This window comes from Notechis scutatus, chromosome 3 (genome assembly GCF_049901735.1).
Source record: "Notechis scutatus isolate UNSWTSFEM ecotype Mainland chromosome 3, rNotScu1.2, whole genome shotgun sequence".
Taxonomy (NCBI): Eukaryota; Metazoa; Chordata; class Lepidosauria; order Squamata; family Elapidae; genus Notechis; species Notechis scutatus.
The window spans coordinates 93,934,017-94,207,524 of NC_142011.1; the positions used below are offsets into that span (position 1 = coordinate 93,934,017).

The window sequence follows — 273,508 nt, forward strand, 5'->3', positions numbered from 1 at the left end:
GTTGGGTGGTCTAAAATCGTATCTATGTATCTAAGTAAATATATACCTGTATTAAGCCTTTCATTCTTGCGTGTGGTGAGATTTTCCCTCTCCCTCTTTCTTTTCTTTTCTCTTTTCTTTTTTTGCCTTAATCCCGCGATTCTTGAAAACATATAGTATACAAAATAATAATAATAATAAAACATTTACAGTAAGACTAAAATACAAAGAGAGGGAAAAGAAGAAGGAGACAGAAAAACGAAAACGAAGGCCACCAGCAGTGACTAAAAAAGAAAGAAAATGCCTCTTAAGATATGTAACTGAGTCCCCTCGATGTTCTGGAGCCCAGATGTGAAAGGCTGACTAGACCAGGATATAGGGGAAAAGTGGGGGAGGAGAGAAAGTTTGCTATTGACCCAGCTTTATTTCATTTTAATAAATGAAAGGAGAGAGAAGGAGAGAGCAGCAGTGCAGCGTATCAGTAAAGGTATTGTATTAGATTCAGGGAGACCCAAGTTTACATCCATCCATTACTTCACAATAGAAACTCACCCTCAGCCATCATTCTCTCAGACTTTCCAAGTTTGCAATTTTTTGGGTGGATAAAGTGAAAGAGAGACTCCTGTGGAAGTCCCTGAAGGAAATGTAGGATATACACTTAAAATAAGTTAATATTGGAATGTTTTCTTAATAAGAGGTAGTTATTCACATTATGAAGTACTATATTGCTTAGAGCTGCCAAGTGGCAGTCAAAGCACTCTCAATTAGTGCTTCAGGCAACTTTGTTTTTTGATATATATAATTTTATTAAAGATTTTTTTAAAAGAAAATAAAAATGAATGCAAAATAATATATAGTAAGCAAAGAAAGAAACCAAAGAGAAAATATAAATAAAAGTGCAAGAAAGAAAAAATATACAAAGAAGACACTTTCAAAGAAGACACTTTCACACTCCTTTACAGCAGTTATTAATTTCGTACTCCAAAGTTACATCATTACTTTCTTCTTTCTACTATCTCTCCTATCTAATCATCAAAATCATAAAACATGAGTTCATTTATTTCACAAAAAATCCATAAGAGGTTTCCAGTCAGCAATAAACCCAGACATTGTCTTTTCTCTGATAAAAGAAGTCAATTTAGCCATCTCAGCAAGTTCCATCATCTTCACCAACCATTACTCCATTGTGGGTAGTATGAAATCTTTCCATCTTTGGGCATACAAACATTTTAATGCTGTTACCATATGCAAAAACGAAGTTCTATGTCTTTTCTTTTCTTTTTTTTTTACAAATATTTGTCCATTAATCCTAAAATAGAAACCTCTGGTCTCAATTGTATATTAATCTTTAAAATCCTATGAATCAGTGTATGTCAGTGTATGTATTTGAATTCCGGTTTAAAAAGCTTTTTTACTTATATACCAAACATGCTGAAAAGTCTCTGGCTGTTAATTTTTCTAATATAAATAACATTACCTTTATATATTTTAGACAATTTCTTTGGTGACATATGCCAATGATACTTCATTTTGTCAAGTCCACTTTGTAATATATTCTTTCATTTGTTCTTCTTTTTCAAATTAAAAAAAAAGTTTATACATTTTAGCAATTACATTGTCATGATTTGCACATAATTCCATTTCAAACTCAATCATACAATGTTCAAAACCATAAATTCTTTTATCTTCTTTGAATATTTTAATACTTTAAATATGAAAAGCATTGACAATTATATCCCTCTGCCATCAGTTCTTCTTTTGGGTTCATTTTATATTCTTGACAAAATTCTAGTACCTCACAATAAGTTAGCCATGTGTGTTTTCCTGTAATTTTTCATTTATAATATACTTTTATGCTGAAAGCCACAAAGGTGTTTCCTGGCACAATCTGGATTTGTATCTATCCCATGTTCTCAAAATAGTAGATGTAACTGTCTATGGAGATTCTCAGTCATCCAGATCATAGTTGTCCCAAAGGTGCTTTTTCAGAAGGCAACAGTCCAGTTGCCTCCTGAAAAAGCACTTTTGGGACAGTCCTGACCTGGATGACTGAGAATCTCCATAGACATTTAGCTGTGCACTTTGGGATGAACACCCTTCGAATGGTGCGGGAGTGTGAATGGATTTCCAGAAAATTTTTTGCAGACTACAGGAACCATTTGCGCTTCAGTTTAAAATGCAAACAACACAGACTTATCCCCAACAGCCTGCACCTGTCTTCAGCAGTGAAGGGACACAGGGCAGAAAACATCCTGCAGCCAAGAAGTTTCCACACACATGTGCACTACTTAGGTGACCCTGATGGCACAGATAAATCTCCAGCTGGCCTCAACAACTCCCTAAAACAATGCAAATCACCAGCTGTTCTTCAAGGAATATAAATTCTTCCATTCCCCACCATCTAGAAAAAAAGGAAAAAAATAGTAGATGTAACGTAATGATTTTTAAAATCCACATAAATATCCATGCCATCTAAATCTCAAGTTGTGTTCTATGTCTGAACACCTTCCTTTTCTCAGGGGTACTTCATGACAGCTTTCAAAGGTAGGTTCAGGAAGAATGTATTGCCGGTGTCAAATCAGATTGAAAAAAGGTACAGATAACTGTGTTAGGGCAGACATGATTGCCACTTAAGTCATAATTGCAGAACTGCGGTCCTTAATACAAATGGCATTTGAGAATCCAGTGCCATTTCCATTCTCTATTCTATTGTGTGTTGAGTCCCTTACTCTATACTCTTTATGTGCGTGACTGCATTCCCACTCAATACTATTGCTAAATTTGCAATACTATTGCTAAATTTGCAAATGATACAACAGTGGTGGGACTTATCTCCTGGGGGGATGAGTCTGCCTACCAAGATGAGGTGGACCGGTTGCTTTCGTGGTGTGGAGACAACAACTTGGTCCTCAACACCAATAAGACCAAGGAGCTTATAGTGGATTATAGAAGGAACAGATCAGATATCCAGCCCTTGCTTATCAATGGAAACCGAGTAGAGCAAGTGGCCAGTTTTAAGTTTCTGGGTGTTACCCTAAAAGAGGACCTGACCTGGGGTGCCCACATTGCAGCCCTGGTCAAAAGGGCCCAGCAGAGATTATACCACCTGAGGCTTCTCAGAAAACAACAACTGAATGAGAAACTGCTGGTGACCTTCTACCACTGCACCATAGAGAGCATTTTAACATACTGCACCTCCGTATGGTTTGCCAATTGCACAGTGGCAGATAGGAAAGCACTCCAGAGGGTTAACGTCATTGCCCAGAAGATCACTGGTTGCCCTCTCCCCTCTTTGGAAGAGCTTTATAACTCCCACTGCCTTAAGAAAGTTCAAAACATTCTCAAAGATCCATCTCATCCTGGGCACCCTTTTTTTGAACTATTACCATCTGGCAGACGGTACAGAATAATAAAAACAAGGACAAATAGGCTGAAAAACAGCTTCTATCCCAGGGCAGTAGCTCTTTTGAATTCTGTTGTATAGTGCAGTGTTGGTGTGGTGTTGGGGGTTTCCAGTTCAATGTGTGAAGGGTGAAGGAAGTGTGTTTGTGTTTATTTTCATGGTCATGATGTGCACTGAAGATGGTGTTTGATTTCGTTGTACGAGGTGCAATGACAATAAAGTAAACTAAACTAAACTATCGGGAAAGTGCAACCCCATTCAGCATTGGCTGAATTCCAAACTCCATTTCTGTTTTTTTTTTTTTTTTTGCTATTCAACAGTGTCTCCATTTAATTCCAGCATGTTTGCTCATGCAATCAACTTCAAGGGGCACTAATGAGTTCCTTAATGTTAAATGGTAGAGCACATTAGAACTGGGTTTCGTTATTGATGGTGATTCATTCCAAATATTTGTATGTCCTCCTAGCACTTTCATGCATATATTGAATCAGGGGTCTCCAAACCTCAGGCTGCAGACTGGTACAGGTTTGTGATCTGTTGGGAATCAGGCTGTGCAAGCAGTGGGCGAGCGTGTGAAACTTCATTTGCGCATGTGCAGGATTAGGTTGCATGTGCAAAATCATGCCCTCCCTCTCCCATTGCTGCTGCCACTGCTGCTGGACCGTGGAGCCAGAAAGATTGGGGACCACTGCATTGAATAATACACAGAATAAAATTGATTTCTGTGGTGGTCCATTGCTGACTAATCCTTAGCAACAGTTCCTAGGTACTGCTGGATAACAATGATGAGAGCCATTGAAAACCAGTGTCCACTAGATCTAATTCCATTCTATGTCCAGAGGGATGATATGGTTAATGGTACTGAATGTCCCCAAGATAAACTGTATTCATGCTTTCCAGCTGCTGGCACCACTCAACCTGTAAATTGACCAAAATAGTCTCAGTCCAAAATCCTGATCAAAAGTCCAACTAACACATGTTTACCTCATCCAACTGTTCTCAAACAATTTCCCCCCAAAATGTTTGATAATGGTCCTTCATAGGTCAAGAGAAAGATTTGAAGTGGGCTTTCTAAAAATTATACCATAGACCTAATTTTTCCACATATCTGCAACTTCAAAATTTCCATGCTGAACCCCCCCCCCCGCAAATAATAGGATAAGTGTTGAACTTATTAAAATTCATGAATGTCTTTATTAATAGGCTGGGAAGAACTTGAGACTGTAGACGTTTAAACTCAAAAATAGCTCCTGATAAAAAATAATTGACATCCACAGTGATACTCAAAACAAGCCAGATAGTGGTCACAGCATCACAATCCAAGTCCTGCAATTTTGTCCAAGTGTCAATGACACTCAAAAGGGTTGATTTTGTTCTCGATGCTATAATCTTAATTTTCCCTTTTTAAACACCCCTTCCTCTCATAGATGTCCTGTATATAACTAATGGAAAATGTTGGAATGGAGAAGAAAGCAATAGAAACTGTAGTTCTCAGTTGATCTGCTAGTGATCATCTGATGCCTCCCCTGTGGTTTGTGACAACTTAAAGGCTATGCAATTGAGAGCCCTTTCTGGATCCCTTTAATTTGATAGTTTCTAAAAATAATTCATTTAGTAATTAAAGACTAACAGCTGAGGATCTTTAAAGAAACAAAGCAATTAAGACTGGTAATGATGCTGTGAGTGTAGAATCATAGATTCATAGAACTGGAAGGGATCTTGGAGGTCTTCTAATCCAAGAGTCCCCAACCCCGGGCTGCACAAGTGGCAGGTGTACACATGCACAACTCCATTTGTGTGAGCAACAGGTGAGTGTGTGCAAGTATGAAGCTCTATCCCTTCTCCCTCCCCCACCACCTTCACTGGTCTGCAAAGTTGGAAAGGTTGGGGACCAGTGGTGGAATTCAAAAGTTTTTAATACCGGTTTTGTGGGCGTGGCTTTGTGGGCGTGGCAGGGGAAGGATACTGTAAAATCTCCATTCCCTCCCCATTCCTGGGGGAAGGTTACTGCAAAATCCCATTCCCTCCCCATCCCACTAACCTGCTTTCCAGCTCCATTCTCCTGTGCAGGGCAACAATAGGAGGCAGAGAATAGATGGGGGCGGGGCCGGTCAGAGGTGGTATTTGTCGGTTCTCTAAACTACTCAAGATTTCTGCTACCGGTTCTCCGAACTACTCAAAATTTCCACTACCAGCTCTCCAGAACTGGTCAGAACCTGCTGAATACCACCTCTGTTGGGGACTCCTCTGCCCAGGGCAGGAGTCCTATACCATTGTGGACAAATGGTTGTCCAATTTTTTCTTGAAAACTTCCAGCACCCACAACTTCAGGAAGCAAGCTGTTCCATTAATTAATTGTTCTGTCAGGAAAGTCCTCCCTCTGATGAGCTTCTATCTATTGCTTCTTTTCCTGCCTTCAGGTGTGATGCAGAATAAATTGACCCCCTGTTCACTGTGACAGCCCTTCAAGTATTGAAAGACAACTGTCATTTCATCCCTAAACTGTCTCTTTGTTAAGCTGTGTCCATGTCTGTTTTACCTTTCCAGTATAGTTTATTCAAAACTAGACCACTCATGACCCATTGAGTCATCTTTTAGTGGTATTTCTCTACTGAAACACAAGTGGACAAAAAGACAGTAGGACCAGTAGTGACTTCTGACTTCCTATTAGCTTGCCTATTGGCTTTTCTGATAGCAAGTTGGCAGGAGCATCGGAAATTACAATCATGGGACTGTGTGCGTATAACCATGGCAGCATGGTGTTGCAGCAACACTAAAGCAGCCACAACTTTGTCAAATTCCAATCCGATAGGAGTCCTGGGTCCTGGATTCTGGATATATTCTTTATGCTAGCCAATTTGAGGTACATGGATTCAAACATTGTGTCCTATGATTCACCATTTTACTCAATTGGAAGTTACAAATCAACAAACAAGAGTGTTTTAGTAGTACATAGATTAAAATGTTTACTTTAATGTGAAATACATTCTAACAATATTGGTATTATTATGTCCAAAGCAGAGTATACTATAAAACCTCAGTTAACAAAGGCATACAGATAGATGGATCCAATGTGGTATAATGGTTTAGGTGCTGGCACTGGACATGGCAACCTTCTTATCCACCCATAGCAAATTGAAGCTTTCTGGCTAACTTTGCTTTCTACTAATGCTTTCTTAGCCCATCCTACCTCACAGGGCTATTTCTGTAAGAAAAATAGGAGAAAGGAGCACTAAGCATACTGCCTTCAGCTCCTGTGTGAAAGATTAAGATCTAACAAATGAATCAATATGTACAATTTTTTCTAAGAAAGTAAACAGTTACAAGGTAATACAGGCACTGTAATACTTCTTAATGTAACTTTTTTTATTGCTCCAAACCCTTCAAGAATGATTGTGGTCCATGGAAAAGGGCTTGAAACAGATTGAATCTGATGGTTGCTACCTTTAAATAAAATATACACATTTTCTGTACCGCGTTTTCATGAAGAAGCATGTCAAGTGCAACAGGAGACAGCTTTTTTTTCTTTTTTTTTAAAAAAGAGGACTAAACAATTAACTCTATATGCATCAGATCACAGGCTAGAAGCATAAAAATCCGCCAGTATGGTTGTTGCACAATTGTACCTGGAAAACTACGTTCAGCTAGAGCAATGATATGAACATAGATGATAAAGTCTACAAATAGTTCAAGAGGTAAACATCAAGGAGTGAAAGAGATTGCACAAACCAGTACAACCAGTCTTAGACAGCAGTTTGAAGTAAGAAATAAAAAGATATATTTAAAAGAATACCAATGCAAATCAAAAGCCTACTTCACATGTTTATGAAGCACTGAAAATGTGGTAAAGAACTGTATCCTAGTGGCTCATTGTTTACAAGCATATGTACTTTGTATAGCAATCCTTTACATCTGTAAGGCAACACTACACAAACACAGAAAAGGAATAGTAAATTGTAAGCAAAAACATTTTTAAAAAGAAAAAAGCTTGTTTCCATTCCATCCGTACAGCACCACACAACATTTCCCTCTATCATTTTTGTTTCATGTCACTGCTTGAGCCACTGGAGATAAAAAGTGAGGAACAGTTGTGATCATTCATGTAATTTGAAGCTTCTATATAATATCAAATCAACATAACTAGTCTACAAAGGAAGCTGGATAGTTAATGTTTTGATTTCTATACTACATCAATACTGCTCTGTCAGTAAAAATGGATTTGCTTAATCTACTCTTGTCATAATTATGTGGTCCCTAGATGCAGAGCCAAATAATCTCTATTAATATTTATTTATTTATTCATTCATTACATTTCTATGGCCGCTCATCACAGTCAATAATTCTGAGTGGCTCACAACCTACACTGCCAAAGGTTTCTGCCACTCATCTCATGGATAAATGCACAGTACAGTGAATTCAAGAGGAGGCTTACAAAATAATTCTATTGTGATGTTATTTTTAATTAAAAGTGCAAAGGTATTTTAGGATGTTTTAATTGCTTCAGTACTTAATTATGACAGGATATCTAGTCCCCTTTTGAAGTAGGTCAGAATTATGTTGCAGATACTATATATGAGTTGAGTCTAAAAAAAAGTAGGTATCTCGAGGCCATTGAATTAAGTTGTGGAATGGGATTTGGATCAAGGCAGTGGTGGTATTCTACAGGTTCAGCCCGGTTCTGCTGAGCCAGTAGTGACAATGAGCAGCGGAAACCAAACTGGTTCTCTCCGCCGCTTTGCTGTTGGGCCCACCCGCCTGCCCGGGCTCCCATACTCACTTTTATCCTCTGCTTTTGAAGCGCAGCTGCTTTGCGTGGCACAGCAGAGTGCTGCACGGCAGCTGCTGAAGCGACCAGGAGAGTGCAGGCTTGCAGGTGAGCTGGAAGACTTTGCGCCTGTGCGTGTTTGGCGTGCGCGCGCACGCAAAGTGTGTGTACGCATGCAAAGCGCGCCCACCAATCCACGCCCACCGAACCGGTAGTAGAGAGTTTTGAAACACACCACTGGATCAAGAACTTTCCTATTCTTGGCTTTCACTCAATAGATCTCCTTCCTAGTCTGCTTTAAATTCTGAACATTTATCTTTCTGTTTTTCTACAATAATTTTAATTATATAATGTTTCTCTGAAAACTTAATAAGATGGCATCTGTGCTATATTTGTTCTTTTTCAATTTCTCTTTATTGCCAAGAATTACACAGGTCAAATGTCTCATTGGTCTTCATATCTACAGTTCACTGTTTATGGTCACCCTCAGCCCTACATAGGACATTAATAACACAAAGAATGGGAGGCAGGAACCTTTTGAACTAGAACTGGTATTACTTCTTGCCTTCATTTAGAAGCATCTTAAACATGCTTCATTACTGCCATTATGTTTGCAAAAAGTTTGTTTTCCAGGAATAACAATATTGACAAAAGAATTCCTTGTGGTTCGAGATTGTTTTACCACAGACTTTTATGATATATACAGTAATAGCAGTTTTGAACTGAGTACCATTTTACGCATGGTGGCAGTTTAGCTCATTTATCTCTCATATGACTTGGATGACACATTAATGTATTTTCTCTTATATTTTATGAACTTGTTAAAAATTGGAACTTTGAGATAGAACAATAGAGCATCCTGTATCAACGTGAAAGAAACTTATGTATACAGTACAGAATTATTACAGAACCATTACATAACAAATAGAAATTTGAAATGTCAGTAAAACGGTATCCGTGTATGTTTGCATAAATATTTTTAAAAATAAAAATATTACTATATACTAGCTAGGACTATTCATATTTGTTGCTAACTAATGGAGTGTTACATTCAAGATCAGGTAGATTTGCTAGTGGTGGCCAGATTTTTATAAGCAAACTGCGTTGATGAAAGAACATAGTACAATTAAAACCATTAAGGGCTTTTCTTTGTTTATTCATTCATTTATTTGGCCCTGGGTTATCAGATATGGCGTTAATCTTGAAGGTAATTATATATGAATAAGGGGAAAAGAGACCTCTGTGAAGAAACGGGACGCTTTTATTAATGTTCGTAAAAGACTCCAAAAGGTAAACGCGCTTGCCATTTATTCGGAAAAATAACTGAGGTAGATCAATCTCGCGTTGACCTCCGGGTATGTATTCAAAACGCGCTTAAGAACTACGGAGAAAAAGGCAGAAGGGAACGAGGCTGAAAAATTCCTTTTGTTTCACAGACGACGAAACGGAGATCAGATTTTCCTTGAGAATTCCTACATGGAACGCCCAGATCTCCCTTCGACAGTATAGGGCGCTTCTCGAGGCACGCCGTTGAGAGAAAGACAAACACACCCACAGACACCCACATGCAGACACTCCCCTCCATTGAACCCTGAACAGAAGCCGACCCGCTTCTCTTTTAGCAAAGATTGGAAACATTCCTACGGAACGCGAAGCAGGGCGTGGGGGGAGTAGTGGGGGCTGGCGGGCACGTGACAGGGACGTTGGCGTCTTCAGACAGATTGTGTCTTGCCGTTCCCACACAATAATGTGGGTGCGCGCGCAAGAGCGCGCCTATATCGTTGGGGCGGTAGCGCCCGGAGCGGGCGGCCGGGCGGGTAGTGTGTATGTATGTATGTATGGGGGGGGCAGAGTCGGAGGGCGGCGGCTCGGCTTTCAATCCCCACCCACTTCTCTCCGTCCGGGAATGACTTCACGCTCGCTGCCTCTCGCTCCGCTAATACACGGCAGGAGCTTAACCGTCCGTCTCTCCACGCGAGGGGAAGACGGCGGGCCTCGGCTCTCCAACGCTGGCTCAGGTTTTTTTTGTTTTTGTTTGTTTGTTTAAACTCCTCTCCGGATGAAGAAGGCGAGGAAGCCCAAGTTGGGGTTTCCACGGCCAATGGAAGGGGAGGGAAGGAGGTGGTGGTGGTGGTGGTGGTAGTAGTAGTGGGGGGCTCGACGCCCCTCACGTGATCGTGCAACCGCCCCCCCCTTCACTACCACCCGGTCTTCTTTTTTACACGGGCAAGTATATTTAGTTCCCCGATTCGGACAAGCCGGAGTGAGCCGTGGCCGTGGGACAGGCGAAGGTGCCCGCCGACTTGACCCAGACTTTTTTCCCCCCTTACCTCCCCCTCCTCTCCGTTTCTTCCCTTGCGACGCGCGTCCGCCCGCCTTCCTGCCTCCCCGCCGGGCCTTCTTCCCGGGACCTCATCAGCAAAGTGGGATTCTGCATCTTTGATATTCTTCTCACACCGCCACCTTCAATTCCCGACGCCCGAGGTGACTTTGCTCCGCCGCAGTTGGGGAACGGTGAGTCCCCCGGACTTTAGTTTTTCTTTTCCCGTTTTGGGGTCTCGAGCATGTGTCAAAAGCCAGCCTTTCTCTCCCGTTGGCAGGTCCTTCCCCTCCCCTCCCCTCCCGGAGTCGTGCAGGTTGTGGAGATTCTTTCAAAGGAAGCTTATTATCACCCAGGTCTTGCCCGAGTATTTTCCCCGGCGGTTTCAATGACATGCCCACTTTTTTTCTTTTAAAAAAAAAAAGTGTGGAGAGTTTTCTCCTCTGGACGGTGCGACAGAGCGAAAGCTGTTTCTTTCCTAAGACAGGTTTCTGCTTTGTTTGATTAAAAAGAAGGAGAGGGGAGAAGTGGAGGAAAGAAAACGGGAGGGGTTGTTCCCTCCTTGCCTCGAAGAATGCGGGAAAAAATATATTTATTTATTGCCCCAATAATGGTAAATGCATAGCTATAAGGAGGAGTGTGAAGAATAAAGGGAAAGTTTGCCAAGTCAGCTGGCAAAGGCGTGCCACACTTAACGGACATTTGACAGTTATTCTAATTAGCTGTGAGGCATGTGGTGGTGGTGGTGTGGGTGATAGCTAACATACACACTTTTGGACAAATTGCTCATAGATCCTAGAAAACATTCACCAAAAAGTTCCTCTTCTTTTTTTCTCTTGAGTGCCCTTGTGTAAAACAGAATGTGATGTATAAAAATTCCTTTCTTAAATCCCCTCCTCCAACTTGACTGAATAAATAATGTTTTTGAGTATGGATAAATTCAAGCTGAGTAGAGACTGACTTGTATCTTTTTTTTTAATGTTGGAATGCTGACTTTAATTTAGAATTTGGTTAAATTCCTAATTGTTTTCAAGGAAGAGGTGTAAAACTCTTCCTTGTAAAAGATTCGAAGTATGGAGGGAGGAGAATAAGACATTCATATGGATCAGTCCTGATGCTTTCACATACATGAACAGGAGATTTATGAGTTCTCAAGCAGAAGCAACAGACAAAGCACAGGGTGTTTTCCTCTTCCTGCTCCTTCTCTTCTTCTCTAGAAATGAAATGAAATTCCAGAATCTTGGAGTAGAATAATGCACTTTGATTATGTTTTCATATTTTAAAAGTAATTCACATCAAGCGGTAAAAAGTATTTTTTTTTTTAAAAAAGCAATCTATTATGGGAAAGTTGCATTCTGAAACTAGCTTCACAGGGGAGTGGTTTGGGATGGGGGGAGAGGCGGGAGGGCAAGGACAATAGAAATTGGATTCATATTCAGTCCAAGCAAGCAGCATCTCCATGAATGTGCAAGTTAAGGGAAAAACAGCAAGAACAAATGCAGAACTGCTATTTGGTTTTCCTTAAACAAAATCCAACCACTCCCCTTAAAATATGAATAACAACAAATCGGGGTTTGTATGTGAGAGGCAGACTCCAGACGTTCCTAATTACAGCTTGAAATAAAGTCTTTGTGGGAAGAGCTTTTGCTTGCTACGGATTTCAGAACACTGAACCCAAGAAATACATAAAAAAGAAAGGTTCAGCATCACATTATCTCATAGGTTTTTTTAAAGCCACACTTCCCCCCTTCTTTGTCTGCCGTACTGTTATCTACACCTCCCCCAACCACCGCCCACTGTGAGCTAAGACACCTGAAGGCCAGACATAATGATCAACAGAGCGCTTTACTCCAGCCTGTCTGGATTCCAGCCAGGTTGCCCTCCCCCCTGCAATTCTCCAGTCGAGGAGCCTGCACGCAATGCACGCCAAGCTTATTCTTCAACTGCCTGCAGAAGAAGGGTAGGAGTCTTGCCCATACTGTGGCAAGACCAAACCAAACAATATCCCCTTTCTTTACTGGTCAGGGATCAGTTTGAGCACATGTATATTTTTTCCTCCCACATACATTTGAAAGTAGCTCCCCTGCACACACCCACATATGGTCTGTGACTAGTACTCTTATCCCATTCCATCTTTGAATGCTTACAGTCTGCTTTAGTTTTGGTGTGCCTTACAGTACACATACCATTATATTTTTGTGAGAGGTGTTTACAGAAAATATGTGCACCATATTGAAAAAATGTGCATATGTGTTTTGCAAATGTTATATTCTATTATAATACTAGAATATTTTAGACAAAATGTCCAGAGAATTTAGGAACATATTTTTCAACACAGTTGCAAGAAGTTTGAAGTCAGCTGATATTTTCATTGGTAGATACCGGGTAGTGTCTGAAAAAGATACTTCTTGGCTACGTGCCAACAATTTCATGAAATTTGGGACAAAATGCTGAGGCTTCTTTCTTCTCAGAAGGAAATTATATTTAATAATTTGATGCAGATGGATTTAACTCTGTAACCCTACTCAGGCATTCTTGAAAGTAACTCCTGCAGGGTAACAGGGCTTCTCTTTGGTAAGAGTTCAGAATATTAAAAGGCAAAAACTATGAACAACAGTTTATTTTGGCTAAAATTGTTATTTAATTTTGACTGATTCAAAGAAGAATTTACAGGGTCCTGTACAAACAAAATAAATACCTGTGACAATGTTTCAGGAAGTTAACAGTGTTTGCTAAGACTCAAAAATATTTCAGGAAGTTTTACATTCCTCTAAGTAGCAAAATTTCAAGAGATATTAAAATATTGAAACATATTTAAACATATAGTGGTATTTGTTGGAGAAAGATGTTGGAACAAAGAGAATAAAATTGAAAGCCACTTTACAATATGCAAAAAAGCATAATCATTAAATATATACTGTAGTATAAAATAGATCAGTAGATATATCTATGCCTTATAATGCATTTATAGCAAAACTTTGCTATAGAATGAGAAATGTGTATGGCAAAAGAAAATGCCTTCTGCAATCAAAACAGTTTTTAAAGAGTTATAGATTTGATTATTATGCTATGTATTCTGATTTATTCATTATCTTTTTGTGGGATTTGTTTTCGATACAGCCCAATTAAATTGAATGTAATTAATTTGTAGCATTGTGACATAATGTCATTCTCTAAATAATATTCCAGCAAACTTACATTTACTAATATACAAAATGCTAGGGTGCAACAAACATTTCCTGTATATGTCTCCCCAAAGTAGAGGATTAATGTTGTTGCTCTATATTGTAATCTATATGCATGGTAGCCTTGTTAGTCTGTTGCTGAAAAACAAACCTTGTGGTGCCTTCAAGTCTGTCAGACTTTTTTTAGGATGTAAGATTTTGTGAAGTCCAGTTTTGCCCATGTCTGAAATTTATTTTTAAAAGAAAAAGTTTAGAATCTCTTTACTAATGAAAGGCATTAAAGCAGATAGGGAATTATTTCAGTGCAATTGCTCACTGTATAAGAAACTTAAGGCTATTCATGGGACTTTAATCACTCTGCCATTATTGATTTCAAAGAAAATAGTAACTTCTACTTTTGTTTTCATTATTATTGATTTAGGTTAATTGCTACTTAATACACTTCAATTGCTTTTTTGTTCAAAAACCTATAAGAAGTTAAGATGAACATCCTTTCTTTCAATAAAATACATAGATACATATTCCATAACAAGTAAATACAATTCATATTCATTAGAAACTGACTTAAAAATCTACCTTTAGTGAGACTTTTACTACCAGATTTCTATGGGTAAAAATATAATTGAAGTATTTTAAGCAAACTGCTGATCTGAAAAAGTAAAAAGAAAATGCTCCTAAAACTTCTGTAACTAGTTTTTAGATAATAATCCTAGGATGGGAAACAAAGTACAAAGTACAACTAGCCTCTGTAATTGGGTCACAAATAGAACATATGTCAGCCAATAAGTCTTAATAGGAGTAAACACCTGCAAATGCTAATAGGTATGGATAGCACCATATGAATCCTTATGCACCTTGGAAAAACAGTTATATCTGTTTCACATGGCAGTTGATGTTGGACTTGAGAGCCACCAGTTCTGATACATTATCTACAAGCAGATTTTGACATGCATGGTATAGATGTATATGAAATTCTCAGTCATCCAGGTCATGGTTGTCCCAAAGGTGCTTTTTCAAAAGGCAACGGGACATTGTTTTTTCTTTGAAGACTGCAAGGAATTGAAATCCTTCCATCTTCGACCATTCAGTCAGAACTGAAGAAACTTCTTGGATGAGAAGTGAAATGTCTTCAAGGAAAAAACAATGCCCAGTTGCCATTTGAAAAAAGCATCATTGGTACAGGTGTATACATTTTTACCTAGTCCCACTACGCTGTCCTCCTCAGAGCTATTCCTTGTAGATTTACATAGGAATGAAGTATACTATTTCTATAGTTATGATTTGAAAAAGATTTTACTGAGATTATTCTGAAAACAAATAACAAATGTACTTGAGCAAATCAACATTAAAAACTTTTTTTCATAGTATTGCTGTATTGCTGTAATATATGTATTAATGTTGGGTACCTTAATACAGTTATCAAATACTTCTATTCAGTTTAAATGTATGTTGCTTTCATTCAATTTCTGTCTTTTTAAAGAAATCATCATTCAATCAATAGATTTGAGTACACCTTTAAACATTCATTTAATCTAGGCTTTTATTTAAAAAAACCCACACATTTCTAAGACATATTAAGACTCAGAAAAACTTTTTTGTTTCTGGTATAAAATCTGGGAATGTAGAATACCAAGGCAATTAATTGGGCAATTTTCTACTTCTTAGTTTGAAAATATATTTCTGTCATCTGCAAAATGACATTATACTAATAGGATATACCATATCGTATGTCTGCACATGGTGCCATATCTTCCTAATGTATCAACTTCTGTTTTTCTTTGTTAGAATCAAATCAGCAAGCTTGCTTCCTGTATGGACAGACATTGGTATTTTTAGCAGTAGCGTCATCAAGTGTTAAACATTTGTAAACAGTTATAATTTTTGGTGCCCACCAGTTATGTGGGGATTCTTTAAAAGAATTGAGATTGCAATTTCAATGTTGCCTTGGAATTCTGTGAATTGTAATTCCAACACACCTGGAGATTATCAGGTTGACAAAAGCTACAATAACCATACACTAGAAATTGAAGATGCATGTAGTCTTCTTATATGGTATCTGTCTAGATAAATATTTCTGCTACTGACATTAAAAGCATGGACAATTAAGCCAGCTGATGTACCAACTTTCTAACTGCATAATCTGAATCAACTCTCAAATTTCATAGTGGTGTAAATTTGTAACCATTACAAAGGTAGATCTTCTTTCTCAATTTCCTTTTCCAATCTGTAGATTTCTGGTTAAGTCTATTACATTATAGCCATCAGAATTCTACCCTGGTTATAATAGTGTAAACTTTCATCTGTTCATCATGAAAAGAAGACCGGAAAAAAAGTCCAAGTTAGACTTTGCTAGAAGTTTTGAATGGTGACAGTAGTCAATTATACATGCTAGCGAGGCCATCTCCTCTAATGCTACCATCGCCATTTGCGAATGGAGATTAGAAATCTGCATTTCTCTCTTATATTAGGTAGGTAGCATCCTTAAATAAATCCAGAAACTGGATCTTGGCTAGCTTTCATTAATTACCTGGAATAAAAATCACAGATGCAAGAAATACTTTTCCTTTCATTCAATTGTGCCTGATTCCTGGAGATTGCCTGGACAAGTTGCTGCAGTTTTCTAGGCAAGGTTTTTCAGAAGTGGTTGGCTGTTGCCTTCTTCCTAGAGTGAAAGTGACTAGCTGCCTTTGTGGCTGGGTTGGGGGGGCGGACTAGAACTCATGATTTCCCAGTTTCTAGCCTTATGCCTTAACTACACCAAACAGGTTCTCAGGAAATAAATAAATTGTAAAGATCTCTTCTGTGGTATGTTAGCAAGCAAACACAAAGCACATAATTGGACAGGTAATTTCAGCAAGATTTAGGGTCTCAGTTGTTGTTTGAGAGGAGCTGTGAACTTGTCCTTGTGATTAGAATGCTGATTGATTTCTTGACCCTCCTCCACATACTAGGTTAATAGTCTGCAAAACTTTGATTTGGCAAACTGGTGTGAAAAAAGTCTTTAGAATATGGGTTTGGTAGCTTTACTCAACTGTCCTATGGGGGAAAAAAATCCTGCCATATTGTGATTTCTAACCATAATGAGTAAACTACATGAAATGTTCAGCTACATATTATTTGTCTTTTTAAAAGATGTTAGGCTAAGACCATGGAGAGTTAGATTCAAATATCAGCTATGGAATCTCTCTGGGTGACTTTGAAGCCATCATTTCCCCTCAGCTCAACATACTTCACAGGGTTGTGTGCTGTTTTGAGCTCTTCAAGAAAAGCCATCTAATGAAAAAAAAATCCAAACTTTTAAATGCTTATTTTATGTATTTCAATCTGTATGCCTCCCTTCTCCATCATGCAACTGAGCAGTTAACAGAGGTTAAAAATAAAACAAAAAAATACAACTGAAATTATTGCAAACATATCACATTGGAGGCAGCTAACAATGAAAACTATAAAGATGGACTCATAGAGCAGATTGGCCTGCATGGGTGTTACAGCTGGAGTGAAAGAGCAGCAGATTTGGTGAGTGAAGAGGTTAGTGAATCTTCTGGGAAGATTCTGGGTTAAAATATGTAACACTTTCAAGGAAATGACATGATTGCACTTACCAGGAGCAAGATTGACTTGGGCATCTTTACCTTTTTATCTTATGATATATCTTTTCTTTCCCATTTGCCCATATCGTGTTAAAAAAAAGCAGTCATATTTTTAGTTGAAAATCAGTGCCCTTCATCCAGGAGTTTGCCTCTTTAGATGTAATCTACTTTGCTCTATTTTGCATAACTGAAACAGCAATAACTAAGAGGAAAAGGTTGTGCAACATTGACAGATATGAACATACATTGCACTCCCCTTTTTTGGGAAGAATTCATATATTGTCAAACAGCAGTCTTGTCACATATGAGCTTTGTCCATCATTAAATTTATACTGTATTTATAATTTTCTTCTTCTAGCATTATTGTTCTTCAATAAATCGTGTGTTTATACAGTGGTTAAAAAAATGGACAAGGGAGGATTATAGAGACATGTAAATTGCTGGGTCCTGGGATAAAAGAAACAATTGCATTTATCTTTTCCTGAAAGTAAATTAAGCACTGACCTGTAGGGATACAAGTGCAAACTTGCTTTGGAAAGGAAGTGTAGTGATTCAGTAGGAAGGCAAACTGATTCACACATCTGCTGGGAATATATTGAAAATATGTTCATGAATTTAGATGCTAGAGAGAAATGAAACTCTAGTATTGTGTGGACTGTTGCTTCTCAAAATGCCTTGAGATCTGTTGTACAATGATTTATCCAAATCAGTTTTCATGTTTTCAATGAGGAAGATTTATTAGTTCAAAGTGTTTGGACCAAGAAGTTGTCCTTACAACTATGGGTAGAAATACCTCTGCAATTTCAGGAGGTTCAATAGTCTGTCCAGACTGCCACCATCTTTATATGCAAAATGCAATTCTAGCTCAGCAAGTATGAAGAAGTGAACTTGTTTTAAGCAGCTATAGAAACTTACATTTCTGTAAAAAGAAAGTGATCCGGACAATGCATTTGGTAAGGTTAAAAAAACGGTGAGGAGAACCTGAATGTATACATATTTCTCTCTGGTTCTTTGTTAGCTATTTCAAAAGAAGGGCGAAGAGGACTGTGTCTGAGTTCAGTGACATTTCTATATGGTAGAGCTGAAGCAGATGGCCACGTGCTCTTTTCTTATTTAGATGAGAGTTTTCCTTTCAATAACATCTTTCTTCTGACCTGCTTAAAAATTCCAGCGAATGAAATCAGCACAGGATTTTCAATGCTAATTGACCATGTGCAGAGGAAGGGTTAGTGGAGAAATCAGTAGGGCCATTGTGAGGTACACTACATCAATATCGCCTTTGTCTTGCATACTTGCTAGCTAGAGCTGAAATAATTAGGAATATTTTGTTTTTATGAGTTTTGTTAGAATTGCCCTAATGTATGGGGGTGGGGATAGTAGGTGGGAAAAATTCATTCTATCAGATGGTGCCCATTTGAGTGCCATTTACGTATAAGTATATTGCTCTTTCTTATATCAGTTTCACATTATTCCATTTCATCATGTGCCTACAGATTGGTGTCTTTTTTAAAATCCACATCCCACTGAAATAATCTTCTAAACGACAGAAACAGCATTTTCATGAAAATAGGTTTTTCCTATATGTGTCTTAATATCTATATTTAGCAAGATTTGAATTGGGAAACTGAAAATGTGCAGGCTGGTAGATAATTTGAGTTTCCAGCTGCACATTTTATTGAGTGGTATGAATCAGGTTTATTTCCATCAGAATTCACTAGGATCGTATTCTGTGAATATTGTTGGTTTATCTCAAACTCCGCTTCATTTAGTGCTTATTCTAAATGGATTAGAGAAACAATGGGCATTATGATGAAAGGAGTCAGTATATTACAAGAATGCTCAATTCTTTGACTATTAACTAAAGAGGGTTTATGACCAAGCAGACAAACCTAAAGGTATGGCACCCTTCAACAGAAACATACAATCATTTTCTGTGTTGAATACTAAAGTATAGGTACCTTCTAGAGGTCACATACATCTATAAGGTTCAGATGATGGTATTCTTAAATAGTTTGTAATACATGGCAGCCACTTCAAAATTGAATGAGGTTAGACTTTATTATGATGTCAGTCTTGTCATATGCTTTATGGTAATCATTTAACAAACATTTTGCACATTGCTGAAATTGTTGTTTAATCATGCCCAGATTGTAATACTTCTATTGCCTTTACAAACCACAGGTAATTGAGGTAGTCCTCAACTTACAACAGTTCAATTAGTGACCGCTCAAAGTTACATCACTGAAAAAAAGTGACATGACAATTTTTTACATTTTTTTTACACTTATAACCATCCCTATGGTCACGTGACCAAATACAGACTCTTAGCAACTGACTTATATTTATGATGTCCAAGGATCACATGATCATCTTTGGTGACCTTTTAGCAAGCAAAGTGAATGGGGGAGCCAGATTCACTTAATAACTATGTTACTAATTTGACAGCAAGTGGCATCAGTGACTAAAAAATTGCGAATGACCAGCAAGGACTACAAATCCTTCCATTCCCCACCATCCAATCAGAGCTGAAGAAGCTTATTGGATGAGAAGCGAAATATCTTCAAAGAAAAATGAAGTCCAGTTGCCTCTTAGCAGTAAACATTTAAATATGTGCACACACGCACAGTGTGGTGTTGATTACATATATGTGTGTGAAAGTATATGTTTTCTTAAGTTTTCGCAGGTACTTACATGTATGGTATTCAGCTTTGTTCGGGTATTTTCCCACGTCATTATAGTTGTGCTTTTAAAGTTGTAGCAACGTTTCGGCAGAATCTCATGAAGCCTGATGATGGCAGATGAGATTCTGCCGAAACGTTGCTACAACTTTAAAAGCACAACTATAATGACGTGGGAAAATACCCGAACAAAGCTGAATACCATACAAGTATATGTATGTATATACAATAGCTTGTGGTTTGTCATCTTAGAAATGCATATTTCTAAGAATTTCTTAATAAACTTCTAACCCAAAGGGAGAAACTTGTTCATTGGAACCTTACCAAGATCATCTCAAGTAGAATGACAGTTATAGTGAATGAGTTTCATGAAAATTCAACACATCCATCATTTCAGTCTTTCTCTGAAGTTGTTGCCACAGGAGAGCTTTACATTGAGTACCTGGTTATACATGCACATCATATTTGACATTTGTTAATCATGCTAAAGATGGCTACAGTTGTTTTGATAAAGTACTTGTAAATTGTTTCACATGTAACCTAATACTTGTATAATCCATATCTCTTTTCCTTTGTCCTCCATTCCACCTCACTCTATTTTAAACCCTACATTAGTCTAGGCACCATATGCATCTGATGAAGTGAGATGCAGTTTGTGCCTTTTAATAAAATTGGTTGAAAAAAACGTTACAAGACTCCTGTTTTTTTACCACCATAGTCTAATACAGATTTCTTTCTGCGATCTCTAGTTGTACACAGTAATCTGAATTCCTATAGTCTTCTGAGGGAGTGGGTGATACCTTTTAAAAATCATGTTGCTATATTATGGATTACACTACAGTTTTTTCCTTCCTCAAAATGTCAAGTATCTGGGATATGGATTTTAACCACTGTAATCAGACTTTGTCTGGAACCACAGAAGGGGACTTGAGTTCTGCACATAGCTCTATGGTATTCTTGACCTATTAAAAGTTTACATTAAAAATAGCTTAGTACATTTAGTCAGAGAAGAATCATGATACGTTGGTGTACTATAGAGTTTTCTTATGCCTTATGCAAAATTGAAAGTCAGCGTGTAGCATGTTCTTTTTTTTTTTTTTTTTGCCTGCTACCTTAAGTTGTCATCCTTAAAATATTGCTTCTGTACTGAATATAGAATGTAACATGTTCTTATTTGTATCTTTTGTGGTTTTCTTTCTGTAAAAATTATTTTTATTTAACAAATGAATAGGCAAGCATTGTGTATTTCTTACATGTTTGAGATTTGATAAAAGTATGTGAGCAGAATACCTAGAGTGTCAGCCACTCTTTTATTTTTGTTTTTATATGCAATTAGGAATAGAGATAGAGGAGAAATTCACTTTGCATTTTAATGTGAAATTATCTGATTTACACTGCTCAAATCTATATATAAATTAAACGTAATTTTGCACTGATATTTACACCTTTCCCAAAGTTTTAATGAATACTCACAGCTCCAAAATGCATGTAAAATTGTCTATTGTAAAAAAATTTGCACATTTATTTTTAGGAAAATGTTTGCATGAAGCTATCTATACTAACTAGTGGAAAACTACTTTCAAAAATTAAATTTCCAAAATCTTTGATAGAAGGCAGGTAGGGAATGGAGCTTCTCATTTTGGAAAGCCATTCTGGATTTTTAGTGTGTCACCACTATCATGGGAAAGAACGGGGACTGGCTAAACAGCAAACTGCACTCCTTACTAGCTGTGATGATGTTCTTTTGTTTAGGTAATGAAATGACTGCAAGAAAGCTCAGAGAGCACTAAGGACACCCCCCCCCCCATGTCAACCCTAAGCTGCAAATATTCTCCTTTATTAGTAGTAGCTATTATAATTTGTGAGATTGTTATTTCTTTCAGAGGCACTACCCTGAAGATAATCCAATGGGAGCTCTTATTTATGAGGCTAGACTCTAGGGTAGTGGTGGCTAACCTTTTCGGCACTGAGTGCTGAAATGGGAGTGTGAGCGCCCCCCCCCCAGAAACCAGAACAACAGCTCCCTGACACACACGTGCAGGAGCACCGGAAACTGGAAGCTTAGCTTCCCCCCAGTCTTCCGGTTTCTAACACGCATGTGCGCGCAAAGACCAGCTGGCCAGCATGCACATGTGCGCCATGGAGCTGCTTTTTCGATTTCCAGTGCTCCCGTGTGCGCATAGACCAGCTGGCTGGCACACCAGGACCCAGAAGAGCAACAGGCGACAGCTGGCATGGCCAGAGAGATGGCTTATGGCACAGGTTCGCCATCATTGTTCAAGGGATTATATAGGATTGCTGCTTCTGTACTGGTTTTCTTCAAAGCAGTATCACTGCCCGAGCTATTCAGCTTGGTTACAAATTGGTGATGGGATTTCCCAGGCTTATAGTCTTGGAAGATTTCAATCTTTCATCCTTGGGCACCATTGTCTAGAGTGGCTCAGGAGTTTATGGCGATTATAGACCTGGCCCAAGTCATGATTGAGGGAATTGGAAATGTGATCTGAAGGTGGGAAATGTTTCTATCCTTGTGAGCAGGGCACTTTTTGATTACTTTGGAGTTTTACATTTCCATTTTCCATTTCAGTGGGGGCTAATGACCTAATAGATCCAGTTGGTGTACAGCAGACCTGTCAAATTGGTGGCCTACGGGCTGGATGCGTCATGCTCAGGCCACGCCCACCCCGGCTCCGCAAAAGCAAAAAATGTCACAATATGTCACGTGACATGATCAAGTTGGACACCCGTGGTGTAGAGTAAGGAAAATGACCTTGATTGACAGAGAAGCCTGATTTGTTGCCATAGTGACTGGAGGGGGCCAATAACTTCCAAAATTGATTTCAGCCCTACTGTGTAGACCAAACCAAGAAATCGACTCCATAGGAAGCTAACACTACTTTTATTAACTATAGTAACAGAATCTTGAAATTCTGATTGTCCTTTACTACACCTCTCCCCACTCATGTGAATTAAAGAGCTGCTTTTGTCTATGTTTTTGTCCATGTCTTTCCCTTGCTTCATTGGTAAAATATATTGGCTTATATGTGTCAAGGTAAAACTTTTCTATTCTCTACGGTTAGGTTTCAGAGTGCACTTGGTGGAATTTCTGAGAATTTAGTGTACAGTTTGGCCAAGGCCTTAGTCACAATTTGGAAAAAATCTGGCGACAACCTTAAACCAGATTGTGACTGTGTAAACTCTCTCCTATAGCTCCTCAGTCTACACAGAGACTCTGGGAGATGAAGCAGAAGAAAGTTTAGAGTGATGCTGAAGAAAAAAGAACAAATATGACCATACATGGGAATCTTTGTCAGAGACTTTATCAGGACAATAAGAGCAGCAAGAGCTTCTGCTTTTACTGCATTCATTGATTGCTATCCAATGATCCTTTTTAAGATGACTTGGTTCTTGCTCGGAAGATCACCTGCAAAACTCCTTTGAGGATTTTTTTTTAATAACATAATTCAAATAAAATCACGGGTGCAATCAGAGTTGGATTTTGGTTATATAGATTCTGCAGAGTTGGCTAGGCAAGATCTGACGTGGTATCTGGGAAGAACTTTATCTTGTTGGCCCCAAAGAATTAGACAAGGTACTTGGAGCTGAGTGAGTCCACCTTATTTTAGATTGTCTATCTTGATTTGTCAGGAAGGTAGCATGGCTGGGTCCAAGCAGTAGTGAATTTCTCACTTAAGAAAGTGATTCTCCTCTTTCTCAAGCAATTGATGGGACTAACAGTGCTTAATAATTACTCAGTTGTCTACAACCTTCTTTTCTTGGAAAAAATGTTGAAAAGGTGGTCAAGCTACATTTCCAAAGGATCTTGGATGAAGTGGTTTATGTTGATCCTTATCAATAATATTTCAGCCCTAGTCATACTGTGAGGATGACATTGGTTGCTCTTGATGGTGAGCTGTTGTGGGACTGAGATGGAAGGAGTACATCTGTCCTGCTCTTCTTTGATCTGTGAGAAAACTTCATCCAATTTTACATGAAAATGCCATTGAGGTTCTGCCCCTGTATCTGGACAAGGTGGAGTTTGGATGAGGAACATTGGTTTGGACTCAATTCTTGTAGGACTGAGTGACTGTGAACTGTGGGATTACAGAGAGCTTCCTTCTTTTCTAGATGGGGTAGAGCTGCGCCAAACATACCAGAACACAATTTGGAGCCCTCTCCTTTATGGCTTCTTGTTTAAAAAGCATGGGCCACCTATAGCTCAGAGAGCCTTCACACAGCTTAAACTATTTGTCCCTGTTCACTATTAGGAGCTCCTTGTTACATGCCTTGTCACGTGCAGTTCAGTTAGTGTAGTGTGCTCTAAAAGGGCATGTTCTTAATGACTACAGAAGCTTCATCTGGTACAGTATGAAACTCGATGGATAGTTATGATCAAACCTCTGTATGCCCATATAAACACTTCTGTTTTCTGATCTGTGCTGATTCCAGTTTGCATTTTGGTAATCTGTGTAAATATATTAATTGATTGATTAATTTATTTCAAATATCTATAGTAAGAACAGAAAAGAGAGATCCAACCCATGGTGCCTACTTTGTGGGATAGTCTGGGATTCAGTTTTGTCTCCTTTGCTATTTAACATCTACTTGAGGTGGGAACTTTTCCGGTTTGTCGGCTGCATGAGCGGCAGGATTTGCGGCTGCGCGATCCCTGCCGCGCTAGCCGTTTTTGGGGCTCCGACCCAGCCGGGTACGCGAGCTAGGCTGCCCTGCAGGGGCAGCTGAAGGTAGGGGATCCGGAGAAGGGTTTGGGGGTGCTGCAGACTCCCTCCTGGCCGGCAGAACTCCCTTTTCCCAGGACGGTGCAGCGGCGGTCTGTAATAGCCGCCACAAAGAAGCTGGCAGCCGGGTAAGAATGCGCAGGAGGAAGTGGAGAAAGTGATTGAGAGGAGAAAGTTTTTCTTGGCTCCTAGGACTCTAAGACATATCTAATAAAATTCCTGAAAAGTATGACTTTCTGAATAATACCTGCCAGAAGAGGAAAAAAGCGGCTGTTTGAAGGTGCTGAAAGGATAGCTTTCCCTCTTTTCCTACGGAATAAATAACTGGATATTAAGAAACCTATTTCTTTTAGGTGAAAATTGGTTTTAAGCGATGAGTGGGAAGAGAGAGGATTAAAAAGAAAACATTTGTATGCTAAGACTTTGTTGGAGCAGATGCCTTAAGGATTTGAAGACTAGAATATATTGCAATAAGATTTTAAACAGATTTGGACTTTCTTTCTCTTGGATTGATATTACCCCAGAAGGAGAAAGTGAGAACTCTGCCTTGGTTTGGACTGACTGATAACTTTGGGACTGTTTTATTTTTTTTATTTTCTTTTGAATATTCTGGTTGTTGTAAGAAGAAAGAAGGGGAAAAGAAAAGAAAAGATTTATAATGGCTCTTTCTGTTGAGGAACTAAGAAAAGAATATGAACAAGCAAAAAAAAAATGGTAAAGATGGTGTGGAAGAAGCTTTCCTTTTCTTAGAAATGGCGCTTATTAATTATCAACAAACATTACAACAGATGAAGACAGCAGAGGAACAAGAAAGAAAGAAAGGAGCCATTTTTAATGAATCTCAGAACTTGATCCAGAAAGAAGGAAGAGAGAAAGAAAATAAAAGAAGAGAAAAGAAGAAAATTAAAGGACTTAAGGACTTAAGATCTAAAAAAACATTTAAGAAAGGGAAAAATAAGGTGCAAAACCAATATGATGATAGTAAACAAAAGGGAAAAGGAATACGACAGAGAAGGGAAGCTGGCAAGGCAGAGGCTAGAAGAAGGGGGGTAGAAAGGTTTGTTGGGAGAAGAAAGAAAGGGAAAAGGTGGAGAAAAGCTACAATGTTTTGAAATTAAATGAAAAAAAGAAATTTTTTTTGGATAATGGATAAAGTATAATTTTTTTTAAAAAAAAGATTTTGCAAGGTACATAAGATGAGATGGTAGTATTGTAATGATTTAAGAGTTGATAAGAGATTAAAATGTTAAAATGTTTAAAAATGATTGGCTTTAAAACTTAATAATAGGGGAGGTTTAGAATATTGTTTTAATTAAAGAGTTTAATAAGACTATGGTATTGATGTTATTATAAATTTTTTATTATAGTATCTTTTTTTAATATTTGGATTTATTGTCTAATTATGTACTTAATTATGTTGGATGTATTAGTTAGATAGAATGTACCAAGCAAAATCGGATTGGGTATTAGATATCATTTTAAAGATTAATTTGATTAACTTAGGGGGGAGATAGAAAGGCATCATACTCTGATTAATGATTTCAGGAGAAACTTATTTTCTTTTTTTTAATAAGGAATGAGACAAAGGGATGATAAAAAACGGACAAAAGATACAAATATAATGATTCAAATTAAGATGATTAATTAAGATAGAAGTAAGAAGTGTGAAATATGTGGGGAAGTTAATATAGAAGGCTTAGAATGGTAAATAAAATAAGTAATGATATGTAAGATGAGCATGAATATAATTGAAGTCCATGAAGAGAGAGACACCTGGGTCCAAGTTACTTTCCAAAAAGATTTTTTTTATGTTTTGTGTGTTGTGTGTATATGTTTTTTTGGGGGGAGAATTAGTTAAAAATTGTAGAAATATAGATTGAGAATAATGGTAACTAAGTCAGAAAGAAACAGATGAAATAATAATAATGATATTGAATAAGAGTAAAGAGAAGTAAAGAGAAATTGAATAAGAGGTTTTGGTATGTTGTATGGAAATGGTTTAAAACAGAATTATAATTTATCTGACTTGTTAAATTGACAATGAAAAAAGGTTTAAACATGTAATGAATAATGACAATTTGTGTGTTTTAAAAATTAATAAAACTTGTTTTTTTTTAAAAAAAAACATCTACTTGAGGTGGTCCAACAGTTTGGGTTATTATCTATATGCTGTTGATATTCAGCTTTATATCTCCACTTCTGTCTGCTGAATGATGCTGTGGGTGTCCTGTCCCGATGACTGGAGGCTGTGTTTTAATGGGTTAAAATGGGCTTCAACTGAACCCAAGCAAGACTGAATGGCTTTGAGTATTTGGGCCTTCCAGTAGCAAGGGTTTTCTATGACTAGTCTGGGTGGGTTGACACTGCCCAGAAGGGCCTGGTGCACATTCTGGAAGTTCTCTTTGACTCCTGTTTCCTAGAAGAGTAGGTGGTGCTGTGGCCAGAAGAATTGTGAACCAGTTGTGCCTGTTCTGCATCAAGGGGCTTTGTTCATAGTCATGCATACCCTTGTAAGCTTCTCTGGATTACTGCAACACATTCTAAATGAGGCTGCACTTGAAGAGCATTCAGAAGCTTCATCTGGTACAGAATACAACTGCATGGTTAATAAAGGATATCAGATATTTAACACATGTAATACCACAGTTACCTGAGCTGCATTGGCTGCCAGTGCGCTTCCAGGTGCAATTTAAGGTGTTGTTTATCATCTTTAAAGCACTTCATGCCTTGGGGATAGGTTACCTAAGAAACCATCTTCACCTAGTCGTTTCTACCTGTCTAATTTAGTTTGGCAGGTTGGGCATGTTACTATCCCATCAGCCAAAGAAAGTTGCCTGGAGGGAACCAGGTAACGTGCCTTCTCTGCTGCTCTGTCCTGGAACATTCTCCCCTCAGAGATCACAATGACCCTGACCTTGTTGGCCTTTAGTAAGTCATGGAGACTTGATTGTGTTCCCAGGCCTGGCACTCAAGCGTGTTAAGGTTCCTGTTTATACTTGGCAGTATTAACATCCATGATAATAGTTCTACTTACCAGCCATATATATTGTATTTTTTAAATTATTTTAAATTTGTTTTTACATGTTAAGATGTACACTGCCCAGAGTCACTTATTGAGTTGGGCACCTAAAGAAATAAATGAGTGAAACTAAATAAAAATAAGTATACATGCTTAACAATTTAAACTGAATAAACTTTTGTGTGGGGGGGGGGGTGGCGGGGAGGGAAAATAAGAAAAAGAACTGAACACAATAAAATTTGGTAGATTTCCTTTCCCCTAATTTAGTCTAGAAAGTACTCAAGATAGAAAATTCTGAGTTTATGAAAAAACAAAGGTTCTACCGAAGCATCTGCAGACAGTGAAAAAGAATTTTAAAAAATAGAGTACAATATGATTAAAATGATGTTGAGGCTCCAGTAAAGCTGGTATCCACCAGTTAATTGTATCATGCCAGCACCTAGACAGAAAACCCTATTTCCATTGTTTTTCTGAAGACCATCAAAAATCAGGCTCATCTGGATTTTGAAATTTGAAAAGGGCAGGTTCCATGATGGAGAAGGCACTCTTCTGAGATCCCACCAGGGGACACTGTTTCACCGAGGGAACTCGGAATATGTCCACTCTGCCAGCTCTATTGGGATGGGGATAGGTGATCCTGCAAACAACCTAACTGCAAGTAGTAAAGGGCTTTAAGGTATGAACAGCAACAAACTGAATTGCAGTTGGAAGCCCACTTGGGAGTTCTCTCCGCCGCTCTGCTGTTGGGCCCGCCCGCCCGGGCTCCCATACTCACCTTTATCCACGGAATTTGAACCGCAGCTGCTTTGTGCGGCACAGAATAATGCCACGCGGCAGCTGCTGAAGGGACCGGGATTGTGCAGACTTGTAGGAGGTTAGTTAGAACGCCTCTGCACCTGCGCAAACGCTTCTGTGCCTGCGCAAAGTGTACATTTGGTGTGTGTGTGCACGCAAAGTACGCCCACCAAGCCATGCCCACCGAACCGGTGGCAAAAATATTTCAATCCCACCACTGATTCACTTCTATCTATGGCACTACATTCTGGACCAGCTACAGTTCTTCCAGGCAGCCCCATACAGAGTGTATTGCAGTCCATGTATACAGACTACAGCAGTTAACAAACACTCACAAATACAACAGTATTAAGTAGTAATAAAAAGTTCATTTCCCAACTAATGTATCCATTTATGACCAGATTTCCAGCATCTGACAAGTCTTCAGTATAAAACTGATTAAGCCCTGGTTAGTTTTAGGCAGTAGTGCAGCCAGTTGGAGGGTTCTAATCAAATAATTAAAATCACAGAGCTAAGCTTGTTAACTTGTGGTTAGCACTTTTAGGGAAGCACTGATACAGATACAGATAATCAGAGTTGGAAGGGACCTTGTAGGTCATCTAGTCCACCCCCCCGCCAAAGCGGGAGACCCTACACCATTTCTGACAAATGGCAGTCCAATCTCTTCTTGAAAGTCTCAACTGATGGCAATCCCACAACCTCCGAGGGCAAGCTGTTTCATTGGTTGATTGTTCTCACTGTCAGAAAGTTTCTCCTTGTTTCCAGGTTAAATCTCTCCTTGTTCAGTTTCCATCCATTATTCCTTGTCTGGCCTACAGGCGCTTTAGAAAATAGCTTGACCCCTTCCTCCCTGTGGCAGCCCCTCAAATATTGGAAGACCTCTATCATGTCTCCCCTGGTTCTTCTCTTTATTAGACTAACCAAGCCCAGTTCCTGCAACCGTTCGTTGTATGTTTTAGCCTCCAGTCCCCTAATCATCCTGGTTGCTCTTCTCTGTACTTTTTCTAGAGTCTCAACATCTTTTTTATAATGTGGTGAGCAAAACTGGATGCAGTACTCTAGGTGTGGTCTTACTAAGGCTTTATAGAGTGGTATTAGTACTTCCCTTGATCTTGACTGTATCCCTCTGTTAATACAATTTAGGATTGCATTAGCTTTTTTGGCGGCTGCTGCACACTGCTGGCTCATATTTAGCTGGTTGTCCACTAAGACTCCAAAATCCCTCTCACAGTTACTGAAGTGTAGAGAAAAGTAACTCAGGAAGCAATAGCATGTTAAGCAATCTCTCAGCCTTCAAGAGGGCAAATAAAAGGAAAAAAATAGTCAGATACAGGGCACTGAACAAGAGAAGTTTATCCGAATTAGAGGGTAGCAACCAATGATCTTTATTTACTTAGGGACCATTTCACATAGTGACAAAGTAATTGAAACAGAAAGAATGTGGTTGCTAAATGAGGAGATGATGTAGCTAAATTAGGATGTGATCAAGGCATAAGTGACCATGAGCAATGCATCTCGATCTTGGAAAGAGTGCAAACAAGATGTATTTGTGTGAAAGTTTTCCTATGAATAACTGGGTCAAACTCAGTCCAGATAACCTGACAACACTCATTCCTCTGTCATATCCACAGTATTGGCACTGTGGAACATTGAGTGGATCTGGGTAATTTTATCCTTACAGATAAAAAAGGGCATAATCACCTGAATTATAGACACAGTAGGGCCAAGAGATAAATTTCATCATCCTTAATTCCATAAGGTCCGGTGTGCAGGCTTTTACCTGTGCTGCTGGTTTGGACAACTCTTTGTCTTCCTCCAATGGTACTCTCGGCATGTCTTCCAACATCCAAAGCTGCTTCAAATACCATGGGGCCCTGCAGGATCCACATGAATGAATCTGAATAGGCTTGATTCAAGGCCACTGTCATCTGCTCATTTTAAGCAGCAATTAATTCCTTTGGCCAAACTGCAACACAGTTTCAGGAACAACTACAAATTCCCTCTGGGATTTACTGGGTCCATTAAGCTCCTGGGCAAACCGATCAAACAGGACCCTCTTCCCTGAAGTGGACAAAATTACAGAGAATTCTACAGTAAAGTCAACAGAGAGTGATCCACCTTTAACAAAGGCCCAACTCCCTCTGACATTAGAAGTTAGTATCATCCTATTTTTTCCCCCAACTCTTTTGAAAATGCATATATACCTTTCCTGTAATTGTTGCTTTATTGAGAAGGTCAAATTAGTAACTCTCATTAGTTCTCCTATGCTTTCAAAGAAATGTACATATGCAGTCATGTTCTAGCAGCACCTTGCTAAATTCTTCTAATGCACGTATGTGGTTCTGCCTTTAATGATAGCCAGAAATACACATAGGAAATACAGAATATGGGAGGTAATTTGTTTGCTGCAACTGTCATATGGAATATATCTTGCCAATTATGAAATGGCTCTACTGGCTTCCAGGCTTCTCTGGGCTCAATTCAGTCTGCTAAATTTAACCTTAATATATCTGGTTATTAAGACTGTCATTGGGAAGATTTTTGTCAAATAAATTGGTGTGAGGTGAGGAGACAATGATCTAGGAAAAATACTATTTTATCATTTGAATCTGTTCCCCAACAAATATTGTCAGATGCTACCTAACTATACTTAATACTCAGAAAGAAACTTGTATTGTTTCTGTCTTTTTATTAGGTTTAATTCAGTTTGTTAGTTTAGTTGCTTCTTAAATACTTTTTGTGCTTGAAACTTTTTATGATTTTATGATGTTTTATGATTACAAAGATTATATACCTCAACTCTCTATAAATATTTGCAAAAAAGAGTAAAACGTATCCTCGGTATTTGATTAACAGCATATGCTGTCACATATATGAAATAGTATATATGATTTGAGTGCAGTGGTATACCGCTAATCCTGCATGTGCTAGATCAGGCTAAATTTGTGGGGAAAGAATCGACAAATCAAATGGGTGTTGGTTCTTGCCATTTGTCATTCTTGGCCTTCAGCTAAGTTTATTTAATCTTTTGGGCTGAGTTACTTCTTCTGAACATGGATGGTAGGTTTATTATGTTATTTTTGAAACATCAACTTATGACTACAGTAGGCAATAAAAATGTGATACTAATAACCAGGGCAGAAATCACAGTGAAGGCATACTTGCAACCTTGCCTGGAGACTTCAGATCAAATATATCTGTAGAAAATACTGCAGAATTAACCCTTGGAATAAAGCAAGAAAAGAAAGATTTTGAAAATTCTTGGAAATAACACCGTGTGCATATGTATAGCTTTGAGAAGGCCTGTATCTCTCCTTAAGCACTTTATTTTTCCAAACTGATGCTAAAGGTTAGAAGCTTTAAAATTGTATGAGTTAATACAGTGTTTCGGTTCCCAGGAATTCTTTACTAATGGAAAATTTATCTTGTGCCTTATGGCCTTCATATAACTCGGGGAGGAGGCTATTAATGTTTAGGACATATTAGGGGCAAAAAATAAGAATTGCCTGCTGCTGGTAGGTCATTATCATCCCATCCCATATACAAGATAGAGTTTCAGTTAATCCCAGCTTCGTGGGAAAAATATGAGAACCATAGTAAAGGAAATAAACATTGATAATCTACTTTTAATATACATTATTTTGCAAGTACTTATTTAAAAAGTGAAAGTACTGAGCAGAAAAATTAAAAAATCTAAGCAGGTTTAAGCTAGTCAAGGAAATGGAATCACAATTGGAACCTGTATATTAAATATTGTTCCCAAACCTAATTGTAGATAATGCAGTACCCAAGGACCCAAATGACTCAGAAGGACATAGTGAATAGGTATTCCTATATGCTTAAAGGCCTGGGCTCAGTTTGGAAGATAGAGAAACCCTAACCACCTATGAGTACTATAGTAAGCTTAAAGTGGCTTTGGTTTACTAGCATTCTTTTGCTATAGCAATAGCAATTGGACTTATATAACACCCCATAGTACTTTATAGCATTCTCTGGGCAGCTTACAGTGTCAGCATTATTTGCATATTACCCCCAACAATCTGGATCCTCATTTTACCGACGTCAGGAGAATGGAAGGCTGAATCAATTTTGAGCTCCATCAGGATAGAATTCCAGACTGTGGAAAGAGTTTGCCTGCACCACTGCACCACTATAGTTCTAATACATGTTCTACATTGTTGGGTCAGGTATAGTAAATTCTAGAGCATGCATTGATGGATTATGTGCCATCAAGTCAGTTTTGACTCCCAGCAGCTACTTACTTTTCACCATGATGATCTGTCCTTATCAAATCCTTTCAAGTCTCCAAACAATAATGCCATTGTAGCTGAGTTGTCCATTTTGCTGTACATCATCCTCTGTTTCTCAGAGTATAGTCAACTTGAATGAGAACATTTATTGCAACCTAAACTCTAAATTTGCAACCAATTCTTACATCGCTTAGAACGCAGAAGTCTTCCTTTTCAATTTATTTTTCACTTTCTATCACCATTGCTAGTATTTCCCACCTTTGAAAAGCTTTGAGAGGATCCTGAAAATGATGCTTGATTCTCAGTTATGATACACTTAGTTCATTTTTGTCAGCTTGTGAAGAAGGAAGTGGGAATTTGCAGAAGAAATGGTGGTGTAGAGATTCATTGAATTTTCTTTTCTTGTTTGCCAGTGTTATGGAATTAAGGTCTCTGCTGAAGATATGTTGTTTCCATTACTTGTTATCTGCCCTCAAGGTTAACTTTAGGTAATAATGGCTGGCATCTAGTTAAGAAAAGTACCTCCTTTCAACATACACTAGAGATAACTAGTAGAGAAGACATTTAGATCTTGCTTTAATAAGCCCCCCCCCCTTTACTAAAATCAGAACAATTGCTATTACTTTTTAAAGGAAAAGGTAGCACTTTATTTCAGAAAGCCTAACATGAGGTCCTTGGTTTTTTGTTTTTTTTTTTTTTTACTTATTTTAACTCCAAATCAAATAATGGAAACATCCAGATTCACAACACACATTTAACCGCCGAGCAGAGCCTGAAGTCTGAAATAACACTTTGTGTTGCAGTCTGCCATTTTGTGGTGGCAGAAAATTGCCTTGTGACTCACGTACGTGGGACTAGCCTTATTTAAAAGAAAGTTAGGTTTTTGTTGTCTTTTTCCATTTGTGTGCAAAGAGTTCTGTTCTCTGTAAGACAAGAAAGGCTTTGCTTTATCCCCACTGAATAGTTTGTATTAACCACAGTATGTCGACATTTCATCCTTGCACCTTTTACTTGGACTCCAGATTGTATCAAATGCATTAAGAACTCTGAACAAGCTTTTCAACTTGTCTCTTTCCCTTTCCAACATGAATGGGGTGGGAAATAGGTTGATGTGTTATAAACCTTGAATTAAAAAAAAGCATTAGGGATAAAAGAATAGAGTTTGCTTACAAAATCAGTGGTGATGGGACTACTTTTTTAGTTTATTTTAATGACAGTTGATCAGATTCTATTAGCATTTGAATCAATCCCTGGAGATAAGGTAATCAGACCGTATAAAGGAATATTAAGTTTTATTTAGTCTCGGTTAATTATCTAGGAAATGCTTTGGGTCCAAATCTCCCAGAGTTGGGGAGTTTAATTTTGAGCCATTTCAAGCATGAAACTTGAAATAGGCTATTTTGGGCATATTGAAAATGTTTTGTTTCATAGCGCTTCCAAGAGGCTCAAAACAGTTTGTTCCCAGTCAGAACAGGGCATTTTGAAAAGTTTTGTGCTATCAGTAGTTAAACTGACAAAATGAGGGGTGTGGGGAGTGCTATTCAGCTGGAGCAGAATTCTTTTTTTTTTTCCTGGCACGGTTCTGTTCCCTTTAATCACTTTATAAGAGAAAATTCTGTCAGTACATCTCTATGCTGGGGGACGGGAAAATCCCCCCCCCTCCAAAAATGAAAATAAGCATTTGCTGTTGAATAACATTATATAGCTGCTGACTAACTTCCTCTTCCTGTATTATAACTCCTCTTTCCTCCCCGCCACCATCATTTATATAGGCCACTATTCATGAAGATGAAGCCAGGGCATAATCATGAGGAAATAAAGCAATTTATTTTATTTAATTAAAATTGCATGCTCTGCTCCTTATGAATAAATAGAGTAGGGATGGAATCCAGATTTTATTTTTATGTTGTGCTTTTCTTTTGTTTGAGGATTGCTGAGCTTTTAGCAGTTTCCATTATGTTTATGCTTATGCTTAGGACAACCCCCCCACCCCAAACCGGGGGGAAAAAACCCACCTTCAGAACTATGGAATAACACTGCAGGGGTTGCCTGGACTTTCAACTGAGTGTAAAGTCTGTTTAGTCAGTGCCTTCATGCCTAACGCTAACCTTTCCCCTTGTCACGCCTCTCCGCTCCAGGTGCAGCATTCTATCTGTCTACTCCCCCCCATCCTCATTGCTAATTAATTTGGGCCTGTTTTACTCATACATTCCGCAAAGTACAGACTGTTTTTACAGCACAGACTCTGTCCCACAAACATGACCTCAAGGTGTATCCTTTCGTGCATGTCCAATATGTTTGCTAAAGATTTCCACTCTCTTTCTATTTCTACAAGAACTAAAACAGCTTCGGTTCAAATTCCCACCAGCTTCTTGACTTGCTGTATTTGTGTCAAATACTGTGATACTTGTCTTGCCTGTAAGATTCTATTATTCCTTTTGTTTGTGGTAACTGGGAGCAATGTACAGAATGAGATGTTAAGTTTAACCCAATTGTATGCCTTTAGTCTACTATGCATTTGTATCTGTGTCAATAATATCCACAGATGCTCATATTTGAATTCTCTGTCAAACAAATACATCATTACAGGTAGTCCTTGACTTATGACCAAAATTGAGTCCAAATTTCCAGGGCTGAGCAAGACAGTTGTTAAGTGAGTTTTGCCCCATTTTATGACCTTTCTTGCAATAAATGAATCACTGCAATTGTAACATGGTTGTTTAGTGAATCTGACTTCCCCATTGACTTTGCTTTTTAGGAGGTCGCAAAAGGTGATCACATGAGCCCAGGACACTGCAACCGTCATAAATACTTTGCCAGTTGCCAAGCATCCAAATTTTGATCACATGACAGTGATGCTGCTGCAATGGTCGTAAGTGTGAAAAATGGTCACAAGTCACTTTTTTCAGTGCCATTGTAACTTAGAACGGTCACTAAACAAATGGTTATAAGTGGAGGACTAACTGTAAGTTGAGGACTAACTGTATAAAGACTACTTCTTTCTTAAAAGTTAAAATTGGATGTAGATTAGGGATTGTTCATGGCTGAATAGTCATACTTTCAGTAATTCCTTGATACCTTGAATTACACTAGTTCCCCATTCCAAAAGTTTTTTTCACTCGGTTAATTCTGTTAATTCAGTTCTGTTAATTATGTTAAATAATACAAACAGAATATACCAAAGCCAAAAATTGTGAGAAATTCTGAATATATAATCAGATCTTTCAGAAATGTAATCTCCTGGCTTTTTGTGTCTTTATTACAAACTGATAATCCTATGATAACAATATAATTCCCTGTTTGCATTAAGAAAGAAGCTTCTAATTCTCTAAGGAACAAACATTTCCATCTTAAGGGATAAACACCATAGTCTTGTGGCCACCTCCATTATTGCTACTTACCCATTATTGAAAAAAACCATTTTCTTGTTTGGTATACTCTTACTAGGTATCTTCTTAGGTTAAAATCTGATTTTTGTAGTAGTGGTATGTAAGGATAGAGATTCCTTACTGTTCAAAATGGGGAAATGATTAAAGCAATCATGGATAATTAGTGTAATTCTCCTGAATGAAGGAGCGTTAAGAGTCGGAGAATTAGCACAAGAACTCTTTCTTCTTAATAAAGCAATACAATATATTTGCTGTGTGGATGATTTCTGCCCCTAAAATACATTTTCTTTCTTTAAGTACCTTAAGTTCTTAAAGGTAAGTTAATATTGGTTGACAGTCCCATCAGTAAATAGATCATAAAAATTACATAACAGCCTTTAGTAATTTAGTTCTGAACTAGGTGTAATGATAGGCAACAGCCTAAGTGATCCAATAGATGCTTTTGCATAACCATTGAACTCAAAAAAGCTAAATGTGGGAAAGATTATGAATCGAGATACTTAATGCATCCAAGAGGAACTTTATTTTTAGAGTAGGAATAATATTTTACAAGTGCAATAAAAGGATTATATTTCTCATATTCTAAATAGAATGAATTTCTCTTTGTTTCTAGGAAAATGCAGTTCTGTTCTCAGGAAAACGAGAAAACAAGAAAGATTTATTATTTAATTATCATCATTATGATCAGGGAGCATATAAAATGAGTGTTCATTAATAGGATGGAATCAGAATTTCATGAGAGAGAGGAAGGGAAGGAGGGAGGGGGAGGGAGATGTTTCCATTTGATCCTTCCAGTAACCTTAGAGGGATTGACTATGCAAAGTAAGACTCATAATTAATTTTGATGACCAAATCTAACATTTTATTCCCTAGATTTGAATTTAGTCCTAGTTCTGGACCAAGGCAGAAAGAAAGTTATGCTATATCTTATAAACTATGAACTGAGCGAAAAAAGAAAGATACATTATATCTGTGATGTTCAATATTGACCAGGCATTAATTGTCCCATAAATGTATAAATTATTGTTTGAGTATGAAATGTTCACTGTGCTGAGCATATCTCGCTGCTATTGCTAGATAATTAAATGAAATTTTATTGTTAATTAGCCAAAATTATTCAGATCAGCAGATAAATCTCATTTATTTTTTGATGTTCTTCTGACATTAACACTGGGACTCCCAGTAATTTTCTACAATATTCAGGTAATTCAGTTAATCAGTTTAGTCCTACAACAATGCTATAGCTCCAAAAAGATATTTCATTCAGCTAAAAAAATAAAAAGATATGAACTTGAGTAGTAATTGGCTACCCAGTCAGTCATTCTTTTATAAGAATGTATGCTTCCTTAAATGTAATAATTTAAATAGGAAATCACATGATTGTAGGCTAAACTAGAAAATAAAAAATACATCCTGGATGAATCCTATGGCATTTCTCTGTCCATCCATCTGTCATCCATCCATCCATCTATCCATCCATCCAATTTAATGTATATTGACTCTTGGCTCCTAAATGATTCTAGGCAGCTTACAACTAAAACCTGACCACAAGGGCAATACAAAACGAAAACTAAAATAAATCAGAGAAAAATCAAATAAGGCAAAATCAAAACAAATAAAAAGGTAGTTTCACATTTACCCTATCCCTAAAGCTTAGGGCCTTACTTTTCCCTCTCATCACTGTCCAAGTCACTTTACGGTAAGGAATAACGAGACAGATTCATGATAACTATTTCTAAATATGCATCTATTCATTATAAATTAGCATATATGTTTTCTTTTTGTAAGATTAATAAGTAAGACACACTTATTTAAAGTAGACCTGTATGGCTTATAGAGGGAAAAGGGCCAGATTAATATTGTAATAACAGTTGCAGTCAGGAAGACATAACTGGCACACTAATCAACTTTTTGGCAGCTAGTGTCACAATAGCAGCAATGGAGCTGGTAGCGTCCATGAGGCATAGACATCTCGGCAGTTTATTTTTTGGGGTTGAAGTGGCAGCAAAAAGCTAGACAGTTGCAGCAGTTCCTTTCTAGTAGTGCTGATATTAGGACAACAGCAGACTGTTATTTATCAAAAAATATAATTGAGCCACTCAGGGCTGCTGGATGAGCCATATATTGTGCAGGTATGTTCTAATTCTGGGTAGATAATCTTTCATTTTGGGTTGAATGAACTTTTGTTTCTTTTCTTCAAACGTCAATGTAGGCAATGTTAATTTTGATCCCAAAGTCTTTCTGACCAAGAAGAGTATATGTTATTCACAATGTGCCAAGCCTTCTTTTGCATTTTGGTCAGTGGAGTCTTGGACTTTTGTCCCAAATTCCTGTCTGGAATTTGCTAGGTGAGTATTCTGAGACAATGAGTATTTCTACCAGATCTCTGATTTAGCGTTCATTTAGACTGAATGCAGAGGCGCAGAAGAATTTCCACCTCTTGAAGAAAGCTGATTGTTTAAAACATTTTTATAACTACCCATCCTATAACCAACTTTTGGGAAGCTCACAATAAAAAAAAAATACATTTCTACATGAGCTAGATGTGCCTGTTTTGAATGTGGAGACATGCTTACAGTAAATCCTCATAAGCATGGAGAATAGATTCCTCTGCCTTTGCTTAATATTTAACTTTAGAATTTAAGAATGGGTTTCCCAGTTTAATTCAGAAAAAGTATACAGTAGTTATCGAAGGTTGTTTAACCCATTTCCTTGAGCAAGTATTCTCCCATTCCAGATCATTCTTTTAAAAAAGGTTAAAGCTTTGAAATGAACAGTAATGGCAATCCCAGTTCCTTTTCTTTATGCGCTGTAGAGAAGCTGTTTCATAGCTCAGTTGTATGGAAAATGTTTGCAATCAGACATCCTTGATGCAATCCTTAGCATCTCCAGGTAGAAATATGAAATAATAATGGGTACAAAAAGCTTCTTCTACTTGAGGCCTTGAAGAATTATCCAATCTGAGCTCAAGATGCATTTAGTTGAGAGCTGTAGTATCCTGTTTAATAATGAATTTAGTGTTAATATTGCTGATGGACAGGAACATTGGTAACAACTCAGCTTCTGAACTGAAATACTACTGGAGAACATAGCAGAGTTTATTTTAAAAGACTGTCAAAGAGAATCGGCACTCAAAGCTAATTTGTTCATCAGATGAATGGAAGCATCAACACCCCTCCTCCCTGCGCATGATTATGGCTGATGCCAATATAATAGCTTCTGTTCGTTCTATCCTAAGCTAATAAATGTACTCATACATAAGTCCTGATTCTTTTCATTTTAAAATTTAAACACACAGTAAAACATATTCAATTTTTAGGAACCTCAGCTTAAATTTGTTTTTAGAAAGAAAATTTCATAGGAAATGAAAACTACATGTATTTGAGTAAAGATACATGCCTACCACAGACATTCCCAAATGATAGGCTCAGAAGGAATTGATTTGTGTTCATTATAGGTCAAATTCTGTGGCAATTTAAGATAATTGCAGATAACATCATCTCCAGAGAAAACTTGCAACTCTAGTTAAAACCTTCCACCATTCCCAGAGCTACTTCAAATTTTACTTTGGACAAAATTTCAATGGTAGCTTTAGGCTCAATCAACAAAGTAATAAACATTGATAGCTAGAAGATTTTTTTCCCTCCATTACAGAATCATCATTATGAAAATTCCTTAGAGTTTTGCATTCATTCTTACCTTGACTTTGATTAATTACATATACACTGAGGAATAATAATAGTTTTCTTCAAGGTGTCATGTTGAAAAGCGTAGATAATAAAGAGAAAATTAATTTCAACATCAATCAAGTATCTGTTCAAGTTGCACTCTTTGACCAGCAGCATGGATTGTTTAATAAAACTGAAGAGAATATTAAAATAAGATAAAGTAAAAATATTCATATGTGGAAGAGATTGGTAAAAGCTAAGGTAACATCTTATGCAACACAAAAAGAAAAAAAAACTGATACTTTATATAACATTTATACTAATTTATGGCTAATTATAAATGTTGAATTTACACTAATTTATATTCAAAATAATAATTATCATTCAAATAGAAATGCAACAGATATATAGTCAGGCTGGCCAAGTCTTTGTCAAGGTAACTGAGCTGCTCTGTCTCAAATCCAAGTCATGTAGAAGGGAAACTTCCAGATTGTCTTCCTTTGTTGTAATTTAGTTTATATTTGTACACAGCCTTAGAGATGACCTTGGAGAAACTCTGCAATGATGGTTATAAGAACATGTCCAAAACATGTTTTAAGCCCGGTAACATGGAAAACCTAGACACACAGGCACCCCACCCTAATTCCTTGGGGTATAAGGGAGGGAAGGGAAACTGCTGGCTTTGAAGATTTTGTTAATCTATATCAATAAATTAAATTTTCCTGGATTGGCCTATCTTTGTGTGGTTCAGAAGAAAGAATTGTCCTTTATAAAGATGAGAACCCGGATTGGATTGGAGTTGAGCAGACTTAATGCAGACAAAGAAAAACAACTAGTCATAAAAATGTAGGTTTACTAAAAGCCCAACATACTTGGTGACTCAAGGAATAGCTCTCCTTATCCATTGTCAAATATATGATATGCTGCTATATATCTGACTACTACTATATGCTAACTACTAACATTAAAGAGCCTCAAATTGCTCTTGGCTGTCATGGAAACAAGTCTAAAACATCAAACTTGGGTCTGAACAAGAAATGTAGAACTGTGTTTTGAACATGCAGTTTAATTCTGTTTTTATTTATTTGTTTACAAGGCCGTTTACTGACTCAATCTCCAAATATGCACACTATATTTTCATGTTTGCCTCTGTCACTTTCAGATAAACATTGGAGCTAAGCCATTTTCAAATTTCAGATGGAGGACAGTATTGTAAGCATATAATATATGCCACATGATGAAATCTTCAAATGCTGTATCACATTCTACTATGGTGTACTTTACTCAGCAGGAGAAAATCTTGAAAATAGGATACAGTGGTTGAGTTGGATTTATATTTGAAACTCAATCACAGTATTTTACACCCAAAATAAAATACTAAGAGACCATTGGTTAAGATCAACTATGAGCATAGGGTTAAATATAATCAGTAAGTTTATGGTTCTCATTTGTACATTTCAACTCTGGGCTTACTAGGTAATGCTACTGAGATCTTTCCTCTGTGTCTTGTGTTTATTACAGTCTAGATGAGATAAAAAAGGCTCATACTCAACTTCAGAAAACTGAGTCTTGTGGGAATCCTAGGTCGAGAGAAATGGATGGGGTTACACTGCCCCAAAAGACACTGTGTGCAATTAAGGGGTTCTCCAAGACTCACATTTGCAAATTAAGGAATAGGTGGCAGTCATTGTACAGAAGGCCTTTGTGCAGCTTTATTTTTGCACCTACTTTTACTCCTGAATGAGTGCTCATGCTTTACTCACCTTAAAGTTAGATTAATGCAATGTGCTCTATATGGCTTGGTGACTATAGATTTAGATATATATTTTACTTTATTATGTGATTTTTGAATTTCAATCTATTACTGAGCATTTTAACTTGAATCGTGCAGAATATGGTGGGTATATAAATTGGTTGAATATAATAATAAATAAATAAATGTCATACACAATTAGGTGTAGTGAATAGTTGTTGTAAAATTGAAGCACTAGAATTTAAATGTGCATTCAAAAATAAATTACAGGCACTTAAAACTCTAAATGCCAACTTATTAATAGTCTTTGAAGACATAAAAGAAAACAATATACATAATAAATATATGTGGAACAGTGTATACAATAGACAGTGGAGCATTATAATTATAGAAACAGATACAAAATCTTATTTATGCAGAAAAGAAGTAATGTAAGCAATCAAAACATTGAAAATGGCAAGGAATTAAATTTAAAGGCATTCCTGTAGAAATATTGAAACTAGTGGATTAAAACTAATGACATAAATATTTTGAAAAATGTTGATAAGCTGCAATTTAGGAATTATTTTAGTTCATTGGCAAATATCTTTGTTTATTAATGACACAACAGGTTTGATAGGAAATGAAGCTTTTTAAATGTTTGAATTCAGGAATGGGTTAGAAACAGGAATGGGTTAGATTTTTTCTATATTTTATTTTATTGCATGCAGTTCCTCAAAAATGCTTTCCTACTTTATGAAGACCGTGGGTTTTCATGCATTCATCCCTACCTATTAGGTAAAGACATCTCTACACGAGGACCTTCATGCTTGACTTCTGTTTCTTCAAAAAAGCCTCTGACTGGACCAGCTGTCCGAACTTATTTTTAGTCACTTAGTGCTTCCATCCCCATGTTGCTGCATTGGAACCTCATTTTAAGGTCAAAAATTAGTCTAAATACAGGATCTGATAAATGCAAAAGAGAAAAAGATAATGGTAATACATTTCTTGGTGTAGTCTCTGGATAAATTTAGAAGAAACCCTTATTACTTAAATATATTTTAATTTAGAATTTAATTTAAAACATCCTGCAGAGTTTGTATTTTTTTAAAATACATCAAAGCATGTATCTTCCCAAATAAATCCAATTAAATTTAATGGAATATCATGGACTGCCATCATAGACTGGGTTTCATACCATTGCTTTTCTCTGTGAGGTATTTTATATTTTCTTTTGTTGTTACAGGGGTCTTTCTCATGAAGCTTTTAAAACACTAATAAGACAAAAAGCAAAATTAGTCATGTTGGTTATAAGAATATTTCCACATTTTGACAGTATGTTGAACAGTGTTAAAAATCACCTGCAAGCTTTCAAGTCTTCCAGGACAGTCTTAAAATTGAATGTTGGTAATAATATAGAAATTAATTTATACTGCATAAAATACTACTGTGTTTCAGGTTATAAATTACAAGCTGTAAATTCTGTGTATAAAGTAAATAATCAAACAAACAATGGTTAAGCTCCTAGCTTTTAAAAAAAAGAGAGATTAGGAATAACAGATTTATCTTTTTAAACATTAGCAGTTTCTTTTATTTTCTCATCCCAATCATAGGAAGAGAGTATTAGAAACAAATCTGAACCCCTTACAACACTTCATAGTGCCTAATTTAAATGCCTGTAGTCTCTTCATAAATTTCATTTTAAGATAGTGATGAAATGCAGAGTCCATGGCTTCACTACACTTTTCAGTCCTCATGTTTTAACTTTATTTCCGATCTTGCCTGGGAAGTTAGAATTTGTAACCTATTAGTTTTCATTTTAATGTTTTTCTGCCCCTATCTGTAATTTTATTTTAACATTATAGTTGGATTCATGCAAATCAGTCCCGTTTGATTCCTATTTAACCTATTTGTCTGTAGCGTTCAAAGGCCACTTGATTAAAAATATTCTAAATTACTTCATGAGGTTATCCATTATTAATTACAATTATCCCCTTCTCAAGAGCATTTGATTTTATTACAGCTAATGTATGGCCAACAAGTATTTTTTGTATTTTGTGTATACAGTATCTTCCATATCTGAAAAAATATCAGGATTAACTAAAAGCTTATAAAATTTCTAGAAATGGTCTCTGTTTCTTTTCATTAATTCTATCAAACATTTTCACTATTGAACATTACTAGTCACTTACTTACAAGCAGCATTTGTTGTGTTGATTTCTCCATTCTTCTGCTTTTCAGAGTCATGTCCAGAATATTTCCTTTGTTTTGCTTTTTCACAGTATGCTTGGTAGTACAATCAATTAGCTTCCGGTTTGATTTATGTTTTATATGCACATACAATTAGATCAAAATGACCAGAGAGGGATAGTGAACTCAGAGGGATGCACTTATTGAAATTCTGGATGATGAGTTTATGATTTATGGGCATGTTGGCCATAGGAGCTGCAATTACAGTGAACTTAAACCAAATGAAGATAAGTGGCAGCCAAATAGGTTTTGCATGTGTTTGTTACTCAAATTGGAGTATCAAGATTCTTTCGCATTTCTTTAGAAGTCAGTAAGACAATGAAAACAGATTCCCCAGCCTCTGACTTCGCTAAATGCAGCATCTGGATAAAACTGAACAAAATGCTTGAATAGCATGGCTATTTCCAAGAACGTTGATATAAAATGTGAAAAAGTAAATACTATGCAATAATATTCAATGTCTTGGTAATATTATTCAATTTTTATCATTAAGACACAACACTACAGATTTTTACATATGTTTGAGAAATTTTTTATGCTTTGAATTCAGCTTATGGAATGCATTTGAATTTTAATGCCTATTTATGATTATTAAAAGCAAACATGACATAGAATATGCTTTAGCTTTATTACAGAAGTTTATTTTCTGGAACTTGTCACATATCTCCAGAGAAGTGAATTTTCAAAATGTGATGGCAAAACATTACATTAAATGGAGCCCGGTATAGGAAAAACAAAATACCTCCATTCTCCACTTAAACTGAGAAACTTAAGGGAACTAGAAAGTATTCTGGACTGCTTTTCTTTTATATTTTACTTATGATCCTAGTTTCTGTGTCCACGTTAATCTGCAGTTGAAAATTTATGTCAAATATATATTTAAATGTGTGTGTAATAAATAATATGTACTTAAATGTTTATTGAAAAATGTGGATTTAAATGACTTCTTCCTCTCAAATGGTTTAAAATGCCAAAGACTGTTGCTGATTAGGGAAATGCAGTGGCTAAATTCCTTTGTGTGCTTTAGTCAGAAAATATGGGTCAAGATATTCTTTTCAAGAATCCACAAAATTCACATTCCTCAAGTTTCTGACTTCAGTCAACAGCTTGGGCAATTGTCTTTCCCATATTATGCTGGTATGTCAAACTTAAGTATGATATTTTGCAGATAGGAAAAGTTAAATGTATTTTTCATACAATTGGGGAAAGGGAAATGTCTTCCCTCCCATCCATTTCTGACCATAGCAGAGTTATTACAAGCATTTCTTATAAAGAAACAGAATTTTTGCACAATGCAAACTATTTCTCTAGATGTTTGTAACTAGTAAGTTGCATATTTTTACTTCGTAGTGATTCAAGTATGGTTTATTCAGACTACTTAGTCCATTCATTGTTACAACACTGAATATGTATGTTTTTGCCAGGTCATAAGATAACTAGGACAGAAATATGTTAAGGCACTGCAGCCTATATGCAAAGTTCAACTTCATTTAGTAGAGCAAAACATAGTGGAGTAATTCAGTTAGTGATTAAATTGCTTCCTTAGTTAGAGAAGAATACACACTATCATGCCATATATGTGAGTTAATCTTTTCTCTTATGTGCCTCAGTCTGAATTTGCTATTTACCACAAAAGGAAAAGTACCATTGGTACTAAGAGTTCAACCCTAAGATTATGAGTTCAAGCCCAATCTCTGTCCTCAATTAATTGTAGGTCTTTAGTCAAGTTGCTCCTCAGCTCCCAAATATCTTCCCCAAGAGAACTTACACTTAAATGAATGGAACTCCTAATTGTAAGTCTTTATTTTGCACTGGGGGAGAGGAATGTTTTTACAGAGACACTCAATCCATTGCCATTGATGTAATTTTTCATTCTATTAGAATCAAATCAGTATGTTCTAAAAATAGTGAAGAACTCACCACAAGCAAAATGTGTCTATGGAGATTCTCAGTCATCCAGATCATGGTGGTCCCAAAGGTGCTGTTTCAAGAGGCAAGTGGACTTTCTGGTTTTTCTTTGAAGTCCAGTTGCCTCTTGAAAAAGAACCTTTGGTACAAACAAAATATGTGAGGGCTTGAAAACCTGATTAAAATAAACATCTTAATTACTACTTCAAGGTGTTTTGAACTCCTGGTGACTGCATTGTTGCTTGCAATAATATTACAAGTGATTGGAAATGGATATTTTTTTAAATTTCCCAGGCTAAGTCACTGGGCTTTCTTAGTAATTTCTCATTCATTTACTGACAAAGTTCAAACATGCTTAACTTACAAGCCCAAACAAGGCTAGCCAGCTGTGCAATACCTATATAACATCACATCATATTATAACACAAAACAACCCTTTTTTTTGTTTATTGCCATCTTACAAATATTTGAATAAACAGCTCAAATCTTTAGAAGTTGTTGGTTCAGGGGCAGAACTATATGAATTTAAGTTACCTTCAGAAATGTAGTCCTGAGCCATGTTTGTGTCCCATGAATACAGCAATAATACTTAAGATTTGAGTTGGCTCTTCAATCTCTGAGGCGGCCCAGTGCCTCGGTGGTTAAGACACTGGGCTTGTCAGCTGAGAAGCCAGCAGTCCAAGTTCAAGACCCGAATGCTACACAATGGTGTGAGTTCCTGTCTTCACCCCAGCAATTGTCAACCTAGCAGTTCAAAAGCATACAAATGTGAGTAGATAACTAGGTACCACTTTATTGAAAAGATAACAACATTCTGTGTCATGCTGGCCATATGACTGCAGAAATGTCTTCAGACAGTACTGGCTTAATGGCTTTGAAACAAAGATAAACACCACCCTCTATAGTTGGTAATGACTAGCAGACTAAAATCTGCAGATCTTCAATCTCTGCTTCATGAATTTGGACAATTAGATTGAAGACAGTGTATCTGGGAATTCAGGTGGTTTTTCTGTTGTAGTGTCTGTTATTTGAAACACCATGGTATAAGAGGTTACGTTTGTCCCAACCCTGCTGCCCTTTCAAAAAGCTCTTAAGACCTGGCTGTTTTCCTGAGCATGGGATCAGATTAGTTGAACCTTTATCTGTTAGTTGCATAGTTTTCTTGGCAGCCATTTTATGTTATTGCTCTTGTTTTTCCTAATTTATTGTATTTTTCATTTTTGTTAGCTACAGTTATGTTTAGAGAAATAGGTAGCCATATGAACTGATAAATGCATAAATAAATGTAAATTTTTGAAGCTGTTTATTTTTGTCAGGATTAATTCTACTTTCCCTTAAAACATCTTGAGAAGGCTTAATAAGAGAACCTTCTACCACCCAAGTTGTGACAGTGGAGAAAAAGAATTATAAAATTAATGTTTTTCTCTACTTGTGCGCTGAATAAGGTAGAATCTTTGGGATGGGCAGAAATACTTTCAATGGTTGAAACTGATATATACACATACAGAATTACAGATCCACATTTAAATATATATGAACTATACCTATTCAATATATAAAGCAACAGCAATAGCACATAAGTATACCTCTATCCTTTCCCAAATTTGAAGGAATATATGCATAAGGTTTTCTTTATACCTTATGTTGGTTTACCCCTTTATACCTTGGTATACCTCCAATTTGCCTGGACCACCCTAAAGATAACCTTCTTAAAGACCTAGTAGTACACTGACTACAGAATCTTTCCAGCATGTGTGTATGCATTTGTTTATGTCATGAAGGAAGTAGTGTTAGAGAATGTCTACTGAAGGCTATAGCTCCTTGCATTCTCCATAGACTTTTTAGACTTTTGCTAATGAATATATGAGTGGGCTAACGGTTCTCATTAATTCAAGAATGTAATATGTGGATATTGCAGTAAGAAATTTACCAGAGCTACACTATCATAAAAGAAACTTCAGAAAATTAATAATTTGCCATCAAGAAAAAATTACATTTCCTTCAAAAGGGTTTTTTATTTTCATTAAATATATGCTGTTTGGTTATTGTTGAAACTTCAGCCCTGTATTCCCATCTATTAATTATATCTTGCATTCTCCCTTCTAAAGTTCTAACAATATTGGTCATTATTGACAGAGATTGATTGGCAAGGAAAAAGGAGCCTCGGTTATGAATCTCCAGTGAAACGTCTTAAATACATGTGTTTTGTACTTACAAGTATTTGATACTTGCTTTGTGCACTCTAAATACCTCCTTACTCATAGTGGGCACTTGAAGAAGTTTGATGGCTGTCTACGCATTCCTTGGCAATTTAGGGAATGAGGAACAAATGTATTGTTGTCATTTGATATGTTACAGAAATTTAGTCCCTTCATTAAACTTAGTCCTTGAAACTTGATTGGACACAAAGATTCAGAGAACTGGACAATTAGAGGAAAATAGACTATTTACCTAAATGGCTCTGAGTGCGTGTTTTAATTTGCTTTGTTTTGTTTGTTTATGATAGCTCCCTCACACCATTGGCTCGGTGTCTGGTTCACAGATTTTCAAACTTCTTGGCTGGTGGTCGCATTGAAAATTTGGAGAAAATATTGCAGATGCTATCACAGAAAAATATACTGTACAATTAATTATGGATACCACATTACAAGAATATTATTAAATTTTCTGCCATATTTTCTAGTTTTTCATCAGGATACTCTCTACTACCCTGCTTATTTTTATCCTGGGGAGAGTGGGACAGGAGACAGCAATCCTTTATATTCTCTAAGAAAGATGATCAGAAGCATTCTTGAAAATATTCATGATGCTGAAGGTTAATGATCCAGTTGCAATATGAATTACTAGTCTTCAATCGACCTACTAGTACTAGCCTCCAGTCAGCATATTTTCCAAAGCACCAGAAGGTAGGACAAAAAGCAATGGATGGAAATGAATCAGGAGAAAAGCAAGCTTGAACTAAGGAGAAATTTCCTGACAGTTGGAACAATTAATCAATGGAACAAATTGCCTCCAAAAGTTGTGAATGCTCCAACACTGGAAGTTTTAAAGAAGAGATTGGACAACTATTTGTCTGAAAGTCCCTTCCAACTCTGTCATTCTGTTACTCTGTTATGGGTGTGTGGAGAAAGAGAAAAAGAAAATATGTGTGTATGTGTGTGCATTTGTGTTCTGTGGGCAGGAAATGGGTTTGGTATCAAGGAAAAAGTCTTCAGAGACATTTCTATTTTGCGGGTATCCTTTGGAAAGGTGATTTCTGGATGGTTATACTCCATTTTGGTATAACCATAATTAGCAGTTAGTTTTCTTGAAAGCATCTTTGAAAGGGGACAAATGTTCTTCCCATCCTCTTCCCCGACAAAAACAACAGTATTTGTATTCTTAAAACATGTATTCTAAAATTTACTTAACTCATTCTTGCTGTTGATGTGCTCTCTTGTTTGAAAAAACTTTGTAGTCAAAAAGTAAGAGAGATTGTTCTAATAATCCACATTGGAAGGGAAATACATCACATTAAGAATACAAATAGGAAAAAGTAATTAATCTTGTTATTTGGTTTCAATTTCTGGCTGAATAACTAAGTATTATGCAACTACAGAATTTATACAGTCTTAAATTGATGTATACTAGTCTTCTGGCCATAGCAATAGAAGAGTGTAAAAGAAATATTTATATTCCTGAAAGCAGAATCATGAAACATTATTATAATACAAATTAAATAAAAGTACAGATACAAATACATAATTTGAACATTAGAAATTAAATTGCTTTAAGTAGAGACAGACCAATATTCTATTTTTAAAAAATTTCTGTGGATATCCAATCTGATTTTAGTGCCACTCTGAGTCAAGTTCTTAACTTTTTTATTTGTTATCTTCAGACATTTGCTTTCATATCAGTATATTTCCAGCATAACTGTAAAAATGAGCTGGACAGCACATGTTAATCCCATTTCACATCTTGTCTTAACCAGCTGCAGATTCAGATTTTTTTCCTTGAATCGGCTACATTTTCAGCTAAATTTGTTTTAAAACATGGTTTTCCAAACTTTTGGTTTGCCCGGATTGCATTGAATGAAGAGGAATTGTCTTGAGCAGCATATAAAATATATAAGAGTTAATGTATATAAATAATACATGGTTTAGTTTTTATATATTTTTTATTATCTTGTGAAGCCACATTACTAGCTGTGCAGGGCTACATGCAACCCGTCAGTCACAAATTGGACACATCTGCTTTAAAATCTCTGGGTGATCGAGAACATTATATGATTGTTACATTTATTAATTGCCGCATGAAATATTCTCCTGAGAGCAGTTCTGAGCATCCAGGCACGGGAAGTGCTTCTATCTGTTGTTCGATAGGCTCAGCTGATTTCTGAGGACACTTCCTTATGGCTCCTCCCAAGTGTCCCCAGTTTTAGCTCAGCCTTTGTTCGAGCAAAGCAACTTGGCTGGATTTTCAGAACATGGAATTGGAAAATAAAACAATATCACTCAGGTCAGATCACAGCCTTTCTGGCTGCCTGCGATCATCGCAGTATTAAACGATATAAAGTGAATTGCCGACGCCGTTTACCATCAGCTGGCTGTCGGAGCTCTCAAGCCTTCAGCGAGGGCCGTAATGGCATGCTGAGTGGAGGCTTGAGATCACCCCATAGCCTTCATTTAACAGCTTTATTCCCCGTAGCCAGAATCCCTGTACCGATCACAAGTGGGGAGGCATCAGAGTTTCCCCTCTGCACGGCGAGCTGAAATAGAGCTTTTCTCTTTTCTTTTTTCTTTTTTCTTTTCTCTTTTCTTTTCTCTTTTCTTTTCTCCCCCGCCAGGTCCAACTGTTGACGAGGGATTTGTGTGCCAAAAGCAGTAACAGCTGGTGCCATTTTCCCTCATTGATTTTCAGCCTCTGGAAATCTCGCACCACAAATAACGGCCAGTCCAAGAGGCTTGTCTTTAAAAAAAACCCGCTGTAGGGGAATTCTATTGTGGACTGATCAATGACAGCCTAAGAGACCTTCAACAACTGCTTAACAGCAGAGCAGGCACAATTGTTGCTTGAGAATATTTAAAACAGTTGGCAGACCCCTCACAGCAAGCTTCAGTCAGCAGGGCAATAGCCAGCACCCAGGCCTGTGACCGCCTGTGCACTAAAGCTGTTTAAGCCCAGTAAAAAGTATATTACACAAAATAATTTGATACCTATCTGGGCAGGTCAGGGTGAATCCTCTGTTTGGCATTATATTTGGTTTTAATTGGAATATATATATTTAAAAATTAAATTAAAAATTAAAACCGGGGACTACAGTGAATAAATTTCAGAGGGTATCTGTCTGCATACCGGAGCAGACTCTCTAGACATGCCAACCACCTCGGCCTATGGGCCTCAATTTTAGGAGGAGTGCCAAATGTCTGGGCTTACAAGCTTCATTCTTAGAAGCACCTGTATCCAGGTGTACAATGGCAAGGGGCATTGTACACCTTGGTTCCACCACGTCAGGGTCCAGAGTGGCAGCCAGAAGGGCCATGACTGGGAACCAGAGCAGACTGGGAACCAGGTTCGAGAAAGCCCTCCAAGGCCGTAGAGAAGGATGCAAAGAGACATCAAAAGGTTCTCGAGAAACACTTGAAAAAGTGTCTTCGTAAAGTTGACAAAAAAACCAACAACAACTAACTTCTCCAAGAGCAGCTCCAACCTCTCTTCCAGCTCCTCCCCTGGACCTGTCAATGCAATCCAGAGACACCACCAACCTGACAAACCAAGCTAGTACTTCAACAGCAGTCCCTATACCTCGCACCTGATGCTATGTTCACCCCCACTGCAGCAGGGCTCTGCACAAAGGAATCCCTCAGGAAATTCCCCCACATATGAAGGTTTGTATGGCGGAGGCAATCAAGCAAGGTATTGCAGAGGGGGTACAACAGACCTTCTTTGACAGACAACGATATCCACCTTCAGGTACCACCCCAGGGGGCAGATCTTTCAGACACCCATATGACCAACCAAGCCATACTGATCAGGGGAGGCCAGATTGAGGAATTTAAGCATCTTGCCTCAGTGTCCTCTCAAGACAACAATTCTTTGTCCGAGGTAGAGCAACTACACAAGGACATGTCAGAAGATGAGGGCCTGGCCCCAGATCAACCAATGTTCACAGGGTTCCACCCAAACTTATTTAAATCCTTAGTATTTAAAGCCAAAAACACTGTGTGCCTTGACAATCTGACAACCACCACAAAACCGTTTTAAGCTCAGGGGGAGTCGGATGATTTAATTTTTTTACAACCTATCCCTGAGGCGGAGGTTATCCCTGTTCCTCAGATGTTTATAGACATAGTTCAGAAGTAGTGTTCTTCCACAGGCATCTATCCCAACCCAACAGGTTACGACAAAAATTTTTACAACCTAGCCCCAGAATTATCAGGTTCTCTTCAGATCCCCCTAGTAGATGAACCTGTGGTGGTCCTAGCCTCTTCCTCCGCCAAGCAAAGCGGAAGATGCTCTGAAACTGGAGGATAAGAGAGCGAAGCTAGTACACACCTGGGCAATCAGGGTGGCTATAGCCACTTTTTTTTTCACCAGTTCTTCCCTAAGGTGGCTTTGCCACCTGCAAGATTCCATACTTTTTTCAAATACCAGGGCACATCAGGACATAGCCAAATTGATGGCAGTCACAGAATTCTCTGCAGACAAAACTTTGAATTCGGTCAAATTTTCCTTCAGAGCTAAAGTGTCTGAAGTAACAGCATGCTGCTTATTTTAACTCCACCATTGGCACAAATGGAAGCTGGCATCCACCCCATTTGAGGGGAACAAATTGTTCGGATCTGCCCTGGATTTGCTCCTGGTGGAATCTTGGGATAAGAAGAAAATCCTTCCCTCTTTCGTAAGCCTGACACCAGACCATCCCGGTCCTTTTGGAGGAATTCCTTTTGTCCCTTCTATCAGGGGACCTATTTCTAAAGATCCCATAGACCATTTGGGTACTGGCAGGGATAGCAGGCAGAAAGATCTGACTTCGGGGACAGAACTCGGGGAGGTCAAGCGAAGAGGCCCTTTTGTGGTGCAGGAAATAAATCTTTTTGACGCCCGAAATAATTTCCTACCATTGGAGGACGGATAACACTATTTGCAGAACAATGGGAGTCCACCACCTCAGATGCCTGGGTCAGAGAGACCATAACATCAGGACTCTCTGGAATTCCTCTCCACACAGCCTGAACTTCTTTATGCAATGCCCTGTCTCACCCTACCAAGAAGACCCATATGGAGACCGCAATCCAGCACTTGCTGGAGATCCGCACAATCCAACCTGTGTCAGAGGACCAGCAAAGGCAGGGATTTTATTCACATCTATTTGTGGTCCCAAGGAGTTCAGGGGGTGGGGGTGGAGGGCAATTTTAGAACTCAAATGTCTGAACCACTTCCTGATCTACAGGAGTTTAAGATAAGCTCTCTACAGTCCATCCTTCTTAGCATCAGACAGGGAGATGTCTTAACCTCAATAGATCTGTCAGAAGCATACTTACATATACCTATCAGACCCTCTCATAGTAGGTTCTTGAGGCTCTGTTATAGTGGTCAACACTTCGAATACAGAGCTCTTCCATTCGGCTTAGCCTTTGCTCTTAGAACCTTTACAAAGGTTCTAGCGGCATTAGCAGGTCATCTTAGGAGCAAGCCGGTCTGCCTACAATATTACCTCAATGACATTCTAATCTTATCGTTGTCTCACTGGCAGGTGGAATGGGATATTCAAATCACGCTCCAGGCCCTCCAAGGACATGGGTTCTCGATCAATTGGGCCAAAAGTCATTTGACGCCCTCAACTCACCTCCTACACTTGGGGGGTCATCATTGACACAGTGGCAGAAAAGTTTCCCTCTCCCTGGAAAGGCAGGGTAGCATCAGGGGGTTGTCATAGTCCATTAGGTCTCTCAAGTGAGTACCCCGTCCCAATTATCCAAACTATTAGGAAAAATGATTTCCTGCATTTCTATTGTTTCCTGGGCCCGTCTCCATGTCAGAACCCTGCAATGGTTTCTGCTTCCATACCAAAGATCAGGAAGGAACAATGCCATGTCCAAGGTCACCATTCCATCAAAGGTTCTTCTATCACTTTACTGGTGAACCACAACAAATATCACCAAGGGCTGTCTCTACAAAGACCCATATAGAGAGACTCACCACAGACCCTAGCCTATTTGGATGGGGGGCACACTGTCAGTTCCTTGTAGCCCAGGGTCGCTGGTCCACAACAGAACAAGCTTGCAGCATAAAATTGGTTAGAATTGAGGGCAGCTCTCCTAGTCCTCCGCAAATTTCAACCACAGATCCAGGGACAGCATGTCCTCCTCCTGACTGACAAAATGGCCATGAAGGCCCACATAAACAGGCAGGGGAGCACACACTCAAAATCCCTCATGAGAGAGGCTGAGAGACTGTGCCGATGGGCAGAGCGGCACCTACTTTCGATCAGAGCGGAACACATCTCGGGACAGTCCAACATCCAAGCAGACTGGTTGAGCAGGGCCACTGTCGACCATTCTCAGTGGTGCCTGCACCCGAGACTGTTCCAAGAGATGTCGGATCAGTTTGGCCATCCAATTCTGGACCTCTTTGCCTCGTCACTCAAAGCTCAGATCCCAAGTTTCTTTTTGAGGTTCCCAAACCTCCCCTCCCACTGATTCCCAAGGTGATCTGGAAGCTCCTGGAGGAGAAAGCAGAACTGTTACTGGTCGTGCTGTACTGGCCCAGACGTCTGTGGTTCGCGGATCTCAGGAACCTATCGATCACCGACCCCTGAAGAATTCCACCAGACAGAGTCTGGCTCACACAGGGTCCAATCCAACATGTGGACCCACAGTGGCTACACCTAGCCATATGGCACTTGAGCGGAGACTTCTGAAAGGGGAGAAGCTCTCCAACAAAGTCTTCTCAACGATCCAGGCAGCCAGATGCCCGTCCACTAACCGCATATATAACACTACTTGGACTACTTTTTTCAGGTGATACGACAGGATGAAGATAGATCCTACTTCTCCATCGGTGGCAAAAATACTGGATTTTCTCAAGGAAGGTTTGGACAAAGGACTTTCCCCAAATACATTACGTAGACAGGTGGTAGCTTTAACCTCAGTTATTTCCTGTGGTGATCTACAATCCCTCACTCATCACCCGAGGATACGCAGTTTCCTCCGTGGTGCCACTAACTTAAGACCTCCAGTAGTCCACAGATACTCCATGTGGGATCTAACCAAAGTTCTCACAGCAATCATCAAACAACCATTTGAACCTTTGATAACCACGAGCCTCCACCTGCTCACCTATAAAGTGGTGGTCTTAGTAGCCATAATATTGGCAAGGTGAATCTCCAAGCTGGCTGCTCTGTCAGTGAGACAAGACCTTTGTGTACTCCAGCAGAGTAGTTCTTCATCTCAATCCAACCTTCATACCCAAAATCAATTCGGCCTTCCATCGAGCACAGGAGTTGATCCTCCCCAACTTCTGTCCAAGACCGGCCCATGCTCTAGAGAGGCAACAGCACCTGATAGATATAAGACGGGCACTCCACATTTATATAGACAGGACTGCTTCATTCAGAAGGACGGAGGCCCTCTTCATCTCATTCCAGCCTTCTGCCCAGGGCAGGAAAATCACACCCTTGACAATTGGCAGGTGTTATGGGCCACAATCGCAAAAGCTTACGAAACATAGACATTGCCCATGCCTAGAGGTATTATGGCACACTCCACCAGGAGTGCTGCCACATCGGTGGCTTGGGCAACTCAGGTGCCGATCGAGGAGATTTGCAGGGCGGTGATGTGGTCGTCTCCATCGCCTTTCATAAGGCACTATAAGTTGGATGTTTTTGCCTCGGCCGAAGCAGCATTTGGCAGATGGGTCTTACAATGGGTGCACACGCAAAGGGGTACTCCAAACCAGATGGAGACTCTCCCGTAGGACATGCCAGCTTTGGTATGTCCCATGCCTGGATGCTCAGAACAGCTCTCAGGAGAAGGGGCGTTGGTTTCTCTGGGAGCTGTGAAGAGCATCCAGCCTCACCCAGAGACCGACTGGTTCTGGGTTCAATCCTGGCCAAGATGAAAGAGCAACGATGAACAAGAAAATCGATAAACAGATCTGTTAGGGATATACACCCTAGCAGAACGTGCAACGGTAGTCAGGCAGGCAGGCAGATATGTGAGATAAACGTTGTTGTAGTTTACACTCAGTAAACAGATACAATATGCTAGTTAAATAGTTTATTCCAGTAAGATTGTTAGCATAGTCAAACAGTCCATATATCATACACTAAGTTCAATCCGTCCGGGGATTATTCATTAGCAAAGTCCAGTGTCGAAAAAGAGGTCAGTAAACTTACAAATAATCAGTCCAGTAATATATCTCTTTTTGCAGTAGATTTATGAAGAAAATCAAACCTCTTCCCAGCAATAGCAGGGAAAACACGCAATTATCACCATCAATCCATCATTGTCAGCAATCCAGTAAAAGCCAGCAAACAGTGAGCTCTCTTGCTCCCTCTTATGGTGATTTTACAACCGCATCCAAAATACATGGTCTGCATTTAAAGTGATACACACAATCATAGTCTATATATATTATTTTACCCAAACTAAGTTAGGTAACCATGTTATCCCTAACAAGATCGCTTCGACTTTGCCAAAACTGAGGACATGGGAGGAGCCACAAGGAGGAGTGTCCTCAAAAATCAGCTCAGCCTATCGAACGAGAGACAGAAGCACTTCCCATGCCTGGATGCTCTTCACAGCTCCCAGAGAAAGGGCGTGTCAGGTAAGAACCAATGCCCCTTCTAAAGCACAGTCAAGCTGAACACTCAATAAATTTGCCCCCCATGCTGTTCTGTTCAATTTTGAAAAGTTTAATACTAGAAAAGGCAGGGACAAGAACATGGATGTTATAAGTATATCATGTATGCCATTTCTATCCCACTTTGCATTTTTGTAAATGAGTAAACAAGCTTTTGTCTCTCAAAAATAATAAAACTGTGTTCTTTGTAACAAGGCAAACCTATTCGCCATAATAACTTTGTAAGGTAAAATCATCTTCGAGATCAATTCTTAAAGACTTTATGGAGAAATGAAGTTCTCTTAGTAAGAGAATGAAAATAGTTTGTCAGTGCTTTCTTTGATGTTTTGATTTGCGTATGTTTACAAATATAAATCTAAAATATTATGGACTGAAGTAAAATATATATTGCCTAAAATAAAATATGTGTTAAAAGTAAACTGATAAATAAAACAGAAGTGATTTTTTCTGTAACTTGTTCTGCCCTATTTTCATTGCAGCACAGAATTTGGCTTCTGCACAACTGATAAAGAGTTTTGAATCTTATAGAAGATAATTCACATAGAAATTGTCTGATCATCCTGGAAATGTACATATTAGGAGCAGGACATAAACATACATGATATCCATGTAGAGTTACAGTGTAGTAATGCACATGAAATGCTTTCAATTGTCTTGTTATCACATGGGCAGATACGTTCAAGTAATAGGATTTTGGAGTATCTGTCTTGTAGCAGTGCATTAAGATTAAGATCTAATGCCTGCCTCTGAAAGATATGTAGCTTGGGGAAAGTTACATTTTGTAGATACCTGGTTAGTTCCCAGGTTCCCTTATTTATCCAATGTCTTCCATGTTGGGGTAACCTAACATTTGAAACTATATCCCTTATTCTTTGAATGAGCAGGTTTTTAGCTTGGTCATATCCTAAAGAAATTAGGAACAATTTAGAAAGCGCATATCATGCCAACTTCTGCTTTATAACCTGTTTCCAGGAAGAAGGCAAATTGTCCCGTTAAAACGAAAGGGGTCAGTGCAACTGGGGGGAAAACAGGATTTTCAGCCAATAGTTTTCTCATCCACTTCCAATCACTTATCTGGATTGCAGGCATTCTTTTCTCAAACCTGATCTGGGCATTTACTGATCTTTTAGATGCATCAAGTTATTAATATCAAAAACTGATTCACTGTTGTGCACCTTCTTTCCATAAATTTCTACTTGCACCTCATAAAGAATTTGGCCAGTGGCTTATCCCAAAAAGTTTTAATGCCACAGGTATTAGTTGCCCCAAGTATAAAAGAAGTGCTTAATAGCACCAGTAGACCTAACAGCTAGCTGCACAACTGTATGTGATCCTGGTCCAAGTTTCTAATGTAAGTTTCAGCCCTAGCTAATATATTATCAGCATTTCCAAAAATTGCAATGTTGCATTTTGAGAGAAATTTAGGTTGGTGAAATGAAGTGGAATAAATGCACATTTACTCGTAAAGAAAAAAAATACTTTAAAATACTATTTCTTTGACAAAGAATTTACAAGTTTCTGTTTCAAGATGACTCCGATGCTAAACTATATATAATTTTGAATTGTACCTCTTCACAATCACATGCATTTGTTTAGAAAATCCGAAAATAATAGTGGCAAACACTTGTGGCAGACTAATCAAAAATGTTCTATCATTTCTCAAAAATCCTACATCTCATTTATATTAGTGGAAAACTGGATGACAAGATATGGGGTGATCACATTCTGTAGTAAGGAAAGAATGCTTTTGTTATTTTTGTTGCCACGCTGACATGATTTCTAACCAAATATAATGTAAATCTTTCAAAGTAATCAGTTTTCCATTCAGCAATGTTCTTAAGTGATTGAACATACATTTTAAGCAATTTGGTTCACTAGTAATGACCGAACCTCCCAGAAGCTCAAATATGTATTTAAGCTGCCACTAGCTAGGACTACAAATGTTTGTTGGCAGTCCATCTTCTGGAAGCGTAATTTAAATTACTGCTGGGAAAAAAGAATTGGACTGGTGATTTCCACCTGGAGAGCAATATCTGAACTTCTTACCATTTCCTTTTCTAGTGTATTATCTGGTATAGTGATTAAGATCTCAATGCAAGACTATTAGGTCCAGAGTACATAACTACTTAAGGCTGCCACCAGCATTTATTATCCTTGGCACTATGTGATTACACTAGATAATGAGAGGAAGGATTTCATATGTGGACTCACCTTGATCATAGTTCACTAGTCCAAATGAAAATTTCTCAGTGACAAAAAAGACAGGTAATTCCTTTGAATAAACTGCATTCATTACATGATTCATTTTAAAATGAAGTAAAATGCTGAGCAACAATTTCTTTTTTATAAGTTGCTGCCAATATGAATAGAAATGAGAGGGAACCACATAGCTCATGTAAAATAACCAGTGTATAGAAAATGTATTATTTTATTATGTTCTCTTAACGTTCTTTAATTAGATTATTTATATTACTAAAACCAGCAGGTAACCTGCTACATAAATAATTGAACTCCTTATTATGTACATTGTAGCTGTTTATCTCCCATGTTTAAAGGGAAAATATGTTAGGGTTAACATTTGTTTGTGTTATCTTTTGAGTGTGGATTCCAAGTTAGTTTTGCATAGGAAGATGGCACAAGAAAAATTCAATTTTAATTCTAGTCTCAGTAAATTATTAACCTTGTAAAGAATTACAGCTTTACTGTTAACCCTCAGCTTACAACCATTTCTTTAGTGACCGTTCGAAGTTACAGCAGCACTGGAAAATGTTTACAACCAGTTCTTGCAATTATGGCTTTCACAGCATTCCCCCTGTTCATGTGATCAGAATTTGGGTGCTTAGCAACTGGTATATATTTATAAGGGTTGCTGCATCCTGGGGTCACACGATTGCCATTTGCAACCTTCTGAGCTGGCTTTTGACAAGCAGAGTCAATGGGAGAAGCAGGATTCACTTAACAACTCTGTGATTCATTTAACAGCTGCAGTGATTCACTTAACCATGCCAAAAAAAAGATCATAAAATCAAGTGTGACATACTTAATAACTGCCTTGCTTAGCAACCACAATTCTGGTTGTAAGTTGAGGACTATCTGTATTTATAACTTGGTACTTTGCAGTGTGAGCAGTGCATTATTATGTTCTCTCTTGAAGATGAAACCAAGACAACATATACTATGTTTCATGTACCAAGTTTTGTATAAGAGACAAGTAGAATAAATAAAGCCATTTTTCAGGAGCCAATTGAATTTTTGAGTTTCACCATTCACTTTAATTTCCATGAATGAGCACCTTTCTGCAGGTAGAATAGTTTAATGCCAAGCCTGATTCAGATATACCAGAGGTAACACAATTAAAATGATTTCTGCAAAAAAATAATAATTGTGTTTATGCCAATTATATTTAAAAAATGCCATCAACATGCCTTTTCTTTTCTTTTATGTTTATTTTTATTAATTGTTTCAAGGTACAGGCATTAATTAACAGGAAACAGTTTAATGAAATACCTGCATGTTGATACATATACAGATAATTGGCATATTGCATGAAAAGATTGTTTCCACATTATACAATTTAGGATTGTAGGAGGTCATGAAAAGTCCATAACTCTCAAATGATAAAAAGAAATCTGTTAAGAAAATTAGCATGTGAGAAATATTCCTAGACTCTTCCATCCTACTGTTTGCCATATGGTAGAATCCAGGGAGAGATTTTTATGAAATCTGAGTTTGTGACTGTATGTTGCACAGGATTGAAATTAGACAATCTTTCAAAGCCTGATTGAAAAACCAAACTCACTACATCATTTTACTAACTCACCTGGCATCATGGGGGGGAAAAAAGATAGTTGAACTTCCCCTTCTTCTGAGTATTTAAAAAACTGTCCAATGACTTTATAATTTTGGAGTTTAACTCCTTAAACAAGTAATAATTATCTTTTTCCTCTTTCCAAGTAGTTCTTAACTTTACATATTCAATCATAAAGTACTTAACATTTACATATTCAATCCAGGAAATGTATAGACTGCTCTCTGATTTCTTTTAAATAAGCAAGAAGGCCTCCCTTTTTGAAATCAGTGTATTTCAAAAATGATAAGAGGGAAATGTAGTCAGACTGCTTATAAGAGTTCAAAGTTCTGAGAAGACCAAACATTTTATGCTCTGTAGGTATTTTATTTATTTATTTATGCGCCATTTTTATTATTTTTATAAATATCTCAAGGTATCCAGCATATATAATATTCCTTCTTCCTCCTGTTTTCCTCATAATAACCGTGTCGGATGGGTTGGGCTGAAAAAGAGTGACTGACTGGCTCAAGTTCATCAGCTGGCTGGTAGAAAAATCTGCCTAAAAGATTTGGAAAAAATTCATTGTCCTTGGTGTTGGACCCTTAACATAAGAAAATCCCTCATGATTGCCGAACTTTGGTAGGAAAAGGTACTAAAAAGATTCTTCACTATGACTGCAAAATCATGTTTTCCTGGATATCTAATGTTTCACTCTGTCTCACTAATGTTTTGATTCAAGTTACCAGTGTTGTCATTTTGTTTGTTACTAAAACTTTGTTTGCTTGTTTTCTGTAATTCAGGAATAGGATCTTTTCAGTCCAGATATTTTTCTTGTTTCTGTCCAGCTTTTCAAAATTCTAAGTTTGAAATAATGCATTTTAGCACAATATAAAGAGTTATTTTATTCCCTCTGCTGATAGACAGACAGACAATTAAATAACTAGAGATAGGTAGATAAGAATGAAGATAGATAGATAGATAGATAGATAGATGATAGATAGATAGATAGATAGATAGATAGATAGATAGATAGATAGATAGATAGATAGATAGATGATAGATAGATAGATATCTTACAATCTCTTATTAATCACTGGAATTAGAAGTAATAATTTCCTAGATAGCTGGGTCTTTCTATGGTTTGTCAGACTGATTAATTAACAGTCACAGTAGGGATTTAGATAACAACAGCCTACAGAAATGGTAACAAAACAACATTTCTGTTTCATAAAAATCAAAGCATACTGGGTCATCAATCATTATGTGGCAGGAGGGAAAAAGACCAAAGTTGTGATATTTTGCTGTTTCCTGAGATATTTTGAAGTCATATTTTCTTTTCTGAAAATGGGTAGATTTCAGAAGATACAGAAATCAAAAAGTTTCATAGCAGTGGCCTGTGCAATGGCTTTTGCTTTCAGAGAAATAATGTAGGAAACTCAGATTTCCAGTCAGTGTCTCTAAAATGTTTTCTTTGGTTTAGTCATCTGAGATGTTGCCTCTTAAATCACATAAGAAGTACCTGAGAGCAGTTTTGTTCACCAAAAATCTGAAATTCTAGCCCACATGGACATTAGATAAATGTGTCTTACACCCAGAAGATAATTTAAATCCGACCCTTTCTCCTCCTGACTTTGACTGTTACTGTCTGGTGGTTGTTTAAAGAGCTTTTGACTCTCTTCAGCTCTGAGAATTCCCCCTTTTTAAGCCCCTCTAATAGTGCTGAGTGGACAAAAAATTACAAATGGGGGGAAAAGCTGACAAATGACTGCACAGTCCCTCCCTCTCCCTGCTTTCTAATGCCTCGGCAGTCAAAGCTTCTGCCAAAACATGCCTGAAAGCTAGCAAAGAAGACAAAGACACAAAGATCCCATTTGCTAAAGGAAAATAGATTTCATGTGTAAAATGCTAGTGAGAAGAATAGAAAACTGGCAAGAAGTTCATGGCTTCAGAGACAAAATACAGGAAAGAATATTTCTAGAAAGACTAAAACTGTGTGTGTCAAGCTCAACAAAATAATTGCAACGAGACAATATAGCTGGGCATAATAATTTATTAAGAAGAATGAATATAAAATACTGAATTTTGTAGAACAGAAATTAATTGTCTACCTCAAGGTATTTATGCTCTTTGCCAAGGTTTTTTTTTCAGGTATTGAAAAAAATTCAATATCCTTGCGTCAGTAAATGATGCAGATAAACCACTTATTCATATATTTGCAAAGTTTTGAATAATGTAATCTTTGAGATTCAAGCACTCAGAATGTATTAGGATTTCTGAAAGCTGGTAAAAGGAGAAACAAAGAACTGATACCCAAAATGGTAGTATGTTGGTTACTTGGGGTTTATTAGGTCTGCTTGACTTGCATTCTCTGCTCAGTTGGGTTTAGTCTGCATTTCAGCTAACATGTCAGCTGTTACAGTTGACAAGAAAAAATGATGAAAGAGGCAGGTAAGATTTTTTAAAAAAATATATTCAGAGCAGGAGTCTCCAACCCCCAGACTGCAGCCCATTACTGGGCTGTGTCCTATTTGGAAGTGAGGTGCAGGGGCGGCAGGCCAGTGCGCGCATGTGCTTCCATACCAGCCCATCACTCACATAAGTCCAGCCCGCCGCTTGTGTGCCCCGGTTCCTCCTTCCCCCAGCCAAACCGCAAAAATTGGGGCTGCTGGTTTAGAGTTAAGACCCAGTAGGTTAGGGAGAAACGATGTCATAAGATGAGACCTATTGAAATATTATGATACTTTTTAAAAAAATATGATATATTAAGTACAATATAAATTTATCTACAAGTGGAAATAATAGCATTTGAATTTATCTGAATGCTGGTTGTCTTACTATGGGATGAATTTGAAAGGTTAACTTAATTTTTCTAATGTAGAAGATACCTACTAAATCAAAAAGATGTCATATCAATAATTGATAAGAAAATGGGGTTTCATTTTTCACACTAACAAAAAATAGCGAATCCAAAATATTGGATTTTTAATTGTCTTAGAACACAGTTTTCACACCTTGGTACATCTAGCCATATTAAGTTTATAATTAAAAGCTTTACATAAAATTTTGCAGGATACATTATCCATATATCTAAATTTCATTGGTTTCAGATATTTTTCATAGAAGCAACATCAAAATCTGTTCTAATTTCATATCCCCGGTAGCCCTGAGTTTGGAGTTTATTTCAATAGAAATTAAATGTGATAAGGTTTTAGAGTGATTTCAAAGGACAAAGATGGAATATGTGTCATTTTGCCCCATGAATGGAAAATAGGAAAATGAAAGATACAAGTTCCACTTTGATGATGCTTTAAAGAAATGCACAATCATTGAGCTTGCCTGTTGTATTTGTCATATTTGTATCAATTCACTATTTCAACTCATACTGTATATTACTTCTAGCTATGATGTTATTTATTTCTTGTATAACTGTGTTCAAAGATGGAAAAAATGAATTGCTTTTCCACACATGAAATGTTGCAGAAATTTTCTTCCTATAACCATAAAACACATCTGGTATTTTATTTCCATTTGTATGTAATGTGAAAGGAGTGATGGAGAATTTTATCAGAGAGCTTTTACAGGACAGTGTTTAAAATATAATGCTTAGGAATAGAAGGAAGCTCTTGCTTGTGAAAAATTGTGAAAACGGTTCAGGTGAGAATTGGGCATAAATGCATAAAGAAATAATAATTGTAATATACTCATATGTAAATTTCATGAGTATAGATTGAGAAAATGTCCTATCTACTATATGCAGGAATTTTCATCCCTAAGTGATCTGGTCATAAAATATGATACCACATGACCACATCACTTAGTGACAACAGTTCCAGAAGTCTCCAGTTAGCAGCATTAAGCTAATCACCATGGATTGTTAAGCAAAGACTTCTATGACTGAAACTTGCAAATTCCTGCCAACTTCCCCCATTGACTTTGCTTATCTAAAGGTTAGGTTGCAAATCAAGTTTCCTTGACCGCAGGGTTGCTGGGACTAACCACAATTTCAAGGAGGAGTCCCAGGTGTCAAGATGCATGCAGAAGTGTTTTGGAGAAAGTTTTCCAATTCTTATTCTGGTTATAGAGTCACAGTATACTTGGCACACTAATCTCGCAAATTGCAGGCATTAGGATAGGGATTTGCATCAAGTTCACATGAAAGCTTCTTCATATATGGTAGGGAGCTGGAGAAATTGTGTATGAATTAGAAAGTCATTCTTGTACCTTGCTTCCCATACATTCTATTATGAAAAAAAGAATTTCTGTGGGAAAATCAATGCTAGGTTAAAGAATGAAATTATCACAAATGCTGCAATGATTTTTAGATAGTCTTGATTAAAGAGATAAGATTGTCACTTTCCTTTTGGGAGAAAAGTGCACTATAGTTGAATCACGATGTCAACCCAACAAATTATTCGCTAGCTGGAAGTATAACAAGAGAAAAAATTTAACCAACCTCTTGCCATTTCTATTTTTTTCTAGCTTTGTATGCAGCTGCCTACATCTTATAATAAGATTATCTAATTGACTTACACCAAAGTGTAAGATGTAGTACTGCAATTAGGTGTCCAGTTCATAACACATGTCTATATGGCTTGAACAAAATGTGATAAAACAAACAAGAAAAAAAGATAGAAAGATGTGTGGCTATTTTTTTAAAAAATTGCTCATTTTCCCTGCCTTATCAAGTGCCATCCTATGAAATGAAAGAAATGCTGGTAAAACTGTTCCTCCCAACACATTGGTTTTTTTTTTTATATGTACAAATAGGTTATAAATAAAAGCATCATAGGATACATCTTTTTAAGTGCAGAAATCCAAATTAAAATATCTCTAATCAGTGACTATCCAGGTTTTGCTTGAACACATCCAGAAAAGAGGAAATCACCACCATACAGAGTAATTTATTTTATTGTCAGCCTGTTCCTATTGTAAGGAAACTTTTTTCCTAACATCCAGCTGAATCTGCTTCTGTGGCTGGAATAAAGATTCCATGTGCAATGAGGAAATGAGGTCAACAACTTTATTCAATAACAATCACATGTCCCACATGAGCAGATGGTAGTATTGGGGTGATTAACGGCATTTATAAACACAGAGCACAACGGGTCAATTTCTTATTGGTCTAAAATATGTTTTTGTCTTCTATGGTTAGCATCCACATAGCAATAGAATAAATGAATCTGATATGAGAATGTTAGTCACATGGAGTAGTTAGTTATTTGCACATATTCATAACAACTATACAGAACCTTACTACATTATGGGAAATAACACTTACCTTGTCTGAAAAGAAAAAATTGACATGAAGTTCTCAGGATATTTTGGTGGATGTAACAAGAAAGGGAAGATGAATCTTTGGATATCATTGTAGGGGGCAGGTTCAGCTGATCATGGGCGTTTTAATAAAACACAAATATAAAAGCGCTGAAGGGAGGGAAGACTCATACTGTGTTTAAACAACTAACTACTGCACGTGATTAACATTCTCATTATTCAAATGATTTTAACTCAACTAAAATGCTTAATATTAAAAAGAAGACAGTATATAGATAGATAATTAATTATAGATTCTTTTAATTTGGTGGTATGGATCAAATGTGTTAACATTTATTAGGAAAAGCATTCAGGGCATGTTTCTATAAATAAAATAGCCTAAGTGGTTTACTGTGACAGTTTACTGTGACATTATATATTACTGATTTTAATTGATTGGCTTTAATCTGACATTTTATGAGCATTTGTGGACCCCATATGTCAACATTTGAAAGATGGCTGGCATGGTGTTGTAATCCAAATCCTCTTTGTACATCTGTGCAATATTGAGGTGCATCCATAAGAGGTAGCCCTGCCATCTTATACACAACCTCAAATGCAGTTGGTTGTGATATAAGAAAAGGCTCAGTAAAATATGGTACACAGGAAATACTACAGTGTAGTATTACAGTACTATGTACTGAAGGAACATATAGGAAGTTGTGGGATGAAAATGAAATGCTTACCTCTCACCTATGAAACATGGCAGGCATGGGAAAAGGATTTTTATATTGTCAGAGTTGCTTGATAGTGAGATGGGTGACTTATAACTTAAATAAATGAAATAAACACCCCTTCTACATGTGGATAGACCTTGTCATGTATTGTTGTGAGGAGGTTGGGGAGGAACATGGGCCAGTCCTAGAATTTTGGGAAAGCTCTCATGACTGCTGTGCGTCAGAGGCAGAGATGGGGCCAGGGCCGTCCAACAGTTATCAGCTTCCTTTGGAGTCGGAGATCAGTGGGGCAGAAGAACAGCTGGAGCCTGTTCCTGATGTGCGCAGGCGCAGAGCTGTCTGGAGAAGGGAACAGTTAAGGAACAAGGGTAAATCAGGACTAAAGTCACAGGTAGATAGTGAATTGCCCCTCCCATAGGGAATAAATAAGAGCGAAAGGGGAGTGGTGTTTGCAGGAGACAATTAGTTCATTTAATTAGTGTGAAGATTTGTTTATTTGAGTTTGTGACTCACAGAGACTCCTTGGACAGCTTGTGCTTGGAAGCTATCAGCCTGGCAACTGTCCAAGCCTGATAAGGTCTGTGGTTGTAATTCACCCTTGAAAGACTGTTTGCCAGGACTTTGCTGGATGTGACTGATAGGAATTCACATTAGCCAAATAAAAGGGGTTTTTGTTGGGACAAGGAGTCTGTTTCGTGATTTTGTGAAGCCTAGGTCAGAACATCTGTCCTGTCTTATGCTAAAGTTCTAGACAAGTATATTAGGACTTGAACAAAAGTCATTTCTCACATTTGCAGAATTTGCTAGAGGAAGCAATATAGTTCAACTGGTGTGGGATACCCAATTCTGCATTCTCTTCTGCTCTTTCAGTGACTCGAAGAAAACTTTCCTTATGGAAAACCTAGCTCGGCAATTTTACCCTTTGAGACAAAAAGAAAGGTGGCCCTTCCCTCCTGTTTCCTGTACAATTGCTGTTCAGATCAATACTATATTCTTACCTAATGCAGATAGTATTGTATTTGAGGAAACAGACTTTAGGGTCACAGAATTACTGATGCAGTACACTTACGCATACTCTCCAATCCATTATTGTGATAGCATCTATCATGTGAGGCAGTTTTATTTGTTCATTGGCCTAAAATTATAAAAGAATTTTCATGTTACATAGATTCAGTGGAATGTGTGCTTTTTCCCCAAACTATTTGCTATTCATGAAAGTCGGTTCCTATTTCTATGATATCACCATTCATTTTATCTAATTATATATGACCAAATCATGAGAAAATGTAGGACATAAAAAATAAAAATAAAAAGTTTTTTACACACAGACACCACACACACACACACACACACACACACATATTCAAAACTCAAATTCTCCCTTGTTTCTTTTTCCAGTTGAATTGAGAGAACCGGATGAGTAACTAAATTAACTCAAGACATCTTCTGGGGTCAGCATCTTCTGTATCTACCAAAGGAAAACAGATGAGACATGTTAGCAGAATTCCAAGGTACAGCAGCCTAATTTATTGTAATGTTACTAAAAAATATTCAAGTAATCTGTTTTTTCTGAATTGTGTCCAAATGTCACTAATACAAGCAAACTGCACTCTTGAATTAAAAACATAATAAAAATAAAATTGCTTTAAACTGCTGGAACTGTTTATCATTTGAAGCACCATGACTTTTGTCCGATATGGAATTTAACATTTTGGTTCCAGGGATGGTTTAAACAAATAATAAATTTGTTAATGTGTCAGGGCTGTGGAAATCAGTTGTCATCTGTCTGAAGATACAGAAGCACAGGAACAAAAGGAGCTTGCAGTATTAACAGTGTTTTGAAGGTATCAAAAATATTATATTTTGAAGGTATCAAAAGTTAATAAGTAATAGCATCATTAGCAAAGCTTAATTATATAATGTGGGTTTAAACCAATGTGGACAACTTTCCAATAGGCAAGAGCTATTTTTTTTTAAATGGTTTTCTGAGCACCTGTGCAAAGCAGTCATATCACCAAATACAAAGAGTTTTGCATTCTGCGATAGGCCCCTGTGGGTTTACTATTTATTTACTTATTTATTTTTGTGTCTTTGAGTCAGTGTTGATCCTGGACTATTACATGGAGAAGTCCCTGTAGTTCTCTTGGCAAGATTTCAGAATAGTTTGCCATTGCCTCCTTCCTAGGGCAGAGAGAAAGTGACAGGCTCAAGATCACAAAACTGTCTTTATGCTTAAGGTGGGACTGGAACTCGCAATCTCCCAGTTTCTTACTTGAATGATGCATTAACCATTACACATAACTAGCTGTCTTGGGCCATCTTGAACAGAAGCAAATTATTTTTACTTGTTTTCCTTGCATGGAACCTCTGGGGATCCTGTATAAGGAGCCTAGAACATGCACTTCATCAGTATGAGTTGCAAACTGTAATTTGTCCTTGTACATCAGAAATCTGTGAATAAATATATATGAGAGTAAAATATGAATACTGTAAGAAAACCCATATAAAATTACACATCCTTCATAAATTGCTCTCTTAACAAGCCTTATTCCTTTATCTAAAAATACCATTATGACACATATTTTACCACTTTATATTCCCAGTTTGGAATAGTTTTGTATGATTATCTTCTTCATATACAAAACACATTTACTATTACTTCTTTCCCATACCATCCTATCCTGCACAGTAGGAAATAAAGTCCAGTTGGTTTTTAAAGGCATTACTGAGTGTCCAGACAATCAGAGAATTATAGGTGAAGGAAAAATGAAAGGCAAGTATGAAAATTGTAATTAATTTATTTGTGGCAACATCAAAAGCAGCTATTAGAGGCAGACAAATTAAGCTTTCTTAGACTACTAGCAACTGAGTAGAAAACTGTGGAAAGAACAATGACGTTGTAGCCATGTATTATTTAATTAGTTCTTTTTAACTCACCCTTCACAGAAATATTTCAGAAAGAAATGTCTACAGATCGCAAGGCTTACATGGCTTTTCTCTTGATATTGTTAGATGACAGAAAAGCGATGTCTATTTGATTAGGGCAAGGGGAATTTTAAAAAGCATATTGGAAAAAGGATCTGGATTTTGCCAAGAAAACTCTATGGACATGTCTAGAAATTATCAAGAATCCAAATCAACTCAGGAAAAAAAGATTTTATTGCTGAGTTGATTGTTCTTTGGTCCTCTGGAAAGCAGAAACTGGTATGTCAAAATACCATTTTGATGTTTGGTGAGTTACTTATAAAGTTCTTCTAAGTATAAGATCCTTCCCCTCTACAAAGTATGTTTGAAGAATTTATCCTTCCATAGATTTGTCAGAGATGAGGAATGGTAGAGAACAACCATAATGCCTCATAGAAGTAATTTGCCTCTTTTCTTACTGGACCTTGGTGGATAATTGAAAGAAAAATCCTTTATTAATACAATTTGTAAAAATATTTTAAGCAGAATTTAAAACAAAGCTGAAATTCTAAATATCCTTTTACACAAGAAATTCCTTTAAAATCCATTGGATTCCACTGAAAATATGTTCAAGATGGGGCATTAATATCCTTTACATTAATCCTACAAAACCATTGTATGGGGCATAGCACTCTTCCTAAAATATACATTGTACTGTTCCTGTTTGTGATGTTACAATTAGAATTAATGCTTGAAATCTGACCAATGTTCCAAGTATTTCAAAAATATTAATTACAAACTAGGTTGAATTCATGTGGCATGGTTTTTTTTGCATATCTTGCTTCTATTAGAATATTTGCTAAAACTGACCTTATAACTTTGAGGTTATAATATTGCATTTCCCATTGTCAATCCCATTAATGACCACTGGTACAACACATTAAGTCACTGATAGTATCCTATGCAGTTCAGAGATTTATACTATAATTCTTACGTTCCTTTCTATTTCTCATTCAGACTATGCAGATATAACTCAAAAGTCCAAAAATAGATGGAGAGTATTTGGTTGCTATATCTTTACTGTCGTGGCTGGTTCATATGGTGACTAAACGAAACCATGTGATAAAAGTATTTGAAAAAAAACCTGGTGTTGAAATGTATGTTGTTATGATCAGTGCAACAACTTGCTCAGTTTTCAAGCAACCTTACTGCATATTCCTATGGAAGATCAGTATTATTATTATTATTCCCAACCTAGCAATTGCAGAAAGAATTAAATTAAGATATATCTTATGATTGCCTGGTGAATTCAAAGGCAAGGTGAGATTTGAATAGGAGAGTTTCCTTTTTAATTGTTCTCACAGATTCTCTGAAATGAGCCCATATTCAGCATAGCAATGGTACCAACAACCTTCTTTGGACCTGGTAGTAGATTATGAGGAATGTTTGACAAAGCCGAGACAATAAAATAAAAAGAAAAGCATATTTTATCAAGAGGAGAAAGAGAGGGAGGGAGGGAGGGAAGAGACAGAGAAAGAGAGAGACCCCATCATATCCCAGTTGATTCTACATTGGAGAATAAATAGCTTCTTTTATGTTGAACAATGCTCACTGCATTTGCTGACAAGCATTTGCTTTCTTTGTGCTTAATCAGCCAGGCTTCCAGATAAAAGAAGTTTGGGAAGAAGAGGGGGTGGTTTTTTTTTATCACGCAGAGAAGAGAGACAAACCACCACAGGATTTTTACCTCATTCTTTGCTTAATATGATAGAACTAAATATCATCAATGTTATATTGCTTATATCTGGCATTCTGATATCTGCTTTTTATGCCAGTGGGAAATGATTCTAAACTTAGCCTTCTATAATCATCATTGATTTCTCTCTCTATATATATATATATCTTTCTCTTTCTCTCTTTTGATATACATTTATTAAAGACACAGTGCTCCATCATTACAAAGAAAGAACCATTGGAGGGAAAAAAATGCTAGTATATCCCTCAGCATGATACCGTCTATGAATTCATTCAGATTAAAAAAAGAGTCACCCCACTCTGATTGGGTTAGTTTGAAGCTCTTCATGCTGCTGGGATTGCAGCTCTGTCCTAATTTTTTATATTAAAAAGCCAGTATGGACTAGACTCTGGTACGAGGACATGTATCATGAATACACATCATGCCATCTGTCTGTTCCATTTGTCTGCATGGTTCTGCAGTCAAAACAAATCCGTCATCCCAGATTTGCTGCGGGTAGGTTGCCTGGGAGCCAGGATTACAACACAGAACTCAATTTTTAATGGTGGGAGGGGGAGAGACACAATTGCTGCTTCTCATTTTATTGTTTGAATTCTGAATTATGTTTCTTTTCCTGATGCCCACAGCCCAAAGGAAATTAAGAGTCTTTAAAAAAACTTAAGTTTTCTTCTCCCCATGTCCTCAGCTGGTTCCTGTAGATAGGATCAGAACTACACCAACTTTTGAGAAGGTAGCCTGAAAAATATTCTCAATGCCACTCATTCCATGTTTTTTTTCCTAAAAATCATCTTCATACTAAATATCAGGGGGGGGAAATCTGGTTATGTGTTTTGAATCAGTCCCCAAATTGTAAAATCTGCCACTTTATATTGTGCTGTATCCATCGCAAAAAGAATGAAATATTTTCTAGAAGAATTGTATTTGAAAAGAGCTACACATGTGAATATAACATTGTTTGGTATACCCAACTATGGAATCTAATAATTAATTATAATAGCAGATGACTTAAGTTTTTCAGTGCATGTATCTCTCCCATTTCATTGTATTGAAATGCCATTTCCAAGGGATAAGATAAGATTAGTGGTTGTCCTGGCATTTTCATAATATATCTTTGTCTTTCTGTCTTAGACACTCAACTTTTTCTTTCTCCCACATCCACTTACACATACACATAAAGAGAGATGGCTGGACAGTCAGCAACTTGTAGATTGGCAACATACAAAATAATAATATCAAACCAACCTTTTTAATTTATTGCATGCTTATGTTGTGAAAATATACTTTGCTTCACATAATTTCATTTCTGCAGATAGTTATCTCCATGCAGAAGATGTGAACATGATCAGAGTCAGCTGTAAATCTGTAATTAGAGGCTAGAAATTTATTTCAAAATTACTTTTGTGTTGAATTTAACAGTTGTCTTTGTAATATCTATAAATATATGCTTGCTTTTCTCAAACGTATGCATTATGCCACTGCAGAAGGCCAATTTTATTTAAAAGGAAGCCAGTGTCTTCAGTGAGGGTTTTTCCAATGTAAATGTGGGAGATTGTATATCTAGATTGATGAATACATTATTAATACAATACATGTGTGTCAGTGGTGGGATTCAAAAAAAATTACTACCGGTTCTGTGGGCGTGGCTTGGTGGGTGTAGCAGTGGAAGGTTACTGTAAAATCTCCAGTCAGGGTGGTATTTTCCGGTTCTCCACTACTGGTTCTCCAGAACTGGTCAGAACCTGCTGAATACCACCTCTTATGTGTGTGATGTGTAGTTTGCAAAGGGAAACTCTATATAATTATATATTTTGTAAGAGGTGATTCAGACCTTTCATAATACCTTTTGCTCAGGAATGAACGCATCTGTCCTTAAGTTGGGGGTGTTGTTTGTATTCTGAATTAATTTTTATGTGCACATTGCTTACATTTTCATTGGTATGTGTGGAATTTTATCTAGTATACACACTTGAAACACTGTCCAAATATCTCTTTTTGTGCTTGATTTTCATTAAATAATACATAGCACAAAATATAAAATAGCACAAAATTCAAAGTTGTGCCAAAAAAAAGAGGATAATTACATTCTGGTTCATGTTTTAGAGAAACTTAATTACTTGTCATAAGTAGCAAATCTTTGTCAGATATTTGTCTGAAATGGCATAGAGTTTCCTGCCTAAGCAGGGGTTGGACTAGAAGATCTGAAAGGTTCCTTCCAACTCCATTATTCTGTTGTCTTTATTACAAAAAGGTTATCACCTTTAACCCAACATTTAATAAATGTTGGAATCTGTTCCATGCTTTAATCTTATCTCTTTGGTATTATCTTATCCACTAATATTGCTTAATTTAGGCTGGTCTATAATAGTAATGAATATTGATTTGCTGTGATTTGAAGGTTGCTTAATAAATAATGTTTGAAAACCAAAACTATGCCTGTATTTATGTCTCCTATTTTTTATATAAATCCACTGGATTTACTGATTCATAAACATTCTAAACCTTTTCAAAAATCATAAGATGAAATTTTTGGTTCATCTTTAAAACTCTGTCTTCATTATGTATCAGCTTTTGCAGAAATTAATACTTATAGTTCACTGACCACATATCATGATTATGGTTTTGGAATATTATTTGAAAATCTTAATAATAAGGTTTTTTCCAAGATAAATTAAGTGTACACTTGCATTATATAATTCAATTTTTTTTTAATGTAATTCCTATTTGATGCCTTCAGATACATTTGGCTTTAATCATCAGAATTCCTAGCTAGCAAATATCTGAAAGAGAGAAGAATTCTGGAAATGGAACAACTTGGTTCAGCTAAGCACATCTGCTCAAACACTGTATGATACATTTCCTGGATTCATTTTTTCAAAAAAAAAAAATTAAAAATTGTTTTTTAATCTCATTGTTCAGGAATGGTCATGCCTTTTAAAAAAGCAATAACAATATGCAGTGATTTATTTATTTACTTACTTATTTATTTGTAAAATAATTGGCTGCTCATCTTACCTCAGAATGACTTTGGACAGCTTACAATCATAAAAAAATAAAAAACTACAAAGATAAAAACATAAAAGTAAATTTTCAAACTATAGAAGTGTAATTCTCATAAGCTTTTTAAATTTAATTTTAATTTGGGGGGGATTATAATGGAGGAATGAATTTGCTTTAGATTAATATAATGTATTTTTTAAATGGTGCCAAAATCTGTATGAATAGAGGTATACATAAGCCTCTCTGTTTATTCCTAATGAGCTAGTCTGTTTCCTTAACAGAAACTCTGATGTTCAACTTTTCCTACAGTTATGCAATCTCTGACATAGAAAAAGGGCTTTTCCATTACTAAATGAAGAATGTTTTTCCCCAGCCTCAAATCCTAGTTTACTGTACAGTTCTATTAGAAGTGCAACATATGTTTTTCTTTTCAGTCATTGATTGGAACTGAGTAATCTCTTAGTCAACTATTTGAAAACAGTCTGTTACACCTTTGACCAGCATGGAAGTCCTCTGGTGTGTAGGAAGTTTCCTATAGGCAAACTGCAATCCCAAAATGACAACGTATGTGAGATGATGTCATTATATCAATGCTGCCATTATGTACTTGTATCCAAAGACTGACACAACTTGTGCTATTTTCATAATGCCATTTCTTATGTGTCATCACTTACCCACAATGGATACCATTGGCCAATTTGGATATCCCCACATTTCCTAGCAAATTTGAATTGAGAGCTATATTTCTTGTTTCCAAGCCTGGCTTGAAAAACAGCCCTGAAAGGAACTTTTTCAGGTTGTTTATCCATTTGTACTGACAAGAGGACTCTTATAGAAGGTACTGAACCCATTCACATTCTGAAATTTAATAATACATTTATTAATTATTTAATAACTAAGTATGGTCATTAATGTAGTTTAAATGAATAGTATCTGATTGTTTAATCATTATTAATGTCTGGTTGTATAAAATACAGACAATATTCTATTATGCACTATGAATATAGCAATGACAGTGGTCCCATTCATACGTAACGGTGCATCATGGTTACTGCTTGATATGTAGCAATGAAATTATTTCTCTTTTGTAATAGCTACAGCTTACTAAAAATCCTCTCTTTTTAAAAGAAATGTGTAGTAGTCTAATTTGCTTTTTTTTTTTTTGTTGAATTGCATGAAGATGATTGATCCAAAGAACTGCATTTGGGGCAGTAATCTATGGGCAGAACAAAAGTTGTGGCATCATTTGCCAATGTTAAATGAGGATTGGGTTTTAGTTTCTCCACAGTACTCAACTATTGTATAATATTACTGACAGTGATAGAAAATATGATTTATAAATTTATAAGTAATTACATTTATAATGGGAATTAAGAGGTGAGATCCAAAGATATATCAATTTCTTGAAAACACTTTCAGCAGTACTCCCAATTTTTAATACCAATTTTTTTAAAAGTGTAATTTGCATTAATTTAATAATTACTAGAATGAACTGGACATTTTTTTAAAAAAATCCTTGTTAAGTAGTAGCAATATGTATGTGAGGAATTTGAATGGGGGTTAATCAGATTATCCAATGATGACCTATTTCTTTGCTAAAATAATATATAGTTAAAGGACATTAGTGCTACATCTGCCATTACAATCTCCAGTCTGTTGAATTTCAGTGCTTCTGAAATATCGGCCTGTTGTGTAAGCTTTTTTCTATATGACCTATTTCTCTCTAACAATTACATGAAGCTCAGAAAGATTTTTTTTTAACCTCAGTTTGTTGGTTTTCATCAACTTAAAAAGTTTGACCTTAAGCATTTTCTTAGGCCTGGAGGGAAAGAACCTACTTGTACAACATGCCAAGCATTGTTGCCTTATCCTATGGAAGCAGCTGTTCTGGGGAAGATTAATTGCACATATTTTCAGATGTAGGATTATGACTCTAAAGCAGAAAACAAGAAATAACCCCAATGACAGTTGGTTTCTCTCTTTGCGGCTTAGAGACATCCGTATTCTCTTGAGGTTATACCAGCTTTTCCCAAACTGGTATTTCCAGTTACATTGGTACCAGAACTCTCCAAATTCTTACTCATTATGGCTGATTTAAGAGATCAGACATAAAGAAGATTAATTATGAGACTAGAAATTCACCAAGCGAACTTTGAAATAACACATAGTTGGGCAGGCAGGGAGACAGATTTTGTTAGAAAATTGCACTCCCAAGAAATTCCGTATCTAGTTCTCACCCTTTCACATACAACTACAGGAACATGCCTAACATCAGAACAAACTATTGTGCATTCTAATGTGTGTTGGTTAATTGCGGGTCATTAGTAGCTGCCCCAAGTGCAGATAGGAGCAGAGAGTTTATATTTTTCTGAAAGATGACAACATTGTAGCAACTCTTAATGTAACATTCTCTACATTGCCAGAATTCGGAATTATTCTCATCCACTGCCCTACCATTGCTGTGTCTGTGTACAGGTCATATAGCATTTAGCTTGCTGTGAAAAATCACACAGAGCACATTCATCTTCATATATGCAGTGCTAAACAAAATGGATTAACCTCTGAATAGGTATACACAAAGCTGAATGTGAAATATGATTTTAAAGGGACGCAGTATTACATTATTTTTCATGGAGATACATTCCTCAGAAATTTTAAGTTTAATCTCTGCGGACTTATATTTATTAATATATTTTCTCCTAACAAATCTCTACCTACTAAATAACAGCATAGATAGTAGCATGGATAGGTCGATAGACAGACAGACAGACAATATTGCCTAACAAAATATTTGGGCAATTTATAATGAACCAATACAAGTATATAGTGTGTAATTATTTGTTGCTATAAATGGTTCAGTGTTCTGCTCTATTTTCTATCAATCTTCACACAATTCAGAAGATGTATCTCTCTCTGTAGATCCTCTGTAGTAACAACTTAAAAAGTCATTAGGCTAGCCTAAATCCGCTTATATTTATCAGCCTTAAATAGTACATAAGAGGGGATTATCCTGTGGGATATCCATACTGTGCAGGCACCACTATGAGTACTTATATTTGACTATCTGGCTACCTCCTATATATTCTGCAATTTTTCAACAGACATTTAGGCCTTAGGCCTGAAATGGACTAGGAAACTGGATGCTTCTATAAAGGAGAAATCAAAAATTCTATTTTTATCATTTATTTCATTAATAGATAACCAGCCTTGGGCAAATATTTTTACTTACCTGATATTTTCAGGAACTTGTGAATTTATCTCCAAAATTTATTATAGTTACTATGGTAATTAAATCATTTATTTATTATGCTCATACAGCAACATACAGCGGATGGTGTACAGTCAATTAAAAAGTATAGAAGGTACACCAGAGTCTTAAAAAAAAAGAAAAGTTAGAAGAAGTTAAGACAGGAAGTATACATAGAAGTCTTTAAGAACAGAGTCTAAAAGAAGGTGTAGGCGTATTAGATAGATGCAGTGGACATAAAGACTATATGAAATCACAGAGCAATCTAATATGGCAAATTAGGTGCTTATTGAGTCTTGTTTATTGCACAATTCATCATCTGAAAAATTTGGAATGCCGCTACGTAGAACCTGACAACATTGTATGTTATAGTGGGGTTGGTATATGAAAGCATCCGGGAGATATAGAATTGTCCTGTGTGCCCTGGATATTTATGCAGTGCAGGTGAGATAAGGCTAGTATTCGTGTAGGCATCAGAGAAACACATGCTCTGTTGTATCTCTGTTTAGAGTCATAGGGGCATTGTCTCTCCCAGTAAGGAATCTTCTTGTATTGTCCTTCAAGGACCACTTGGAGAACAGCATGACATCGTGCCAGGATAAAGGCACTCCACTATTTAGGTATTTCAGATTTGGTTAGGTATGCCATAGAGGAGGCATAGTAATTGGATTCACAGGCAATAAAGCTTGGATCCTGACTAGTTGAGTTGTTGCTCACACATAGATCTGGTTTTAGTTGTCATTGCTTGTTTCCTTGTGAATTGAAAACATCAGAGACAAATTCCTTGTATGGCTAATCATGCTTGAATAAATAAAGTGCTCAATTCAATTCAGTTAACTCACAATTAGTAGGAACTATGGTAAAATAATACAAAAGAGTAACTTGAACGAGTTAAAGCCAATATATATAGGCAACATGTTGCCATGTTCCAAAGTAAGACCTAAACAAGAGCCTACATAGTTGGTGTTTCAGTATTAAACAAAATGTAAACAGCCAATAACATCAAAAAAGAAAACCATAATAATTGAGTAGAATCAACTACTAGATGCAAATAAATAAACGATGGTGCCATCTTTTGTAGATTTGTATACAGATAGTACTCACCAAACTCACCAATTCAAGCAGCTGTTTGAAGTTATGGTGGTGCCGAAAAAAGTAACTTCACAGCACATTTGCAGCATCCCTTGAGTCATGTGACCACCAGTGAGTATGCATTGTTCTGTGCCTGATCTGCATTTTTTTTCCTTTGCTCCCTTGCAGAGCAGAGAAATTGGAGAAAAGGTTTGAAGAAAGTATGTTTACTTTTATACACACTGAAAGCAATGAAATTACACTGGGAGTCACAGACGCACCACACGAACACTTTACAGTTCTCTCTTGAATTTCTTTCTCTCCAATCTCTCTCCACTGTAATGGTGAGGCAGGAGAAAAAAGCAATCGATTTCTGTAGGCAATATTTCCTTTGCCTGGCCCTTCTACCTGTAGAACAGAGAAATTGGAGAGAAAGAGATTTCAAGAGCACAAGCTGTTTGTTGTTCTACACAAGAGCAATGTGATCATGCTGGGAATGGAAAGGGTCAGACAGAGGAGAAATTGCCTGCAGAAATCAATTACTTTTTTCCTCCCCCATCCTACCCATAGAGTGAAGAGATTGGAGACAAAGGGATTTCAAGAGAGTAACCTGTTTATGTAGCTCACCCATGCCTTCTAACCCTAGGATGTGGTGTGATTGCGTTGCTTTTGATGTATAAAGCCAGTAAACAGTCAATCAGGGATCCCAAAGTGGTGGTGGGAAATAATTAAGAAGCAAACAAAAGCTAAAGGTGAGAAACAGACTAGGTTGTCTCTTTTCATCCAGAAAGCACAGTTGTGGTCATGTGATTTCCCATTTAGCAAACACTTCCTTATCAGTAGAGTTGCTAATCCCAATTGATGTCATTAAGCAGAACTACTTGTATATCAGAACCCCCATATCTTGTATAGCCTGAAAAAAAGATGGAAAGCATTTTTGTATGAAATATATGTGGAGGAATCTGGTTCAGTAATCTTCCTTAGAGAATAATTGTCAGTCTGATTAGTCATCTGAAATCTGGAAAGGAATGATCTTTATTCTCTCTAGAGGTGGTTAAGTGGGTGCCATTCTGGCCTTATCATTTATTTACATAAAGACTGGCATTTGCCACTCTTAGGGAAGAGAAGGGAATGGAAGATTTTTATGATAATTATCACTGTCTAATTAGTTTATTAAATACCATTAGCAAAATGTATGCAAGACACTTTTAAATTGGATTGAGCTAGAAAATATACTTTAGGATGGGGTCAAATCTTTTGAAGTGCAATAGAGCAGGGGATTTTAAATTATTTGGTGGAGAAATATACAGAAAAATAAGCTTTGCCCTAGATGCTGCATTTGTTAAGTTTAAGCAGGCATTTGATTGTGTATCTGAAAAAAGGATGGCAAAAGCTCTTGAGAAAAGTATGGAAAAAGCTTAGAAGTATAACATCAGATTACCATCTGCTTATTCCTATAAGATATACAAAACACTTACTTTAAAGTAAGATGTAATGTGGCAGTTTCACTGTCTGATTTGATCTATATTAGAAGATGAATCCATGCTTATTTAACTTCTTTATCAATTCCATGATTCGTCATGTAACTAAATTCAATCCACTTATTTTATTATTTATATTGCTTATATACTGAAAAATTTTCAAGAGACCTCTTATATTTTAAAATTAGTATTATAAACAGTTATGTCATTAACGGCATGGATAGGAGGGAGTGCAACCTTATGGAAGCTACATTGTAGTGCATGCCCTGCCCCTTTTGTACAGATATTGCACATATATACAAAAGAATTTCAGAAAGTCTGTGTGTGCGTGTGCACTATTATATACAGATGAGCCCGTCACTCTTACACGTGTGTGTGTGTGTGTGTGTGTGTGTGTGTGTAGAGAGAGAGAAGTGGGGTGGGAGGGAGGAAGAGAGAGAGAGAGACAGAGAGGTATTTTGCAGTCTTACTGCATTTCTGAATATATTCATTAGGTCTAGGCAGAAATCTGGATTCATAGGGTAAAATGTAAATCAGAGCACCTGTCAGGGCCAATTTGAATAAAAAATACCTTTGCCTGGACAGATATGCAAGCATAGGAAAAGATATAGCTATCTTAACAGGTCCCTGACAAGTGCTAGATGTACAAATCTGGGTCTCTTCACTAGTTAATATATTCAAGATTGAGAAATGATTTAAGATGGACTCTTGTTTTTAAAATAATATACACAATGTTAATGAAGATCGGCAGTTTTCAACCAAGTGTTTAATGCACTGTTAACAGACATGCAACATAGTCTACATCCACATGATGTAGCGAAATGCAATGTTTGACAACATCATTTGATAGCATAATTGCATCCCTTCCTTTTTGAAATTATGTAACTATTCCACATAACAGACAGACTTCTGGAAAATGTAATGCATAAATAGCAGCTGTGGTTCCTGTGCTAAATCAAGAAGTCAGTTGAGTTTTCTGCCTGGTTCTGTTACAAACCATTTGTTTAACTTTAGATATTATATGGGCTGTTTTAATCAAGAAAATTTAAATCTTACTTTCCTTGCACTTCAGAAGATTTTGCAAGGTGTTGTTGTATCATCTTAACCACAGGATTAGTATTTTAACATTCTTTATCTGCTGGCTTAAGGCAAAATTGAGGTCATGAAAAATACATATTTGCCACATTCTGAGGGCTAAAATAGAAAAATATCAAGACAATAATTTCCCTTTAAAGTAGTCTATTAATTGTCCCATAACCAAGAGAAATATAATTATTTACTCAGAAATGTTCTATTATATTAAGTTAGTTTTTTCTCATTGTAATTATGATTAGGATTACAGGCAAAAAGGAATAATATTATTATTATGGCCAGTTACATAGTCAGCCACCGTCAGTCAATTGCAAAATTGACTTGGAACAGCTTACATCCTGCAATAATACCATCAAACATCAACACCTGCCTATTCCAGGTTCTTGGATAAAAATACTAAATCCAATGTAAAATTTGATTACATGACGATGGGGATGCTGCAACTGTCATAAGTGTGAAAAAATGTCATAAGTCACTTTTTCAGTGCTGTTGTAACTTCGAATGGTCACTAAATGAACTATTGTAAGTCAAGGGCAGTCAGTCTAAGTCAGGAGTGTCAAACTCACATCATCATGACGGTGTCATGTGATATCAGAAGTTTTTTCCCCCTTTGCTAAACCGGGAGTGGGTGTGCCCATCATGTGATGCAAACAGCCCATGGGCCAGGAGTGCACAACAAATGCATAGGTATAGAATAGGTGGTATCTTACTCCATAGCAGTAACTGCTAGAGGGATCTTGGAGTCCTTGTGGACAATCACTTAAATAAGAGCCAGCAGTGTGAAGCAGCTGCCAAAAAAGCCAACACAGTCTTAGGCTCCATTAAGAGAGGGATAAAATCAAGATCACGTGAAGTGTTATTACCACTCTATAATGCCTTGGTAGGACCACACTTGGAATAGTGCATCCAATTTTGGTCACCATGATGTAAAAAAAGTTGTTGAGACTCTAGAAAGTATACAGAGCAGAGCAACAAAGATGATTAGGGGACTGGAGACTTACACATACAAAGAACGGTTGCCAGAATTGGATAGGTCTAGTTTAATGAAAAAAAGGAATAGGGATGGCAGAACAACAAGCAGTGGATGGAAACTAATCAAGGAGAGAACATCCTAGAATCGTGATGGCGAACCTATGCCACGTGTGCTGGAAGTGGCACGCAGAGCCATCTCTCCAGGCATGCCAGCCATCATCCGTTGCTCTTCTGGGCTCTGATGTCCACGTGCGCGCCAGCCAGCTGGCCTTCATGCATGGGAGCACTGGAAACCAGAAGAACAGCTCTCCAGAGTGCATGTGTGCGCTGGCCAGCTGGTCTTCGCATGCGTGGGAGCACTGGAAACCAGAAGAGCAGCTCCCTGGAGCGCATGTACATGCTGGCCAGCTAGTTATTCATGCATGCATGCACATTAGAAACCGGAAGACTAGGTAGCTGGTGCACATGCGCTTGCCGGGAAGTTAAGCTTCTGGTTTCTGGCGCTCCTGTGTGCGTGTGTCAAGGAGCTGCTCTTCCAGTTTCTTGTGTGCATGCGTGCATGTGCTCCCATTTCGGCACTCTGCCAAAAAGGTGAGCCACCGCTGGTCTAGAACTAAGGAGAAATTTCAGAGCAATTAATCAATGGAGTGACTGATACGCCTCTAGAAGTTGTGGGTGCTTAACACTGGACATTTTAAAGAAGAGATTGGACAAACATTTGTCTGAAATGGTATAGGATTTTTTTGCCTGAGCAGGAGACCTCCAAGGTCCTTTCCAACTCTGTTATTCTGAAATCAATTCCCCAAATATTTCATTCAGTGATATTTCTCTGGGTGGATTTCAATTGTAATGTTCCTGAGATTCAGCTAAAGTCACGAGCAGCAGCCCAACTCTCCTACTGTAATATCTTTTATTCAGGAAAAAATTACATGGCTTAGGACCAAAACTCATGAAAGCTGTATCTACTTGGAGGTCCCTTTAAATTGTTAAACATAATAGCTATCCTCACATAGCAAGCCTTGTGTGCAATGGAGTGTTTGATTCTAAGGTAGGAAATTCTCTCCATACCATTGAAAGTATATAAACAATAAGAAAAATCTGAATCTGTTTTTCTTTGTGTGTGAGAGAGACAGAAAGACGGGGTGTTCTTGCAATTCATTGTTTTGCCCGTGCCTAAATCCCAGATCTGATAATCTTAAGAATGCTTTCAAATTGCCATTATTAAGCAAGAAAAATGTGGGTCAGACTGAAGATCAACTATTTGAGGATCTTGCTTCTTAAAATAGTACTCCAAATGTTTTGGGGAACGCTCAGGCAGAATACTGGTACATAAATACGATGTAGGCCTTGTGAATGATATATGAAGATCCATTAGTTTCTTTTTTAAAAAATAAATTTATTTATTCAATGTTTTGACAATTAAAAACAAATTTCCACACTTTACAGCATTACAGTAGCAATGATTACATTGTGAATATCTTCTATTACCGTGTTATACATCTCTATGTTTGCTTCTTTATCATTCTAAGCATTTTTTACATATATACATTTTTATTTACATTTATTTATATGTAAACCTTATTGTTTTATGGTATTACATAAATCATAATTTGATGCCTTTACGTCTTTTTCTTATCCATTAGTACCAAACATCCCATATTTTATAATATTCTCCTTCTTTATCTTTCAATAGCTTCGTTAATCTGTCCATCTCTGTGCATTCATATACCTTATTAATTATTGTCGTTTCTGGGGGGAATTGTAGTCTGTTTCCAATTTTGGGCAAAAATATTCTAGTGGCCGTTATGATATGAAGCATCATTTCTATTCATGTTAGGTTCTAGCATAACTAATAAAAAAAAATCTGGTTTAAATTTCAGCTTCTGTTTTGTTATTTCCTCTAACCATGATCTGATTTTTTTGCCAGTATCTCCGTGCATGGGGGCACGTCCACCACATATGGAAATATGTTCCCTGGTTGTAATTACATCTCTAACTTTTTGTATCATATTTGGGAACATTTTAGCTAATCTCGCTGGGGGAAGGTGCCAGCGGTAAAACATTTTATATACGTTCTCTTTGTAGGGGATCGAGAATGTTAATTTATAATTTACTTGCCAAATATGTTCCCACTGTTCCAATTCCCCCTTTTTGTTTAATAGATCTCTATATTTTATCGTTTTATGAAGATCCAAGGCATTGTGATATATTAGTGCTTCCATTGTTGACAACCATAACGGCACCTTCACATAGTGGTTCTTTTTTAGCTTCTCCCATATAGTTAATAGAGTGCTTCTCATCCAATATCTTTGGAAATAAGTATGGTATTTACTCTTCCCACCCCCCCAAAAAAGCATGCCAGCCAAGTTGTAGGTTGTAACCCTCTATCGTTAATATACTTTTATCTGTTAGATTAATCCAATCCTTAATCCATGTGGTTATTGCTGCCTGATAGTATAATTCAAAGCTTGTGAGGCTGAATCCTCCCTTGCTTCTACTGTCTTGTAATAATTTATATTTTATCCTAGCTTTTTTCTTTTGCCAAATGAATTTCAATATTTTTTTTTATTTAGATCTTCAAAAAAGTTCTTTCCCAGCTTAACAGGCACGGTTTGAAACAAAAATAATAATTTTGGTAATACATTTATTTTTACAGTTGCAATCCGCCCCATCAGTGACAATTGTATCTTGGCCCAGTTATCTAAATCCTTTTGTATTTGAGTTATTAATTTATCATAGTTGTCTTTCTTTATTGACAAGCATTTTGCCGTAAGCCAAATTCTGAGATATTTCACTTTTTTTACTATCTGCATCCCTAATTCATTTGCTAATTCTTCATTTTGTTTTTTAGTACAATTTTTGGTTATTATTTTAGTTTTTTCTTTATTAATTTTGAGCCCTGCCACCTTTCCAAATTCTTCTATTTCGCTCATTAATACAAGACTTTGTTTCTTTTGGATATTCCATTATGAATACCATGTCGTCGGCAAAGGCTTGGAGTTTATACTCCTCTTTTTTGACAGTTAATCCTTTAATATCTCAGTTTTGTCTTACCTGTTACAACAATACTTCTTCTGATAATATATATAATAATGGGGCTAGTGGGCATCCTTGCTTCACTCCTTTACTGATTTATATACCATCTGTGCTTTCTTCATTCACTATCACTTTTGCCGTTTGTACTTTATAAATTGTTTTAATAAGTCCCAAAAAATTTCACCAAATTTCATATTAGTCAATTAATTAATGAGAAAACACCAATTTAAATTATCAAAAGCTTTCTGGGCTTCCACGAACATAAGCGCCATTGGTTTAATTGGGTGCATCTCGTAATACTGTAGGACGTCCATAATTAATCTTGTCTTGGTCTTCATTTGTTTATATGGGACCATTCTGGTCAGAATAAATAATTTTACTTAATACCTTTTTCAATCTTTCGGCTATTATCGTGGCCAGGAGAAGATCCATTAGTTTCTATTCAAGCCTAGTAACCAGTCATATAGCCGTTCCCATGAATTCTTTTAATCCTGTTTCAATCCACCAAAGTCTGCAATCACCCACATATCCATAGCCTTGGATTTTTTGATTGATTGATTGATTGATTGTCAAATTAAGAAGGCTGCCCAACTCCATGAAGAGTGGGTGGCATACAGCATTAAAACAGAACAATAAAAAATGTAGATACAGAAGGAAAGTTTCACATTAACATGCAAAATCCTGTAAAGATTTATCTATTCACACTAACCCAAAGCCTGAAGAAAAAGCCAGATTTTCAGACTTTCTGAACACAGATGGGGTGAGGACAGAATACTGGCAAAATGATAGAAAAGGCCTGCTTGCTTTTCTATCCAGGGTCCTGTCAGATGTCTTTGTTATCTGTCATCTTTGTCAGTGAGATATAGAGCATGCCCATTTTGTCCAGTCAGACAGAAGAGATAGAAACCATCAGATAGATAGTCCTTCAGATAACTCTGATTTTCAGCATAGATAGTCCCAAGTAACTTTGTGACTAATCCTTGCATTTATAATCTTCCAAGTCTAAAAAGCAAAGGAAAGCTCAAGATAATAAGCACAGTCTGTTTTATTTAGTAACTGCTTTGCTTAATGACCAAGATGCCACTTTGAAAACTTTGCCAATTGTGATTGCCAGTGAGGATTATCACTATTCTATTATTTTTCAAGAGCTCAAGGCAACATTTGTGTGCGCAATTACTTTGGGAGATGCCCTAAGAAAAAGTGACTAACCCAAATTAACCCAGTATATTTCCATAGCTGAGGGTGGGCTTTAGCCTAAGATCTAATCTCAACACTTCAATCACTATACCACACTAGCTTTCTGTTTTTAGAAGTTCATGTTCTCTCATGTTTTATTTTGGGTTGTGAAATATTTTTCCTAAATGCTAATTCATTCAGCACTTTGACTATCCACTTCATGTATCTGATAATGAATCCTCTTGCCTATATAGCATATAGTAACTGTATAGCATATAGTAACAAAAAACATATTTGTTTTTTTTACAGTACCACACATTATCTTTATGCAATGCTCCAGTAACCTATAGTGTAGTACAGTAGGACTTCTGAACAACATCTACAAAGATTCATCTTTGTCCCAGCTGAATAATGAAAAGAGACAACCTATAGTCATTGGAGGCCAGTCAAATTCAATTTATTTCTCCTCATTAGCCTATGAAGGTTACATTGATACTCTATGAATATTTTCTTTAGGTTTTTCTTAAAAGAAAGTTGGATTTTACTCTAGCTCAGTTTGCTAAAGGACTCTTGTTTCTTGGGTGTTAGTTCCTTGTATCATATCAGCAGCATCAAATGCATCTTCAAGAGATACATTTAATTTATTTTTACATTTATTTAATCCAGATCAAAAGAACATTGCATAAAAATCTCAAAACAGGTTCTGAGCTTGGATTTTCCAAGCACAAATACTCTTGTCATGCAAAAATGATTTTTGAAGATGAGGGAATTGTTCAGAAAGATTTCATGGCATGGATAAGAGTCATCTATTATATAACAGTGACTACATTTTGTAGTCTGGGATGTGGCGATCAAAATCAATCACCAGGAAATTTTAAAATAGTAATATGCAGCGATAGATCACTGTAGTCCTAAGAAGATAGTCAGTAGATGCCAGAAGCTTTGGAGATCCCAAACATCTGGACAGTCTCTGATGGAAACAGAATGCTGAAATAAATGGGCTTTTGATCTGATACAGGAAGGCATTTTTTTATGCTCACATAAAGATTCCTCTCAGAGAATACCCTGCAGCTGCAACCATTAATGAATATACTTGTGCACGATCATAACAAAGTTTCTGATCTAACATCTGGACCTCAATCCTACGATGCCACAGATGAACAGATCAGTTTTCAACTGCCTGTGGACCTGATATGGGCTTAGTAATATAGCACCACCATGCTGAGCATTAGTAATTGGAAAGAAAATATAATTTGTCTGATTTGCAGCCAGAAGCATTCGAACTATCTTTTCTTGATGAACACTTTTCTCGATAGCCTTTATTTCCATTTGTATTGGTAATTTGGGAATCTTGTTGCATATTCTCAGCTCTTTTATAAAATGCAGGGACCTATCAAAGCCAAAAGGCTGTCTGTGCATGTCCTTGCAATCATGGCTTTTGTGAAACCTTGTCTGATCCCCTTAATAGAAATGGAAATGAAGACCAGAATATTCATGGAGATTGATGTCAATGAAGGCAGCAGTTTATTTAAGTACATTCAAACCCACAAATTCTATCTATGACTCTTTTATTTGCACATACAGCTTGTTATTAAAGCAATCAATGATTGTTTCCATATGCCCATGAAGAACTAATCTGAGCATGGCTGAATTGTTTTTTTCCTGTCTAACTATAATGATGTTCCAGAAAATGTCTTTAAATGTCTTCTTTGTTCTTTTCTTCTTTGCTTATAATTTTGAATATTTATGTTTAAAATTTTCACTTGTAAATGAATCTTGACCATTTTACTGAGATTAACCACTTTTTTTATTTGTTGAATATATTAATGGATTCAATCCTACCATTTCATAATTTTCCTCAAAATTTTATTATTTATTTTCAATATTTAATTAACTGACATTTGTTTTAATGCCACTAGGGAGAAAGACGTTGTGTACTATCCCAACTCTTTTTTTTTTCATTACCATAATAGAGAATCATATTTAATTCTAAAAATTTAATTTTGCCATTCTCTACCCTTATCAAAGTGTATGCTACAATGCCACAGAAGGATCAATTAAGTTAGTAGTTGGAGTCCTACAAAACTGAGGATCATTGTTTGGAAAGGCTAGATTAGAGTGTTGGACTTGACTTGTCAACCGTCCAAGTTAAATTTTAATCTGCATTTAACCATTAGAAAATAAGTATTCTCCCTCCTTTCATTTTTACTCCACCTCACCATTTTGTTCTGCAGGAAAAATAAGAAGAATCCCACATATTATCTTAAGATTTCACTAGAAAAAGTAACAGGAAATGAGTAATGATTGATTAAATCAGTATCTAGTCAGAGTAGATGCTAATTAAGATGTGCAGCATTTGTACAACAGTGTCCAATGCAGGATGGAGATCTTTGACCCCAGTTAATTATATTTAAGGACACAATGTAGACCAGGGATGGACAATTAATTTTCCCAAGGGGGTCACATGAGAAACTGGGATTGTTGTGGAGGGGCCAAACCAGTGTAACCTGATTTGATGTCCTCAAACTCTTATCAATTCAACCCCTCAGGCTGCTCCAGCCAAGGGAGTAAGCCCTTCCCAGGTGCAGAAAAGAGCTTTCTCTCCTTGCCATCCCATGGCTGCCAGCTGGCTGAAGGAATGCATGGTAACTGCACAGAGCTAGACCTGACTCAGCTTCTTTTTCTGCTCCCTGAAATGCATTTATTTACATTTGATTTCTAATTTCTGATTGAGCTTGCTGCAAAACCAACAAGGCTGTTGTGAAATTGAATGAGGAAAATTGCAATAATGGTACAATTGCTTGCAAAAATCATTTGTTTTGCATATTATGCAACAAAAGATGCAAGATTTATCGTATTACATTTATTCACAATAGCTGTGCTTCAATACTACAATAGTGGAAATTTGTGGTGCAAAATAAAATGGGAAAGATTATACTGGAGAATTGCCTCTTTATCATGTCATCAATCTGAACTTTTTTTTTGCATGTCTTTTTTTCCCTTTTTTTAACTTCCTAAATAACATAAACCATTCTTTATTTGTTTCTTTTTTATTTCTGATTATCTGTAAAGTAAGTGTTGGGTACTTTTGTAACAGTTTTGTTAGGGCTATTTAATGAAAATGGAAGAGACCTCCTGAGATGAATAACATGAGGGATACTAAAAGAAACCCACTAACACATATTTTCTATAAAAATAAGCATTTTTCATCTAATAAAAGAAGTTGACCAACTCTCCAGAAGCATCATAAGAATACAGAAATATGCATGGTGTTTTGCAGTCTTCTGCAAGGATTTAAGAAGATTCAATTCCTCATATGACTTCAGCCTCGGTTCCCAAGGGCATCCTGGGTCACTCAGGAGAATGCTTCAGGATATTTTAGTACTCAAGAAAAGGAGCTATTAGATGGACAGAACTTATCATAACAGAGTTGGAAGATACCTTGTATGTCAACTAGTCCAACCTCCTGCTCAAGCAGGAGGCCCTACACCATTTCTGACATTTTCTAGACCTAGAAAACCTAGAACTACGCCGCCTTCAGTCCGATCTAAGTATAGTATATAAAATCATACATTGCAATGTCCTACCAGTCAATGAATACTTCAGCTTCAACCATAACAACACAAGAGCAAACAATTGATACAAACTCAAGGTTAATCGCACCAAACTTGATTACTGGAAATACGACTTCAGCAACAGAGTGATCAATGTCTGGAATACTCTACCTGACTCTGTGGTTTTTTCCCCAAACCCCAAAAACTTTAACCTTAGACTGTCTACTATTGACCTCACCCCTTTCCTAAGAGATCTGTAGGGGGCGTGCATAAGCGCACCAACGTGCCTACCGTCCCTGTCCTATTGTTTCTTTTATATATATATATATATTTATTTATTTTTCTTATATGTATCCATGTATTCATAACTATGTTTTTACTTATACCTATTATCTTGTAAGCAATTGACAAATAAATAAAAAAGTGGCTGTCCAGTCTCTTCTTGAAAGCCTCCAGTGCTTCATTGGTTGACCCACAAGCTTCACTGATTGTTCTCACTTCTCCTTATTTATAGGTTAAATCTCTCCTTGATCAGTTTCCATCCATTGTTCCTTGTATGGCCTTCAGGTGCTTTGGAAAATAGGTTGTCCCCCTCTTCTCTGTGATAGCCTCTCAAATACTAGAACTCTGCTATCATGTCACCCCTGCTCTTCTTCACTAGACTAGACATACCCAGTTCTTGTAGCCATTTTCAATATGTTTTAGCCTCCAGTCCCCTAATCATCTTTGTTGCTTTTCTCTGCATTCTTTGTAGAGTCTCAACAGCTTTTTATAGTGTGGTGACCAAAACTTGATGTAGTATTCTAGGTGTGGCCTTATTAAGGCTTTATAGAGTGGTACTAGTATATCACATGATCTTGATTCAATCCCTCTGTTAATGCAATTTAGGATTGCATTGGCTTTTTTGGCTGCTGCCGCATACTGCTAGCTCATATTTAATTGGCTGTCCACTAGGACTCCAAGATCCCTCTCACAATTACTACTATTAAGCCGGGTTTCATCTAATCTGTACATGTAGTTTTGGTTTACTTTTCTGTATGTTTCATTTTGTTAAATAAGGCCCAATGTTCAAGTCTGTGGAGATCCATCTGGATCTTGAGCCTATTATTTAGGATGTTGGCTATTCATGCCAGCTTAGTGTCATCTGTAAATTTGATGAGTTCCCCTTCTATTCCCTCATTCAAGTCATTTATGAAGATATTGAAGAGTCCTGGATTTAAGAAGGAAACTTGTGGTACCCCACTGCTTACTTCCCTCCATGTTGATATCATATCATTAAGGACTACTCGTTGAGTACAGTTTGTCAGCCAGTTACAAATCCATCTGGTGGTGATGCTATCCATCCCACTTTTTTCTAGCTTACCAAAAAGTAGGTTGTGGTCTACTTTGCTGAATGCCTTACTGAAGTCTAAGTATACTATGTCCACAAATGCTGATCTATTAGTTTAGTCACTTTATCAAAAACTGAAATAACATTGGTTTGGCATGATCTGTTTTTAACAAATCTGTGCTGGCTTCTAGTAATACCTTTATTTGTTTCTAGATGTTTGCAGATCTGTTTTTTTATTTTGTTTTCCAGTATCTTCCAGGTATTGATGTTAGGCTGATTAGAGTTTAGACGGGTTCCATGAAAAAAAAATATTTTTTTTAAGTGCACTGTGAACTGAGAACATTTGGGAACTTCTGGCCTAGAGAGTCATCAATTTTCATCTAGTGAGAACTTCAAAGCATCCTTTAGGTGAAAGATAAATTAAGTATTTACAAATGTATATTGAAGTTGTGCATCATTGGTTAAAGGATAATTGCTCCAAAACATTGATTCTACAATTCTAATTACCTTTTTTTTCATCTGAAAAACTGAGTAGAAAAGCAAAATACGGGCAAAAGCTTTATATGATTAATATTTTGTGGCAATGAACACATGAGCCATGGTGGTGCAATAGTTAAACTGCAGGCTACTGACTGCTAGCTGTCTGCAATTTGGCAGTACAAATGTCACCAGGCTCATGATTGACTCAGCCTTCCATCCTTCTGAGGTTGGTTAAATGAGGACCCAGATTGTTGGGAGCAATATTTTGTTATCCATCATCTAGTCCTGGAAGATTTTTAATGTTGCTTGCATTGATTTAAAGACAGATTTTGGTTTTATTACCAGAGATAAATATAAACAGACCTTGATTTATGTCCACTGTTGGGATTGTATTCTGTTGGGGTTGCTTGAGTGAAACAGTCTTTAAGCAGGATGTAACTCTCAACAACTGCAATCCCAGCACTCTCAGCTGTGGTCATTAAGCAATCCCTGGATTGTTAAGCAAATGGATTGTCAGGTGTAAAGAATGAGGATCATTTATAAGATTGCAGTATAGAAGGTTTATTCAAATCTATACACAGAATCTGGTCAACTAAAGTTTAACTCTAAATTGGTGCCAGATAAAGGTCAACAGAATTCAAGAGGGGTGGATTTGCTTGCGGGAACACAACAACTCTAAACTGATGATGTGCTTAACTACAATCTGGTTTAATCTCCTGACATTTTGCCACCTTAAATTTTGATTCAAACTAAGTTTTACTTGCAGTTTCCTGGCTTCCCTGACATTACACATTATGAACATAGAATTTAGTTGTTGATTTGGACTGAAAAGATTTCATCTTGATTGCCCTGAGAGAGCCTAAATAGAGTTGAAGCAATGGGCTCTTGACAGTGATATCTAGAATGATTTAAGCATAATGTCTGATTTGGAGTGAATCTGTTTGCAACACTCTTTTTCTATGCCTATTACTTGCCTATGGTCTTTGTTCAACGTGCATTGCCCAGTGTAACATTTTGCCATCTTTGGGGCTTGTGGGATGATAGAATATTTTCCAGCCAAGAGCCCATGTACATATGGAAAATAGAATTGGCCTCGCTTGTGTTTTTGCACAGCTGTTCTTATTTGGATGGTTTGGTGAGCTGACTTGATAATTCAAATACTAACTCATCATCATGTTAACACCCAATGAATAAAATACTCTCCTTGTCTTCACTCAGAGGTCACCTGAGATTTCCAGAATGGTTTCCAAATATTCTTTAGTCATTACTGCTTTATGCTTAATAGTGTAGTAACTTTGACAACCGTATTTTTGTGTTTTCAATGTACTCTTAATATATTATGTTTGGTTCAAGTATAAATATTGACTCATTTGGTTTTTGCTTTTTGAGCATAAATCAAATCAAATAAACAGAATTTTGGGTTGCAGCCACTTTCCTTCCCCCCCCCCCGTTAAATATGTTCATCAGCCCATGGGTACAGCAAAAGCATTTTGGGGATTAAATATAATTAATACATTTAATTAATTTAATTAAGATTAAAGAGCAATTACATTTAATTAAATAAGTTAAAGAAGCAAAGAACATGATAGTTGCTATTAGAGGTGTATTGATGCCTATAGGTATCATATTAGAGATCCTGGGAGTTTAGGATTATAGTCTTGGTTTGGCTTCTTTTTTAAAATTAACATATTTACTAAAAGTATTACTTATGAACAATTTTTTTTTAGGAATAATTCATTCAGTCAACTATCGCTTCTCATCTACAGCACAGACTAGCTGCCACATTAAGATCTTCTCTGTGCTGCCTACAAACACAGACATGGTCTCTTGGCTGCCCACATTTGTAGCCATCTGTTAAAATGGCAGCACGCCCAATTCAAAGGAGTTTGCTTCATTTAAAGACAAGGGATGCTAAGAAAAGTTTGGACAGACCGGTGACAGACAGCTTTGACATTTTTCTACATAATGGTTTTTTCACCTTGAGGCCCCTTTTTCCTGTCCTGATTTGACAAGATTACATCTGTTGGCAATCAAGGGCCATAATTTCCCTCACCTGTGTCACAGTACAGTAGAAGATCATCAATATTCTACTCTGACAAGAGGAAGACTATTTCATCACTCCAAAGCTGCCAAATAGCATATTGAAATACATATAGCTTCCAGATACATAGTTCTAATAATCTCATAGAACCATAAAGGATTCAGTCTGATGCTAACAAAACATCAGAAGTCCAGTTACATCACAGGCTGCATATTGTAAACCACTTATCTAGCTAATGGCACCCAATGGGAATGCAAAATTACATTAGCATTTTATCACAAATGTAGAAACAACCTTGGTAGGAGGTGGGGAGTGGGGAGAAGAGTGCAGCTCAGCTTAAGTTCATTTGTACTGCTCTGCTGAAAAAATGATTGCCATTCCTGAGTATTCCTTTTCTTTGGCCTATACTTTAACTGGTTATGTGCCATCAAGTCGGTGTTGATTATTTGCAGTCACATAGCTAGACCTTCATATCTTTGGATCTATTGCTCTTCTAATTGTGTCTGTCCACTTTGCTGTTGCTTATCTTCTTTCTTTCTACCATTCCTAGCATTACGGATTTCTCAAGGGAGATGTGTCTTCACATGATGTATCCAGAATATAGTAATTTGAATCTGGTCATTTGTTCTTGAGTAAATTGGAATCATTTCTTCTATGACACGTTTGCTTGCTTTCTTGACTGACTATGATATTCTTCAAGATTATGTGAGTATACTTCACAAAAATAAAGAGCATTCTTGAAATCCGTGCTGGTTCTGTTTCTTGTTTTCTTGACCTTGCCTACCTTGAAGAGCCGACATTTATCTTGAAAACCTGTCGTGTTTTTTTCTACATGTCTATACCAAGCAAAATCAAGTCAGGGTTATTTTAAGTTTCTTTCTTTAACATTTTTTTCTTTCCCAGCTATGTTTTCCTCCCTTTAATTCTTTCAAAGGAGCCCATCATCCAGCACTGTATCATTAATAGCTTTATCTTGATTATCCGGGTGATTGTTTTGCTAAAATTCAGGAAAGGTTTTATGTTGCCTTTTTCTTTACAGTGTGAAATAAGCCTTTGCTACTGTCCCTAAATTGATCAATCTCTCTCCAACATCTTCCTATATTGCTGCTCTTTTAGTGTAGGTACCTGTTGTTTCAGGCAAGCAACTAGGGTACCTTGGGATATCCTGCTGGAATTCTATATTCCTGAGCATATACCCCAAGAATTCTTTTTCCATCTGCCCCAGGAACATTTTTCTGTCCTGTGAGGCAACGCAGGTGGGATCATACTTTTTCCAGTGCCATTAGGTTTTAGAGCTTATGTTCTTCTAAGGGTCATTATGTATGAATAATTGAAAATCCCTTGATACCACAAACGTGAAAAAACATTTTGACTGAAATATTAAACTGATTTCAGACAAGTATATTTGGGACCATATTTCAGCCATAGGTAGAGCAACTGCCCAAATTTGTTTGAAGCATTGTACTGAGGCTGGAAGACTGCCCACAAAGACATTCCATTTACAACAAACAAGCACTTGTCTTACAAACAAATATACATGTTATACACTACAACATTCTTTCTTCATATTCCATTTACATTACAAATCTACATCACAGTCTCACAGGCAAAATGCCTCCACCATTGAAGTAATTCATCAAAAGGGAAAGAGTCAATTCTTTACTTCCTCTCCCATTATACCAGTGGATTTTGAAAATGTCTTCCATTAGTATTAGACATATTTTAAAGCATTCTTCTTTTTTAGCCTCAACATCTTTTGTACCACTGACTTTCCTTGTTTTCTAAGGAAAATAGTTTTCTAATTTTAGAATATTCCTCATTTTAGAAAGTTTATGTGAAAATGCCCTAGTGACCTTTGAAGATTGAGTTTAAAAGGAAAGGGTTATTGACTGGGGTTGTGCCTTAACTCCATACTATGTTTTTCTGAAGTGAAATTTATTAAATTCTCATAATGCCCTTTTTCTGGAACTGTATTGAACTAGAATATTTAGTAGTATTTTATCAAAATATCTGAGGACAAGGGTAGACATGTAAGACACATAAGATGTATTAATGGAGGAAGATAGATATACACATACAGAGACAAGAGAAATAATGGGGATATATGCTGAGGACTGATGAGACACATCACTTCCTGCCATGAAATTTAAGTCTCTTGTCCAAACTTCCTCATTCTCTTGCACTTGAAAATACTGCCCGTTTAGGGTTTACCACAAATTACCTCAAAAAAGTGTCTGAGAAGAGGAGTTTTGACTGGTGATCTTTATTTCAGGAGCTCTTATTTCTACATCCTAATTGAAGGATGTAGTCAGAAAAGGAAGGTGCACAAGCCAGCCCAAATTCAATACACGTCACTTCTACTTATATACCAGTATATCTATAACCCAGAGAATGACTATGGTTATTTAAGGATGCTGCAGTTAAAATCCAAATCTGTCATATTTCTGATAACCTATTCTTGTTTTAAAGTTGTTGGATTTAAAAATGCATTTTGGATTTACTAGTGGTTTACCATGTCTGAGAGGAAACAAATACTATGAAATAATGTGACACAGTGCCAGTCACCAAGCTATTGAATATATATTTTTTCATCCTATTGCATCAATGATTAATGGGGGGGAAAGCATTGTATCCTTTGATGTGGTTTGCCTAATTGCTAATTTTTGCTTCCTTGCCCTTACTTCAAACATGGATTTTCCTACATTTCATCTAGTTAACTAAGATCGTGCAAAGTCTTTCAGATCTACTGCTTGAAATATTGTAGCACATTCTGTTTAAGACGAGAAAACATTGCAAGGGTCTCTCCAAAGTTGGCTGAGCATGCATAGGAATAGAAAAAATATTGCTGTGATTTGCTATGAAAGCGTCACCCCTGGCAAAGGTTTTCCATAAGCATACTAGTTACAATGCTGTTTCATATTTGCAGTATTGTAATTCTGACAAACTGATTTCAGTCTGCTAGAAGATCATTTATTTAAAAAAACCCAAATCCATTCAACTTATTTTTTAAAAGTTAACTGATTTTTCTATGGAAATTTTAGTTGTAGTAATTAATGCCAGTATTAGAAGAATAGTTTGTTGGGTTGAAGAAATACTGAAAATCCCAACTCTCATTCTCATTTCCTTGCTAATACAAAGTTTAATCATGAATAACAATGATTAGGTTACTACTACTACTACTACTACCACTACTACTACTACTAAATAATAATGTCCACATGTTTTAAAGCACATATATAATAAACTGAAAAGTGTCAACATTTTCTCTAGAAAGGCATCTTAGTAACTTTTTTTTCCAGATGAGTCTAAAGAATCAGAATATTGTCCCTAATGCTCAGAAACAAAATTGGTCTAGTTGATAGTACCCCTTATAAACTAGGAACTTGTGCTAAGTATTAGAGAAACAAATATGGGGAAATCAAGTAGCCATTATTCTAAAAGTAACCAGAACAGCATTAAAAGCTCATTCTTTACTCAAAAGGTACAAGAAAGGAAGAACGTTGAATGATGAAGGCATCTATATATGCTGATTTCTGTCTGATAAGATAGAGCTTAAATGTCCAGGGATGCAAATTAATTAGGGACACATAAATTTTTCCTTTCCAAAAGTATGTTTTAAAAGGGTGTATTTTCACTTATAACAGTCTTAAAGCCTCTCTTTCCTAAAAATGCATTCCAATAATGTATTTATAATGAATGTCAGTACATTTTATAGTAGTCATCATCTTTGAAGAGATAAAAGCATCATTTATTCATAATGATTATGATATTTCCTAGTGAAAAGCCACTTGTTACACTGACTGCAGTTTTGTTTTTGTAAATAACAGTACCAAAAGCATTGAGCTGAACATGTGTAACTTCAGACTTACCAGAATGGTTACCTAAATGCTTGTTTGGGTTACTATTAGTGATCCCACTTTTCAGAGTTGGGTGTGGGATCAAGTTGTAAATTATTGTGGATTTTATAGGAGTTTGTTTGTCCAGTCCCATCAAACAAATACCACTATGGCACAGAAAGCAGTGTTAACCAAGCTTTGTTAGTATTCCCCTTTTTTCTTGTCAAACCTCCAAATATTTGCCAAAATGCACATGCAGAAAAAATGTATATTTCTGAAAGTTGGATTTAAGAAACATACATGGGGAAATATTTAATTTTTTTAAAAGGTAAGCCAGAAATATTTACTTTAAAAGGTGGTTCACATCAGGGCAATTTATGTTTTAAAACCTGCATTGAAGAAAGTTTTGTAATAATGAATACTAAGAAAGCTTGATTTTTTTTAACTATACTTGGTAGATTTATGTGTAAAATACACAGTCAGAGAAAAGCTCAAGTATGTCAGAGAAATGAACAACAGATGCACTTTCTCATTTAAAAAAATTACAAACATTTTAAAAAGCAATAAAACAAATAGGCCAGAAAACTATCTAATTAACCTGGATAGAAAAAATGTGTGTGTGTGTGTGTACACACACACACACACACACGGTCTTGAAATACCTAAAAGCAATATATAAGAACCAAGGATGATTAAATAAATATATAAATATACTCCACCCACCCACTGATATAATAGAGACCAATATGGAATTTATGAAACCTTGACAAATGTTGAGACTGGCATTACCTGTGTAATGTTTTATGTTATTTTATTTGTTTTTGCAGTGGCACCTTTCCTAGCATGTTAGAGTTGAATCAGTTTCCTCTATTGATTCTAAAAGAATTGTTTATAAAATCATTTTATACAAAACAAAACAAAAAAGCAGGAATTGGATTTGAGAAAAAATCACTCTGCCCTCCCTCTCTCCATGTAGAATTTCTATATCAGGAGAGCACAAACTGAAAATCTGATATTTGCTGATCCTTTGACATTTCATCAGATTTAGCAATAATTCCTTTTCCAAAGCAATAATGTGGTTGCTAGGTTTGAAGTATATATTGAGAACTCTCTCAGTGTTGCCATTCAGTTTGATCTGATAGGAAGAGGAGTAAATGCATTACCTTTGGGAAGGGAGGAGAAGCCTGACAAATGAGTTGGATTAATCCTGAGTGCAGTATCACCACCAATCATCTGTTACGTGGTAAGAGAAGATAGGAGGAGGAGTGACTTTAGTTTTTTCTTTGTCGTCTCCTTGAACAAATGATTGCAGACTTAACCTATAAAAAATACTACATCACAAAAAGAAAAAGAAAAGATGAAATAACTATGATTATACTTATCTGTACATCTCTTTGCACTGAGTTAAGAATATAGTTATCCTGAATATGTCTACTCACATGAGAAAATTTACATTGGGAAGACTTTGCTTCCAGGTCCAATTCAAGTTGCTGGTAATTACTTTTAAAGCCCTTGATGTTTTTGTGCCAGGTTATTTAAAGAACCATATTTTCTCAATTATATCTACCCAATCCCCCAAATTAGGGAGGCAGTATATATTATGGGTCCCTTCAATTAAGGAGATCCACCTAGTGGGACCGAGATGAAGGGCCTTTTCTGTGGTGGCTCTGTCTGTGTGGAACATCATTCAGTAGAGATCAGACACAGCCCTGGGATCCAAGATTGATATAGAGCCCATCAAGTGGTTTGCTTGAATGTTGTCATCATAGGGGATTGTATTTGGGGTTTATTTCTGTAAACTGCCCAGAATCACCGTGAGTTGGGTGGCCATATAAATTTCTATAATAAATAATAAATTATGTCTGGTGAGTTTTAATACATGTAGAGATTTCTCATAGTCAGTAGCAAACACCCACTACTGCGAACTTTTGAGCCTAGGGACAAAGTTCTCTTGTTTTTCTTCAAGAGATTGCATAATAATTCTTTATTTCCAGCCATCAAAGTGGTATCAGCATATCTGAGACATTTCATGTCTCTCTTGGCAATTTTAATCCCTATTTTCAGCCATTTCATTACTCCCTATTTTGTTCTCAATGTTATTTCCTAGCACTATATAAATCCGAGGCAAATGAATTCAGGTGCATCTGTAATTTGTACATCTAGCAGTTTTCAGTTCCTCTATTATTGGAGTCTACATTGCACAACTTTGGATATTATCTTACTACCAAGCGTAACTGTTCAATTCTATGAGCATTCTTTAGTTCTTTTTTTTTTTTTTTTTTTGGCATTTGAGTATAAAGTTATCTTTTCCAATCCCTTGCCCATCTATTTAAAAATGCAACTTACACTTTAATCTCCATCTCCCTGCAAACATTTGGTGGTTATTTAATCAATTCTTGCATGTTCGATGTTATCATTTTTCCCTAGGGCACTTTAATGTCACTTTCTAGAATGTCTGCTTCTAGCTCAGTGCTAAAATTGATTTTGGGATTATTATTATTATTATTATTATTATTATTATTATTATTATTATTATTATTATTATTATTATTATTATTATTATTATTATTATTATTATTATTACAACTTTCCATATATTTATGTAACCTCCTATATTTTTTCTCCTGTAGATATTTGCCGTTTTTGTCTTCCATTGTGCCATTTTTTCATTTGTTTACTTTGATTCCTAAAATAAATATTTGCCTTTCACAATTATCTTCAATTTGTTTTCTTAATTATGAAATTATTTCTTATTGTTCATTTGTGGAAATCTGTACTTACATACACTGCTCAAAAAACTAAAGGGAACACTTAAACAACACAATGTAACTCCAAGTCAACCACACTTCTGTGAAATCAAACTGTCCACTTAGGTAGCAACACTGATTGACAATCAATTTCACATGCTGTTGTGCAAATGGAATAGACAACAGGTGGAAAGCAGAGGCAGTTAGCAAGACATCCCCAATAAAGGAGTAGTTCTGCAGGTGGTGACCACAGACCACTTCTCAGTTCCTATGCTTTCTGGCTGATGATTTGGTCACTTTTGAATGCTGGCATTGCTTTCACTCTAGTGGTAGCATGAGACAGAGTCTACAACACACACAAGTGGCTCAGGTAGTGCAGCTCATCCAGGATGGCACATCAATGTGAGCTGTGGCAAGAAGGTTTGCTGTGTCTTTCAGCGTAGTGTCCAGAGCATGGAGGTGCTCCAGGAGACAGGCCAGTACATCAGGAGACATGGAGGAGGCCGTAGAAGGGCAACAACCCAGTATCAGAATCGCTACCTCCACCTTTGTGCAAGGAGGGACAGGAGGAGCACTGCCAGAGCCCTGCAAAATGACCTCCAGCGGGCCACAAATGTGCATGTGGCTGCTCAAACGGTCAGAAACAGACTCCATGAGGGTGGTATAAGGGCCCAACGTCCACAGGTGGGGGTTGTGCTTACAGCCCAAAACCGTGTAGGACATTTGGCATTTGCCAGAGAACACCAAGATTGGCAAATTCACCACTGGCACCCTGTGCTCTTCACAGATGAAAGCAGGTTCACACTGAGCACATGTGACAGATGTGACAGGGTCTGGAGATGCCATGGAGAACGTTCTGCTGCCTGCAACATCCTCCAGCATGACCGGTTTGGCAGTGGGTCAGTAATGGTGTGGGGTGGCATTACTTTAGGGGGCCGCACAGTCCTCTGTGCTCGCCAGAGGTAGCCTGACTGCCATTAGGTACTGAGATGAGATCCTCAGACCCCTTGTGAGACCATATGCTGGTGCGGTTGGCCCGGGGTTCCTCCTAATACAAGACAATGCTAGACCTCATGTGGCTGGAGTGTGTCAGCAGTTCCTGCAAGATGAAGGCATTGATGCTATGGACTGGCCCGCCCATTTCCCAGACCTGAATCCAATTGAGCACATCTGGGACATCATGTCTCGCTCCATCCACAAACGCCACATTGCACCACAGACTGTCCAGGAATTGGGGGATGCTTTAGTTCAGGTGTGGGAGGGTCTGGAGATGCCATGGAGAACGTTCTGCTGCCTGGGAGGAGATCCCTCAGGAGACCATCCGCCACCTCATCAGGAGCATGCCCAGGCATTGTAGGGAGGTCATACAGGCACGTGGAGGCCACACACACTACTAAGCCTCATTTTTACTTGTTTTAAGGACATAACATCAAAGTTGGATCAGCCTGTCGTGTTTTTTTCCACTTTAATTTTGAATGTAACTCCAAATCCAGACCTCCATGGGTTGCTAAATTTGATTTCCATTGATAATTTTTGTGCAATTTTGTTGTCAGCACATTCAACTATGTAATGAACAAAGTATTTAATAAGAATATTTCATTCATTCAAATCTAGGATGTCTTATTTTTGTGTTCCCTTTATTTTTTTGAGCAGTGTATTTTCTTCTCTATCTGTTGGCTTTTCCTCTTCCTTTCTGCTTCTGTTAAGCCATTTTACTTTCTTTTCTTTACATTTTTTTTTACATTTCAGAATAATTTTGTTTTCCTCCATCTTTAAATATGTCATGTATTTCATTTTCTGAACCTCTTCAGAAAATTTTGTTCAGCAGGTCTAATCCATTAGATATATTCTTCATTTTCACCATATAATCATATGAAAAATTGCAGAGGTTGTGCCTTCTTGATTTGATGATATTATGTTTTATTTAGCTTAAGTCATAATTTTTATGGAGTTTATTATCTGAGCTACAGTCAGCACAAGCACTTGTTTTTGCTTACTCAATACAGCTTCTCTATTGTTGCTTAGAAAACAGATACTCAGTTTGATTTTGGTTATCCATCAAGTGATAAAAATATTTGCTATAAACATTTAATTTTCCCAGTATCCTCTTTCCCACATACAGTTTTTGTAATTGAAAAACCGAGAATATTTTTCCAAGCCAAATCAGGAGAGTTCTTGTTAGGAGAAATAATGTGTATGGGAATCTATACACAGAAGTCTGGAGGGCGAGGGTTACTTGTCACTAAGTATTTTTCAAGCTTTTGTCAGGCTTCCTATGGAATTATTTCCTTTGGATTGCTTTTGGGACTTAGAATGTATTCTCTGCCAGAATCCGATTCCAGTTCCCATGTCTAGAAAACAAGGTTGCCAAGATATTTGTTAAGTCATTGGAACCTAACTATGAAGTCAGTATGAGAAAATTTGCTTCTAAAGTAATAACGAGGAAAGCAGATTTTGTACTTAACAGTATTTCATTAGCAAAGTTTTTCGAGATCTAATCATCCAAGAAATACAGAAGAATATTTTAAAGTAACCATTGTTCTCTATTTCACACTTTGCATGAATTTTTATTCTGGTGTACACTCCGTACACTAATATGGAATGTTAGCAGTCATTCACACTGGAAACATCATTATTAACATCCAGTAATATAAATCCCTACAGGTGCTTTCCTCTGACAAAAAAAAAAAGAGTTTGGTATTCAGCACCATTCAGATGGCATTCCATGGAGAGCTTCAATTATCTTAGATTGGAGAGGAATGTGCATGTTAATCTTTTACTTTGGTGGATTTCTTTGTAAGTTCTTGCCTCATGTCTCCTGTTTTTGGAAGTGGGGAATTTCACACATCCACTATCCTCAATGGAATGCAATCCAGCTGTGAGTGCTGAGATTTGACTATGATTAATATGTCAGCCTAGTTTTATCTTTGAAACTAATTAGTGTAGAACATATGCTAATAAATGCAGGTGCAGCCATCCAGTATAGGTGCTTAGTTGCGCACATTTGGGAACTCAATTCATTTTCTGGAAGAAAATAGTAAATTAGAGATTCACATTTTCTGTTGAAATAAATAAAGATGCTGCAGTGGTAAAACCCAGAGAATGCATCTGAGCTTGTTATGTCCATTCAGAGTTACCCTTGGAAACAAAGTTTTCCAGGTAACACAGTTAGAGAAACACATCTCAGATCATAATTCTTCCAACAGCATTTTGCTAAATAGTTCAATTAGCAATTGCTAACATGCAAATGCTTGCTCTGAAATTAGAATAATTGATCTTGTTCCATCTTAAGGATTGATTTATATATGGTATGTGTCCTATTCTCCCCACCCACCCTGCCCTCATATCTGTACCTGAAATTGCATTTCTTATTGGTCAGCTCAGGAAGGGAAAGGCCCCCAGAGCTGACCTTATTCCCCCAAAACTAATGAAGAATAACATTGAAGGCTGGACTCCATCATCCTTTAACAATATTTTGCATCACTGAATGTATCCGTGAAGATTGGGGCCCGGCAATGATAGCTCAAATCTTCAAGAAGGAAAAGAGAGCAGCAGGCCAATTAGCTGCTCAAGCATAATCATGCTATGCACCCCATTTCCTGGCTGAACCAGGAAAATCTAATAGACGAGCAGGCTAGTTTCAGAGAAGGCAGAGGCATCATTGACTAACGCTTGATCCTATAGAACTGGGCTGAAAAATATTCAACCAACAATGTGGCATTACTTTATGTTGCTGGCAACATTTGATTCTGTATCCAGGATCAAACTATGGGAGAAGCTGGAATCCTCATCAATTGATTGTGGACTTTTCTACTTAATCTGAGTTCTGTGCACTAAAATAACTCGTAAGGTCAGATGCAATATGCAAAAGGAGATCAAACAGGGATGCATTCCTCCCTCTCCCCACCCCACCCCTTTTAAACTTTTATACCAATAGTACTGTGAGATGCCTGAACATTTCAAATGTTCATCCCCCCCCCCCACCCACCCACGCTATGGGATCACAGCATAGCTCTGCTGCTTTATGCAGACAATGCTGTAGTTATTTCCAGAACACCTATAAATTTTAAAAGAGCTCTAGAGCACTGACCCGATACTGCAAAAATGATCGTCTGGAAATAAAGTATCAGAAAAACAAGATTAGGCCTCTGCCAAAAGGCCAACACTCCCATCATGGAGCATTAATGGTGACAGGATAGAGCAAGTAAACTGCTTCAAGTGCTTAGGAATACAATGGTGAATATGTCCTTGGACAAAGATCTGTCAATATAAATTTTACCACTCCAGGCTTTTTCAGGCTAGGATACCAGCCCAGTTTTTCTTTGGGACTTTGGTTGGCCTTCCAGGTTTTCGGTTTGCCACCTTGAAGGGGGCATAATCATAATTTATCAGAGCAACTCTCCAGATAACTCAGTGTGTCTCAAAATTAGGTATGATAAAAGTTGAGAAAAGTGTGTTTTGCTGTCACAAATCTTGGGTTAAAGCTTAACTTTTATCCTCAAGGCCTAGTGCCATTAATTCTTCAGGACAATTTTCAGCCTATCCAGATTGAGTTTGCTGTATCTAAATGTCTCCATCCCGGGCTTCTGTCCCTCCTTAACTTGTTACAATATATGGACAGGTGAAAAAAACCCAGAATCAAAGAATAGAAGATACCGAGTGTTAGGCAGACCTATGGAAAGTCCTAACCTTCCTGTCAGGAGTAAAGAAGAAATTATGCTAGACTTCTTTCTTATTTGAACCAAAAAGATGCTCTGATTCAAACATGATTGAACAAAGTATGTAACCAGTGAAAAGAAGTTTAATGGTCAATGGTTGTTAGTACTAGGCTTGTAACAAGATATTTTTATTTCCACAGATTGCCTGTCAAGCTATAATGTTTTGGGAAAGTACAAGAGAATAATTTAAAGAGCTGAAAAAGGAGCTGAAAAAAGGGACAATGGTAAATATTTAAAAAATAATCAGAAGGTAGTGTAGATTTATCTTTACTTGCTTTCAAAGATAGACTAGTACAAAAATATTTGTCTGCAAACTAGCTGCAATTTGCTTTTCCTTCTTGTGATCATTCTTAATTTTCCTTGTATGCTTTCCTGATTTCTCTAAAAATTCTAAATATTTTTTTTAAATGATTTTTTTTCTTTATTCAGGATTTTTCTATATGCATATTTGTAACATTTTTTTCTGATTTTCATTAGCCTATGAATTTGAAATATTATAAGTAATTCTGTATACAGAAATATTTATATAACCTTGGCACATGCTTTATGTGACTTTCTCTAATATGCATGTTATTGTGTATGGATTTTGAGCTAAAAACTATAACGCAAAACTCTTCCAATTAACATAAAGTAGTTTAAAAAATATGTACTTGACTAAAAATTTCCCATCTCTGTTTCTAAATGCCATGATTGTAGATTAATTTATTTTCTCCTGCATTCAACCAAAAAAAAAATAGAGAGAGAAAGAGAGGGAGGGAGGGAGGGAGGGAGAGACTGGCACAAAGTCACCCAGCTGACTAAAGGTCTCCCACGTTCTAGCCTGGTGTCTTAACTACTACATCAAACTGGCATTCTAAGAATAAAATATCTATTTAAAAAATCCTTGGCTATCTAGAGTCAGCATATCAATCATGGCCAAGTACACAAACATTTTGACCAAAGCTTCACAGCCTTTCTTGAAAAAATGAAAGAATTAAACGTACATGTTTGTGTATTTAAAAATGGTCCCACTCTTTTGTTTTAAATGTTATATTACCTCCATTGTGTTCAAAATTCTCATTAAATTTTGGAGTACCAACCGGTAGCTATGGAGCTGGTCCATTTAGAATTTAAATGGGGGCACTAGATGCATTTGTCAGTCCACAAACATTTTAAAACTAGTTTTCATTTCTTACTTATTTTTGATAGGAAACACATGCTTCATTGTGCATATTTCTTCAGTAGTTCAACCCCAAATCAGCCTTGCCTAGCAATAGTGGCCTCTTTCCAAAATCATCACATGAATGATAGAAATTGTGGAAAATGTGACAAAAAATAATTAACTCTAAGATATTAAAAGTCTTAAAAAATGAAAGGTGGTATAGGTTAATATGTATATTTTTGAATTGCACATTTTAGGGGTATAACTGGCCAGCATTACCATACTTGTGTTAATGATAGTGTCATGCATGTAAACACAGTTGTGTATTGCATTCTTCTAACCAGACATTTTCAAGAGCAGTCTGTTTTATGTTGCCAAGGGTTTTTTTTTTCCACTTGTGTCAGAAGCACCGAGGCATGCTTCTGGTTGAAAGGATTAGCTGGTGACATCACTACTGCCTGGGGGACATTCAGTTGGGGGCTCTTTTCATGTCCCTGGCAGGAGCTGGAGCGAAGGATGGGAGCTCAACCCTGCCCCATGCAGCACCCGACTCTCAAACGTGGCCTTCCAATCTTCAACCTAGCATCCTAACCACATGAGCCACCGTGCTCCTCTTGTTCCCAAGTTATCAGTCATAGTAAAAATATAATGTGCAATGTAATGTGGATTTTCCATCCTGCTTTACTAATTTTCTAATCCTGTGAAAATCTAAATAATTGTTTCTTCGCTTTCACAGAGAAAAAGCTGAAAAAATTGCATGTATGCTCTTATAAGATTTCTGTCATAGGTTGTATGTTCTTAACCTTATGAAAAGCAATGTTACTCTTTTCACCCACAATTATAGTTGTTTATCAGTGCAGTTCAGTCAGTTTTTCTTAAAATTTCCTTTTCAGCTTCCTGTCTTTTGACATTAAAAATAAGCCAAATGTGCTAAAAGTCTTGAAAGCTGACTACATATCCCATGCTGTGATTTTTGGCTTCCTGCATATGGTAGTATAGTACCACAAGCTGTGAATTCATGAAAGAATAGAATTACTTTTGACTTCTCACCAAATTTAATAGCAATATCTCAAACATCTGTGTCCAAAGGTCTTGGCCATACCAAATCTGCAGCTGTTCAGTGGAAATCTGCTGAAATAATAAAATGGTGAGAAATACAATATCAGAACCAAGATTCCTAATCACTTTTCTCAAGCAACTGTAAGAGTGGAACTTTAAATGAATCATTTCTTCATATGTTCCTGATGTAACATGACATTTGTCAGAAAGATTAACACTGAAACTCTGTATATGTTGATCATAACCTTTTCACAGTTATTTTTTGAGGTAATACTTGTAAAAATGTGACACAGGTTCATCTGGAGAAACCTGGTTTTCTGTATATCATTAGAAAATTAGTTCAGCATATCTAGTAGTTAAAAACTATACATGAGACATAGGAAAGTGCTATCAATACTGTCAGTACAGAGTTTGAAAAAGAATTGCACATCTTACTTTGTGGACAGTCTGAAGTGAGATGCTGAAACCTGTGGTAATCAGAATAATGTTTTGTGATGAATTGCTGACAACTGTAAAAAGTTTCTGTTAGGACTTGGCCACAATGAGTCTGTTATAGGAACAGTTAAAGGTATATAGTTCAATTTTTTTTAAAAAAAAAACAACTATACCACAATATCAGATTAGAGTTTAGAGAGCTGGTGCTGCTGACAGATTGACAAACCTAACAAATTTCATCTGATTAAGACATTTTATTAGGATCTGTTGATATTTTAAGCACATGAGTTACAAGTAAACTAGCTACTATTTTATATTTCCCTGATTTCTAGTTTGTAATGAGCTTTTATAACTAGGTGAACTGTTGCTGGTATTTCTTGAGTTAATTGCAGTGAACAACTTCAGTTATGAAATTGCTATGCTTTCTAATTTTTGCACAGTTAAAATAAATGATAAGGTGAAATAATGCATGTTAATCAATTCTCTTGCTGTGAATCATTATAATTATCGGGCTATAATGCAAAAGGAACCACTTAAAAATGTAGATGTTGCACTATTTTATTCAAAGATGCTTTGCTTTCTGTTCACACATAATCCTATTTCCTTCCTCCACACTGTTATCAAATATCAAAATATAGTCCATTCTTGAAATGGGGCAGTAACCCAAAAATAATAACAATTTTTTTAAATATTTGGGTACCTAACAGAGCAAGCTTAAGTTTAGGTTGGAGTGCTCTGACATGTACAATTACACTGCTGGCCTGCATAACAAAAATAAGGACAAAGAGACATTTGTCCTTTCCATGTTCTATGAAATTGTTTCTTTGTGTGCTTTTGGACAAAGCTACTCTCTGGTGCAAGGAGTGAGAAGGGACAGAGAGCAAACAGCTGATGTACATTCCAACTCAGTTCACAGACACAGTAGCCAATCAGAGGGAACTTTGGATCCATTAGACCAGTGTTTCTCAATATCAGCACCTTTAAGATATGTGGATTTCAAGTCCCCAGGCAGCCTGCTGTCTGAGGAATTCTGGGAGTTTAAACTTGTTCATATATTTTAAACTTGCTGAGATGGAGAAACTGCATTAGATTCTAAGCTACTTTAACCAGACCTGCCCCTAGGCACATGTCTGGAAGCTTTCTGGCGACTGGAATTTCCTGACCTTAGAAAAAAGGAAAAAGGAACTGATATCAGGTTTCTTCCTCCAAGGATAGGTTTTTTTTTTCCTGACCACAAAGACAGACACCAATGTATATAATTGTCCGTGGGATGCCACCCTATATTGGGACCATACTTCTTTTGCTCATCATATATGCTTCTTGTTCTTTAATGCAAACTTTATTAAGGTAAATTTACATTTTTGACATCCTGTGTTGTCATGTTTGAGTAGAATCTAAGCCATGCATTACTCCAAGAAGTGTTTCAAGATGTCTTTGTGTCCTGGTCATTATGAGACTTAATAATATAGCATTTCTTCAAATCATTCCAAATTAATAATTGTATTACTTCTGATTTTCATTTTAACCCCTTCCAGATACTTCACAAAAATGAGGAGGAGCTTCTACCAACAGATGTACGGCTGTAACTAATGAAACATTGTTTAGAAACTTCATAACAGGTACACTGGAAGCTTTGCAAGCACAGGTTTATTACACTTATGGAGTCAAGTGGATGTCATATGTATCAGTCCCAATTTCTGTTTTGATGAGATTTATGTTTTTTTTAATTTTACTGTGTTATAAGTTGCCTATAGTTGTGCTAAAACATGATTAATCCAGCAGATAGGCTGATTTCAGTATGAGTGTCCTAAAAAGCTGTTTCTTAGTTTTGCTGAAATCAATTGGATTTAATTTTGGCTAGAACAAATTATCCTCATCTAATGTGCAGAGTATATTAAATAAAATGTCTAGATACTGATAGAGATTTATGACATCATCATTATTCTGCTTTGATTATGTAACATTAGCAAACATTTATTATAATCAAAACATATTTAAATAAACTAATAGTATTCATTTTGACCTTCAGCCTTCGATGTAAAGATTGTTTCCTTCTAATTAATAGGCTTAAATATGCCACTTGGCATAACTGTTAAATATTCTGTACCATACAGCATTCCTGTTTCCAATTTAGGTCATACTATGAGGATGATGAAAAGAATCGAAGATGGAAGATGAGATGCTCTAATTCACATATACGCCCTCTGGAAGGGCTGGCAAAGGCAACCACTTAAATTAAGCTCAGGTCATCAGACAAGATATTTAATCTATTCCTAAGACAGACAACTTCTATAGCTGAAATCCCTATGGCCTTTAAAGCAACACAATGAACTACTTTGTCGTGTACTCCTGTCAAATCATGTTAGGTTGCTTGATTTTTAGAAGTGATATTTCATGTACTCTTATGAGCAAATTGCTCAGAGCAAAGAAAAGTGTTTTGGTTTATTTATGACCTACTAACCTTAAGTAAAGAAAAAGAAGTTTCAGCCACTGTGAATGTTCTCAGAAGCCTAGAGATACGAAATGTACATAAAATAAATCTGGCATTTGTAGCACAGACTAGCAAAAGGCACACATGGCCAATCCACAGGGTTTCTTTAAAAAAGAAGATGGAAACCAGATGATGAAAGCAGAAGGGACGAAAGTCACTCTTAACCAATAAATAATATAAAATGCAGACTATAGAACTGAAAGTTTAAAAGCAAGTAAAGATTTTCAGATTGTATTCAAGGTGAGAAATAAACAGAAGAATGGATGGTAATACTGAGCTTTCAAGTATGTTGTTAGTAAAAAGAAATTGAAACGAAAAGCAGCCAGCTCTATAGGAAATACAATATCAAGAACGACAACTAAGGAACTCATTGTCTGATTAATATCATGGAATTAAAATAATAAACTAACTGGGAAAGGGAGAAACTAGAGGAAGAAGAAAATAAAAATAAATATAGAAAGAAAGAGTATAATAGCAATAGCACTTAGACTTCTATATCAGTCTATAGTGCTTTACAGCACTTTACAAATGTTAGCAGTTTACAAATGTCTATAGTGATAACTATGAATTGGGATCTATTCATGTGGCTCTTGGTGAATACATACAAGATACATTTTAAATCCTACACATAAAAATAAAAGTTTTGTCTGTTTCTTTAGCTGATTAACGTAGTCTTGGTAGTAGTATTCAGAGCAAGGGAGGAAAAAATAATGATCAGGAACTCTCCCTAATCTCTTAGGGAAGGCTATACTATTTTGTTTCATTTCGGATAAGGAACAAAAATAACCTATTTTTCATTGGACACTTTAAAGAAAATGAACAGGAAAAAGCAGGAAATAAAATATCACAAATTATTCAAAAACCAAGTATTTAAAAATGTAGTGCCGATGGGTTTTTAAAATGTTAGAAACTATTTGTAAAGTTTAAATACCTTGTATACAGTTACATCATTCTTAAACTGCTGACATAAGTAACTGAATTATACTTTGTAAGTTCAATCCATATTACTAAGAATCTGTTTTGATTTACATAGCTCATAAAATTGAAATATTAATTCTATACAAAGATAAACTCAAATTTTGGATATGATACCAATATAATACATATATGGATGGTTTCCAGATTGAATTTAAATCTGTATCAAATTTACAATTATTTTAGACATCAAAGCATACTCCCAGAAATCAACTAGAGATTCTTTCATTGAAGGGATCCAGTGAATTTTCCAGAAAGAGCAATGTAATGTCCTTGTAACAATTATATGTAAAAGCTAATTCAATATACCAAAAAAGAAAAATGTTTTGGTAAAATTTATTAAGTATTAATAGATTGAAATGGGAATTCAGTTGTTAATATTTGTTTCATTCTAGCTTAATCTTTTACAGAATTGTTGAGCTTTATGACATTGCTAAGTAGGAAAGAATTATTGTAAGGTGTCAAACACATTGCCTTCAAATTTACATCTGCCTTAGGCATAACTAACAGAATAGAATAACAGAGTTGGAAGGGACCTTGGAGGTCTTCTAGTCCAACCAGGGGTGGGATACGACAGAGTTAACTACTGGTTTGGTATTTACAAGCTTCCCTGCCCGCTGTGAGCTGCACGCCTGTTAATCGTCATTAGCACGCTGCATGCCAAGAAGCAGCCTTTGAAACAGCCCTCTTTTCTTGTTTTTTTAACTGCAGCTGTGCCTCGTTCAGGAAATAAAGATCAGGTAAGAGCCTGGGGGGGCGGGGGGGCAAAAACATCAGTAGACATAGAACCGGTTCTATGTCTGCTGCTCTTCAGAGCTACCGGTTCTACAGAGGTGGACAGAACCGGTAGAAACCCACCCCTGAGTCCAACCCATAGCTCAGGCAAGAAACCCTATACCAGTGATGGCTAACCTTTTCAGCTTGGTGTGTCGAAAATCGGGAAAAAGTGTAGCCTTCCTCGGGTCGTGTGTCACTTCAAGAAATATCAATAATTTGGTTTATGACGGACTGGGCTGGGGTGATCACACAGGGCTGTGAAACTCGTCTCCCTGGTCTCAGGACTGCAGGTGCAGGATGTGGAGATCGGAAGGCCACCTTACAGGGCTGTGAACCTCATGGATCTCCTTTCCTCCTGTAGCGTTCCTGAGGTAATGAAACTGACAAACCTCAGTTTATGGCGGTTAAAACTGGTTCTCTGCTGCAAAGATCTTGCGGCAGCGGTGACACCACGCCTCCACGCAACAAGCAGGGAGCAGGGATTGGAGCAGAGCACAGGCAGCCTCTAAATGTGCAGGTTTTCCCCACACCAACAGGTGTGTCAGTCAAAGTGCCTCGCCGTGTCATGAGTGACACGCATGTCATAGGTTAGCCATCACTGCCCTATACCATTTCAGGCAAATGTTTGTCCAATCTCTGCTTAAAAACTTGCAGTGTTGGAGCATTCACAAATTCCGGAGGTAAGTTATTTCACTGATTAATTGTTCTAACAAAAGTAATTTTTCCTTACTTCTAAGTTGCTGTCTCCTTGATTAGTTTCCATCCATTGCTTCTTGTATTGCCTTCAGGTGCTTTGAAGAATAGCTTGACTCCCACTTCTTTGTGGCAACCCCTGAGATATTGAGCACTGATATCATGTCACCTGTAGTCCTTCTTTTCATTGAACTAGACATACCCAATTCCAGCGACCATACTATATATGTTTTAGCCTCCAGTTCTCTATTAGGCAATAATAATACTGTCAAATATTTATTGCAAAAATGTATACAGAAGAATAAATGTACAAGTATTACAAGAGTTACATGTGTCAATTTGGAACCAGTATTGTGACAGTAATGTTGTTTTTTAGATCAAACAACTTATAATTTTGAGTTTACTTTTGATTTAGTTTATTTTAATAGAGAGACACGTTGCTCTGATGTAAAAAAATTTTCAGGGATTTATGGATATTTTTCTTTGTGTTTTTAAGTTACCAAGCAGGGAAAGTTTAGATTGTTCTCAGCATTATATATAGTGCAGCAGTGCTTTGTTGAGAATTCCTCAGTAGATGGATTTGATGAATAAATGTTATGTAAACAGTGATTTTTTAAAGCAGAATTAATCTACCAAATTGAAAATAATGTCATTTTCTTAATTTTGCTTCGCTTTAGACATTTAAGGATGGATACTTATGAAGTCTTTGGAGTTCTCCTTCTTTTGGTTGCTTCAGTGAACATTCAACGCTGTCGGTGAGTTTGGGATTAAAGTGAAAACCATCGACCGTTGATTGTACCCTCCAGCTAACCATCCTCCTCATTACTCAGAATTTCATTGAAGACAGCCATAAAGCAAACACCCAAGATGATTTGTTTGTGTTTTTCCTTGCAGAGTTTAACTTAGATCCACAAAAAAGGTCACAATCAACATTCATTGCTGTCGGTGGGTTTAACTTTGTGGACAAGCTCACTGAACAATGAATGCAACTGTGGCCCCACTTTTTACAATCCCAGCCAAGAATCCCAGCCATTGCTTTTGAATGTAGCACCTGAAGTGGATGTCTCTAACACAAAGCTTTGGATCAAGATACTGAGTTACTTTCCAGCTGTATGTTTAAAATATTTGTTTCTTTTTTTGTTTATCTGACAAAGTTGCTGAGTCAGGAAATGCAAAATACTATCTGTGGCATTTCATCATGATATAGCAAAAAAGTATGTTCTTTTCCTCTACTCATGGTTAGCTGGATTACAGATTTTCTAAACAAGAAAAGAAAACATGTCAAATTGAGGGATAAAATGAATGTATCCAACTTTGGTATCCTAGTAAGTCTTATAGACAAATGATTATTGCTAAAATCAACTTTTTGTTTTTGTTTCTTGCAAAAAGTCCAAAAGTGGTTTCCAAGAAGAAATAAATTTTGTTAAAATATTTTATTTAATCAAGACTGTCAATTTAGCCATCTCTATCAATTCCACCAGCTTCTACCATTCTTCCATTGAAGATATTTGTAAATCTTTCCACCTTCACCATATAAATGACTCCTTGTCATTATCATATATAAAAAACAAAATTCCATAAAATATTTTTAATTTGTTTGTCTGTCAAGCCCAAAAGAAAAGCTTCTGATTTCAATTATACATTGATTTTTAAAATCTGTATCAAAATATATACCTGATCCCAATATTTTCTATCTTTGTTACATGTCCAAAGATGAAAAAATATTCCCTCAGGTTGATTATATTTCTGACAAATAGTTGAAATTCTGTTATACAATTTTACAATTTAGCTGGTGTCATATGTCAACCATACATCATTTTATAAAAATTATCTTTAAGATTGTAATTCAATGTAAATCTCATCCTTTCATTCTCTCATTGGTCCAACTGTATATTATATCCCAATATACAGTATATCTTTAACTTGTACGACTAGTATTTCCATTTTTAGTAAAAGTTTGTACATCTCAACAATCATATGATCATCATTTGTACAGAGCTCTGCAACAAAGTCAGTTTTACCCTTTTCAAATTCATAATCCTTATTCAACTTAATTCTTTCTCTTAGCTGAATGTAAGGAAACAAATGGCACGTAAAACCTTCCAACTCCCAGTTTCCCCTTGTTTTAAGAATAACATTCATTGGGAAAATTTTTGCAAATCATATAACTTCACCATTTTCATTTAATTATCCTCCCACTCCGAAAAACACTAAAAACACACAACTATCAAGAGACAATTTTGCCTTACACCTATTCCAAATTCTCAATATGGCACATCTAATATGACTTTTGAAAGCTACATTCACTTTAAGTTTGTTGTACCACAGATAATCATGCCATTCAAATCTTAATGGTTTTCCAATATCCAAAACCCTCCTATTTGTTAAAGTCACTACTAAAGTCACCACTCTCTCACCCAAACTAAACAGTAAGTAAGTAAGTATATTTAATTCTCGGTTTCTAAAATAATTTAGAAATGCCTTTTTGACATTGCTTAAAAGTTGTAAATATAGTTATTGTCTGAATGAAAATATTTTTGTAAAGCATTCATTTTAATCACAGAAATTATTCCCAATGACAGTTATAATTTTTCACCATATCTTTTTTTACCTTTATTCCATAATTTAACATAGTTTTTTTGAAACAACATACAGTCCCTAGTACTATAAGAACCCCCCCCCAAGTATTTAACCCTTTTCATCAATTTAAACCCAGATTTCTTCAACAAAACATCTTGATATTGTGTAATTATACTTTTAACTTGTTTTCTGCTTATCTCTGAACCTGATCACATGCCAAAATCTTTCATTTTTTTTCTTTGAATGATACTGATTTTCAGAAGCCCCTTTCAATTAGGATTTTAGCCAGGATATAGTATTTAAGATGGCTTGAACATCTTGATGAACTAAGGTGATGAACATGGGATCTTAGGTGTGCATAGTGAATGTTCAGCTGTATGGTAAAGCCTTCTTTGGGACAGATGTACACAAATGAGTTCTGAAAAAACAGAAAGGAAAATATTTAGTACCTTGGAATTATGGAATCTCCATATTCCACTATGACAAAAGATTATTTAAATTCTGTTCTATAATTACATCCTTTTTGAAATTCACAGATCAACTTATATGTACTAGGCATCAAAAGTTTGCATCTGCATATTATTATTCTAATTTCTATTGAATATTTTTTTTCAATAATATAGATTCCTCATTTTCCAACAGCCAGTTTCTTTTTCATTAAACTATTGACAACAATATACCCTTGCGAAAAGACTTTTTTTCTTTAAAAAAAACCCATGAGATCTTTTTGTTCTTGTAAGATTCAAAGCAATACTTTCCAAGTGAATATAACAAATTAGCACACAAGATAGTTAATTTCAGAACATAACACATATGATTTTAATTACCACAAAAATAACCTACTATACACTCATGCAGTTGCAATTATTTTTAATTATGTCTTTTTTATCATAGTAAAGGAATCAAAGACAGGCACTGAGACATCTTAAGAAAAGGAATATTTGCATAGCTAAGTGAATGTTATCTAAGTGAATATCAGATTGAAATACTGATATTTGACAATAGTTCAATTTCTAGGAAAATTCTGGGCATAAAGATTGTTATGAATTTAAAAGTGTATTAAAAAGAATGTGTATTTTTTTCTTTATTCTGTTGTTTTATTTGACCAACTAAATATTTAAAACATTACCCTTTCAAGTGATTTATGTCTCAAGCTGCATAGTATTTCCTGCAATATATGATAATATTAAAATGAAATACTCATTATTGTGGAACAAAGGAAAGGGACAACCTGTCCTTAGAGCTGCTGGGGAAAGTACAGTTTCTCAACCATTTATTTTTTACTTACTCTGCCAGAGGACTCAGCAGCAATTGTCATTTGCACAGTGGGTACTTCAGCAAGGGACGTACTAGCCATATGCAGACTAACTCCAGGTCAGAGGACCTTTGGAGAGTTCAGGTTATCCCTGAAGCAGCAAAATATATTCAGAATCAGTGCCAAAGGCAATGCCTGCTTTGAAGCCATCTCCATTTTGTGCTGGGGGGGGGCAATATTATTTTTTGATTGTAAAATAAAGTAAGTAATTGAGAGATAATGTTCACAGTATGAAAAAAGTTTGAAAAGTGGACCCTGAACAAGATGGCAGATACTGAATTTCAGCTTAAACTCCACAGGTAGGTTTGTGGCATTTAAACCCATGGGTCCACAGTAACGTCAGAATAACATAATAATCCCAGATTTAAATCTTTAGAGGAAGTTATGGAAAAGAAATTTGCCAAAGGTGTGAACGTTAGCGGAGGTTAAAAGAGGTGACAATCCAGGAAAGGCTTCTGATTGATACAGCAATATTGTGGGAGGCATGCATATTTTCTTGGGTCTTTGCTCATATGAAATTAAAGTTCGAATCCCTAGCACTGCATAACAGAATGAGCTCCTGTTACTTGTCCCAGCTTCTGCCAACCTAGCAGTACAAAAGCATGTAAAAATGCAAATAGAAAAATAGGGACCACTTTGGTGGGAAGGTAACAGCGTTCCATGTGCCTTTGGCGTTTAGTCATGCCAGCCACCACAGAAACGTCTTCGGACAGCGCTTTGTAACGGAGATGAGCACTACCCCCTAGAGCTGGAAATGACTAGCACGTATGAATAAGGGGAACCTTTACCTTTATAATACCATAATGCATCTAAAAGAGAAGGGGCTTATGCTACAATGCCATGACACCGTTTTTTGCCTTCTGGTTCCCATTGTTCATTCTGCAAATTCCATTGCTTCATCTACGTTATAATGATAGCAACAAAGTGTAAGGTATACAAAAATGTAATTAGCAAATTCAACTTTCAGTTTTATATAAATACTAACCTTTCAGTGTTACATATTAACAAATCATATTTTCTCAACAGTTAAAAATATGAACTGCCTGCCTAAAATGGTTTGAAGGTTGCATCATTTACAAAACAATATAAGAAACTTGTGTCCAGAGTTTTCTCAAAAAGATGTTCAAAATGAGGAATCCAGAAAGAGCAAAGGCACTACAGCATCTAAGTAGCAATGCTTGGGTTGAATTAATTGCCAAGAAGCTTTCTGAGGTAAATTAAGGTTAATGTTATGCTCTGCAAATTTTATAAACTGCTGCAACAGAGCCTAATATAGAAGCACATTCTAAAATTCTCAGTTAATTTATAAGCCAAGCTAAATAATTAAAAAAAGCTTGGAAGTGAAGAAAATTCACATTTTATGTTGTACTCTGCATGAAAGTTTCAAAGGACAGTTCTGCAAAATAAAGTTTAGTACTAATAATTTACTGAAAATAGGAACGGATAAAAAAACGTTTTTACAATATAACAGATTCAAAATGCATCTTGCATTAATAATATTTAATAATATGTATTTTGTTCCAGTTCTGTAAGGATATTCTGGATTCTCTATTTAATCTTTGCTTCCTTTATCTCAACGTTTACATTTACCAACTGAGAAATCATCTAGAAATTATATACTGAGATTAAAAAAAAATCAGAATACAACTTTAAAAACTCATGATCCTAGAGCAAGGGGCTTCAAACTTGGCTAGTTTAAGACTTGTGGACTTCAACTTCCAGAATTCCTGAGCTAACACGACTGGAGATAGAATTCTGCAAGTTGAAGTCCACAAGTCTTACAGCTGCCAAGTTTGAAGATCCCTGAGCTAGAAATTAGATAGTGGGGACCAGATGAATACAGATAGTCCTTGACTTATGACTACACTATGGTTGTTAAGTGAATCACTGCAGTTGTTAAGTTAGTAACATGGTTGTTAAGTGAATATGACTTCCCCATTGGCTTTGCTTGTCAGAAGGTCGCAAAACCCTGGGACACTGCAACTATCAAATATGAGTCAGTTGCCAAGCATCTGTGTTTTGTTTTGATCACGTGACCAGGGGATGCTACAATGGTTGTGTGAAAAGCAGTCATAAGTCACTTTTTTCAGTGCCATTGTAACAGAATGGTCACTAAACAAATGGTTGTAAATTGAGGACTACCTGTATTTGTTTCCCTAAGATGCAAAACACCAAAAGGGGTTAATATCTTAAAATTCACCTTTAGAAATGATTTCAAAAGTGCTCAAAATGTTCATAGAAATTACAGCAACTGAATTCCATCCATTTTGAGTTAAAAGGTTTTTATATTGGGTAAGATGCTAATACTGTCAGAACCTGGACAGTCAGAACTGCATGCATTTTGTTAAAAAGGATAATCTATGATAAAGCAGCAGTGAAAATCTCAGGGCCTACCATGGCTGTTGGAGCCACTTCAGCTCCAAACACATGAGTGAAGTGACATTAGTTTATGAGAAAGTGAGGTGTAGCAGCTTCAGTGTACCATTGTGCTTAGAAGCAAGACATGCATCCAAGCCTCAAATGAAGTTAAATGTCCCTTGGAGGACTAATACCAGCCTCAAGTCTAAATTTGGATATGAGACTATAGTTAGGATAGGATCTGATCCCTTTTTGGGGAAAGGCCATGATATAAAATCTCACTAAAATCTTCACAACTAAGAGACTTACAGCAGCCAACAATTCATCAAGTCAATGTCAGATCGATGTGTACTACCCACTATTTTTTGAGAAAGAGGACACAACTGTGGGAGTTTCACATTCTATAAAAAATTATTTTTAATGAATTTTCTAGGACTACACTCTCCAGGAATTACTTCAGATAAAAAATATATTGCTCGGTATCTTTAACATCTAAAAGCCAGTAACTTGCTAGACTTATCATCATATTTCCAGGATTGTTTCCTAATACGACTCAATAAAAATTCTATTTTGAAAATATGAAACTTTTTCATTCCTACTCACCTAGACTCTATGACTTGTACTTTCCCTATTACCAAATTCAAAGCACACACAAAAAAATGAAGCTACCTAACTAGCTCCTTGCTAATTTTGTTCCTTTTTATGCTACTCGTGTTTTCTTTAATACACACTTCCTTGACAAATGTTACTTGCCTGGAGAAGTGGGAGGGGACATAGGCTTGTACCTTTAAAAGTTCTTAATTGTATTTATTTCTGATTTATTTCAAGTAGACCTCTTTAACTATGGAAAGCAGTCCTTACAGCATTGCTGAATGAAGTGAGAATATTTCACCCTGAAGTAAATACACCGGGGAATTCAACGGAAGCAAAGAGAGGGAGTGACAAAATCCTGACATTGCCAATAACAGCCTTGTCAAAATTACAGTCTTGCAGCCATTAATTTCTCCCAACTTGTCTTTATAATGAAGCTTGAACATTCTCTGTAGAAGCCCATGACTGAGACGAGAGTTGAGACTGAGCCAGATTTTGTGCCTTGGATGCCAACATTCACATTTTTAGACATATAAACCAATAAAGCTAAAAAAAGAAACATCCATGTCAGCGCTACCTTTTTTTCCCAAGCTGGAAAAGATTCAGTAACAAAAAGGCCCAAGTTCCAACCTTACGAAAAGCTTTGTCAAAGGAAAAAGAATTATCTTGAGTTAATTTACCATTTAGAGGAAAGAAAAAGGCAGATATCCCAAGGCTAAATTAAGTACTTTAAAATCATTCCCTCCCCCAAAATATTATAATGATAAGGGAAGGAAGGGAAAGGAACTACAAATCTCATCACTTCTGGCTACAGGAGATGGCACAGGTGGTTGCCCCAAATGTCAATAACACCATCTGATGTGTAAATCACTTTAATTATCAAGTACAATCAGTGCTAATTGATGCATTTCTGCTGAAATAAGGCACACTCCTACAGAATGATTTTAACCTTATCTTAGCTACCTCTAGCTATACGAACAATTACAGGTCTTGAGTAGCTCCAAAAGATAGTTAAAAACACACTAATCTATCAGTTGATGTTTGGTTAGTATCACTTAGGGTAGGGGTCAGCAACCCGCAGCTCTGGAACCGCATGTGGCTCTTTCTCCCCTCTGCTGCAGCTCCCTGTCACTCAAAATATGCATCATAACTGCCAATGTGTGACACCTGCCGGCATGTGATTTATTGAGGAGGATGGCACACAGAAGCAGACAGCATTTTTGTTTTGCTGCAGATGGATAATTTAAATTTGGCTTTTGTTTCATAAATACTATAGTTTTTTATACATAGCATAAAGGTTAAAAAATATATATATATGCAGTGTTATCTTCATTTTAGATGCCAAAAGGGTTTTGAGGCTCCCCATGTTTTCTGTGGGAAACAGGTCCAAATGGCTCTTTGGGGGTTTAAGGTTCCCAATCCCTGACTTAGGGTCACCTGGGGCCTTAATCCTGGCTTAGAAAGAAAATAAAGTCTCCATGTTGACATACTACATTATTGTAATTCATATAAGGAAAAGAAGGGGCCTAACTACAATGTGTAGATACTTAACCATGATTTATTCCATTAATTTTGTGTGTCACACTGATCACCCAAAATGGGTTTGCATGTGCCAGGCTGACTTTGGTTGTAGCCCAGTGTGTCATATGGATATAGTCTAAGGATAACATGCAATTAAACCTTAATACTGAAAATGAGTACAAATGACATTCAGATGTCAAAGCTTTTTATCGGGTTAAAGGAAATAGTATACTATCTCTTGCTAGTGAGAGAAGCATCTGATACTCAGAACCAGTGGTTCAGTATGAGTTTTGCATGCACAATGTTTGTAACTCACCTACTGCAAGCCGTGTGTGTAAAACAGCTGCCGTGGGGCAATCGGCTGTGCTGAACGAAGCAGCTGAGCTTGAAAAGCAGGAAATAAAGGTAATAATAGAGCCAGGGCAGGTGGGAGGCCGAATAGCTGGTCATCGGAGTAAACCGGTTCACTCACAGATGATCATCAGAGCTACCTGTTCAGTCAAACCGGGCCAAATCGGTAGAATATCACCACTGCTCAGAACTTGTCTTTCTTTACCTGGTCAAGGGAGATAATATATAAATATATATAAACAGAATTTCTAGGCCTCAATTTAAAAAGCAAAACATTCTATGCAGCTGATTCTGTATTATTATACACAAAAATGACAGTATACACAGCAGACAAGATAACCATGCTGAGTTTCGCATCACAAATCACTAGTCAAACACTCCCCAAGTGTTTAGGACTGTGTGATGTATCGGTGGATTATGCGAGCAGATCCCAGTAAGGTGGCCTTCTGCAGCTGACCAATGGTGACCTTGTCAGCGTCAATTGTTTTTAAGTGCTTGCCTAGGTCTTTAGGCACAGCACCCAGTGTGCCGAGTACCACTGGAACCACCTGTACTGGTTTATGCCAGAGTCTCTGCAGTTCAATTCTCAAGTCCTCATATCTGGTGACTTTTTCAAGTTGTTTCTCGTTGATTCTGCACCAGGTATGGCAATGTCGATGATCCACACTTTTTTCTTCTCCACCATCGTGATATCTGGGGTATTGTGTTCCAGAACTTTGTCAATCTGTATTCGGAAGTCCCACAGTAGTTTTGCATACTCATTTTCGACTACTTTTTCAGGCTTATGATCCCACCATTATTATTATCACCATTATTATTATTATTATTATTATTATTATTATTATTATTATTATTATTATTATTATTATTATTATTATTATTTCTATAAACACATCATTGTGTGAACAGTGTGGTTCCAGGGTGTTTTACATTTTAAAACAAACATGACGATAATTTCACATTGGTATTATTGTCTTTCTTACATATTTTGATATTAATACATATTATCAATCATAATTATTCAACATGTCCATATACTATTTTATATTGATCTCTGTATTCTTAACATCCCTGCTTTTGTTATAAATTCTGTATTAATAGTCATATTTGCAATATTTAATTAATTTTGTATTTCAAATAGCCATTCCTAAATTCATGTTTATTCATAACAGCAACACACTTAAAACATGACAATTGCTCATTGCCCTAGGTTTGTATCATTTTTTTTATTCATTTCATTGTTATAGAACTTAGAACATAGGAAGTCATGGTAGCTCACTTACCATGACTGATAAGATGTATGAGAATAACCATACTTAGTCAAAAGGAAGATGACCCAGAATTTTTCATTCCATCCCTACTGCTATATCCCATCTACCAAGGAAAGCTAATATTCTTTATTTCTATTACTTTAATTTCTCAGTGAATTGAAGGTTAGTCTTCCATTTCAAATAGGGTTTCCATAACTGGATATAAAAATCTGGATGACCATAAGTGTACTATAAATAGATACACAAGCTGGCACGTGAGATCTAGATCTCAATGAAGACCAGTCATCTATCACAATAACTTTAATCACTGCTCATTTTGATCCAGACAGATTCAGATAAACCATTTTCTCTAGAATCCTCTGTAGGTAATCACCTGATGGAACAGAGAAAGGCTCTGCTATTTTTTAAGATGTTCTCTAGTGAAATGGTGAAACTCCAGTGTCTCTCATTATTATTAGTAATGGATAAGCTTCTAGGAACTTGGAATCCAACTACATTTGAGAAACTCTCTAATAAGCCTCTGCAATAAGTTACAGTTGAATAGATGTTTTGCAAACCAACTGTTAATCAGCCAGGCATATGGCAGGCTACTGTATAGAAATGCATATTTTCAAGAAAAAACAGTATTTCACAACAAACAGAATTTTAAGAACTGCCGTAATTTTCCTGTAACTGCTGCTTTTTCAGCTTAAGTGAACTTGGAATTTTGGGTTCTCTACTGTTTATCTCTTTTCATTTTTTTTTTTTTTTGTTTCCTTTTGGCTCCATGCAATTTGGCTTCCTATTTATAGTTTGTATGTCTCTGAAAACATTAAATTAACTTTTGGATGAAGGTTGTGTTTAGATTTTGGTATACAGGGACATTAAATAAATGCCTTGGAATTTAATTCAGATTTATCCCCATAATAGGGTAAAGGGGGTTATGTCTTCTTTTACAAAATACAAAATACGCCAAAAATAAAAAAAACAGTTTTTTCATCTTTCAGAGTAATATTAGAAATAAAATTGAGGCCTACAACAAACAATTACACCTTTGGTTTTCATGTCATTTTACATCATTGTATAATTAGCCATGCTCAGAATCTTGCCATAATCTGTTACTTTGATAATTAAATTTTTTACATTTAAAAATTCTGATGCAAGGCACAATTAATGGAGATTCATGACCTACTACATCATTACTGATTGGATTACAAATCAGCCTTCCCCATAACTCCAGGTCAACTACGTATGTCTCAACATTGCTTCAGAATGGAAATCCTTTCATAACCATATCATAGTTGGGGTGGTAGTACTCATATCTTTTAAAACTTACTCAGTAACTATAATTTAAGCAGATTAATTTGACTGAAGTTTAATAAAAATCCTTCCAGACAAATAACTCCTGCCACTGCCCAGTATTATAAGCTACTTTCTTTCTTCTTTAATGACATTTTTAGAGAAATATTTTGGGGGAAAAAGAAGGGCTAGAAATGGAAATTGTTTGGGAGAAGTATCTTTTTTGATGAAATTCAATTAATTAAACAGGACAAAAATGTCATTTAGAAACACCTGATACAGGCAAAGTTACTCTGATAGGAAACAGGTAGATGAAAGAGGTGCCTACAGCTTGCCCTTCAGAAGATGGGGGGTGGAATCCCAAATGTCAAAAGATTTGAGTTGCAGCTGCAGCGAAAACAGCACAAAACTATTTCCCCAGCTTTTTCTTCTCATCTTCTTCTGAATCAGTTAACCTGAAGAATTAATCCAGCAGGCCAGAAGTCCCATAACACTACACCAGTTATCACTGGGTGGCAATGGCTCGAGAGAAATATTTTGGAGGAGTAAGAAAAGTGTATAATTGACTTTTTTTTTCCCCCTGCTGAACTGGAATAGATAGATCAAGTATATAGTGAAACTATACATATATTCCTAATACAAGAGATATCACAGTGTGAAAAAAAAGGAAAGAGATAAAAGCTGACCACCCGTACTCTGCTAGACCAATTTAGACAATGGTTATCTTTCAGAGGAACACTGAAGTACATCTAAAGTAGTCAGAATGATTGCTGAAAGAGTTTAGATCAGGGGTGTCAAATTCCATTTCACTGAGGGTTGCATCAGGGTTGTGTTTGACCTTGGGGAGCCAGCTCTGGCGTAGCTAAGGTGGGCATGGCCAGTTCAACATCTCTTGTGTCAAGGGCATTTCTGGAGACCCAAGCCCTCTGACAACGGAACGGGTTCTCAAGCTCCATTTCCAGCTGCAACAGCCTCCTGCAACCCTCTGCCAGCGAAAACAGAGCTCAGGGGGGCTGCACACAGCCGTTGTCACCAGCAGAGGCACCATGGGCTGATCCTTCACTGTTTCCAGGGTGGCCCTGTGAACCAGTTCTAAGCACCCCGTGGGCCTTGAGTTTGACACCCCTGGTGTAGATGAATCATTTTTCTATAAATTGCAATATGGAACAATATAAGGTTGTACATACTAAGAAGGTGTTTCACATATTTCTATTATTACTTTAATGTGTAAGGGCATTTTCTTTTTAATCCTATGCTAGCCGCCCTAAATCACAATATATGAATTGAATGACCATATAATTACCATAAATAAACTAGGCAAGCAAATTAAGATTCTAGGGCCATTAGAAAAAACAAACTCAAATCCTGCATGAGAAGATAATGGAAGGAAATGTTTATATATCAGTAACAGATTTTAGGGGTTTTAAACTGAAGTCCTTCTTGAGTTTGGTCGGTGAGATTAATTGGATTTTAATTAGAGATGTGGGAAACTGGGATCATCTATGTAGAAGGGGTGCACTTTATCATGGCCCTATTCTTGTGGCTGAAGTAAAATACATCTTAACACTCCAGATTGCTAAGAGTTTGACAGTATAGGATGAAATGATCAGTGTTTGCTTATCTATGCAAGCACGTGTGTGTGCTATTTCTCAGTTAAACTTTCCTTACCATCTTCCACCCTCCAATGCAACCTACTCCAATAGGTAAAACTATATTGATGGACAAGGATGGGAAAAGGGTATACACCATACTGGCCTCATTGTACAAACTGCTTTTACTCAAGAGTCCTAATTAGTAACTTGCCACAGCCAACTTGCCACAGCCAACTTGCCATGGCCAACTCACCTCAGGACAACTTGCCATGGGACAAGAGTTACACTAATATTGAAGAAATAGTGGAATAGAATCATTAAAGAAGGGATGCCAAAGGAGGGACAAAATAAAATGTGAAAGACAAAAATTAAAATATTTTAAAAATTATTTCAAATAATTGAATTGAATTGTCCCACAGTGAACTGTTCCATGGTGAGTTGGCCTTGGTGCCTCAAGTTGGCCCATTTTGGCTCACTCTGGGGTAACCAAGCCTTTTCCATAGCCAAGTAGCCATTTGTCAATCCCCTCCACGCACAATATTTCTTTGTGGAGAATGGAGTTGTGCTTAGCTATTCTAAGGCAAGTCATAGTAATAATGACTTTAAAAAAATACACAAATATAAAGTAAACAAAGGGACGAGAGGAGTGATACAGAAAAATCCTGGGTGCTTTCTGAGCTTGGTTGTTTGCTTGCAGATGTTGTATGACTAGGTTAATATCTTTATGTTAGTTGTTACCTAGTCAGGTATCAAACCATCTGCAAACAAGCTCAGAGAGCACCAAGTACTCCTCAGTTCAACCCTGTGATACATATTTCTTTTGGTACAAAAGGATTCAATTACAATTGGGTTGATGATGGCAGAGGAAGAAATTCAGTCCTAGGAACGTCTTAAAACTATATCTGCTTAAATTTCCTCATTATGCCATTATGTGCTACCTCCAGTGGTGGGATTCAAATAATTTAACAACCGGTTCTCTGCCCTAATGATTTCTTTCAACAACCAGTTCACCAAACTGCTCAGAAAGTTAACAGCTGGTTCTCCCAAAGTGGTGCGAACTGGCTGAATCCCACCACTGGCTACCTCTCAAAAGACAGAGAATGACCGGTATCTACTAAAAAAAATAAACAATAGGAGCTGTCTCCAATTGTGTAGATTAAAGATGGGTCCTGCATTCAAAAGATTAGGAGATCATGAAAACTCTCTTTTCATGCAAATCAATATTTTGGTGTGATACTTCTTCTGCACTTCAAGTGTATTCCAGAATACGTCTGGAAGATGCAAGAGTATCTGTGGCAGCATAATGTGAATTTCCTTCAATATTCAACATGCAAAAGATTTCCTGAAAATATTGAATTCTGCTGAGGCATAGCAGCCATTGCTTCAAGATACAGGCAATATTCCTATGCTGAAACCAGTGAGAAATTTGAAACCAACACGCAATGCCAGTTTATTCATCCCAGACAAATTTATGGTATCGCATCTGTTTCAAATGCCACAAGAAAGGGAGATCTCTTGTGTAGATACAGTACTCACAGCCTACAGCAGGTGCTGTTGGGGCTATCATTGTAAAGGTTCCAGTTAATACATTTCTCCACTTTCATTGCAGAGCTTTATGAAAAGGAAAACAGAGAGGTTGTTGTGCCAATTCTGAGAGCTTTCACATCCTAACCTCTCTATGTGGCTCAAGCTGTGCAGATCACAGAAAAGAGGCAAAAGTTGTGCAGAGGAGAGCATTTTCTGCTCTAATAACTGTCTTTGTTAGTGCTCAGACAAAAGAGAAAGATAAGAGAAAGAGAAATGTTAAGCCATTTTTAAAAAATGACAGACAGGTGCTGCCTTTCAGCTTTTCTTTTTAAATAGTCAATTACTGAGATCACCAAGTGAGACACCAAAAAGAATTAGAACTTGCAACCCAGAGGAAAAGTTTTATTAGCCTATCTAATGTCATGTGTTTGGCCATATATGAAAGGCCATCGATTGTTTTTACATGGGAAAAATGTTTAATTCTGATCCCAATTATGAAAGCTATCTGAAGATCACATACTTGGCCTGAATAATGAAGAAGTACTGCATAGGCCTAGCACACAAACACACGCACAAAGAGAGAGTATGTGTGCTCTGAGCATTTAAATTTGTTATATAGATTGTATCACGCTGCTCCATAGTATTAACTTTGGAAGAGAACTGTTTCAGTTTGTCCTGACATTAAAAGCTACTGAGCTCTCAAGGGCATGTGCTAAATGTTTGTTCCGTTTACACAGCTAAATACACTTCTATGTATATGCAAGAAGTGGAACTTTCCTCACTAGCATCATTAGGAGAGGTGAAGAATGATCCTGTGGGGAGAAATCATGATTTTAGTATCAATGTATTTTCCTGTTCAAGCACTGATACACAATAAATTAAATTTATAACCATCTTTGATCAGCTAAAGCAGCTGGAATTTGCCTTTAATTCCCCTTGAACTGGAAACACCAAGTTTTACTTAACTATGTGCTAATTACCTATGACATTTGGCCCAGCAAATTTTCCCTATAGAAAAACCTTTTAATTACTTTGCAAATCTACCATATAGGAATTTGGAACAGGATTCTGTTTACAGTGTTGGAATTTCTCTCTAATTATTTGCATCTGATCTAATTTTATCAGCTTAGAGAGTTATAGTCAAATATATAAGGCCATTTTGGAGAGTTTGTTTTATAAAAAAAAACCTTGTTGAAATTAAAAGGTTATATCCTGATCAAATGACTATAAAGTGTTTCCCATCAATGTCCCTGAAAGAAGCTCAGATATTGCTGTGAGTCCAGAAAATGTCAATCATGCCTCTCACACATGTGACACTTCTTTTGGCATAGCTATATTGAAAGCATTTATACTTCCCTTCAGTTCATGGTTGATTTATATATATTTAATATGCTGCCCATTTCACTGTCAAGTAACCCTGAGCAGCTTACAAATTTCATTAAAAAAAAGATACAAAACATTCAAATGTTAAATATTAAAATAGAGGTTAAATAAGTTTAAAAACTAGAATACCATGGAGTAGAGGTAGGATCTTCTTCCTACTGCAATAGACATCTCCAACATGGAATGCCCTCATCAGGATCCCAGGCCAATTGGCAGAGTCAGTTTTTTGAGGCTCTTATGGAAGGCCAAGAGGTGGGGTCAGAATCCACCTTCTGCTACAATGAGTGGGGAAGGCCAATTCCATTGGGGTGAGATGGTTCCTGAAGTGGTCTGGACCATAAACACCTTGAATTGGACTCATAAGCGGACTTGCAAATCAGTGCAGCTCAGGCAACTTGGGATACCTTACGGACTTCTAGAACTGACATAATGTACATAGCCTACTCTGAAAATCCACATGGCTGCATTCTGTATCAGCTGTAACTTCCAAATACTCTTAAGAGTATCCTTTTATAAAGGGCATTGTAGTTGTCCAAATGTGAGATAACTGGGACATGAATGATTTAATTAATAATTAAGAAAATATAAGATCGGTAAAGATTGATTTAAATAATAAGTTATAAAATCCGAATTAATATTAATTAAATACTTAAATAATTTAATGTCATATATTAATGTATACTTAATTAATTCTTAGCAAATAAATCCTTGTGGCTTTAAATCCATTTAAGTTGCCCTCGTGCAGGGGTTCCTTAGCTTTTTACCATCATACCTTGCTTTAGTGTAATCCTAATGTACATAACCTAGCCTGAAAATCCAAATGAATGCAAACAATCAATGAAAACAATACAATGAAATATTGGGAAAGGTGGATTTATTGTAACAATGTGCAATTAAAAGGTTTTTTATAGTTCCCCTGGATTTCATCTATTCCATCCCAAGGGAGATATATAGTACCTTGTAGTTGAGAAACCTTGCCCTCATGCAATGATGTCCAACCTTGACAACTTTAAAACCTTCAACTCCCAGAATTCCCCAGTCAGTGATATTCCTCTCACAGATGAGGCCAGCTTGTAAAACTCTCTTCACGTACAACTTTGGAAGGCCCCTCTTCAGATTTGTTTTAAAGATTACTTTTATCCTTCAGTTTCCTCTTTCAGAACTTGGTTTTTAAGAGGGTCATTCAAATATTTTTAAAGTTTAAAGTTGTCCAGGCATTATTAGTTAGTACTTAGATGCTATGTTTTGTGGTTGATATTACTGTGATTTGGTTTGATTTATATTTTTAATCAACATGTTTTTCCAGGACTGAAGGGTTATAATTATAGTTTGTTTTTTTCTTCCAAACTCGGGTTACATGGTTGGTTAAATGTTGAACAGAAAGTTATGTGAACTTCAGCTCAGTTCAAAAAAATTGAGTTAATTGAATATCTCATAGGTATTAAACTGTTGTGAAACATTTTGTGAGAATACAGCTTCTGAGATGTCTGCAGCATTTCTAAGTATAATGTAACCTCATCTTGGCCAAATTAATTAGCTGAAATAATTTTTTAATGGTTAAATACTATAAAAAGCAAAATGCTTTACGTTTTTTCACAGCAGATCTTTTCTCTGAAACAGTCTGGGAAAAGAAAGAGATGAATGGCAGACATTTATTTTTTTTAAAGAAAAGAAATCCTAGAAAAGAAAAGAGATCCTAGGAGTAAAATTTGGAGTAAGATAGCAATGTTCTTAAATGCAGAAATATCATATTGACAATAAAGGGATTTGTCGTCAAGACCATGGTTTTCTCAGTGGTAACATAGATCATAAAGGATTACTAAAGAAAAAAATAATGCCATTTTGTGGTACTGGAGAAAATCTTTATGGTGCTGAGAATACCTTGAATTACAAGAATAATTCTTCTCCTTCTTCTCCTCCTCCTGTCCCTGAAGTTTTGTTTTTTGTTTTTGACAAGATTTTAGAATGGTTTGTCACTACCTCCTTCCAGGACTAAGAAAAAAGGATTGGCCCAAAGTCACCCAGCTGGTAATTTACCAGTCTAGCAAAAACCCTATTGAGCCATCTGCATCAGGGTATTAAAAACAATGGCTGATATGGTTTTCCCATATAACTTTTAAAACAAGCTTACTGTTGTTAGAGTTCGGATCCTTATACTGGAGACATAAAGTCCTTGAAGCAATTTTTCACACATTTCCATTACAGTTCCATTACTACCAGGGGCGGGCGGAGGGAAGAAAAAGAAAAAAAGCAAGCAGTTAGTTTTCAAGAATGGTGCCTGAGTGTCTCGGAAGCTGCTCATACATTGCATGTTAGCAGACAGCAAGACTACTAAAAAGTAAAGTGGGGGAACTTGCTTTTTTAAAATCACTTTCATCTCTGAATACCTAAGTTACTCACCAAGCAGTGTATCTTTATGAATTACTCCAACTCAGCAGGAAATACGATTAAAGCCACTGCATTCCAGGCCATAAATCAAAAATTGCCTACTTGTTAGTCATAACTGTACAAACTCTATATTTTATAAGGAATGCAATTAAAGATACAAACATATGTCTAAGATTACCAGAGATTTTACTATAAAACCCATTAACGGAGTCTTCAACTTCCTCAGGAGACATTTGCTTAAAGAATCAGCATATTTTGCCTTGTTTAAGAAAATGTACCAATTATATATGTTCCCGAAATAAAAGGTAAAGTTGTTAAAGTTCTCATCTAGGATAAGATGCTGGATTCTGCATGTAATGTAAAGTGTGCTTTGTGTCTAGTGTACATAATATTTTCTGTATGGTGTGAAATTTCTATTTCTTGTTTCTACAGTTTCTATCTTCTGTACTAGCTCTATACCTGTGCATCACTATGAAACTATGTGATCAAGCTTAGTTTTTGGGGAGGAAAATAAGGGGGGAGGAAATGTGCCTCTGCCTACCAGCATCCATCAGTATTCATCTGGCTAGCATCCTGTCGGTGTGTGAGAGACTTGAGGGCTGTTTGGAAACTGAAGCAGTATATTTGCTGTGTGAGCAAGAAGGAGACAGCAAGGAGCCTGGGCATGGCTTGGCTCAACTGTTCTGTACTAAAGCTGGTTGCTGCTGTGAAACTAAAACTGAAACTCCTCTCCTCTGCTTGTGTTTTGCATTTGGAACAGATTTCTTTACAGGTGGGGAGGGAATCATGTTCTCACATTTTACATTTTCAATATATGTGTCATTTTTTATTCAGATTGAATATTCAAGGCAGTGTGAGTCTCCAAAATGATAAAATGTAAAATATCTTTTGCAGGCTTTCAGCACCTGTTTGCATCCTTGAACCTCTCTGGAATATGCTGAATATTTTTTTTTTACCTTATTTTGACATTTAGGGAATGTATAGGACTTTTAAGTAGCAAAATGATGCCTTGGGGCAGTGTTTTTTAAACTTGGTAACTTTTAAGATGTGTGATGTTCAACTCATGCTGGCTGGGGAATTCTGGGAGTTGGTTGAAGTCCACACATTAAAGTTGTTAAGTTTGAAAAACAGTACCTTAAGCCTTGCAAATGCTTCATATCCATTTTCTTTCTTAAAATCTCTCCCTTTTCCCACCAAAGTGCAAAAAAACTGGGCCAAAAGCTGTGCCCGTCCCCACTTTGGTGACATCATCGCATATAAATAATTATCTCCCAGGCAGAAAAAAATTGGGAGCATCCTTAAGTGAGCTTCAGCTGGCATCAGTTTTCATGTAGATTCATATTGAAATAAATGATTCTTTACACTGGTGATTCTTTATAAGGCCTTAAATATTAAAATCAACTCCTTGATTGTTGCTGTGAAAACAATTTGTCACCAGTGCAACCTTTCACATGGTGATTTACCATGTGATGTGATATTCTACACCAGGGTGTCCAACCTTGGCAACTTTAAGACTTGTGGACTTCAACTCTGGGAGTTGAAGTCCACAAGTCTTAAAGTTGCCAAGGTTGGACACCCCTGTTCTACACTGATTAGCTGCTTAATGGACATCTGGAAATCCCTTTATTCTCAATTCCACTATCTTATGAAGCTACTCAGAATTTCAGTAAGAGATGTAACTCATAGTTATGATGATTTGCTATTAAGCAATATTTTAATGTTTTTCACTATTGCTTTGATTAAAGTTACTATAGTACTGGATCTCATAGCAATTCTCTCAGACTAAAAATGTTCCATAGATCACTCTTGATAGTAATGCACATCATGGTTTTGCAGTTAAACAAGGAGTTTAAAAATATTTAAACCCGGGATTCCCAATCTTTTGCTCAAGGTTCCATTCTTCTTCTGAGGTCGGTAAAATAAGGACCCAAATTGTTAGGGGCAATATGCTGACTCTGTAAAGAGAGCTGTAAAGAGAGGACTGTAAAGCACTGTGAAGCAGTATAATAAGTCTAAGTACTATTGCTGTTAACATTTTGTGAGTACATCAAACAAAATGGTTGCTGTTAAGAAGCGAGACTTATCCATTCATGCAGTGACAAATGTTAGTTATAAATCATTAAGTTATCAAACTCAAAGTCAGAAAATTGCTCCCTGACACTTTCTGGCTCTTAATACACGCCCTATTAACTCATTCATGTCAGAGGTGGTATTCAGCAAGTTCTGACCAGTTCTGGAGAACCGGTAACAGAAATTTTGAGTAGTTCAGAGAATCGGCAAATACAACCTCTGACTGGAGTTTTTACAGTATCCTTCTGCTGCCATGCCCACCAAGCCATGCCCACAGAACCAGTAGTAAAAAAAATTGAATCCCACCACTGATTCATGTATATATATTCTGAATAAGATGGCTGTAAGCAAAAAAAAAAAAATATGTAAGCAAAAACTGGGATGCAGCCATTTGTATTTTCTAACATGATCTTGGAAGTGAATCCCAAAAATGATGCTTTGTGAAGCCACATGCCAGCTTCCATTATAATATTGTCCAAATCTATCTTGAAGGATATGAAAAAAAAAGTAGGGGAAGAGAGACTGAGAATACTTCTACGTATTTCAGGAAACAACCCCACATAGGTTGGAAAAGCAGTGAATGTTATGGCTCCACAATCAAAATGCTCAGTGTGCTGTGTTAGATAAATTTGAGCCAATATGTCTTGCTGAAATACATAGCATGAGATGAGAATGTACAGTTATTCACTTTTGGCTTTCTCTCAGTTGCAGATAAGGTGGGATGAGCAAAAAGTAGCTTATTATCTATTGCTGGACAGCCAGACTCCACCTAATATACGTTAATTGCTAGATACGAGGATTTTTGTGGACAGCTCTTCATATGTGAATATTGTTATGAGATTGCTAGTACATAGTGCTGTTTACTGACTTAATATACATGTTAAGCCAGGAATTTTTTTTCTAGTGTTCTGTTTTTTAAAGATGAAACAAAGTTCTTGTAAAGCTTTCTTATTCGAGCTTCTGAGCCTTCCATGACAGGATGATCCACTAAAAGGCAATCTGAAGGAACTATGTACACACAGTGCAGCTACACATTTACTGTAAGCTTTCTTCAAAGCATGTTAAGGGATGTGGGGAGGGGGGAGTGGAAAAATTGAGATAGAGGAAGAGCAAGCCTAAACTACAAAAGAGTGAATTCAAATTATTTGGGGGGTTGGAGGTTTATTGAAGTGCATTGTGGCCTTAACAATCTAGAGGTTTAACAAGCCTGCACTTGTTCTTGTGATCATGGCTTTTGAGATTGCAGGGATATGACTGGAGAGTCCTTCTTTGAAGCACTTTTCATCAAAAGGTTGCGCCCGCCCCCGGGGCCCGGGCCGCAAAATATGGGGGTGGGTGCTCTTGATCTAGTTTATTTTGTGTGAAAATGATTTGGGCATTATGGGGCGGGCCTGACTTACGGTTGCTTGTGTGAAAATGATTTGGGCATTATTAACCCCAGCAAAACCAATTCCTGAAGAGAAGGACAAAAGGAAGGGAACTCAACTCTTGGCTACTTCAACCATTCAGAAATCATACTAATTTCAGCAAATTGGATGTGGTGAAGGAGCAAAAGAAGTTGAATGTCTGGTATTCTTCTGTGAATACAGTCAGATTCAACCAACAGTATCTACAAAAACGATCACAAATGTTAGCATTCCCCTCCTTTTCTTTTTATCCATCTGTTTGGAAGTTCATAAACCTGTAGGCACCATCTTCCCATTTTCTCTAAGGGAACAGGCATCCGATGCCTACTATCAACCCATTACAAATTATCAGAATAAACAACATATTAGCTATAGTCAATGTTTCTATCAATGTATCTTTTCCCAGGTGGTTTGACAAGACTTCAGAACACCAAAGGAATCCTGTCAGCCCCATCTTTAGTGGTCCTCTTGTTTGTCCAGCTTTTTTTCTTCTGCCTTTGTTCATTTTTTTCCTCCTTTATCTGTATTTCTTGCAGCTGCCTGTGTTTAATTCCACACTTTGTCTATCTGTACCTTTGTTCACACCTTCCCTCTCGCAAAGTCTATCCTTCCTTAAAGGCGCCGTGAAATTATGCAAAGCTTTTCCCTCAGGTCTCCCCTCCATATTTCTCTCCTGCAGACAAGCTCTCACACTCCTAATGAGGTTAGCTGCTGAAACTCAGCAGCTGCCTTCAGTCATCTCAGATAAGCTCATAATGAGAAGCTCTGACTCCTTGGAACATCAGTTTTCTATTTTTTATTTTTTTTTGTGCGTGGGGGAGAGAGAGAGAGAGAGAGAGTGAGAGAGAATGGTGTGAATGAAGAGCATAAAGTTTCTGTTAGGGAAGAATTCACTCATGAGTACCAAAGGTTCTTGGTAAACATCATCAGAGTAAGACTTCACACAAGGGAATTTGCAAGAGAGAATAGAAGCAAAGGCAAAAAGCATTTTATTTAGCAAATGGGTTGGGTCAACCCTTGTTGCCGTGGTGAAATACTACTGGTTTGGCCCAGTTCACCCGAACCGGTAGTAAAAAACAAACAAACGATCAGCTGAGAGGAGAAGAAGAAAAAAGTGCAGGATCGGCCTTCCCACCTGCTCCTGCGCTTTTCTGTTCTTTCCCCTCTCAACTGATTGGCACAGCAGAGCCTCAGGTGGTGTTCGGAAAGCTGTGTGCACCTTTGTTGCACGCATGTATGCGGAACCGGTAGGGAAATCGATAGAATCCCACCACTGCCTTGTTATGTTCCTATCCTCTCCACTCACACCCACAATATTTGCCATAGGGAGGAGAGGAAAAGCCTGCGATGTTTTGCTGAATGAAGATGCTCTTTGTTCAAAGAATACTGTCTTAGGGTAAACCTGAAATAAGCCTGGTTAATTATGTTAACTACCTAGCTGTGCTAAACACTTTTGCATAACTAATATAGGAACACATAGTAATTGTGTTTCAGTTTACTGGATATAGAAGATTAAAAAACACTTAGGGAATAAGTCCCATTCTCATCACCAGACTTGAAATTCAGGGCTAAAATAATGTCAGCATAAATAAATAAGTCAGTCAGTTAATAGTTTAGTATTGGGAATGACAATGTTATTACTGATTTGGTAGAAATTCTCTCTACTATCTGCCTATAAGCAACAAGTTATATCAGGCCAGAAAGTTTATTTGACATATTCTGCAGCCTCCACACCAGCCAGTTTCCAAACTGATGGGGGATGCCTGCATTTATAGTCCCATCATATCTCAAGAGCATTATCTTGGATAATTTGGCAAAAGTTTTCTAAGATTACAGGGAGGGACCTTCTACAAAATTGTCTACCAGGATATTTTTCAAAGAAAACATGCATTTTATCTTTAGCTCCATTTTCTCTAGCAAGGTTAATTCTGGAGTGTATCCAGATGTTTTTATGTTTATCTATTGGGAGTAGGTGGGAGTTAGTCATCAAATGAAAAGGGTTGTTTTTTTTTATTGGGATGGTGATACAGACAAGGGAAATCAAACGTCGTTCCACAATTATCTGACAAGATGCTGTTTTGGGAGAATCAAACTTATGGGTACTGTTCATAGATTGTTATTGTTTTTAAGTCAAACCATAGTATAAAACATGATTCCTAATGACTTGGCCTGGTCGCTTGGTAGATTCATTTGGAAGTTTCTTTTACAAGTTTAATAATTATGTATGAGAGTATTTAAGTAGGCCTGATGTGTACATTCACATTAAGAGCACCCAGCTATAAATTAGGATAAACAGAGCAGGGATAGTCTGTATATATAGAAATGGCATCCCTCCAGAAACATTTTACCCCATGTGGTTCATTGGCCAGCTAGGCATGTCATTGGACTCAGGGATATGTTGTACTCCTATAAATGTTACCCTATCATTCTATTAAGAGGATAAAATTGGTGATTCTACTGTTTCATTGAATTCTTTTGATAAAGGGCTCTTTCCATTTTAAACAAAGGGTTTAAAAATGGACTTTATCCACACAAGCTTATTCTTTTAAAAATGTTAAGATTCTAAAGTGATTGAGCCCAGGATAAATTTTTATGAGTCAAATTATTGTCTATCTAGAAAAGCATTGCCTGCTAACTCTAACTAAAAGACAAATTGCAATTTACACTCTTCCTTCATTTGTTTATAATGTACATACCTAATAATTCAGAATAAGCTAACTTGATTTATCTGGCCTTTGACTGTTCTCCATTTCATGTTTTAATTGTCTGTATCAAGAAATTTCTTATTTTTTCATTATATTTGGTTAATATAATGAACATATATGGAGAAGAATGTTCATAATTCCTTGCTATTTTCTCTGAAGTCCAAAAGAATTGAAAGTTCCCAGATGGCCTTTCCCAATTCATATAATACTTCTAGTAATTTATCTTTTTGGAGAAAATAGCAAGAAAATGTCAACATACAGGTGGCTTCCTTAAGCCATTGTTGCATTTTGTAGATAAGTCACAGCTAGCTAGCAATTGAGGCAGGAAAACCCATATTTTGGGGGGAAGCCATTTAGATCCATCAGATACCCAGAATAAACCTTTTCTGATCCACCATCCCAGCAGAAGTTTAAAGTAGCAGCCAATCTAAATCTAATCAGTGAATGATATGCCTAAAACAATAGAGTTACATGTAACATTTTTAGATCATAAGTTTCACCAGAATAGAAACATTATGAGAGTTGTTGTATGCATCTAGCCAAATACCATGCAAGTATATGGATTAATCGACCTGGATATGGCCTGATCCAGTGCATGCATCTGAAGAAAATCACCTGGGACTGAATAAATACAAACATTGGCAATCTAATTGGTAAGCAACCCAGTTGGGTTGGCGCCTACCCTGTTGCTTTTCTGAAAGGACCCAAAAATATGGTTTTGTCAGTGGGTCTGGGAATCGCAAATAGAGATAGAGCCAACCAAGTGTTTGATTTGATTGCTTTATTGCTCCCATGGAGGTGAGGTGGGGCTTTTAATGGAGGTGTTATACATTAGATTTTAAAATGCTGTAAGCTGCTTGGAGTCACCTGTGTGTGAGTTGCGTGCCTATATAAATTTGTTTAATAAATAAATAAAATAAATAAAAATAATGAGCAGATGCCAAAATCACTAAGTCATGAAGGTAGATACATGCATTTCACACTTGACCATATGATAAAGAAAAAAAAATTGCCATGTGAATTGGCAGGAAAAAAGTTGTAAGTTCATTACCATAATTACCAGGTTTTCAGTTTGTGATGACACATGAATCTTTGCCTCATAGAAGCTTCTGCTGAAGGAAATTTCACAAGCAAGCATTTGGCAACGACATACACTGTTTAATTTGGCATGCCCACTTCCTCCAAAGAGGCCTGGTAGGTCAACAGCTGCACACCTGCATAAAGAAATTCTTTCTTTCTTTCTTTCTTTCTTTCTTTCTTTCTTTCTTTCTTTCTTTCTTTCTTTCTTTCTTTCTTTCTTTCTTTCTTTCTTTCTTTCTTTCTTTCTTTCTTTCTTTCTTTCTTTCTTTCTTTCTTTCTTTCTTTCTTTCTTTCTTCCCAGGCTCAACGTATAGCCTGTACTTCTGCTTATATTTTATTAAACTCTGTTTCCTTGTGTGGTCTTATGCTAAGCTGCTCTTTCCAAATGCCTGAAGTCATTACTGTTTCTTTGCATCAAGCCTCCAAATGAAGAAGCATCATCCTTCAGTGTGCTGAATTTCAAACATTTGCCAATAAAGGTGGTTAGTTTTGTGTGTTATGCTTTTGTACGCCGAGCATGCTCATTGTTACATTTTGCAAAATATAGTCATTTCCCTTTAAAAAAAAAAAAGTTTGCATTTCATTTTTATTTCAGGATTAAAGTTCTGATAAAGCACATCTTGCAATATTTGCTTTTCTTTTCTCCTGGAAACAGAGTTCTGGGTTTTTGTTTTTGCTTTTTTACTTTTTGATTGTGCTTTTGAGCAGGGGTGTGATTCTACCGGTTCAGACTGGTATGGGTGAACCGGATGTTAAATTTGCATCTGGTTCACCAAACATGCATTTGAACTAACCGGCTGGCTCCTCCCACCCTGCCCTGCCTCTCCCAGGAGTCTCCACGCAGCCCATTTTCGATGCAAATAAGTGGAGGGTCCACATGGAAGCTCTGGGAGGGGGAAAACAGGCCTTCCAGAAGTCTGGAGGGCCTCCAGAGCCCAAAGAGACCATTTTTGCCCTCGCAGAGGCACGAGGGAAGCCTCTGTTCCTTTGGGAAAGCGAAAAACGCCCCCCCTGGAAGTTCCAGTAGGCCACACCCACCATGGCCATGCCACCCAGCAACTGGGCAGTGAGCCAGTTGCTGGGATTTTTGAATCCCACCCCTGCTTTTGAGCATGTTGGATGGGCTGTGGATAGATTTTTTTCCACTCTCTTTGTAAGTGTATACGGGAATAACTCTGGGGGACAGGGCAAAGGGAATGGTCAGATAAGAGACAGCATAACCCATAGCTGCATAGTGGGCAGATGTTGGAATTGAAATAAGTAGCTTTGCATGGGAAGCAGACTTATTTTGACTATCCTGTGTATTGTAAGTCAAAACAAAATGAAGTTACGTAATAAATTTAGACACTAGAAGAAACAAAAGAATCATTTAAACAATGAGAAACCTGATTTTAATGTCAGTTAATATTGCTACTTACAAAATGACACAAAACATTAATATCAGAAATATTAAAAGAGATTTTTGAAGAATAGTGGCAGAAATTATTAACTACAATATCAATACTGTCAGTTATGATGTCTGCTTCTATGAGTAAACTATGTCTAAAAGATGTTAATGAAATAACGATAGATGTAGAACAAATTTTTCCTAATAAAATAGAAAAAAAATATTTGAAGTGGAATTACAAGTGAGATGCCAAGAGAATGATTTGGAAAAGGACACTTTAGTGGGTATGCAAAAGAAATTGGCCAAAGGTTTAAAAATTAAAAAAGAGATGCAAACGATAAACCAAGTCAATGAGCTGGAAAATGTTTTCTTACTGGGCCTACAAAAAAGGCTTGTTAAAATTTTGAAGAAACCTGTGCAATAGGATTTGATTTCTGTTAAATTTTTCTGTATCCCATGACAATATCTGACTGAGTTAAAGATTAGACCAGGGGTGGGATTCTACCAGTTCGCACCTATTCACTAGAACCGGTTGTTAACATTCTAAGCAGTTCGGAGAACCGGTTGTTAGAAGAAATTACTGTCCTAATCTTGTAGGGAAGGCAGGAAGGAAACATTCTGGTGTTGCTTACAGAAACTGCCTCTCTGTTAATCCTCATTACATTCTTGGCAGGACTAGACTTCCTGTTTCAGGAACGTCTCTGGAGTTTTTTTCCCCTCCTTTGCTGGTACTTTGCTTGTGTGGAGTGACCATTCAAAGTTACAATGGCACTGAAAAAAGTGACTTACGACCATTTTTCACACTTACGACTGTTGTAGCATCCCCACAGTCACGAGAGGGCATGCGAGGAGATGTGTGCCTTGATGTGAGTGATATTGAGTTGGCCACACCCAGCCAATAACATGACCACCAAGCCATGTCCACCCAGTCACATGACCACCAAGCCATGCCCACCACCTAAGCCATGCCCACAGAACCAATTGTTAAAAAATTTGAATCCCATCCCTGGATTAAACCTGTTAGAAATAAAAGTAAGGAATATAAAGTTGGTTTACTTTATCAAGGTTAAAATCAGACATTTCTTTTTGCAATGTTCTGGAAACCCTTGATGGACTTTTTGCAGATACCAGAAAACTTGGAAAACTTGATGTTTATGGATGTATTTATAAACAGGGGATGAGACATAAAATGAAGAAATATCTGTAACCTTACATAGGTTGAAGAATTATTAAATTTGTTTATACATGTTGTGATAAAGGCTGGAAGAAATTTCTTTATATATTTCTTTTTCTTTATTGTATTCTTTTCTTTTTCTTTCATTTCTTTTCCTGCACATTTTTGTTCCCCATTCTTTTCTCTGACTGTAACTTTAGTGTGTATTAGATTTTACTATTGTAATTAAAATTGTTAATAAAAATGGGAAGGAGGCTGAGAATGTGGGGGTTTGTTTGCACGCTGGATTCATTTCAGCAGTAACATCAGTTTGGATATCTGTGAATGGATATTATAAAAAACACCTGAACTAGAAACATTATTAGTTTCATCAATAATCAGGTTTATAGCTTTTTCATCCTTCTATATTTACTTCAGTAACTATTTAAAGATGACAATACATTAGAAGTACTTTAGCACAACCTGGTGGGCAAGTAATGAAGTGCAATAGAAACCTTTTCTTTCATAATTGGACAGAGAGAAGCTGGGCTGCTCAGCTTCCCCCCGCCAACCTAATAAAGGGTTGTTTGAAGTCCATGTAGTATACATAGTTTTCCCAGGTAGATGACTCTACATTTAAGATAGCATTCACACACACAAATTAAAAAAACAGCAAGAATAACAAAAGAGTAATAAAAAGAACCGCATTAAATGGGAAGGACAAAGAACAAAGTGGAAGTAAGAAGGTAACTGGACAGCAAAAGTGTTAAGAAAGAGAATATTCCTGGTTATGCAATGCAAAAATAATATAGTTATCTGGCAGGAACGTCTTCCAAGCAATAGCCAGTGTTCTAATCTTCCAGCTAATTTTACAAATATTCTCAGGACCAGAGCCATTTGCAAGTAGACTGATGTTTGTCAAAGTTGTTATCTTTAAGAAGAGTAGACTGCAACATGCTGGGCTAGAGAATTCTAGGAATTCAAATCCAGTCATCTTAAAGTTGCCAGGATTGAAAAACACTATTCTTCATCATGTATATTTTCCTAGTAGTTCCCCCACCACCACCAATTATCATCACTGCAAGTAATCTTTAACCAACCCATGGAGATGGCCATGTACACTCATCTGCCACTCTTTAAAGCAGCTGTATTTTTCCTCTGAGTCATGTAGCTGTCCTCCACAGCTCCTTTGATCCAGAGAAAAGTTGCATTTATTTTGAAGAGTTGCCAGCAGGTGCTGTACAGTTTCTCTCTGTTTCTCTGCATTGAAAGCAAGGTTTGCCCTCAATACATGAAGCCTCGCATAGCCCTATTATTTCCTGGCTCTCCCCTTTGCTGTTACTCCATTGTGCAAATTGCATACTTTTTTGTTTCCAATTCCTCTGAAACCCTCATTTAGAAGCTTCCTTACAGATAGTCCTTGACTTGCCCATCATGGTCATAAGTCATGACAATTGTAGAACAGGTCACCTTTGTGACCAGTGCATTTTTATGACTTATTTATTTCAATGATCATTGACTTGACTGTCATAAGAGAATCAATGGTTCACTATTGACCAGTTGCTAAAAACCGGGAAGTAGATTTGATTTTCGACAAAAATGTTTTAAAATGTGGTCGTGATTCCGCAGTGCTGCAAATGGCCATAAATGTGGATTGGCTGTAAAGTACAAATATAGATCATGGGAGGGGAGCAGCAATCAGAACTTCAGAGCCAGGTTATAGGTAGTAGTTGTAGTTGATAATTGATAATCATTTAAAAACATAAACATGAATTTATGTTTATGCATTTATAATGCATTGCATGTTCAGCCTTTCACATTGCTTGAAGTTTTTATCACCATTTTACTTTCTTTTTTATAACAATATCCTATACATTATTTTTATTTTAAAATAGGAACGGTCCAAAAATATAATATCTGAAACGGTTTTCCATATAAAATTTAATGCAAAGTGCAGTCATTCCAAAGGAATAAACTATAAAGAATAAAATAGAGCATCTTGTAAATAAAACTTCTGTTCAAGCCATAGAAACAGATTACAAAACAGAACATCTATATTAACATGTCTAAAAAAAGATAGCCGAATTAAGTTTATGCAGCTTTCGACATTAATAACTTTAGATTTGTTGGTGATTCAAATGAATTTCTGTACGTATAGTGACATCTTGAGGCTAACTTTAGATTTGCAATTCAAAAACTTACTAGAAAGTTGTGCTTTGGCAAAATATTATAGTTGAGAAAAGGATATCAATCATACCTTCACAAGCTGAGCTCAAGTCAAAGAATTTTTAAAAACTTTTTAAGGTTCTTTGCTTAGTTTGTGTGACCAAGTTTATACTAACCCAGATCACAAACTTTATTTTAAATCTCTCTTGTTTTGTTAACGTTTGTCCAAGTTGTCTCAGTTCATTATTACCATGTAAACCTGCAAGACTACAACCTGTTCACTTCATTTTAATATCCTATGACTCCTATGAACATTCTACTTTCTTTCTCCATATTTAAATTGGAATCACTTTGTGATTGCTAGGGCCAATGGACCAAGACTAATTGACCTATAAAATTAACATATAATCTCTGTCACAAGATGGTCACTACAAGCTTATATTTGAAGCCTCATCTCCTTTTTTAACATACTCTGGGCAATTGGAATCAGTTGTGTTTTCTTTTTGGATACCAACCTGAATATTTTCACAGACAAACCTGTACATAAACTGTGTATGAATGACTTTCCTCTTTCCTCTTAAAAACAACAACAACAAGGAAGAGAAGAGCAATTCTCTTCTTTTGGAACTATGGGAAAGATCTTTGTTAAAAAAAATGCTGTACTTTCAAAAACATTAAACAGTGCAAATCACACCTAAGTAATTAAAATCTCCATATCTCCATACAAACACACATACAACATTCACAGTCTTCTTATATTTATCCAAAAGTTCCTCATTCTTCCATGTTGTTCCTTGGAGGAAAATAATCATGAGTTTTACAAGATGTGTTCTGGATAGGGATGGCCATTTCTCATATTCTGCTTTCAATTTTCTTTTGTGGGAAGATTCTCTGTGGCGCAGACAGAGGATTGATTCAAATTCTAAGCCATGTCACTCAAAACTGGATTTGTAGGTCCATTAGTAGAACTCTCTGCTTCCCTGGATGTATCCTTGGCTTTGAAATCATTGCATATTTCAGCATCATTTCCATTTTCTTGACTCATAAGTTGGAAATCGGATTCCAAAGAGTTACTCTCTTCTTCCTTCTTGACTTCATTCTGGATGTTAGTGATTTGTTTGTGGCATTGAGCATTTTGCAGCTTTCCATTCTGGGCAGGATACAGGCTTGCAATAGTATCGTAAAGAAACTGATAATCTTCCTAAATGGCATTTAAAAAGAGAGAGTTAGCATATGTGCAAATCCATCATATATTTTCTTTCCCTGAGTAGTTTTATTTAATGATATGATAATGCTCCAAAGCCAGAGAGAAAGACACAATATGCTACCTAGACTTAATTAGCAATAGCAATAGCACTTAGACTTATATACCGCTTTATAGTTCTTTACAGCCCTCTCTGAGCGGTTTACAGAGTCAGCATATTGCCCTCAACAATTTGGGTCCACCTCGGAAGGATGGAAGGCTGAGTCAACCTTGAGCCTGGTGGGATTTGAACTGCCAAATTGTAGGCAGCTGGCTGCAGAAGTAGCTTGTAGTATATTAATTAATTAGTTAATATATTTCAGTGTTCGTAAAGTTCTGCTACTCCCACACTTGGTTTTCATGAATACAGGAAGCCTTTACAAAGGATTCTTAAATAGAAGATATGGGTAACCACTGGCAAGGTTTCCTAAACTATAGTTTGTCACTTGTCCATCACTTACCATCCTTCCCTGCTATAGCACAGAGATATAGCAGAGACTCCCACAACAGGGACAGGAAAGTTTTCCCTGCCTTAAATATACACAGAATGGAAGCCATATTTACTCAGTAGTTATTTATTCGATTCAACATAGTGTGTGTCTCCTACTTTATTATTAGCAAATATGTTCAATATTCAAGAATTAAATGACCACCCAAAATAAATCAAAAGGCAAATACACCAGCAAAGCAACCATTGTTTGGATTCTGAACATTTGCCTACTGAATGATAATCACAATGGAAGGATTTCTATAGAACAGATAGACTTTAAAAAAGAAAATAAAAGAAATTAACTACTAATATAATTTACTTACAAAAGAGGAAACCATTTCTGTTCTGGCTCTACGAAGAGCTTTCACCACTTGGAAAACATCAATTACCCCTTCAGCCTCAGCACATTCCAAGAGATTTAGCAAAGCACAAAATACTCCCGTTTGTTTAGAACCATCACTATAAATATATATATATGAAAACAAAAATATTAGATAACAGCAGCAGTATAATGAAAAGACTGACAAAGCTTAACATAGAACAGGTAGGGCTCAACTATGACACAATTGAGACCAAAATTGATTTTGCTAAGTGAGAAATTTGTTAAGTGAGTTTTGCCACATTTTACAACCTTTCTTGCCACAGTTGTTAAGTCAAATTAGTAACATGGTTTTTAAATGAATCTGGTTTCCCCACTGACTTTGCTTATCAGAAGGTGGCTAAAGGTGATCACATGACACCAGGACATTGCAACTGTCAATGTGAGTGACTGGTCAAGCATCCAAATATAAATCACAGGACCAGGGGTGAGATTCAAATTTTTAACAACTGGTTCTGTGGGTGTGGCTTAGGTGGTGGGTGTGGCTTGGTGGTCATGTTATTGGCTGGGTGTGGCCAACTCAACATCACTCACATTGAGGCATGCATCTCCTCGCATGGCCTCTCGTGACCGTGGGGATGCTGCAACAGTCATAAGTGTGAAAAATGGTCATAAGTCACTTTTTTCAGTGCCATTGTAACTTTGAATGGTCACTCCACACAAGCAAAGTACCAGCAAAGGAGGGGAACAAACTCCAGAGAAGTTCCTAAGACAGGAAGTCTAGTCCTTCCAAGAATGTAATAAGGGTTAACGGAGAGGCAGTTTCTGTAAGCAACACTGGAATGTTTCCTTCCTGCCTTCCTTACAGGATTAGGCCAGTAATTTCTTCCAACAACCAGTTCTCCAAACTGCTTATAATGTTAACAACTGGTTCTAGCAAATAGGTGCGAACTGGTAGAATCCCACCCCTGCACGGGACCATGGGGATGCTGCAAAAGTCATAAGTGTGAAACATGGTCATAAGTCACTATTTTCAGTGTCGTTGTAACTTTGAGTGGTCACTAAGTGAACTTGTACGTTGAGGAATACCTCTACAACATATGTACAACTACTAAAGAAGAAATGAGAAAGAATTGCTAAATCCTAAATTAACTGGAGGCATCACCAGAAGTTCTTAAAACGTGGTCGAAAAATAAACAACTTACTTAAAACAAATGTTACTACCATTTTTGAAATAAGTGAAGAAAGAAAAAGAACATTCAAATGAATTAGCAGTTCAAAGAATGACACAAGGGGGGATTCAGAACAGTAATCTGTGGTTCCTAAATTTGGCTGTCTTGGAATTAGCTCCAAAAGATCAGTATTGAACCCTGGAATAATCATTGAAGCCTTAACTCGTTTTGACCAGCAGAATGCTGCAGGAGGGGTCCGTTCCATCTCGCCCACCCTCGGCCGGCCCACAGAGAAGAATTACAATGCTAATCCAGCTCTCGAAGAAATCCAGTTTGACACCTCTGCTCTAGACTAAAGCAGTATAGAAATCTTCCTTTAGGTAGGATACAGACAGAATTATAAAACGGATAATTTAACTCCTTTTAGCATAGCTGTATGCCACCCAGAGTCTCTTGTTTGTTAAATGGGTGGCTACATAAATTAGTTTAATTCAGCAATAAATAATGCTGCTTTTTTGAACAAATGATTTATATAATAGCATAGAGGTTCATTATCATTCATATCTGTTGAACAATGTGGTGTGGATTCTCAGGAGGAAGGGGCTGTTTTCCAGAGAGCAAATAAGACAGTGGACTTTGGAAAGTTTGGTTGGCAGAAAGAGGATTAAAATGGCTCCTTCTTAGCTTTTCCCAGAGTATATTGTAGTTATGCAAATGGTTGGTTTAGTCTGGCAATATTCTGTCTTTAGGTGAACAATAATAAATGAAATTACTGTTAAGTCAGACTAGTTTCTTGGGCCTGGCATTATCACATTTTTTAAAGCAAGGGCAGAGCTTTCCTATTTATGGGACTGATACTATAAATGTGTACTCTGCCTCAGGATCAAGAACTATAGAATATAACCTATTCCAATATAAAGATGAAAATATTATAGATGCAACAGGCACATTAGCCCACACCTCAAAGCATGTCAGAATACCTCTAAAAGCGGTACCTACCCACAATGGACAACAAGTGGAACGTTCTTGTTCTTGTTGGTCACATTTGCTTTAGCTGCATCTTGGGTTGAAAACTTCTGTTTGAGATTCTGGATCATGGTGATTAAGTCTTGGGGGGTTTCTGGGAGAGCAGAACTATCCCATTTATGGTACTGATACTGAAACACTTTCCTGCTGTCTTTCTTCTGCAACAAATGCATATAGAACAAAACAATTTATACATGTTTAGAGCTGAGGATCCTTACTTGCACGATGCACAAAGATTAGGGGGTGTGCAAAAGCGCACCAATGTCCCTACCGTCCCTGTCCTATTGTGTCTTTTTATTTTTCTTATATGTATCCATTTCATGTATTCATAACTATGTTTATACTTATACCTGTTATCTTAGAATCGCTTGACAAAATAAAAATAAAATAAAATATAAAATAAAATACTGAACCTGGAAAGGCTGTCATAATGCTGACCCAAATGATGACTTTTGCTACTGAAAGCAAAACAAAAAACAAAAAACAAAACCTTCACTAATGCTTCCTCAAAAGATTACCTAAAATCTTAAGGAGCTGTGAGCTTCTTTAGTGAGATTATGAAAGTGTTGAATTGCTTAGTGCCTTCCTCCAGTTTGTCATGACATTGACATGACAAGATGACATTTCTGTAGCTATCTTCTGCCTGCAATAGAGACAGAATTCTCCTCTATCCAATCCAATATAAAGAAAAACACCAACCTGCAATTAGATGTAAATGACACAAACTGTTAAGAGGGATTTAGCACTAACTCACAGAACTGCTCTCCAATATCTCATTGACTAGGCCAGGGGTTCCCAACCTGGGGTGCTCGTACCCCCTGGGGGTGTGAGACGATATTCCAGGGGGTGTGAGAAAAGTCCAGGTAAATAATAGGATATTGGCTATATGTTGGCATTTTTATTCCAGGGGATGCGAGGTTCGAGTGAAATTTTATTCCAGGGGGTGTGAGGTTCGAGTGAAATTTCTTTAGGGATGCGGGGCGAAAAAAAGGTTGGGAACCACTGGACTAGGCCAAGGGTGTCAAACTTGATTTCACTGAGGGCCACATCAGGGTTGTGTTTGACCTCTGGAGGGCAGGGAAGGATGTGCCAGGGTGGGAGTGGCTAGTTCGATGTCACTCATTGAGGCTCTATTTTCAGCCATGTCAGCCCTCCAGGGCTCCATTTTCAGCGATGACGGCTTCCTGCAGCCTTCTGCCAGCAAAAATGGAGTCTGAGAGGCTGTGTGGCCTGCCCAGGCTCCGTGTTTGGCCATGATGGCTCATGGAACCCTCTGCCAGCAAAAACGGAGCCCAGGGAGGCCATGTACATCCTCCCTAAGCTCCCTTTTTTCGGGCAGAGGCACTGTGGCTGGTCCTTTGCTGTTGCCAGGGTGGTCCCGTGGGCCAGATCTAAGCACCCTGTGGACCAGATCCAGGCCCCAGGCCTTGAGTTTGACACCCCTATTTCTACAATGAATGAAGGCAAATAAATATATATATGTCCCATGATATTGTTTTAGGATCTAATCTGAGTCGGTTACTGGGACCAGAGGTTTAATGCTGGAGCCCATCTTCAGGGAAATGCTCTCCAGCAGAATGTGCTGGAGAGAATTTAGAAAGAAATTCCCTGAGGATGGGCTCTAACATGAGTCCGAAAATTTGGAAGACTAAACCTCTGGTCTCAGTGACCAGCCCAGATTGGATCCTGTTTCTACAATACTTGTTGCTTTGTATTTTCCTTCTCTCTAGTAACTGGTCAAGCCTCACAGCTTTATTGTTATCATTTCTATTTCCGTTCTTGTGTTCAAACATATTGAAATGGTATACTTGAAAAAGTTACAACAAAAGAAAATTAATTAAATAGAAAAATAAAATTACTGCAAAAAACAATCATACGCAGGCATACTTATAAAGATTATCTAAAGAAAGAGAAGGATCCTCAAAAGATGTAGAGTTTGCCTGATACACACATACATATGGGAAGGGAAGGGAGTCTACATCCTGGTTTAAATTCAAGATAAATTCCTAATAGTTGGAGATCATTAGAATCCCCAGAAAATATGGTCAGGTGTGCTGAATTTTAATAGTTGAAGTCCAGCACAGCTGAAGAGCTTCAAGTTGAGAAAGATTGCTATGAATGTGAATCCTATTTACATAACAGTAAATTTCCCTTCTTCCTACATGCTACTTTAAATCATTTGAATAGCTATAGTTTGTCTCCAAGCTGTGTGCATTAAAAGAAATATTTATGATCTCCATCAGTTCAATATTTGGAAATGTCTATAGTACTGTAGCATTTAAAATATACCCAGATTTGACACTAAAGGAAGTCAAAAATAAAACTTTGGAAGTGCAATCAAAAGCCAGAGATGAATGAGATGAGGATGAATAATTAGTCCTTTTACCTTTATATGAGTTATGTCAAAGGCACGAATGGTATAACTGGGGCTACAGTTGCTGTCTTTTAGTTCAACAGTGATATTATCATATGTCATTTTTTCTTCTTGCCAATACTCTGCACAGAGTTCCTAGAATTGAAGAAAGACCAAATCAAGGTGGTAGAAGCATACATGGAAGTATGGACAAAATATAATGAGTTGCCTTGAACCCAGTTGCCTTAACCTAATCCTACGTAGCTTTTTCTCTGATAATATCACACTACTAACTAGAGCATCCAAAACATTTGCTAGACCAATACTCGAATACAGCTCATCAGTCTGGAACCCACATTATGTATCTGATATTAGCACAGTTGAGAAAGTCCAGAAATATTTCACAAGAAATAGCCTTCAACTTACAGCCGGTTATTTAGCAACTGTTTGAAGTTACAATAGCATTGAAAAAGGTGACTTATGACTGTTTTTTATAGTTATCACCTTTGACCCATGATCATGTGATCAAAATTCAGCTGGCAACTGGCTCATATTTATGACCGTTGCTGTGTTCCAAGGTCATGTTTTGTGACCTTCTGGCAAGTTGGGGGGAAGCCAGATTCACTTAACAACCAGGTTACTAACTTATCAAGTGCAGTGATTTGCTTAACAACTGAGGCAAGAAAGGTCGTAAAGTGGGGCAAAGCTTACTTAACAAATGTCTCACTTAACAACAAAAACTTTGGGCTCAATTGTGATTGTAAGTCGAGAGCTACCTGTAATTGCCATTTTCAACTTTCCCGGTTGGCTTCAAACAAGCAAAGCCAGTAGAGGAAGCCAGATTTACTTAACAACTGCCTGGTTCACTTTAACAACTGCGGTGATTCAGTTAACAACCATAGCAAAAAAAAAAGTTGTAAAATCAGGTGCAACTCTCATAACAACCACCTTACCCAGCAAGGTAAATTCTGGTCACAATTGTGGTCATAACTTGAGGGTTACCTGTACTTAAAACTGGCCATTTACTTTCTCGTGAATAAGGTCAAAGTGGATCATAGGACATAAACACTGAAGATCTTTTCAAACATAATATAGTCATGCAGCATGAAGCCCTATTTTACTACTCTTATGTGTGCACAGACCTATTATTTAGACATGCAAAACTAGTGGTATGGTGAGAAATAGGAACCCAGGTTAAGGAAAACTAGAAATGAATTGCCTGGATGAAATGTATGGATGCTTCTTTCATAAATTTTTGTAAATCCTAATGTAAATGTGAAAGGCCAGGTAGCTCCAGAATATTTCATGCTTAATTGTGAGTGATATTTAAGGGAGAAGTTCATTTAGTTTTTTAAATTAACCTTGCATTTTCAAACTAACATATGAACTCAACACTACAACATACTGAAGATCTTTTTCTAAACACGTTTCTTGATAAATCACTTAAATACTTACAATCACGTCTTTCAAACTAGGAGTAGGTGCCACTGAGCCAAGATCAGGGGTGGGATCCGACAGGGTTAACTACCAGTTTGGTCATTTACGAGGTTCGGTGATTTGGGATGTGCTTCCCTGCATACTGCCAGAGTGCACGCCTGTAAATCGTCATCAGAATGCTGCGTGCAGAGAAGCAGCCTTTCAAAAAGCCCTTTTTCCCCTGCTTTTTTAACTGCAGCTGTGCCTCACACAGCAGCTGAAGTTGAAAGTCAGGTAAGAGCCCAGGTGGGTGGGTGGGCAAAAAAACATTAGCAGACATAGAACCGGTTCTATGTCTGCTGCTCTTTAGAGCTACCGGTTCTACAGAGGTGGACAGAACCAGTAGAAACCCACCCCTGGCCTAGATTCAGTTAGTATATTTTGTTTCCTAATGGATATGCTCTCAGTCAGGGTATGTCTACAGTGTTTGGTTTAGAGAATTGAAATTGGTATTTTTCCATAACAGAAACATCACAGTATGACTATAGAGAGAGAAATTTGTTCACCTGATTGTCTGTCAGCATAACAATCACTTTGACTTTCTTTTGATAAATCATGTTCCAGAAGTCACCTATTGTTTCTGGAAGTGGTCCTTGGGTTGCTATAATTCCGTTTTGAGCCCAGTAACTCTGTTAAATAATTGAAAAATGAAAATGAAATAATTAAAAACCAATAGTATGGAAAGTTGTAGAGTAAGATATACCAGTACACATAAATGGAATATATAGTAAATTAAAGGAAAGATAAATCACTCTCTGACATCACTTAAAAGTTGGTAACTTGCTTTAAAGATCATCCATGCAATTGGGAGAAATCAAATAAAACAAAAAAGGGGCAAATCTCTGTTGATTTATTTAATTCCTGATACAAAGTTCAAGAAAGCAATATATACTGATCCATATGATTTTAAATACCTATAAGTAGCCATTGAGGCATGGTGGCTCAGTGGCTTAATGATGCTGGAGATGGTCTCGGCTCCAGTGGTTTGAGCCCAAGCATTATCTGTCAGGGTGAGCTCCTGAAACTTGCCTCCATTTCTGTCCGCCTAACAGCTTGAAAGCATGTTTTATGCAAGTAGATAAATAAGTACCACTTCAATAGAGAGATGAGCTGGTGCTCTGTCCAGACAGTCATATTCTTGATGGCTCTGAACCTTCCCAGTTGCACCATCCATTAGCGAGGCAACTCCAGGAAGGGAGGGGGCCTTGGTTGACACTTCAGGAAGAGCCACTCATCTTTCTCTCTGGTGCGAAGCCAGCTCACCCTCCTGTGATGCACCTTGGGAAGTGTGCAAGTATTTCTTATCAGGCTTGTACCTTGGCAAGCCAAATGACTACTCTGCAATAGCATTATGGTCTCTGGACTACTGTAGCAATGCCATATGCTAATAATAATAATATCCATTGAAAGTAGGAGGGGAAGAAATCAAATAATTTTTACCTCCGTGCAAAGAAATCTTATAAGGACATTTTAGGTTTTTATGTCATGAAAAATGCCTTTTCATTATTATTATTTTTTAAAGTTGGAAAATAACTCTGACTTCAGAGACCTATGGCAGAGGCAAAATGAATCAAGTACACGTACGGGTATAAAGGAAGCATTGATATATTTATTGGGTTCCTCTTCACAATCACTATCTTCATCAGATGAATCAACATCTTGTTCACTCTCTCTGTTCCCTTCTTCTTCGTGTTTGAATAACACTCTGTTGTAATCATCTGCACCACAAGACAGTTAGAACATGCAAGTCAAATAGTTTTACAGAAGTTAATAGCACATCTCAGTTATTCATAAACCACTACAAAAGCTATGGCAGCTTATCAGTCCTGTTAGTCTAGAAAAAAATATACAAAGGATTATTATAATCATGCAAGCTGGATCTTCACTGGTGTTCCAGTGGCAGCCTTGCCTACTTGAGTCTATGATATTTCATGCCACTCGTCCATTCTTCTAATTTTCTTTCTATTTCTCATTCTCTCCCTCTCTCTTGTCTTCTACAGCAGTCAATCAGCATTCGTTGACCACAAAATATGCATTCCTTGGCCACTCAATCTTGTTGGGCTACTTCGGAAAATGCACACCTTCATTGGGCACAAAAGAAACAGCCCACTTGCTGGCAAACAAGGGTCAGCATAGCTATTTAGTATTTATGTTGCAAGCTCTGAGTTTGTTCCTCCTGGTTTTCCATGTGAACTTCAGAATGCTAATGTTAATTTATCTGTGTACTGCTAAAGCTATGGTGTCTGTCTATTTGTAACCTTCAATTGGGTACAGTGATGCGTTGTAAGGCAACAGTTTTTGAACCAAGGTACCTTAAATGGGTAAACTTACAGAATGCACCCAAAATCTAGGATTATTACACTCACAGGATTGAAATTTGGAAATGTTGTGACCACTTCAGCACTGCCATGCTGTCACACTGCTGTGGTCAGCCGTGGTCATTTCCAATGCTCTTTGATTGCTTCCTGTAAGTTAATGGGGAAGCCAGAAAGACAGGCACCAGAGAAACCCACGTCCTGGTTCATCCTTAGCCATGGAAACTCGCTGAATAACTTTGGGCCACTTTATTCTCAACCCAACCCATCTCACAGGGTTGTTACTCTGGGAAAATACCAGGAGGAGGAAATAATCTGTACAACATTTTGAGTCCTTATAAAAAGTGGATATAAAATTAATTAACAAATAAAGGTGATTGGAAGGACTTGTAGTTGTAAAATGACAAAGAAATTAAAAGTATGTTCATTCATCTTATATTTCTTTAAACCCCCCCCCCCCAAAATGTATTGTATCGCTTAAATGACTGAGGCAAAAGCTAATATTTTTAAGGGTCTCTACTTCTGCAAATTACTTAGAGAAATGTGTAACTTCTCATAGGAGCAGAAGATGCAGAAAGAAAGTTTCCATGCAGTTCATTATAAAAGGCCTAAACAAATTATTTTAAAATGTAATATTATTTAAAATTCCATGGATCATTTAGAACAGTAAAATTCAGAATATATGATTTGCAGATTTCCCCTTGCAATACTCACATGGAATTACTGTGGCACTCCGGTTTTTCTGTCTGTTTTCTTCTTTTCTACCAGCTTTCTGATTCTGCCAATTCTTGTATAAAGGCATTCGCTAAAAAAACAGACATACCAAAGAAAAGGTATAGTTAAGTCGAAATGATAAACTGTATCTCACCACTATGCTATGTTTACTTAATTTTAAATGCCAATCAACTAAAGTGAACAGAAACAAATGGCAATGATGCAGAGTATTAACACTACCACCTCTGCTTAAAATTAAAGTGTTAGTTAAGCAGTCATTTACTGTATTTATTTTATTTCATTCATTTATTTATAAAAAAGGAGTCCCTGTAGATTTTACTCAGCTAATCATTGCTGACTAAGGGAGGTGGTTCTCATTGTTTCAAGGCCATGTTATGCTGGTCACGTGGCCAGCATGACATCACTAAGTGCTGTTATCTTCCCACCAAAGTGGTACCTATTTACCTACTTGCATTTGAATGCTTCAAACTGCTAGATGGGCAGGAGCTGAGGTCAGGTGAGGAAAGGAACTCACTCCATTGCAGGGTGCTCAGGTCTTGAACCTGAGCTGCTGGTTTTCCTGCGGCTAAGCCACTGCATTACCTCATTTATTTATATCCCATCATCATTATTATTCTTAGAAATAACTCAAGCCAGCGAACATATCCAACACACCTTCTTCTTCACATTTCCCCACAATAGCAATCCTGTGAGGTGGATTGGGCTGAAAAGGAGTGACTGTTCTAAAGTCACTCAGCCAGCTTTCCTAGCTAAGGAATAACTTGGACTCGTGGTTTCTTGATTTCTAGCCTGGTGCCTGGTGCCACTAGACTAGACTGGATGTCTCTGTATAGCCAGAGAAATAAATTCTATTTACCTGAAATTCAGCTTCCAGCAGAGAAGGATCACTGAGAGAATCCTTTTTCTTCATCTGACTGAGATAGTTGGGCAGTTCTGAAACAAAGACTTCTGTTTCGCCAAATTGGACATATTCAACCAAAGCATGATGGATCAAGATGTACTGTGCCTAATGGGTCCAAGGATTGCAGATTTTGTAAATGGCAGAAATGGAAAGTTGCAGTAAAAATGGGACTCGTAATTGAATCAATTGAATATAGCACAAAATAAAATACAATGGTACCTAGGTACTCAACATTAATTGATCCTGGGAGGCATGATGAGTATCTAAAATGATGAGTACCAAACAATTTTTCCCCATAAAGAATAATGTAGTACAGGGGTGTCAAACCAGATCGCATCGCGGGCCGTATCATGACGTATCAGAATGTTTTTTGTCTTTGTGGAGCCGGGGTGGGCTTGGCCTGCGTGGGCCATATCTGACCCGCAGGCCATCAGTTTGACAGGCCCAATGTAGTGAGTCACAAGGCAACAACATCAACAAATTCTAGCTTGTGCATTGAGTTCCAAACAAATGATGTGTGCCAGGACAACATTTTCACCTAAAATTTCATTGAGTACCAAATTAGACGAGTTTCAAAGCAGTTGAGTACCAAGGTACCATCATATTCTATTTGAAGTACAATTCTTTAAAATGCCTGTAGCATATATGTTAAATGGACCTGATAGGAACTCTTATTTGTAAAGAATTTGCTGGAGATAAGTCCCTTTGAATTCTATGGTTGTTGTTGCAGAAATATATACAATTATGGGTAAGTGAAGTAAAATTTCATAATATAACAAAGGAGATAATTATCTCATACATCATAGAAAGGCAGTGCTAATTAATCAAACTCTTTAAATATACCTCCACTTGAACCATGAGGCATCGCTGACGCCGTAATTTTGCAATATAGCCATAGACATCAACTCGTCCTTCAGCCTCTAATCCTTCCAGCATTGCATCAATCCCAATATAGGTTCCAGTGCGTCCTACACCAGCACTGTCATAATCGTAATAAAAGAGGAAAAAAATACAACAAGCATCATTCAAGCTGCTACTGTTAAGATTGATGGATTATGGAGAACATGCTGAGATTTGCTCTTAAATCAGTTCAACTGAACTCACAGAGATTTTGATGTCCGATAAATTTATTCCTTTAGTTACACACTTAAAGCATCCTTTTATGGTTTAAATTGCTAAGTAAAGTTTAAGCAAATGTATTTCTTAAATCGTTTAGTAAATATTGTATGTTCTTATCACTATGCAGGTTTTATCGGTATCATCTGACCGCATGTGTAAAGGAAGATTCATTGAGCACAAGCGTATTGAACAAAACTTATTTTACCTGCAATGGACTACTATTGGGCCACTAAAGAAGTTGCTTAAAGTATTGACTCGGCGGCGCAGCTTGAGCAGAAGATGGGGGTCATCGGGTACTCCATGATCTGGCCAGCTTGTAAATTGAATGTGGGTCACATCTCTTCCTGCTGACTTGTCTCTTCTCTGGAAAAAAAAAAGTCATTTAAATATCAGAAAGTCTATGTAGCAATCATTGATTAGTATGACGAAGGCCAGAGGTGAACAAGATTATGAAATGCCATCAACCTAGTGACTTTTGTTAAGACTTCTTCAGGATAACCCAGTATTAATCAACCAGGCAAAATTTACAAAGTAGATATTTTGGTGTGGAATAAAGAAAAGGAGATATGAGTCAATAAACCACTGGTTCACATCTCATGATTTTAAGCATTTGGATATTATAACTATCATCTGGATGTTACATGGACTGTCTCATAGATAATATCTAGTTCTGTCAGCCCCACCAGGTAGACTAGAGAGAAAATCAATTCCGCTGGAAGACTAAAATTATACTTTACTGATATAGGCTATAATAGCAGATATAGTTCCAAATCTACTTGTTATAGTCCAGTAAATCAGGAAGTCATTTGCCTGAGTTCCTTCCAGATATTATCTTGTTTCTCAGTACCTGAAGAATGTTTCAGTCCTCTTTGGCTAGGTAATAGTTCTTGCATATTCTGACAAGGTCACCCCCATTACTTTCTACAAATATTGAGCAAACTCTTACAAGTTTTGGTGTTCTTACTTACATGGTTGATGTGCAGCTTCCGAATTATGTAGTCTGGACACATTTTGCATTCATTTATGCTTACTATAATGTCCCCATAAGATGCAGTCTCCTCCTCCATTGATGGCCAATACTTGGCACATTTGACCTATGGAAATAGAAAGATGCTCAATTGTTTCAGCAGGAAGGAACACACACTTTCTGCTTTACAGTTTGTCTTTGTTAGTGAGTATATCACACTAATGATACACATTCCTCTTACACAATGAACTACTAGAGCAAAATATATCTAGATTAAAAAGAGTTGTGGTGGTGCAGTGGTTAGAATGCAGTATTGCAGGCTAATTCTGCCAACTGCCAGCAGTTTAATGCTCACTGGCTCAAGGTTGACCCAGCCTTCCACCCTTCTGAGGTCAGTAAAATGAGGACCCAAATTGTTGGAGGCAATATGCTGACTCTGTAAACCACTTAGGGCTGTAAAGCACTGTAAAGCAGTATCTAAGTCTAAGGACTATTGCTATTGCTAGATGGGTGTATGCTGCATGTCAAGCTTGGCCAAAGACAGGTGAAGACACTAAGTAGTTGTTTGCTTTTATTCTTTCTAGATAGCATAAACAGATCACACCAGAAAAAAATGGCAGCAGTTTGAAACTAATCAAATCAAATCAAATCTTTTTTTATGGCCCTATACCAATGTAGATTTAACATTAGCATAGAAAAGAACAATTTTCTACACTTGTTTCTCCCGTTCCAGTTTTGTAACCACCTTTTCACTGAAACAGATTAAGTTGCTTAAAATACACTTAAAACAGCAAATTGCAAAACCTCAAGACCATTATGTACCATTTCAGGTAGCTTACAGCAAAGAAGTTTCCCATTAAATTAATCGGATAAGCAAATTGTGTCAGCTTTCAAGTGGCCATCGACACACTAAAATAATGGATGGTTTAAAAGTGGAAATTTTTTTCTAAGTAAAGGAACTAATAAATAACACAATGGGTATTTTCCACTCACCTTGCTGCCTTCCTCACAGCGAGTCACCATGACAACAATGGTTGCTTTTTGTTCCCAGATCATTCTCCAGAAATCATCTATTGTCTCTTCCTTGGGACCTGCCAAAAATATTACTTTGATCACGTGAAGCATTTCAAGGTGATAATTAGGGATGGGCTAATTTGTCAATTGAAATGTCACAGAGTTTTCCTTTCTCCAGCCCTAAATGGATTGCATCCCATAGCTTCTTTGGTTTGTAATTGTTTTTCTCTCAGCATGAAAAGCATTCTTTTTCAGTGGTTAGCAGAATATTACTTCCTTCAAACTGAACTAGCACGAGAGAAACACACATGCAAATATTCATATACTCATGCATTTTTGTATATTTTAATAATAATCATTTATTAAATCTGTATGCCACCTGACTCTGGATGACATCCTAATATACACTTGTTTTAGAAGGAATTTTCATTAATATCCATGCATATGTATTTAATTTTATTTACAGGACTCATAGGTCAATCCAATCAGTTGGTATTTGTTTCTGATATACGTATTATGCATTAACTGTATACATTTTATCTGAACGAAGAATGATATTTGGCAGAATCTGCTGCAAAGTTCTTTCAGGAGCTGTTTTAAGTAGATTGTACTGAAATGTTTGGATAGCTTTTTATGTGCCTTCTAGATATAGGGTCCCAAAATCTAGGCAATTAAGTATTTCCTGATTCTGGAAGTTGGCTAAATAAAATTTGTTGACTCTCAGCCTCTAAATTAATTTTGTATCAATTAACAGACAAGATTGGGGAGTAGATTTGGTATTTTTATTGTTTTTCCCTTTCCTTTTTGCTTTATTTGTAACTTTTTAGTTCTTTATTCTTCTCTATTTGTTTTATATTGTTTTCATTCAATTCCATTTATTTTATTCAAGCATAATGTCTAATTAAAGAACAGAAATTAGGAAGATAAAATGGCATTTGTTATCAAGAGTTACCTAGAGACCAACATCTCAGTAAAACCTAATGTAAATATTAGCAGTTTTTGTATAACAAAAATTATATGCAACAAAAGATTATTTTTTTAAAAAAAGTTTCTATGTTTTTCTTAAATTGCTTGGGTTTTCCCATTTATATATTATTTTTACATACTCCACACATATACACATACAAATACACACATATATTTCACTTGGAATATGGAGTAAGAATGTGTACACACACACACACACACACACACACACACACCATACTGCAAGTGAAAAAAATAAACTAAAATATGATGGTTCCTTGCTGTTTTCTGAGCTGAACCAAGTTCAGATAACAACAAGAAACCCTGAGCTACAAAGATTCTCTTTTATTGCTAAAATAAAATATTTACTATTTATTGCTACTAAATTGAATATCTTTTTTAAAAATTTAAAATTTTTAAAAATTGTTTTTAAAAAACAATCAGAAAATGTTTTTTTAATGGCTTTTAATTATTTAAATTGTTTTCTGGGTTTTGTAAGCTACCAACAGCCTGTTGGAATGGGTGGCCATAACAAACCAACCAATCAATCAATCCTTAGAGATTTTTAACAAGAACCAACAAAACCTGACTTTTTTTCCCGATGTGACAACTAGTTTGATACTTATTGGATCATCTCTGTACAATCTATGGAATTGAAATAGATCAATCCCTGTGATGGTTACCATGAACCAGCTAAAGGTAAATCTATGGAACTAAAAAAGTATATTATTTTCCACGTTCTTATGCACATAAAGAAGACATTGATCTCTAGGACAGAAAGACTAATGGGTGGGTGAGTTGCGATGTAGAATGGGAAGGAAACTTCCACCCCAGTTTGTTTTGTAATATGGAACGGCAGCACCACCATTTTGCTTGGTGGTCTAATCAGAGAAAATAGAGACAGCAATGATTGTATGAATTCATTTCTATGTGCTATTCAAAGTCAGAAAGATAATACAAACCTTGTGCAGCAATGTATTTTTTCATTTCTTTAAAACCCTGTGATAGAAAGTCATGTATTATTATCCTGCAAGTACGGGTTCAGAAAAAAAATATATCTGTAAAGTCTAAGAGTTTAGAAGATGCTGAATAATGTCTGAGTACGAGTTTGCACATTTTAGATGAAAGTCACTCACATCGATATAGCTTGCATTTATGTAGTCGTATCCCTGCTCCCCGGGGCTTGTGTTAAGCTCCACACGATTGTAATCATCTTTTCATATGGAAACAAAAAAAAAAAAAAAAAATCAAGATCAAGAATGTCAATCAATGTTAGTTTGGTATAATTTTTTTGAAAGCAGGTGGGGGAACAAGAAGTTGAAAAGTTCGTGTTTGCATGATGTGCTTACAAGGGAGGATATCGATGTAACGGTTCTTGTTCTGGTTATAAGGCTTGCGTGCTTCTTTTATGGGATATTTACTGAAGACTCTGGGAATGCTCTGCAAAAGACAATATCCATCTGAGCCAAAAACTTTAGGTTAAAAAAACATTATAAACTCAGACAAAGAGGATGGATCCTTGTTTGTTTGTTTGTTTGTTTTTTTGCTCGCTATTCTGAATCCAGTTTTCTATTTCCATTTGTTTAGCATAAGATCCAAATCAATCAGCAGGATATAGTTCTAAATAAACCTATATAGAAATAACAATAATTCAGGCCTATTAAATAAATAATGTAATCCGAATGGTGACATAAAGATGCTTATCTTCATTTTCCATATACTTTTTTCCATATACATTTTCCGTACTTCAGATTATTATGAAGAGACTGTTATAGCCCTATTCAGACATATCTAATCTCCCTGATATTGAAAGGGGGGCTTTTTAAAAAGACCCTGAAATCTCTTGCTTTGGGGTGGGGTCAGGGCGACTGATTGGAACTGAGTATTTATTGGCCGGACACCCTTCCTGATGCCTATGGAGAGTTTGCAGCAGACAGTTACTAATTACGCCCGGAGAGAGGAATATCTGCTTAGGATCAAACTCACAGTCTCCTGTTGGTTAGGCAAGAGATCTACCTCTAGTTCACCACGCTGCTCCCTGATATTGAAAGGAAGTAAAAGAATTAAAATGTGTGAGACTCTTAGGGTGGGAACTATCTACTAAAAAAAGCTAACCACCAAGACCATACATAAACCTTCCTTAGATTTTCGATTGGGATACCAACCTGGAATTCATCCAGAAAAAGCCTTCCTTCATCTGCTATTTTTCTCTTGTAAGCTTCCCACAATAACTCCGCAGGGATTGGGTCTATGTTCTTCATGTGTCTTTCATCATCTTTAAAAGAGGTAGAAACACTTCCAGATAAGCCTATGCTCGTAGCTTCTAATATGTGTAATGAAACTGTAATTCAATACATGCTTGAGCACATGTGTCAAAATTATTGAATGGGTTTGCTGCCTGAACTCAATGAGCTAAGCTTTAAAACTGACTACCAAACTATTCAATCCAAGGGCATTTAATTCACTTATGGCATAGGCATTTAAGCCTTCACGGTAACAGTAGAGAAGCGAATAAAACAGCGCCTAAAATTAATATGGTCATACAACTGTAATTTATAACAACAGTTTTTCCATCTTTCCTTTTGGAGCCTTACATTTGCCAAGGTTGAGAACATTGAGATGAAGGAAGCATACATTTTTCTTGTACTTATTCCTTTTTTTTTTCCAGGAAAAAAAGGTATACATGGGTATTACTTTTAGATACTGTTTTTAACATTCTTCGAAGGTGCTAATTGCATTTTTAAAAAACCCATATATAGCCACAAAGGCTTTGAAATTTGTTTTGATCAAGGATCAGGAAAGAATTCGTCTTTTCCCACATATTGTATAATTTTTGTGATGCTAATCAGGCCACATTCTATTTACAATCCAGCCTGAATTAGAGCAAGATGACTTTTATGTCTTATTAAATTTGGTCCTCATTTACAAAGGAAAAACAACAGTCTTTTAAAGTACCTAGTTTAGCCCATGTGTTCTTTGTATTAGAAACTCTCAAAAAGGCTCTAAAGAAATGTGAAATTATTCTGAAGGAAGTTTAGATTCACTGCTTAAAATGACATCATAACAAAGCTAAAACTTCATTTCTGAGCAAAAGAGAGAGAATAAACTAAATAAAATAAAGAGTGGCCCCCGCTTTTCATGGTTATTTTCACAGTAATAATGAGGGCATGCTAATTCCATTGATATATAGGCCATGTATCCACCGATGTAAGAAGGGATGATGAAAGAGACAACACTGTGCTAAGAATTTCTCTTTGTTGCACCTTAGTTCAGAAGCAGGGCAGGAAAACTCATCGGGCTAGAGAATTCCATGTAGCAATGGGGTTTATGAACCTCTGGAAAAAAACCTTTCATAGTACCATTTCAAGAATCCTGTACTTTCTAGAATTTTTAAATATTTACCTCTTGTTACAAGCCTTACGCCTTCTTCTTCATCACTGCAAAAAAACATCAAGAGATAAAATTGAATGGTGAGAACAAAATATTACTATTTTTCAATAGATATTAATGAGTATGCACATGATGTAGTTTGAATGTGAGCATAGTAAGCCTTTTTTTCCCCTCTAATTCTGCTACTCCAGCTTTGAAAAAGAGCAGGTCCCCCTTCTGCTCACAAAGACCCAGCACAGCAGAGTGTGCTCCCCTGTTGCATATTAACAACTATTTCAAATGCCACATTTTTTAAAGATAAACATGAGGACAGCCTCACCCTTGATGTACAACTGAGCATATTCCTGATCTACATTACAGTGTCATTAATTGATTCCCCTGGAGACTACTTGAAACTGGTTTCACTCTATTGGCAGATTGTAAGACAGGCATGGCTTCAATGCATGGCTCAGATCCTTTTACCAGGGTCTGAACCAGAGAAGCCTTCATGTGATGATTGTGTTAAGGCAGGTCACCTAATTCAAGAACTATCTGGACACTTGGTGTCAAGAATTAGTAGGAAGGTCTATGTATTGCACGTACATAATAAATGCACAAAAATGGATAGTTACTGGGGAAAAGTTAGGGGAGGGGAAGACAGAAAAAGAAAAGGTCATCTTTCAGACTTGCTGGCTGGAACTGAACCAGCATCTTGGGGGTGGGGGGGTGGGGGGGGGGGGGGGGGGGGGGGGGGGGGGGGGGGGGGGGGGGGGGGGGGGGGGGGTGGGGGGGGGGGGGGGGGGGGGGGGGGGGGGGGGGGGGGGGGGGGGGGGGGGGGGGGGGGGGGGGGGGGGGGGGGGGGGGGGGGGGGGGGGGGGGGGGGGGGGGGGGGGGTGGGGGGGGGGGGGGGGGGGGGGGGGGGGGGGGGGGGTTGGGGGGGGGGGTTTGGGGGGATTGGAGAGAGGGGGCGGAGGGGGATTTGGTGGGGGAGGGGGGGGGGGGGCAAGCGAGGTTCCCCCGACAGGAGTTCGGGGGGGGGGGGGGGGGGGGGGGGGGGGGGGGGGGGGGGGGGGGGGGGGCTAAATGTTCAATCTAAGTACAGGTTCATTATGGTCATTGCCCTTTAAAAAATAAATAAATATAAAATTATCAAGTTCCAAGGAGAATAAAAACCAAAAGAAAAGGTAAATAAATGAAAGAAGTACACAAAAGATACTTAAGATACTAAAAAGCGATTGCAAGTAATGTTAAAGAGAAATAAATTCTAAAAAGAAAATATTACTATTAAGAGCTAAATGAAGAAGGCCAAAATATTAATACAGGTAGTTCTCAATTGAAATGTTTGTTCAGTGACTGTTTGAAGTTCCAACAGTGCTGGAAAAAAAAAGAATTGTGACTGGTCCTTGCAATCACCACTGTTGTACCATCCTCATGCTCAGGTGATCAAAAATCAAGCACTTGGCACTTGGGGTCATGTGATCACAATTGGAGATCTTCCTAGTTGGCTTCCAATAAACAAAGTCAATGGGGAAAGTTGGATGCATCTAATGATTGCGTGATTTATTTAATAGCTGTAGTGATTCACTTCTGCAATGATTCAGTTAACAACCGTAGCAAAAATGTCATAACATTGGGTGCAACTCGTTTAACAACCACCATGTTTTGCAACATAAATTCTGATCCCCAGTGGTGGGATTCAATTTTTTTACTACCGATTCTGTGGGCGTGGCTTGGTGGACATGGCAGGGGGAGGATACTGTAAAATCTCCAGTCAGAGGTGGTATTTGCCGGTTCTCCAAATTACTCAAAAATTACCACTACCGGTTCTCCAGAACTGGTCAGAACCTGCTGAATACCACCTCTGCTGGTCCCAATTGCAATCGTAAGTTGAGGACTATCTGTATAAAACCATTCCCCTCAGAAAATCAGAATTGCCATGAACTTTCATAAAATCAAAATAAATCAATCAACTGAGGGGAGGGACCTATGTAAGTACCGTGGTTAAAATCTGGAAGGCATTACTCTCTACTTTGAATACAGCTAACTGTAATTGTGATAATAATAAAGAATTCTGTCTATAATTTTGTGCAAAATTTTCTATGATTTTTTGCAACACAATGACAATGATAATTGTACAGATCATTTGCAACAGAGAAGCTGCCCAAGTGTTCTCTTCCAGGCATATGTAATGGGACAGACCAGGGTGCAGTTTTCCTATGATTGTCATACACACTTAGGCGAGGAAAGGAATGCATTTCACAAAGTTACCTTGAGCTCTTTCTGTTAAGGATGTATATTTTATACAAGACAAGAAGTAAAGCCAAAACGGTTACAATAATCAGGAATGCCAAGAATCCAATGACGGCTTTAGTATCATCTGTAGAATGAGATGAAATGAAACAATGAGTTTTGGAAATGTCAACATTTTGTTATCATCCTGTGTTTTCAGTAAGCAAATTAAACTAATCAGTAAATTAAAAGGAATTTTTAAAATGTTAACATACACTTGGTGGTTATTTTTTCCGATATTGGCTCTGTAGAATAATGTCCATTGGAAACAAGTACCTGGTAAGAAGAAGACACAATAAATGCAGAGACCTGAAATGGAGCAAAAACAAACTCTTGCACAAACTTTTATGAAAGCTATACCATATGAAACCTTCATTAAGAATATAAATGTCTTAAGGAGCTATAAGAATCAGCTCAAAAATACAAAATAGAAATAAGAAAATAAATTTTTCACCCTGCCCTCATTTATGAAGAAGATTAAAGCTTTGATACTATATTAAAAAAAGAATTGCAAAGGAGACTGCCCAAGTGTTCAATGCCAGATACATATTAATTTTGAGGAAATGGCTGAGGATGCTTGGCTGTTAATTAATTAATTTATTTATTCAATTAGCAATTTGACTGTACTTGATTTAGTCCTGTTTAAAAAATGGTTGCAGGGTACCCCTGGCCAGATAAGGATGTAGTTACTACATCTGACCAAAGGGATAAAAGATACACTTGGTCCTTGAAACTACTTGTCAATTGACAACTACTAATGACAATGATAGACCCGAGTACTGCTAAGTATTGCTCTTATAATTTTGGAGTAATCCATTCCAGAACAGTGTGTCCTGAATTTAATCACCAGATGAACCAAGCACAAACAGCAATTTTGGTTTGTGGACATGTCATCCTTTACCCAGTCCAGTAGCTTGCTGAAGGACTGATTCAGGCCATCAATTTAATTCATTCTTTTCTCAAAATTTTGACTTCACTGATTGACGAATAAGCAGATAGATATAATGTATTGGGGAGTGGGGGGGAGTGAAATATCTCAGTCTCAAGTTTAGAGCAATGCAACTTACTTGAAAAGTGTATGTTTTCAAAAAAGAAAGGTTGTCCACTTTGAATTTGCAATTGTCGGAGTTTTTTTTATCACCGCTATCCCATTTTAATGTATAGACGAGGCGAGGTCCATTTAATTTCTCTGGTCCCACACAAGAAACTTCTACAATATTGTTTCCATCTTTGGATATGCTTAACTCAAGTTTTTTCAAAGGACTTGGTTCTGTTGAAAATTAAAATGGTTTTCATTAAAAGAAAATAAGCAGCACTAAGAGCGCAGGAATCAGAATGCTTCAGCAATTTCAGGTAGTTCTTTTTTTAATGATTGCAATCAGCTGTTAAGCCAAATGATCAATATGTGAAGACGTGACTAAGAACGAGACAGTGATGGACACTGTGAAATTCACTGGTTGCTGCTGTTTCACTCAAATAAAATTCTTTTATACAGTGTCCTGTGTTTGACCCATTTCCCCCCTTTTTTGTTCCCTTCCAGGGCAGAGAGATTGCTTAAACAAGCAACAGATAGCCCTCAACTTACAACAGTTTGTTTAGTAACCGTTCAAAACTACAACGGCTCTGAAAAATGTGACTTATGACCATTTTTCACAGTTACGACCTTTGCACCATCCCCATGATGATGGGATCAAAATTCAGATCCTTGGCAACTGATTCATATTTATGACTCTTGCAGTGTCCCAGGGTCACACGGTCGCCTTTTGCAACCTTCTGACCAGCAAAGTCAATGGGGAAGCCAGCAGAGATGGTATTCAGCAGGTTCGGACCAGTTCTGGAGAACCGGTAGTGGAAATTTTGAGTAGTTCGGAGAACCGGCAAATATTGCCTCTGACTGGAGATTTTACACTATCCTTTCCCTGCCACGCCCACAGAACCAGTAATAAAAAAAAATTGAATCCTACTACTGGAAGCCAGGTTCACTTAACAACTGGGTTACTAACTTATCAACTGCAGTGGTTCACTTGGCAACTGTGTCAAGAAAATGGGGCAAAACTCACTTAACAAATGTCTCACTTAGCAACAGAAATTTTGGGCTCTGTCGTGGTGGTAATTTGAGGACTGCCTGTACGTCTTTCTGAGTTGTTTTTCTCTGCAGTGCAGCAGTTCCATAAAAAGTACTAACCACAATGACAAGGTCAGCTCTGTGACCTTAATTAGTTGATTAGAACTCTGGGTCACTGGCTGCTGCCATCTGAAACTGACAAGACCGTAATCAGTTTTGCACCGGATATTTTTGTTGTCCTAAATGTGTGCATTGGTTGGGAAGTGATTATTTTTACTAGTATTTATTACTGTCACTTTTACAAATGGTCACTATCTAAGGCAGTTGCTAAACAAGGACTATCTGTACATAAAATATATTGTCCCGGTTCTACCTGTATTAATTATAGATGCTAGATATTTTCACTATTTCACTAGCATTCATCTTCAAGAAAATAAACCTATATTTTCAATAATTTCTTCTCCTCTTCACCCATAAAAACATGTTTTTTTTTCTAGCCATGAGGGTTATATACTCAGATATTGATATTCTTTGTGACACAGAATTCTTTCCTCCCTTTTAAAATTTATTTCCACAAACAATGATGATGAATGCAATCCATAAAATGCTCCAAAACTTCATTAGCAGTATATTAATTATAAGCTTTACATTGGCTGATACTTTAGAACAGGGCTTCAAACTGCCGGCTTGTGGGCCAGATGTGTCATGAGCTGGCCATTCCCATGCCTGGTTTAGTGAAGCGGAAAAAAGTCCCGATACATCACATGATGCCACCATGACGACATGAGTTTGACAACCCTGCTTTAGGAGGAACATTTTTACAGGATTTAGGAAAATCAGCAGAATAATTTTTCAAAATAAAATCCTGGTTTTCACTGATTCTCAATTTGATCCTCATTTTGCGTTGTGCAGATGGGGTGTGTTACAAAAGTCAAAATGGCAGCTAAAGTGGTACAACTGAAGTCCCACCTCGTGGTTTGTTTTTCTCCTGTGTGGCACATGTTATTATCATTTGGTTTTAGGGAACATTTGGAGGCAAAAGGTAATTCCAACATCTTTAAGTGTCTAGATTGTTTTTAGACTTCATCTGCTACCTTGAGCAGAAAGGTGAGAAACAAATCAAATCAATTTGTGGGACATTAAGTCAAATTATAAAATGTAGCTAATATTTTACAGTTTATTTTTTACAGTTCTGAACTGCCCTGAAAGGTGAAGATTGATCTATATCATCTATCTATCTATCTATCTATCTATCTATCTATCTATCTATCTATCTATCTATCTATCTACCTATCTATCATCTTCTATCTAACTATCTATCTATCATCTTCTATCTAATTGTTGAGGGCAATATGCTGATTCTCTAAACTGCTTAGAATGTGCTAGGAAGCACTATGAAGCTGTATTTAAGTCTAAGTGCTATTGCTATTGCTATTGCTACTGTTATATAGTTGCTCAACTCACATATAGTGACTCTGGATGGAATACAACATTAAAAATCCACAGTTAAACATTCACAGTTTAAACCCCCACCTGCATCCCTTGGTGGCAACAACAGAATCAGACAAACCACTTAATTGGTTCCAAATAGCATCTCTAAGTTTTGGGAAGCTTTGGGAACAAATCATGTGCTCAAGGCCTTGATTATACTTTGAAATTGCATTTCTACACTTGGTTAGCAACAAAAATTATATTATCGTGGTTGGTTGCAGTCAGACAGCTGTTTAGGCTGGATTAGATTTTTTTTTAATGTACCTATTGAGTCCTTCCCAAGGATCTGGGTTAAACGGTTGTTGTTTGATAATATCAAAGATATCATTACAGGATGTAAGTTGTTTCAAGTAAACTTGCCTTTTGCAATTGACTGATCATGATTTTGTCATGCAGGGAAATTTACTGGAGCAAGCAATATGTTGGAAAGAGTTAGTGGGTGAAAAGAAAACAGGCTGTGAAAGAACATGGTGACTGGACACCATCCAAAGCTGATAGCAGTCAAATTATAGAAAGACTCAAAGAAGTAGTGCAAGACTGGAAGATATGGAGAGATCTGGCCTATAGAATCACTGAGAGTCAGACACAACCAGAGGTGGTATTCAACCGGTTCACACTGGTTCGGGTGAACTGGTAGCGGTGATGTGGCATGGAACACTGAACCAATGGCGACCCCTGGCTGGCTACGCTCCCGATCCGGTTGCCCAGTTGCCCACTTGCCCTAGTCACTCTCCTAGCTTTCCCTACCATGAGGCGGCTGTGGCACAGCTCTGGCAGATGTCCCAGGGCTGCTGCACATGCGCACTGCATGGGCAGCCACTATACATGCAGTGCGCGTGTGCAGCAACCCCGGGATATCCGTCCACCTCCCACCCTCCTGGAGCATGTTTTCTTCCTTCTCCTGGCGGATGTGCCTCTTCCAGCCCAGCCCGGCCCAGCCAGCCAGCAGATGGGTGGGTGGATGCTTCTCACCCCCCTTGTTATAAGATGCCTGCAGCTGCGGCGTGCTTTTTTCAGTGTGGCTGCAGTCTAGCAACCACACCGAAAAAAGCATGCCCTGTTCTATGTGCTGGGCCCAACAAGTCTGAGTAACCAGCGCATAGAACAGGATGCCACTAGACCATTGGAGAAGCGGAGTGAAGCCAGAGATCAGTAACTGCCTCTTTCACAGTGCAAGAAGCCTCCCCGAATTGGCTGGCTGGTCTCCTCCTTCTCTGCCTATTTGTTCTGTATGGCCGAGGAGGAGGAGGAGACCAGCTGGCCAATTTGGGGAGGATTTCTGCCCAAAAGAGATGGCTGGAAACTGAAAAAGAGTCACCTCCAGCAGCTGCCCCTTTGGCTGGCTGATCTCCTCCCCCTCGGCCATACAAAACAAACGATGGAGAAAGAGAAGACCAGCCGGCCAATTTGGGTAGGATTTCTGTGCTGCAAAAGAGGCCGCTACTGATCTCCAGCTTTGCTCCACTTCTCCAACGGTCCAGTGCAGCCCTGTTCTATGTGCCGGCTGCTCGGACTTGCAGGGCCTGGCATATAGAACAGGGCATGCTTCTTTCGGTGCAGCTGCTAGACTGCAGCTGCACCAAAAAAACATGCAGCAGCTACAGGCATCTCACAACAAGGGGGGAGAGAAGCCCCAGGACACTGGTCACTTGGTGGCTGGCTGGGCCGGGCTGGAAGAGGAGTGTTTGCCAGGAGAAAGAAGAAAGTGTGCTCTGGGAGGGTGGGCGCCGGGCAGGTGGGTGGACGTCCCGGGACCACTTAAAAGTTGACTTTAAGAGCATCCCCATGCAAGAAGCCGAGAACCGAGAGCAAAAGTAGTGGCAGCAGGAGTGACACTCCACAAGAAGTGTAAAGGGAGGCAGACACCGTGCCTCTGAGGAAAAGAGGAGGTGTCAAAATCCTGGCTGTCACCCGGGAGGGGACCTTGGAGGGATCCATCACATGCCCCTGTCGCCCCTGCCCCCACTACTTTTGCTCTCGTTCTCAGCTTCTTCCATGGGGGCACTCTTAAAGTCGACCTTTAAGAGCTGGAAGATGTTTTGTTAGATCACTGCCAACTCATCATTGGGTGAGGTGTAGCCCCTGAGAAGTCTTCCTTCACGCTCCTTGTGCACGCCGGGAGCGCCTAACCAGAGCAAGAGAGAGTGAAGTTGACTGCTAAGAGGCGAGCACTTTGGCTTCCCCTCTTGCTCCTCAGAGTCACCCTGAGCTGGTATGGTTCTTTACTTGGGCAGCCAGGCAGCCGCAGCAGCCCCAGCAGCAGAACCAGGCAGCGCCACAACAATGAAGTACAGTAAGATTTGGCAGTGCAAATTTATCTCTGAGGGGCTTCTGGTTCTGGCAAAAAAAAAAAAAAAACCACTCCAAAACAAAACCCATTCGGCAGGCAGACTCGGCAGGCAGTCGTGATCTTTAGTTGGACTTTTTTTTGGTTAGCCCAAGGGCTGGGGAGGAGGGGAGGAAGGTACGTGGGAAATCACCCTGTCTCTGCAGCATCGATCATGTGACTGAGTGGGCGTGGCCAACTCGATGTCACTCGCAGCAAGGTGCCGCACCATCTTGCCCAGTTGGCCACATGACCACCAAGCCACGCCCACCAAACAAGCCACACCCACAGAACCGGTAGTAAAAAAAAATTGAATCCCACCACTGGACACAACTGAATGGATATCATCATCATCATCATTTTGTTTTTAACTCTTGGGTCATTTGCAACAGGTAAACCCCTTTGGAGGTGCAATGGGTCAGTTAAAGATGCTGAGTTTGTCAGGTGGAAAGGAACAGCCCAGTTTTAGAACTGAATGCTGCTCAATGGGATGAGTTCCCATTACTTGTCCCAGCTTCTCCTCATCTAGCAGTTCGAAAGCATGCAAATGTAAATAGATAAATAGGTACCACTTTGGCAGGAAGGATTCATGCACCTTGGCATATAGTGATGTTGGCCATGTGACCACAGAAATGTTTTCAGACAAGAATGGTTTCCTTGACTAAGAAACAGAATGAACATTGCCCCTAGAATCAGACACAATTTGAGTGGGGAAACCGTCACCTTTAAACACTTTCTCTTTTAATAGTCCTGCAGCTGCTGGCCCTGGTTGTTCAGCCAACAGTCCTGAGTTCTGTGCCCCATTTGTACACTTGTGAAGTACACATGATGGCATTTTTTATGTATAACCATCCAGAGTCACTGGGAGTCAAATAGCATATAAATGTAATAAATAATAACAATAATATTTATTGTGATAATAACCTTACCCAATAATTATATATTCACAACTAAATATTCACAACTTACGTGTTGGCAGAGTCCTAATAATATCAATACAGGGATCCCCCTCAAGTGGTGGATTATTATTTTTCTCTGTGTATGCCCATACCATCACTTTATACTTTGTGTAAGGTTCTAAACCAGTCACTTTATGGTGCATGTTATTATTTTCTCTCATAAATCTTAGAACATCTGCAAATATTAAAAGCATAAATACATTCAAATATAAATAATGTTGATGCAGAGACACAAATTCAGAAATAATTATTGGCATTTATTTTCATAGAAGGAAACCAATCTCCCATTAAGATTGCCAAAATATAGATAGATGGATGAACATCTATTTTTTTCCTGAATCCAGCAACTTTCATTTGTCAAACTGAGATCTATTTTTTAAAGTTTAAGATTTTTATGTATTTTTATTTGTATTTTTTCAAACATATCCATTTCATTTGTAGTTTTGTGTATTAGACAGTTATTACAATTTTCTTTAACAATGCATTTATGAACATTGTTTTTTATAAATATATACATTTTTCTCTAATATATCTTTTAAAATTAGAAAACTAAAATGGTGCACTTTGAATATTAACTAACTTCAAGTTCTATATTAATATGAATTAGATGTAGAAGTAAATATACTTTCCAATGCAAACTAAAATTTCTTACCTTATTTCAGAATAATATTTTGTTTCGATTAATTTACCCTGAATTGATTTTTACCTCAGAATATTTATTGTAGTTTACAAGGTTTTCTCCCCCCCAGATAACAATATCCTGTTTCTCCAACAATATGGCCTCCCCCAATAGGAAGTCCCAGTATGTTTTATAGACATGAAATGAAATTAAGCCCCTCCCCCCAAATTAAGGCCTATATTAAAACATGCGAAATGGGGGGAATGGTGGGGGGGCTTGCCGTTAGGAAGTACTTTTGTTGCACACCAGGATATGGTGCTGCCTGCGTTGACCCCGATACGAAGTGCCCCACCAACGCCAAGTTCAACATCCAAGCCATCGCCGCCTGCCCGCCCGAAGATGCAAGGGGGGGGAATTAAGTCACCCCTGAAAAGATGGCTTAGGCTCAAAAAAAAAATAAGACCCGGCCTTATTATATGAGAAACACGGTATATTGTTCACTTCAAATGTGTGTAAACATTGAGGCAATTATTATTGGTGTTAATGCTGGAATTTGGAAGATTGAGAATTCCATTCCACTAAATTCTAGCTCTATCTATCATCTGTCTGTCTATCCACTTGGGGAAATTAGTCTTCTAAAAAACATAGTGGATCATGAGATTAGAACTCTAGGCTGATGTTTGGCAAATACCACCTCTGACTGGAGATTTTACAGTATCCTTCCCCTGCCATGTCCACCAAGCCACGCCCACAGAACCAGTAGTAAAAAAAATGGAGTCCCACCACTGCATCTATTGCCCCACCTTCCAAGAGAGAGGGTATAATTTGAGGTCCAGAAAGAGTGGCTGAGGAATAACCGCTGTGCTCCACCAATATCTGCCATGTCTGTCTGCTAATTGAAACAGTGGGTTGATACTTTCAAGATACATGGGGTCTAAAGAAAGGAGAACTCCTTCCACTTGGAGGAATCAATACAAAATCAAACTATTTTCAGTGTTAGTGATAAAGATTAGAAAACTACTCTGAAAATATCCTTGAAATTAACAGAGATCAATAGAGGAAACCTATTACTAGGAGAAGACATGAACAAGAGCAGCTATTTACCATGGTTATTACAATTATCCATCCAGAAAATTTTGAAAATATTTTTTTTAAATCCTGAAAATGCATGAGTAGGTGCTTTCAGACAATTAGAAATACATACCAGTAGTACATAGCAATAGTAGTATTAGTATTATTATATATACATACCATCAGTTTCAGCATGGAGTATTTTGATATTATAACCATGAATAGGGCCATTTCTCAGGTTTTGTGGTGCACTCCAATCAACTGTTATACTTTCTTTAGTTGAGTTTAATGGACAGCTTTTAGGTCGGTCTGGTACTGATACAAAAATTAACAGAAAAACAAGTAATGATAAAATAACAATCTCTGGGACATGACAACAACAACAGAATACGAGCAATATAAATCATGACTACCATGACTTTACAGAAGGGAAATAGAACCAATGTCAAGCAGTAGATTGTGTATTTCCAGAAAATGTCAGGAATTTCAGGTCTTAGAAAAGTTTATCAACTCCAAACAGAGTAAGAATACAAGACCAGCAAGTCCTACATGAGGTTAGTCACCCACACAGACCGACCACTTCAATTCCAATTCTGCTTTTATAACTTCTACTTGGCCCAAAGGTGATATTTATTCCTTAAGTTCAGGGTAAGATGTATGGTGGTAGCCTCTGTTGAGAGTTGGGTGGCTTGTAAGTACACTAAACTCCTCTTTCCACAAAATACATCTCTTTAGAAATCACATATTGGTCTCTAGAATCTCCTGTCAGCTGGGCCCATGAACAATGGATCATAAACTTTCATCATTTCTAATTGGTCATATTTTTTTAGTGACTATAAGAACAGTTAATCATTCCCAATTACTTCTGATTGGATGAGATGAACAGTCAACCCTATGCTAAATGTGGCACAGGGATGTAAATATGTGCAATTATCCTGTGGCCTGTGTGCACAGAGAGAGAGAGAATTTATAACAACAACAAAATCTTCAAGTTATTGAGGATTTTGGAAAATCAAAATACAAATGGCCTACATTCTCCAAGTAACTTACAATCTTCTTGTTAATTGAGGTTCTGACTCCTTCAAATTCAGCTTGATCCCTTATGATGCTATGGACATATCTATCTAATTTTCTCAGCAGCAATTAATAGCATTGAGTTCCAGGCTTTTCTCAATCTAATCTAAAGTCCCGAGATTACTAATGTTCTCAAGATCAACTAATCATATATTGTTTATACTGTTGCACCAAACCAAAAAAAAAAATTGAAGGAGTAAAAAATTAACAAGATCCTAAGAATTAAACATCATCTTTTAGATGACCATGGACTTTGGGCCAAGCTAAATGTTGAATGCATATTCACACTTAATATGCATGATTTCTTTGGTCCTGAAAAGAAGTAAGTTACCTTCACAAGGAGGAATCAGAAACTAGTGCCATTCCTATCTTTAATGGCTATCTCATCTTGGGCTAATTCTCTTTAATCTCATTATTCTGTGATAATTTGATTAAAGAGCCATCCTATGCTTTAGTCAGAGGGCTTTAATTATGGAGTTTTCCATCTTAATTAAAAAAAAACTGTGTTGGTTTGCCGTTGGCTAGGCAAAAGTAAAGTCATGCTTTTCCAGATATCTATGAAGTCTCTACAGTAGGGGTGTCAAACTCACGTCATCACAGCAGCATCACATGATGTATCTGGAATTTTTCCCCCTTCAGTAAACTGGGCGTGGGCATGGCCAGCGCCTGATGCATCCGGTCCATGGGTTGGGAGTTTGACACCCCTGCTCTACAGCATCTCTACAGCATTCATTGTATGGAAACATTCACAGGATTCTAAGCATATCCTACCAGAGATGTGTAATCCTTGAGTCTGATTCAATAGTTCTGAAAAAATCTTTTTAGGACAGGAATCAGTTCAGTTAGTTTCCATTAAAATTATTCAGAGGTTGGCTAGTAAGACTAAAATGCAAGCTGAGCAGAATGACCAGACTTGACAACTCTGCCTCCATTTTCCCTATGGACCTGGCTGTTTATAATGAACTTGGCTGATTTAGCATTATAATCTGATATATTTTACCAATTATCAGTTACCAGGATCTCAATACATATCTCTTCCTGTTTAAACACATGTAGAAAGATTAAGTTTCTGGGCAAATTTAGTAAGCAGTAAGCAACAAAATATTTTAAAAAATCACGGTGTGATACTCACTTCCATAGTCTGTTGTTAACTGACGTGTACGATGTACTGGTTTCTTAAGAAAATGTGATCCTTGAATACTTGAATTGCATGTGTAATTTGTGTTGGGTAACACGTTAAACAGATTCTGTGACTTTTTCCCTTCATCACAAATGGCACTAAACTCATTACCTGTAAGGAATGACAAAAGTGATTGCCCTGAAATCCAGGCATCTGGGAGATTCTACATCTTTAATAGTCTTGCCAACCCTGGATATAATTGTCCTCCCAATTTGTAAACTTCAACTCCTAGAATTATCAAAACATATAAGCATCATTGAGAATTCTGTAAATTTAAATGCTCAGGAACAACCAGAGTTGAGAATTTTGACCTGCATGCTGAGTTTTGATTTGATTTTTAAAGAAGGAAATAACGATTTGGTATTCCAAGGAGAGAAAAAAATAGATCTACAATTGAATATAAATCACTCTAAAGGCAATCCACTATTTTACTTAATAAATAATAGTACTAAAATAGTACTACACTATAGTCCTCCTGTAGTGGCCATAATTGGGACCCACAATTTGATTGTTAGATGAAGCAGACACTAAATGAAACCATGGCTGTACTTATAATCTTTCTTCAGCTTTCTTTTGCTTTACAGATGTTTGAAAGTCATAAATGTGAGGACTGGTCACAAAGTCACTTTTCATCACTGTATAAGTCAGTTGCTCAATGAGGACTTCTTACAAGAGCATACATGAAAACGCAAATTCTTTAAACATTTTTATAATATTGCCTTTATCTTTTATAAGGTGAAACGCTTATATACAAAGTACTCATTGATTTCCCCATTAATTTCAGATCAAATGCCAACTGATTGCTTTTAAAAAAAAATCCTACCCTTTGGGAAACAACAATATGAATATTTCAATTCACACTTATCATCAGTGTCCCAAAATAAATTTATTGTAATATTAGTGACGGTTGCACTCAATTGCTTGTTATCTGAAAGAGAGGAAGAGAAAGAAAAATGAATTCATTTAAGTATTTTTCATGTTTTAAAAAAATGCTTGAAAATTACCTCCTACATACAATGAATGGGTTACAAAACTATACACTGGAGGAAAAATGAATGAAGTTTTCAACAAACAAGAGAGGAAAAAGAAAGGTAGAAGTGTAATTGCAAAGATGAGCAGCTCCTTATTAATCTTTTCAAATAATCTTTTCTCATATTTCGATCACAACATTAGAAACTCTTTTTCTCCCATGGGCTGATAGGCCTGGCCTATCTCTCCCCACAGGACTAAAGTATACATTGCCATTTCCAGTCAGAGTCATCTTAGTTTCTCCCATGTTTCTCAAACTGAAATCTTCACCTGCCTACCAAGCCACAGTTTCTAGGAAGCTGGGATACAAGTTGTGGGATGAGGCAGGGGTGGGATACGACAGGGTTAACTACCGGTTCGGGATTTACGAGCTTCCCTGCACGCTGTGAGCCGCGCGCCTGTAAATCGTCATCAGCATGCTGTGTGCAGAGACGCAGCCTTGAAAACAGCCCTCTTTTCCTGCTTTTTTAACTGCAGCTGTGCCCCATTTGGCAGCTGAAGTTGAAAAATCAGGAAATAAAGATCAGGTAAGAGCCCGGTGGGCATGTGGGCAAAAACATCAACAGACATAGAACCGGTTCTATGTCTGCTGCTCTTCAGACCTACCGGTTCTACAGAGGTGGACAGAACCAGTAGAAACCCACCCCTGGGATAAGAGAAGCAGGAATAGCAAGTGAAACCAGTTTCTGGTTTTTAGCTGTTAAGTGGGAATTACTGGATAAATTCCCTGAAGGTTGTTAAATCTTCAGCTTTACATTTGAAAAGCAAAATCCCCCAGCCATTCCTATTTTAAATTTATTGCACAAATATTCTTTAAAGCAGATTCTAATTTCTTAACAACCAGTTCTGTTGGTGTGGCCTAATTTGTGAGTGTGGCTTGGTGATCATGTGACTGGGTGGGTATGGCTTGCTGACTGGGCATGGTTTTGTGGTCATGTGACTGGATGGGAGTGGCTAGGTGGTCATATGACTGGCTGGGCGTGGATTGTTGGTCATATGATGAAGTAGGCATGGCTAGGTGGCCATGTGACTAGCAAACCAAATATAAGGGGTCCTTGCTTAATGGCCAGTTGCTTAGCAAGTGTTCTAATTTTTGACTGACCTCCCTAGAGCTACTTGACCTGTTTTTGGTGTTTTCACAGCCATGCGTGCATGCACGCACACACACACTTATGATCAATTAAAACATCCCACAGGAGTTTAGTCTTGTGACTGAGGTTTTCTATGTTTTTTGCCAGTTTCCAACAATTCCTTCTGGTTTCCAGTTAAAAATGCCCATTGGGGAAAATGGACTTGTTTAACAACCACAGTGTTTGCTTAATGACCACATGGTTCACTTAATGACCATGGTGTTTGCCTAACCTGGGGTCTACAACCTTAAACACTCAGAGCCATTTTTCTATTTTCTTTTAAACAGGTATCTCTCTCTCTATCCCCCCCCTCTTTCTTTTTCCCTCTTTCTCATCTGTCTCTTATCTCTCTCTTTCCCTCCCTCCCTGTCTCTCTCTCTGTCTTCTCTCTGTGTGTGTCTTCTCTCTCTCTTTCCCTCCCTCTCTCTCTCTGAGTCTTGTCTCTCCCTTCCCCCCTCTTTCTGTCTCTTGTCTCTCTCTTTCCTTTCCTCCCGCCTTCTGTCTCTTTCTCTGTCCATCCCTGGGGGTTGGGGAATATAAGTCAATTTTTTTCAGTGCTGTTATAACTTTAAACAAGGCTAAACAAATAGTTGTAAGTCAAAGACTATCTGTATCTGCAGGTTTAACTTTCCAATTAGCATCTAACTAAACTTCAGCTGCATCTCTGCACCAGGCACATAGGATAATTTCCTTATTCCCAAAATGCAGGAAAATAACCCAGGCTCACAAGGAGTTGTACTTGTGATATTTTTCAAACATAGCAACTTTAAGACATGTGGACTTCAATTCCCAGAATTCCCCAGGCAGCGTGAGACCTGATCATTTGATAATTCCCAAGTCAGTAACATAAAAGAATTACCAACTTTAAAGATACTGAGTATTGTATCTCTGTATGAATTGATTTAGTAAGATTCCATACTTACCATGCTCGTGTCTCTGCTTGGACAGAACCATCAAGGCACTTCTACTAGATTGCCCCTTGTACCAAGGTTCTGATTTAATATTGCCTCCTCCTCCTTACTAAATGCATGGATTGACCTCAAATGGATGTTACCTATTTTCTACTGGTGAATTAATCTATAAAATGTAATATAAACTGCCCCTTCCTCACAAGGACACAGCTTTAAAGATATTAAAGTCCCCCCCTCAAGGGATACTTGCTCCAGGCTACTTTAAAAGGCTTTAAATCCCAGTTCAATGCTTCCTGGAATTTTTCCTTGTAGCACTGAGCGCCTTAGCTTTTATTTTGAAATCCAGCACTCTTGGGCTTCAGCGCTAACGCAAGGAGCTACTCAGTGCTCCAAGAGATGCCGGGAAGCCAATGAACTAGTAAATTAAATAATACTTTTAGACTATTTTCTCTCCCAGCAATCTGGGCTGAAGCAGAATTAAACAATATCTGCTCCTTTGTTTTCTGAATGGATTTTATAGGAAGGAGGCTTAATTTCACATGCACACACACCAGCCACTTCCCACTCGATCTACCTCATTTAGGAAGCTCGGAGGACAGTCGTCAGCAACAGCAAAACTCAATATCTTCCAAATGGGATGGCATGGGGGGAGGAGAGAAAGGGATTCTTGTTCCAGGCTTAAAACCCAGCAGCTCCAGCAACATATCTTCAACCTCATCAGAGGCAAGTGGCTGGGAGGGGAAGGGACGGGGCCAGCCAGGGGCATGATTTACCGGTTCTTCGAACTGAGCAGAATCATATAACTGGATGGAACCGGTAGAATCCTACCCCTGCTTTAAATGGGGAGTGATACTTGTTAACACATGCAATCTTGAGATCATGACAAACAAAAAGGGGGTGTTTCCTATTCAGAAAATAGCTTTTGGGTGAAGCTACCAGCTCCACCTAGCTGGCAAACTCAAGAGCCACTAGGATTTCAGGAAGGCATCTTTAGTGCAAGTAAGAATGAAAACATAATTTTGAAAATTCTAATAATCAAAGTAAAGATAACTTCAGGTTCTTGCTTAATGACGGTAATTGGGATCAGCAACTCCATCCTTAAGAGATACAGTTGTAAAGCATGATGCCACATGATTATACTGACTTACAATGGCAATGTTTACATTTACAATTGCCATCAGTCCATGAATCCCACATAACAGTTAAGCAACTTGTCTGTCTGGTTCCCACAGCATTAAAACAGGTCTATTTAGTCCATCTCATTTAGCTAAATTTGATCAATTTGTACTATATTGCCAAGAAGCACATTAGGATTACCTACACCCCCACCCAAAAATGGTGTTTAATGCAAGGTTTAATAGAGTATGGAAAACAACACTTAAGAACAATAATGTGGATTTTGTTTTAATGAATTATAATTACCAGAAATAGGAACATTAATGGAAAAAAATTTCTCGCAATCTTTGCTGAACTTTGCTGTTATGTTATAGGTTTGGCATTCTGTCAGACGAGATAAAGTATTGGTCTCTTTTTTCCAGTCACAAGAAATGCAGGTAACATCCAGCAAATCTAATGATCCATCAAACTTAAGATTTGCAGCATGATGATCCTTTGTAAAGTCCTTAGAAAGCTGAATATTGGCTATAACACAAACAAACAAATCAAAGTTGGATGTAATCATTCTGAAACTTTAAAATAAAAGAATTAAATCCACAGGCCACAAATGAAATAATAAAATATGTAAATCATAAGGATATAGTTTTATTTCTGTATTAATTAAACTACTCAGTACCCAGAGGATTCGACATCTGCTCTATGGCAATGATTCTACTCATATAAAAAAACAAAGCCTCCGGAATCAGTGTAATATGGTTAGATTTATAAGGCCACCTCAAATCATTCTTCAAGATCCTTGATGTATTTACTCACTCTGGATTAGGTTTTCCTATACCGCTTAAAATAGTGATTAAAAATAAATTATGGAAATTTGCCCCAATTAGTTCTTATAGATAGATTTAATTCTTTGGGAGAAAAAAAACATAGCCATTCCCCAACCCCCACCCACCCCACCCCTTGCAGCCTATCAGTTCAAGCATTAACAATGATGGGACAAAGCTATCTCTGAGACCATACAACATATCCTTGACTTCAACAGAGGCTAACAGACCAAAGTCACAAATTATGCTTCCAAATGACCTTTTCTGGATATTTTCATTCTCAAACAAAAAGGCACTTACCTTACATAGTTTTAATACTCCATCCTAGTAGAGGATAGAGCGGTAGTTCAGCAATATTTTCACTCTAGAACAGTGTTTCTTAACTTTGGCTATTTTTAAGATGTCTGGACTTCAACTCAGAACCCAGAATTCCCCAGTATGTTTAGCTGAGAATTAATTCTGGCCATTGTAGTCCAGACAGTTTAAACTTGTCAAGGTTCAGAAACACTGCCCTAGTTCGAAGTTGATGCTATTAGAGTGACATTGTTAAATGTGGCTTATCCAGAGATCACCTTTATTTAAGCAGACATTCCTGGTGGAAATCTTCAGTAACTTGGGAGCCACAAGCGGAAAGAAATACCTAATACCAGAGCTTCTTCTGAAAGGATCTATTCGCTGATCTGAGCAACCATCTACTTCATAGCAGGCAATGAGGTCCTTCAATTATTCAGTCCCTCAGGCATTTATGGCTCTAGAGTCAACATCAAGGATGGTATTCTACCAGTTTGGACCGGTTTGGGTGAACCGGTAGTTCCGGTGAGCATTTGGCCCTGCCCACCCACCCTTGCTCTTTCCTGTGTTTTATTTCATTGTTTTAGAGCACAGCTGATTCACATGACAGAGCAGTTTTCCGCACCACAGCTGTTTTATTCACAGGGGCTGCAGTAGAAGGTAAGTATTAGAGCTGAAAATGGGCTTTTAAAAACCCATGTTTGGCGCATGCATGCTCATCACAATTGGTTGTTACACCAGCTGAATCGCACCACTGGCCAACACCAAAATTTTAAATTGTCTCCCAAAGGTACTTTTCAAAATACAACTGGATTTTCTTTGCTGTTTTTTCTTGGAAAACCCCAAAAACAAAGTCCAGTAGCCTTTTGAAAAGAACCTATAGGACAACTATGATCTGGATGATTGAGAATCTCTGTAGACACTTTAAATCAGGGGTCTCAAACACAATTTACCTGGGGGCCGCTGGAGCCAGAGTCTGGGTGAGGCTGGGCTGAACATAGAAGTGTTTAGCCAGCTAGCGACGAATGGAGAATGCACTAATATTATACTTTCATATCATGGTGGGGGCCACAGGATATCGTCCTGCGGGCCGCAATTGGCCTGCAGGCCGTGAGAATGAGACCTCTGCTTTAAATTGTGCTTCATGGCTGACTAGCAGCTTGCACAGATCTTTCTGTAGATGCATCATACGATTCCTGCTCTTTGCACTCATCAGGAGGTTGGCTAAACATTTTTGAAACAGTGTGCACTTCTTGCACCAGTTTGCACTATTTGTAGCACACGATAATTTGTCCATCTGGTTATCTCCTTTATCATCAAGCCCATTCTTGAGAAGGCAATACTGGACACTACCAACTGCAGTGGTTTTCTTGGAGTTTGATAGAAAGGAGGAGAAAAGCTGGGAATCCTCAGAAGGCTGATGTCATCCTGTATATATAGCTGGAAAGCTACCTATTAAACCAGAGCTCTCCAAACTTGGCAACTTTAAGACTTGTGGACTTCAACTCCTAGAATTCTGGGAGTTGAAGTCACAAGTCTTAATATTGCCAAGTTTGTATTAAGCAGCCTATAAGTAGTCCTCCACTTACAACCACAATTAGGTCCAAAATTTACATTGCTACGTGAGACATTTGGAAGTGAGTTTTGCCCCATTTTACGACTTTCCTTGCCACAGTCATGAAGTGAATCATTGCGGTTGTTAAGTTAGTAACTCAGTTGTTTAGCAAAAGCTCTTCTATATGGCATGTGTATGTGTATATTTTGAAGGTACAAGAATATACAAAAGAACTGTGGAGGCAGACTTTCAAACTGATGGAGCTTCTTATTCAAATGGTTATTATATTCCATCTTCTGGCGGGGGGAAGAATTAAAAACTTACCACAAAGTTTTTGTGTATCTGCAAAGAAAAAAAATAAAAATAAGAGAAAGTCATTTGTAGCAAATGCCTCTAAGAGGGGGAAAAAAGCATTTGATTTAATATTAATATTTTTGGATTTACATATTTATGTACATTTCATTGTGTTCTGGTTGAGAGGATGAAGATTACATAATATGTTGCATTGCTTAATAGAATCATTTCATAATTTCATGAAAACAATAATTGGATATTCAGCATCTTGCTATATTTTTAGGAAGTGGCTCACAAACCGTGCTGAAATGTGTCGCCCCATTAATGACATCAGACCTCAGCAGATATCAAGCACAGCTTAATTTCAGAATACAATCTATCTCTGAGGTTTCAGTAGAGTTATCTCAGTAACTCTTGGTTGTATCAGACAGCCCCAGACCCTTATATTGGATAAAGTTAGTTGGACTGCTCCAATCAGTTGCAGAGTTTTTAACAGCTTCACAGCACTTAAACTAAATGCAGGTAATCTTCAGTTTACCACCAGAATTAGGAATGGAATGTCTGTTGTAAATCACTACAATCAAATTGAGTCAACCTGTGAGCAAACCCAGTTTTATGAAATTGTTAGGGTCTTGTGAAAAGAATCACATGATCACAGCCAGTGGTAATTCAAATAATTTAACAACCGGTTCTCTGCCGTAATGATTTCTTCCAACAACCAGTTCACCAAACTGCTCAGAAACTTAACAACTGGTTCTCCCAAAGTTGTGCAAACTGGCTAAATCCCACCACTGGTCACAGCTTCCTCAAGGGGGATTTTGTGCCGTATTTGATAAGAAACTGGCAAAAACACAAAGTTTGTAAATTGCGGTCACATGACTACAGACATTGCAACTGGTTACAAAGTGAGTCAGTTGCCAAGCGGCCAAATTATGATCATGTGACTGCAGGGGAGGGTGCAATAGTCATAAATGTGGTGCTTGTCATAAGTCGCTTTTTATGAGACTGTTGTAATTTTGAACCGTTGTTAAACAAATTTTCATTAAGTCAAGGACTTCCTACAACTGGGTAATTGCCCAATACGCTAGGCAAATAAGCTTATCAAGAGTAACCATATTGCAACCTAGCCTTATGCAAATTTCAGGAAGCCTTTTGCCAAACATGCAGCAGAGTTGACCAGAATTTAGTTACCTGGTATGCAACATTGATTGGGAGCCAGATAATAAATAATAGGTTCCTCTTTTTTTTCAGAAAGTTTTTCAACATGGAGGCAATTAAATGTGCTCGGAAACGTCATTAAAGTTGAGGCACAGTAGAAGATAGTTGTTGCTTTTTGCAGTTCTTGCCACATGAGGCAACAACATTCCACTTGCCACACCAACATTCCACTTGCCAAATCTCCTTTTATTACAGAGGAAGGCAGACATCAGAACATCACAATGCTCTATGATCTTTAGTTGGTGATTGGGAGTAATCTGCTAATTTGGTGGGAAATGTATGCTGTACCAGCAGATTCCGATATACTGCAAAGCTCCATTCATCTCCAGCTGTGATTCAACATTACATCTACAGTGTGCCATTTGAGAATTTTTATGTACAGATCACAGCAACTTGAAGGGTACACCATAGTGAACCATTTTATACTCAACAAGCCTCTTCCGCTGACTCTGCTGTCCATTTAACAGCAACAATAGGATTAGATCGTCCTATGAAAACATTGCTCAAGCTAATTGAAGATTGAGTTGCATTGCTCCAACCTCCAATCTGAAGACTCTACTTGAAACATATTTGGAAGCTTGTAAAGCTCACAGCTTTTAATTGATGATTTATGTTATAGTTGTCTGTGTACTCAGTTGAGACCCATACAGCAATCATGCAGAAATGCAATGCTGTTATTAGAGTAATCATAGGTTTGGATTGTCACAATGCTCCTTCATGTTTTTGGAGATACATACGTGAGTATCTCTTCATCCAGTACAATAAAACAAACTGCAAGGATCTGGCCTAGTTGATTTGTCAGAAGAGAGGTTTTTTCTTTTTCTTTTTTAGGATGGGAACTTGAAAAGGGGAGAGCAACCTTAATATTTTGTTTTTCCTTGAAGATGTTTTGCTTGATGTGGTAGTTGAGGCACCAATCTAGAAATCAGGAAACCAAGGGTTCTAGTCTTGCCTTGCCACAAAGCCAACTGAGTGGCCTTGGGCCAGTCACTCTCTCACTACCCTAAGAAGAAGGCAGAGGCAAACCACTACTGCCAATCTTGCCAGGCAAGCTCCCGTGATCTGTCCAGAAGTCAACACTGACTCAAAGAGACAAAACAACAACAACCCCTGAATCAAGTACTTTATGAATTTTAGCTCTTCATTCAGATTATAGGGCTGAATGCAGGATTCAGAAACAGTTTTTACATAATCCCTATTCAATTCAGTTGACTTCTACAGGAAAACATTTTCAACAAACGTTCATAGGATCAAACCACACTTCAATTTTAAAGTGTGGTTTGTATTCAAAACTTTGCATGTGCAGTAAGTAAATGGGTGCAAGTTTGTCACCTATTGAGGTGGTGTTTGGGAGACCTGAAGAGATGCTTGTTGCAGTGCCAGTGGTTGGAGTAAAGAAAGTATTCTCATCATCTGTCAAGAAATAAACAAAATGTTAGCATCACATCCAGAAATAACTGCTAATATATTTCCCATCTAGGGAAACAGTTTTAAAGCTGAAAGGAAAGAAAATGTGTCGTGTTGCTTTTGCAAATCAAAAATAGAAAAATATAATTAAAGGAAAAAATTAGAACTACCCATTATAAGGTATTACATGCTACACTCAATCTATTGCACAATAACAGAGCTTACATTCTGAACAAACATGCATACAACTAATGTTAATTTAAGGTGAAATCCTTCCCCTACTTAATTGGAGGTTATGACAACTTTCAATGGTTGCATCAGGGGTCATGATGAACAATGATCTGTCATAATGGTAATCAGATTAGGGTAAAATTAGTCTTTTTTTTTTCACCCCATGACTTGCTATAAAGGAGGAAGCTATTAAAGAAAATGTCACAAACTTAATAGAGCAGTCATGAAGATATTAGAAAAGATATTTAAATGCTATAATGTTTTTACACTGAAACATAAGCAGAATTGTGCAACCCATATTAATCTGTAAACTTTGAATTTAATAATGCATTGATTTCAATGCTACTGAATCAGTGGTTTTCTAACTCCCTGTTACTACGATATCCTGTGCTAATTTATAAGACTTTGCCTTAAAAAAAATTAACAGTCACACTGATGTTAGGGTTGGACAAGAAATAACATGCCACTTATGTTTTAATAATCAAATATTTATTTATTTATTTATTTCAGCTATTTTGAAGGGTTTAGACTTTTACTATTCTTTTACTATTCATGATTTTTTTAAATTTATTCCTATTAAACATCTCAAAATTTTCTATGTCTTTGACCTTGTAACATCTTTAAAAATAATAATAGAATACTGATCAAGGATCATAATAAATATACTACTGCTAATCTATATCTAATCTATTAATATACTAATCTAAATAACATAAGGGTTGTGAAACCTTGTGGTACTGCTCATTCTAGGTTTTGCAGACAGAAGCAGGACCAAATCCCATAGCATGTTTTCACAGCATGTTTACTCTTCCTGCATCAGTCCATTCAAGTTTTTCAACTCACATACATGTGTATGCAAAATGACACACACAAATATACACACACATGTTGCTTGAAACTTCCAGGGGGTTCAATCCATAGATTGAGAAGTCCTGCTTTCCATGGTCAGAGCACAAAAAAATAATTTGCCTATCAGAATGTCACAACTTAATCAAACAGCAGTTTTATATGCTATCCCTTCCCAATGTGAGGCTCTCCAGATATGCTGGACCAGCTCCCCTAATTCCCACAGCCTGCATTGTTAAAGGATAGATTAGTAAACATCCTGGGAGCTGGAGTCCAGCACATCAGAAGAATGCTCAGGCTGAGCAAGGTGTGATGTGTACTTATCTGAGAGTAAGTCTCACTAATGTCAAAGGGACTTGCCAAGCTTTGGCAAGTACAAAATGGGTTGAAATATTGCTCTCTTGCAATTTTGCAAAAAAAAAAAAGAAAGATGTTACATCATTCAGATGATCGATGTCCTATAACTTATGCCTCAGCTTGTAGGAAAAATAATCCCGAAAACAAATAGAGGTTGACTTTCAACATGTTAATTCTATGTGAACTCATAAAATGGAAAATGTCTACCGGACACACAAAAATTGCGTGTGTGTATGTGTGTGTGTGCGTGCATACGAACAGAGATGCATGAATATTTTATAACATTGGATTTATTTGTCAAGTTTAGATACCATCCATCTCACTCTGAATCAGATACATAATGTTGCATATTGGCCCAAGCATCTGATTATCTGATTATTTTAGGGCATAGTCATAGCACAGGAGTCCCACTAATTGTTTCACTTATTGCCACACTAAGCAAATGGGGTTAACATTCCCGAATCTCAAAATTTTCAGCAGGAGGAGGAGGAAGTAGTTCTGAATATCACTTAAAAGACAAGGCTAGCTGGAGGCTCCCTAGAAGTTCAGCTTTTGCTGGTGCATAAAACAAAGTAGACCTCAGGCCAGCTTGTGCCTTGATGAGATACATCTCCTTCAGCACTTTTCCCTGTATTTACCTCTCAGACACTACGGAAAGAACTGCTGTCTCATTTCCCACTTCATTGTCTAGCTACATACATAAACAACCTTTGCTAGCCTGATGCCATCCAGAGGGGTTCAGAGAAGTCGTTCCCAGCATCCCCAGTATACCAGTCCCAGTCTGTGGGAATTTGGAGAGCTATGGGTCTAACACAGGGTGGTCAAACTTGCTTCATCGCGTGATGTAACACAACTTTTTTCCCCCTTTGCTAAACCAGGCGTGGGTGTGGCCAGCACGTGACACATCCAGTCTGCAGGCCGCAAGTTTGACAGCCCTGGTCTAACACACCTGAAAGGCGCCAGATTGGGGGAAGCTAATATAGAGACTGACCATTCCAGACAGAGCAGAGCCAGAACCATTACCTTCATTCTTGCATTGCAACTTAGCATAATCAAGAGCCCCAATAAAATGCTTCCAGCCCTAAGGAGTTCAGCTTTTGCAACATAGACACAGAGCTTTCCCATTGCAAATAGACAATATTTACAAGGCCTTATGACCTGAAACTCTCGGTTTAGCTCAGTTTCCTTATGCCTGAATCGCTAAAGCAAACCTGGGATAGTGAGGGAAGCAGACGTAGCAGTGAAAGCCACACTCTCTTTGGTAAGAGAGGTTTCAGTAAAATTAACAGCCTGAGAAACAGGAGGAGGCACTGTTTCGTTGGTTGGAGAACCAGGCTTTGCTTCAAAGGTGCTTGCAGGTGAGAATGGAGTGGTGCGTGAAGGAGTCAATGAAAAGTCAGGAGTTGTTTTTCCTATGGAGGGCAGATAAGGAATGGGGAAAAAATCAGCGTTATTGTACACAGATTAAAACAAAATTCCCCACAAATTGATTTGGTTCACTCAGAAATGTATGAAACACAGTACAGGTAGTCCTCGATTTACAACAGTTCATTTAATGGCCGTTCAAAGTTACAATGGCACTAAATAAAGTAACCTATGACTGTTTTTCATAGTTATGACAATTCCATGATCATGTGATCAAAATTCAAATGCATGTGATCACCTTCTGGGACCTTCTGAGAAGCAAAGTCAATGGGGAAGCCAGATTCACTTAACGAATGGGTTACTAACTTATCTACTGCAGTAATTCACTTAGCAACTGCAGTAAGAAAGGTTGTAAAATGGGGCAAAACTCACTTAACAAATGTCTCACATTAACGACAGAAAATTTGGGATCCATTGTGGTTGTAAGTCAAGGGCTACCTGTAATGACCTGAGACTATTTCTGAGACTATTTCTCAGGTCTACTCACCCATTCTTCATTTTGTTACTTTACTATCACTTCCATCCTTAAATTTAGCAATTCTGCCTATATTAAAGGCAGTTTAACGTTTCAATACAATTACACTTTAGAAGAATACAACACTGATTTCCTGATAAAGTTTACTGTAGCCACAATGCACATTTTTAGCACTTTTAACCCTTCTAATTGTTCCATTATATTGTTATTAAACTTCCTGGAAGTTGCAGTATATCAAATATATTAAAATAAAATAAAACTAGCTTCACTGATCAGAAAGTCACAGGAATCACCCCCAAAAGGCTAGTAAAAACAATTTTCAGTGTTTGCCTCTTGAAACTGGTTAAACGTATATCAGAGGGAAAAGACACAGTTCATTTATACCAGGGGTGTCAAACTGAGTTTCTTCAAGGGCTGGATCAGCATTGTAGTTCTCCTCCATGGGCTGATGGGGGAGGGAGCAGAGGTTGATGGGATGGTCACCTCCTGCAGCACTTTATGGGCCAAAATGGGACATGGGACCTGTGCATGGACCCCGCCCCTGCACCTCATTTTCAGACTCCACCACCTCCAGCAGTATTCTGCCAGCTGAAAACAGGCCTCCCAGCTGAAAACAGGCCTTGCGTGGCCATTTTTGGCTGGCAGAGTGCTGCTGGAGGCGGTGGAGGCAAAAACTGGGCCGTGTGGGGGGTCCCTCATAGCCCGTTTTTGGCCTATTTTTGGCAGCAGAGGCACTGAGGGCCAATGCTTTGATATCACCAGATAGGTCCCGCAGGCCGGATTTAAGCATCCCGTGGGCTGGATCTGGCCCGCAGGCCTTTAGTTTGACACCCCTGATGTATACTGTTAGCATATGATCCAGCAACCACATTTCTGAGTGCAGTTTACAAAACCAGTAAAAGTATAAGATGCAAACATAAGCATATCCACACATTTCAGTTGCTCCTGTACTGGGCTCATGCAAATTTGATGAAATCATTTTATGAAAATCTTATCCAGACTGAGACACTCTTCCAACAATTTGCAAGATAGGCAAGGTATCAAATGATAAGCTACCACATCCTCTATTTGACAAGCTCTCTGCTGCTGTGCCTTGCCATTATTCTCTCTCCCAAAAACAATTGTGAATTATTTTCTCTTCTGTGGGTGGGTCTTCTGGAGCTCACATGCATGCAAGAAAACACACACAAATATCTACACTGTTGTGTATAAGTGTATGTGAGTGTACATTTGTGTACACACGTATACACCAAGGCAATAAACTAGTTTAAATAGATAAGAACACTTGAGGTCACATAAGATAGAAAAGTGTCTTTCAGGGACAGCATAGAAAATCACACCTTGGAAGTTGCTTTTATAAGTCAGAAATCCATAGAGGATGGCATTGTCTATTTTTGTCTTCCTATTTTGGCAATGGGACAACTGGGCAGTGTAGATAAACCCACAGGTACTACCGACAGAATTAAATTAACAACACCAGGGAAAACAGGTATAGATAACCCCATAGGTACTGCAACAGAATTAAATTAACAATACCAGGGAAAACAAACTAAACCAATATTTCCCAAAAATGTAGAGAGAAGAGTATAATGTTACTAACCATTAGAGGTCAGTACCATGTTTTTCTTTTTACAACCCTGTAATTCTTTGCCTCAGGATGGAGTCAGGGGAACTGAATGAAGCTGAGTGTTTACTGGCCAGATGCCCTTCCTGACACTACACAGAGTTCACAGCAGATATTTTGTCTTTGCGCCCTCATAGAGAAACATCTGCCTCTGCCTAGGACCGAACACTCAGCTTCTTGATTGTGAGCAGCTAGGCCACCACGCTGCTGAAAGGTTAATACCATTGAATAATGTGAAATCAATTATATAAGGATAGAATGCAAACCCTCTTCTATTTTGGGTCACTTTATAGCAACTTGATTCCAAAGCTGTAATGATACATACGTTGCCCTCATTTCTTAACAAGGTTGTGCTCATGAGGATGTTGCTGATGAATGGCTATTGTGGCATAAGATCATATCCCATGAAAAACCAAGTTTTCACAAAAACAAATTAAATACACATATTGCTTACCATTTGTTGCTTTCATAATAGATGTTGTTTGTGGTGCTGTTGTTTGGCCTAAGAAGGAGGAAAAAGGAGACTTGAATACATTGTAGTATGAAAAAAAAGGTCCAGATATTTTACCAGTAGAGGATTGACATTTTTTTTTTAACAAGAAAGAAAAATGCTTTATGGGACAAAATGTATTTTTTTTTTTTTTTTGAAATCTGTACTTGCCACGTGGCTAAATGTAACTGCCCAGTATTCAGTATTGGCATATCTTACTACATCAAATGTAATTCAAATGATGTATTCTACATAATCCTCATTATTTCATGATGATGATATGACATGCAAGATGACATTGTACCTTTCCTACAACAGCTGCATACCTTCCTTCAAATTCTTGGAGAGAGACATAATTGTTAATATGACATGCCCTCAGACTAGAGACTCTGTGATTCAATAAATGAACTCTAACATAAGCAGACCTCAATCTAACATAGTACTGTTGGAAGTTAAAACCCATCCCTCTCCTAGGAAAATGAAATATTTTAGGATACACTAAAAAGACAGAATATTTCCTCTAAAAGAGAAGTATAAATTTAAAGAGGCAGAAACTCAGCTCCCCTCCACCTTTGTTAATGGGCCATTAAGGCCTGGGCCAGTCTACTCTACATAACAAAGATCTACCTCCTTCAGGCAGAGCCATAATAGGGATCCCAAAGCCCTTTCATTATATCATCCAGCAAGGCTCAACCAAGCCTGGGACTCAGGACAGCCTACAGAGTTGCCCCTGCCTGGCCCCATGGGAGTTTGACAACCAATCAGAATACAAGCTCAAATTCAAATCCCAACAGAGGGCATAAAACCAAGGGTCTCTCAGCATCTTGCCCCTTTTCTTTTCCTTCACCCAACATCTTGAAGTATGTAATCATCCTTTTGGATGATTTGGAGCTCCAAGACATGTGATCCTGTCCACCATTAAACCATCTTTCCAAGCAGTCACCATGTTTCCAGTGTCTTTCTTCCCCACTTGGAACTGAACCCAGAAGGATATTTCTTCCAACAATACCTTTGGGAGTTTTCAGGGAACCAAGTCCAGCTCTGTCTATACATTTAAAAAAATACTAACATAGGTTTATCAATATGAAATAAAGGATGCCCACCTCATCCAGCATAAGCGGTTTTGAAAAGTTTATTACTTACAGTATAATAAACTGTTTATTTACTGATTTATTACCAGTTTGTTTCTAAGGAGTATTTTAACTGGTTGATAGGTCCCGTCCTATCTCTTGTGTAATAATATTTTTATTTATTTTTATTTATTTATTTTTGTCAATTTGCTTACAAGATAATAGGTATAAGTAAAAACATAGTTATGAATACATGGATACATATAAGAAAAATAAAAGAAACAATAGGACAGGGACGGTAGGCACGTTGGTGCGCTTATGCACGCTCCCTACAGACCTCTTAGGAAAGGGGTGAAGTCAATAGTAGACAGTCTAAAGTTAAAGTTTTTGGGGTTTGGGGAAGAAATCACAGAGTCAGGTAGAGTATTCCAGATGTTGACCACTCTGTTGCTGAAGTTGTATTTCCTGCAATCAAGTTTGGTGTAATTAACCTTGAGTTTGTATCTATTGTTTGCTCTTGTGTTGTTATGGTTGAAGCTGAAGTATTCATTGACAGGTAGGACATTGCAATGTATGATTTTATATACTATACTTAGATCAGACCGAAGGCGGAGTAGTTCTAGGTTTTCTAGGTCTAGAATTTCGAGTCTGGTGGCATAAGGTATTCTGCAACGAGTAGAGGAGTGGAGAACTCTTCTTGTGAAATATTTCTGGACTTTCTCAAATGTGTTAATATCAGATATGTAATTTGATTTATTATTTTGATAAATTGATATACATCTTGGTGTTTTTTTAAAAAAAAATGGAGGCTAACAAAACTTAAAGTAGACAATAAAATTTTTAAACATAAGTTAAATGGAACACTACAGCAAATTAACAGCCTAGCAAAAGAAAACCCACACTGGTTCAGGCTCAAGGTTTTGAGATTGTTCACAACTGGATTCACTTGTGGGTTCCTGGGGAAAATAAGTCCCTTACTTAGGACTTCTTATCTCACATTTAGGAAGATATCTGTCAGTCCTGTATTTTAATCAACTGTTTTTAGTTTCCTGAATGTAAGGAAAGAAAAATATGTGAATATATACTGTATTTTTCGGACTATAAGACTTTCTGAACTATAAGACGCACTGGTGGTGGAATTTAAAAAGTTTTACCACTGGTTTGGTGGGCATGGCTTGGTGGGCGCACTTTGAGCATGTACACACACTTTGCATGCATGCATGCATGCACCAAACATGTACTTTGCACAGGTGCAGAGGCGTTCCAACTCACCACTTGCAAGCCTGCACTCTCCTGGTCGCTTCAGCAGCTGCGCACAGCACTCTACTGTGCCGCGCAATGCAGCTGCACTTCAAAAGCAGGGAATAAAAGTGGGTATGGGAGCCCAGGCAGGTGGGTGGGCCCAGCAGCAGAGCGGCGGAGAGAACCGGTTCAGTCTCTGCTGCTCATTGGTGGGTGGCGGGCCAAACCGTAGAATACCACCACTGAGATGCACCTAGGCAATAGGTGATGGTGACTGGAACAGCTGATTGTCAGTATTCCGGGAGGCAGATCCAATCAACAATGGTCATGCTAAATCAGGCTGTGCTGAAACTGACCAGGCTGTTTGCTGTTTGCTGAAAGGGCGCTAATTGCTGGGAGGCAGAGGCCGAAGGGTGGGGGTCAATGGGTGGGTGGAGCTTCGGCAACATTCTCTGTATAAGATGCACAGACATTTCCACCCACTTTTTTGGGGGGGAAAGTGCATCTTATACACCGAAAAATATGGTAGGTACTCACACAAACATAGATTGTATACATGACGGATATCCACAAGTTACCTACAGAGACTGATATGCTCATTGTACTGTCGATAATCTTCAACTTACAACTGGTCAATTAATCATTTGAAGTTATGACAGACCCTGAAATGTCTACTTCTGTCCTGGATTCAAAGTTCCAGTGTCAGCCCCATTCAGGGGTCACATGAGCACATTTTGGATGTTCACCTGCATTTACAGCTGTTTGCAGGGCCCTGCAATTTTGTGACTGTAATTTATGACATTTTTGCTGGAAGTTGATGTTTATGATGTTTACTTCCAGTTACCAGTAAAAACTGCCCCAAAGCAAACAATGTATTTACTTAACAACCACCATATTTGTTCAATGACCACTACAAAAGAGGCCTGGTCAGAGGTGGTATTCAGCAAGTTCTGACCAATTCTGGAGAACTGATAGCGGAAATTTTGAGTAGTTCAGAAAACCGGCAAATACCACCTCTGACTGGAGATTTTACAGTGTCCTTCCCCTGCCACGCCCATCAAGCTGCACCCACAGAACCGGTATTAAAAAAATTGAGTCCCACCACTGTTCATAAGATCACAATAAAGCATAACTCACAAGCTACAAACCAAGGTTGACTGGGCTCATGCTATATGTTAAACCTGAAACAAACAAACCAAATTATGATTTAGTATGAGAGATGAGTCCAGCCCAATCAACTGCCCACACAGGTACTGCCAGATACAAGATAAAGTAGCCACATAGAAAGACAGAGGCAGAGTGGGAATATAAGTGATACATTTGTGTATTGTGTATATACATCCACACATGGATATAAGTAAGATTTATGTATTATCTGTGATGGGATAGAAAGTTTATTAATACTTATGCACCATTATTCAGCTGTGAAAGGTACAGTAACTAGAGGACAGTCATCAGGTTATTCTTTTTGCTATCTTTGCTCATCCGTGAGTTTTTTTAAAAGCATTTAACAAGAAATCAGTAGATGGCACCATAACATAATAAACTCTAACAAACTCTATGTGGTAGAAATCAGTTTCACTGTAACAAGGTAGCTATGAGCCACCCAGGCAATTGATGAAGAGAGCTGCTTTTAAAAGAGCAAGATGTAAAAACCCTATGGCTGTGATCACATCTAGATAGTTAATTATATTTTACACAGTTCACAGGGGTTTAGGGAAGCTTATATGATTGGAACTTCAACATAAATATAATATTTGTAAGAAAACATTGCTAACTTTTGGCATGTTTTTGATAAAAGAAAATGTTTTACTGATATTTGATCATCTGAGGCCCACAGTTTTTTGTTTTAAGTCACTACCTTAGAAACTTCAGTTGCCCCTACAAGTAGTCACAACAGATTTGGGTTACAAAAATCCAGGTGACCAGCAGCAAAGGTTTGGTTCTAATTTTTCCATCCTGTGTGTGGTCTGCCTTCTACAAGGTACTAAACCTTTCTTAAATAGAAAAAGATGGCTGCCAGTAACATAAATGAAGGATCTTTCACACAAGATAATCTAATGGCTATAAACCTCAGAGGCCAGAAAATAACCTTTCTGCAGTTCAGAGAAGCAAATCCTCCAAAATTGGAAAGAGTTTCAAACTTTTGAAGCATATACAAAATAAATTTCAAGGGGGAGATTTCAAGAGGGGGAAAGGATTGTCACTGATGTATCCCACACTGTATGGTAGTATGTGCCTATATGTCAGACACCAAGCATGCATGCAGAATGCTAATGCACTGATAATAGCTCATCCAGGCAGCCCAGCATCATGGAAGATGATTAAACAGAGTTTCCAACAATCAAATCTATTATAAAAGCAAGAATCTTATGCAAGCTTACTGAGAAATAAACCCTTCTCTGATTACATCCAAATGAGTCTGTACAGTACATCTATTTTTGATGTCTTAGACCATGGCTGTCAAACTCATGGCATCACGTTGCTATCATGTGACGTATTGTGATGTTTTTCCACTTTGCGGAGCTGGCATGGGTGTGGCCTGCATGTGATGCATCCGGCCTGCGGACCACCAGTTTGACACCCCTGCTAGATATCCAAACTGAAGTCATATCTGCCAACCTTATTAGGCAGATCAGACAAGAATTATGACCAGATGAGCTAATTCTACTTTATTGTAAAGCTACAGTAACAGAACATTGCAACTCTGATAGCATAATTCTGTCTCCATCTGTTTTACCAGGTCTGTCACACTCAAGGTCTGCAGGACGGATGTGTCACACTCTGGCCACACCGAGGCCCAGTTTAGCGAAGAAAGAAAAAGTTATGATATGTCACATGATGACGCCGTGATGACGCGAGTTTGACATCCCTGTCTTTTACAGTCTGAGAAGCCAAGGAGGGTCTCTTTTGAGCCTCTTGTTCTAAGCTGTCTCTTATTGATCACTCCCCAGGTAGCATTTCTTTGCCCATTCTCCCAAGATCTTCCTCGCTTACCATTACAAATTCTGAGGGAAAATGGATGGAAGCTAGAGAGAGCTGATGTAAAGAACTAAGTTAAACATTAATCATTTTGTTTTTGCATTTTGCTTTAAAGGAAGAGTGTGATGAAACTGCTAGATTCAAAGGCTAGTCTTGCGCAAACCATTGCCAATCAAATGAATGTAGCAACTGGAGAGAAAACATTGAGTGACATGTCATGGAATGGTCCAGAGAATTCAAGCAGTGTTCTTACATCACAAGGAGACAAAATATGTTTGACTTGGTCAGGAGAATCTATGAATATTGCAACTGCTTTGTAAATATTGGCTTATAACATACATTGCTAGCAAGCTCATTCAACCTTCACAGTTCTTCAATTAACTTCCTAAGTGCACCTGACATTGAGAAGAGGCCTGGAAATTCTTCAAGCCTCTTCTGATGAGCACCCACCACCAGCAGAAGCTGTAAAAGAAGGGCCACGTGGAGCTGAAACAGGGATATATTGGAAATAAAGACTACTTTGCTAAATATGTGAGTGTGAGATCAGGTTTTGCTGAGCGGAAGTCAGATATAATCTGAATTCTAAGTCAAACAAGAGATCACACCTGGTCTACAGTGACATGAGTTCAAGCATATTGATCTAAGACATGGGTGTCAAACTCGTGTGTCACGTTGTCATCACATGAGGTATTGTGACTTTTTCCCCCCTTCACGGAGCTGGGGTAGGTATGGCTTGCGCATAATGCATCCAGCCTGTGGGCTGCCAGTTTGACATCCCTGATTTAAGAAGTCAAGCCTTTTTGTACACTTTCTCCATCTGCAAAACAGTCGCATTTTCCTCTTTCTTGCTTCATTATTTTAACATGCAGGGCAAGGTTAAAAAGTCAAGAAGGCAACCATGATTGCATGATGCAGACTCCTATATTGAATGTGACACTCTATCACAGCAGCAGTAGACCATACTCTCACAGCCTCCATCTTGCCTTGTTTGACCATATCCTGGAAACCTCTGAAAAGGAGATCAGACTTGGAGCCACATACTCAACCAGCATCATCCTTTAGCTTTCTGTATATAATTGTATGGATAAGTTTGAATTTTAATCAGTGGTGGGATTCAAATTTTTTTACTACCAGTTCTGTGGGTGTGGCTTGGTGAGTGTGGCATGGTTTGGTGGGGATGGCTTGGTGGGCATGGCAGCGGAAGGATACTTTAAAATCTCAATTCCCATCCCACTCCAGGGAAAGGTTACTGCCAAATCCCCATTCCCTTCCCACCCCACTAACCTGCTTTCCAGCTCCTTTCTCCTGTGCAGGGCAACAAAAGAAGACTCAGCCAATCAGCTGGGATTCAGAAGGCAGAGGAATAGATGGGGGTGGGGCCAGTCAGAGATGGTATTTGCCAGTTCTCTGAACAACTCAAAAATTCTGCTACTGGCTCTCCAGAACTGGTCAGAACCTGCTGAATACCACCTCTGTTTTTAATTAAGATAAAACCATTTAAAGTTATTAATAGAATGCCCTTATATACTGCATAAACACAAATAGCAAAGCCTTCACTAAAAATATTAATATACTTTTAAAAACCAGTTTAGATGTTTCTGCAGAGTTTATTAGGAATGAAACTCATTGGACATAATAAAGAAAGAAGACATCAGAAGTTGAAGATCAGAGCTCTGGCCCAACATATGGATATGTGGCAAGGTTAAAGTAATTCTGACCTACAGAATTGAAAGTTGAAATCATGACTAGGGATGGTCCACCCGGTCTATTTCAGTTTCACCAAGGCTAACTTTTTTCCACCCTATGTTTGGCTCAGCTTGTTTTCAAGATGCCTTGCTTGTTTGCATCATAAAATGCAAACATGATTTTGTAGCTTTTGATGCTATTTTACTAATGTGCATATTTCCTAATCCATGTAATTAAACTATAATTAAACCCTTTGCTGTAAAATAAGCATTTTGTAGACATTCTTCCATAAAACAGGTATTGTTGGGTCCATTATTGTATCTTAAGAAGTACATCACAAAATATAGAAAATTCAGATTTGAGCATATCACTCTGCTCCAGTTCAGGCAAACATTTGGGAAATAAAAAGGAGGCTAATCTGCACTGAAATGAAAATACAGTTAATTTCTAATCCCTAGCTGTAATTCACTGTGTGCTGCAGGTTCCCCATTATCTGATCTTCAACTAACTAATTTAGAAAAAGTACAGAAAACAGGATACCTGCAGCAAATGAGTCCTTAGTTACACATGTGTGGTTTCGCTATGCGTATTTCTGTTTTTCTTTTTCAGAAGCCTGTAGAAAAGGAAGAGGATGTGCAGCACATTGTGGTTTTATAACATAAGCTTGTCTAAGTGGCGAAACAGTTTCCATAGCAGCAACAGGCTCAGGGTCACAGCCTACACTCAGTGCTAAACCACAACTTCTCCAGTGCAGTTGTCATGTTTCCTGATTCTCACTCTTTGCTACAACTGGGCATTTCTAATGACGCTCAAAAATTGTGTATAGTTACACTAAAGACAGAGTTGGCTTTTCAGAGTGAGATGGGTGATATTGGAAGGGAGGGAGGGAGGGAGGGAAAGGGAAGGGAAGGGAAGGGATGCCATCGAATAAGTCCTTCCCTATGAGAAAAAAAGGCAGTGGCATTTTCAGCTACAATTTATTTGGCTGAATATGCACTGATTAAACTATTACGGTGCTAGAAGAAAAATCAGTCTTTTTGTTAGCTTTCACCTGGCAGACAGAAATATAAAGACATTAATCTAAAGCAATGAGTAAACTTTCATTCTATTCTACTTTCAAATGTCATCAATGCATTAATACATAAGTGGACAATCCCATAACACAAAAAAATTAGGAACTTTTCTATCTTTTTGCTGTCCCAGAAATCTATAACAAAGATGAAAACCTTAAGAACTCATGACCGTTTCAGATACAGATACAGATAATCAGAGTTGGAAGGGACCATGAAGGTCATCTAGTCCAACCCCCCGCCCAAGCGGGAGACCCTACACCATTTCTGACAAATGGCAGTCCAATCTCTTCTTGAAAGTCTCAACTGATGGTGCTCCCACAACTTCCGAGGGCAAGCTGTTCCATTGGTTGATTGTTCTCACTGTCAGAAAGTTTCTCCTTGTTTCCAGGTTAAATCTCTCCTTGTTCAGTTTCCATCCATTATTCCTTGTCTGGCCTACAGGAGCTTTAGAAAATAGCTTGACCCCTTCCTCCCTGTGGCAGCCCCTCAAATATTGGAAGACCACTATCATGTCTCCCCTGGTCCTTCTCTTTACTAGATTAGCCAAGTCCAGTTCCTGCAACCATTCATTGTATGTTTTAGCCTCTAGTCCCCTAATCATCCTGGTTGCTCTTCTCTGTACTTTTTCTAGAGTCTCAACATCTTTTTTATAATGTGGTGACCAAAACTGGATGCAGTACTCTAGGTGTGGTCTTACTAAGGCTTTATAGAGTGGTATTAGTACTTCCCTTGATCTTGACTGTATCCCTCTGTTAATACAACTTAGGATTGCATTAGCATTTTTGGCGGCGGCTGCACACTGCTGGCTCATATTTAGCTGGTTGTCCACTAAGACTCCAAGATCCCTCTCAGAGTTACTGCTATTGAGCCTGGTTTCACCCAGTCTATATGTGTACTTTTGGTTTTTCTTGCCTAAGTGTAGGACTTTACTTTTCTCTATATTGAATTTCATTTTATTAGATATGGCCCAGTGTTCTAGTCTGTCAAGATCCATCTGGATCTTGAGCCTATCTTCTTGGGTGTTAGCTATTCCTGCCAGCTTAGTATCATCTGCAAATTTGGTAAGTTCCCCTTCTATTCCCTCATCTAAGTCGTTAATGAAGATATTGAAGAGTACTGGGCCTAAGACGGAACCTTGTGGCACCCCACTGCTTACTTCCCTTCATGTAGACTTAGACCCATTAAGGACTACCCATTGAGTACAGTTTGCCAGCCAGTTGCGAATCCATCTAGTGGTGGTGCTATCTATTCCACTTTTTTCTAGCTTACTAAGAAGTAGGTTGTGTTCTACTTTATCGAATGCCTTGCTGAAATCTAAATATATTATGTCCACAGTATTTTGCTGGTCTGCAACTGCATGTATTTCCCAGAGTATATGTCCAGTATTTAGAGTATGGTTGTGAGCATCATAGCATTGCTAATGTCCTCAAGCAGTACACAGGCTATATAAAATTATGTGTATATTTTTGATATTGATAAGACCATGTACAATATAGCAAAATTTTAGAATTCTAATATGACATTTCAAAGTTCAGTGACAGGGCTTCATATGACCTTGGCAAGATCATACATAAAATATCATGGTAGATAACAAAATTACAATTTTGTAATCTTGTGAGATTTCTGCTACTCAAAAAAATACATTATTTGAGGCTTACCTGCTACATACAAAATTGCATGATTGTTCCTGAAGCCAGAAAAGTTTACTAGTTACTAACTTAGTGTATGTCCGCATTGAACTATAACCATAATACATAAAGCTGTATTTGATTGAAGAACTAATTGTATAAATTAGTTCCAGTTTGAGATAAGCATAGAACAGTAATGGGAGCTTTTTCTTACTATGGTATGCTGAAACCTGATTTATGAATTAAATTTTCATTTTAATTTATTGAATCTTGGGTTTTTTTTCATTCAAAGTCCTGTGCTGAATCATAAATCAGTCTTAATGAAAAATAAGATTTCTCAGTGTATTTTGTTTAAGATTTCAAGCAAAGGTGTCTGAAGCCATTTTAAAGAATTCTGGTTCATTCTTCAGGATAAATTCCCTTCAATGGAATTTAAAAATGTAGGATATGGTCCATTGAAAAACTTTTAAAGAGGGAATCGAGCTGGTATTCAAATGAGCCTTAACCTAATTTCAGTACATTTATGGACATTCTTCTCATTATGAGTTAGTAAAATTCCTGCCATAGGTAAGCTGTGGGATATTAAAGTGAGGGAATGAAAATGGTCAACTGGGAACAATATTAAGTGCCTTGTGACTCCTTGTGTTGATATAATATATATCCTATTGAGGGAGAGGACTCAGCTGTGGAGGAGAATTTAAGATTAAAGCATATAGGTTGTGGTTTTGAATATCTGCATACTGTATGGCAGTAATGATTTCCCATATTCTCCAGAATCATTAAGAAAGCCCCAAATGGATATCTAATATTGTCAATAATGAATGACAATCTCTTCCAGTTCTTCTTTTAAAAAATAGGTCCTGGCTTTGAAGATAGATGGACTAAGCAGCTGAAATGAATACCACATTCACATAATGCCTCTGAGAATTGCCATGGACAGTATCTTTCTGTGAAAACCATGCTACACAGTAGCCCAGGATTTCTGAAGATGGTGGTAGGGTCATCTCGTATTCTGTTTTGGCCAGAGAATGGGCAGCTTAGGCAATTAGATTGGTCTTTTTTTTTCATAGAGAAGCAGAACTTACAAGGGTGGCTTTGCATAGGATGTTCTCCACTTGATACCGCTCTGATATGACAAGACGTTTAGGCTTACACAACAATTAGTCAGAAGTTGTGTCCTGTGACACAATCAGACAAAACAAAGAAAGGTGGAAGTATTCTCTTCTATTCTGAAAAACCTGGTGACGTCAAAGGAAAAATTATTTTTCAGAATGATTAGGACCTTGAAGAACATTCGTTGTGCATATTCCCTTGTGTTTATGTGTACCTTTTCCAGAGCCTGTCCAAAATATTTTGCTTTGGGGCTGAAAAACAAAATGGAATCTGCATCCCCAACAAACCATTTCTATTCCTGCTGTTCTTTCCTAGCATTTGTGGTCTAAGCTCACTGGTTGTCTAGCTCTTGCTTTGATACAGTCCAATATATTGTTCAACATATGGGTGGGCTGGTGCTAGAAACAACATAAATAAACTACTTCATCTATCTTGGTTTATAAAAATGTAATTTATTGATGTCTTTAGCATATACAATGGGGATGAATAGCCCAAGACAACAATATGATTGACATCATTCCAATCACTGTCAGTTTTAAAAGTATAGATATTTAGCATGATAAAAGGAGGAAGGAACAAATGGCTTCCCATATACATTATTATGTTACTGTGGAAAGAAAGCAACTTCTGCCCTGATTTCAATTGGAAAGTAAAATTGCATTTTGTACATTTTAAAAAACCATTTTAAAGAATACTTTTTTTGAATCACACATTGATCATAGTTTATAATTTAAGATATTTTAATGATGTTGTAAGCCATCCAGAGTCACTTGACAGTAAGATGGGTGGCATATATTTGAGAAATAAATAAAATAAATAAACCATTTTATCCCTTGATTTCAAAGACTGGATCTTTGATTTTGCATGGTGACAGTCCTTTCCTTTCCTTTCATGATAGAAATATGATAGTTTTCATTGTGAGTGAAAACATTCAGAATATTACTGTTCCCTGGCAACACTGCACAGAATAGTACTTTGCAGCATCATTCCTCTGCCTTTTACAATGCTAGGAAAGATTCTGGATTAACCATAGCAACCCTGAAGTTCTCCAAATCACAATAAGTATTCTCTTGCATCAAGTCTTGTACAAGAACTTTGTTTCCCAATAAATTGTCCCTCAAAATTCTGCTCCTTCTCTCTCTGTGTTTCAATTGACTCTTCAGTCATTCTGACTATCTCTGTATCTCAAATCCAGTTATCATGGCTTTCCAGTACTGGTGGTCTCTTAAGAGGTGGCTCATGCTTTTCACCTGCCATAGACTCAATTTCTTATTACAGTACCTACAGTTTCACTGCCTGATATAAATCTAGCACCTGCTCTTTCAAACACACACACAACACACAGTCACAGTCATAGAATGATCATTTCTGTATACAGTCCTGAGTTAGCTCAAAACAGTAGATTACTGGCCCTTGAAATTAATTATATAGCCACAAACACTACATATTGAGCTTCAAAAATTTGCCTGATTAAATGGGATAAATCCGAAACTATTATTTTATTTTGATTGGCACCCAAAAATTTGTCTTTTGCTAACAGTGATATAGCCAGGACCTGCAGGAGTGAAGTAACAGTGTACATATATCTAACATACACACAGAAACATAAATTGGGTTTCAATAATGTTAAAGATCATAAGCAAATTCTTCACACAACTGTGGTTAGTACAATGGTAGGCAACTTTTATTGATAGTGAGCAGGTACTTACAATCTTTTGATTAAAATAATTTTATAGGAGGCTATATGAATGCTTAGAAGTGTGTTATATATTATGAACTTTTCCCCAACGTTTGCAATATTTGATGGCACCAGAAATGGTAGCACATGAAACCAGTTTTACCAACATCAATCTCCTTATAAACTTGTTATAGATTTTAATTATAAAGTTTCCAAGAGCACTTAAACTATAGTTAGTACTATAGTCATTGCAAGAATCAATAGTCATTTTACATGATTTTTCTGTCTCTGTCATCATTATTCAGGCAATGCAGATATCCAAAATCCCATTCCAATGAATGTAGATGTTTGGGGATGTTATCAATTGCCTCAAATACCAATTGCATCCACGTTATAACAGATGCACTGAGAACTGAGCTTGTGGTTCTCTAGCAAACATGGATAGTACAATGCCATTCAGAGGGTCTTGATTGCCCTTAAGGGAACTACGATTGTTGCTTGATTTATTTAGTGAAGATTTTTATGTTAATGTGTGCAATTACAAGCAATGGCAAAAGAATACTCCCTCAGTTAATGTTTGTATGGGGTTAACTACCCTAGATATGATGAAGAACTGAACCAGTGCCATGAGCACTGAGAGCTGATTTTGTTAGTCTAGATAATTCTTCCTGATATGACACTTTCTCTACTTGTCTAACTTCAACCTTCTATCAGCTATTGCCTTGTCAATCTTAAGTCTGCCTATCTTGTTAAAAAATCTTGAGGGTCTACTGAAACTCTCTGGAAATAACATCAAAACACAAGCTTTCTCTGTTGAAGTCCCCAAACTATAGAATATGTTTCTCCCCAAGATGTGTGTAGTATCCTCCCTCTTCTCTTTGCAAGGTAGTGACATTTTTGTTCTATTGTGCATTTGACCTGATTGAACAAATTTATTTGGGCTTGTGTGTGTGTGTGTGTGTGTGTGTGTGTGTGTGTGGTTGCATGTTTCCTTTTTGTTTTATCTATTTAGCTTATTGTGCACTGGCTACTGTTATGATTCAGTGCTATCTACAAATTTTGTAAATATAGAATTATTCCCCCCTCAAAATTCCTAGCCAGCACAACTTGCAGCATTATAGTTTTCTGACAAAAGTTGCTACATTTAGTTTCTGCTACCCCATTCCTCTCTTATATTTTAGACCCACTTTTTTTATAAATGTATAAAGGTAAAGTTTCCCTTCACACATGTGTACTAATGATTTCCGGATCTAGGGGGCAGTACTCATCTCTGTTACAAAGCTGAAGAGCCAGCGCTGTCCAAAGCCATCTCCGTGGTTATGTGGCTGGCATAACTAAATGCCAAAGGCACATGGAATGCTGTTACCTTCCCATCAAAGTGGTCCCTATTTTTCTACTTGCATTTTTACATGCTTTTGAACTGCTAGGTTGGCAGAAGCTGGGACAGTAATGAGAGCTCACTCCGTTATGCGGTGCTAGGGACTCGAACTGCCGAACTGCCAATCTTTTGATTGACAAGCTCAGCATCTTAGCCACTGAACTACCACGTTCCTATTATAATCATATAAGTTAATATTAATCTTCATGTTTTGTTTCAGTTTTGCAGCTAATGGGCACTGAATATTTTTCCAGTTATTTCTAATATTTTTAAAATGTTAGAGTTATGCTTAAAATATATACGTATGATCAACACTATGCCATCTTCTAAATTATTATTAAGATCTCATGGTAAAACCTTAAACAGGCTGACTAGATATAAGCGGCACTGAAACTCAATTTTGTTGGAGTATGTATAGGATTGGAGTCTTACTTTTATAAAACTGGGCATGATTCAGCATAATGAAGCCATTTTTTAAAATTTCAGTGAGAACTATAAGCCTGGCTGTAATTTCCACATTCAGATTAAAACTATTTAGCAGGATTGATTCATTTATTTCCATAATGGAATGTTTATAGCCACAAAGATCTTTAAAAAAATAACTTGTTAAATTTTATTGTAGTTACATTGTACCTGTTTTACAAAATGCTGCTAAAACTATTAATAAGAAGAAAAAGCTTGTGCTGGCTGTCCCTTTCACCCAAATGTTTATTTTATTCATTTTATACCACACATTTAATGTGTACCGTACAGAGAAAAAGTGGCAAGCAAAGGAAAATAAAAGAGTTTGCCTGTGTGGTTTTAGTTTAATATGTTGAGGTGCAAAATCTTGAGCGAAGCTGAGGCTTTGAAAATCTGCCATGACTTTTAAAAGTTTCTGCTCCAGGCCTCGGATAAAGCCTTTGGGCGATAGCTGAGAAAACCTGTGGTTACATGCTCCAGTGACTTTCTTTCCAACCCTTCTTCCTTTCTCTGATAAACATGACCCAGAGGATTCAGCCAACCTGTAAACATCTTTTCTGGGCTTGACAACAAAGTATTTCTAAGGTGGCATTTCAAATATTCCCAGTGAGACACGAAGAGAAAATGTGAGAGAGCAAACTATCACAAGGAAAGGACATCAGTGTTATTAGTTGTGTCAACAAAACAACCTCGATGTGTCTCCACAAGTATAAATGCTTGGCAGTAGATTTGTGTGTATTATCACCAGTAGGCTGTCCAAAAATAAAACAAGAGGATCTTTTGTACAGATTTCAGCTATTGTACAGTACTATTTGTCTGCTTGGCCTGGTATAAGTTTTTTTTTTTTAAAGATGCCAGCCCATTTTCTAAATTAATTCATTGGCTTGCAATGCAGTTCTTTCTGGAGCATAGTGGAGCCTGGACTGTACAGTGCATCTTTTTTTGTTTCAATTCCTATAACAATGTGACACTAAGCATAGGGGGATCCAATGAGGAAGTAGGTTCCTTATAGCTAAAGTCATATGCTGACATATGACTTTAGCAAACCACAGGATACAAAGGCTAACTCGGGAAATGATAAGTCTCTTGCTCTTCCTGTTGGCTTGGGATGTGAACAACTAAAGATGGAAGTTCTGGTTTTGGGGTCTGAGAACACAAATGCAAATTTCAACAAGAGGAAAGAAATGCAGACAGAATCGAGATGGTGCCAACAAACATACTGAGAAACCAAGAAGAAACATTGAGAATTGAGATTATTGGGAAAACTATAAATCAACAAAAGGCAACAAGCCTTAAGGCAAAACAACCTGGTATATTTTAGGTTACCTTTTAAACCCGTTTAACCAAATTATAAATGTAATTTCAGTAGGAATTTAGAGAAGTACTCCATCCTAACCAAAAGCTGGAGAGATTATTCTGATGTTAATGCCATTCGTCTTTATGTATAAAAGAATTAATGGTATAGGAAGTAACCTTCATTTACAACCCAATTCCGTTTTTCTTGCTTGTAAGCTGCCCAGAATCACCTCGTAGAGAAGATGGATGGCATAACAATTCAAGTAAACAAATTAGGAGCCTCTATGGCACAGTGGTTAGAGTGCAGTACTGCAAGCTACTTCTGCAGCCAGCTGCCTAGAGTTTGGCAGTTCAAATCAGGCTCAAGGTTGACTCAGCCTTCCATCCTTCCGAGGTGAGTAAAATGAGGACCCAAATTGTTGGGGACAATATGCTGACTCTGTAAACTGCTTAGAGAGGGCTGTAAAGCACTATAAAGCGGTATATAAGTCTAAGTGCTATTGCTATTGTAAATATTAGTAGACCTTCCAAATACAGTATAGTACCTATAATGACATCACAATTGCACCATGAGGTAAATGTTGTCGATTAGATCAATTTGTCCATTGTTTGTGAAGTCCAATGTGAAATTTGTGAAGTTTCTTTGAAAGTCCAAAGAAAAATTTTGTATCTTAAGTTAGCCAAATGGAGGCCTGTAAAATTCATAGTTTACAATATACTTTCTTCATTCCTTCTTTCTTTCCTCCCTACCTCCCTGCCTGACAATGGAACTGAAAGCATTCCCAAGGAATTCAGTTGAAATCATCTTTTAATGGATAGGCTTACCAGAAAAGATAAGCAAGATGAGCAGAAAACTTTAGACCTTGTTAGACCTCCTGGGTCTGACAAGCTCTGTTCTTGCTTTTCGTAAGGATCAATGCTTAGGTACAATTTCTAAGCCCTCCAAAAATACTTTAGAAAAATACCTTTGGTCACAACAGCATTTGCAGATGAGAGAGAGAGAATAAGGGGAAAATATATTTCCTTTATCAGAAAAAAGAATAATTACAGAGAAAAGCTCGGTAAATTATTTCAGCATTAGACAATTCACACAGCTAGCTCAGCCCTCTTTAGTAAGGGCATGATAAGTGTTGAAGTAGTTCACTGGAAATATGAGGGAGACATTCTAGTCAAGTGTAGTGTAGAACACAACAAGAAAAATAATTCCCCTCCTCTTGTACAACAATGAAGAAATGATTTTTTTACCGACATTTGGCCACCCCATTAGCAGTGTATATGTAAATAGGACCTTTTGCATTTCATTAGTTTTTCCTGGCATGGACTTGATGTATTGAACAACGGACTGGCACCGGATGTGGCTATGTTAATTTTATCTTCAGCATACAGAGTCTTTTTACTTTACACTGGGAGCTAGCACCTGTTTCAGTTCCTACGCTTTCAGATGCAACCTTCTCGTTTCCAAGATCAGATTCTTGTAAATGAAGTGAATGAGCATCAATGAGCAAAAGCAACATTGCAGAAACTCATGGGGGAAAGCAGATAAGGATTTTAAGAAATTGCAATAACCTTACTGGGTGTGAAGTCTTTGAACATTACATACAGTAGGGGAATCAACATATTTCGTCATTGCTCCATCAGCAGTTTGGAAGAACTAACTAAACTCCATGTGTTCTTGACCCAAACTTGGACCCTTGTTGGCTCTTTCACATGATTCTTTCCAATATTTTTCCAATCTAGTGTCCTTTAGTTGTTGATATTTGGAATTGCATTGTAAGACTTTAATCCTGCAGCAAGTTGGAAAGGCTAGCATATGGCTGAAAATGAAGCCTAGCGTTCTTAGCGGGCATTAGGGTATAAGGTACAGTATGTCAAGCTTGTAAAGCCACAGTCCTGGATACAAGGTTGTCCTGCATAATATTTCTTTCTTGAAAATTAACTTGATTTATTTGGTTTTCACTTAAATTCACTTAATTATTCTTCCTGGAATAGTGTAAGATATTCTTCCTTAAAATTCTTCTTTTGCACCAAAATATGTGTGTTATTGTCCCTGAAACTTCGAAACATTTGCTAAATTACTCTTTTTTTAATCTGAGTATCCATTTAAGCTAAAATTACATTTTACTCTGTGCTGTTCCTTACATTCTAAATATGAAACAATTCATACCACGTGGATTCTAGAATATTTCCACATAGGTTAATAAACTTTATATATAAATGTGTTCTACCTGAATTTTCTTGAAACAACAATGGTCTATTTGTCTGATGTTGTATCCACGTTCTTCAAATGTTCAGAACATTTTCAGCCCAGAAAAAAGTCCTCCTAACCATTCAAACTTTTAAAAAACACATCCAAAAATAGAATTTCTGATCTGTAAGAAATTAATAAGATATCACTTAACACTCTAAAATGTAAGATAAAAATAGGCATGTGAACTCAAGTTGAGAGTTTTGGGAAGGGAAATTGGATATAAATGTAGGGAGGCCTGCAATTATTGCTACAAGATTATTCTTAAATACAGGAATTTCAAAGTCTGAAATCTTTGGATGGGGTTATATATATGTATTGTGGACATTTAAATATATAAAAATCTACATGAGGATGTGATACAAAATATCAGTGGGAATCAGAATAACAGAGTTGGAAGGGACCTTGGAGGTCTTCTAGTCCACCCCCCTGCTTAGGCAGGAAAACTTATATCATTTCAGAGAAATGGTTGTCCAATCTCTTTTTAAAAACTTCCAGTGTTGGAATATTCACAACTTCTGAATCATATAGAAACATTGCATGGAGAGAACCGTTATCAGTTCACAAGTAATGTGGTACGCAAAAGAGGAAAAGCAGCAAGTATAAACAAAACTTGAATAGCAACAAGTATTGCTGATTGTGTTCTTGGTAATTACTTTCTTGTATGGAAACTATATGGGGGAGATGTTTCTAGCAAAATCTTTGGAATTATTATGGTAGATATCTGCCTGAATCTACCCTCAAGGTTAAATGACACATATTAAACTATTTACTGTATAATATCTGTTTTATATTTAGATAGGCAGACCTAAACACAAACAAGTTGTCAAGGTGATGTTCTAAATTGGGTATTGTCTGACCTGAAGACTTGGGAAAGTATCTCGGTCAGTTTGCTAAAACAGCTTTAAGATATGCAGACTTTAACTCCCAGAATTCCTCAGCCATCATAAAGATTCCAAGGTGAAGAAACATTGTCCTAGAGTGATTTTAGACTCAAATAGCAGGTCAGCAGAATACTAGAGAAAAAGGTCCATGTATATGGATGTCAATACTAGTATGTAAAGGCCATATAAAATGCAGATCATGGAACCGCAAACCACGCAGCTCAATGTACAGTGACTCCAGCCTGAAGCAGACAAGCACAGATAATTTATCATTCTGAAAGAGATTCAACTTTTAAACTATACTTGTCATATAATAACTTGGTACAGCTTTTCAGGATTGCAGGGTCAGAAATATGTGCACCAGAACTTAGTAGCAATTTTCTGTCCCTCTCTCAGTCTACTGCCCAAAGCAATTACACCTAATGGCAGGAGCAGCATGGATTGTTCCCCAGACAGCAAAGACACAGTCAAGATGAGTAGCCTAGCCCTTGCAAGTGAGGATTGGAGTTTTGCTTGCATCTTTCCTCTGCATAATCAGTTAAATAATTTCTCCTAAGTGTCTGGTTGATACTGTTTCCTGTAATTGGTGTAGGTTAGTTTCACATCCTTATGCACAATCTACAGCATGTTGCCATTTCATATTTAAAAGAAGGCATGCTGTGGATGAATGTAATCTAGAACTGCAGAAGGGAGGGGCTTTTTCACAGAGGGCAAAAAGACGGTGCAATTTGGAATCTTTGGTAACCAGGAAGAGGGCAAAGGTGCATCCTTCCTAGCAGTTCACAGATATATATAATAGTTACACAGGTAGGTGCTTTAGTTTGGCAAGATTTCTGTCTATAAACAAACAACAATTAAAAAAAACACTACTCTGAAGTAATTCCTTGTGTCATTCTTGGTCTCTTCGACCTGATATATGCTACTGTTGAATAATTTGTCAATGTGTCTCTCTCAAAGGCCTGATAATGAATGATATGCATTCAGTTTTCTTTTCACTACACACATTCAACAGAAATGCATGCCTGCAGAGCAGCGGTCGCCAACCGGTGGGCCGCAGCCCACTGGTGGACTGTGAGAAAATTTTGGTGGGCCGCAGAGAAATCTCACCCCCCAGAGCACCCCCACAAAACAATTAATCCAGGCTGCACAAGGCTGAAACACAAGGCTGAACCGCCCACATGGCCCGCGAGAACCCTCCCTGCCCACTCACTCCTTACCTGGTAAACTTGCCTGCTAAATTGCTATTTTTCCTTTTTCCGACCATCATCTGTTCTGCTGTGCCACGAGATTTAGATTAGCTAGGAAGCAGGAAATGGTTGGATTTCTTGCTTCCTAGCTAGTCTTTAGATCTTTGGCTCAGCACAGCCGAACCTCCCTTAGGACTGAAGGTTTGCTTGCAAGCAAATTCAGTGCAGACTCACGGCAAGCAAATTTGAGAGACTGAGCTAGCCGATGGCAGATAGATAGATCACTGAATGATTCTGTGAGCAACTCAATCTGCCTGCTTTGTCTGATTTTGGATAAAAGTTGCTCTTTTTTTATTAAAAAATTCAATATTTACATGCATGGTGTGTTGTGAGTTAATTTTATGAGTTTGCTTGCAAGCAAATTTTATGTGACAGACTGAGCTAGCCAATGGCAGATAGATAGATCTCTGAATGAATCTGTGATTCTGTGAGCAACTCAATCTGCCTGCCTGCTTTGCCTGATTTTGAGTAAAAGTTGCTCTTTTTTTTTAATAAAAAATTCAATATTTATATAAATATTTATAATATTTATATACAAGCCATGCCCAGCCAGTCACATGACCACAAAGCCACAGCCACAAATTAGGCCACACCCACAGGACCGGTTAGTGGTCCCTGGGATCTAAAATTATGAGTTTGGTGGTCCCTGAGGTCCAAAAAGTTGGCGACCCCTGCTGTAGAGCACTGTTGCTTACTGCTTGCTCTTAGTTTACTGTATTTTCTGATTTTACTATCACGTGTGGCTACTAGTCACCACAGAGTCAAGTGTTCAAAGACTTTTTTTTCATTCCTTACTTTTTCTGTTAAAGCAAGATCAACCATTTCAACAGATGCTCTTTGACTTAGGTCCCAAAAGGTTCATTGCAAAATAATTTTGAACTAAGATGTAAACAGTAAATCCATGAAACATTCCTACTGACTCCTCATAGTGTTCAAAAACAAAATCAAACTGAAAAAGAGAAAATATTACATCCAAATTGGCTGAGTTATTACAATTTCTGGGTTCTCTGAATTACAATGTCAGACTTATTACTTTGAAGACCATGAGCATGCTTGATCTTATGTTGCTTTATGGTGTCATTTCTTATTCTCTCACTAGCACAGCTGGTGAACATTTTAAAATGAAGGTTAATTGGTTAAAGTGTCATTCTCCTAATTTAGTCAAGGATATATTTAATATTTAGACCACATTGGTCCTGATGTTTTTAATCATATCAAATGTATAGAATAAACATTAGAAGTAGTTTCTGCTTCTTCAACTCAATAGTAGCTTTGATTCTATTTACATATTAATCTTTCTTTAAATACTAGTAAAACACTTGTTTTATACATTGAACACATAATTCATTCGTTTTTAATTATTAAAAGGCATATGGTTAATCAACTAAAAATAATTAGTTGATTGTCTCAGAAATTGACCAGTTAGGTAATCTGTGTTAAAAATACTGGTGTTAAAAATACTGGTTATATGAAAGGAAGGAAGGAAAGAAGGAAGGAAGGAAGGAAGGAAGGAAGGAAGGAAGGAAGGAAGGAAGGAAGGAAGGAAGGAAGGAAGGAAGGAAGGAAGGAAGGAAGGAAGGAAGGAAGGAAGGAAGGAGCAATAGGAATAGCACTTAGATTTATATAACACTTCACAGTGCTTTTTCGCCCTCTCCAAGCAGTTTACAGAATTAGCAAATTGCCACCAATAATCTGGGTCCTCATTTTACCTCAGAAGGATGGATGGCTGAGTCAACCTTGAGTCTGGGAGATTCGAACTGCCACGCTGTAGGCAGCTGACAGCAGAAATAGCCTGTTGTACTGTATTATAACCACTGCATCATCATGGCTCTTGTAGTGTAGTGGTTAGAATACAGTACAACAGGCTACTTCTGAAAGAAAGAAAGAAAAAAAGAAAGAAAGAAAGAGGGAGGGAGGGAGGGAAGGAAGGAAGGAAGGAAAGTGGGAGTAAGGAAAGTGGGAGAAAGAACAAAAGAAAGAAAGAAAGAAAGAAAGAAGGAAGGAAGGAAGGAAGGAAGGAAGGAAGGAAGGAAGGAAGGAAGGAAGGAAGGAAGGAAGGAAGGAAGGAAGGAAGGAAGGAAGGAAAGGGAAAATGCCCCAGACAATAAGAAGGATAAGGAGTGAGCAGAGTGAGAAGGAAGTAGAATTGAAGAACCAAAATAGGGCTTCCGGTTTTGCGCGGCTTCGGTAACGGCAGGAATTCGCACCTCTGCGATCCCTGCCGCGCTCGCCGCCAAGGTGCCCCCGATCTAAATAGGTCTGGGGGCTATGGCTGCCTTGTAGAGACAGCCGAAGAGAGAGGGAATCCGGACAGAGGTTTGGGGGTAACGCAGACCCCCTTTCCAGCCAGAATAACCCCTTTTTCCTGAGGTGGTGGAGCGGCGGTCAGTAATGGCCGCCTCAAAGAAGCCTGCAGCTGGGTAAGATTTGTGCTGGAGGAAGAGGGAAGAGCTGTGGAAGTTGCTTCTGACTGGGATAAAGCTAAGAGAGAGTGCCCTGTAACCTCGAAGGCTGCTAAGGATACTTTGTTTCTAGAAAGAGATACAAGCGGCGAACATTTCAAAAGAGAAGGTGTTTTTTTGTGTTTTTTTTTTGCCTTTCACCCTCCTCCCTAACGTGACAGCAGTGGAACCATAAGAGAAATCCGGGAATCTGTTCTGGAGATGAATATTGAAGGAGCAAGGATTTCTGAATATTCAAAGGGGAAAAAAAAGAGAAGATTTTTTTTTTTTGGCTGTGAGTGGGAAGGGAGAGGGAAAAAAAAAAATTGGAGCAACCTGAAAATAAGGAGAAGACTGCCTAAAACTTTAAAGAGCTAATTTTAAAGAGTTATTAAACAGCAATAAGACTTCCTAAAGATATATTTTAAAGAGAACTTTGTGATCAAACTTTATCCCAAAAAGAGAAAGTGGAAAAAGAGAAAGTATTAAAAAGAATCAGCTGATTGGACTGTTTGATGACTTTGGATTTTATGAGAATTATCTCAGACTAAAAGCACTCGGGTGGTTGTTTTGAAAAAAAAATTTCTCTGTACAATGGCATCAGTTGTGGATGAACTAGAACTTATACACCAAAAATATGAAAGAGAAAAGCAAGAAGGGAAAGATGTCTTTGGCACTCTTTTTCAGTTTATAGAAATGGCGGTCTGTGCTTATGTAAAATCGTATGAGCAGGATAAAGAAGAAGCCATTTTTGAAGAACAAGTGACTTTGGTTGGGGAAGAAAAGAAGGAGGAGAAAAAGGAGAAGAAGACTTTAAGACCTGGGAAAACAATCCAAAAAAAGAAGAATAAGGTGAAAAGAGGATATCGTGTTAGGAAACAACAGAAAGGGGGACAACAGGATAACAGGGAGGTGGAGAGACAAGGGGGTAAAGAGGATAAGGAGAAGAAGAAGCAAGGGAGAAAGGAAGGGATGAGAAGCTTTAATGGTGGGGAGCAAAATGCAAAAAAACAAAAGTTTTTTAGAGATAATGGATAGATTTTATTGGAAAAGGGATTCTAGAAGGGTACATAAGATTGCATTTTTATATTTGTATTTAGAAATAATTATAGAAATAATATGCAATTTAAAATGTGATAAAATATTTAGTATAATTCAGTGAAATTTTTGTTAAGAGAGGGGAGTACTTTAATGAAATAATGATTTAAGATTGGTGATGTGGGGGGGAATAATTTTGGAAAGTATAAGAAGTGTTCCCATAAAGGTATGATAATTAATTGAAATGGGTAAAATGTCTAAAGATATAAATGATTGTTAATACCAATGATTAGGCCATGTTATACTAGTGAAACTATTCGTGAAATGAGAGGTTTGAAGAAGGAGAGGGGAACATGTAATGTAATAATGATTTATAATATGTGATGTGGGGGGCGGAATTAATATGGCAAATAGGTGCTCCCATAGAAATATGTGACCTAATTGATAAGAAATGTGCTAGATGTTTAAGATATGAATAAATATTAATATTAATGAATAGATTTGTATTGGTTTTGATGATATTGTATAATGTTAGAATGTACCAGACAGAATCCCAACGTAAGTTATGTACTTTAAATCAAGTATTATAAATATAGGGGAAAGAGACATAGGCGTCATACTCCAATCAGTGTACAGGAGAAGGTTTTTCTTTTTTTTCTTTTAAGAAGAAAGATAAACGGATAGTTGGAAATAGAACAGACAAAGAATAATAAATATTATGATTTTAATTGAGAGGAGATAAATAAAATAAAATTGAGAGGAGAAAGGAGAAGCTATATAGAAAAATGAAAATGTAATAAGATATGGAATGGTATGTAAAATGAATATGAATTTGAATGTGTGTCTGTACCAAGAGTTTTGACCCGGGATTAAGCAACTTTCAGAAAAGAGATCTTTTATGTTTTTATGTCTTGTATTTTTGTATGTTTTGTATGTTTTTAAAAATTAATAAAAATTTGTTCAAAAAAAAAAGAGAACCAAAATAGATTGAGAAAGAAAAAGCTAAAGGAGAATGATCAGTCATGAATTAACTATTAAGCAAGATAAGCACATGCTTAGGGCATCAAAAGAAGGAGAGCACTACAGAGATTTTTTTCCCCTTAGATATCATGTCCTTATCTCTTTCATTGCCACATTTGATTATACTTCAGATTTTTGTAATTTTCCTTATGTGGAATAAGGACAATTCAACTTTAATCTGCCTTCGGCATGGTGAATGAATAAAGTTTACAAGTTTGGTTTGAAGGGATCATCATTTATCACTCTTGTTTTCATACCATGACATGAGAATTTTACTTCTCTCAATAAATACTAGCATGGCTGTTCTTCAAGGCATTGCTTGGTCTTTGTCCAACTTTGAGAAAGATGCTTCAGGGAGACAACCAAAATCTGGGAGAAGAATGTGTCTGAATGCTTGGAATAAGTGTGGAATTCAGTTTGATCAACTGAATGAAGAAGAGATTAAAGGGTTAAAATAGAATAGAAAGATAAAACAGAGAAGAGGATTGGTAGGATTGGTAAAATAAACACATTTTTAATAAAGCTTATTTATTTCAATTTTAAAAAAAAACCAGCAAGATGAGGGTTTTTGCAGAAAGTGCAATTTATTTAACATTGAAGAACATTTCAATACAAAGGGAAAGGAAATGAATTTAGCAAAATACAGCATAGATGGGAGTGGTCACATACGTTCATTATCCCTGACCCAGTTCTAATTTCACTTGAAAAACTGAGGTAACACCATCAGCCAAGAATTAGTACAAAAGAGTTTGTGTTTTTACATTTTAGATTCTTAAAACATGGGTCTTTCTTTGACAGCCACACTGTTTTAATAAGGATGCCATGTAAATGTCACAACAATGCAGCTATTGTTTATTATAGCTATTTACTTTTCCTCTGGATCAGTCTGACATATACGGATCCTCCCTTGTTTTAATCCTCTCAAGAGTCTTGTAAGGTAGCATGCACTGAGAAACAGCTGAAACTCACCTACTGAATGAATAGCTGAAATAACCCTTCCCAGTCCGACTCCTAAACTAAATTAGTTTGACCATGAGTGACAGCAAATAAAATGTAGGGTTTTGCAGAGACAACAATGTTATGATTATATACACATGCTTTCCATTTTCATCCATGTTTTTATTGGATAATGGAAATATGAAATTAAGTAGCAACTAGATAAGCTCCATTTGGGAGATGTACTACATTTTATTGTAGATCAAGATTCAAAAGATTGAATGCTCCTTCATGGAACAAAAGTAAAAGCAAAATGAAGTCACATTTAGTCAAAGCAGAAGTCAAAGAGGAGACTCCCTTAAGTGGAGCTACTAAAGATCAAGTAAAACCAAGAGACAGAAAATGGGATACAGATTTGTCTCTTGGTTTTACTTGACCTTTAGGAGCTCAGTCCCATTAGGCCACTTAAGGGAGATCAAATTACAGATGAAATTATAATTCCATGAGCATATAGTTAGATGGCATAGACCATGGCTGTCAAACTCCCGGCCCACAGGGTGTTGGCCATGTCCCCTCTTGGTTTAGCGAAGGGTAAAAAAGTCCTGATACGTCATGTAATAATGCCATGACAATGTGAGTTTGTCACCTCTGGCCTAGATACTGGTATTTGAACATAGATCTTTTAAGAACAGGTAGTCCTCAACATACGACCACAACTGAGCCCAAAATTTCTGCTGCTAAGCAAAACATTAAGTGAATTTTGCCCCATTTTATGGCCTTTCTTGCCACAGTTATTAAGTGATTAGTTGTTTAGTTAGTAACATAGTTGTTAAGTGAATCTGATTTACCCTGACTTTGCTTGTCAGAAGGTCATAAACAGGGATCATATAATCCTGAGACCCTGCAACCTTCGTAAATAAATTAGTCAGTTGCAAGCATCTGAATTTTGATCACATGACCACAGTTATACTGTAATGGTCGTAAGTGTGAAAAACAGTCATAAGTCATGTTTTCAGTGTCGTAGCTTTGAATGGTCATTAAATGAACTATTATAAGTTGATAATTACCTGCATTTTATTATGTTTGACTAATCTAGATGAAATATTAATAAATATTGCCAGCCCATATATGATATGCCAGATGCCAGATAAATAAATAAATTTAGGAATACCGTGTTTCTCATATAATAAGGCCTGGTCTTTTTTTTTTTTTTTTTGAGCCCCCCAAAAATGGCTAGGTCGTCTTTTCGGGGGTGACTTAATTCCCCCCCCCTTGCATCTTCGGGCGGGCGGGTGGCGACAGCTTGGATGTTGACCTCGGTGTTGGTGGGGCACTTTGTATCGGGGTCAATGCAGGCAGCACCATATCCGGGTGTGCAACAAAAGTACTTCCTAACGGCAAGCCCCCTCACCATTCCCCCACATTTCGCATGTTTTAATATAGGCCTTAATTTGGGGGGAGGGGCTTAATTTCATTTCATGCCTATAAAACATGCTGGGACTTCCTATTGGGGGAGGCCGTATTGTTGGAGAAATAGGGCATTATATTCAGGACAAAAAGTTGAAAATAGATTTCATGATATTTACATTAATATGGAAAGGACCTGTCTGTTGGATAACTTGAGACTCAATAGGTTGAATGTACTTAGGATAAACAAGACTAAATTTTAAGTCTTGACTCTAGAAAGCTTGCTCTATTTTGATAAATTATCCTATCTCCTCTGAAATCCTAGAATGCTAGAAGGATTTTCGGTGGAAATCCAAAATAGGGAAGAATGAAAAATTGAATCTATTTAAATGTTTATGCTAATATACATTATTCACGTCTCCTAAATCTTGAGATGAAACATATGCCCCACAAAATTAGCCCCTATCAAACTTTCATGATACAGTTCATAGGATAACTCAAAAATTATCCCCCAAAATGTGTATACTAGTGCAGAGATAGGCACAAATGTAGAACAAAGTTATTATATTTGCATGTTGTTATAGCAGTCATTATATATGTTTTTTAAATGATTAATGAAAAGTATGCTCACCTGGAAAAGTACACATGCAAGTATGTATGAATATAAAAAAATGCCTATTAACTTTTATGTGGATATTTTTCAGATACATATATGAACTAGAAGACGTCTTGAAGCAAGTTTACCAAAAAAATATAGAATGAAAGCAAAACTGGCCTATCCCAAGCTAGTTCTAACTGAAGAGTTAGAAAATTGGAGCTGGTAATTACACACAATTACACACAAAGACAAAGAAAACACACGGTATCTTTAATTTTATAAGGAGAAAATTTCTATTCACAGACATTTTACTAGTGTTCTACTTACTGAATTCCTATTCACACAGCTTGCTTCCAAATAACATCTATATAGCTCATAAAAGATTTCTTAAAGTCTCTTTGTTAGGCTAAATAGCTCCTTAGATTGTCTTTAATTCTGCTGACAGTGAAGCAAATACCATCAATATATCTGCATTGATTAGATCTATAGGGAGGCAGATAAACCATGAACTTGTACATTGTACCTACATAAGGGGGTCAGGTATTGAATCATTACCGAAACATCTTGAAATCAACCATTAATCATGGGGGAAAAACAAATAAAGTTTCAGTATTTACTTTTTTTTCATCTTTTTTTCTTAAAAAGAAAAAGATCCTGCCAATTTTAGCACTGACCAGATACATGTAAATGAATTTCCTGTGTTGTAATATGAAGGGCCAATGGATTTCATATCTCCTGTGTTGCATTCAAAATGGCTGAACAATTTTTCATACTCAGTAATAAAATTGCCTTCTTTTCTACCTTAAAAGCTATATGATGTACTCACTTCATGAAAATTCAGGAAGCTGAAATCACTCCTTATTAGACTGGGTAGCTGAATGTCCTAAGTTGTGAGCATTTCCAATACCACAAGCTTTTTTCAATTTTCTGTTATCAACATGGTGCACATTCCTTAACAACACCCACCTTATTTCCTTCTCACCATTAAGAGGTCATAGTGATCTAATCAGTTCAAAGAGTTTTTATGATATGTCATGCTTATATCTTACGCAGGTCATTCTATCTTCAGGCTATTTTACATTTTGACAAAGCAAAGTTTTAATACATGATTGCTGAGCTTTTATTCTACTTTAAAAAAATATTATCTAGATTTTGTATTTGAATAGAGTTCAGCAATGGGGAAGAACAATCTTAATTCTAACATGGAGGTTATAAATCAATAAAGAATTAAATGCATTAAGCTCATTGACTGTTTTGATTTAATTTGTTCTTTTATTCTGACTGATTTAATTCTATCCTTCAATTGTTAATGCGGTTCAGTACACAAGGTGAATCTTGCTATTAGAAGTACAGATAAAAGTACTTCTAGAACTTTCGGAGAATAATTGACAAGACAGGAAGCTCACATAACATTATGTGCTGCTGAGCATTTATATTATATTAAACAAAAGTAGCAATGCTTTAATTAGCTATCTTAACTGTCAGATGAAACCTAATGGTTGCATTCACGCAACATGCTAAACTCTCTTTGGTTAGGATTTCTGTGAATTAGAATAGCATTCATACAAATAAGCATTATCAATCACACTAAAAATCAGTTAAGACCAAAATTGCTTCAGAAACCTGAAACAGATAAAGAGGGTCAGAGGGTCAAAGAGATAAAGAGGGATACTCAATGCAGAAAATGCAACATTTAGAAAATGCAACGTTCTGGATGTGGCTGAAGATAAGGCCATTTATCAGTTCCAGGCATCAATCCTTCCGTTATTAGGGACACCCAGAGAGAAATGCTTCCTGTTGAACTTATTAAAGGATGACTTGGCTGCTGCATTTGAATACTGCACCCAAAATGACCAAGTATCACTTTGTTTTCTCTTCCTGCCACTTTCCTCTTCTTCCTAGATCAGGGCTGTCAAACTTGCGGCCCGTGAGCCAGATGCGTCATGCGCTGGCCACGCCCACACCCACTTTAATTAAGGGGGGAAAGTCATGATATGTCATATGACAATGCCGTGACTACACGAATTTGACTCCCCTGTCCTAGATATTCAATCCTATTGTTATTTATTTGCTAGTTATCCATTCCATCTGAATAGTCATCCATCTCAACAAGCAACTCTGAGCAGAAAACAAAATAAAAAGCTATTTCTATGATCCAAAATATCTGCCTTCAGATTCCATCCTGTGCTATTCCAAGGACAGTACAGAAATAAAAACAGATGTGGAAACAGAACTAAGATTTCCATTCAATTTGGGCTTCATACCAAAGCAAGATTGATACAGTCTATAGATTGGACGTTAAGATACAAGAAGTGTGCCTAGTTTTTCACCCATGTTAAATGACCAGTAACATTTAATCTCCTAAGACAATTTTGTGTGTGAAGTAAGCTGGTTTTTAGGGTGTAGCCTGAGCAGAGAATGATTGTGAAGCAGACAATCTTATTATGGCCTACATGCTTTAAAATGTAGAGTTTAAACTGTCTTGTTGGTCTTACTCATTCACTCAGAAACAAACCCCATTTGTTTACTTCAGTGGCACTGCTTTATCTGTGACACGCAAAAACAAAACCAGAGAACCAACATATCACTGTTCCATCATTGTTACTTTGTCTTTAAGAGGGGGGAAAAAGCAATAATAACAAGGATGTATTGTGTTGTATTCTTATAATTAAAATTAAAAATAATTTTTTTAAAAGGGAAAACAGCTGCTTTCCGCCATTTCCTCCCATACCTTCCCACCTGCCTCCAAAAATGGTAGCAGACTATATATCAACCTGTGAATGGAGTGAAGACAGGTTTTGTACTACAGGCCACAGTAGCCAAATGACTTGGAGAAGTTTGTAATTTACAAGGAATTGAAACTCAGTGCATACAGCAGACCTCATGGCTTGAGACAGACCAGAATGAAGACCGTTCCTTTTGATGTTATACCAGGAAACACTGCTGAACGTTGTTTTAGCTGCTGGCTGGGGGTAATTTGATGATGTCACACATTCCTGTTCTCCAAAAATGGTGATTGGCTCATGGTGGGATAAGATGGAACTCACAAATTTTCACTTCCTTTATTCATGCATCAGGTTTCAAATCTTATTTGAAAAAAAAAATTCCTATCTGAAAATTGGGAAGTCGCCCCCACCCCCACCCACCCCAAGCCTAATTGTAATACAGGACAGAGCTTGAAAGAGATGGCAGGTCAGGCTGCCTTCTCCTGAGAGAGGAGAACACAATTTTCAAGTAGAAAAATAACAGACTGTTCCTGAACATGACCCTCATTTTTTAAGCAGACCTTTTCTGGAGAAAAAGAGAGAAGAATAACACCATCTTCTTCCACAGCAAATTGTTAAAATAAAGGCATATTCGCAGCACATCCACTTATAATAAGCCTGACCTAGCTCTGTGGTCCATTTTCCCCCTCTTAAATTGTACCTCTATAAAAACTTTTCATTATTTGAGTTACAGAAAACTTTATTCTCTAGAGTATGATTATTTAGATGACATTTTTTTCTTATGTCCAATCATCTTTCCTTATTTGTGGAATTTTATGATGCTGGGGAGAAGTGGGGAGAATCATGACTGTATCATCTTCCATTTATAATTTTCCTGTATCTTCGGGTTTTGGTTTTTTTTTTGCAATTTTGGTTCTTTCAAAAATAAAAAAGACAAGGAAAAATATAAAATGCGGGTAGTCCTCAATTTACAACAGTTCATGTAGTGACTGAAATTACAACAGCACTGAAAAGAGGGATTTCTGACTGTTTTTCACACTTACAACTGTTGCGATATCCTCATGAACACATGATCAAAATTCAGACACTTGTCAACTGACTTATTTATGATGGTTGCAGTATCCCGGGGTCATGTGATCCCATTTGTGAATTTCTGACAAGCAAAGTCAATAGGGAAGCCAGTTTCACTTAACAACCATGTTACTGACTTAATTATAGCAGTGATTCACTTAAGAACTGTGGCAAGAAAGGTTGTAAAATGGGGCAAATCTCACTTAACAAATAACTCACGTGGCAACAGAAAATTTGGGCTCACTTGTGTTCGTAAGTCGAGGACTACCTGCAGTGTCACACATTGCTTTTAGTTTGATTGATTGCACTAGAAACTGTTGATGTGGAAAGGATGAATATAACATCCACTGAGGTGGAAAAGGAATATAATAAATTTATTAAATTCCTGATTTTCATTGGTATGTGGGGATTAAATTCAAAAATGAGAAGACAGATCTAATATCTGAGATATTAAGGCTCATGTCCCCCTCAGATTTATTTGGTTTGGGATAAATCTTCATTTCCTGGTTCATTTAGATTGGAAAAAAGAAGCAATAATCAACTTTCTAATCCCAAAATTTTGAAACTGAATGTGTATGCCTAATAGGGGAGTCCATTTTCAAACACTATATTGATGTACATAAGGAAGATCTTTATATCTTATACCACATCCAACCCCACCCCATCCAATCCAACATCACTCAAAACTGGGCACGCACACCCCTAACTACCTCTATTCTAACCACAACTGGCCTTAAATGCAAGCTACTCAGTGCAAGAAGCCTTGTAAATAAAATACCTGCATTTCTCCTTTTACTAAATATGGCTAAATTCGACATATATTTGTCTGTAAAACATGGCTCAACGCATCTCTCCCTGACTCCATTATCACAGTAAGGGACTATCATGTTTACCGATCAGATCATGAAATCCGTAGAAGAGTTGGTGTTGCTATCTTCTATAAAAAGTCCCTACATCTAAAAAACATCCAAGTTACCCAGGAGCTTGCTCTTCCTGAGACCATCGTCTGTGAACTGTCCTTAAATATCACATTTTGATTCTTACTATGTTACAGAGCCCCTGATTAGGACATCAAACATGCAAACAAGCTAAATACACTACTAACATGGGCAGCATCCTGCCCACACGCTTTTATTTTTCTTGGTGACTTCAATCTACATCATATTAACTGGACCCTTTATGAATGTACAACTGAACCCACACATGCAACCTTCTACAATGCAGTAACAAATCTGGGACTAGAACAACTAGTAACCAACAACACTAGACTTAACAACTGCCTCGATCTCATCTTCTGCAATAGTTTGAATTCAATTTATGGAATATAAATTAAAGAACCCTTTTCCAACAGTGACCACAACATGATTGACTTTTGTCTCAACATACGTCCACACAAAAATCAACACAATGATGTAATCCCCAATTATAACTTCAGAAAAGGCAACTATGATCTTATAGACAACAATCTCTCATCCCTTGATTGGCAATTTCTATTCACTGGATGCAATACTGTAGAAGACCATTACAACATATTTTTACTTGAAGTCAAAAGATCATCAAACTATATGTACCAATAACAACTCCCAAAACCAGAAAAAATAAATAACCCATAACAATAAGGAAGCTTCAATCCAAAAAGAAATCACTTTGGCGGAAAAATAAATCTGGTCACGTTGCCAACTTCAAAAGCTGATACAAAAATTTATGCCACCAGATAAAGACTGAATGCACCAATTATCACCTTAAACAAGAAGAAAACCTTCTACACACCAATTCCATCTACGCTTTCTACAATTTTGTAAACAACAAACTAAAAGACTCAAGGTCCATCCCACCCCTGAAAGGACCTAATGGTAAAGACTGCAACAATGACACTATTAAAGCCAACCTCTTTAACACATTCTTTGGCTCAGTATTTGTAAACAGCAATGGATCATGCCCAGTATTTCCTAGTCAAACCACAGACAACTACAACGATCTAATACATATCGATTTTATAGAAGACAATTTTGAAAAAGCACTACGCAATCTAAAACCATCTCTATCTATTGGACTGGACAGAATATGTGCCTACTTCTTAAAAAAGCTATCCACTGCCAGAGCTGAACCTCTAAGCATAATCTCTGAAAAATCTTTCAGGACCAGCTCCTTGCCAAAACTATGGTCACAAGCCACGGTCATCCCCATCTTCAAAAAGGGAGACCCCAGCCTAGTTGAAAATTACAGACCAATCTCTTTATGCTGCGTCACCTGTAAAATCATGGAATCAATTATTAACCAATCCATCATCCTCCACTTAGAAACCAATAACCTACTCTCTAATAAATAATTTGGTTTCAGGAAAAAACTATCCTGTAATCTGCAACTCTTACACTGCAAAAACATATGGACTACACAACTCAATCAGGGCAAAGCAAGAGACGCAATCTACATAGATTTCTGTAAAGCCTTTGATTCAGTGGTACATGACAAACTACTCCTAAAATTAAAATCCTATGGTATCTCTGGACACCTGCATAACTGGATAGAAGCATTCCTGGCAAACAGACAACAAATGGTCAAAATTGGGAGCGTCCTATCAAATTCTGCACCTGTCAACAAGGCAGTGTTCTAGGACCAACTCTTTTCATACTCTACATAAATGACCTCTGTGATCATATTAAGAGCAGCTGCGTTCTCTTCGCTGATGATATAAAGCTATTCAACACCACAGACAATACTGCTACCCTTCAAAAAGACCTTGACTATGTATCAGAATGGTCAAACAAATGGCAACTTCAAATCTCAACAAATAAATGCTCTGTCCTACATATTGGCAAAAAAATAATAATCAGAAAATAAAATACAGGCTGAATAGTCAAGACCTTGTTGATGATCCAAACTCTGTCAAGGATCTTGGAGTACTCATCTCTAATGATCTAAGTGCTAGAGCCCACTGTAACTATATAGCCAAAAAGGCGTTAAGAGTTGTTAACCTAATCTTACATAGCTTTTTCTCTGGTAATGTTACACTACTAACTAGAGCATACAAAACATTTGCTAGACCAATACTCGAATACAGCTCATCAGTCTGGAACCCACATTACGTATCTGATATTAACACAATTGAGAAAGTCCAGAAATATTTCACAAAAAGAGTTATCCACTCCTCTACTCATTGCAGAATACCTTATGCCACCAGACTCGAAATTCTAGACGAGAAAACCTAGAACTACGCCGCCTTTGGTCTGATCTAAGTATAGTATATAAAATCATACGTTGCAATGTCCTACCTGTCAATGAACACTTCAGCTTCAACCATAACAACACAAGAGCACACAATAGATACACACTCAAGGTTAATCACACCAAACTTGATTGCAGGAAATACGACTACAGCAACAGATTGGTCAATGTCTGGAATACTCTACCTGACTCTGTGGTTTCTTCCCCAAACCCCAAAAGCTTTAACCTTAGACTGTCTACTATTGACCTCACCCCTTTCCTAAGAGGTCTGTAGGGGGCATGCATAAGCGCACCATGCCTACCGTCCCTGTCCTATTGTTTCTTTTATTATTTTTTTCTTATATGTATCCATGTATTCATAACTATGTTTTTTACTTATACCTATTATCTTGTAAGCAATTAACAAAAATAAATAAATAAATAAATAAAAACAAAATAAATACATCTTTATATTGTAGGAGTTCAACCCTAATCCTACCCCTATTTTTATTTGCATTTTTTCCTGTATAAAATAAAAGTATATCTAGAGGACTTCTGTATAGAATCATATATACTTCTGTGCTTAAATAAATGGCTATTAAGTCACCTTCCCCGTAAATTAATTGATACATGTTTCATATGTGATACCTATTTAAAACCATTTTTTATTCATAAAAGTAATCTAACATGGTTTGCAAGAGCTTACATTATCATATCCTTTGTGAATAACAAACTGTATATCCAGAAAAATCTTCCTTAACAACATTCTGTGATTCATTTAATGCATTTCATGAACATTATTTGCTATTGCTAATGTTGCAACAACAGATCTCGTAGCAAGACCAGCTCTGATCTAACTCCATTTTTCACTTGTCTATCAGTCAGTACGATTACTTTCACGCTTTTCAAATAAAGAATATTTCAAAACTAATTTTAATACCTCAGAATCTACATTTTTTTTAAAACAGGCAAACATTCTGGCTCAAGTATGTACAATGCAAGATCTAGTTGACAGTGCTAACTTTATTGAGGTACAAGATCATGAATTAGGAGTAAAAGGATGCAAACTCTTTGAACTGGAAAAAAAAATCAAGCAAGCATATCAACTAAGGACATGTTGACACAGAAGGAATAATGGCTACCCTGGAGAGCAAAAGGAGAAATTTTTAAAAAGAGCTAAAAAATAGCCTGCTTTTCTTTTGAACATATTTGTGGAGCATGCTGAAAGAATCATAGCTAGTTTTTTTAAACATCTAGATAACCACAGTCACAAAAGGATTTCTTTCTTTCTTTTTTTGAAAGAATGGAAAAAATGCTTGAAAATAGATAAATGGCTTAGTGGTTCTTAAAAGGACAGTAAGTATGACCTGCTTGCAAGGGTCCTATTTTATTGATATATGCAGCTGAAACTCAGCAGATGGCACCTCCTGCTAGAAATTCATTCTCCAGCTGTGCTTTCCCATTTCATTCTTATCATAGCCTTTTTCTTGTCAATTCTAAACAGCCTTCTAAAGTTAATAAACAAAATGATTTTTTTTAATAAAAAGAAAGACACTGAAATATACAAAGTACATAGGGTATATGTTTGAATTGCTCCTTTTTCCTATTGTTACCCTAAATTATTTTACCAGGCTTGGGGTTCAGTAGGTATGGTTGATACCATATATTGGTTATGCTGGTTTGTTACTGTTGAGTTTATTTTGTATCTTGACTGCTGTTTTTCTGCAGGTTGTCATTGTCTATTTTTTATTATTATTATTTTAATGCTTTTTAAAATGTATATATTGTTAACTGTCTAGAGTCATGAACTGAGATTGGTGGCCATATAAATTGAAATATAAATCAACAATATAAACAATAAATAATCCAGCTGTCATAATTATGTCAAGAAAATTTTAGAAGGCTCACAACTGTAGCAAAGAAAAAAGAAAAGAAAAGAAAAAGGGGGGAAGGAAGGAAGGAAGGAAGGAAGAAAGGAAAAAAATAATTATGATTTATCATCTTGATTTCAAATAAATATTTTTTTAAAAAATTAACATCTGCCTATATGATATAACAAATGCAGTAAGTAGTGAATCAAAATATAATTTTGATTATTGGGATCATACTTGCAATGTTAAATATATTTTACTTAGACTCGTTATAATCAGAAAAATAGTAAAAAATTTAAGGAAGATTTGCTGCTATTGCATTAAATTTTGATGTGTTTTCTAAGAACATTAGCCATAGGATGGTAAAACAAAGACTTACGTTTTAGCCAAGGAAGTAGCTTTAAAGAAAAGTTATGTGCTTCATATAGTCTTTTCCTACTATGTATTTAATTTTAATTGAACAAATTTGAAATTAAAGCTGACCGCCCCCCCCCAAAAAAAAACACAACAAAAAAAAAACTAAGCAGTCTCAAAACTGGTTAAATCTTGAACAGAATCCACTAGAATTAACAGGGCTGTAAACTAAATTTACGCTTACTCTCAAGATTAAAGTTAGAGACCATACCCATTGGTCTCAAAAAGTTAATAGCTTGGTTGGGCCTTGTTAGTGCTTGGACTTGAAACCAATAGGACTAAGCTAGAACAGAAAGTTAAAAAAAAACCTGTAAGAAGGCAATGGAAAACTACTTATTAGTATTATATACTAATAAGTATTATTTATTATTGCCAAGAAAATTACATGGACTTGTCCATGACATCACCAGAAGTTCACCTCAACTTGAAGGACTTTTTATCTGTTTTTGTTTTTATTTTTATTTATTTGTTTGTTTATTTTTTGGTCTTTGCATCAGGACTTAGATTGAGAGTTTTATTTCCCTTTTATGACTTGGTTGCAATGTGTTTTATAACATACATTATATAAATAAAAAATACCATGGAATCTGATGTAGAAATAGAAAAACTGGTTTGTTTCAATATACATTTTATCACAGTTACTAACACTTAAAAAAAAATGAAAGCCAGAGTTAGGTGGGGTTCAGTTTGTTCAAAACTGAAAGTTACAATCGGCACTATTACCATTCCATTATTTGTACATGTAAACTCTGCTGGGTATAGAGCATTGGTGTCAAACTCAATTTCACTGTGGGCCACATCAGGGTTGTGTTTGACCTCAGAAAGCAAGGGGGGCATGGGCGGGGGGGCAGGGCCAGCATGATGTCACTCATGTTGGGAGATGCCTGTGGAGGCCCGAGTGCTCTGCCAGCAAAAACAGGCTCCCGAGATCAGTTTTCAGCTTGACAGCCTCCTGCAACCCTCTGCCAACAAAAATGGAGCTCGTGGAGGTGTGCGTAGCCCTCGCAAGCTGCATTTTTGGCTGGGACAATCTTTAGCAACCCTCTGCCAGTGAAAATGGAACTCAGGGGCCATGAGTAGTCCTCCATTTTCATCTAGGAGGGCCTGTGGCAACCCTCTGCCAGTGAAAGCAGAGCTTGCGGGTCACAGTCCTCATGAGCTCCATTTTTGCTGGCAAAGGCATCATGGGTAAGTCCTTCACTGTTTCCAGGGCAGCCCTGCAGCCCAGATCTAAGCACCCCATGGGCTGGATCCGGCCTGCGGGCCTTGAGTTTGACACCCCTGGTATAGAGGATAGGGGTATCACTGGGCCTCTTAACAGCTTGGAAAGCAACCATTATTTCGTCCTTATTTAAACCACTAGATATTACTGAGAAAGGAGAGTGGCTCATAGGATGTGGTATTTGTATTGTTTTGTAGCTAATATTTCCTTTTAGCTCATGATTTCATTAGAAGACCACCCAGAGTAGTCTCATTTTGAAGGGTTACCTTTTCAGATTTGACTTCTGTTTAAAATATCTGAGCCAGGGTCACTTTAAAAAGTGACTTTGGGTTAATCACTCTCTCTCAGTGCAGTGTGGTTATAGTGGGGAAAATAGGAGGAGAAAGGTGTGTCAGTTATGTTTGCTGCCTAATTTGTAAAAATAATAAAGGTGGGAAATAAACTCATATTATTTTGAGGTAAAATCTAAAAATATGGGCCATATTGGTTTCATTTGTGATGGCATTTGTGGACCTTTAATGGTACAAGACCAGTTTGGTGTAGTACTTAAGGCATCAGGCTAGAAACTGGGTTAGTCTAGTTCCAACTTAGGCACCGAGCCATCTGCAAAACCTTGAGCCAGTTACTTTTTTCGGTCCTAGGAAGGAGATAATGGCAAACCATTCCTGAAAAAGCTTGCCAAGTAAACAGCAGAGACTTACTTGTCTGGGCAAGTCTCCAAGAATCAAACACAATTGACCACAATGGGAGAGAGGGGGAAACAAGTGGTAATATTTGAGTATCAGTTCCAGGACCAATCATTTTCTCCAACAAAAGCCTGAAATGAATGGCTTTGCAGAGATGTCTAAGACCCAACTACCTGATCTAGCAACCCACATTTCAGAGAATCTGGATATTTATTGCTATGTGAAGGAGCTGTAGTGTTTTAAATGTTGCTAGATTGTAAGCCCCCAGCATCCCTCATGATGAGCCATGCAGGCTGAGCTTGCTGAAGCTGTACTTTAGTAACATCTGGAACATCAGAGTTTTCTCATGTCTTCTATAAATGCTTTAATAATTCTAAAATACATCAACCAAGGCTTTCATATACATCAAAGGAAAACTTTCATATCCTGACCACCATCCATAAGAAATTCTGAGCACCCTAAAACTCTGAGCAATTTGGCTGAAGCAATGAACAAAAAGGCATTGCTTCCATAGAGTGCACCTCCTCATTGTAAAAACTAGAGGAAAATATTCACAAGACTGACGTATCCCTGCTTTTTTTTTAAGAAAGTGCCTAACATGGTTTTGCACTTCTTTTAAAGGTGTTGTCTTCTGCAAGTTTAGAAAAAAGACAAAGGTTCTCCTTTTTCTCCTTGAATTTTATATCTGGCAATCTTTCCAAATTTTACTTCCTCTCAATGGTGCCCAAGTGAAAGAAATACAGCCTTATTAAACATATCTCCGGTCCGTGGACCGGTGGTTGGGGGCCCCTGTGTTATGGGGTTTAAATTAATAGAGACCCATGTAGGGAGTAGGAATGGTTATTTTCTTACATTCTTCTTTATTATTACTCTTCTTAGAGCATGAAGCATTTTTACCAACACACCGTGAGAATGTTGTTGTTTTTTCCTCCTGGTATATTTTAACATCTCATTCCAACTAAATTCCCCCACTAAGCTGTAGGTTGCAGAGTGACCTGGGGCAGCTAAACTCTGGTGGAAAATCTCTCTCTGCTAGGAATCTCCGAGTTCATCTAAGGGCACAGTGCTATGAACAGCACCACCATTAAACCTCTCACAATGCCTTGATGTACCCTACATCATGGGCATTGTAGGAAATTAATACAATAGCTAGACTCAATGACTGTCTTACTCAGAACACAAGAATAGGTGTATCTATCCAGGTAGATATCTGCAATGAGACACCATCAACTTGCCGGTCTCACTTCTCACTCCAATCTCCCTCACAAACTTGTGTTAACATGGAAGAAAGAATGTAAATAAACTCCTAAAGAAAAAGCGGGATATTAACAAATGAATAAATCTAAGAAATCATTAGGAAGAACATTGAAATAAATGTAGTAGGGCAAACAATTAGGTAATTCAGGAGCATTGTAAGGTGCCGGGCTATCAATTGTAACTTTATAATAACAGAGCACTTTGAATGATTATTTGGTTTCTCTGCCTTTGTACTGTGATGTATGCTCAAGAGATTAACAAAATTAAAAGAGAAAGAAAAATAGAATTTGTGGTTAGAAACCATAAATTAACGTTTAAACAGGCAATAACAGTGTCACAAAAGCCTGTTTAAAAATGTTTAAAAGCATTTTCTAAAGGAGTAACACTGGATAGAACCTTCTGTGTGTTATGTATCAGAAAAAGAAACCTATGATCCCAGGATCACTTCAAAGAGATCTTTCCTGCAGATTAGTGATTCTCAACCTTTTCTTCATGGTTGAGAAAAACCATGGACCCTTTTAAATACCTTTTATGGCCACAGATTATGGCCACTGACTCACCCTTCCAAGACCTAACTCAAGATTTAAATCATAACATTTCTTCAAGCCTTTGTGGACCCTGTGTGATGATATTGTCCCCCCGCCAGAGGTCCACAGGTTGAGAACCACTGCTGCAGATCATAATGTCTAGACAGGTTTGTAAGAAAAGAGATGGTCCCAAGATAGTCGGATTATAAACCATATAGTCCTTTAAACATCAATTCCAGCAATGTGGTAAGCAGTTGGCAACGAGCACAGTCTTTACCTGATCCCCAATAGCAGCCAATCATCTTGCATCAACAACTGCAAGACCCTTTTTGAGGATAACTGCCACAGTAAGCATGTTACAAGTAACCCAAGTGGGAATAACTCTTGCCAAAACAGACTGCACCAGCTATAATTATGCAGAGGTGCTGCTCACCACAGATGCTACCTGCAAATTAATTAACAGCCGTGGATCAATAGACATTCCCGTTCCACAGAGCTGCTCCTTCAGAGACTACACAACCCATTCAAGGCAGACTGAGCTTCAGACTGCAGCTCCTTATTCACCTACAGTGCCCTTTGCCTTGCCAGCACTGAATATTTCTTTTGTTTCCCTTCCTCTGCTCTAAAAATAAATCAGGCAAAGGAAGAAATATCTCTCCAACTAATTTATGTGGCAAGAGTAGAAGTGAAAGTCAGAATATGAGAACTTGGGAAAAACAGCACGTACTCTGATGGGAAGATTTCTATGTACTTAATCAACTACTTAAGAATGCTCTCTTTTGGTTTTATTTTCAGAAATGCATATCCTATTTATTCATATGCACACAGGCAGCAATGCATGCTTTCCTTTTTCACAAAAAGAGGCACCTTGTCTGGCTGAAAAGTACAGACAATATCCTACTAACAGGTGATGTGATAGATGCACAAGTAGTCCCACAACCTACAACCACAATTGAGCCCAAAATCTATGCTGTTAAGTGATAAATTTGTTAAGTGAGTTTTGCCCCATTTTATGACTTTTCCCTCCACATTTGTTAATGTGTATCACTGCAGTTCTTAAATTAGTAAAACGGTTGTTAAATGAACCTGGTTTCTCCATTGATTTTGCTTGTCAATAGGGTGCAAAAGGGGATCACATGGACTCCAGGATTCTGTAACCGTCATAAATCTGAGTTAGTTAAGCATCTGAATGTAAGTCACATGACCATAGGGATGCTGCAATGGTCATAAATGTGACAAATAGTCACTTTTTTCAGTGGCATTGTAACTTTGAACAGTCACTAAATCAACTGTTGTAAGTCAAGGACCACCTTTACAATCACAGAAGAGAAGACCAACATGCAACTATTCCCTTTCAAAATGATAATTAAGGGAAGAAAAAAAGACTTTTTCTTCCTTACTTCTCAGTTATGAAGCAGATATATCTTGAAACATGATTCCTAACTCTTAGGTAATAGTTATCATTTCTATAACAGTAATTGTTAGGATATGTTGGATATCTATGTCTGTCAGGCAGCCAAAGAAGATTGCAATCTGGTTTTTGAAGAAAATTATTGCCATACATCTTGTCCTGTTCAACATCATATGAATTTACAGTACCAGGGAAGCTGCAGAAATAAACACTGCGCTGCATCAGCAAGACAAATGGTTGAAGAAGGAACACAAGTATGTCCTGTATTGCATATATTTGCTTTCATACCATGATCCTTCAAGCCTTATATTCTCTCTCTTGATGACCAATTTAATAAGGAGATGACCAATTTAATTGGTGTTTAACAAGATTGTTGGGAAGAAAGGTGTTCAGAAAACATTTTAATGCTCATTTTCTAATTTCAATATGTAACAATATGCAAACAGACTTCTTTGAAATTTATACTTTTCTGAATTTGGCAGTCCCATTCTGCAATAACAAAAAAAAACCTACAATGGGTACAAAAAGTCTTATTACTGCCATGTGCTCATTACAGCTGTTTTAAAAAGCATATAAGAGTAATATTTTGACAAAAACATCAGGAAAAAATTGTTCTGTTTACAGTTTGTTTGTTCGTTTATTATGCCTCCCATCTCCCGTAGAAGGGATTTTTACCCAGTTTTACATTGTCAAGTTAGTATGTATGTACAATTCCTTTAAAATTCTCATTTGTCTATATTTTATGATGCAATTATATTTTGTCAAAAATGAAAACTGCAAAAAAAATAATATATTGACAAATTTGCATGCAAATCTTTATAAAATGGGGCAGGGAGAAAAATTACAGGATTAAAAAACAAAAAAGAAGCTGCAAATTCAATACTGATATTCCTATTCAGGAAACCTGTATCAGTGCTGGACTTTTGGACTCTTCTTTTCAATCTTAAAATCTTGAACAGATTCACTCATATAACAGGCATAAATACTGAGAAACACAGCTGACAAACTAATAGAAGTTCAGAATACCCGCCTTCATATATTAAAAAAAAAAGTAAAACATGGATTATTTTAATGGATATTGAATCGTGGTGCTTTTACTTTGACATATTAATATTTTAAATTTTAATATTAACATTTCAAAAATGTTTTTCATTTTCATTCACACCTTAAAAAGTGAATTAAACTGAATAGTAAATGTACACAGAAGAATAAGATTTCCTCCTTCTCCCCCCCCCCCCATAGATGTATACAAACTACTTTTTAAAATTTGGTAGCAATTTTGTAGCAAGTTGCAAATTAAGCTTAAATTAATCTACTTAGTATTAGCTGTAGACAACAAAAGCAGAATCACCTGGACAGAGCTATGCATTAGAAAGAAACATGGAGGGGGGGGGTCTTCATTCTCTCCTTATAGCACTAATTTGACGAGAAGAAAATGGCTTGTTGCATGAAGAATCATTAGTGAGTAAAACACTACTAGCCTTTTAGATGGAAAACAGCTTACGCACAAATAGATTGCGCGAGGCCCTTACAATACAGAGTCACCTACTGTGAAACTTCTATAACTCTTAGATTTCCATATCCAGGCAGATTAAAAACTCATAACAATGTATTTATTCCAGAATTAAATCTGCTCTCATTTGTTGTAACAGGATTAAAAAAAAGTCCATATAAAGGTAGTCCTCGATTTACAACCACAATTGAGCCCAGAATTTCTGTTGCCAAATGAGACATTTGTTAAATGAACATTGCCCCATTTTACCGCCTTTCTTGCCACCGTTGTTAAATGAATCACTGCACGTGTTAAGTTAGTGACACAGTTCTTAAATGAATCTGGCTTTGACTCTGCTTGTCAGAAGTTCGCAAAAGGGAATCACTTGAAACTTAAACACCACAATTGTCATAAATATGAGTCAGTTGCCAAGCATCTGAATTTTGACTATGGGGAAGCTGCAATGGTCGTAAGTATGGGAAACGGTCATGTCACTTTTTCCAGTGCCGTTGTGACTTTGAACAGTCATTAAATAAACTGTTTGTAAGTCTGTATTTTATGAGAAGCTGTAAATGTTACTAGCTAACGCTTTACATACAAACAAGGCAAGTGTCCCATTGCCTTGTTTCTTAAATGGACAGTGCACTTTTGTGATCAGGCTCGACATCATCAGTGGAAAGAAAAGTAAAACAAACAAACAAACAAAAAACCCCATAGACGATGTAAACTGTGGGACCTCAATATTTTCTAACCACTTGAGGAACTGTTGAAATTAACCAATGGGAATGAGAATTCTTAAAAGATGGAGGGCCAGTGTTATATACAATAATATAGTGTTTATACTGTTACTAAACTGTATATTCAACAGCAAACAGATTTAGAAACTGGCTGCTAGTTCTAGGTTTAGTTCTACTAGTTTTAGTTCTACTAAACATGCAGAAATATCCTTTCGAAGAGGATATAGATAAAGGTTCAACCTTTCCTGTGGTCAGGTTTTTTATCACTTTAAATCAAGCCATGAGCATCTTCTCACCATCTAGACATAAAAGATGCACAAAGACTTTTATCAAGTGAATCAGTTTTCTTCCTTTGAAAGATAAGCTTTTTGGCTTATTATGTATTTGCCTGAATTCAAAATGGTCGTTTTTGGGGTTCCCAAGGAAATGAGAGTTATACTGTACAATAAGCTCAGGTTTCCAGAGACTCAAAATGGTTCACAAGCCTGATTAAGTGCAGTTGAAATAAAATGGCAGTGCAGTACATGATGATTTGTTAACCACCTCAGCCACATAACCCAATCAGTGGAAGAACATGTATAAAATAAGATTTCTAATCTGGGACATCATTAAAAACAATGGTTAGTCATGACAGCATAAAATGAAAGATACAGATGTGTCATCCATTATGAATACTTGTATGGAGTATATATGCAACATATTGGCATCATTTATAATCTGATGATTTTAATTAAAGAAGAACAAAAATATGTGATGCAGTGGAGCTTGAAATCTGAGGAACTAAATACAGGATCTGAGATTAGGGAGTGGCTCAAAATGCAATGCAGAAGTCCATCTTAAAGCAGGGGAAATTCATTGTAACATGATTGCTTAAACAAACACGTGGAAAAAAAACTCTGTACTTGTATAAAATCCAAATGTGAATCTATTGAGTTATATATCATACTAAGGAATAACAGTACTAGGACTGCAATCTTAAATGTTCTTCACAAAAAAGCCCAAATTTTAAGCACTGAAAAAGAAAACATTTTTTTCAAAATCTGTTCCAAAAGAGATCTAGGAAAAGTCGCTTCACCTTCACAGTGGCGTGAACACTTTCATAGTTTGCACAGCCCAAAGACCACATAGGCAATGAAAGAAGACCTTAACCCCTAGTGGACAGCATCAGATGCAGTGTGAAAAAAACAAAAGCCAAACTACATGGTTCAGATCCCAAATGATGAAGTTATCTGGGATTTTTAAAAAAAGTTCCCTATGAAAAGAAACTACTTCCATGTGAACACCTCTGCTTCCTTGAATGTTGCAGGAGTGTTTAGAGCTCATTTCTTCATGCTGCTTGTTTATCTAACTCAAGATTGTACCTGAATTTTACTCAGCCAAATGGTGTTGTTTAGTTTGAGGTCCTTGATGATCATAGAATCGTGGAACTCAAAAAGAGACCTAAGACTTTTTAAGGTTGTGGTCAACCCCAACCTTTCTTCAAAACAAACAAACAAAAAAAAAAAAAAACTAAGCTTGAGAGACTGACTGTCAATTTTAGAGCTAATTATTTGACCAGACTGAGGCAACAATTGCTGCTGTTGCTACAATTACCAAGAGAACCTGTGGTATCAAAACAAATGAAGGCACCTACCATTTATGAAAACTTCCATGTCCACAAGAGCCAAGCCAAACACCAAGAGTTCTAGCCACAAAAACATGGTTATATCCAGTGGTTATGTGTATCCTTACAAAACAGCATGTGGATGTCTGTCTCTGGAAAGTAAAATAAAAGTTATTGCTCTCTATGAAAGTCATGCAAAGTCCCCAGCATCAAATGTAGAACAGGCTGTATGCATACATTGAAACACGTCCTTATAATCCAAGAAGCAGCTTCCTCTGTCAAGCAAAATTTTAACTACTGGCAGTCACACTCTACAGTAAAGTGATGTCAGTTCTGCTCACTTCTCTAAAACCACTTTTTCTTCTGTCTTCAGTTTCCAGGAAGTAACAAAGAGAGTTTTTCCCCACCCTAAAGTTATTGCAGTGCTGTGCTGATATCCTACTTAAGAAGCAATTGCTTCTGTAGAATTGAATGTTGAAAGAATTTTAAATACTCTTGCCTTTGATCAAAGAAAAAATAAACCCTGCTATTAAAAAAGAGAATAAAGCAAACTTTTCTATGATATAATATAGTGACAAGTTTAAAATCAAGTCTACACTAAATTATATAATTCTTCTTTAAAGTACTCACTAGTAAAGTAAATGAAGTAACTGTGCTGCAACTCTCATTCATGATCAAGGAAGCTAGCTACGGTTTTGGACATTATACAATAACATAAGAATAAATTAACCTGAGTACTAATTTAAGAATCACTCATCTAAATTAGATGTATGCAACTTTTTTTTCAGACCGAGATCCATTTTGGGCCTTCAAGAAGTAGTAGTGGAAGGTCTGCCTTCCAAAAATGAATGAGGTTGGGGGGAAATCAAACTAAATTTAAATATAATTACAATTATATTCATATTAGTGTGCATCTAATGTCTCTTTTCTTTTATAGTCCAGTAACAACTTTTAGAGGGGATCTATGAAGAGTGTGCATTTCTTTTACTGGTTGATCTGAGTGCTGTGCAACACCAATTCATGGAAGGTCCATCAACTGACTCTATTTCCTCTGCTTTCCTTACTGGCAATCATTTACACACAAATAATATATGTCACTATGGGGACAAGTCGTAATATGTGACTTTTCTCCAATCTTCTCTCCCATGTCAATAACTCAGTGAGTAATCCTATGCTAAAGCAGTTTTCAAAGCAGTAGAACTACTGAAGTAGAGACATTTTCTATGAGATTGACAGCCATACAAATTTGATTAGTAAAATATAAATAAACCCTGATGGAACTGTCCTATGATTTTATTGGTTTATTTATTAAATTGATATGCCACCCATCTCACTCTGAAAAGGAACTTTGGACAGCCTAAAATTAAAATATATATTAAAAAGCATTAAATACAAAAACAAGAAGCAAAAATGGTAAGATGGTACAGTGGTAGCATCTTTTCAGTGAATTCACCTGCCACCTTAAACACTCCAAACTAAGTGGCAGAGCCAGGTTTTAACACCCACCTGGAAAGCCAAAAAGTGGAGGCGGACTTCACCTCAGCCTGTTCAAGGTGATAGCTGCAGTAATTTTCACAAAGTTTACAAGAGGGTTGATTTGGGAATAGGCTGGCATAATATTTATTTCCATAATGGCCTGTGAATCATCAGCATATGTGCTGAAAGGGAGAAAAGATTAGATGATCTTCTTGATGCTATCAGACATGGCATCCAAATTCTTGGGAGACAATACTGAGTCCCCCACTTACCTATTGAAGATAATCACTAGGCATTTTCATTGTTCCAGGTGTTAGCTTCTTATGCTACATTGAAAAAAAAATGGGAAAAATGGGAAAAAATGAAGCAAGAAGATATTGAAAAGTGGAATAATAAAAATCTCCCAATGACTCCTTTGACATGTACTTCAACCATTTCTAAAGGGGATATAAAATTGTTTCATAACGCTCTCTATATGGGAAAAAATACATTGTGTAGATATACTAACTTCCATTGCAAGAGCCCATATACACAATCTTTTTTCTTTCAAATCCTGACAATATGGTAAAGTGTGTGTTGACATATCTCAAATGCCTGAGCATCAGCCAGTTATGGAAAGAAGTAATGAGCTTTCAGGACAACAAACTTTCCATTTTTGAGGAAGAGCCAATTGTTCTGATTTTAGTAAATGCTAACCTCCCTGCTATTAGTCACATCATGGAAGAGTTGAAACCACGTTCAATTATGATATAATTGAATATGTTGTTTAATATATCAAAAAAAGACATGTAGTAGCAGCTGCTCATATGATTCACAAGTGTAGGTAGAATTCTGAAAATACAAAGACAGATATGTGTTTGCCAAATGATCATTTAAGGGAACCTGTTATCCTTTATGCTATTTATAACAGACCAAGTATTTAGCAATTATATTAGCTTTCCCATCTCCATCTTCATTCTGCAAATCTTGTCACCTACTATATAGCTATCTGCTGCTTAGCTTCAAAGAGCCCATTGGCAATTCCATCAAACAGACGTGCATAATTGGTCTGATGTCAGTAATAGGAGTGATTTTTTGTCTGTCGTTGAGTCTTGGGGTCCATGCCATGGCATCTTAAGAGATTTAGCATCTATCAAATTAGATAAGTGTTCTTTCTACTTTCTCTGAAAGAGAAATAAAATGGCTTTTCTGGATCTTGCCAGCTCTAGGTACATGCCTTCAAGGGTTCCTTTTAAAAGAAGTTTTTGGCCTGAAATTTCATGAAACAAACATTTCCAATACCTCTGCTTGTCTAGGTCTATCAAATGTGGGCTGTAGAAATCCAGATGATCAAACAAAGAGATGCTGAAACTTTTAACTCTTTCCTCTCTTCTTCTAGTCATCCAGATGTTGGTAGCTCTGATATGATAATTTTAATCTCATCCATTTTTTCAACCAGAAAAAGTATGAGTTGTGTGAAACTGGCTCGATTAGGAGGCTAGAAAAAGATATTTAATGAGAAGGGAACTCAGAGAGAAATAAAGAGGAAAAAGATGGGTCAAAAAACAAGTTCACCAGCAGCCATGACATGACATGTTGCATACACCTCAACCAGCAGGTATATGCAACATGTCATGGCTGTTGGTATCCTTTGCCTCTTTTTCAACAACTTTCCACAAATTCTTGTTTTTTTTTCTTTTAACCGACTTCTAGGACATCAGACATTGTTTGAAGGAAGAATGAGAAGAATTGAATATCATTATTGTCATTTTTTTATACATAAGATCTTTCTCTAATAGACCAGCTGCACTTTTATTCAATTTCTCTTTGAAGTTCATCTAGAAGGAAAATTACAATATTGATACAGGTAAATCAGTGTATCTGTGTCTGTATACAGTATATGAATTATGTGTTTGTGTGTGGGGGGGGAGGTATGTGAATAATACATTCAGCTGAAGAAAGAATGATTATTTGGAAAAGCAAAAATATGGAAGATACCAGGTTCATGCAGTCCTTGCTGTCAATTACTTACAATTTTCTCAGTAGTTGTTAAACTTATTATACAATGGGATGCATTTAAAATTTATGCATAATATCCCTAATGATGCCTTCACTGTAAAGTTTTATAGGGCTTTGGCTAAAAACAACAAAGAGCAATACAGTGATTTTTTTAAAAGACAACAAAAATTTCTGTTGTGAAATTTTGGGGGAATGAAGAGCTCAGGATTTACATTAGTTGAAGTTATCTTTCAGAAATAGCCAAGAACATAACTGAAGGGAAAAATTGAAAGAAGTAAGGGAGAAAGAAAAGATTCAAGTAAGTTAACAATGTTAACAGGAAATCTGAAAGTAGGATTGATTTGAGATTTAATTATACTTTGTACAGACTCAATAAAATACAATTGTATTATTTATATCCAAGTTTTTCTCTAGGAGCCTGATGTGGTACACATCCCTCATAGACTTTCCCCAAAACAGTCCAACCTGCATTATACTCTCATAATTGATTGAATGCTTTTAGAATGCTAACATTCTTTTTTGGCTAAGCAAACAAGTTTCCTGTTCTTCTTTCATACATCTTCCTGCTCCTGATGTATGTATCTGTGGGTGTATACATACATACCTGTGCACGCATATGTGGGTGCTGACTTATCTTCACTGGGTGATCAAAGAGGTGAGAATCATGCCATCTGGTAAAAACAAGGGCACTTGTTACACTTAACATATTAGAACTATCTTGCACTTCCCTGGAATTGAACCATCTGTTAGAGGCATGTTTAAATAATCCTTCATATTTAGTTAGACATTACGCTGGATGCAGGACAACAATTATTTGCAAAAATAAATGCTGTACCTGGTCATAGTAAGATCTTTTTAAAAGAGTCTTTAAGAGAGTGTTTGGGAATAAAAAGTGAAAATTACTTACAAGAGTTTAATAATAACATAAATTAAACTAGCCTTTTTTGAACTGGAGTTATATAGTACGCCTTAAGAAGATAGCTCTGTTAATCTTTTCCACCACTGAAAATTATTTGCTTCTAAATGCTTATGAAATCAAAAATGTGAATTCATATTTATGAAATTAGTTTATGTGAAACCTAAATATTGTAATAATTAGAAATGATTTTTGACCAAAAACAGTAACTTAAAAAAATTGAATAATTGATTCTGAAACCTAATCAATGAATGAATCTAGAAGAGGAATTAGAGAGCTGTGATCAGATTTGACCATTTAAAATTGTATTTAAGATTTGAGACTGAATTTAGCTAAAACTGTCTGAGAGATATAAATCTCCTAGAAGAGGAAAAGTTTTTGAATATAGGTGGGAAGAACTATTATAGGAAGTGAGTGAAATATATTTGCTAAGTGTGTATATTGTTAAATTGTTTAGGGATATGAACGTGGAAAGGAAACCAGAGGGATAAAAAGGGAAAATGGTGAATAATGAGATGGAATGGAGAATGGAGAATATATCAGACTAGCTATGTGGAAGTAGCCTACTGCATACTAGTTAGTTCCAAACCAAATTAAATCTGTTTTATTTCAATGTGCTTTCTTTTTCTTTTGTAGTTAGGTTTTGTTTTAGTTATTGATTTCAACTTAGTTATTAAGTATTTCTTCGATGTTGCACAGTCTTCAGGGTCCTTTGGGATGGTCAGGTTTATAAGTATTTTAAAACAAACAAACAATAAGACTCTGCCATCCAATATAGGTAACTAAAGAAAATCTGCTAAGGAGCTTCCCAAATCATAGTGTATGGGGGTCTGGAGCAGATAATGGGCCTTTTTGAGTGGGTTCTTCATTCTATGGAACACCTATCTCCTGGAAGTCTGATGGCCCCAATCCTCTTTGCTTTCTAGAAGGAAATTAAATCTGTACCCATTCAATGAGATTTTTTGGTTGTTAGTGGTTTTGGGTGACTATTGTAGATAATTTACTACCGTGTTTCTCATATAATAAGGCCGGGTCTTATTTTTTTTGAGCCCCGAAAAAATGGCTAGGCCGTCTTTTCGGGTGACTTAATTCCCCCTTGCATCTTCGGGCAGGCGGGCAGCGACAGCTTGATGTTGACCTCGGCGTTGGTGGGGCACTTTGTATCAGGGTCAACGCAGGCAGCACCATATCTGGGTGTGCAACAAAGTACTTCCTAACGGCAAGCCCCCTGCCATTTCCCCCATTTTGCATGTTTTAATATAGGCCTTAATTTGGGGAGGGGCTTAATTTCATTTCATGCCTATAAAACATGCTGGGACTTCCTATTGGGGGAGGCCGTATTGTTGGAGAAACAGGGTATTACTACTATTACTATTGAAGTGATGTTTGCCACAGAGAATCTGTACAAATTGAACTGGATTGTAAATACTGATTGATAAAGAAATAAACAACTAAGTATTTAAATATAGATAAAATATTCAGGGGATCTTCTCATTAAATCATGCATGCAGCACTTCTTACTTTTTTGCAGTGATCTGAAATATGTGCAAGGATTACCTACACTATAGCATGAAAAATGGAACTCTGACAAGTAGTCAAGACAGTATTTGCCTTGAAGAAGTAGGTGGTTTTCAACAGAGCCATTTCATGCTAGACTTTAGTTAGTATGTCCTGTGCTTCACATATATTGTCCCAAATCATTTCTATTGTACCCAGCTTCTATGCCACTATCTATAGCTTCATTTTCCACTGCATCTTTGCCCCATCTGTGCCACCAGACTATGGTTTCCCCTTGTCTTATCATTCCTCCATTTCATTGATACAACATCTACCTTCCCTTCTCATCAAGGTCTCCACTTTTCTTTTCCAACCTATTTCTTTCTTTAATGTTTCATTCGTCTCATTATTCCATTGTTTTCCCTCCGTATCACTTCTGGTTCCCATTCTATTCTCCTATTTTCCGTCACTCTTCTGTCAGCTACTAAAGCTGCTTTCTTCTCGGGATCTCCTCCCATATTTTAAACGAGTGCCTTTGAATCTACATGTCTCTGTGTGGGTGTGGGTGTTTTACTCCATATTTATTAATTTATGATTTGTGTTTGTATGTATCTGCATTTCCTTCTCAGTTACTGTGATTTTTTTACTCCTAACATACATGGATGTTAGGTATTTTTCTATGTGCGTATGTGTGTTTCAGGATTTGTATGCATCTATTTTTGTGTGTGCGTTGCTTTGTATTTCATTATTTTGATGTATCTGTACAAATGTGTGTATGTGTCTTTGTATGAGGAGGTTGTTTCTTTGTTGGTTTAAGTGGTACTTTGTATTTCTATCACTTTCATTTATATTTATATTTCATTTATATTTTCTCCTTCCTCCAAAGCACATTGTTTCTCTACTATCTTCCTCCTCCCTCCCACAATATTCTTGAGAAACAGAGTGTGTTGGTGGTGGTTAACAACTTCTAAATTGCATTTTGCATGTTTAATTCTCACATGAAACAGGCAACTGGACAGCAGAGATGATCCAGTGGAACGAAGCACCTGCATTAACATTTCTTTACAATTCTCGCTCCATCAATTCCCTCACCTGATGGGATTAGTATGTTCAGACTGTGTGTATATGTGAATGTATGGGCCTGGATTCTGTTATTGCAATTACATAAGAAACTAAGTTTGGTTAATTTTAGTCTTGGTTACTGAATTAAAACCAGTTGTCATATTTTGCACATAGAACAGAATGAAAAAGCTTACTTTTTCTACTACTCTTACTATTAATCTTCTCATCACTCCTTATCACCCATCCCCTCCCACTTGTGACTGTATGACTGTAACTTTGTCGCTTGTATCCTTATGATCTATATTGACTGTTTCCTAGTATGATTTGATTGCTTATTGTAGCCTATGATTATTATTAAGTGTTGTAGCTTATGATTCTGGACTCTTGATGAACGTATCTTTTCTTTTATGTACACTGAGAGCATTTGCATCAAGACAAATTCCTTGTGTGTCCAACCACACTTGGCCAATAAAGAATTCTATTCTATTCTATTCTTACCAGAAAAAAACAACTCAGTTTATCTAGAAGTAAAAAAAAAAATCTTGTCCTATGTTTATGTCACTAAAAATTGTCACTGAAATTTTTATTTACCATTTAATAATCTGAAACACTTTGATTTTTATGGAGCACAGGAACATTACAAATTCCCGGCCTGTTTCAGAACATTAGGAAATGTTGCAAAAACTGTGAAGACATTGTTCAGCTGGACTTGCTATAATTGAGTTTAACAAGTCACTCTGCTTCTCAAGTCAAACTTAGACTCAAGTATTAATGAAGAAGGATACCTTTGATAAAAATGCCCCTGACTAAATCATGTCATATATACAGAACATTATGCTTCTCTAAAATTACACTTCCTATAATAATTATGAGAACAAAAATTCACTAGTCCACAATCTATTCAATCTTAAAATGCCCTTAGTGCATTTTAATCATTTAATTATATTTCATATTTCTTAACTGCCCATCTTCCTCAAAGAAGGCCTCTTTCTAGATGTTTCATTGTGTTCTACCAAGGCTTCTTGTGGACTATAAGATTACTTTTGATTTTACTCGTCAAACTATATTAAAAAGTTGCAAAGGAAACCAAAGAATGGAACATGCTTGCTTAGCAATCAAGTTTCAAAATGCCTAAAATACATTGAACATCTGCTGAGATAGACAACCTAAGTAACATGTAGAATAAAGTTCAAGGTGACCTAATCAAGTTCAGAATAAATGCCAGGTCTATATTTTACAGGGAGTTAAATCATAATAGGAGCTTTATAATCCTCAAAGCTAACTTCTCAGCTCCACCATTCTGGCAAGTGAGAAATAGCAGAACAAACAAAGAAGGTCCTTTGAAGGTCAAAATGTAGTTGACCAAAAGATAAATAAGTTAACTTTGCTGCCATCTAGAAGTAATTCAAATTTTTGGAGCCAAAATATAGTAGTTGTGTAATAGCAGGAACTACAGGTGGTTCTTTCCCCATTCACTCCCTCTTTTATCCTGCATTGCTCTTCCAGTATGTATTTTATTGGGCTTTGTTAATTGAAGGCACAAGGAATAAGGCAAGGGGAAGACCAACATAGTAATAGCACTTAGACTTATATACCACTTTATAATGATTTACAGTCCTCTCTAAGCGGTTTACAGAATCAGCACATTGCCCCCACAATTTGGATCCTCCTTTTATCCACCTCGGAAGGATGGAAGGTGTTATGGTTAGCCGGCAGCAGGTGCAGATGGCTGAGGAGAGTGAGGACTCTGATGAAGGGCCAGGACCATCAGGGATTGGACTGCTGCCTTCAGAGATTGTGAAGGCTGGCAGCAGTAATGAGGAGGCTCCTGAGGAGCCTGTGCCAAGTGCACGTGCACGAAGGATTGCTTGGAGGAAAGAACAATTACAGCAGCACAGGTAACTCAGGAGTAAGGCAAACTTAATGGCCCCTCCCTCAAGAGGATAAAAGCCAGGTTTGGAAAAGTGTTCTTTGCAGACAGCAAAGAAACTCTTAAGCTCAACTGGTAGACATCTTAGTTCGTGTTTGGAGAATCTTGTAAATTAGTTCTTATCTCTGGGTTTTTGGCAGCCTGACAAACAATTTGGCAAGGCTCTTTCTTGTCGGAGCTAATTAGTGGAAAGCAACCTTCAGAACAGAATTCATTATTAAATCTTAAAAGGTGGGGGCTGCTGCCTTTGTCTGTGTTTGTTCTTTGGGAACCCGGTTGGGTCAGAACAGAAGGCTGAGTCAATCTTGAGCCTGGTGAGATTCGATCTGCCAAATTGCAGGCAGCTGGCTGTAAGCAGAAGTAGCCTGCAATTACTGCACTCTAACCACTGCACCACCAAGGCTCTTTTTATCATGCTTTCATATTTGCAGCAGAGGTGGCATTCAGCAGGTTCTGACAAGTTCTGGATAACCGGTACCAGAAATTTTGAATAGTTCGGAGAACTAGCAAATCTCACCTCAGTATCCTTCCCTTGCCACACCCACCAAGCCATGCCCACAGAACCGGTAGTAAAAGAAAATTGAATCCCACCACTGATCTGCAGGCTTTCTTTATTGTAAGAATGCTACTGAACATTGGCGTCATGATGATGTTGATCATGATGATGACAATGACGGTGATGATGATGACGATGATGATGATAATGGTGATGATGACAATTAATTGAATATAAATAGTTATAGAAGAAAGGGTCAAAGTCCATGGTTCTAATAACAACCATATAATGTAACACCGAGAGCCAGTTTGGTGTAGTGTTAAGGCACCAGGCTAGAAACCAGACAACCATGAGTTTTTGTCCCATTTTACGCCCGAGGCCAGCTGGCTGACTGTCAGCCAGTCACTCCCTCTCCGTCCTTGCAAGAAGTCAGTGGCAAACCATTTCTGGAATCTTTCCAAAAAAAACCTGCAGGGACCTGTCCAGGTTGTCACTAGAAGTCAATATTGACTTGAAAGGGGATTTTTAAAATTGAAGTGTAGTGTTGGAGAAAGGTCACTTTACGACCTCTTCCTTTTAGATACTTTATTGGCATGTAGGCTAAAAATAACAAGAGGAATTCCATCCACAGCTTTATGTTTGTTTTCTCTTTCATCAAACCTAGTCTTTATTTCACATAAAAACAAGCTTTTATAATGAGTTTATACATAAGTTTTAATTTTACTTACTAAACAAATCTTTTCATTGTAGTTTTGGCTTTTGCCGATTTTTGCAGAACCTAGATGGGTCATGTGGATCTGAATTTAACACACTGTTATCTGCAGGTTAATAACGATAGGAAGCTGTCATAAGCAGATGAAATTAGGCTTTTTAAAATACTTAGTTGAATTGAAACTACTGTATATAGCTAAGCCAAAACTGAAAGAGCTGAATCTGATTCTCTCTGGCAAAGTAGAACAGGAAGCTCACAGTGTAATGTCATTTGTTTTTTCATTTCATCTATAAACTCCCTTTTAACGACCCTATAGTCCCTTAATTTAGGGTAGATTTAGGGTGACTGGCCGGATGCCCTTCCTGACACCACGTGGAGTTTGCAGCAGATATTTTATCTTTGCACCCTGAGAGAGAAACAACTGCTGCTACCTAGGATTGAACTCAACTTTCCGAGTGGGAGGAGAACCACTAGGCCACCACAGTAGTTATTTTTCACTTCATCTATGAATATAATTAGTTAGCTTTTGTTTCCTTACGTTTGCCGGAGAGTTTTCAACCTTCAGCAAAGCTAGCAAAGAATTTTTTGAGCTATGTTTCCTCTATGGGCAATGTTATTCCCAGTTTCCTAGTAAATTCCACTCAGTGATAGATCACAGTGGGAGAACACTGGACCTGTGTAAAGAAATGCAACAACAAATCCTTTAACCCAAATAAATGCCAACCCCTTACCTGCATTGTAGTGATCCAGACAATTTCTTAAGATAAGAAAAACCCTTAGAATTGAGTCACCTAGGCCATCATTAGGTATCACTTAGTAGCTACTGGGTTCAAACAGAAACATGGTCATGATATTATTTACAAAGAAACCCTAACGTTCTCCTAATGGATCCAATTTGAGACCACTGTCCTTGTTGTTAGCTTCATCCAATTTCACCTTGCTCTGGGTGAAATTCGAGTCTCAGTTAAGTCCAATTAAAGGAAAGAGTTTTGATCAAGTTTTCATACAGAACACAGAACATTAACTAGCCCATCTTGGGCAATATTATAAAAAATGAAACTAAGGCAACAAAATGAATTTGCATCTCAGTTAGGACAAGAAAAGAGGAACACCACAGCTGTACAACCTGACTGTAATTAAATATAAAGCTGATGATTTTATTATATATACCCAATAGGAAAGAATATGCTAAATGTCAACATTTTTAATGCTTTTCTAATAGGAAGTTGGAGTAGAAGCTATGAGTAGACACAGTAGTACCAAGTTGATGATTCAATAACTTAGTGAAATAATTCCAAGTAATGAAATAAAAGTATACTTGCCTGATTTTCTAGGGCAATTTTTTTTAGAGTCAGACGGACCAGAAGTTTGGAAATGAAACAACTGGAGGGAAAATTCAGCATATTCTTCTTAAAATTTTTAAATTTGGTGTTTGTGTTTATTTGTTGCTGGGGCACAAAATATGTCTGCTTTGTTGTAATTGAGAGATCTTTCAAAAGCCTGGGGAGAGAGAAGGAATTTTAGAAAGAACTACATAAAACAGAGAAAAGGGGGACTAAGGAGGCTACACATTCATTTTGCACCAAGATCAAGGAGACTTCACTTCCTGAAGTGCTGGACTCTCATAGTTCCTTGATAGTAAGGCTGTGTGGTACAGTAGGCTATGCTGAACTGAAGAATAGATGGCTAGAGGAACTATCAAGAGAAGAATATCCTGTGATGCAAAGCACCAGTGGTGAAAGAATTCGTTCAGGTTTCTCTTTGTTCTTGCACTCCTTGCACTGTCTAAATCAGGTGTCCAACCTTTGGCTTGTGGGCCACATGCAGCGCTGGACAGCTGGTAATGCAGCCCCACAATTAAAGGAAGTTTATTATTTATATACATTAACTATGTCGTATATTTTATATAGGGCCAAAGTCAATTCTTCTTTACACAATGCAGCCCAGGCAAGCCAAAAGTTGGGTAGGCCAGGTCTAAATCCATCTTGCAAATTTGTTGGGATGTGATACAACATTGGTTTCCATGAAGTACATCAATGGAAACCTATACAGAATAGGCTATGGAAGAATTGTGTGTATATTTTTTTGTTGGCTTTTGAAAGCTGATAGTTATCAAAATCTCTCAAAAACCACAGTAGAATAGATTTTCTTTCATACAAAGTTTTACCGTAAAGTCTATTTTCCCCCTTATACATAGTAAAGTTTTCCCCAACCTTCTAAAAATAAACTGCTTATATACATGATTCCAAACCATGGAAAAATTTGGTCCCCTTTTCAGTTTTTTTCTTTTACCTTTTTAGTGTAGAATAAGACAAGGCAGAATCAATTCTTAACACAGTCTGTAAAGCTGTATGAAGGCTGATTTTTCTCTCTCTCCCAGCCGAGTTGAAAAACCAGACCATTCTGGCAAAAGATATAATGGTAAATTAAAAATGAGGCCTCTCTCTCTCTCTCTCTCTCTTACTCTTTTATTTGTCAATGAAGTAAACAAAGATCAAATAGAGCTAAAAATAAGGTGAAAACAAAAATGTGTGTGCAGATATGTGCACGTACCTGTCTATAAATACATGTGCATACCAGTTGTGGGATTCAAAATTTTTTACTACCCATTCTGTGGGCGTGGCTTGGTGGGCAAGGTGTGGCTTGGTGGGTGTGGCTTGGTGAGTGTGTCAGGGGAAGGATACTGCAAAATCTCCATTCCCACTCCACTCCAAGGGAAGGATACTGTAAAATATTCATTCCTTCCCCATTCCTGGGAGAAGGTTACTGCAAAATTCCGATTTGCTCCCCACCCCACTAACCTGCTTTCCATCTCCATTCTCCTGTGCAGGGCTACAAAAGAAGACCCAGCCAATCAGCTGGGACTCGGGAGGCAGAGAATAGGTAGGGGCAGGGGCAGTCAAAGGTAGTATTTGCCAGTACTCTGAACTATCAAAATTTCCACTACCGGTTCTCCAGAACTGGTCAGAACCTGCTGAATATCACCTCTGGTGCATACCTTCTGGTAACAATTCCACCTGATAACTGAAGCCCCAAGTTTGAACACAGATCCGCACCATCAGGACTCCACAGAAGGCCACTAAGATTGGAGCCAACTTATTATCTTATGGGATGACGTTCCAGAGAACTGACACCATAGCAGAAAAGCCTCTCCTATGGGACTTTGCCAGCCTCCGCTCCTTGAACCAACCCCTCCTGTTGGATAGAATAGTACAGATAGCTACAACCAGGAAGAAGTGGTTCTGTAAATAACCCAATGACTTGAATAAATTATAAATAAAATTAATAAAGCATGAAAACTGTCTTGAAAAGATGTACACCAATTCTGATCTGAAATATTTCTAGAGTTATATTCTGAACAATCAAAGAGTAGGGGGAAGATTTGCAAGTATATTCAAATAAATAACAAAGGCTTTTTCCTGTTCAGCATAGCCAAACTGTATCCTATGGCATGCTTTTAGAATTCTAACTTTTTAGGATATCCAGCTAGTGCATGTTTTGTTATCCATTTTTAAAAATGCATTTAAAAAAAGAATATGGGAGGGACAAATGAAAGAGAGAGAGAGAGAGTGAAGGAAAGAAAGGGAAACGGAGAACAGTTAGCTCCATTCAGGCAATTCACAAAGATCACCATATGGATGAAATACTGCTCTTGTTGCAATCAATGGATGTTTGACTCCTACTTTCAATAGATCCAAAAGTTTGTCTAAATTCTTTATGTTTGTTGCCTTCCTTTTTTCTGATCGTTTGTTTTAAAAGTGACTCATTTTTTTTGTACTACGATACATGTGGACTATGGTGTTTATTATTTCATCTCTCCCATTTTATGCAGGAATAGCCCAGGGCCGTTTTCAAAACAGAAGAGGAGAGACAGGCAAAAGGCTTTGAAATCATTGTTGCAGCATTCAGTAACCCCAACCGTCAGCAACCCGCATTCACAGGCAGTATAAGAGACAAATGTGCTTTCTGCTGAGGTCTCTTCCCTGATGTGAAACTGCCACTGAGGATTGAATACAGAACATTTCACCAGGGGGAAAAAAAAAGTCAGAACAAATGCTTCCAAGTTTTATATTAAAGGCAAGGTTTCTGAAATTGTCCTCCAGTGAGCAGCTTTCAAAAGCTGGAAAATGAAACTACAGCAGTTACTAGAGAACCAGCAGCCAGAAAATTGATTACTTACGTATCCATGGGCTTTTATCGCTAAACTATAAACCTAAAAGGATATAGAACAAGATTTTTAAAAAATATACAAAATTGCCATTTAAAATCATTAAATACAAAACAATACCAAACATATATGATAACAGGAAACACAGAAGCAATAAATGCAGTAATGTGGTAACAAAGAGTTGGCAACAGATGAGTCTTCATTTGGTGCTGGAAAGCCCCAACAATTGGCATTATCCACAAACACAATGACATCCACAAACACAACACTTATGAACCCACAACAGTTCATAAGAAGAGAGCGGCCACCTATGTTTCCATGTTTTCTGACTGGTTGGTATGAATCAACAGATTGGGCAGGGTCGATGTCACTTCAATTAAACAGTGCCATCTATCAGGACCTAGGAAACATGCATCCTCTGTCACAGCAACTTCTAGAGATCCATGTGTTTCCCATCCTAAAATGTTTTGGAGAACCTCAAAGATGTGGCTTTTCTCCCATGCTTTGGTTAGAGTGGATGAAGACCCTTGTTGGACGTCTTTCTGTTAATTTTTCTATTGATTGCCCAGACCCTATCTTGGGGTTGTCTGTTTTTTTGTTTTTGTTTGCTGTGTCATGAGCTATCCAGAATTGGTTTGGAGTTGGGCAGCACCAAAATAAATGCCCAAGAAGGAACTTTCTCAGGCTGTTGCATCAGTAAACATGCTTACAGCTATCCAGAATCTTTTGGACTAGGTGGCCATAGTTAATTTAATAAAAATAAAGTACAATGAATTAACTGGGTCAGAACTCATAGATACACTTGCTCAGAATTAGGTGCTCCTCTAAGTATTGGGGACGCGGTGGTTCAGTAGCTAAAGACGCTGAGCTTGTCGATCAGCAATGTCGGCAGTTTGGCAGTTCAAATCCCAAGCACCACATAACGGAGTGCGCTCCCATTACTTTTCCCAGCTTCTGCCAACCTAGCAGTTTGAAAGCATGTAAAAATGCAAGAAGAAAAATAGGGACCACTTTGTTGGGAAGGTAACCGTGTTCTGTGCACCTTCGGCATTTAGTCATGCCGGCCACATGACCACAGCGATGTCTTCGGACACCACTGGCTCTTCGGCTTTGTAACAGAGATGAGCACCGCCCTCCCAGAGCTAGAAATGACTAGCATGCATGTGTGAGGGGAACTTTTACCTTCACCTTAAGTATTGGACCATAGTTTTATTGGGTTGTCTCCTACCCCACTTGAAGTTCTTGCTGGAAATAAAAGTATGGTTTCAACTGATTTAAGAATATAAGAAAAAACATGACTTGTTTGAATTGTAGAATTCTCTGGTTTTGGTTTTTCATTTGCAGTCATTTCATTATTCAGTTAGATCAGATGCACTGAAGATGCTATTGGGGGGAGGATAATGATATCCATGCAAATGAAAACAAAAACAAAATAACTCAGAAGAACTACCATAACCTGATACAGCTATTGTTAATTTGTTGTTTTGTTTTAATAATGCATCCTCCTGATTTTGTAACATAGAAATGTGTGACTAGGGATTTCAGACCTTGAGGATGAAGGTACGTTCTCTGAGTTTGTGGGTTGGTTTCTGAATGTTTCATTCCCAGGCTACGTAACATCTTCAGCGGAGTTTCGAGGATGTCATCCCAAGAACTACTGACCACATGAAGCCCTTATAAACAGAAGAACACTAACACTGACATCTCCTAAACTTCACTGAATATGTTTTCTAGCCTGGTAACGAAATGTTCGGAAACCAACCCACAAGCTTGAATAACCCTCATCCTACACCTGAGCTACCAATATTTGCCAGTATTTCAGACTGTCTTTGCCCTTTTTGGTGATACACACAAATCTTACAAGATATCACCCAAAGCAAACTTTGTTAAAAAAAAGAAGTGAGTGTACAAGAGGCATGAAACTTTATCTACTTGAAATGATCGTACGGGAGGAAAAAAAACATGCAGTGTTCCAGGCAGACCACAAGATGGAGCTTGTTTGCTTCCATTGGTGAGCTTGGGCAAGGGACATTGCTTCTAGACTCAACTTGTAGTCAGAGGCTTAGTAAAAAAATAATGTGCTGTACAGGTAGTCCTTGACTTACAACAGTTCATTTAGTGACCGTTCAAAATTACAACAGCACTGAAAAAAGTGACTTATGACTGTTTTGCAAACTTACGACCTTTGTAGCCTCCTCATGATCATGTGACCAAAATCCAGATGCTTAGCAACTGGTTCATATTAACAACTGAGGCATGAGAGGTCGTAAAATAGGGCAAAACTCACTTAACAACTGTCTTACTCAACAAAAGAGATTTTGAGCTGAATTGTGGTTATAAATTGAGGACGATCTGCATTTCTTTCGTTTTCCTAGCCCCAGTACCCAGCACCTGCTATTGGTCACAAAGAATCAAAACTTTTCTTTCTCCAGCCGTGAGGGAAGAGTTACAGAAAATCCACCTCTCTACAGGATTTCAGAGCTTACTGTTTTTAGTCATTTTGAAAAAGTAGGCTCCACGTCTGAGAGGGAGGAAGATGCATTCTACGCTGCTCAAAAAAATAAAGGGAACACAAAAATAAGACATCCTAGATCTGAATGAATGAAATATTCTTATTAAATCCTTTGTTCATTACATAGTTGAATGTGCTGACAACAAAATCACACAAAAATTATCAATGGAAATCAAATTTAGCAACCCATGGAGGTCTGAATTTGGAGTTACACTCAAAATTAAAGTGGAAAAAAACACTACAGGCTGATCCAACCTTGATATAATGTCCTGAAAACAAGTCAAAATGAGGCTCAGTAGTGTGTGTGGCCTCCACGTGCCTGTATGACCTCCCTACAATGCCTGGGCATGCTCCTGGTGAGGTGGCAGATGATCTCCTGAGGGATCTCCTCCCACACCTGGACTAAAGCATCCCCCAACTCCTGGACAGTCTGTGGTGCAACGTGGTGTTGGTGGATGGAGCGAGACATGATGTCCCAGATGTGCTCAATTGGATTCAGCTCTGGGGAACGGGCGTGCACCCACAGTCCATAGCATCAATGCCTTCATCTTGCAGGAACTGCTGACACACTCTAGCCACATGAAATCTAGAATTGTCGTGCATTAGGAGGAACCCAGGGCCAACTACACCAGCATATGGTCTCACAAGGGGTTTGAGGATCTCATCTTGGTATCTAATGGTAGTCAGGCTACCTCTGGCGAGCACATGGAGGGTTGTGCGGCCCCCTAAAGAAATGCCACCCCACACCATTACTGACCCACTGCCAAACCGGTCATGCTGGAGGATGTTGCAGGCAGCAGAATGTTCTCCACGGCGTCTCCAGACCCTGTCATGTCTGTCACATGTGTTCAGTGTGAACTTGCTTTTATCTGTGAAGAGCACAGGGTGCCAGTGGCGAATTTGCCAATCTTGGTGTTCTCTGGCAAATGCCAAATGTCCTGCACAGTGTTGGGCTGTAAGCACAACCCCACCTGTGGATGTCGGGCCCTCATACCACCCTCATGGAATCTGTTTCTGACCGTTTGAGCAGCCACATGCACATTTGTGGCCCGCTGGAGGTCATTTTGCAGTGCTCTGGCAGTGCTCCTCCTGTCCCTCCTTGCACAAAGGTGGAGGTAGTGGTCCTGATGCTGGGTTGTTGCCCTCCTACGGCCTCCTCCACGTCTCCTGATGTACTGGCCTGTCTCCTGGTAGCGCCTCCATGCTCTGGAGACTATGCTGACAGACACAGCAAACCTTCTTGCCACAGCTTGCATTGATGTGCCATCCTGGATGAGCTGCACTACCTGAGCCACTTGTGTGGGATGTAGACTCCGTCTCATGCTACCACTAGAGTGAAAGCACCGCCAGCATTCAAAAATGACCAAACCCTCAGCCAGAAAGCATAGAAACTGAGAGGTGGTCTGTGGTCACCACCTACAGAACCACTCCTTTATTGGGGATGTCTTGCTAACTGCCTCTGCTTTCCACCTGTTGTCTATTCTACTTGCATAACAGCATGTGAAATTGATTGTCAGTCAGTGTTGCTACCTAAGTGGACAGTTTGATTTCACAGAAATGTGATTGATTTACATTGTGTTGTTTACGTGTTCCCTTTATTTTTTTTGAGCAGTGTATATTTAGCACAAGTGCCTGACAGTCTGGATTATTATGAAATATGAATGCAAGTTGACTTCACAACAGATTGTCTAAAATGTTTGCATTTCTCTATGTGTAAAAATGCTATCAAAATTGGATACAAATGCATATATTAATTCAGAAGATGTTAAAGATTACAGTATAACTGAATCTGAACTTTTCATTTGGACTAATGGATAGGCAACTCAGAAAAAAAAATCCTGCAACTTTGTTTTCATGTACAACAACTGCTGTGAGATTACTGATATGCTGGGAAAAAAATGGAAAGGTTTGACGCTTCCCACAATGGAAGAATGGCTGATGCAGATGATGCAACTTGTGGAGATGGCTCAATTAACTTCTTTGATCAGAGGAAAACAATATCTACATTTATAGCTAACTGGAAATCCCTTGTAGACTTTGCATGAAATGGAAAAAATGAACTTCTGACTTGTGGTATTTATTACCCTATTAGAAAAAAAGGTTGATAGAAAAAGTGAGGTTTTTTTTTAAAATAAACATAGAGTAAGAGATCATTTTGTACTTATATTTGCTACAAAGGAAATTGGAAGTTTCTACTGTAAGGGACCTTGGAGGTCTTCTAGTCCAACCCTGTGCTCAAGCAGGAGACTCTATACCATTTCAGACTGGTGGTTGTCCAGTGTTTTCTTAAAAACCTCCAGTGACGAAGTACCCATACCTTCTGAAGGCAAGATGTTCCACTCAGAGGTGGTATTCAGCAGGTTCTGACCAGTTCTGGAGAACCGTTAGTGGAAATTTTGAGTAGTCTGGAAAACCGGCAAATACCACCTCTGACTGAAGATTTTACTTCCCTCCCCTGCCACACCCACCAAGATTTTACTTTTCCTTCCCCTGCTACACCCACCAAGCCACGCCCACAGAACCGGTAGTAAAAAAAAAATTGAATCCCACCCCTTGGTTCCACTGGTTAATTGTCCTCATTATTAGGAAGTTTCTCCTTAATTCCAGGTTGCATCTCTCCTTGATTAGCTTCCATCCATTGTTTCTTGTCTTGTCTTCTGGTGCTTTAGAAAATAAGCTGACACCCCGCTTCTTTATTGCAGCCCCACAAATAATGGCATACTGCTATCATGTCACCGCTAGTCCTTTTTACTTCTAGACTGGCCATACTCAATTCCTGCAATTGTTCTTCATATGTTTTTGTCTCCAGGCCCTTAATCATCTTAGTTTCTCTTCTTTGCACTTTTTCCAAAGTCTCAATCTCTTTTTTGTAATGTGGTGACCAAACCAACTGGATGCAGTATTCCAGGTGTGGTCCAGGAGTGGTATTGTACTGGTTCGGCCCAATTCGGCCAAAGCAGTAGTTCCGAGAATCATCTGTGATTGAACTGGTTCACTCCAACGATCAACTGCTGGACCCGCCTGCCCGCCCCGGCTCTATTCTGACCTTGATTTCCTGGTTTTGAAGCTCATGCTTTACACGGCAAAGCGGATTGCCACGTATCAGCTGTTGAAGACACAACAAGAGTGCAGGATTGCAGGAAAAGGTCAGTAGCAAACCCTCTGTTTGCGTGCACATGCGAAGTGTGCCCACCAAGCTATGCCCACAGAACTGGTGGTAAAAAAAATTGAATCCCACCACTGGTGTGGTCTTTATTAATATTGCCTTATAAAGCAATAGTGTCATGCCCCTGTTGGAGACTGATTCCGAGGGAGAGGAGGAACAGCCAACAGGGAGTGGAAGTGTGGCTCCAGAAGTTGTGGAGGAGGCTGGGGAAGGGCACAGGCCAGCTGGGCAGAGGAGGACCCAGGCCCATCCCCTCTCCATCCAAAGGCACACAGGGAGGAGAGGATAAGGGAGAAACCTGAATGGCGTGATCTACAGGGGAGGAAAGGGCCTTGATCCCCTTCATGGGCTGCAGCTGTGAGAACTATTTAAAAGGGCGGACTGTGCATGAGCCAGTGCTGGAAACAAAGCATGAAAATATTTCTAGTCTGTCCGTTCTTACCTGAGTTTGGCATCCTTCCCAGTGTGTATTCCGATATCTGTGGACGTCTTCAAGCCCTTATCTTGCCTGGTTCCCTTAATTGCTTCAGTGTGGTTTGTGTTGTTTTTTCTAGTTATAATTTATAGGTATTTTTAGTTTAAACGGCATTTCCTCCTTTTTGCAACTGTTTGTGGGGGAGTTTTTTTGTCTCCAGTCAAGGATATTTGGAGCTTTGAAGCCAAGTTGAAGAAATTAAAGGGACTTCACCTGTTTTGTGCCTGTGTTGTTTTTGTATCCCACCCTGGGTCATCACAAATACTGATACTTCATGTGATTTTGATTCTATGCCTCTGTTTATTCAACCAAGGATTGTATTAGCTTTTTTTATTGCTGCCACACACTTCTGGCTCATGTTTAAGTTAAGTTTCCAATAGGACTCTGAGATTTTACCTAAACTGTACTTGTACCTTTAGTTTTTTCTGCCTAGATGTAAAACCTTGCTTTTCTCCACATTAAATTTCAAGTTGTTGGATAGAGCCCATTGTTCAAGTCTGTCAAGATCTTTTTGGATCCTGAGCTTGTCTTCTGGGGTGTTGGCTATTCCTGCCTGCTTAGTGTCATCTGCAAATTTAATGATTCACCTTCTATTCCCCCATCTAAGCCATTTATGAAGATATTTAAGAGTACTGGGCCTAAGATGGAATCTTGTGGTACCCCACTACTTACTTTCCTCCATGTAGATGTAGTGCCATTACGGACTACTCATTGAGTATGGTTTGTCAGCCAGTTACATAGCCATCTGTTGCTGATACTGTCTATTGCACATTTTTCTAGTTTACCAAGAAGTAGGTTGTGGTCTACTTTGTCAAATGTCTGTAGAGATTCTTAGTCATCCAGATCATAGTTGTCCCAAAGGTGCTTTTTCAGGAGGCAACTGGACTTTCTTGTTTTTTTTTCTTTGAAGATGTTTTGTTCAGTGGTAAAATTCAAATTTTTTTACTACTGGTTCTGTGGGCGTGGCTTGGTGGGCATGGCAGGGGAAGGAGACTGTAAAATCTCCAGTCAGAGGTGGGATTAGACGGTTCTCCAAACTACTCAAAATTTCCCCTATCGGTTCTTCAGAACTGGTCAGAACCTGCTGAATACCACCTCTGGTTTTGCTTCTCATCCAAGAAGCTTCTTCAGCTCTGACAGAATAGTGGGGAATGGAAGGATTTATTTTCCTTGCAGACAAGTGATCATTTGCATCCTTTTAGAGGATCATTGAAGCACTTGGAGGTTTATCTGTGTCCTCAAGGTCACCTGAGTAGTGCTACTAGTTCTCAGTCATCTAGGTCATGGTTGTCCCAAAGGTGCTCTAAAAGGATGCAAATGACCAGCTGTGTATAGGCATCTGAGTCCTTTATGGGTCTGTATGTTTTTTTTAATATCTCCTACTTTGTAATTAGGATTTCCATCCTTCCGTCACTCTCTACCTTATTATGTTTTTCTTTTTTTATTTCTTCCTTCTCTTTACTCCCTACCTCCTTATGTGATTGGTTATCTACTGGTTTTTGCTTAGAATTAGGTTCTAAAAGTCATGAAGGTTGCCCCTTCCCCTCTCAATTTTATTTTAAAGCCCTTGTGATAAGCCAGTCATTTTATGAGCCATTCAACAACTTCAAATAGATATATCTAGACAGATACCTGTCCCTCTCCCCCACCCTCAACACCAATTTCACTGGAAGAATGGTGAGAGAAACCCCAAATTATACTGAGGTGGAATATAATATTCATTGTTTCATTTTAATGAAACCAAACTCAATTGCTGGCCAGTCTATTGTATGTGCCAATTGTGACACCACTGATATTAAGAGGAGGGTGGAATAAAATAAAAATAATGCGATGGGGCATTGGGATTTCTTTTCCCAAAAGATGGAAGTAAGGAGATAACAGACACCACATCTGCCATTCTTAACTCCTCATCATTCAAACTCTTGAAGGGCTGGTTCATAATACAAATTTGATAAATAAATAAATAAATAATAGGATTAGTCTTCAAAAAAAAATTGTTGAACAACTTCTTTTGGAAATAAGCAAAATGCTTTAGCAAATCCATAGTCCTTCTATATCTAGGGAGATTGTGCAACTGTTTTATTGACCTGACTCACCTATAAAGCTAAGCCCTAAGGTGGAAGATTTACATTGAGTTTAGTATGCAGTGCAAAATAGGTCACTTTCCCAGACAGTTTGTCGCTGCCTTTTTGCGGCAGATTGTTTTCAACTTCTCAGTTCTAGCTTTATGAAGCTAGAATTCACTGGCGGTCTTCCACCCAAGACCTAACCAACCCAAACTCTGCTTCCTCACCAAATCCAGACAAGCTGGTGAAGTGTTGCCATCAGCATATTCCACTGTAGCAAAAACTCTTTCAAATAAATTAATGCATTTAAAATAGTGTCTGTCCCCAAAAATGAATACAGCAAGGCTGCCTTCATAAGCAGATAGCAATACATTAACAGCATGCACTGATGCATTATAATCCCTTGACTTATCTTATATGCAGCATTATTTTCCAATGACTGGAGAGGTCTGATCTGAGGACTGGATCACAACAATATCATGGAAAAAAGTAATATGACAAGACACATTTTGCTCAGAGATCCAGGGATCTCATTACTATGAGAATAAAAACCTGAAGTTAAATTCACAGTTAAGCATCTTTACAGTTTTTTCCTCTGAAATTTTATTATCCAGATCTTGTGAGATTTGATCCATTATCCAGATCTTATGAGTTCTATTATCCAGATCTTGTGAGGTTTTCAGGAGTCAGTTTCAAGAGCCACTTCAAGATGGAACAAGCAGCATTTTGGACAATGAGTTGCTAGCTTAGTCCATTTCAAATTAAATCAGATTTTTATTACAGTCTAAGAGCATCATAACACTTAGGCCCTAATCTGGAATGAAAATAAGAGTTGAAGTAGGACTTGTGAAATATTTTACTTCCTTCTAGGCTGTGTTTTCTCAAGAAATCTCTAACGCACATTTAATTGTGATTATAAAGGAAGGATGAATAATTTTCAGAATAAATATTGTAATGAGGAACATTAATCCAGTAGCAAGTAGAAGCCTTGAAACAAACAAATGGAATTCTGGAAAATTATGAACTACTTTGATGTACTTTACTATCTGAGACTTACAATGAACAATTCATTTTTATCAAGTCACTTTAGAATTTCACATATTGCTAATAACTTTGCAAGCCAGTATAACTTTCAGAAAGAGTGTCTTCAAAATAGCAGAATTTCTGTTAAAGTGTAATAATAATAAGATGGTGAAGCTATTTTTAGTAATTATTTATTTAGTAGAAATTTATCTGGGGGAATAATTTGCTATGAAATAAACATTTAAAATAAATTGTGCTATTTAGAAAATGTTTATATTCATGTTGGCATATTAACATATTTTTAAAAATCATTAGTTTCAAAGGACAATACATTTGTGAAGACCTACAAGAAAAGATACAACAATCAGCAAGATTTTTACAACTTTTCTTCACAGGATAACAAATAAAAATAACAAAAATGGGTGGAATATGTTACTGAGTTTCAAGGCTTATGTTCTAATCTAAAAAATCTAAAAAAAAAAAAATTAGAATTAAAATAGAAACTTTTCTCTCATGACTCACAAAACCCTATGTGTGGGTTGGTGTCATTATACTAGGGCAATTTCACAATGATTAAGTTGAATCCAGAAGAAACATTTGTATTGAAATTCTAGTTCAGTGCCTTATGCACTGCTAGCTTCCTGAAATATAGAGGTATATGCCATTTTGTATGTAAAAACTCCTATGGGCATTAAATAAAAATCATTATTTAATTACCAACATCTCTGACAATTCACTGCTGAAATTCATTATGAAAGACAAAATGTGAACTGAGGTACAAATGCCATTATCTCATTACCTCCCTATGAGAGATTTGTTCAGTTGCCTCTGCTGACTAACACACTTAAAGCAAGGTCCCCCCCACACACACACAGTCCAGGTCCACAGCATGCCAGCAATTCGGCCGCGGAAACAAGCGAAGCCCCATCTGGGATGCAGGCAGCCAAACTATGGCCCCTCCAGTCCACGGAAAATCCTTTCTCCACAGAACCAGTTCCTGGTGCCCAAAAGGTTGAGGGACGTTGATTTAAAGGATTTCCCCAACTCTGATGCATCAGAGCTTTAGTCAGAGGTGGGCTTCAAAAATTTTACCACAGGGTTCTCTGCCTGGTTGCTGGGTGGGCGTGGCCATGGTGTGCGTGGCCTAGTCGGCCTCTTGCACCATGGCAGGTGGGGGGTGTTTTTGCCCTCCCCGGGTATCAGAGGCTTTCCTTGAGCCTCTGGGAGGGAGAAAACAGCCTCCCTGGGCTCCGGAGGTTCTCTGGAAGCTGGAAATGGGCCCATTTCTGGCCTTCCTGAACTTCAGGGAGGCCTATTTTTCACCCTCCTGAGCCTCTGTGCACACCCTGCACTAACTTGCAGCCAAAGCATGTGGGGACTCCTGGGAGGGGCGGGGTGGGCAGGGCCAGCCAAGAGTGGGATTTGGGGGGGGGGGGTCTCCAAACTGCACAGTATCTTAGCTAGGGGCTTTCCCAAACCCCTGCAAACTCCCAGCAACCCACCCCTGGCTTTAGCTAAGGTTTGTGAATCAGTGTGGCTTAACCTGTTATCCCATTTAAGCCAGTGCCATCACTGCTAGTATCCTACAATAGCAAGAGCATTTATACTTATGGTATACACATACTATTTCATAGTGCTTTACAGCACTCTCTGAACAGTTACAGTGTCAGCATATTGCCCCTAACAATCTGGATCTTTATTTTACCGACCTTAGAAGGATAAAAGGCTAGTCAACCTTGAGCCAGTGAGAATCGAACTGCTGGTAGTGAGCAGAGTTTGCCTGCAATACTAAATTCTAACCACTGTGCCACCAAGACTCCTACCACTGATTGAGCAACAAAGACTCCAGAGGTGTCTGCAGGATAGGGTCCAAAAAGGTGGAGACATTGACTACGATGATGAAGGCAGGGATGAAATTCAAAATTTTTCCCTACGTATTCTATGGCTGTGGCTGTGGCCATGGCTTGGTATTATAGTAATAGCAATCAGGGGCAATTTTTTTTACCGATTCAAATCGTCCCTACCACCTCTCCCGAGCCTGGCCAAGGTGGTTAAATTTCACCCCTGGGTGATGGTGATCAAAGCTCTGCTTGTTCGTTTCTTTTTTTAAAAAAATGTGCATTGCACATGCAGAGTTTTGATCACAACTTAGTGGCTGCCCCCTTGATTCTTGGGGGCCACACCTTGCATCCCCCTGAGCAAAGCTATATCACAAGGCCAATTCAACTAGGGTTCTTCAGAGTTGGTGATGCCAACCCTGGCTTCAAAAAAAAAAAAAAAACCACAATCATTTATTTATCTAGTTTTTGAAAGTTTTTATTTCCAAGTTTAAGCAGGATATTTTCTGCATTGGTTCAATCAGCAAAACCTGAGTGTTTTGTGAGGGGAAAAAATGCTGCTGTGCTGTCCTATCCTCATTCCTATCATCTCTGCCTTAAAAAGAGGAGGAATATATACAAACATTTATTGTGGTAAAACCATTGAAACATGACATTGTTAATGTCCTCCAAAGCAGCATTTACCAACCTCAGCAACTTTAAAATGCATGAACTTCAACTCTCAGAATTCCCTAGCAGACATGCTGGCTGGGACTTCTGGGAATTGAAGTCCACACAGCTTAAGAGTTAAGAGGTTAAGAAACATTGCTCTAAAGCACGGGTGTCAAACTCGCGACATCACATTGTTGTCACATGACATTTTGTGATGTTTTTCGCCCCTTCACGGAGCTGGGGTGGGTGTGGCCTGTGCGTGAGTCATTCGGCCCGCAGGCCGCCAGTTTGACACCCCTGCTCTAAAGGTTAATGTTATAATCATAAATGTCCCATTTTCATTTCACTCTGCCCAAAATGTGAAGTATTGTCAGGATTGTTAATTATGTTTTTCTTTTTAGTTTATGAATGAATCTTTTGTTTAACATTAATCTTAAGCTTAAGTCATTTTGCTCTCGGATCTCGATACAGAACTTTGAATTCAAATCATGGCCTCATCAGCTTGGCCTCTCCAAAGGGAACGGAATAAAGACTGATCTGAATGGGCCTAGAGATGGTACTTTGGGATTTTACCAGTTAGCTTTCTTTGCAGTAAACTGAGACCAGTGAATTCTGCAGCAGGAATGAATTCTCCTACTAAATATTTTCAAAGCAGATTTGCTACTACCTGTATTAGTTCATGAGACTGAAAACAAGGAAAAATAATGTAACGGAAACTAAAGAGTAAAGAACAAAACATCCCATTTGAAGTCTAGCAATGGAGGAACATCAAGCGGTTTATTTAAATTTTGCAAAGATTTCACATGCATGCACTGTTCAGGCATTTTTTTTAAAGAAAATCTGATATTATTTTACCATAAGCCTAAAGCTTCTTTTTGATAGAAAGGAAATCTTTGGAGCTTTTGAAAGCAGCCCATTTCCTTTTGTAAGTTTTCCATTATCACCTGCCATGTCCTCTCAGAAAAAGGTTTAATCTCCATAGCGGCTACTATCTTTGACTGCTGAGGTGGAGGGTTGCCAATGCTAATGATGCTTCAAAATGTCTCCTGTCCTGCAGAGAAAAAACATCCCTAGGTGAATGTTAATCCTGGGAAAAAATGAAAGCACGAATCCTGCCCTGTGTCAGATTCCTCAACCGCACCTCTGAGTTGTCTCAGTTAATAAAGAATGGGAAGGAATATAGGAATATGGCAATGTTTGCATTCTTTTATTCAAGAAGCTCTGACGAACAGATATGTACACTTCTCCATTTTAAAGAAGGAAGCGACAGGGATCACATATAAGCATACACCTATGATATATGTAATGTATATACCTATGTGTATATGGGATACGCATATGGTATGTCTACAGAAAAATGGCTGGTTCAGGAAGCAGGCCACCTACCTGAGATTAAACAAATAAAAACCTTCATTTAACTCTTCCATCTGGAGTTCTCCATGTAACCTCGAGTCCTGAAGGTTCAACCTCAAATGACACCTTGCCTTAGATATGAGAGAGAAAGCTATTCCACCTGACAAGCTTCAAATGGTTTTCCTGCTGATTTCCTCAAAGTATGATTTCCAGTTAAAATCAACACACCCTTAATTGCTTTCTTTCTTTCTTTCTTTTTTAAGCAGTTATGGATTATACTGACAAGCATAGCAGTCCTTTCTTAGAAGTTTAAGGATATATATGGTCCTTCATCCAAAAATCAGCTTTAAGATTTAAATTTAGTAATTTGATCTTTTCCCAAGATAGATAAATAGACATCTTTTAATCTTTTCTTGATTAAAGTTTGGTCTGTTGCTGTCATCACCCATTCCCATGAGTTTGCATTCTCCATTATCATCTAAAACCAACTTTTTGGGAAAGTATTAAGAAAAATGTTTCAGCTTAGTAGCTGCATTCAGTGGTACACCCATTTCTGTAAGTATTCAGAGAGAGAGAGAGAGAGAATTTGTGAATCCATTTTAGATTTAGATTATGCAAAACAATTAGGTGAAGCCAGCATTTCCAGCAGAAGGAAAACAAATTGCCTATAAGCTGCTTATACAATGTAGTGTCATAAGAAATCTCAGCTTTATTTTAATCTCAAGTGCTAGTAAGATTTCAGAACCAACCAATGTTATGCAATACAAATTTCCCCAAATATGTTGGGAAGATGAAACAGACAAAACAGACAAAAAGGCAATGGAAGTGGTACAATGGAAGTGGCACAATTCAAGCCCCATCCATTTTGTAAATGGGTAAATCTTGTATGCAGGTATAAAGGGGCAGAGCTTTGAATACACTGCTATAAAAATCCCTGCATTTTTTACTGTTTTCACCTTCCGTGTATATCAATGCTCCTTGCAACACTGTGAGTCACGTGTTTTGTGATAGAGAGCTACAGATTACAAACTGACCCATTAACTTTTAAGTTTTGTCATGAATCCAGAGAAGCAACGCACAAATTTATTTCACTCATTTTATTTTATAAACAAAGCAAGGAGGATCTGCAAGATCATTTGAGGAAGATATTGAGTAAACCAATTATTACATTCACATAGAAATATAAAATAAATGCCTAAAACAAAATAAAAGCAATATTGAATTAATTCTTCATACGTTGGTTTTGTTCTCACAAAAGAAGCAATTTCTAAACAATCTCTTCTGTACCTGATCCATTTTACCTCATCCCGTCTTTAGCAGAGCAGAGCGATTGGAGAAGGAATTACAAGAGAGTAAAGAGGCATACAGTGGAGATGTCACCAGTGCATTGCTTTTAATGTATATTCCCCATAAGTGTCCCCACTTATTCTCTTTAATCCTTTTCCTTCCAATTAATATAATGTAAATACAGACATTAATTCTCTTCTTGCTAATTATCCCAGCACAGGATAGGCATTTCAAAGAGCAGAAGAGTGGTGAAAAGGAAAGCACATTGTGATTTCCCACTTAGTGACTACTTCACTTAGTGATGGAGTTGCCAGGTCCAATTGTGATTGAAAAGGTGGACTGTTTGTACCCAGGGGTGAGATTCAATTTTTTTAACAACTGGTTTTGTGGGCGTGGCTTAGTTGGGGGGTATGGCTTGGTGGTCATGTGACTGGCTGGGTGTGGCCAACTCAACATTACTCACACTGAGGCACGCATCTCCTTGCCTGGCCTCTCATGACTATGGGGATGCTGCAACAGCCATAAGTGTGAAAAGTGGTCATAAGTCACTTTTTTCAATACCATTGTAACTTTGAATGTTCCCTCCACACAAGCTAAGTACCAGCAAAGGAGGGGGAAAAAACTCCAGAGAAGTTCCAGAGACAGGAAGTCCAGTCCTGCCAAGAATGTAATAAGGGTTACTGGAGAGGCAGTTTCTGTAAGCAACACCAGAATGTTTCCTTCCTGCCTTCCTTACAGGATTAGGCCAGTAATTTCTTCTAACAACCGGTTCTCTGAACTGCTTAGAATGGTAACAACCGGTTCTAGCGAATAAGTGCGAACCTGTAGAATCCCACCCCTGTATGAACCTGTATCCAAAGGATTAGATGTAGCCCAGAACAGATCCAATGATGCATAGGGCTTACCTAAGCAATACCATGGGAGTTGTAGGTTTAATCCACCAATTAATTAATTAATGACATTGATTAATTCTTACTTTTCATGATATAAGATGAAGTGCAAGAGAAACCATGCAGAAATGGGGCTTCTCTAGGCTGCTTTGGTTTTCATATGCTACTGTGGAGGAGCAGTATTTGTTGTTATTATTTTGTTCTTTTCATTCCATTCCATGGAAAAAAGGGCAAGAAAGTGGAAGTGGAATTGATGGGATTCCATCTTGGAATCAAATGGAAGTACAGAACCAAATAATCCTAAATTAACTCTCAGTGATGAATCTATTCCTGGAAGAAGAGATGGCCAGAACTAGATAGCTTGTCTTGTGAAAGCAGAAGGCTGAAGACATCCCTGGTCCTTGTGATTCAGGATGACTTTTGGGGGAAAAGGTGACAGGAGCCTTTTCTGTTGTTCAGCTGCCTCAAGTTGATATTCTTGTATCATCAATCAGTTCTGAAATATTTGTGATATAGCTAGCCTTTCTAGACACTACCATGACTAGCTATTGTTCCTATTAATAGTAGTATGTTGCTAGCATTTTCAGTTTTCCCAATTCTTCAGTCTGTTTTTTATGCCTTGCCCATTTTATGAGTTGATTCTTGCAAAAAGGAAACCATGTTATTTTTGTATAGGTTTTCTTCCTTCTAATTTGTTTCTTTTGGCTCTCCATATTTTGCACTGAACTTCTCCAGGAATTTAATATTTGTCCCTGCAGGCTTTACAAGGCTGTTACTATTCCAGACCCTACTTTCTCATTTCTAATCTCTGGTCTGTTACCCCTGTTTTTGCATGCCTCTCTAGCTTCAGCCTATAGCACAAAAACCTTCTGCCTTGTTTACAACTGGTTTTTCTACCCATTGGTCCCAGGAAACAGGTGGCATCAAGTTCCTATCTTGGGTGGGAGACCTTTCCTCTTTCCTTCCTGGGTTGAATGGCAGCATCACAAATTCTAATTAAGATACTTTCCATTCTTCTTTAAGAATGACCTCTACTGTTGGATGAAAAGAAGTGCATTATTCTCTTAAGTTCCCAAAAGTTTTCAGATTCTGTATCTTCCATTTTATCTAAATAGAGCTATCAAGACTACAAACATTCAGACCAGCCCTAGGCCTTTCTTTCTTTCTTTCTTTCTTTCTTTCTTTCTTTCTTTCTTTCTTTCTTTCTTTCTTTCTTTCTTTCTTTCTTTCTTTCTTTCTTTCTTTCTTTCTTTTTTCTCTCTCTCTCTCTTTCTCTCTCTCTTTCCTTCTTTCTTTTTTATCTTTCTTTTCCTTTCTTCATTCCTTCCTTTCTCTTTCTATCTACTTATTTCTTTTTCACTCTCTTCCTTTCTTTTTCTCTATCTCTGTCTTTATCTCAGTTTTTTCTTTCTGTTCTTTCTTCTTTTTATCTCTTTTTCTCTCTCTTATTCTCTCTCTCTCCTCCTTCCTTTTTTTCTATCCTTCCTTCCTTCCTTCTTTCCTTCCTTCCATCCCTCCCTCCCTCCCTTCCTTTTTTCCTGTCTTTCTTCTTTCTTTTTCTCTGGGTGGTGAACAGTATAAAAACACAATACAATAAAGCAAGAATTTAAAAGAATAAACAACATTGAGGCCATCCACTAACACCCAATGCCAGCTCTACCAACATTATGGGCACAGTGCTGGGGCTGTGTGAAATCTCCACAGTGCCTTGGGGAAGGGGAGGAGCCAGATCTTCACAGTGCCTGGAGGGGAGGAGCCAGATCTTCACTGCTTTCCCAAAGGCCAACAGTGTCAGGGCTCTGTATTGCCAGGGGAGACTGTTCCATCATGACAGTGAAGGCATGCTTATGACACCCCACCGGGCAACACTACTTCACTCTGGAATCCAGAGTATTCCCATCTTGTCAGATCTAGTAGGATGGGCAGGAACCATCAATGGTTGCTGCCATCTATTGTTCACCTGAATTTTATCTCCCAGATCTGATAACCCTTTTGCAACTATACAACGGAATAAAGAAGCTCTCAGTAGAGCTCAGCCCATGCTAAGAAATAGAAAAAAAAATTCCAAGAACCAAACAGGATGTGGTAGAAGCTAGTGACACAAGGCATGAAAGACAAGTTAAGTACAAAGGCTGTTGTGAAAGATAAAATGAAAATGCAAAAATTCCACCAATTCTTTAGTTGATATATTAGGTAAAAACAGTGACATTTGCTTCTCTGCCTAACACACCTAGATTTGCTTTAGAAAGTTTCTGAGTTCAAACAAAAGCAATGCAGACCCACCAACTCTCATACCTACGATCTCACAAGCACACTGGCATTTATACAACCATTCTTTGGTTTTACAACTTTCTTAACAAAGAATCCCCCTCTAAGTGTGCCGTTTTTAATCAGGCTCACTTTAAAATTTGCTAACATGGAGAAGGATTGAATTCTAGGTAAAAGGAAATAAGTGAGAACACCCATTTCAAGAATTCGGGTTATTTCACTAGGAATAATAGAAATAGAAATATTTTTAATATTTTAATAATAGAAATATTTTGTCAGATGCTTGCAATAAGGTCTTTTGAATTTGGGGGGCTGTGTATTAATTTTTAATTGTTTATTATATTTATCTCTTTGTATAAGTTGTAAAATAGCATATCCTAGCCATGGTTTATGCTTTGGAGTTTTTGGACTTTATCTCACTGTTTTTCCATGATGAGCTGAAGCTTGTAAAATCCACTCAAAGCAGTAAAATTAACCATTTGTGTTCTGAGTAGAGTATTATGATTGATTTTATATTTTAATAAAAACAAGGTGCTAATTATATATTGGGCAGCTCAGGGGGCTATTTTTTTCCTTAACCATGATTATTTGTGTTCCGAACTAGAAGGCTCATAAGCCTGAAACTCTAATTGCTTTTCCTTCCACGGCAGGCTCGTAATCCTGCACTTTTGATTGGTCCGTGAATAGCCGATCGTGATTGGTCGTTTTAGACTAATCCGATTGGCTAGTTAACGGGTCGCCGCGATTGGACGCCCCAAGCGCGGCAAACTCAAATCATTGGATGTTTTGACAGCAGCCAGCTCTATAAAAGGAGCTGCTGCTGCCTGAGTATTTCGCTCTGTTCTGAAGTCACTAATAAAGAGTTGGAGTTACTATTCGATGCCTCGTCTCCATTCTTGCGCCCACTCTCCCAGATCTAACACTGGCAACGAGGGTGGGATGCGGAGACGATAGAGCTGACTGAACACTCGCGGAACACTAACAGAGCACGTGGCTGAGGGCACACCGATAGCGGCAAGATGACCAGCGGCGCCATACCACCCGCTCCATTTGATCCAGCCAACGAAGACTGGGACTCGTACATGGACAGGTTTCAAATGTTCCTGGAAACCAATAACCTGAAGGATGGTACGCCTGGCAAGAAACGAGCTGTGTTCCTAACGCATTGCGGACCCGCCGTTTTCAAGATGGCAAAAGCACTCGCCAAACCGGCAGAAGTCAAAACAATGGACTGGGATACCCTTGCTCCCATCCTCAGGGCCCATTATGCCCCAGCGGTGCCAACCCTCATCAGGAGACACGAGTTTTACCAGAGGGACCAACAGGAAAGCAAAAGCATTGGGGACTTCATAGCAAACCTCAGGAATTTGGGTGGACTCTGTGGTTTCGCAAATCTGGAAGAAGCCATGAAAGATCGGGTCGTTCTGGGTTTAAGAGACCTCACCACCCAAAGCAAGATTATGGCAAAGGGGGACATCGCCCTCATAGCCGATGCTACTGCAGCAGAAGCAACCAGGAAGTCAGCAGCCCGAATGCGCCAAGCGAATGGAACCAATCGCCAACTCGCCAGCGACGCTGCTCTTCCCTCAGAGAGACACACAACGACCACCCACCATGAAGACCTCGAATCCTCATCAGAAAGTGAGGAAGAGGAAGTCAATAGACTCAGATCGGAGCGCGATCAGCGAGGCCAGCGGGGTCGTAAGCCCCCGTATCAATGTGCTGGATGCGGGGGAAACCACCCGCGGTCAGACTGCAAGTTCCTAGACGCCCTCTGTCGTTCCTGTGGGAAGAGGGGCCACATTGCAAAAGTCTGCAGGAGCCAGCGAGGATCCAGCCCAAACAGAAGAGAGAATAGTTTCCGGCAGACAACAGGCACCCCACCGTTAAACCGGGACCGCCCAAGCAACCAATGGAACACCCACAACAGAAATCGAGCACTAGCCACTTCTACCAGACGAGAAGAGGTGCACCAGACCATCACCATTGGCCACGCCTCATCCCTTGATGCGAGGAAAATCCGGGTAAGGGTCACCATTGAAAAATGACCATGTGTTATGGAAGTCGACTCCGGGTCTTCCCTATCAATGGTCTCCTGGAAAACCCTCAAGCAGCTGATCCCTGACATCCGCCGCCAGGATCTCAGCACTCAGAAACTTATATTAAAGGACTACCAGGGAAATTGGATTCCAGTCGCTGGTTCCAGTCACGTCCAAGTCTCATTTAAAGACCACACCGCAACCCTACCTCTCACCGTCATTGACAAAGACCGACCCAGTTTATTGGGTTTGCAGTGGTTCGCGCCGCTAGGAATCGAGCTGGCAGGCATCAACCAGACCGTAAGCGATGACTGGGAGGCGGCCCTCGTCCGGGACTTCCAAGAAGTCTTCACCGAGCAATTAGGCAAGTACAAGGGGTCCCCTATATCGTTTAATCTCTGCCCTGATGTAGCGCCCATTCGCCTTAAGCCTCGTCGAGTGCCCTTTGCGCTCAAACCAAAGATTGATGAACAATTGGACAAGTTAATAGCCCAGGGCATATTAGAACCCATCGACCACGCCCGATGGGAGACCCCAATTGTAACCCCCATAAAACCAGACGGATCTTTGAGAATCTGTGGGGATTACAAGGCCACTCTGAACCACGCACTACAGCAGAGCGCCTACCCCGTGCCCGTGGTCCAACACCTTCTTCACTCACTCGGGGGCGGAAAGGTATTCGCAAAGCTTGATTTAGCCCAAGGGTACCAGCAGCTACCCGTAGATGCAGAGACCGCAGAAGCCCAAACCATAGTCACACACAGAGGTGCGTTCAAATGTAACAGACTCCAGTTCGGAGTGAGCGTAGCACCTGGCATCTTTCAAAGTTTGATGGAAAGGTTGCTGCAGGGTATAAAAGGGGTTGTACCCTACTTCGATGATGTCTTGATAGCCGCCCCCACAAGAAGTCTACTAGAAAAACGCCTAAGAATGGTCCTTCAAAAATTCAAAGATGCAGGCCTAAAGGTCAAGAAGGAAAAGTGCCAACTATGCACTGAGAGGGTTGAATTTCTTGGTTACCTTCTTGACAAACAAGGAATTCACCCTACTGAAAAAAAATTGGCTGCAATAAAAAACGCCCCAAGACCAAGGAACAAGACAGATCTCCAAGCCTTCCTGGGACTCATTAACTTTTATAACATCTTCCTACCCCAGAAGGCGACTGTTGCTGAACCCCTGCATAGGCTCCTCGACCAGAAGGCTTCCTGGTTCTGGGGACGTCGAGAAGAGCAGGCTTTCCAGCAAGTAAAAGACCTCTTAACATCAGATGCTGTATTGATACAATATAACGAGACACTACCATTAACTGTAACCTGCGACGCCTCACCGTTTGGAGTAGGAGCTATCCTGAGCCATGTCCTACCAAACGGTACGGAGGCGCCTATTGCATTTTTTTCAAGAACTTATCTAAAACTGAGAGAAACTATAGCCAATTAGATAAAGAGGCCCTCGCTATTGTATCTGCAATCAAACAATTTCACGAGTACGTATATGGAAGATCCTTTTCTATAATCACCGATCACAAACCATTGCTTGGCATTTTGGCAGGGGATAAACCAACTCCCCACATCCTATCGCCAAGAATGACACGCTGGTTGGAATTTCTAGCCGCATACGATTACCAATTAAGACATCGACCGGGGAAAGCCATTCCCCATGCTGACACCTTAAGCCGCTCACCATTACCTGAATTCCTAGACGATCCAGCTCCAACCCTATCCACACTACAAATTGAGACACTTACTTCACCACCACTAACTGCGCAAGACATCGCATCGGAAACAAGGAAGGACCCTTGTTTGGCGCGGGTCCTCAGCTGGGTGGAAAGAGGTTGGCCTGAAATCGAACCCAACAATACATTTAAACCCTTCAAAAACAGACAGAGATAACTTTTCTCCCAAAAAGGGTGCGTGTTGTGGAGAGACAGAGTCATCATCCCAGAAAGGCTACGAAATAAAGTCTTGAAACTACTGCATGATGGACACCCGGGCATCGTACGAATGAAGGCACTAGCAAGGAGCTACGCCTGGTGGCCAGGTATGGACGGTCAAATTGAAACCTGGGTAGCCACCTGTAACAAATGCCAGGAAACACGTTCGGCTCCACCAAAAGCACCACCAACGGAATGGGAAACGCCCAGGGGCCCATGGTCCCACATCCACATCGATTTTGCGGGACCTACCAAAGGACATACCTTTCTAATAACAGTAGATGCCTATTCAAACTGGCTCGAGGTCAACAAAATGAAGAACACCACCACAGAAGCAGTTGTAAAAAAATTGAATAGACTGTTTGCAACACACGGCTTACCAGATGTCTTGGTTTCAGACAACGGCCCACAATTTACCGCTTTGGCGTTCGAACAGTACCTAGCAGACCGAGGGATACGCCACGCCTTAACATCGCCGGCTCACCCTGCGGCCAATGGTAGGGCTGAACGAATGGTCCAGTTCACAAAGAAAACATTACACAAAATGGAGCAAGGAAACATCCACGACAAAGTCACCAGGATGCTTCTCCTCCAACATATTACTCCAAACAGCACCACAAACAAAAGCCCAGCCGAACTCCTGATGGGCAGGAGACTTAGATCACATCTCGACCGCCTGCACCCTGCCTACACGCCAGAAAAGCCCCTGGGTTCCAGCAGCAAATGTCACACATTTAAGGTAGGCAACCCGGTATTCGCAAAAAACTTTACCGGTGACCCATTGTGGGTCCCTGCTAAAATAACACAATTTACGGGCCCCGTTCCTACCGATTAGAAACCACAGATGGGAGGTTGTGGAAACGCCACATCGACCAACTACGCTCAAGGATGACACCTTCCCCCTTCACACACCTGAACTCCAAACCAGGGGGGGAAGGGAAATCGAGGGGGTTGAAAATGAACTAACACCTGGTTCAGTACACGAAACCCCGCAGTCTGTACAACAAAACCCAGAATATTCACCAATTGAAGAGGAGCCGTGGCAGATGGTCATCTCTCTGAGAAACAGCAAGGCGGGATCAGCCAGCCCAGAGGATCCAGATGACAGCCTTGAAGGGAGTATTGGTGGCACCCCCGAGTCGCCCAGCGTAGAAGTCAGGTCGCCTTTACAGCTGGACACAGCAAACAGCCCACCGGAACCAGAGTCCGGACAAAGACTGGTGGAGCAATGCAAGTCAGGTAGACAGGTGCGACGGCCTGCCTACCTGCGAGAATACATCACCCCACCCTTGAGACGGAACCTAGAGGGGAGGGGTGTTCCGAACTAGCAGGCTCGTAAGCCTGGAACTCTAATTGCTTTTCCTTCCATGGCAGGCTCGTAATCCTGCACTTTTGATTGGTCCATGAATAGTCGATCGTGATTGGTCGTTTTAGACTAATCTGATTGGCTAGTTAACGGGTCGCCGCGATTGGACGCCCCAAGTGCGGCAACTCAAATCATTGGATGTTTTGACAGCAGCCAGCTCTATAAAAGGAGCTGCTGCTGCCTGAGTATTTCGCTCTGTTCTGAAGTCACTAATAAAGAGTTGGAGTCACTATTCGATGCCTCGTCTCCGTTCTTGCACCCACTCTCCCAGATCTAACAATTTGCATTTTGATATTTAAAAGGAAATGAGGGTTATACATTTGAATTACAAAAATTATTTTCTTTAATTAACATTTATCTCCATGGGATAAAGAGCTGGTACTTATAGTCTCTTGCCTCAATGCCATATCTCTGGAAAATGGTCCTATAACATTTTTTTTCTTAGAATTTGACTTAGCAATTGAAAAAAACCCCACAGGATGACCCCCTCGTATGCCAGAATTGCAGAAGGAGGAGGTTAGAAGTAGTAGTTATGTGCTTGAAGTTAGAAGTTAGC

General features: G+C 37.7%; 1 protein-coding gene and 1 long non-coding RNA gene across 8 annotated transcripts; one reads left to right on the forward strand and one right to left on the reverse strand.

The window, feature by feature from the left end:
• Window positions 1-10,011: 10,011 nt before the first annotated feature.
• Window positions 10,012-111,579, forward strand: LOC113414739 (uncharacterized). Of its 7 annotated transcripts, none has more exons than XR_015748678.1 (7): window positions 10,012-10,661; window positions 35,482-35,595; window positions 67,697-67,809; window positions 68,059-68,142; window positions 104,877-104,960; window positions 108,907-108,990; window positions 111,549-111,579. It is a non-coding gene; the product is annotated as an uncharacterized LOC113414739 (long non-coding RNA). The 7 variants fall into 7 exon arrangements; XR_015748677.1 differs by lacking the exon at window positions 111,549-111,579 and adding an exon at window positions 106,967-107,024 and having other exon boundaries at window positions 108,907-109,289; XR_015748673.1 differs by lacking the exon at window positions 111,549-111,579 and having other exon boundaries at window positions 10,014-10,661; window positions 108,907-109,289.
• Window positions 111,580-142,184: 30,605 nt separating this feature from the next.
• PTPRC (protein tyrosine phosphatase receptor type C) lies at window positions 142,185-236,171 on the reverse strand. The gene is made up of 31 exons (XM_026671740.2): window positions 236,071-236,171; window positions 235,864-235,985; window positions 190,153-190,200; window positions 187,386-187,586; window positions 184,666-184,746; window positions 182,146-182,163; window positions 179,461-179,679; window positions 175,792-175,896; window positions 174,921-175,079; window positions 172,895-173,029; window positions 171,035-171,199; window positions 165,251-165,453; window positions 164,399-164,459; window positions 164,163-164,271; window positions 161,928-161,962; window positions 160,691-160,800; window positions 159,875-159,965; window positions 159,662-159,738; window positions 159,488-159,524; window positions 157,539-157,636; window positions 156,547-156,672; window positions 155,784-155,941; window positions 155,303-155,438; window positions 154,415-154,564; window positions 153,538-153,628; window positions 152,093-152,226; window positions 151,015-151,137; window positions 149,066-149,188; window positions 146,653-146,837; window positions 144,486-144,621; window positions 142,185-143,630 (listed from the first exon to the last, which is right to left on the reverse strand). Exons 2-31 carry the CDS (start codon window positions 235,928-235,930, stop codon window positions 143,352-143,354), a joined length of 3,660 nt encoding a protein of 1,219 aa, XP_026527525.2. The 5' UTR covers window positions 235,931-235,985; window positions 236,071-236,171; the 3' UTR covers window positions 142,185-143,351.
• Window positions 236,172-273,508: the final 37,337 nt, after the last annotated feature.

Coding starts and splice junctions, on each gene's coding strand:
- PTPRC (XM_026671740.2), bottom strand. CDS start 235,930: ATGTTTTTGTGGCTAGAACTCTTGGTGTTTGGCTTGGCTCTTGTGGAC. Junction 159,525..159,661: donor TAAATGCAAGCTATATCGAT/GTGAGTGACTTT, acceptor TTTCTATCACAG/GGTTTTAAAGAAATGAAAAA. Junction 152,227..153,537: donor GAGTGCCACAGTAATTCCAT/GTGAGTATTGCA, acceptor CTTGTGGTGCAG/ATGATTACAACAGAGTGTTA.